At 32.9% G+C, this 288,358-nt stretch overlaps 1 protein-coding gene across 2 annotated transcripts; it reads left to right on the top strand.

Annotated features, from left to right (window-relative positions):
* Positions 1 to 70,424: 70,424 nt before the first annotated feature.
* On the top strand, positions 70,425 to 198,052 carry EMB (embigin). 2 transcript variants are annotated; one of them, XM_031964862.1, is made up of 9 exons: positions 70,425 to 70,693; positions 174,490 to 174,606; positions 184,670 to 184,856; positions 185,077 to 185,165; positions 190,782 to 190,909; positions 194,478 to 194,757; positions 195,508 to 195,541; positions 196,909 to 197,001; positions 197,581 to 198,052. In XM_031964862.1, the coding sequence occupies exons 1-8, from the start codon at positions 70,600 to 70,602 to the stop codon at positions 196,985 to 196,987; spliced, it is 1,008 nt and encodes a 335-aa protein (XP_031820722.1). In that variant the 5' UTR covers positions 70,425 to 70,599; the 3' UTR covers positions 196,988 to 197,001; positions 197,581 to 198,052. The 2 variants fall into 2 exon arrangements, with proteins under 2 accessions (XP_031820722.1, XP_012396859.1); XM_012541405.3 differs by lacking the exon at positions 70,425 to 70,693 and adding an exon at positions 161,615 to 161,856.
* Positions 198,053 to 288,358: the final 90,306 nt, after the last annotated feature.

The raw sequence follows: 288,358 nt of genomic DNA, 5'->3' as shown, positions 1-288,358 counted from the left end.
TAAGTAAATAATTTATGAATAAGCAAGTGATAGAGAGCAGAGTGAGGTGTTAAATTGATAATTTTAATTACATTAAATTAAAAAGGTTTTAGTTCAAATAAAGCAAATGTAGCCAAGATCAGAAGGAAAGCAGAAAATTGAGAAAAAAACATTTTATAGTGAGATTTTCAGATAAAGCTCTCATATTTCAAATATATAAGAACTTTGTCAAATCTATAAAACTATGAGTCATTCCCTAGTTGATAAGTAGTCAAAGGCTATGAAAAGACTGTTTTCTAGTGAAGAAATCAAAACAATTTATGCTCTAAATTCTTGCTGATTAGAAAAATACAAATTAAAACAACCTTGAAGTTTCAGTTTACATTTATCACTTGGCTTAAATGACGGAAGGAGAAAATAACAAATATGGGAGGGGATGCTGAAAAACTGGGACACTAATTCACTGTTGGACAACTGTGAGTTAATCCAACCATTTTGAAAAACAGTCTAATTATACCCAAAGAGTTATATTGTCTAAACCTTCTGATCTAATCACTAAACCTAGTGATACCACTACTAGGTCTATTACCCAAGAAGATTAAGGGAAAAGGAAAATAATCTATATGTTCTAAAATATTTACAACAGCTGTTTATCATGATAACGAGCTGGAAATCAGTTAGGAAAAGAGTGAAATTGTGATATATTATTGTGATGGAATATTATTGTGCTATAAGGAGTGATGAATTAAGTGATCTTAGAAAAACTTGCAAGAAACAATGAAGAGTGAAGTAAACAGAAGCAAGAGAGCATTGTTTACAATAAGATTAATATTGTTTTAAGGAGAACTTTGAGAGACTATATCATTTTGAATATTATAAATATTTGTATTTGTATCTGTCTGTCTATCCATACACATATACACACACATACATACACACACATTTGTGTCTAATAGAAACTCTCTCTAAGGTGGGGGAAGAAGAAAAAAAGAAAAAAAAAAAGATAACTTTATCATATATTTAAAAGGAGCAGCAAATTGTATATTGTAGATTTGCAGTTTCATTTGCAAGCATCTTTTTTTCTTCCTATTCTGTTATGGAAATGCTTGTTTCATTTCTTAAGTTTAGAATAAAGTAAATAAAATTTTAAAAAAATTTTAAAAAGAAGGGACCTAAAACTAAAGTTAAATGTGATACTTTATATATAGCGAGAAGTTTAGCTTGGTAGGAATGAAGGTTGCTGAAGTTCTGAGAATCTTGGCTCTATTTCATTGACAATACTTGTCTTTGAAATCATCATTTAGTTTTTCAGGTTGTCAGATTTTCAAATTGTAAATTGGCACAAGTGACATAGAAACAAAACAGTGGGGAATAAAAAAGAACTGAATAAAAAACGGGAAGTTGTGTTGTTAATAAAGAATAAATTCTTAGGGTCTTTGCAATTTAAAGTTTTAATGAGATATTTCTTCAGATGTTGACAATTTGAACATTTGAGATATGAAGAATATTGGTGTTTGTCCTTAGTTCTCTAAGAGGACCAGTGACATCATGAGGATGATATCTTGACTTGTGTGTGAATTGGATTTAAGTGGGGCAGAGCATCATAAAGTCTTCAGCCTCACTCTCTCCTCTAGAGTCATCCAAAGTCCATGGCAAGTCAAGACTGATAATGGCCCAGGATGCAGTGGGTGACTTGGCCTTTAAATTAGTCCTTCTTAGATCTCTGTTTGTCTGTGGCCAAGCCTGTTCATTGCCTAGGTATGAATTGAAACAAAAGATGACCTAATTTATCAATACAAAAATATATATCTGGGAGGAGAAGACACTATTACGTTTCCAGCCAGACCATAAAACAATTATCATGTATTCCCATTGAAGGATATGAAATGGGACAAATTGGTTGTTGGGGAATTCCTAAAATTATACATCCTGAAATCCTTCAGAAGAATAATTCTTCCCACCTTGGGTTCATTTAAGTGGAGGTCAATTCAAAAGGCAAGATTAGAAAATTGTTTAAAAATGTTTAATTTGTATCAACTGTTGCCAGGGGTCTAGAACTTCTCAGACAGACTTAGAGATATATACATAATATACATGCATAAATACAAAAAAATTTTTACATAACCTTAGGGTAATATCATAGACAACAGAAGTGGCCTATTTAGGGAAGCTGCTTAACCACTTTTCTTATTTGGGAGGTTTATAATTAGATTTTGGGTTTTTTTTTTTTTGGTTTTTTGTTTTTTGTTTGTTTTTTTAGGGGGGAGGATTTAGGGGTGTGTGGAATGATTTAATCTTGGGATTGTAACTTGTTAACCTTGTCTCTAGAGTCACCCAAATCAAGTTTATTCTAGTTGAGGACGTTTTCTCTGTGGTTAATTCCATTGGAACTTCTTGGTGGGAACTTGAAGTCCTTAGGTAATTTAATCAGAATATCTAAATGTGATAGCAAGTTTCTAAAATAGTGGAGGCCTGCTTTAAGATTGAATCTAGAATATATATATATACACACTTGTACCTTCCTTTTTTTTTTTTTTAATCTGTAAGGGTACTTTCTCTCAATAGGTAAATATTTCCTTCATACTAATGAATGAAGTGAACTGTGAAAGCTGTCTCACAAGATGGAGACAGTATTCGAAAGATTGAGTGGAGGTGGGCTGTGCCCCAGGACCAGGTTTCTTTCTCCCGAGATCACATGGGACCATATAGCCCTTTTCTTTGTGAGACTAAATTGGAGCCACCTTGGCATTGAAACTCCTACATAAGGTAATTTAGTAATCCTAAGGATGTGATTGTGTTGAAAGTTTTTCCTCATTTATGACTTAGAATGTGAGGTCATTTGTCCTGGCTAATCAGGGCAAAGGTCCAGCCTATAGGGAGTATTAACCCAGGCCCTATATAATTTTTGTCTGTTAACTGGGTCTCTCCTCTCCTTGTTTGACTGCTTATTGGGAGGGAGAGCCCCTTTTTTGAGAGATCTTAGTAAAATTCCTTTCTGCTTTTATCTTGAGAAATCTCCTTGATTTATTTGAGCTGGTGGTCTTGTCCCACACAGTTTGGGGGGGGGGGGTCATCTGGGATCATGTGACCTGGTGAGTGAGCAGGGTCTCCAGGATTAGCCTTGCTTTAGGCAGCATTAGAACTTCCCAGACTTTCCCTGCTTCAAAGGTCAAGTTATCCAGAGAGGACAGACACAAGGGAAAATAAAAGTCAATAAATCCATTGCAAATCCCAAATGGTAGGGATTGAATGGCAGCCAATAAGGCAACTTGCATGGGTGGGCTGCCAAAAAATAAATGACCTTTGAAACCCTTGAATTGACCCTTGAGTCCAGGGTATAGACTTTGGAGGGGTGTTCTGGACAGGATAGACCTTTTGGGGTGACTAGGGAGGTTGGGGTAACTCCACTGAATTGGGCGTCAGGCTAGGATCTAAACACACATGATCCTGAAAAGTCTCCTCAAATATTCAAAATGGGAGGATTCAGCCACAAGCCTCCCTCTATGGAAAAGATAGTCCCCTGGGAAGGTAGAAGGGTAAGAAGTAAAATGAGTAAATATTGTTTTTCAGTATGGAGAGGACGCTCCCAGGGATAATTGCATATGTCTGACTTAAATCTGTATGTAAAATAGATTTCTGTGTATGCCTGTGTGGTTTCTATGTGTGTCTGCTTTGCATTCTGTGTTCTGTGCTAAAAGTTGGCAAGCTGAATGAGAGTTAAGGGTCAGCCTCTGATGCTGGTTTGGAAAAAATTGGGCTAAGTTAGAAAGATACGATCTTTAATTGATGTATATAGAAAGGTTAGTGAGAAAGTTTAAGTTTGTATGGATGAGAAGAGGATAGACTGAAAGGGATTAGAGAATTGAGAACTTTTGGGAATGGAAAAGCAGTGTGCTACCATTTTAAAAATGAATGAAATGAAAAATGACATTTCTGTGGACCCAGAACTGGCCAATTTGAGTCTGCAGAAATATTTAAGCTATAGAATTGTTTGAAACATTTTAGCAGATTCTGGGGTTTTGGAGAATAAGTTTTGAGGATAAGTTTTAAATTGCTTGGCATTGTCAATTAAATTGAGTTGATCTATTGTGTTTTTAAATAAGCCTAATTTACATGATTAAAAGCCTTTTGAGGGAAACTGAAGGAAAAACAAACAAACAAACAAACAAACAAACTGGTCTCTCTGGGTTTTTCCAAGCTTTTCAGTTTTGTGGAATCTATCATGTGTAGGAAGGTGTCCCTGGCTGACGGGAATTCTTTTGGGGTTTGCATGGGTGTCTCAGCATCTTTGACAAGGGCCTGCTCCCCAGCATTTCTGGCATAGAAGTGAGACAGCCACTGGATCACAGACCTATAACTGGATACTTGGGTCCAAATTTCTCTGACACTTTTTCCTAGGGCCTTAGACTCTGTCAATTTCTTAAGACAACTCTGTCAATGGCCTGTGATCAGGATTTGAAAGGGCAGTTTTCTGCTACCTTAAGTTTTGGGAGTGTGTGTGTGTATGTGTGTATTTACATTGGAATTCTGATTCTAAAATTTAGAATAGATAATTACTATTAACTCATTTATTGTGAACTTGTTTATCCTGGTTTAAATTTAGAAATATATGCATTGATATTGAAGTTACTAGAAATTTAAAGCTGTATTTGATTTGACTTTAAGTTAGAAATTTTGATTTTCTGGTAACTTACCTAAAGAGGTCACATGTTTGTATTTCCTCATTAGATGAAATATATCTAAGCTACTATGTTGCTTGCTAAATTATATATTGGGTAATTTGTAAAAATTTTATGAGCTGTGTTTTAACATTTTATTAGCCCAGTTGGATATGTGGCATAAATTTTCTGAAATTTGATCCCAAAGCTATTTAGGATATTGATTTTAAGATTTGTCTTGCTTTCTCCCTTTAATAAAGAAGTAAAAGTAAGAAAATTTTCGTATGGGGATGTGTGCAACTGCAGAACAAATTGTATCTGAAAGGTGTGTAACCTATCTAAAGAAAAATAGGAAGGTATTTTGAAGGTGTCCCTCCACAGAAAGGGAGCCTGGCTCCAAAATATCTAAGTTAGGTTTTAATGAAATAACACCTGTGGGGAGACAGATATAGAGGGATGGGTGGAAGCTTTCACTCTGAGCTCTGCTGCTTTAACAGAGGTTAGTGGAATTACATTGGAACAAATTGTACCTAAGTATAAATTGGTAGAGATTATTCATTCTGATAAAGAACATTTTACTTTTAAGGTTTTTTAAGAAATAATGGTAAAGGATTGCAAATTGAGTGGCAATTCCATACACCTAGGCATCTGCCCTCATCTGGGAAAGTGGGAAGAATGAATCAGATTCTTAAGAAACTGATTACTAAATTGATGTTAGAAACTAAATTGCCTTGGACCAAATGTTTGCTTATTGTTTTGTTAAAGAATTAGACCAGTTCCCAGAAGTGACCTGGGAATTTCTTTGTATGAATTTGATTTATTTTATTTGGGAGGAGAAAGGGAAAGACACTCTTTTGAAACAACGGATAAGTTTTTAAGGAATTAATAGCAGTGTTTTCATCCCTTTTTAGCCCATAGGAAACAGGGATTGCTGACCCAGAGAACACCTTTAGAGTTTGCAGTTTGCAAGGGAATGGGTACTTACTAAGTCCTAGAAGAAGCAGAGTGGGAAGGCTCTTACTAAAGATTACATATGACTGAGACTGCAGCCTGGAGGCTGAAGAACACCAGGCTTAGAGAACCTGTGGAGGACTTTAAGAATGGACTATTAAGGACAATTTATAATCTCTAAAATTGATTTTGCAGTTAGGAATGTTGTGATGGAACATGGGAATGTTTGTGCTTAGAGGAATTTTTACAATATTGGTGTAGTACTTGTTATTTATATTTCCAAAAAAGTTTAATTGTTCATGTTAATTCTAAAAAGATGCCTTTATGTGAAATTAGGATATAGAATATAATAATAATAATAATAATAATAGAATAGAATATATCCTTCATATTAATTCAACTTTCTTCAATCCTAATTTTATATTCTATATGGGTTTTAATTAGTTGTATTGAGTCATCTTAAAGTAATACCCATTATTTAAAGGGATTGTGAGAATAATAGCTTTTGCCTTTGTCCCTTTGAACATGTTTCTGTTATAGACAACATGCAATTTAGAATTTTTCTATGTATTGTACATTTTCAAAGCAAAATGATTTGTGTACTTTTGAACTTAAAACCATCTACTTAGATATGAAAGATAAGCCATGAACCTTCTAGGATGAATATCTTACTGTTATCAATGTAAGTCAATATATATTTAGGATATGTGATCCTTGAGAGCTAAATTCACCTGAAGCTTTGATTGATGAGATTTGCTATTGGAGATAAAATCTCTGGGGACTGTAGCTGATATTATTTGGAGTTTTAAATTCAGATATAATTGTATGATGCATCATCAAGCCAATGATCCTCCATCTGAAAGAAGCATGACACAAGCTACTCAGAAGAATGTAATCCTGTATTATTAATAGGTAGAAGTTAATATAGGGGCAAGAGTTGTGAAGACTACCTTGGCTTCTGCTTAAGGTGGGATCCTTTTGACTCAGTTTCCTAGTGATGTTCTTTTGAATAAGAAGCCACTTCATTATTCTTGAGTCTGGCTTAAGTTGGAATGGTTATTATTATGTATGTGTTCTCAAGCCAAGTCCTGAAGGACCTGTTTTGATGCTATTGTAATTATGGCCTTGCTATTTTCCTCTTTTGGCAAGTTTTTATAATCAGAGCAAATGGTTAGTAGAATCCATGAGCACAATTCAAAAAAAATGTGGTCATTATATCCTGAAGCAGGTAATGAGTATTTGGCTTGTCATCTATCTGTTGCTAGGTCCATATGTTTGTCTATTTATTTTAGCATTTCTGTTGTAGCTGACTTTTGTGGTAAGCATCTTTATTTGTGAAAGGTTACCTACTCCAATCATGGGGGACATAACTAGTTGGGATTGTTGTCCCACAGTTCCCTTTTAATGTCCTCACCCAGTTTCCCTAATTGTCCTATTCAGTTACTCTGACTCAGGTTATAACCACTCCCTCTTAATGTTTGATGGGATAAAGGTCTTTATCTATTTTAGGTGTTATTAGAATATCAGGAGCCTCTCCAGTACCTCCCATTATGTCATCCTAGGTGCCTCCCCCGATTAAGTCATCCCCATCCAGGTACCTCCCTCATTATGTCATTGTTCTCGTTATCCTATAAAAGAATCTTGTATCTGACATTCGCTGCTGGATTCTTGGAGACAATAGTCTCATTCAGCCCTGGGACCAAACCATGGATTCATTTTGTCCCAGTAAATCTTTCCATTAAATAAATTATTAAATTGTTCTCTAATCTCTATCTTGCTCAGTTTCTCCAGCATTACAGAATGATAAGTGGCCCTGCTGCCTGAGCCCAAGAAGAAAACTCCAGTCAATAAGGAGATGTCTGTGGAAGGCTATCCCCATAGCACTTGGTGGGCTCTCTTCTTTCCAATCTGTATTATCCAAGATGATTAGAATGAAGGGCAAGGAAGGGAGGAAAATGAATAGTTAATATTCCCATGAGAAAAGACTATGTTTCCAGAATAAAATACTGACTATTAACCAAATCATTTCCAGTGGAGCAGTAATGAACTGAACCAGCTATGCCCAGAGAAAGAACTCTGGGAGATGACTAAAAACCATTACATTGAATTCCCAATCCCTATATTCATGCCCACCTGCATTTTTGATTTCCTTCACAAGCTAATTGTACAATATTTCAGAGTCTGATTCTTTTTGTACAGCAAAATAACATTTTGGTCATGTATACTTATTGTGTATCTAATTTATATTTTAATATACTTAACATCTACTGGTCATCCTGCCATCTTGGGGAGAGGGTGGGGGGTAAGAGGTGAAAATTAGAACAAGAGGTTTGGCAATTGTTAATGATGTAAAGTTACCCATGCATATATCCTGTAAATAAAAGGCTATTAAATTAAAAAAAAAATACTGACTATTGCCTTAATAAAAGATATAACCAAAGACATCAGAAAATTAGCACGTTCTGATTCAAACTTGGACTTCACCTTTTAACACCTCTTGATGGTCTTGGTTTGGAGGAGCCTATTGGAGACAGGCTTTATGGTCCTCAGTGGAGTTATGTCCCTCTATGATGCATCTTATTACCAATGTGGTTCAGATTCAGGTTCCAAAATCATTAAGATAGAAGATACAGTCATAGGATTAGCACAATTGATGGTATTCAAGAGACAAGGGTGGGAACTGGAGCCTGGGAGGATAGGTCAGACCCCGAAAATGAAATCAAACAGGAAGCTGAAGAAATGTATAAACTTTGGTATGAGAAACTTTCAACTGATGAAAGGGGGGAGGGGGGCAATTGAATGAAGTAAACTGTGAAAGCTGTTTCACAAGATGGAGACAGTGTTCTAAAGACTGAGTGAGGATCAGCTTTGCCCTAGGACCAGGTTTTTTTCTCCAGAGATCACATAGTTTACAAGGAGTGAGACCACATAACCCTTTTCTTTGTGAGACTAAGTTAAGACCACCTTGGACGTATAAGGTAATTTAGTAATCCTAAAGTAATCCTAAAATTAGACATTTTTCTCATTTATGATTTAGAATGTAAGGTCATTTATCTTGACTAATTAGGGCAAAGATCCAGCCTCTAGGGAGCATTATCCCAGACTCATATATAATTCTTGTCTACTTATTGTATCTTACCTCTCCTTGTCTGATTGCTTGTTGGGAAGGAGATGCCCTTTTTCACAAGATCTTAATAAAATTCCTTTCTGCTTTTACCTTGAGAAATCTCCTTGATATATTTAAGCCAGTGGTCTTGTCCCCCACACTAATATAACACAGAGGTATTATCCATTTCTTCCACAGAATCTATTTGATTCCTCCCAAAAGTAGGAGAAAAGATTTTGTTGTGACTTTATAATGTATATTAGAATGTATTATTTGATTAAAAAAAAAAAAACCCAAAAGTATTTTCTCATTGTAGTAAGCAAAGAAGGATAAGACTAGCAAGGAGATGAGATCTAAATAAAAAGGCTGTGTATGTGAAGAGAAGTCATGCAATTAGTGAATACTTATTAAGGGCCTACTATATGCCAGGCTTGAGCTAAGTTCTGGGGATACAAAAAGAAACAAAAGAAAGTCAACCTAAAGAAGTTTACAGTTTAAAGGGGTGAGACAACATGCAAATAAATATATAAAAAACAAAGAGAAGTGACCTGAGAGTGACAGCTACTATAATTTTGTTTGGGAAATAGAGAGATTACTGAAAGTTAGAAATAAAGAAAAATTCTGAAAGTGGCAATGGAGAGAGCATAATATTCCAATTCCTTTGTCTCAACCTATGAGGATGAGAGAAGGTGCAGCTGGTACTGGAAAAGGTGTCCAGTGAAGTTTTGTCATGAGTGGGGAACCAAGTTTCAGGAATAGCTGGTGGATAGAAAGAGTAGGAAAGAAAAAAATTAAGGGTAAAGGGAAATCTGTTGGCTGCTGAGGATAGAGTAGAAGGATCAGGTGATATTTGATTGAAATTTTGATGTGGGAGCATTGAGAGGTATGGGGATAAGAAATCAATTGATAGGGAGTGAGAAATGGAGCCTGGAAGAAAATCTATAGAGATTCAGAATCACTGGACTATAAAGGGTATGACCAGACATAAGAATATTCTTTTTTTAAAAGAGAAAAAAAATGAGAAAGTCTTTTAAAGGAAATTTTATAGAATTAATTAGATTTATAGGAGAAATGCACTCTTAGGGATTGTGATAGAACATTAATAATTAATATACAACCACAATCAAGTAATGTAGATTCATTTAAAATAAATATAACTTTCCAAGTATGGAGTGACATCTAATTCTATTTAGGTAAAGAATTTGGGTAAATTAAGTCAGCATTCAGAGCTATGTTGCCTGGAATTCTAAATAGTTAAAACATTATATGAAGAAAGGTATGAAGATTAAAATACCCTGCTACAACTGTGGTGAAATTTCAAGGCTTTAATTTGCTCAAGGAAAGGCCATTAAGAATGGAAGAGATAATATAATACAAAAAAAAAAAAAAAAAAAAATTCACACATTGAAGCATAGCAAGAAAATATTGAAATTAAATTTTTAATTTGAATTTACTTGGTAAGAGAAGTGACATTGGATTTTATGAATTGGAATTGGTCAGTTAATCAACAAGAATTTGTTAAGTGCTTGCTGTATGCCAAGCATTATGCTTAGACAACTCAGATGTAAATGAATGGGACTGATTGGATTACGTTTTCTCAGTTTAGGAGACTAGGCCTAAGACACATGAGCCCTACTCTCAGAACCTGGAGATCAGGCCTTGGACTCTGGGTCCAAGAAGGACCCTGGGAAGTCAGACCCTCAGTTACAGGAAGTGATGTGACTGTGGGAAGCAGACAACATTGCTGACCATTGATCAAGGATGGTTACATCCTTTTAGTCTCTCCAGTGAAAAGGCTTGGGTCTTTTGCTTTTTAAATCCTGATAAGCCAGAAGCTTGTCGGGTTCCAGGAGCACATGCTAGGAGCTGGGATGGCTCTCAGGTGTGTGTCTGGGCCTCTCCCTGCAGGAACTAAATAAATGCTTTCTCTTTATACCTGAAGATGTCTCTGATTAGTTATTTTGGGAAAGGGGGTCTAGCACTTGTCCCACACATAAAGACAGGAATCTATCAATCAGTCCCTGCTAACAAGGAACTTGTATTCCCTAGGAACAGTAGGTAAGAATGTGATTTGAAAAAGGAAATTGTCCCCTACTGTCTTCAAAGTGGCTAAAAGTTCATCATTAGAGACACATTTCTTTAAGTTTAAGAGTCTTCTATCACAATACAAAAGACTCCTGGGAGGGGTATCTTCTTAAGTCTTTATCTGATAACACATGGGATTGATTGATACCTGTAAAAACAGGTCCTTTGCTCACAGATCACAGATGTGCTTCAGAAGAGAAGTGGATTGTTGATCCAAGAAAATCTAGATTCAAGTTATAGCTTTTCCACTGTCTAGCTGGGAAAACTCTGAAATACCTTTTATCACTCAGTCTCCATTTCCTCAGCTCTAAAATGCAAATACTATCATTACCTAAATCACTGGATGCTGAGCTAAGTAGTTGGTGAATTGTAAAGTTCTTTGTAAATGGAGTCATGCTAAAAGATGAGTGGGAGACTATAAAATCCTGCAGATAACTATTATTTCCTTCTCTTTTATGCCTTATTTTCCTGGCCCACAGTAGGGGCTTAATTAATATTTGTTGAATTGAATTGAAGTTGTCCAAGACAGAATTCATCTACATCAAGATTTTCATCCAGGTTTACTTATATATAGCTTCACACAGTTTAGGGAAAGCACCAAAAAGAATCTCTCTGGTGATGCTATTTAGCCTCTTTCTTTATTATTTTGGGAGGTTGAGTAATAGAAACAGGGTATAAAGTGATTGGGGATGGGGGTGGTGGGTAGTGGTGGTAGAAGTAGCATGTGTTAATTTTGGGATAACTTTAGTGTCAGTCAAGATTGGGTCTTCCCTTTAGTTAATCTAATAGATTAAGAATCTTGTTTCTATCCACATAATCCTATAGGCTATTTTTTTTGCTACCATTTTGGGGAGATGTTTTCATAGTAGACATTTCCTTCACAATACATACATACATATATACAAACATACACACATATAGACCACTTCAGTACTTTAAGGAGGAGAGGGGAACATCAGGCCTATAGGCTGTTTGAGGCCCTTGAAATTATTTGCTAAGGCAACCCTAGGAGATGATGAACTGCTTGAGTGGCTAATTTTGGATGGCCTTTGCCAGAAAAAAAGATTCCCCTCCTTGCTTTAGGGTTTACAAAGAAATAAATACACACATATTCTCATAAGATCTTATCAAAAACTCCATGAAAGGGGTGAATTCTCTTATTTACCCACTTTTACAAATGAGATAATAGAGTTTGGGAACATTAACACAAGAAAACTGAACCTTTCCGTGTAATTTATTCAAAGGTCAAAAGTTAGTGGGAAACTGCAGCTCTAAAGGTAACAAGCACCATAGAGGACATCTTGGCACAATGCCCTTATTTTACAGAGCTGGAAACTGAGGCCAGGAAGGTTAAGTTATTTGTTCTAAGTAAAGGTCAATGTTGTCAGAAGTGGGCTATTATCCCAGGTTTTGATTTCACAATGAAATTTCTTTCCACTCTACCCCTGGGGAGTATTTCCTAACTCTGTTTCTCCTAAACAGAACATCCCAACTGATTTTTTTCACTAATAAGATAAAGGGTTGCCTATTTTAAAAGGGACATATAGAAGGTTGAAGATATCAGAAAGCAAAAATGAGGATAAAATATTTAAAATCCTGAAAAAGGAGGGGAAGCTTGTTTTCAGCTGCACCAAAAAGAATATCCTGGGGAGAAGTTATTTAGATTCAAATTAATTTGAAGAAAGCAAAGGCAAAAGGAAGTCTTCTTAGCACAGAGAAGCAACTCAGCTTATTAGCAGCTATAGCAGGTAGAGAGAAATGAGGTCCCCTGTTCTTGTTGAGGGCCTGTGGACTGTTCCAAAAGATAATGCTTTTCAGCTGTTTTAAGCCTTAACCCAATAGATAATTCAAACTGAGTCAGTTGGTTATTTGGTGTCCAGGTAGAATTGAGGGATTTGTAGTGTGGAGGAAGTGGATAAACCAGAGTACTGTCAGTTTGGGGAAAACATCTGCTCCCCACAGAAGTAACCTCTGACCCCAAGGAAACAGAGCTACAAGGTTGGGTAAATAAAGACAGATTGTCTGGTTATATTTTATTTAGCAACAATGTGAGTCTGATTGATTGAGATCTCTGCTATCACAGAGATTTCAAGCTAATTGAACTAATTCTGATAAGATTAACTATGAAGAAACCATTATTCCCTTAAAATAAATCTGATCCTTAGTAATTCCTGAGACTGAAAGGTCAATACTATGGACTGTGGGATTAATATTTTTTCCCTTTTTTTTTTTCTCTCTGATTATGTATGTTAACCTAGCAGGGCTAAAAATCTATAAAAATCTAAGCTATACCCTAAGAAACTGAAGCTGTTCCTATAAACTAAGAAGTTTTCCTTAGTATACTGATATATTTATTTTCTTTTCAGTCTAGCTTTCTGTCTTTGCTATCTATCATAGCCATCAAATATCAGTCTCTTATAGGTATGCCTCTCTAAATCAAGAGAATTTTGCAACAGTAGTTTCCCATTACAAAAACATGTGAGTTTTGGCAAAGTGACTGGCTCACACTTACTTTACTCTTCAGCATCAACTATTCCAAAATACCAGTTTGGAGATGCCTGGTGTAGAAGGGGGGAAAGAATATAGCATAAATCAAAGTGGTAGAAGTCAGTGGAAATACAGAGAATGACCTAAAATCAGCTCAGATGCTTAATTAAATTGGCATGAGGTAGAGAAAAACTGCAGAAATTAGGAACAGAAAACAGGTTGATACTTATAGTTTTTAGTGACATTTATGAAGCACCCTTTTATGGAAAGTATACCATAATTCCTGAATGAGTTGAGAGAAAATAAAAATTATGGCACATAAAGTATCTCATTTTGTTCAATGGGTTGAGTTTTGTTTTATTATATTTATTTAATGTGAGAGAGTTTGAACATGAGAAGTGCTTGACAGTAGTGTAAAATGGTAAGAAAAGACCATGAGACTGATGAATAACCATGGGCAGTAAAATAAGTCAAGTGGAGAAACTTAGAATCCTAAAAGCATTTTTTTTTTCTGACTGAAAAAAAAAATCTTTGAAGAAACTTTCAGTTGTACAACTTTCAGGGTTGATAGGTAAGGCACGTTTGTTTAGTTGTTTTCTTTCATTTCTGACTCTTTGGGACCCTTTTCCCAGGTTGTAAGTATCTGAAGCCTAAATGCTAATTGAATGACTGAACTAAAAGATTCAGGATTCTACTTTTAAGATTTTAAATGACATTGTGAAACCTTAAGGGACATGAAGTTATTGTTGATTTTTTTTTTTCCACAAAGTATATAATGCTGTAAACTTTGTAAAGGCAGAGATTGTGTCCTGGTTAAATCTTATTTTTTTTTCTTCTTAAAATTTTTAGCATTTAATAGATTGCTTTATACACACTAAATATTTTAAAAATGTTTGTTGAATTTCAAAAGTTCCTCCATTTTAATAGCACTTTCTGTTGGATGATGGTATAAATGAGTGTTGATAATATTGGGCTGTCCCTAGACAGGTTTTCCCAGCTTTCAGGGCAGATATGTGATCAAGAGAAGAGAACTTTACAATCTATATCCTTTCACAGTATCTATATATTTAGCACAAGGTTTACAATTGTTTTTACAAATAGCATATGCAGAATCAACACACATAGCTTTGTTTGAAGGAAAATCTTCAGAATACTTAAATGATAGGATGGGAAGCTCTATGGTCCCATAAACATGGAGAAGAATGATGTGGGACCATAAAAGTAATTAAGGAAAGATGATTCCAAACACTGAAAAGAACCTGTTTATGGAGTAGAGACTTTATCAAAATTGTCTGGTTGCTATTTAACAACTATGATATGGTCTCTGTGTTATAAGATTGCCTTCTTTTAAACCTCCCACAGGATATGGGATGACTTTCTTGAAGAGTCGTTTTTCCTTTTTAATAGTACATAAAGCACACATGGTAAAATACCTATCCAGTTCTTCATTCTCCATACTAATGGAAGGGACCAGTCATCCAGATAATTAAACACTGTTCATTGCTCTTTTTGGATAGAGTCATTAAATAGTAGAGAGCTGGCCCAGGAAAAAGTGGGTAAGAAAGACTGGAAAGGAAAGAGGAGACAAGTCTGGTGCTTGATGGTACAAACTATAAAGAAGATTATTTGCACTGTGGGAAACACTGGGAAGATTAGGGAAATGTCCAACCTTATAATAGATGCAGGAGAACAACAGAACTGGAATTGGTTTTAATTGCCAGGACCTGTAAAGGACAGAAGGATGATCTGAATTGAAGGAGTTAAAGTAGAAAAATACTGCTTTATGTAAGATTGTTTTTTGTTTTTGTTTTTTGTACTTTGTTCTTGAAGAGGACCGTGATAGCGAGGAGGGGTTTATGCCATGACATGTAAGTAAATTCGATTTAAGTGAGGGAGGGCTGTGCAAGGTTGCCCACCTCATTTTCCCCTCCACAGCCAGTGGCCAGATATAGGTCAGATAATTGGTTATGGCCCTGGATGCAGTGGGAGACCTTGGCCTTTTTAAGCTAAGATCTTTCACAGGTTTCAGTTTGACTGAGGCCACACCCATTCAGTGACAGGCTAGATAGCAACTGAGGCAACGTATCTCCTTTTTCACCTAGTCAAAAAAAATCTAAATAAATAAATCTATAAATCTGGGAGGGGAAGTATCTGAGGGTTTCTGGCCAAAGCAGAAATGATTGATATTTACATTTAATCTGCATCTATCAGTACCCAAAACAATGATTAAATGGGGCTTGATCTGAGTATGATATATCACCTTGGACGTCATGATCCTCTTCCAGAATTTAGAACCAAACCACAATTTAGCTTTAATCCCTGAATAGATCTCTGAGCCCTCCCAAGATGTTTTGGGGTTTATAGGTTAGATCTTTCTTAAGAACCATACCTAAAACCAAAACCACTCTGATTCTCGTTGATTTATATAAGATAAAATGTGTTTGGCTATGTGGTTCCTTGAACTCTTGCCTGACTTTATGCCAAACTAATCTTTTGCCCTTTTATATCTTAGTCTAACAAATAAACAGTCTAAGACTTGGTCTTTATTAAGCACCATTACTAAGAGGGAAATACTAGATGCTTTTCTAGGGACACTGGATACAAAGACAAAGGGGACTCCCTTCAAGATGCTTATATTCTAGCCAGAACTTCAACATTACAATCCAAACCATGTCTGTCCATTTCTGGTTTGGAACATTTTACCAACCACTTTTTCTACACCATTGACACTCCTCCCTTTCGCCTCTGGCATTCTTCCTGCCTTGTAGTAATTCATCCTCTGGACTCCATTAGTTTGTATTTCATTCAAATCCTGACTTCAAATCCTAATTCTCCAAATTATTATCTGTATGATCTTGGACTCTTCTGGGACTTTCTGGACCACAGATCTTCATCTATAAAATAAGGTGTTTGGAACAAATGACTTCAAAGTTCCCTTCCAACTCTAAGTATAGGGTATGATTCATGCTTTGCTTGCTCTTGAACTCTCACCTGCAGAAATGGAGTATCAGTTCCACTGATGGCCTTGCCCAGGTGGTTACTAGGTTGGTATTTGAATCAATTCCAAGGTATACTCCTAGCCATGTGCCTTGATTGTCTCTCTTCTTTTCCTGCCCCACAAGACCTCAGAACAAGGAGTAGCACAATTGAGAATGAATGAATAAACTCAATAAGGATAATCAATATGTGGTTGACTAGAGAATAATTAAAGTGAAAGTTTTCAAAAAGGTTATTCTTAGTGTGGGAGAAATCTATAGATTTTTGCTTTTATTTAAATAAAAAGAAGAAAATGCAAAATACAAAGTAGTAAGAGGAAGCAGCATAGAAGTTATACAAAGATTTGTTGTTCATTTGTAAGTCATATTTCTCATATTCTCATATTTCTCAGATCTCCCTGACTGTAGGCCTAGCACTCTATACAATGACCCATGTAGCTGCACAAGCATCAAGCATTTCCTGACTCATTTGAAAAGTTCCTGGAAAGGAATTTTCCTTTAATACGATGGTTTAGTAAGCACATAGTATTTATAAAGCATAATGAAACATTTCTCTCACCTTCATAAAGATTACAGTCTAGCAGAGAAATACCACTCGTATGCACACAAACAAAATGATATACAAGTATACAAGAGTCGCAGCATCATGAAGTGATAGAGGGTTGTTCTCTGAGTAATGTTTATTTGACTTCATATCTAACTTCTGACAGATAGTGCCTGGGTGTTTGTAGACAGTCATTTTATTTCTCTGGGCTACAGCTGCCATCTAAAAAAATGAGGGCCTTGAACTTGAATGACGTCTAAAGTCCCTTCCAGACTTAAATCTACAATCTTTAGATCTTCAAAGAGCCCTTTCTGTGTTTTAGGGGCTTAATGGATAGAGTGTCAGGCCTCAAGTTAGGAAAACTCTTCTTACTGAATTCAAATCTGGCTTCAGATACTTATTAGCGTTGTGACCTTGGGAAAGTCACATAATCCTATTTAGTTTCTTCATCTGTAAAATGAGCTGAAGAAGGAAATGGCAAGCCACTCAGTATTTTTGCCAAGAAAATCCAACAATGGTCAGTAAGAGTTGGACTGAACAACAAAAATATCTCAGTTTTCTTCTTTGTAAAATGAGAATAATAATAACCCAGATCTCATACATTTGTTTTGAGAATCAATTAAGTTAACCTATGTAAAAGTCTTTGTAAACCTTATAGCACTATGCTCATTATCATTCCTCATATTTCACATTCTCAAATGAATAAGATGTTTCAAATGATTTTTAAAAACAAGATAGGGAAAGATGGAAGCTTCAAAACAGAGGTAGGATGGTAAATAGTTGAAGTTTGTAAAGGAAAGTTTCATATAGACACAAAGAAATTTAGAAATAAGTATTTAAAAAGAAAGAAGAGTTTCAAGGACAAGATTTTTGGACTGTGAAATATAATTTTGTGAATATCAGTAATTGAAAGGAAAGATAAGAGGAAGCAGACAGGAAGTTGAAGAAAGAGTAATTCAATTCCATTTAATACACATTTATTTCTCAAGTCCTTATGCTACTGCATAGATGTTGGGAATGTAAGGACAAAAAAAATCCCAAAAACATCCCTACCCTCATAGAGCTAATATTTTCCCATTGGGGAAAAGATGAGGATGACAAAAATTTGCTGATAAATAAATAAATGCAAAGTAAATGAATGCATGAATAAGTAAAAAGGGTAAGGATTAAGTGAATACTATCTGCCAAAAACTATGCTAATTTCTGAGGATGGAAAAACAGAAGCAAATTGGATGAAACATCTTCTAAAAAGTCACTTTGGTGGCTAAAGAAACAGAATTAAAGGGTTGTGTAAAGGTAGAATCTCAGTCTATATTTTATTTAAAAAACAGGATAGTCCCATGGATTTTTTTCTAAAAGACCTCAACAATTTTAGTGACTTCTGTAACGTGGGGATTAGGATATGATGGGATTAATTAGAGATTTCCAGGTCCACCAGAATACTTTAATGAAATTAATTATAGAAAAACCATCCTCAGAGTAGTAAAACAGATTTTTATAACTGCTGAGATTCTAAGATTAACATTTTCTCCAAATCATCTGACTTTCTGTCCCTATAATGCAACCATTCAAATAAGAAAAACAACTGAGCAGTCTTAACTCTAATACTCTGTAAAATATTCTGTAACTGCCTTTCTCTTTTCTAGCAACACTAGCCTCCTGACAACTGTCCATCACCCAGTGCTATTTAAACTTTTTTATCTTTTACTCTTCCTCTAGATTTTCATCTCTAGTCAAATGGACCAAGGTAGGAGAAATTCCCTTTAGAAACAATATTAGGACCTCTTGGTTAAGAAATTCCCCAACACATTATAATAGGGAAAAACAACAGGGCTGGAAGAATAGTATCCAGGGAAACATATTTTGGTTTAAGGTTTACCACTACCACCACCAATATTACTGCCACTAATGCTACTATACTTCTGAAATCTTTTAAGTATTATGTTTTAGTCTGTTCACCCTCCAAAAGGATCTTCATGCATCAAGCTACCTGACACGTGAGATATGTGACTTTGTTCAAGAAAGTTTACAAATGAAGAGAAATGATGAGATATTAGAAATAGATTTAAAAATATTTGGATACTGGTGCCAATATTAAGTTACTGAGTTCAATGTTGTAAAGTTCTAATGAAATTATAGGGATCCTAAATGGCCCTTGTATAGCACCATTCAGATGGCTAAGAAGGATTCAATATGAAATTACCACAGGATCTTTAGCAAGTATATCTAGGTGTTAACTTAGCTATAGCTGATATTTTTAGTCTTTCTCTGCTCAGAGCTTTAGATTCACATTTAATGTGACCATAAAGCTAATTATAATGGGGACTAGCTCCATTGGGCATCTCAAAGGCGTAGGCAGAGAATGAAAATATTTGGAAACAAAGATGAAATAAGCTTGATCTTTATTTTTATAATAGAAGTTATTTAGAGAAGACATCATTAAAGTACTAATAATATTTCAAAAGAACAAAAGTTGTTTGGGTTATTGTCAAATAAAAGAACAAGAAGATATAATCAGGAAAGAGAAAATAGTAGAGAAATTTGCCAGAATTTTTCAGCTTTAGGATCAGTTATTCTGAATAAGGTACACATATAAATAGTTTTAAAAGATACCAAAATAATATAAAAGTGCTTGGAGCAGAAATATTGGAAGCATTACAGCCAATTTAGTTAAGCCACAAAATGGAGATGGTCATCAAATGATTTTAATTTATTATAGTGAAAACAGAAAGAGAAGAAAATATTATCAAATGGAGATGGCTATCTTCAAGAGTTTTAGTTTCTATTTTCTGTAAATCACATATTTGTCAACATATTTTATCATCATGGTCAAGACATCTATACACCACAGCATATTATCTATTGAATTAAATGGGGGGGGAGGGAAATAACAAGCAGAAATTCAATGCCAATTGGCAAGGTTTGTGGGGCTCATAAATGAAAATCAGCATTTCGGGAAGATAGTGGAAAGAGTCCCACCTGTCAAAATATGTGAGAGATTAAAGTCATGATAATGAGTTTCAAGAAAAACCAAAGGAAAAGTATTGACCTGTGGGAAATGATAACAGAATCTGTAACAAAACAATGTGGCTAGAATTAAGTTTGATGGTTGTTGAAGAACCCACTTCCTGCCTGCCTTGTTGATATCAGTGAATAGGCAAAAATGAATAGGCCTACAACACTAAGGCAAACCATATAAAACCTATCCTGAATATACTACAGCTTTGTAATATGGTAAAATTAAAAAGTAAAATCCATAAGAAATGGAAAGACATTAAAAAACATGAACATTTCAGCATAATACCCTGGCTAGCTTAAATAACACATTCTCCTTTACTTAATGTTTGAACTAGCTAGGAAGAACATTCATATCTTTTCAAGGTTGTCTATGTTATACTAGTATGTGGAAAAATACCAAGTAACCTCACTTCAGCAGTTATATTAGTCCTAAAAAATGTTTTCTTCACTCATTCTGTCTCTGGCAGGTCTTCAGAATGTGTAGCCAAAAATATTAGTGCCAGATGGTTCCAGAGTAGATGCTTCTAATGTCTGTGATCCTGCCAAGTCACAATAGGATGAATGTTTTTCTAGTTGTTCAACATAGTAGTACTCTACTGGCCCTTCTACACAAGAGAACTTGTAACATATATACCTGTTGCCTCAAGATATCGTGATAGAAATCCATCTATTCAGTTTCATAGTTCCTAGGAAAAACTGACTCATGGTAAAATGAAACAAAGAGTGGAGGTAGAGTAGCATCCACATGCTCTCTAAGTCTGGCTAGAAATAGTTGAGGCAAGTCGTGAGCTACTCAATTATTAATTGAATAGGACTGGCTCCTGATGTTGAGCATGAAATATTATGTTGAATAATGAAAAAAAAAATGATCGTTCTTATTAGTTAATCTCTTCTGAGCATTTGCTTCAAGCTTTCTTTATTAAGTCTCTCCTTTCTTTTCTTTAAGGTGAGAAGACATTATAGTCACAGCTGCAAAGTTTTAAAAATTCTTACATATATGCTAATTTTATTTTACTGTTAAAGGAAAAATTTGAGAGAAAATTTGTTGTACATTAAGCCATTTTAAGAAGTATGTCAAATTAAGAAATCTATCTATCTGTCTATAGATAAATTTTTTTTTGGCTAAACCAGTCCTGAAAGATCAATGTGGATTCTTGACAAAGATTATTCAATTCAAGAATACTTATGAAATGCTTATAGTTGTGCATTTTGGCCCAGAGAAATAATTGTGAAAGATAAGTTGACTAAGGTAATTTATTGGGTTATATTATTAATGAACAGCAATAATATTTTTACAGAATCAAGTAACCCTCCCTTTATTTAGCCCCACCACTCTAAGGACCTAGAGAATCCTTCAGTCTGTGATCTGGTTAATGTAATTCTATAAGAGGAATTCACTCAAGCTTAATAGAAAGATATTTCCCTTCACAGACACATACACACTTACTCCCTCATGTGTCAGATATATACATAAACACAGACACATATAGATACACACATACACATACTCCTGTATAATTTGCCTTACAACACTAGGAAAGAACAAGATCTGGGTTTATTATCTATAATATGTCTCTGCCATTCACTCTCACTCTGTGAACCCAATATTGTTCTTTCCATCTAGTGTCACTTTCCCATTGCACATATTTCCTGAAGGGACCATACAGTGATATATTTAGAGTAGTACTATCAAACTCAAATAATAATGAATCCCTGTGCTTTTCATATTGACTTAAAAAGCTACAAATTAAAATCATCTAAGTTATATTGTGTTTTTATTTATTTTGTTAAATACTGATTACATTTAAATCTGGTTGGGACAGCACTCAGGAATTGTATTCTGTCCATTGATATGTCTGTCTGCTCTAGAGAGCTGAAACTAATTTGTATAGAGCTGTCTTAAAATCTGTTAAGAGGAAGAAGAATTAGACTTATACAGATTAGTTCCAAAGGGCAGAACCAAGTGTGGCGAGTTAGTTTCACAGAGACAAATGTTAGCATGATGGAAGAAAAAAGACTTTATAATGCTTAGAGTCATTTGAAAGTGGAATAAGCTATCTCTGGAGGTTATGGTTCACCTTCAGCAGACATCATTGTTGTTCTTTTTTTTTTTTTTTAATCTGACAGTTTTATTGTTTTTTAAGTTAAAGAGTTGTTCATGTGTGAATGAATTATGAGAAGAGAAATGAGAACCAGTGTTTCCAGCAACTCCACCAAGGTAATAGTATTGAAAATGTCTTCCATCACTTGACATGAGAACGCACAGTCCCATGGAAGCTACTTTTTATCTCATCCTTCCTGACATTGTTGGAAATAGATTTTCTCATTACTTAAATCAAAGGGGAATTGGCATTAGTGGCAACCCTACAGTTGTGGTCTCTGGCCATGTAGTGTCTCTTAATAATCTCCCTTAATCTTCAGCCTAGTTGCTCTTGAGGAATATTTTTCCTGTTCCTCCTCTACTCTTTTGAAGTGACACTCCATCCTTAGAGTAGCATGGTCAAAATTTTCTGAGTAATTGTAGAAGTTTGGATCATATTAAGTCCCTGAGGCATAGATGCATAAGTTGTTACATTTAGCACAGGTACCTATATCAATTTCTTCCACAATAACCCTTTGGCTAGCCTTGAAGATTTTAGGATTACATGAGGGAGTATAGTAGCAGAACTAGGACATGAAGAAGAGAGTCCTTTCCTGAAGTATCTTTGGTAGTGTAGGGGAAGAAGTCCCCCTTCACTCTGAAGTCAATGTCCCAATTCTCCTGTATTGTAGCTGAACAAAGGCAAATTGTTTGATTTATTTCTAATTATGGCTCACCAGGTTCATCTCATTCAGGGAATCCTAGCTTGTCTATTTTATAGAAGCGTTGTCAGGGAAACAATGACACTGAAAGTCCAATAAGAGCCTTGGTCACCCCGATCTTTGGCAAGAGTGACATAACCATGCTCTTTTAGGGTAGTGCTTTATTCAACTATTGCTGAGCTTCTACTGAGAGGGAGCTCACTGTCTCCTGAGGTAGCATATTCCATTTTTAGACAGCTCTCATATTAGAAAGTCTTTTTTGTTTGTTTTAATTTGATTGAGAGGCAGACTTAGGCTTCATGCAAGAAAAAAACCAAACCAATCATTCAGAGATCCTAGCTTGTCTGTCTTGTAGAAGAGTTGGCAGGGAAACAGAGCCTTGGTCACCCTGATCTTTGGCAAGGGTGACATAGCCATGTTCTTTTAGGATAGTGCTTTGTTCAACTATTGCGTTCTGTTTTTAGGCTAAGCAGAAATTGCCTATCTTTTCCCTGATAGTCTTTTAGGTACTTATATTGTTGTCATATATGATCTATTTTATTTAATCTATTATTTTATCTATTTAATCATCCTCACTTCTTTCAGCCTGTCCTCATATGGCATATCCCCTCATTCATCCTGGTCACCTTCTGGAGATACTCTAACTTGTGCTTCATAAATATGCTGAAAACCGAGCATAAAACTCCAGAGATGTTCTGACCAAAACTCCAGAGAGGTTCATTCAGAACATTATGATGTAGGCTAAGCTAATACTATGCCTTTTTTGTTACGCTGTTAATTCCTATTGTTCTTATAGTCCTGGAAAGTTTTCAGTTTTTTCCCCTCATAAACACTAATTGTCTAATAAAGACTTACCTATTCAATCCATATAAAGATGAATTTTAGAACTTACCGTTATTTTTAAAATTTTACATTATATTTATATACATACACAATCATATAATATATCAGAGAAATGCTGAAGGAAGTCTACAAATCATAAAACAGGATTTAATGTACTTGGGGGTGAGAATATTAAAATTTTTAAAGAAGTTGTTAAATTGGATTTTCTAGGCTTTTTATATGTAGATAACTATTTCAATGTAGTTGGTTTTCTGTATAATCTATGCTTTAATTTTTTAATTTAAAATTGTTAATATTAGGAGTACACAGTCTTCATCAATTTACTAATACGGTTTATAAAAAAAAATTAGTGACTACAAAAAAATAGAAATAGGAAAAAAGAAGAGACAATATATCTGTCAAGCATTAGACACTTAAGGATGAAGCTCTGTATTAAGCACCAGGAATAAAAGAAAGGCAAAAACATCCTTACCTTCAAAAAGACCCCATTCTAATTGGGGAGACAGTATACACATAAATAGGTACATATGAGATATATGCAGCATAGATTGCATGTAATATGAGAAAGGAAGGCATTAGCAGTTGGGGAAATTGTGAAAAGCATCCTACAGAATGAGTAATTTGAGCTTTATCCTTGAGGGAAGCCAGGAAAACTAGGAAAAGCCAAATACCTTTTATAATGAACTGTTAATACTTTGTTAAAGTTAATACTTAATTTCATTCAAGGATGGAGAGTACCTGGCCTAAAGAAGAGCTTTGAGGAAGAAATTAAGCAATTTCTTGGCTCTTACTGTTTATACTAAAAACTAGAATTCTTTTTACCAAGATGGAAAATATAGTGGCTATAAGCATGAATGAATGACTACATGAATGACAAATAGAGGGATGAATGGGTGAATGACAGAATGGATACATGAATGAGTAGGTGAATGACTGGATGAATGAATGAATGAAAACAAATTGTTAAGGCACTTCACTATATGTCAAATACTCTGCGCTGAGTCCAGGAACCAAATTCCAAAATGAAGATATACCCTATCTTAAAGAAGAGGATTTTCTAATAGGGAGCTGCAAAAAACAAAGAACATGGAACTACAGTGACAATGAAACTGGATATGACTTCTAGCTAAAGTGAAAGTCAAAAGCAAAGAATAAACAGTCACAGTTGGGGAGATTAAAGGCTCCCTGTGATAGCAGATTTGCAGAAGCCCATAAATGTGTACAAGAATCAAGGGCAGAAATGGCTTGGAAGCATAAAGCACAATATAGTAAGGAGAGGGAAAAAACATAATGAAGAAAAAGGACAAGAAATATGAAAATGTTGTAAGAAAAAATTAAAAATCAAAGAATTCTAAATATGTGAACATACATGTATATACATAAATATATAAAACATGTAAATATATTTTATAATTGTATCTGAGCAAGTTTCCAATGAAATAATTTCTATAATATTCTTTGAAGGAGTTAGTGTTAGATAAATGATGTTATTAGGTAATGAGAGGAATAACTTGAATTTTTTTTAAATGACATTTTGGGAGCAATTGGAAGAAGAACACTACTATTCTCTTGCCATTGAAAATTTAGAGACATGGGTGCTTGGGTACCTGCCATCACTGGAATTTGCCTAGTCTGCTTCAATCTGGATTCATTGGTTAAGCACAGTCTGGAATGCAAGCAATGAAGAGTTTGTTAATAGATCTGTGACTAATGTGCTTAAAGGTTGAATGCTTAGCTGGAGAAAAAAGGCAAATCCAAACTATTTTGATCCAGTTTTTTATACTTAAAATCATTCTTGTTCTATGCCAAAGGGATACTATTAGGATTAATGAAAGAATAAACCAACATTGTTCAAAAAGAAATGGGATAAAAAAGTGATAACTTGCAAATAGTCTATCCTTTCCTAATAGTCATAGCAGAAAAGGATAATATTTGATTCTTTCAAAAAGAAATACCTCAAAAATTGCAAATTTCAATACCATTTGGAGATCAAGTCTCCCCCTTTTGGAGGGAGTGGGGCATAGGCAATCAGGGTTAAGTAACTTGCCCAGGAAGTATCAAGAGTCTGAAACCTAATTTGAACTCTGGTCTTTCTGATTCCAGGGCTGATTCTCTATCCACTGATTAATCTAGCTGTCCCTCAGATTTGTTTTTGAAGTAGATGAGAGAGCTAATACAGTAATTTATGTCACTATAGCCATTATAGATCTATTGTGCAGAAAAGAAATTAGGAAAATACTTTGCCACTAACAAGCAGAACACTGAACAAGATTCAAATAAGAAATATAAAAACCATACTGCAAACCTGATTCTTGCTTTTAAAGGAATTGTAGTGAGTCCAGTGAGGGCAAGGAGTGTGATACTTAGACATAAGAAGCAAAGTGTTAATAGTGACAAAATTACAAATACATAGAAAATGAATGTATCATGAAGATATCCATAAGCTCTACTGACACTCAATGTCAGGAAACCTAGGAGAAGGATCCTAGCACTGTGAATTGTTCCCTTTTGTAGGATTTGTGGAATGACAGTTGCACAGATTGAGAAGATTGTGAGTGGAAAATCTACATTGACCCTGTGATTGCAAGCAAGTTTCTTCACTTTCTCTGGGCAGTTTGGCACACTGTAAATAATGCTAGAGTCAGACTCAACAGATCAGAGTTTGAATTTTATTTCTGACACTTAATAATGTAACTATGGGCAAGTTTCTACCTGCTGAATTCCTTCAAGAATCGGCTTCAGATGCTGAACCTTTTAAAGCATTGATTTTTCCATGTGTAAAATAAAGATAAAAATACATGTGATATCTACATCACAGAGTTCTTGTGAGAAAAGTATTTGAGAAATATTAAAATACCATAGAATTCATGATATGCACATGAGTTGTTATGATTATTGTTAAATCTAAAAAATAAGAGGATTTGATTAAATATCATACAATAATGCATACAATTCTATGATCCTAAATGTATAATTAGAGCTGACGGAATTAAAGAATTGATTACAGTGAGACTTGAAGTAAATAAGTTCATTTTTTGACCACTAAATTCTTGCAAAAAGCCCACTCCTGAGATTTTTGGGTGATGTTTTGATGTTATCATTTTAAAACATTGTCCTCTTTGGACATGGGTTCAAAGCATACATTGAACCAAGAGATCCCCATCAGAGCATAATTCTAACACGGGGGTATGCTAGTAAATGTTTAACAACTAGTTTGGAGAGAGAATTGGGGGGGGAGGGAACTGAGCACATTTTTTAGTTAAATCTATATGATTAACTATCTCTAGGTAGTTAATATCTATATGATAACTTACTTTATTAAGTTGACACAATCAATAAAACAATAAAGTAAGCCCTCATTTGTAGCATGTGCTAATTTCTGAGGCAAAAATGCTCATCCTGAAAATGTAACAAGGGCTCTTTAGCCTGTTTAAGCCAGTTGTAGGCCACCACAGTGACCACTGAGCCAACAGGAAAACACAAAGAGCACGATGAAGATTAAAACGCAGCTCTGCTAGGAGATTATCAGGTTAAGAGGCCATGTAATTTCTAAGACATAGGTACAGAAACAAAAAATAAAATCATTTAAGTGAGACTGGAATGACCCAGTTCAGAAGAACTTCAGGGAGCAGCCCACAGTAATGACACAATCATTGCTTTTCATCCTAAAAAAGAGCATTGAACAGGTTTTCCCCCTTCCTAGAATCAGTTAGGTAGAGCAGTGGATAGATGGGTTCAAAGTGTAGCCTCAGATGCTCACTTGCTGTGCGACTCTGGACAATTCACTTAACTTTTGTCTACCTCAGTTTCCTCAATTGTAAAATGGGGATAATAATAGCACCTACCAGGATTGTTGTGAGGATCAAATGAGATAGTATTTAAAGTGTTTATCATAGGCCCTAGCATATAGGAGGTAGTTAATAAATGCTTGGCCCTTTTTGTCTGAATACCATTGTAAGCACTTGTTAACTATTTTGACCACTGCCCTATTGGTAAGGAGAAGTTAACTATTCACTATGTTTTCTTACAGTCAACCTTACTTGGCAAGATACTATCATCTTTAATCACAGATACCTTTTGAAATGAAAAATTAATGGTAAAGCTCAGTTTTAAAAGTTTTTTTATGAAAAAAATTTTAGATGATAAGGACATTCTTATTTTATTAGGAAATTTCAGGAGACCTTTCTCATAATATCATAGGCTTTTCTCTCATAAATCCCAGAAGCCATATACAATTGAGCTCAGTTTCCCTAGTGAATTCAGTAACAGAAAAGATTGAATTTCTCTTTTAGCTTGGGAATTTCTCTTTGCTATTAAGTGACCACACCTTAAATCAAAACATAACTATTTCTTGTCTAAGTACTATACAGAGAATCCATCTTCTCCCTTCCCACCCTTATTCTTTCCATCTTTTATAAGAACTCTGACTACAGAAGAAATATTTTGGGAAAAAAATCAGTTTTTATAGACTTGCTTTTATCATCTTCAAAGGTCTTATACTTTATGGTGAGTTCACTAAGGACTCCTAATACTTAGTGAAATTATACTTCATGATGCAAGCTGCAAGAGAAAAACATGTCCCAAATTCGACAATGAATAATTGATGCACTAATAACAAACATTTATAACGAACTTCACATTTTAAAAGATATATATTTTTATAGAAATTAACTTATTTTATTTTCACTAAAATATTAACCATATGATTAACACTGTCCCTATTTGAAAAGCAGATCAGAGAATGAATGAATGAATTAAGTAGCTTCCCTAAGTTTATGTTGTAAAACTGTGGTAGAATTGAGTCAAGAAGACATCTTGCTTGGTTTTGGCCCTGATGAATTTTCCATCTCAGTTGGTCTTACTTCCTTTATGGTGTTGTCTTTCATGATATACTCATTCCATCCTTGGTTACTTCAATATTTACTCTATACCAAGAGTAAAGCCAGAAATTCTGGGACCTTGGCAAAAGCTTTTAAAAATCCTCTCTCTCATTTATGTATTCTTTTTCTTTTTAGCAAGGCAATTAGAGTTAAGTGATTTGCCCAAGGTCACATAGCTAGGAAATGTTAAGTGTTTGAGGCTGGATCAGGTCCTCCTGATTTGGGGGCCAGTGCTCTAACCATTACACCACCTAGCTTCCCCTTGTAGATTGTAGAGTAGATAATATACTCAGGCTTGAGTCAAGAAGAACTGAATTCAAATCTGTCTTTGGACACTTAATCATCACTTAACCATCATCTGTCTCAGTTTCCCTACCTGTAAAATGGTAATAATTATAATACTTTCTATATATTCTATAGCAAATTCTAGGATTGCTATGAGAATAAAATGAGATTATATTTGTAAATCTTTTTACAGACCACAAAGATCTATACAACTGCTATCTATCAGCATCATCATTGTTGTTATTATTATTTTTAATTGGATAAATTTATATTCAGGGAAGTTTAGTGACTTGTCCAAGATGATATACATAGGTACTAAGTAGTAGAACCAGGTGCTCTGATTCAACATGCAGCAATCTTTCTACTGTAATCAGAGAAAGTTCCTTTCAAGTGTCCTGTGCAAATCCAAATAGATTATTTGTGCAGCATTCTTTTTATATATTACTTGGCATTTTTTATTTTGGGGGCTTAATTATTTATATATATGCACATGTATGCATGCATGCATGCATATATGTATAGATACATATGCATAGACATATACATGTAGATTTATAGACATCTATCATCTATCATCCCTCCCCCCCCATTTAAAAAATTAGGATAAAGGAGTATAGTATAAAGATAATTATTATAATTTTATAGTTCAATAAATCTTGTATTATTTTAATATGTCTAAGAGGAACCATTCATGCCATGGTTTCCCTCAAGCCCTACTATATGTATTATTTGCCAATCATTTTATAAATTTATGATATTTTGCTTTCTTGCATTCTACTAATTAAATGTAATATTACTGTCCCATCAATTAGATTTCAAATTTTGTAAGGGATGTGGAAGAGGAACTATGTTTTATATATTTGCATCTTTTTCTAGAACATCAACTGACATAAAGTAGAAACTCAATAAGGATTTTTGATTGAACAAAGGTAGCATTTCTGCTGATAGAGGCGATTAGCAAACTCTATAATAATAATGATCATACTACTAGTAATGCAAATAATAAGCAAAGTGGGTAGCATTTATATAATGCCTACTATGTGCTAGTGTTTTATAAATACTCTCTCATTTGAATTGATTATCAAAGATTTTTTGATAACCTCTGAAATCACCAAATATTTTATTTTAATGGAATCATGAAAAAAGTGTTTTTCAACTCCCATTAACTAATTCAATGATTATTTATGTGTGTAAACAATTTCTAAAACCTTTTATATGAAGTTTTTATGTTTTTCAGGGATTTTGCAAATGAAAAATTATTACTGCTGATTAATCATCAGAACAATTATGTAAATTAATAGCAAACTACAATTAAATGTCCTTATTAAAAATTCAGGAGAAAAATTTAATGGCGGATAATCATCTCTCTTTTGGAATGTGTAGTTTATGGAACAAATCTGATTGACAGATTTTTTCCAAATTATTCAACCAGGTGTTCCAGGCTTGCTCATTCTGTTATAGTTATTCCTCGAAGTAGGGACAAATGTTTTGGTCCAGTTATTTTAAGTACATAGTAGGAGCAAGATCTAGAATTCAATTTAATTCAAGAAAAGGTTTTTAACTGCTTCTAAGGTAAAACAAACAATGTAAAGTATTAGGAATATAAAGTTGAAAAAATTATGTACTCACTCCCTATCTTCAGAGAAGTTATAGTCCACTAGAGGGTTTAGACATTCAGAAATGACAATTGTATAAGTTACAATGTATGTGTCAGATATTAGACGAAGTCAAACAGGGAAGGATGATATATTAGCACATTTTTTTTGTGCAATTATTTCCTGCGCTGCACCAGGATGTGGTGCTTTCTATCTTCCTGCTTTCTAGTTATTGCATTGAGCAACATATTCATAGATAGTTCATCAGGGCAAACTTCGTGGGAAACCTAGCATTTGAAATGAACCTTGAAAAAGGAGGAAGTTTTCAACATGTAGAGATATGGAGTAATCAATTCCTGTTATAGTACATGCTACAAAAAGTGTTTGAGGGTAGTTGACAGTAAGAAGAGACAGGAGAATGAGTAGTACATCAGTAGAATTGTTAAGAAGAGGGTATCAAATTAAAAGAGCTGGAGTTAGAAATATTAGTGTAATAGTAGGACTTTCCAAGAAGGTCAGGCATAAAAATGCTCATTTGTCACCACTATTATTTTATATAAGTTCTAGAAATGCTAGTTATAGCAACATGACAAAAAATTGAGAGAATGAATATATATAAAGAGGAAAAAATTGTCTCAATTTGCAGATGATATGATGGTACTTAGATGATCTTAGAGCTTTAACTAAAAAAAACTGAAAAAAATAATAAAAATTAAGTAACAGAATATAAAACAGCCTACAATTATAATCAACTTTTCTGTATATCATCAACAAAACCCAGCAGGAAGAGATAGAAAAAGAAATTCCATTCAAAATAATTGCATAATGTATAAATTTGACTAGCAGTCCACAAAGATATACTCAGGATATATATGACCATAGCTACAAAACATTTTAAAGAAACTAAAGAAGACACATGAAAAGATATTACTTATGTTTGAGACATACAATGACAATACTATCTTAATTAATTTAGAAGTTTAATATTATACTGACCGACTACCAAGAAGAAATTTTATGGAAGTAGAAAAAATAATGAAAAAATTAATTTGTAAGAATCAAGACTCTCAAAGAAAATGATGAAAAAAAAAGACAAGAAGGGAACCTAGTATTAACTGATTTCAAGCTATATAATAAAACAGTAATCATAAAACTATATAGTTCTGATAAAATGTAGAAAAGTTAATTAAAGCAACTGATTATATGGATAGGAAACAGAAGATTCTAATATATTATTTAAAAAAAAAAAAAAACAAAAATCAAAAACAGAAAACCAAGGAAAGCAATTACTTAAATAAGGATTTCCTCTGAGAAAAATTGGGAATTAAATGGCAGTATAAGAAAGTACAAATATGAAGAAAGCAAAAAGACTTAAAGAATTGTATAAGTTGATACCAAGTGAAATATGCAGAACTGAAAAATTTACTCATAGATTACAAACATGCAAAGGACAATAATTTTCAAGGCCTCAGAACTTTAGTCAGTGAAATCAGTGAAACGACCAGTTGACTTCAGAAGACAATGAAACATGTTATCTATAGTTTGCTTGCTATCCATATTTTGGCAGACCTTTTCAGATATAACCAATTTTGCTTGATTATACTTATTTATTTCAAGAGAGGGAAGAAGAAGGGTTAATTAGACGAGTCAGACAAGGGGGGAGGAGAGAAAGAGAGAGAGAGAGAGAGAGAGAGAGAGAGAGAGAGAGAGAAGAATTTCAATAAAACAATATACACAAAACAAGGAAGTAAAATGAAATCCAGATGGGGGCACACAGAGTGATTGTGTTACTATTGCTGGAAAATGTTTAACAAATTAAATATTCCTTTGTAAAAGCTTTTTGATCGTAACAGATTCAGTGGACCTGGGGATATCTAATACTGCGGTAAGGAACCAAACTGGAATGTGCACTCAAGCTGATTGTATGAAAAAGATACTCCATCCCATGGGTAGGACCTCTAGAACCTTTCCAGAAATAATGAAACAAACTTTTTTGAAAAAGTTCTACTTTTAAAAAATTTAAAATATGTTAAAAAACCCATAAAGTTTATATATACATATATGATATCACCTTGGAATATTTATGCTTGTTAATGATTGTTAATTTTATAACAAAAAATAAAATTAAAAAAACAGGAGTTAGAAAAGAGAAATGGGTTTGTGATAAGTCTGTAAAGGTTGATTACTATCTGATAATAGAGGGTCTTGGATAACTGATTAAAGAACTTGCATTTTTTCTATAGACAAATAGTTAAGGGGAATGGTAGCAGAAGGGAATGATCACACTCTCACATTAGAAAAATTACTTTGATAATTGCTGTGAAGAGTGGAACCAAAAAGATACATATACTCACATATTACCTATCTAGGACTCCTTGATTATCAAGGAGCTATCAAGTTATCAAGGATAACTACTTCTGCTATGTCATCATGCCAGATGTCTCATTCTCAAAGTTGCATGGCTACTGATACAATCCATTATTTTGCTTTTGCAGGAAACACTTTACCAGATTCTAACAATCACCTGCTATTGAAGATGCAGTTATATACACTCCATGTAATTACTGGTATAATTCCCCAAAGGTGTGTTCACCAACTGTCAACATGTCTTCCACCCCTGTGTTGTTCTATAAGCTCTGTGATTACTCTATGATTCCATTTGGTATGCTGCTATGCTCAGATATTGTCAACCATTCTTAATCTTTGAGCAAAATGTTCACTACAATTTTTAATCTGAGCTGGAAAGACATTTATGTCTGATGCACTATAATCTTCATGATCCTTTTTACATCATAACAATTTAAAAATATAAAAAGAAGCAAAATTCCAAATCCTAATAATAAAAAGGATAATTAGTCTACTAAAATTCTAAAGCTTCTCAAATTTAAGGTCCTTCTATCATAATGAAAGAGCTATTGAATGAATATTCGCTATCCAAATTACCATTTAAAATGAAATGTCTTTACAATATGCTTTGGCATCTGATGTAGTAATATAATTGCTATTTTCACCTTTGGTTAGGTGTTTTAGCATCCACTCATGTCTTAATATAGGAGCTAAAAATGGGGCATATTCCAGATGAAAGCCAAACTTATTTCATTTCACTTAAAATAAATTCTGCATCCACAAGCACTGTGTACAAAACAGGTGTTCTGTTTTTGTTTTTAAAGTCATACTTCCTGCCTTGAGGAACCATTCCACTTGTATGGAGGACATATTTTCTTTTTCTTTTATCAAATTAATTTTATTTGAAGAAACAGAGTAAAAGAAAAGAAAAACAGAAAAGCAATACAATGCAAAATGAAACAAAAAAAAAAAAAAAAGAGAACATTGTCATATGCCCAGTGGAACATCAGGGAGGATTCAAAATATGTAACAACAAATACCAATTTAAGAAAGTACATATATATATATACACACACATATATATATGTTAATAGAAGAAATTATATTAATGAGTATTTTTTCTTTACTTCCTTGTAAATTATTCTTTTATTCTCTGCTGCATACCTTTTTTTACTGTATTTGTTTCCCCTCCTTTTATCCCTTACCTCCATCCCCAAGCAGAACAGTTAAGAAAGGATATATTTATATATACATATGTAGATATATACATATACACACACATACATGCACCATAGACACATGCATATCTCCTTTCTATCCCCTCACCTCCAAGCTACAATTAAGAAAAGATACATTTATTTATACATATGTATATATATATATATTTATATATTCACTGAGTCGAAATACACACACACACACACGCACATACTTACCCCAGATATACGCATGTCTTTCCTATCCCTTCTGTTTCTTTCATTAAATTCTTGGCTTATTATTACTTAACCTCCCCCACCTAGGAATCTCTCTCTCCCTTGTCTTCTTCCCTCACCCTTTGTTTCCCATCCTCTATCTCTCCCCTTATTTCTTTATAGATTTTGGAGGGTGCTGTAGCCTTCGTGGTATATATGTAGTGTTGTCTATTGAACCCATTCCTGATGCGAGTAAGTGGTCAGGATTACAAGCCCTCCTCCCCCCTCTAATGCCTCACTTTGTTTTCTGTACTTCATTTGTATAACATGATTACTATTTTAGATTTTACCAATCCTTCTTTTGAGCTATCCTATTACTAATTTAAATCTTAAACATAAAGTATACATTTCCACATTAAAAAACATAAACAATTTGTTTATGTTTAAACAGTTTGTCCATGTTGAGTTTCTTGAAATGGATCCTTGATATTGGCTCATATGTTGAATTTTCTGTTAAGTTCGGTTTTGGTTGATAGAAAGTCTTAGAAATCTTCAAGTTTCTTGAATATCCATTTTTTTATTCAAAATTATAGATAATTTTGCTGGATATGATATTTTTAGCCACAGGTCTAGTTCTTTTGGTTGCAATAATATTCCTGTGAGTTTTACATTAAGGATCTCCTTTGAGTGGTGAATGGTGAATTTTTTTGTATTTCTACTTTTCCTTCATGTTCTATCATTCCAGGACAATTTTTCTAGGATTATTTCCTACATTATTTTGTTAAGATTCTTCTTTTAGTTGCAACTTTCTGGCAGTCCAGTTATTCTTATATTTCTTTTCTTGATCTGTTCTTCAAATCTGTCATTTGTCTTATAAAATGTTTCATACTCTGTTCTATTTTTTCATTTTTAATGATATTTTTTTTAGTCTCTTGTAGCTTCACTGGCTTCCCCTTGCTCTATTCTAATTTCCAAACTTTGAGACTCTGTACCTCCTTTTCTAATTGGTTAACTTTTTTTTTTCATAATCTTATTTTTCTTGAATGGTTTTAATTTTTCCTTAGTTTTTCCTTAAAGTCTCTCATTTGATTTTTTAATTCTCTTTTTTGAGTTCTTCTGTAAATTCTTTCTGGGCAGGGAGGCATTTCACATTATTCTTTGATATAGAAGCTTTTTTTTTTTTTTTTTTAAGCTGGCCTTCACTTTTCCCATAATATATTTCAATGGTGTGGTTCTTTTCTTCTTTGTCTATTCATTTTTTTAAAATAAGAGGCATTAGTGTAAGCAACTCTGAAAAGAGTTATGGGATTGGAGGCATGATGCCTTAAGTTTCATTTTAGCTCTCCACTTTGACTAGGAACCCAAACCAAAACCTCTACCCTCCTGCAAGTGCCTACAGCCAGGAGCACCCCTGGCCCCCTGCTTTTGCACTCACCAAGCGCTGGTTCCTTCTTGTCCAGGGCCTCATCTCAGAAGCACAGTTGGTCCGGGCATTTTCAGTCAGCCAAGATTCACTCTGTCTTCCTAGACTCAAATCCCTACTAGACAAACAGTCTGAGAAGTAAAGTCTCCCACTCAGGGTCCAGACACGCCCAGCTTCCCCGAGGGTTCCCCACCCGGCGTTTCTGTGGAGCTAGCCTGAGGTGTTTGTACTTTGGTCAGCTTAATCCTGGCCCAGGGTCTTTCTTCAGGCCTTCTTGTATTATATCAGGAGGGTCCCTGTTTTGCAACAAGTTCTCTTGATTTTTTTCACCAGTCTGTATTTGTCCTGAGGCACAAATTTGTTCTATTTGCGGAGGAAATGGGGAGAGCTTGAAATTTACCAACTTACTTGCCATCTTTCCAGAATCCTCCTCCTTTTGGAGGATATATTTTCATGAACCTCAACTCTTCTAAACACATTTGTGAACTTGGAAATAAACTGTTCTGCTTCCTTTGATATCTATCCCATATTCCATATGCCATAGACTTTTTCCAATAAACAAGATGCTATATATAAAACACTTCAAAAACCTATCAATGTTAGCTCTCACCATCTTTGTTATTGTTATCATTTACTTAGGGTGTTCTCCAGAAGTAGTGACTCATTTAAAAATGAAAGAAAAATCCCTTGAAAAACTTGCTTTTCTGGTTTCTCATTACATTTCAGATTCTAAGTAGAAGGAGAGCTGACAGTTTGACATCAAGGGAAGAGACAGAAATTAAAAAAAATTGAATGTAGAAAGAAAGAAAGAAAAGAGATAAAGAAAGAAGAAAGAAAGAAAAAGAATGAATGAAAGACATACATGGATGTGGGGAATTGTATTTGGTGGTTAGATCTTGTTTAATAACATAGTTGTCCAGTGTAGTGTATGAAATGTCAGAAACAAGGCAGGAGAGATGAATGGAGATAACTTGTGGAGAATTTAAAATGCTATATTTTACCATTTAGGTAAAAAGAGAATTAATGAAGATTTTTGAGCAAGGATACATCATTATCAGGTTGTGTTGTGCCACAGTTTCCTTTTACTGTTCTGCCTCAGTTTCCCTAAATTGTTCTGCCTCAATCCCCCTGATTGCAACCCCCTTTTCCTGTTCATTAGGGCTGAGGTAATTAGGGTTGTAGAGATCTGGCCATTCTAGTACTCCAAAAGATAAAAGTCCAAATATCCTATCTCAGATACCTAATTAGCATCCTCTACCTCTATCTCTCCACACTCCCTGTCTCTAGTTTGTCTACTCCCTTAATTCCCAATTTGTAAGAATTTATGTTCCTCACCCCCCACCCTGTAAGAACCAGATTGATGGTCTCTGCCTGGAAAGTCCCACTCCCAGTGTTTGGACTGCACCCCTTGCCTTTGTCTACCCTGATGTCTGGAGCCATATATAAATCATTAGACTCTCACATTCAATGCTAATGCTGAATCCTTTAAGACATCAGCCCTGGCTCCAGAATGGATCCTTTGGTCCCAGACAATCTCTCCCTTTCAGAAATTCAAATAAAATATTAAAAACTCTAATCTCTATCTTGCCTCAGTTTCTCCGGCATTACAATTGATACCTTTGGAAGATTATTTTGTGGATTATATAAGGGATAAAATAGAAAGAGAGGGAAAGGATAACTGTCTGTAGGGACACCAGTAATAACATTTCTATAATAATACATATGAAATGTAATGAGAACCTGTAACTAGGAGTTTAAATATAAGTGAAGGGGAGACAGATATGAGAAATGTTGTGGAGAAAATAATAAAACCTGAAAAATGATTGGATGGAGATATACATATGTATACACACACACACACACACACACACACACACGTAGTGAGGGAGAAAGGGGTCCAAGGTAAATGAATGTATACATAAAAAAAGCATTTATTAAGCATGACTATTTAATAAGCACTACAAAAAATTAAGGAAATAAGTTAAATTTGAGGTAGTCCTTTCTCTCAAGGAGTTTACTCCAATTGAGAGATTTAAGACTGTAGGACTTTAGGAGGAGGAAGTGACAGGAAAGATGATAAGACATAGTAGTCACCATCTCAAACTGCTATAATAGAATTGATGATACCTAACTCATCCTATGTGAGCAGTCAAGCATATTGGAAAGGTTCTGGAAAGACTGGGTCAGTAAAGAAGGGGAGGAGAATATGGGGGGGGGGCCTGATAGTGGTAAGTGTTCCCACCTCTGTCTCTTTGGGATCCTAAGCAATCTGTGATGAGGGCTGAAGAAAAAATAAATAAAAGTAGAGGGGATACCACCATATTCTTTGAAAATTTAAGAATTTAAACCTGGGTGACTAGGTAGACTGACATGTCATCAATAGAAGAAAAGGAAGTCTGAAGAATGAATACTTTTATCTGTAAGTTCTGTAATGCTAGAGAAACTGACGCAAGACAGAGATTAGGTTTTTAATATTTTAATAGTGGGGAGTATGAACTAGCTGACACTAACCAGCTGAATGGGACTCTTGTCTCAAAGCATCCAGCAGCAAGCAATTCCAGACACTTTTATAGAGCTCCAGCTATCAGGGAAGCAAAAGTGGGGAGGGGTCAAAGGTAAGTCATAATTTCGAAGGACCATAACTTTTTAATTCTGACAGTTTGGGGGTCAAGAAGGATGAGGGCAGAAAACAGAAGTCTGAGACAGAAGGTTCCCAAGCATTTGAGACAAAACATCTGGAGTTTTATGATTCACTGAAATGTGAAAGTGACCAGAGCTTAATTGGGTAAGGAAAGGGGTGGGGTGGCCATAATATTTTATTCAGGGTATAGCATAATAATGCAGGGAAATTGAGGCAGGGAAACTGAAGTATATAAGTATATAAGTTATATAAGTATATAAGTTCAAGATATTTATAGGACATTTAAGTGGAAATAATTAGCAGGTGATTAAGAATATAGTGCTAAGCTTAGAGCAATGATTAGGGATAGTTACACAGAATTGGGAATTATCTTCATGGAGTAATAAGTCAATGTGGTCCCTCTTCATTAACACTCTATTTTTAGTGTCTTTTTTCAAATTATATGTACTAATGAATTTATTCAATGGGTTATTCATCCAAAAGGTATGTCATAATATGGATAATAATCAAGAAAAGATTAAGCTATGTTCAGTAATTAGGAAGGCAACATGTTGTTTTTTTTTTAAATTCCATTTAAAATGGGTATCATAAAAAAAATTGCCGCTTGGGTAAGGGAAGCTTTATTTATTATGAAAATTAGTTTTTTGAACTTTTTTAAAGGAATTTTGCTTTATTTTATTTATTTATTTTTAGTCACTCATCTATCTATCTATTTATTCATTTGTTTATTTTTTATGAGGCAATTGGGGTTAAGTGACTTTTCCAGGGTCACACAACTAGTAAGTGTTACGTGTTAAAGGCTGTATTTGAACTCAGACCCTACTAAGTCTCCCTCCACTTTTCCAAGGAATTTTAAAAGGATCCTTTAATAAGCATTTTTTCTTCTTGAAAAAAAAAGTCTTACATATGGATAGGCAAACAAAAGAAATTTCATGTTGGCTCCAAATATTTGAGTCCAGCACTTCTCTGTCGATTGATGAATAAAATGCTCTATTTTTGGAATTGTAGCGAATCATCTCATTAATCAAAGTTTTAAAATCTTTTGGAATTGTGCATATCTAAAAGTTATTATTATTGTATAACTTATTCTTTTAGTTTTGCCCCTTTTACTATCTTTCTATTCAAATCAGTATTACCAAATTTCCAAATTTCTCTAAAATATCTCCCCTTTCATCTTTTTTTTATGGCACAATAGTGCTGCAATACATTCATACAGAATAACTTTTTCTACCATTCTCTAAATAATGAGCCCCCTTTAGTTTTCCATTCTTTTTCACCTCAAAAATATTGCTATAATGTTTTTATTCTTATATATCCTTTTCCTCTCCTTTTGATTTTTTTTGAGATAAACATCTAACAGTGGTATCTTTGGGACAGTACAATTCATTACTAATTTGGACATAGATACAAATTACTTCCATGATGATTGGATAAATTCATAACAAACAATTATTCTTCAATGTGCATATTTTTTCTGTTGCCCCTTCAAAATTTGTCATTTTTATTTTTATTTATTTTTATTTTTTTTCCTTTTTTTTTATTTAATAGCCTTTTATTTACAGGTTATATGCATGGGTAACTTTACAGCATTAACAATTGCCAAACCTCTTGTTCCAATTTTTCACCTCTTACCCCCCACCCCCTCCCCTAGATGGCAGGATGACCAGTAGATGTTAAATACATTAAAATATAAATTAGATACACAATAAGTATACATGACCAAAACGTTATTTTGCTGTACAAAAAGAATCAGACTCTGAAATATTGTACAATTAGCTTGTGAAGGAAATCAAAAATGCAGGTGTGCATAAATATAGGGATTGGGAATTCAATGTAATGGTTTTTAGTCATCTCCCAGAGTTCTTTTTCTGGGTATAGCTAGTTCAGTTCATTACTGCTCCATTGGAAATGATTTGGTTGATCTCGTTGCTGAGAATGGCCAGGTCCATCAGAACTGGTCATCATATAGTATTGTTGTTGAAGTATATAATGATCTCCTGGTCCTGCTCATTTCACTCAGCATCAGTTTGTGTAAGTCTCTCCAGGCCTTTCTGAAATCATCCTGTTGGTCATTTCTTACAGAACAGTAATATTCCATAATATTCATATACCACAATTTATTCAGCCATTCTCCAACTGATGGACATCCATTCAGTTTCCAGTTTCTAGCCACTACAAAAAGGGCTGCCACAAACATTCGTGTACATACAGGTCCCTTTCCCTTCTTTATAATCTCTTTGGGATATAAGCCCAGTAGTAACACTGCTGGAGCAAAGGGTATGCACAGTTTGATAACTTTTTGAGCATAGTTCCAAACTACTCTCCAAAATGGTTGGATTCATTCACAACTCCACCAACAATGCATCAATGTCCCAGTTTTCCCACATCCCCTCCAACAATCATCATTATTTTTCCCTGTCATCTTAGCCAATCTGACAGGTGTGTAGTGGTTGTCATTTTTATTTTTGCCATTCTGTTGGTTGTTAAGGTTGAACTTGAGAGTTACTTTTATTTGCATTTTTCTAATTATTAGTGATTTTGAACATTTTTTAATATGGCAGTTGATACTTTTTTTTGGCATTCCTTGAGAACTACTTTTGAGCATTTATGAATGCTTGTGAATGGAAATTTTACTTATGATGAACAATCTTATTCCTTAATAATTTTTGGAATTAAAAAGAAGGGCTATTATTGTCTTAAAATTAGCAGTTCCTTTTCAAAATGTTAGAGAGATCTGAATTTGATTCTGTATAAGCAAGGACCTCCTGGGACCTTAATATATTATACAAAATACTGTTTGGCATGCTTGATAATCGAAGCGCCTCCAACATTTCCAATCTTCTTACCTTATTCTCTGTTATTTTAGGTAACATCCAATGACCAGTGTCATTTCCTGGCTGTTGCACAAAAAAGACATTGCCTCTTCCCACTCAGGACATTCTCTCTAGCTATCCCTTTTGCTTGTGATGTTCTTTCTCCCCTGCTCTGACTAGTGATCTTTTCAGCTACTTTTAAGTTCCAGCTAAAATCCCACCTTTTATTAGAAGGCTTTTCCAATCCCTCATCATTAACTTTTTGTTAACTGTATTCTATTTATCCTGAATATATCTTGCTTTGGATATATTTGTTTCTATGTTGTCTTCCCTTTAGATTGTAAATTCTTTGAAGGCAGACTGTCTTTTGCCTAATTATTTTTGTCCCCAGTAATTATCAGAGTTCCCCTATAGATGATGCCTAATAAATGTTTATTTATTGATTCATTGATGTTAAATTTCACAATTGATACTTTTGTTGATATGCTGCCTCTAATTAAGGAGATCAAGCTACAGTTGGAGTAGAATTCACTTTTCTTCTCTGCTTGAAGTTTCAGCTTCCTGACTGAAATGTCATTTCAGTTTTTCCAGTTGTTGGAAAGTGGTTTTCTATTTTTGGGGGGAGGATCATAGTCAGATTTTTGTTTCTTTATTTACATAATTGTTTGTTTGTTTTCTCATCAGTATTGCTACATAACTTCAAGTCTTTGAGAATAGATTTACCTAGATAAATTATCTTTTCTTAGTCCTGAGCCTCTTGATCTTAATGTAGCATTTGTCACTGTTGACCAACTCATCTTATAGGACACTCTTCTTCCTCATTATCCATTGTATTGTTTTTTTTTTCAGTTGTCTCCCTTGCTGATTGCTCCTTATTTTCATTTACTGGATCCTAAATGTGTCCTAAATGTGGATGCTCTCTTAAGTTCCGCCTTCAGTCTTTTTTCCTTCTCTCTGTATGTTCATTCTTATTGTCATCTTATTTGTTCCAATCAATTTGATAGTTGCTTTTATGTAGACAATTCCCCAGTAGGCATGTCTAAGCCCAATTTCTCCCCTGAACTCCAGTACTTTATTTCCAACTACTGCTGAACATCCAGAGGTTCTGTTGTCAACTCAAATTTACTATGTCAGTAACTGAGTTTGTCATTTTCTCTTCACAAACCTATTCTTCCTCCCAGTTTTTTCCTCTTTCTATTGATGTCACTACACTTTTCCAAGTAACCAGGCTTGATATTTGAATTGCAGATTGATTATTCCCTCTCTTACACCCCATTCAGTCAGTTCTTCAAATTTCCATCACCACATAATTTTTCTCTCTTAATAATCTCAAAACTAGATGTTCTGCTTCTTCTACACTCTCTATTCTTCACTCTAGCCTTCCTCATTCAATTGTCTAATTATGTTACTCCTTTGTCCCAAAACATCCAGGTACAGTAGTAAAATACAAAATACTTGTTGTTGTTTGTCTTTTGTTCTGAAAGAGGACCATGACATCAGGGAGGTGATATTATGACATGCAAATGAATTGGATTTAAATGAGGGAGGGCTGTGCAAGGTTACCTGCCTCACTTTCCCCTCCAGAGCCATCTAGTTGCCCATGTAATTCAGTTTCCAACCTACCTTGGCAATCTTATGTCACATTAACTAGCCTCATGGAGCCAAAATCAACTGGTAGTTTTACTCTAAGGTTATTCTGTCACCCCCCACTTTGTTCATGCAAGCTCATCATTTTCCATACCTGGTGTTCACTCATGACTCATCTCTGCTGGTTGACATCCTTTTGTTCTGTTAAAGCTCACCAAGTTCTGCTCATTTCACTTAGCATCAGTTCATGTAAGTCTCTCCAAGCCTCTCTGGATTCATCCTGCTGGTCATTTCTTATAGAACAATAATGTTCCATAACATTCATATACCACAATTTACCCAACCATTCTCCAATTGATGGGCATCCATTCATTTTCCAGTTTCTAGCCACTACAAATAGGGCTGCCACAAACATTTTGGCACATACAGGTCCCTTTCCCTTCTTTAGTATCTCTTTGGGCTATAAGTCCAGTAGTAGCACTGCTGGATCAAAAGGTATGCATAGTTTGATAACTTTTTGGGCATAATTCCAGATTGCTCTCCAGAATGGTTGGATTTGTTCACATGAACTTACATGAACTGATGCTAAGTGAAATGAGCAGAACCAAGAGATCATTATATACTTCAACAATGATACCGTATGAGGATGTAAAATGTTGAACTGAATCTAAGAAGATAATGTTTAATGAAGATAAGTATAAAGTCATATACCTTGGCTCAAAAAATTGACTTCAATAATATAAGTTGTGGAGGGGATGGTTAGATAGCATCTTATCTGAAAAAATCCAAACTCTGGGTTTTGAGTGGACAGTAAATTCAACATGAATGAATAGTTATATGGCAGCCATAAAAACTAATGTAATGTTGTGCTACATTAATACAGAATCATAATTTTAGGAATGAGGATGTGATAATCCTGTAGCAATAATTTGTTTTAATCAAATCACATGGGTAATATTATATCCAAGTCTGGTTATAACAATTTAGAAAGGAAATTGACCAACAAGAGAACATCCAGAGGAGGGCAACTAAGATGGTTAGTGGGGCTTGATTTCAAGAGTAGTGATTGAAGGAACCTTGTGGGTTTAGCCTTGTAATGTTAGAAGATTCAAGGGGAACATAGGAAATATGTACAATATTTGAAGGACTTTATGTGGAAGAAGGATTATGCTTATTTTGTTTGGCCTCAAAGGCAGAACCAGGAGTAATGAAGGGAGCTGGCAATTAGATTTAGGCCTGATGTCAGGGAAAAATGTCTTTAAATTAGAACCATCCAAAAGTGAAATAGGTTGCCTCATGAGGTAATGAATTCCTCCAACTGGAAACCTTCAAGATGAATGATCACTTGTCAGGTATCCTGTAGTGGTCATTCTTTTTGAGGTACTATTTAGACTAGATAAATGGTTCTTTCCAATTCTCAAATCCTGTAATTTGTTCATTTTGAGAGAAAGAGATCCACATAGATTAGAGAACTATTTTTTATCTTTTTATTGTTTTATGGATTTCTAGAGTCAAAGAATCAGTCACCAAGTAGCCAACTTGCTGATGATGAGCATCTCTATGTTTGGACCACAGTCTATAGCCAGAATCATATTTGTACCCTTTCCAGGAAGGTAGAAACTAATGGAGCTTCTGCTTTGCTGGCTTAGCCTTCAAGACCCCAAGGTCACATTACAAATTGTTTTCTATAATGGTTAGACCATTTCACAGTTCCAACAAAAATGCATCAGTGTTCTTGTCCTATTACAGCCCCCTCTAATGACAGTAATTTTCTTTTCTGGTCCTCTTTGCCAACTTGATGGGTGTGAGGTGGTATGATGTTTTAATCTTTATTTCTCTTATTATTAGTGATTTAGAACATTTTATAGGACTGTTGATAGATTGTATTTTTTTGAGGATTTAATATTTTTTCACCATTTATGAGGAACAAATTTCATTTTCATATATTTATATCAGTTTCAGACCTTTGTATATCAGACCTTAATTAGGTAAGCTTGTACAGAGGTTTATTACTCCAATTAACTCTTTCTCTTCTAATTCTGACTTCATTAGTCTTGGTCCAAAATTTTTCAATTTTATCTAATCAAAATTGTCCATTTTACCCCATGATAGTTTTTATCTTCTATTTGGTCAAGAAATCTTCTATATCCATAATTGTTATAGATTATCATCTTCTATAGTCCTCAAATTTTTTTATCATTAAAAACTTTTATACCTAGGTCAAATATGCATTTAGAGCTTATTGTATATTCTCTGATAAAGTTGTTTGATTCTAACATTTTCCATTCTAGTTTTCAATTTTTCCAGCAATTTATGCTGGGCCACTGTGAGTCCTTACTGTAGTACCTATTGACTTTGACGTTAGCCATTATTGTATGATATTCAATTGCTTCTAGATCTTTGTTTACATAATCTATTCCAATATTCAACTTTTCTGTTTTTAACTTATTCTAAATTGGATGATTTCTGCTTTGTAATACAGTTTGAGATATGGTATTACTAAGCTCCTCTCTTTCCCACTGTATTTATTGAAATAAATTTTTAAAAGGAAAGTGTTTAGACCCCAGTTTACATGGGTTGAATTTTCTAGAAGCCACATAGTAAACCCATTCAATGTTATTAGAAGATAGAAATAATCTCTGTTTCTTCAACATTTGATCCAATAACAACAAGAAGTCTTTATTAAGCATTGTTTTTAAAGTACAGTAATAGACGTTGTACGACATACTATGTTTAAATAAAATATGGTGTCTGTCCTCATGTAGTATATGACCTGTCTTGCATAAAGACTCACTATTATTCTTGCTAATGAGTTACAGCAGAAAAAGGTAGAGTAATACGTTGGGATTCAAGGGAAAAGTACAAGATATGACTGGAATGATGATGGCAATTGAGGATAGATAATTTATAAAGGTATGGTGAGACTAAATTTTTTTGTGTAGGAGAGAGAGGAGGGTGTGTTTACCACTGTATCTTTGCAGGGATAATTAATACATAAAATTAACTGTGTAATTAGTAGAATGTATAATGAAATTGGGAAGGCTCTAACAACGCCATCTATATAAAAAGTGAGTATTCCTTCTTTCAGACAAATACTCTTGTAATTGTTGTTGTATTTGGAACTCTGCTGATGATGCTCCAAGAATGAATTATCCAACAGATATGTGGCAGAATTTCAATTCTTTCAAACAATAGTTTACAGAACTCCACAATATAAAAGGTTGCATCCCTATTCTAATAATTCAGGTTCACCTCCAAAGCACTATTGTATAGCATGTGAATTGTCTGGACCAGGAGTGATACATTCTCCAAGTAACTAACTACTGCCCTTTACAATGTTTTGACTGAATAGATTGAATAAGATAGAATGCCAAAGGCATATTTTCTTTGGCAGAAGAAGAATAACCAGAGGGAAAAAAGTTTATCAAACAGCACAGAGTTGCTTTATTTTATTGAACATGTTAAGCAGAGGTGTGAGTAGGAGAACTTGAAGAAAGCAACTATTCCACATTTCTTCTCTTCCTGTTTACCTCATTCTTTCTCCACTGCATACTTTTAAATAAATGGTCATCTCTTCAATTTTTGACATTGTTGTTCCTTTAATTGTCATTGGTTAAGTTTTAGTTTATAAAAATGCAAAGGAATCTACCTAAGCATGCTAAACTTTTTATGAGTTAGAATATAAGCTCTTTGCTGGTAGAAATTGTGTCATTACTCTCTGTGATATCTCCAGAGGCTAGTATATAGTAGTTAATTAATAAATGCTTCTTAATTGACTGAGTTAGAATTCTTATTCTGATTTTTCTGCTGACTTTTTCTTTGAAAGTTTAATATAATTTTATTTTAATGAATTTTTCTACTTCTCTGATTTCAGAATAGTAATAATATTCTTTATTTGAAGATATTTAAAATGGAAAAGGATCAATTATGTCTTCGCCATCATACTTCCTCCAATGATGAACTTCCATACCATTTTCTGTATCAGAACCTTTGTTCTGATCATTTTGGAAGATAAATCTGTCAACATTTATTATACACTTAATATCTTCATATGTTATTATTAAATGATGTTTTCTTAGATACTTAGGTGGATCTGTGAACTCATAGGTATGGATAGTCTCTACTGGATCAGGTTTTAATCCGTTTAAGTGTTCATTTTTATGAACACATTTTTATTGTTATCTTTCTTTGACATGTTACTCTTCTGAATGTTTCCCATTTCTTTCTGTAAGTCCTAACTAAAAGATCCACCTCTCTTTCTAGAGACTTATTTCTGATTCCATCTAAGTGGGCATTCCCTTTAATGATACAGATATAAAGGCATCTATACATGTTCATCCTATACAATTGTTCATGTATTCCTAGAAATTTATTTTGGGTAAATTTGAGATAGTACCCTTGTAATGGTATAAACCTTAGTTCAGTGCTTCACAATCAATTCATTTGGGGCATTAAATACTCCTCTTGATCTGTCTAGGAATAGTACTTTCATCTTTGTATTCTACAGTGTCTAGTACATAATGGGCATGGTAAAAATTATCGGTAAATTTTTTGAATGCTTGATGAATTTTAGAAATATATTAAAAACATGATGAATCCTTTTTCTTTATGTCAGACTTTCACAGTGTGTGCAACTGTTCCAACTGTCAAGATGGTAACTTTTACATATTTCATTTTCTACTTTGTTTAGGTCATTTTCCAGAGCTATATACTCATTTTCTTTTCCTTGGTAGCTTTCAACTACCTGGAATAGCTGAACCAACATATTTTCATGTGTTGTTTTATTGTTTTAAATTAAATAGGCCACCAATGGCTCAGCTGGCTAAATTGACTGATTTGTTATTCAGGCTTTATGCTGATGCATCCTGAAACAATTAAAATACCTTCATTTAAAAAATGCTTCATTAATTCCTGTAGCAACCTACTCTTAAAGGCTATCTTTTAATCCACAGTTTTAGCAATTTTGTTAGTATAATTTTTTTAAAAAGATAGTAGGTTACTATCTTTATTTTGGTGATGAATAAAATTATTTCAAAGTACAATCAAAGAAATTTCTCAAGGAGAAAAGATGACAATTTTATTTATTTATTTATTTATTTTTTTGCTGAGGGCTAGACCCATATTCCAGAAGAATGACTTTAGTTCTCTCTACTATTCTATTATTTTTCTCTTTACTTTTTCTATTTTAAAGTAAAGTAAAGTAAAGACATTGAGTGAAAAAAAAACATAGTAATAAATGTAATAACAAACTATTGCTCCCATAACTACTATTCATTCTTTCACAATTAATGTTCAATTGGCATAGTAAGTGTGCATATAGCTCACATTAGACACAAGTGATAAACTTATGATTCATGACACTTTTATGAGTTGGGGGAGGCACTGTGCAAAGCTGTTGATGTCTTCTAATGGTATCAAAGACACTCTGATGGGACTGCTTCCTTTGTGGCATTGCTTTCCATTTATACTCTCAAAGTTTGATTTTCTATAGTTTCCCCCTAGGCTTCATATTTCCACACCAGTGGGTCTTCAGCTATTCAACTCCCATCAGGGTCATAGAAGGGATGCTGTGGTAAGCCTCTACCTTGGAAGAGAAGGACTATACTTCTGGAAATCAGTTCTTTCAGCTTCCACTGCTATCCACTATTGGGGTGGTAGGATTAGTGAGGGTATTGTGTTTGAAGAAGTCTTTTTTCTGTCACCTCTTTCAATCTCTTCAAGTATCCCATATGCTTCATCAAATTTCCAATGCAATTATGAATAACCCTTTCAAATCTCTGGGTTGAGTAAAATTGAAAAAAAAAAAAACTGAACTCTCTGGGTTGCAGTTGGAGTTTCAGAAGAGAATTCTTTTTGTACCTGTCAAGCAGTATTTCTTCAAAACACACTGCTGATGGAAAGTATAATGAGAAAGGGGAAAGAATGCTGAAATTAGCTTTATATGGCTTGGGGTCAAATTTTAGATTTACTACTTATTCTAGTCACCTGTGTAATCTTGGCTGGATCATATAACTTCTTTGGGTCTTAGTTTCTGCATCTTTCAAATGAAAAGGTTTGACTAAATGATAGTTAAAACCTCCTCCCTGCAATACATATGTTTTCTAGTGATTTATTTATGAATATCCTTATCAAAATAGGAAGTATTTACAAAAATCAATTTTTAAGGCAATCACGAACTACTGCAGCCTCTTGGGAAACACTAAGAAAGCTTAAATAAGTATTTTTTTCTTCTTTGATTCCTAATATTGCAACTCATATTATGTATAAAATCAGCTTAAATATTTAGAAACATAAAGCTACTTAAAATTTCATTAGTTCATCTGGATTTTAAAATAATTTAATCATTTCAAAAACTTCCAAAGATGTACTTAGAGTGATTAATAAGTCTAAGATAAATAATTTGTCAAGATGTCAGGATAATTATTTTGAAATTCAAAGGCACTCTCCTTTATATGAAAACATATTGTTTTCCTCCAGGCAAATACTTTTAATTTTTATTTTATTAAACATTAGCTTCAGAATAATAGGCAGCATAATTTGTGCAAGGAAAAAAATAGTTCAATGTTAAACACTGTTTTGTGAGTTATTACCAAATACATAATGGCTTTGTGTTTTCCAGTGTCACTGTACTATATATATACTTAATTTTCCAGAACACTTAGAATATATTGAGTATGAAATCTTTTCCTTAAGCCTATTAATTATGAAGTTACCTTTCAGTCAAAGACTTAGAGTCTATTTCAAATATGAAGCTTAAATAAATTGACCTTTCTGATGGCATCTTTTAAATGGAATGAAAAATATTTGTGATAAAATAATTTAAATGTATATGCAAAATTATTTTGTTTTCATATCTACATGTATGTCATATCTTGACCATATATGTGTATATATATGCATAAATAGTACATTATATATAAATATGTATTATATATTTGAGGCTCCCTCTTCCCTCTTTTGTGCATGCTTTCACTTGGGTTATGAGTTCTGAATTTGTGTGGAACTTAATTTTATTTTAAAAATCAGAACTTAAACACCAAAAATGACATTTTTATATACGTGGATAGTAAATCAGAACAAAGAGATTATCCACAAAACTGTGAATCTTTAAAAGATTAACTTGGTTTACTTTCTAAATATATTAAATATAAATTTGCACAACCAATTTTCACATTAATTGAGTTTAAAAAACATCTCTCTTATTCTGAATCTTGAATAATTTAGGTAGATCTTCAAAGGATGGTCAATGAATTCAATTTAATGTATATTCATATATAACTAATTGGCCCCTTCCTTAAATTTAAGTCTTCCCTGTTGTCTTACTGGGAGCACTGTAATTGACTGGGCAATGGTACTTTAGCATAGGTAAGCACTTTGAGCCACAAACTTTTCTAAATGCATTAAAATAAAATCTTAATTGAGCTTGCCAACCCATAATAAAAAGTTACATTGTGAGAAAAAAAATTGTAGAAAGATTCTATAAGATGAATGATACATTCAGAAACACTACTTGAATTAATTCTAAACCTAGGTGAAAGTTCTAAATATTTTGATGGATCAATTATTATATTGTATTGCTATAATTCATAATTTTTTAAAATATCACATGTAGAGTTGCCAACAGACTGGTCCAGACAGTATTTTATAAAAGGAAGAAACCCTTACTGATGAATACATTTATTATCATTTGTCTTTGGCAACCCTACTCATACAATCTATTTCACTTGTGCCTTGAAATCCTTATTCTGTGAAACTCAAATTACCAGATTATCTTGTTATGTGAAAGTCATTAAACTAATTCAAGGAACAAATAATCAATAATGTGGTTGAAAATAATTAAGTTATTTTCTGGCTCCCAAACTGTAAAACAAAATGCAAGCAGCGCAATTTTAATATGCATTGAAAGTGATGCCTGCTCAAGATTTTTCTATTCTATAGTTTCCTTTACATAATAATGTGAGTCATACAATAGTGTATTTTAACATATCATACTGACAATTTCTATAAAAACAAATATTTGTACCACTAAATCAATTCTATACCCTTAATTAGAAATCTCATTCCATCTTATATCTCTTTTTAAAAAACTTTTTATTTACAAGATATATACATGGATAATTTTTCAGCATTGACAGTTGCAAAACCTTTTGTTCCAATTTTTCCTTTCCTTCCTCCCACCCCCTCCCCCAGATGGCAGGAAGACTAATCATGTTAAAAATGTTGAAGTATATGTTGAATACTATATATATATATATATATATGTATATATACACATATATATATAATGTATATATATATATGTATATAATATTATATGTATATTATGTATATGTATGTATGTGTACACATGTGTATATATATGTATAATATATACGTATATAATGTATATATATGTATATAATATATATATACATGTCCATACAGTTAATTTGCTGAACAAGAAGAATCGGACTTTGAAATAGTGTACAATTAACCTGTAAAGGAAATAAAAAATGCAGGTGGACAAAAATAGAGGGATTGGGAATTCTATGTAGTGGTTCACACTCATTTCCCTGAATTCTTTCGCTGGGTGTATGTGGTTCAATTCATTACTGTTCTATTGGAACTGATTTGTTTTATCATCTCATTGTTGAAGAGGGCCACATCCATCAGAATCGATCATCATATAGTATTGTTGTTGAAGTTTATAACGATTTCCTGGTCCTGCTCATTTCACTCAGCATCAGTTCATGTAAGTCTCTCCAAGCCTTTCTGAAATCTTCCTGCTGGTCATTTCTTACGGAAAAATAATATTCCATAATATTCATATACCACAGTTTATTCAGCCATTCTCCAATTGATGGACATCCACTCAATTTCCAGTTTCTGGCCACTACAAAGAGGGCTGCCACAAACATTCTTGCACATGATTCCATCTTATCTCTTAAAAATCACAAGTCTATTTATGTTTTAAAAAACAATGTCAAATTTTGATTAGAATATAAAACTGGTTCTAGTCAAAACCAGAAAATGAAGAGATATGAAGATGAAAATGAATTTAACATTGCTATCTCAATCAAAAAAAGATAAATTAAGCTTAAAAATAAATAATTACTAATATATTCCATCATTCTGATTTGTTTATAAGAATGGGTACACACAGGGCAGCTAGGTGGTGCAGTGAATAGAGCACCAGCCCTGAAGTCAGGAGGACCTGAGTTAAAATCTGGTCTCAGACACTTAACACTTCCTAGCTGTGACCCTGGGTAAGTCACTTAACTTCAAATGCCTCAGCAAAAAAAAAAAGTAAAAAAAAAAAAAAAAAAAAAGAATGTGCACACACATATAAACATACATATATGCACACATACATATTTGTACTTATATTTTTTCACTTTTGATTGCACTGAGTAGGAGACTGAAAATTGATAAGTAAGATTTAGTTTTTAGAAAATTGTGCCTTGGTAGGTTTTGCTATAATTGAAGAGTCACAGTAAAGAGTTGTAAAATCTTTGATTATGATTATTATTGTTATTGTTGTATTCATTTTTTCTGTTCTCAAATTATTTTAATTTCCTTAATTCCACAGATAAAATACTTGGTGCAATATAGCATATTGACAGAGAAATTTAAAATGAAATGCAGTTGGATAGAGTCCTAAGATAATAGAGTTGATTCATGCACTTGGATGTGAATGCAGTTATACTGTAGCAACTCTTTTCACTTCTTGAACATGCTTGTAATATTTAGCTATTTTGAAAATGATACTATATTAGAGCTTTGAAGGCAATAGAATCTGTGAATCTGGCATGAGACCTGGAAAAACACATTCAAAATCATTAAAGGTTTGGGTGGTTGTGGTTGTGTTTAACAAATATATTATTGTAAAAGTTATCAAATTAGCATTAAAATATGAAGAATTTTACAGTCCTAGATGAAATGAGAATTTTTCACTCCAGTAAATATAATTATAAAGAAACAAATCAGCTTCTTTGACAATGATCAATAATTTAAATAATTCAAGTCAACATACACCTCTTAAATCCCTACTTAAGAAATCCTGAATATGAGATACAGTAGCAACAAAATAGAAAGACAATACCTTATTGGTATTCCCTTTCACCTGAAATAGTCTCAACTCTCTGAGAGATTATATTCAGTTGTGGTGGGGTTAGGGTTAAATACATGAATTCTCCAAATAATTCTAATCCAAAGTAGTCAGTAAAGAGGGCAAAGAAGAGATCAGACAATGAGATTTGGGGAATTTTGAGGAAGGAACAATTCGTAAGAATTGTGAAGATCAGAAAAAGATAGATGGAGATCCTGAAACCTAAGATAAATCTTGAAGAAATATTAGGTTTCTGTAATGGAAAAATGAGTATAACATGAATTCTTTCTTTCTTAATAGTATTTTATTTTTCCAAATACATGTACAGATAGTTTTCAAAATTCATTTTTGTAAGACTTTGTATTCCAAAATTTTCTCTTTTCTTTTCCATCCTTCCTCATCATAGCAAGCAAGCTAATATAGGTTAAATATGTACAATACTTATAAACATATTTCAATTTTTGTTATGTTATACAAGAAAAATCAGACCAAAAAGGGAAAAAAACATGAGAAAGAAAAAGCAAATATAAAAAGGTGAAAATACTATGCTTCAATTAACATTATCTCCATAATTCTTTCTCTGAATGGGGATGACATTTTCCATCCCAAGTCTATTGGAAATGCCTTTTGCTGAGAAGAGGCAAACCCCATCACAATTGAACATTATGTGATTTTGTTATTACTGTGTAAAAAGGTTCTTTTGGTTCTTCTCATTCCACTCAGCATAAGTTCATGTAAGTCTTTCCAGGCTTTTGTGAAAGCAGCCTATTCATCATTTCTTATAGAACAATAACATTTCATTACATTCATATTTCATAACTTATTCAGCCATTCCCCATTTGACGGTTCAATTTCCAGTTCCTTGCCACTATAAAAAGAGTTGCTAGAAACATTTTTGCACATGTGAGTCCTTTTCCCTTTTTGCAAGATATTGTGTTTCAAATTTTTTCTCCCTCCCTTCCTTATCTCTCCTTTCCCAAGATAACAAGCAATCTGATATTTTACATGTGTACAATATTTTTAAACATTTCCATATTTTTCATATTGTGCAAGAAAGATCAGACCAAAATGGAAAATCATGAGAAAAGAAAAGCCAAAAAGGGGGTTAAAATACTTTGATCTACAGTCAGGTCTCTGTTCTCTTTCTAGATGTGGATGGTATTTTCTCTCCCAAGTCTATTGGAATTGTCTTGGACCCCTGCATTGCTAAGAAGAGTTAAATCTATTATGGCTAATCATCACATAATCTTTCTGTATAACATTCATTCTTGACATAGTTCAGCCCATAAAGATGAAAATAAGGAGAAGTTGGCTTGTCAAATATTCTAGTTTTGACTGGAAGGCCAAAAATAATGAAAGAACAAAGTGGAAGAAGATTTTAATTTAATGTCAGGCCAAGGAGTCTACGTGCATCCTAGAGGCCTTAGATTAATTTTTAAAAAAATTTTGGGCAAGGAAAATTACATTATCAGATTGAAGACAAAGAAAGATTATTTTGACAACTGTCTGAAGGAAGAATTGGAGAGGGAATAGAGTGGTGAGATGGCTAATATGTTACAAGAATCTAGGCTAGAAATGATAAGGACCTAAATTGCAGAAGTAGCAGTAAGTAGAAATAAGATGAAAGAAAGAGGTGCTATGGAAATAAAATGAATGGGACTTTGGAAGGGGAAATGTCAAAGAATACTACAGATATACCTATTTGTCTGTAATGACCTCAACAATAGTACACTAAATAAAAATAATAAAGTTTATAGGAATGGAAAACCTAGTATAATCCCATGTTGGTAAAGTATGAATACTCCTTTCTGTGTCTCTATGAGTAACAAAGTTGGCAAATACTTGGTAGAAAAGAGACTTCTATTTTATAGTTTGAGAGAACATAAATGTTTCAGAGCCCTCTGGAAGGATAAAACAAGCATGTAAAGAATCTGGTATCTTGATCATTTCTTTGTTCCCACCTTACTATGTTAGAGACTTTGGGGAATTTCTGCTTGGGTAAGATCTGTGACTATCTTATGGCTGACTAAGCTATCTCATTCCAAGTGGAGAAAGCTCATTTACTCTGTATTTGTACAATCTAATAAATATATAATTTCTCTGATTTTGATTTGCCAGATAAATTTCTATTTGCTTAGATAAATACATTTGTTTATGGTTCCCAATGTATTATTTTTTTTTTTGCTGGCATTTTGTGGGAAGGAAGGAAGTCAAGCTTTTAGATAGATAGCTTGTGACACTCCTTTTCTGGAATAAGGACCAAGGTCAATTTGGACCTAAAAATTATTGCCCATGACTAGAAATATTTAGGAGTGGGGTGAAAGAAATATAATTCTATCTTTGTACCTCTCTTTTAATAAAGCAGAGAGGTCAGCCTTATGGTCCTAATCTCACGCAAACTTCATTGTAGAAATCAAATTTCTTGAAGAAGAATGGATGGAGAAGATTTTAAATATATACATGCATGCCTCCTGTGAGCTACAGCTAGAAAAATGTATGTAGACATGTAGTTTAATTAAAATTATAAAAAATCATAAAAATTATTTCACTTGTTCATTATTAAACACACATGCTCCCAAATTGCCTAATACACAAATTCTTAAAGGAAAAGTTGAATAAATTAGAAAATGGAATAAACAGTAAGTACTATCAGAGCACCTCAATTTGAGTCTTTCAGATCTAGAAGAATCTAGTCATTAAAATATACAAGAAAGATATAAAGGAAGTTAATAGAATTTAAGAAAAAGTTAGATATGATAGACATATAGAGTATATTGAATGGGAATAGAAATATGTGTGACTGTTTTTCAACTGTGTGTGGCATCTTCTCTAAAGCTGATCATTTATTATCTATATTATATTATACTATCATATTATTAACTTAATATATAAGGGTATACAGACCTCACAAATACAAAAAAGTAGAAATGTTAACTACATTTTTCTGACCATAATACAATAAAATTGCATTCAACAAAGGACCTTTGAACATAAATTTAAAAAGTATTTGGAAACTAAATAATATAATTCTAACGAATAAATGGGACAAAGAACAAATCATAGAAATGATCAATAATTTCATTAAAGAAAATGAAAAGCATAAGACAAAATACCAAAATCTCTGGAATGCAGCCAAAATGGTACTTAGGGAAAAAAAATTTATATCTCTAAATGCCTATATTAAAAAGAAAGAAAGAAAGACAAATTGACAAAATTAGGCATGTAATAAAAAATTCTAGAAAAAAACAACAAATCAAAAACTCTTAATGAAGTATAAAAATAGAAATTCTGAAAATCAAAGGAGAGTAACACTATTTAAAGTTAAAAATTGAACTAGTGAACACAATTAGTGGCTTTTTTGGGGAGGGAGGGAGTAGATAAACCATTGACTAATTTGATTTTTTAAAGAGAAACCAAATTAATTGTATCCAAAATTTTAAGTGTGTGAATTCACAACTAATGAAAAAGAAATGAAAGCAATTAGTAGGATCCATTTTGGCCACTTATATTCCAATAAACTGATAACTAAATGAAATCAATGGATATTTACAAAAAATACAGATTAATAGAAGAGGAAATAAAATACTTAAATAAATCTTTAAAAAAAATTGAAGAAGCCATAAATTCTAGGAATAAGAAATTCTAAGAATAAAACCCCAGGACCAGTTGGATTTACAAATGAAATCTATTAAACATTTTTTTAAAAAAATAAGCAATTCCAATAATACACAAACTATTTGAAAAAAATGTAAAAGAGTCCTAATAAATTCTTTCTGTGACACAAATAATGAAAGTCAAAACAGAGAAAGAAAATTATAAATCAATTTCACTACTGAATATTGATGCAAATTTTTAAATAGCAAGAAGACTACAGCAATATATCACAAAGAAGTGGCTTAAAATTAGGAAAACTATAAATATGATTGTTTATATTGATGAAAATCAACAAGAATCACACATTTATTTTATTTATTTTTATTTTTTACATTCTTTTTTAATTAAAGCTTTTTATTTACAAAACCTATGCATGGGTAATTTTTCAACATTAACCTTTGAAAAACTTTCTGTTCCAAATTTTTCCCTTCCTTCCCCCTACTCCCTCTCTTAGATGGCTGGTAGTCCAAAACATGTTAAATATGTTAAAATATGTTAAATCCAATATATGTATACATATTTATACAGTTATCTTGCTGCACAAGAAAAATCTGATCTAAAAAAAAAACCTGAGAAGGAAAATAAAATGCAAGCAAACATCAAAAGAAAGCATGAAAATGCTATGTTGTGATCCATACTCAGTTGCCACAGGCCTCTCTCTGAGTATAGATGGCTTTCTTCATCACTGAACAACTGGAGCTGGTTTAAATCATCTCATTGTTGAAGAGAGCTATCCATCAGAATTGATCATCTTATAGTCTTGTTACCATGTGCAATGATCTCCTGGTTCTGCTCATTTCACTCAGCATCAGATTATGTTTCTGAAATCATCCTGCTGATCATTTCTTACAGAACAAGAGCATTCCATAACATTCATATACCACAATTTATTCAGCCATTCTCCAGTTGATGGGCATCCATTCAGTTTTCAGTTTCTAGCCACTAGAAAAGGGGCTGCCACCAACAATTTTGCACAAAGTTGCAAAATTGTTGCAACTTCCCTCCTTTAAAATCTCTTTGGGATATAAGCCCAGAAGAAACACTGCTGGGTCAAAGGGTATGCACAGTTTGATAACTTTGTGAGCACAGTTCCAAATTGCTCTCCAGAATGGTTAGATCCATTCACATTCCACTAACAATGTATCAGTCTCCCAGTTTTCCCAAATCCCTTCCAACATTCATAATTATCTCTTCCTGTCATTTTAGCCAATCTGAGAGATGTGTAGTGGTATCTCAGAGTTGTCTTAATTTGCATTGTTCTGATTAATAGTGATTTAGAGCACCTTTTCATATGACTAGAAATAGTTTTGATTTTTTCATTTGAAAATTGTCTGTTCGGATGATTTCAGAAAGGCCTGGAGAGACTTATACGAACAGATGCTGAATGAAATGAGCAGGACCAGGAGATCATTATATACTTCAACAACAATACTATATGATGACCAGTTCTGATGGACCTGGCCATCCTCAGCAACGAGATCAACCAAATCATTTCCAATGGAGCAGTAATGAACTGAACTAGCTATGCCCAGAGAAAGAACTCTGGGAGATGACTAAAAACCATTACATTGAATTCCCAATCCCTATATTTATGCCCATATGCATTTTTGATTTCCTTCACAAGCTAATTGTACAATATTTCAGAGTCTGATTCTTTTTGTACAGCAAAATAACGGTTTGGTTATGTATACTTATTGTGTATCTAATTTATATTTTAATGTTTTTAACATCTACTGGTCATCCTGCCATCTAGGGGAGGGGGTGGGGGGTAAGAGGTGAAAAATTGGAACAAGAGGTTTGGCAATTGTTAATGCTGTAAAGTTACCCATACATATAACCTGTAAATAAAAGGCTATTAAATTAAAAAAAAAGAAAATTGTCTGTTCATATCCTGAGACCATTTATCTTTTGGGGAATGGCTTGAATTCTTATAAATTTAAGTCAGTTCTCTATGTATTTTAGAAATGAGGCCTTTAGCAGAATCTTTGAATGTAATAATGTTTTCCCACTTTATTGCTTCCCTTGTAATCTTGTCTGCATTAGTTTTTTTCTTTTTTTTTTTTTTGGTACAAAAACTTTTAAACTTAATATGATCAAAATTATCTATTTTGTGATCAGTAATAATCTCTAGTCCTTCTTTGGCCACAAATTCCTTCCTCCTCCACAGGTCTGAGAGATAATCTATCCTATGTTCTTCTAATTTGTTTATAATCTCATTCTTTATGCCTAGATCATGAACCCATTTCGACTTTATCTTGGTGTACGGTGTTAAGTGTGGGTCAATGCCTAGTTTCTGTCATACTAGTTTCCAATTTTCCCAGCAGTTTTTGTCAAATAGTGAATTCTTATTCCAAAAGCTGGGGTCTTTGAATTTGTCAAACATTAGATTGCTATAGTCATTGACTATTTTGTCCTGTGAACTTAACCTATTCCACTGATCAACTAGTCTATTTCTTAGCCAGTATCAAATGGCTTTGATGACCTTTGCTTTATAATATAGTTTTAGATCTGGTACAGCTAGGCCACTTTCACTTTCTTTTTTTTTTTTTCATTAATTCCCTTTAAATTCTTGACCTTGTTCTTCCAGATGAATTTTGTTATTTTTTTCTAGGTCAGTAAAATAGTTTCTTGGGAGTTGGATAGGTCGAGCAAATATAGTAAAAATGACAATGCTGCCTAAACTAATATATTTATTTAGTGCTATTCAATCAAAGAGCATTTGATAGTTTTACAATTGTTTAGATCTGACTTTATTTGTTTGGAAAGTATTTTATAGTTTTGCTTTTATAGTTCCTGACTTTCCTTTGGCAGATAGATTCCCAAATATTTCATACTATCTACAGTTATTTTAAATGGGAGTTCCTTTGGCATTTCTTGCTGTTGGATTTTATTAATGATGTATAAAAATGTTGATGATTTATGTGGATTTATTTTGTATCCTGCAACTTCACTAAAGTTGTGGATTATTTTTAATAATTTTAGTTGGTTCTCTAAGGTTCTCTAAGTGTACCATCATATGCAAATTAAAACAACTCTGAGATACTACCTCACAATAATCAGAATGGCTAAGATGAGAAAATGGCAGATACTAGATGTGATTAAACTTGTACACTAATAATGCATTGTTGATAGAGTTGTGAACTAGTTCAACCATTTTGCAAAACAATTTAGAACTATGTACAAAAAATATTAAACTCTGCCTAGCTTTTAAAAAATTCTTAATGATATTTTATTTTTCCAAATACACGCAAGGATAGTTTTCAACACCTTCACAAAATGTTGTTCCAAGGTTTTCTCCCTCTTCTCCCCTCCTCAAAAAAGCAAGTTATCTAATTTAGGTTAAATGTGTACAATTATTCTAGACATATTTCCATATTCATCATGCTGTGCAAAAATAAAATTCAGATCAAATGGGAAAAAAGACAAAAAAAAAGATAAGCCAATGAACAAATAATAACAAAAAGGTAAAAATGCTATGCTTTCATCCACATTCAGTTTTCATAGTTCTTAGATGGTATTTCCATCACAATCTATTGGAATTGCCTTGAATCACTGCTGAAAAGGGTCAAGTCCATCCCAGCTGATTATCATATAATCTCATTTTTACTGTGTATGATATCATTTTTTTTGTTTCTGTTCACTTCACTTATCATCTGTTCATGTAAGTCTTTCCAGATTTTTCTGAAAGCAGCCTATTCATCATTTCTTATAGAATAATATCATATTATGATTATGTACATATATCATATTATTCTTCATTCCCCAGCTAAGGGGCATCCACTCAGTTTCTAGTTCTTTGCCATTACAAAAAAGGATGCTACAAAGATTTTTACGTGCATATATTTTGATCTAACGATATTGCTATCATCTGTGTTAAAATATTCGTAATAGCTCTTTTTGTGGTGGTAAAGACTTTAGAGATGTCTATGAATTTGGGACTGATTGAACCAGTTATGTTATATGGACATGATGACTTACTATTGTTCTGTAAGACAATTAAAAAAGGATAGTTTTAGATTAATCTGAGAAGAGCAAGATGAACTAATGAAAAGTGACATAAACAATATTAAAAAAATAACCTATTTACTAACAATGATACTATAATCACCTGTGAAGGCTTAGTAACTCTGATAAATACAATGTTCTAATACAGTTCCATGGGATTTGTGATAAAATATGCTCCAGATAGAGAACTAATGGGCTCAGAGTGTAAATTAACACTTTTTTTAGAGTAGGGTGTATGTGAATAGACTTTCTCCCTCACCTTCATAACTATATATATTTGTAATATTTTTTGTTTTTCTTGTAATTGTCATTGGGTGCATAGAAGAAGGAAAAGATTTTGGAACTGAAAAAAAAGAGAATAAAAAAATTCTCTGGGTTTAAAAAAAATAAGGAACTCAATTTACCTTACTAAACAAGGAAGATTATATAAGTAGTATACACTTTATAAACTTGATTTCATAGGTATTGCCTACAGTATTTTATTTTGATGTGTTTTACTATAAATTTATGTGAGATGGGATTTGAAATTAGAATTGATTTAAATTAATTTAAATTCTTTCTCTCAAAATTTTATTGTTAGTACTTCCTAGAAATTTATCTGCTGATAACTGGGAAAGGCAGAACATATGTGAAGACTTAAGGAGAGAAGGGAAGGTTAATAGCAACTACTCTAGAAAATGTGATATTTTTACTCAAGAAATGTGAAAATATTGTTGTGTAGCAGTGAGAGCTCATTTGAGATTTTGTTTTCATGACCTTACAGGTAAACCCAATTGGGATGATACAATAGTCCTCAGAAGTAGAGTAAGCAGATAAAGAGTATATCTCTATGTTGAAGATAACAGGACAAATAGAGCAGAAGATGAAAAGGACAAAATATTCTCTAATCAAAGGTGATTTAAAGCATTTCTTCATATGACTGCAGGTAACTGATTTCTTCAATGAATGATGCTAATGAGGCTAGTATGTCAGAGATATTATCATGAATATTGACAATAAGTAATGAGGCCTGCAGTCCCTGTTGGAATTTATAGAAATGTAAATTCAACGAAGAGGGAAGTCCCAAGCAACCTACTTGACTAAGTACAGAAGCAGACTAATAGCTGTCAAGACACAGGGTTGGCTACCTAGCCATTGGCTGTGTCTAATTCAGAAGTGAACTTTGTGGAGTGAAGACTTAATGGAAACTATGCTAAGGGATGACTTAGTATGGGGAGAATTTAGCCCTGCTTGTTGAATAAAATGTTTGGTGTTTTCTTGCTACACCTTCTCAGTAAATACCCATTTGTATAGCCCAACTGATGTTAATTGGTTAAATGACATAAAGGAGATACTAACTGTAACTGGTGATGAATATTGTGGAGAACAGAATGGAATGGGAGCTCAAGAGTTAAAGATACCTCTCCATGGTATAAATTAGAACCCTCAGGGATAGATATAGCCTCATTAGGGACCCATCTGTGAGAGACAGGAATTATGACAAGCCCTTCAGGTTACAAAAGAAAGTTGGGTTTCAATGATTGATAGGATGGGAAGAATAGGAATGGAAATGATCTAAAATGAGTGGGAATTTTAACTGGTAATGGGGGAACCAGAAAGCATGATGAGAGTGGGAAGAGGTCGAAAATAAAGACTGGAAAATAAGAGAGATGAACTGTATGGAAAGGAGCATACAGGGAAAGGCAGCAGCTGAGAAAGTATGTGCCAATAATATCTTCTATTATCTGGAAAATGGCAAACCCCACTTAGAGGCATCAAGATGGTAATGAAGGGCTGAACCTATATTCTATAAATGTTTACTGAAATCCATCTAGTTTACCCTGAAAAATTTTGTTCTCCAAACATTAAACTTAAAAAATAATGGACAGAGTACTGGTCCTGGAGTCAGGAAGGTTCATCATTCTGAGTTCAGATCTGGCCTCAAACAATAGCTATGTTATCCTTCTCACCTAATCTGGAAATAATGAAAGTATCTACCCTCCAAAGTTATTGTGAATATCAAATGAGATAATCAATATAAAGCTCTTAGCATATTGTTTTGTAAGCAACATATAAAAGTGAGCTATGATGATGACAATGACATTGAAGATAATGATTATGATGACGTAGAAAGTATTGCCAATTTAAAGAAAAATGTAAACCAATAAAAATGAATGGATATTACTTTGTTATTATTAGCAATAACTAATATGTCACATAATAAGAAAGCATGCTGGCTTCAAGAGTAAAGGAGTCATTATGGATTTTTCAAATAGTGAGCAATAAAGAAAGTCCTTTTGATTATTCTAGTTCCCTTCTAATGTTAGCTCAGACACTAGACCAGTAGGCATTTTACTTAATCGAGAGATGTGCCTGTAGGACTGCTCAACGTAAGCTGTGCATCACTAAGTAGTCATTATAGGCTGGTATAGAAACTTCCCATCTGCTCTGCAGAGTTAATTTCACAGCAAACAATGGAAATATTTACAGATCAATTCTGAGAAATGAGAGCCAATTGACAGAAATGGCATGCAAATTTGAGAAACTAGATATATAAACAACACAGGGAATTTAATTGTTCTGCCACATAATAAAATTTCTGTTGCATATAATAGTAAATAATGGAAATATTGTCATATTTGTATTGCTCAAGTGATTATAGTGTGCTATAAAATTTGTATAGTGTTTAAGGGATTATGAAAAATAATCTCAATCTTGTTAATTTTTGTTAAATGGATATTAACTTTAAACTTTTCTATCTAGCACACTAATTTCATTTTTTAATGGCAAACTAGCTAAAGTCCCTGACATAGGTTAGAATTGGGTTTATGACCTAATTCATGTATTTGGGGGACAGTGACTTATTTGAGTAAGTCTAAGATATTTTGGGAGTTCTTTATGATCAGGAGCAATGAAGGGGAGACTGCACAATTACTTCATTATTTCTGGAGTGTTTCCTTCAATAATCAAATGCTGTTAGTGACTTTTTTCCTTGCCAAATTTAATGAGATGATGGGAAGGAGAAAGATACAAGTAGAATTCTTCTACCTCATGATTGTCTTTCTGTCAATCAGTATCCATATGATTAGAATCATTATTGGTTCACTTTATGTTAACATTAATTTGGTTAATAATGGCTGAACACATTGAATATGCCATTCCGTGACATTGGTACAAAAGAGGGCACCACTTTCCTCTCATTCCTCCCATTATAATTGTTTGTATTCCATATATTTTGGGAAATATTGCATTGCTACATTCTCCATACATACTGATGTTTTTTAGGAGATATTCAAAGATTGTATTCCCATGATGTGTTTGGAAAAATGTCAAGCGGAAGAAGAATGCTTTATGCTTATATGATGATGCAGAGTTGGATGAACAATTGAAGTACATTAGTACATATATCTTGCATGTATACTGAACTCAGTCAGATTAAGCAGCAGGAGGGGAGCAGACAACATTGCCTTTGGGAAACTCCACAGTGTTGTTAATGATTACAAGCTGCTCTTGATACAAAGGACTATACTTTTAAGAATAATATTCTTCCAGTGATGCCTTGTTGTTGAGTCATGGAATACAACAATCTCTGAGGAAAAATGGCTGAAGTTGCTGTTCATTCAAAAGGAAATGGTAGTGTGGTAGTGGATGGTGGGTGTGACTGGGCTATAACATATTATTACCAAGGAACTTTTGGCAGAGGAGGTATCCCAATGAAGACCTCATGAAGGGAAGTAGTGTGAGAATCATTTAATGAGAATATGGTATATCCAATGAACTATTTGTGTGATTTACTGGTATCTGTAAAAAAGCAAGAGATCCATTGGAACAACTCTCTTGCTGCACACTGGGTAGCCTCCTGTAGAAGGTCAATGAAAAAAATGTGAAAAAACTCAGAATGGAATGAGAAAAATGGATGGATTGTGATTAGTACCATTGAAAGGAATTATTCACATGGACAAAGTCAAAGATCCATTCATTTATCTATCTAGCTATCTGTCTGTCTACATAATTATTTTTAAATATTGACTATAAATAAAGCTTTTCCTTCTATGGGGGCAAGCCAGCAAGGGATATACTGGTTATTATTTATCAACCACATCTTCACTTCCCCCACCCTACCCCAAATTTGTGTAAATGACACACTTTAAAGTTTAATCTACATTATTAAATTTTTCTCCATTACTTTCTTAAGTCTAGATAGTCAGCAAAACTTTAAAAATACCTTTTAATACTTAATTTTAAAATACCTCTTTTCCTTGGACTAATCATTAACTGTGTGGACCTGTATCTTCCTCATGAGCAAAGATTCCTGACTCTATCCATTCCTAACGTTCTGTTGACCTGACTTTCTGAAATGTTTGCTATTACTTTAATCTCCACAGGAGGGCTACCCAATGTGCTGCATGAGAGTTGTTCCAATGGCTCTCTTGCCCTTTTACAGATACCAGTTAATCACACAAGTAGTCCCTTGAGTGTACCATATTCCCACTAAATGATGTCTTTAAAAGAAAATCCTTAAGTAGAGGAAGTTAAGGACAAAAATCTAGGGAATATAGCACTCTATTTCTGTTTTTTTTTTTCTTCTCATCTACCACAACCTTTCTGCCATATCCTGCTACCAGTTAACCTTGTTTCCTTTTTTGAAATTGAGAATTTTTTGTCCCCACAACCTTCTTTTCATTCAACTATTCAATTCCTCTTGCCTATTTAATATGGGTTTCACTTCCATGAAGTTCATTAAATTTGTGACTGTTGTTGTTAAATAGGATAAAGATAAAATAGTAATAAAATACATTCAATTAAGCCAACCTTTATTAAATGCCTATTTTATCCCAGGTACTTCACAAGATAATAGCACTGTGCAACAATCCTTGTCCTCAATTCAAGGTACTTAGGTTGTGTAGTTTGCAATTCTGAAGTTTGCAATTTTTTTTGATTATGATATTCTTTCATCTAGATACTAAGGCACTAAGCAATAAAACCTATTAGAAAAATTAGTGCATAATCCAGAATAAATAACTCAATTATTTTACTTTGTCATAACTGTGGGTAACATCCCCTTTATAGGCAGTGGTATATAACATTTGTTTTTGCTTCCTAAACAGTATGCTGACCTTTTAAAGGCAGAGACAATTTCATTTTTGTCTTCTTTTTATTCACATCCTCTATCACTGTGTCTGATACATGGGAAGTATTTTATAAAAGCTTATTGAATGTGTGAATTAATATTGCATAGTAAATAAGGTACATATGATTGTTCTATAAACATTATATCATTATAGTTCTATTGTATATTGTTTCCAGTTATACAATGGGCATTCTCTATGTTTTAATAATATTTACACCTAACCTAGAAAAAGTTATAGGAAGTTTAGGAATATTATTGTTCCCTCTATTTCTCCTTAATCTCACTTCCAAACAAAAAACCAAAAAAAAAAAAAAAAAACCAAGTCCTAACTTCATCCTCTAGACCAGAGGTATCAGACAAGGGCCAGAATGCTTCATAAGACTCATAATATTCTTGAGTTCAGCCAAGCCACAATAAAATATAATTGAGAAATATTTAGCAAAATAATTAAAAATAAAATATGCCATAGCTAATATTTAACAAGTGTTTTTCAAAGTTAATTTGCTGCTTGCAGAGATACTTCTGTATGGTTTGGTGCTGCCTGCTTTTAATTGAGTTTGACACCACAGCTTTGGGTTATCACATCAGGGGATAAGTAAAAGCAGAATATAGCTCGTTGGTAATAGAGGGAGTACACTATGAAAGGGTGAAAAAAAAGTTACAAAGACCAGAAGGGAGGTAAGATAAGGAGACTGGTCAAGGTCAATGCCTTAGAAGGGTTGGAAGTTAGAAGAAATAAGCTCAAAGTCTTGAACTTATTTGGCAAGGACCAGAGTTCCTCATTAAAGCAAGGTCAAATGAAAGCTGAAGATGTGGTATCCAGAAGGTCAGAAAATTAGAAAAGATTAATCAGGTCCTGGCTATTGTCAGGCATGTGTCCAGAATCCAATATGACCAGGTGGAAAAATTGTTCGTTGCTTATATTCTGGTGTGCATGTGGATTTCCTTCTATTATGCATTATAATTCTTGTTTGTACATGTTATCCCTTAAGGGTGAGATTGTGCTTTTTTTTTTTTTTTACTATGAGCTTGAGTCCATTATAGAGCTATTTTGTACTAAGTAACTAACAAACATTTGTTGTATTTATTAAATATAGTGTTAGCAACAGATAATTATGGTCTTTTCATGCTTTGGGATACATTTGGTCTTGATGACTTGGCTTTTCTATTTTTGTAATAGTGAAAACACTGATATTTGATAGTATTAATTCCTAAATATTAGAACTAATCCAAAGTAGACTAATGTCCCATGAGAGGTCAAGAATAATCTTGTTCAATGGAGATCTTAAATCAAAATTGGTATGACCAATTATTGTATGTGTTGTTGAAGGAGATTCTGATCTATTTAATTGGACTAGATGCTTTTTGAGCTCTTCAGTTTTTGATGTGCTGCCATTCTTTGAAGTCTATTTGATTCTAGAGCAGAGATTATTTGCCCTGAAGTCTCAAGTATATATCCTCTTAGGTACCATTTTCTATCTTGATGACATTCAGGGCTTATAGGTATGTGCACAGAAGGTAAGCAAACTGTGACTACAGCTGTGCTTTGGTACCTCATCCAAGAGACCAGGAAAACTGGAGTAATAGATATATCCTTCCCAAGTACTTCCCCTTTCCCCCTCATCATGAAGTAAAACATTTCCAATATAGAGAGAATAGGGATTTTTTTGAAAAAGAACATTTATTTGAAAAAGACTCTCGTTTATATGACGTTCCATAATTATATTCTCTTATCTTTTAAATTTAAGGTCTTGCTGGACAAGGAACATGTCTCTTTATGATATCTGAAATTTCCAGTATTGTAACCCTTTGATAATATTCAGGCACTAAAATACAATTATAATGATGGTGATTATGATAACATTTAAATGCCTTAAGGATGTCAAAGCATTTATTAATATTAAAACATTTAAAAATATATCATCACATATTATTTGTTAATATTATTAATGTGTCATATTAATAGAAAAGTATTTCATTATTATAGCTTCTGTAGATCACTAAAAAGGATTCCATTGAGTGGAGAAGTAGTTTGGTTGGATTATCTTATTTTATATATAAGCTCTGGGGTCCTGGGGCCATCTTCCAGAACAGCAGTATCATTTTGCCCACAGTTTATTGAATTCTCTTAATGTTCATTAGCTTGTTCCTTTTAAGTAAGATGTTAATGACCTCCTGATGACTCTGGACTATTCTCAGATTCTTTATCTGGGATTCTTTGGTTCTTCAAATTAATCAAAAAATGCATAGTTATATAACCATGACACTGGAAATTCTGCATAACTGACCTCAAAGTACCAGGGGAAAAAAAACAGGAAAATTGTAAAAACCCAATTATCTGGAAATTTATAGCAATCTTCAGTTAACTGTATTTCTTTTTTTTCATCTTTTAGGACAAAAGAGAAATTCACAACAAAACAAGATTACAAGATATCAGAGATATGTTTGACATATCTATTATAATCATGGTATATTGTATAATGAGCTTATATAGAAAAATACTAGTGATCCACTCTACTATCATTCACCTTCAAAGATTCATCCATTGATATAATGTCAGCTAGTTGAAGACAAGGATTTTTCACCTTTTGTCTTTATATCCCAAGCACCTAGTAGTCTGTGCACTCTATGGGGAGGAATATAATAAACACTTGTTAATTAGTTGATTATCTTCAGTACATTGTTATAACTAGGGTCATTAAATAGGCTAATCCATTTTACAAAGTTTAAAATGCTTTCTGGAAGCAAAGCAGTAGTCTAAATAATCCTCAGTTAATCAGAAATCCAATTAATCAGAGATAGTTATTTTCTGTACATTCGAGTTAATCAAGGTCTTGGCTTAATAATGATTTGAATATTAAAAAAACAAACACACACCTTTTACCTTCAATGCCAGTTTGCCTAGAATTTATCATAATCATAACAGAAAAAAAATAAAACCATGTATTAGAGACATATCAAGGTAGTGTCACTGAAATCTTTCAACTATTGTTTATTTACTTTAAAATTTTAATTTAATTTAATTTTTAATATCAAATTTTCTCCTTCTCTCTATCCCCATCCATTGAAAAGACAAGAAAAACAAAACCCCCACAAGTATGTATTTTACTTATAGTAACTTGAAGTAAGTTTGGGATTTATCTGTGTGCCTGAGAGTTTAGTTTTAGATTTTTATGTAATTAATCAGAGATTAAAACTGGAAAGGACCTTAGAAATCACCTAGTCTAAGTCCCCTAAAGAGGTGGGGAAACAGAGGCTCAGAAAGGTGAAGTCACATGGGTAGTACCTAGGCAAGCTAGTTTTTGAATCCAAGCCAAATGATTCCAAATATATTGGACTAGGCATTTGTAGAGCTAAGTTATATAATATAATTAACAATTACAGATAGAGAGGGGAGGAGGGAAGAAATAAGCATTTATTCAGCATCTTATGTGATGGGCTTTGTGCTGAGCACTTTACAAATATTATCTCATCTGATTCTCACAACAATCCTGACTTATCTATTATTGTCTTCATTTTATCCTCAATGAAAAAGGCACACAATGTCTAAGTGACTTGCCACAGGATCACACAGTAGGTGTCTGAGGCTAGATTTGAATTCTGGTTTTCCTGACTCCAGGCTTAGTGCTCTATCCAGTGTACCACTTAATGCCTTATCATTTTAGGTAGTAATATAACATAGATAAACATATTGGTGTTTTACATAAAACGCTATATGTTAGAAATGCTTTTTTATTTTTATTATTGGATCAATAGACACTACAATGATAAATTCTTGATTCCAATTTCTTGGAGATTACCTTTCTAGTAGAATATTTACTATGAAATTAAAGTAAATCTATTTTTCAATTTATCTATTATCTATCTCATTATATGCACACATATATATATATAACAAATATATATGCATATAAATACATATATGCATACATATAAACATACTCATGTGTAAACCTTTTAGCAGGGTACCAGATTTGATCAAAATGGTCTGATATCTTTGGATAGTAAGTTAAAAAGAGATCATAATTTTTTTAGAGATACAGGAAACTTATAAGTTCCTAATTAAGAAGTTCTTCTACCTTTTGAAATCGCTGCTATTGTTTTTTGTCCTTTATTTTCAAAGATGACCAGTGACATCATGGGGTGATGTCTTGACTTATGTGTGAATTGGATTGAAGGCAGAATTGTATGAAGTCATCAGTCTACATCTCTCTTTCTGAGTCAATGAAGTCCAGTGGCCAGAAAAAAGCCATCCATTGGTGATGGCCCAGGATGAAGTGATTGACTTTGCAGTTATTGTAGTCATGGAGAGCTAAAAAGACTAGAGATAAGTTAGAAACAATACTCTGTCAAAAGGACCTGAGGAATAAAACAACAGAAAACCAGTCAAGGGCATTAGTAAGACAGTAAGATTTGTTGAGGAAAAAAAAATTATGGATCAAACATCTCCTTAAACTAGAGTACTTTCCACTTCTTGAATAAGAACAAATTGTGGGAACCCCTTTTTGTGGCATTGTATTACATTCTCCAAGTCTCTTAGAATATGTCTCTATGGAGTCAACATTTTAAATATTAAAACAAGCAACTGACAAAAAAGTAAAACAAAACCAAACCCCTTTAACCAACCAGTTTTAACAATGGTGTGTTATAATTGGAGAATGCTAGATTTGGAAACATGATGATTGAGCTCAATTATTGTTCCTAACACTTCCTAGCTGTGGAACCCTTAGCCATGATACTTCATATCTCTGAGCCTTAATTTCTTCATTTCTAAAACAGGAATAATACAAGTTGCATTATATACCCCACAGGGTTGTTGTAAGGAAAGTACAGTGCTTTTTACAAAATAGAAATTTAATAAATTCTTAGGGGGTTGAACTGAAGTGAGATATTTGAGACTTAAAATGTTTTTCCATAGTAAAAAAATGTCTTAAATGATGTAAAGTTCCTAGGCTAACATAAAAACTGATTTTATTCATAATATAGTAGATCTATAGTAGCAAAAGAATTTTAAGATCTAAAACAACTTTATTTAATCACAATATGTCCATGGGGACGTGTTCTAAGTTCTAACTCTGAATGATGAGAACATCTTTCCTTTTTGTTATAGTCATAATAACACATATTAAATCCAGCTTTCTCAGTCATCTTGAAGAGTGAAAAAGGAAGGTATTTGTCTTGGGTGGCAATTATAAAAACCAAAACCAAAACCATCTAAAGTTATATTTACTGATTTAGCAGCAAGGAAGGACCTTTATTCGGTGGAGAGTGACTTGAAGCAAGACCTATGTCATGTTAGCCAATTCTATATATAAACAAGATATTCATAAGTTAAACATTCATATTCTGAAGACTTCTTTAATTTTTGGATTATTTCATTATGCAGGTATGTGATCATTCATAGTGAAATCTATATCAAATGTAATATAGAAAAATTACTAGATATTTTGAAAAACTCAGAGATGTCAGTCTATAAGTTGAATAGTATTTATGAGATAGTCATTTTCTTTGTTACATCAAAAAAGACTGACTAGGAAACCCATAGCAACCTTACAGCAGGGTATTCCAACATGCAAACAGTGTCAGGCACTGAAGATAAAATTACAAAAAGCTTTGATAAAATCCAAAGAAATCCTGGCTGGTTTATTTAAGTAGGATATTTCATTCCACACAGAGAACTAAACCAGATACTCTGTGTGAATTTTCCACAAAGCAGACCTTATAAGACTTTTATACAATATTGGGTAATATCTCAATTACATTAGATGATAACTTATCAAATTACTGAGGTTCAGAAATATTTCTGAATTAAGATGATAGAGCTGGCAAGGACCTGAATCCAAAGACACTTAATCCAACCATCTCATTTTACATATGAGGTAGCCAAGTCCTAGAGACATTGTAGATTACATATCTACTTAAGTGAAATAGCCAAAACTAGAATCCAGACATCCTGACTCCCAGTCTTTTTTTTTATTTTTATTTTTACCCATCAAAGATTTTTTTGGCTCCTCATAAGAGGTATAGCTAACTCTTTTTGGATTGCTTTATTAGAGATTGGTAGTAAGGCATCAATCTATTAATAAGCATATATAGCTATTAAGAATAAGAATCTTTTATATACTATTCTATGAGGCAGTGGGTCTAAAAACACAAAGAAAGAAAAAAATCCCTGTCCTTGACACATATTTAGACACACATATGGAATAAGTATAAAGAAATAAAGTACAAATTGGTTGGGGTTAGGGAAGAAGCAGTATTGTCAGCATGATCAGAAAGACTTCATATAAAAAAGTGATGTTTCAGTTGCATTTTTATGGAATACAGGGATTCTATAAAGCAAAGGTGAAGAAGGACATTATAGGCACAAAGGACCACTAGTGGGAAAGCATACAAATGGAAGAGGGACTGTGGTTTTTGAGGCATATAGAGAAGGTCAGTTTAGTGGGATCTAAAGAGTGCAGAAGAAAGTAATGTCAAAGGAATCTGGAAAGACAGATTGAGACCATATTGTCAAGGATGTTTAAAAATAAAGGTCTCTGATTTGAATGAAAATTCTAAGAAGCAAATATACAGTTACTAACTGACAACAAGAGCATTATTCTGATTGGATATAGAGAGGCATAAAGTGAAACCTGAGACATAATGGTCAACACTATATATAGATTGATTATATTAAATTTAAAAGATTTTATACAAGCAAAGTCAAATTAAGATTTGAAGAAAAACAGAAAACTAGGAGAATTTTTAAGCAAATCTCTCTGATAAAGGCCTCATTTCTCAAATATATAGAGAACTAAAAAAAAGGCAAAAAAAATCTAATGTAATCAAATATAGAGAGAACTGAGTCAAATTTATAAGAATATCCATCATTCCTCAATTGATAAATTGTTAAAGATATGAATAAGTAGTTTTCAGATCAGTAATCAAAGCTATATTTCTTAGTCATATGAAAAAATGCTCTAAATTACTATTTTTTAGTAAATTCATTTATCTTTAAAACACATTTCTTTGTGAATCATGTTGAGAGAGAAAAATCAGAGCAAAAGGGAAAAGCCAAAGGTGAGATTAAAAAAGGCAGAAAAAAGACATGAACATAGAAGAAATTAAGTACAAATTGTTTGGGGGTAGGAAAGAAGCAGTATTGTCAACATGATCAGAAAGACTTCATATAAAAAAGTGATGTTTCAGTTGCATTTTTATGAAATATAGGAATTCTATGATCAGTTTCCTTAGTTACTTTCTGGATGCAGATGGCATTTTCTACTCAAAGTCTATTGGGATTGCTTTGGATCACTGAACCAGTGAGAAGAATCAAACCTTTCATAGTTTATAATCACACATTCTTGTTATTATATACAATGTATTCCTGGTTCTGCATGCTTTTGCAACAGTTTATGTAAATCTTTCCAGGCCTTTCTATAATCAGCTTGTTCACCATTTTTTCATAGAACAATATTATTACATTATCTTTATGTACCACAACTTGTTCAGCCATTCCCCAATTGATGGGCATCCACTCCTTTTCCAATTCTTTGCTATCACAAAAAGAGCTGCTACAAATATTTTTGTACATGTGGCTCCTTTCCCCGCCTTTAAGATTTCATTGGGATGAAGACATAGCAATGGCACTGCTGGGTCAAAGGGTATGCACAGTTTTATAGCCCTTTGGGCTTAGTTCCAAATTGTTCTTCTGAATGGTTGGCTCATTTCACAACTCCACCAATGATGCATTAGTGTCCCAGTTTTCCCACACCCCTTCCAACATTTACCATTTTCTTTTCCTAACATCTTAGCCAATTTGAGAAGTATGAGGTGGTACCTTAGAGTTGTTTTAATTTGCATTTCTCTAATCAATAGTGATTTAGAACATTTTTTCATATAACTATTGATGGTTTCAGTTTCATCATCTGAAAATTGTCTTTTCCATATCCTTTGGCCATTTATTGTAATGTTCTGGTTAGCTTTCTAGAGGTCTTGGGATCAATTCAGCAGAGTAATCATCAGGAGAATAGCCAGGGATAAAGTCCAAAAGTCTTGATTGTCTTCTTCACAGTTTATCTCCTTGCCTGGGGTCCGGCTAGCTTTCAGGAGGCCCTTCAGATGGGCCTTGGTCTCAGTGGGGGAAGCAGAAGACCCACCATGAGGCTGATGAAGATGGAATGTTTCTCTCTTGAGTCCGAGAGCTTGAGCTCCAGCTTATATCCTCTATTACAATTACATCATTACAGTATACTGAGTATAAACCAATCATTATATCACTAGGAACCATTATTTGTTGTAAGATTAAATCATTCATACTGAACTAGAGAACTCACATGTTAAACTAGATAACCATTGTCTTATAATTCCACTAAGTTAACACCTTATTTAAATCAATCATATTGAGCCTTAAGTATATTTCTCCAAAGTTCCTGCTCTTTACAATTTATCAATTGGGCAATGACTTGTATTCTTACAAATTTGTCACAGTTCTTTATATATTTTAGAAATGAGACCTTTATCAGAAATAACTGCCTGCAAATTTTTTTCCAGCTGTGTACTTCCCTTTTAATTTTTTTTGTTTTTGTTTGTGCAAAAACTTTTAAATTTAATGTAATCAAAATTGTTCATTTTGTCTTTCATAATGTTCTTTAGTTTTTATTTGTTCATACATTTCTCCCTTCTCCAAAGTTTTGATAGGTAAATTGTTTCTTGCTCTCCTAATTTTTTATGGTATTATTCTTTATGCCCAAATTGTGTGCTCATTTTGACTTTATTTTGGGATGGGTTATGAGATGTAGGTTTATGCTGAGTTTCTGATATATTATTTTCCAGTTTTCCCAACAATTTTTGTCAAATAGTGAATTCTTATGAATAAGAATTCTCCAGAAGCTGGAGTTTGGGGGTTTATCAAATACTAGATTACTATAGGCCTTGACAATTGTGTTGTGTGTATGTAATCTATTTCATTGATCCACTGCAATATTTCTTAGCTATTACCAAATGGTTTTGATGACTCCTGCATTATAATATAATTTTAAGTTTGGAACTGCTAAGCTACCATCCTTTGTATTTTCCCCCATTCCCTTGATATTTTTGACATTTGATTGTTCTGGATGAATTTTGTTATTATTTTTCTACTTCAATGAAATATTTTTTTGGCAATTTGATTAGTATAACACTGAAAAAGTAGATCATTTTGGGCAGAATTGTCATTTTTATTGTATTAGCTTGGCCTACCTGTGAGCAATAGATATTTTTCCAATTATATAGGTCTGACTTTATTTGTGTGATAAATGTTTTGTAATTGTGTTCATATAGTTCTTGGATTTGTCTTGACAGGCAGACTACCAAGTGTTTTATTTTATCTATAGTAATTCTAAATGGAAATTTATCTATCTTTTGCTGATAGGCTTTATCAGTAATATATAGAAATGCTGATGATTTGTGTGTTCATATTTTATATCCTGCAACTTTGCTAAAGCTGTGAATTGTTTCCATTACATTTTTGGATGATTTTCTGAGTATATCACTATATCATTTGCAAAGAGTGATAGTTCTATTTCCTCACTGCCATTTTATTTCCTTTAACTTTTTCTTTTCTTATTGCTAAAGCCAACATTTCTAGTACAATGTTGAATAATAGTGGTGATAGTGGGCATCCTTGTTTCACCCCTGATCTTATTAAGAATTCATCCAGATTCTCTCCATTACAAATAATTTTGCTGTTGGTTTTAGATAGATATGCCTTATTATTTTAAGGAAAGCTCTCTTTATCCCTTGTGATGACTGTGTTAGCACCCTGGATACCTAAGAATCAGCAGGAGTCAGGATAAGCAAAAGTCCTTGGTCTTTAAAGGTAGAAGTGAATTGGATGGATGCAGAATCTCCATGACCTCCTTCTCTCTTGTCTACCATCAAAGAGACCCGGGCTAGTTTTACTCCACCTCCTAGTCCCTCCTACAATTCTCTGTACACACCAATTATGGAGCCAGCACAGGATAGTGGGAAGGGCCATTTTCCAAGCATTTTTAGAGTATTGTCCAATCAGTAATTAGCCTCAAGTGCTGCATTATCTAACCTCAGTGCATTGACTTAAGAACTTCAGCCCTTTACAATCTCTTTGTTCTCTAGTGTTTTTTAATAGGAATGGGTTTTGTCAAAAGCTTTTGATACATCTACTGAGGTTATCATATGATTTGTTTCTTTTGTTATTGATATGGTTGATTATGGTAATAGTTTTCTTGATATTGAGCCATTCCTGCATTCCTGGTGCAAATCCCACTTTATTTCATAATATATTATCCTGCTGATAAGTTGCTGTCATCTCTTTGTTAATGTTTTATTTAAAAATTTGGCATCAATATTCATTAGGGAGATTAGTCTATAATTTTCTTTCTCCATTTTGGCTCTTCCTAGTTTGGGTATCAGTATCATATTTGTGGCATAGAAAGAATTTGACAGTACTCCTTCTTTATCTATTTTTCCAAATAATTTACATGGTATTGAAATTAATTGTTCATTAAATGTTTGGTACAAACCATTTGTAAATCCATTTGGACCTGGAGATTTTTTCTTAGGGAGTTTAATAATGGCTTGTTCAATTTATTTTTTTCCAAAATGGGACTATTTAAATAATTTATTTCCTCTTGTGTTATTCTAGGCAATTCATATTATTCTAAATATTCATCCATTAGATTGTCAGATTTGCTGCCATACATTGGGGAAAATAGATCCTAATTATTGTTTTAATTTCTTTGTCACTGGTAAGTTCACCCTTTTCATTTTTGATGCCTGTGATTTTTTTTTCTTTCTTTTTTCCAATAAAATTAAGCAAAGGTTTTTTGTTTTCCTCCCCCCCAAAAAAAAACAACTTTTAGTTTTATTTATTAAATAGGATTTTTTTAGTTTCAATTTTATTAATCTTTCCTTTGAGTCTCTGAATTTATAATTTGGAATTAAATTAGGAATTTTTAATTTGTTATTTTTCTAGCTTTTTTTTAGCTGGATGCCTAATTCATCTCCTCTTTCTCTATTTAATTCATGTAGATATTTAGATAGATGAAATTTCTTCTAAGAACAACTTTGGCTGCATCCCATAGATTTTGATATGCTGTCTCATTATTGTCATTCTCTTGGATAAAATTATGAATTGTTTCTGTGATTTGTTGTTTGATATACTCATTTTTAAGAATTAGATCATTTAATTTCTAATTGATTTTTAGTGTATCTTTTCCTGCCCCTTTATTGTAATTCTTATTGCACTGTGGTCTGAAAAGGAAGCATTTACTATTTCTGTTTTTCTGCATTTGATAGATTTTTATGCCTGAATTCATGGACAAATTTTGTCTAGGTGCCATGTACTATCAAGAAAAACATGTATTCCTTTCTGTTCCTCCAGAGGTCTATCATATCTAGATTTTCTTAACTTCCTTAGTTTCTTGTTTATTTTGTGGTTGGATTTGTCTGATTATGAGAGGGGAAGGGCCTCCACTACTGTAGGCTTGCTGAGTGTATCATTGAATAACTGGCTTAAAATTTTCTCTAGGAATTTGCCTGCTCTATCACTTGGTGCATACACATTTAGTATCATTACTATTTTATTATTTATGAAACTCTCTATTAAGATGTATTTTCTCCCCTAATCTCTTTTAATGAGACCTATTTTTATTTTTGCTTTATCTGAAATCAGAATTGCTACCCTTGCTTTTTTTTTTTTAAATTTCAGTTATAGCATAATAAATTCTGTTCCAGCTTTTTATCTTTACTCTGTATGTGTTTCTCTGTATCAAATGTTTCTTGCAAACAAACTATTATAGGATTTGGTTTTTTAATCCACTCTGCCATTTGCTTCTGTTTTATGGGAATTCATCCCATTCACATCCATAGTTATCATTACTAGCTCTGTATTTCCCTTGACCCTCTTTTCCCCTCGTGTATACTTTTGTTCTCTCTTTCTACCCTGTCCTCAGTCATGAGTTTTTTTTTTTTACCCACCTCACTTATTACCCTATCTCCCTCCTACTCTTATCTTTCCCCCTAGTGTTTCTGCCCTCCCTTCTGTCCTATCTCTCCCTTTTCTTTCCTCTTTCTCCTCCTACTTCTTTATAGGGTCAGATAAATTTCTATACCCAACTGAAAGGTTAAGTTATTCCCTCTTAAAACCATAACTGATGAAATTAAATTTCAGACAATTCCCATCCCTTTCCCTTTTTTCTTTCTATTGTAATAGGTCTTTTGCCCCTCTTCATGTGAACTAATTTATATAATTCTCCCATTGTACCTTCCCTTTTCTCTATTTTCAAGTACAAATATTTTTTTACCCCTTAATGTCTTTTTTCTTTGATGTCATCACATCAGAGTCCATTCACAACCACACCCTCAATCCTTATGAAGCTCCTCTCTGTCTGCCTTAGTGACAGGGTGACAGATAACTCTCAAGAGTTACACATATTATTTTCCCAACTAGGGATGTAAATAGTTTAACCTTTAAATAATATCTATTTTTCCCCATTTATCTTTCTATGGTTCTCTTTAATCCTTTGTTTGTAGATTAAATTTTCTGTTTAGGTCTGGATTTTTCAGTAGAAATGAGTGAAAGTCTCTTACTTCATTGGCTTCTCTGACAGATGATGCTCAGTCTAGCTAGGTAGTTAATTCTTGGTTATAATCTTAGAACCTTTGTTTTCTGGAATTTAGTGTTCCAGGCCCTGTGATCCTTTATTGTAAAAAAAGCTGACAGATCCTAGGTAATCCAAACTGTTCTCCTTGATATTTGAATTATTTTTGTTTGATTAATCTTGACTGTTGCATCTTAATATTTAAATTATGTTTATCTAGAAGCCTGCAGTACTTTTTCTCTGAGGTTGTAGTTCTGAGGTTTTCCTTGTAGGATCTCTTTCTGAAGATGATTGATGAATTCTTTCAATGAGTATTTTACCTTTTGTTTCTAGAATATTGGGGCAGTTTTCCTTAATAATCTCTTGAAGAAATTGGTTATGGCCTTCAGGTAGGCCAATATTTTTTTCTTTTTTATTATAGCTTTTTATATACAAAACATATGCATGGGTCAAGTGTTACTACTGGGCTTATATCCCAAAGAGATTATAAAGAAGGGAAAGGGACCTGTATATGCACGAATATTTGTGGCAGCCCTCTTTGTAGTGGCTAGAAACTGGAAACTGAATGGATGCCCATCAGTTGGAGAATTGCTGAATAAATTGTGGTATATGAATATTATGGAATATTATTGTTCTGTAAGAAATGACCAACAGGATGATTTCAGAAAGGCCTGGAGAGATTTACACGAACTGATGCTGAGTGAAATGAGCAGGACCATTACATACTTCAACAGCAATACTATATGATGACCAGTTCTGATGGACCTGGCCATCCTCAGCAAGGAGATCAACCAAATCATTTCCAATGGAGCAGTAATGAACTGAACCAGCTATGCCCAGAGAAAGAACTCTGGGAGATGACTAAAAACCATTACATTGAATTCCCAATCCCTATATTTATGCCCACCTGCATTTTTGATTTCCTTCACAAGCTAATTGTACAATATTTCAGAGTCTGATTCTTTTTGTACAGCAAAATAATGTTTTGGTCATGTATACTTATTGTGTATCTAATTTATATTTTAATATATTTAACATCTACTGGTCATCCTGCCATCTGGGGGAGGGGGTGGGGGGTAAGAGGTGAAAAATTGGAACAAGAGGTTTGGCAATTGTTAATGCTGTAAAGTTACCCATGCATATAACCTGTAAATAAAAGGCTATTAAATAAATAAAATTTTTTTTAATAAAAAAAACATTGACCCTTGCAAAAACTTGTGTTTCAACTTTTCCCCTCCTTCCCTCCACCCCCTCCCCTAGATAGTAGCCAGTCTCATACATGATAAATATGTTAAAGTCTATGTTAAATACAATATATGTATACACATTTATACAGTTATATTGTTGCACAAGAAAGATCGAATTTAGAAAGAAGGTAAAAATAATCAGAGAAGGAAAAAACAAAAATGTAAGCAAACAATAACAGAAAGAGTGAAAACGTTATGTTGTGGTCCATATTCATTTCTCAGTGTTCTTTCTCTGGGTGTAGCAGGTTCTGTTCATTACAGATCCATTGGAACTGATTTGGATCCTCTCATTGTGAAAGAGAGACCCACATCCATCAGAATTGATCATCATGTAGTTTTGTTGTTGAAGTAGATAATGATCTCCTGGTTCTGCTCATTTCATTTAGCATCAATTCATATATGTCTCCTCAAGCCTCTCTGGATTCATCCTGCTGATAATATCTTATAGAACAATAATATTCCATAACATTCATATACCACAAATTATTCAGCCATTTTCCAATTTGTGAGCATCCATTCAATTTCTAGCTTCTAGTCACTATGAAAAAGGCGGCCACAAACATTTTTGTACATACAGGTCCCTTTACCTTCTTTAAGATCTCTTTGGGATATAACGCCAATAGTAACACTGCTGGAATAAAGGTTATGCACAATTTGATAACTTTGTGAGCATAGTTTCAAATTGCTCTCCAGAATGATTGAATCCCTCCACAGTTCCACCAACAATGTATCAGTGTCCCAGTTTTCCCATATCCCTTCCAACATTCATCATTATCCCTTCTTGTCATCTTAGCCTATCTGAGAGGTGTATAGTGGCATCTCAGAGTTGTCTTAATTTGCATTTCTCTGTTCAATAATGATTTAGAGCACCTTTTCACATGACTAGAAAAAGTTTTGATTTCTTCATCTGAAAATTGTCTGTTCATATCCTTTGACCATTTATCAATTGGAAAATGACTTGATTTCTTATAAATTTGAGTCAATTTTCTACATATTTTAGAAATGAGGCCTTTATCAGAATTTTTCAATATAAAATGTTTATGCACTTTATTGCTTCCTTTCTAATCTTGTCTGCATTAGTTTTGTTTGTACAGAAACTTTTTAACTTAATATAATCAAAATTATGTATTTTGTGATCAGTAATAATCTCTAGTCCTTTTTGGATCACAAATTCCTTCTTCCTCCACAGGCCTGAGAGGTAAACTATCCTATATTCTAATTTATTTATAATCTCATTCTTAATGCCTAGATCATGACCCATTTTGATCTTATCTTGGTGTATGGTGTTAAGTATGGGTCAATGCCTAGTTTTTGTCATACTAATTTCCAATTTTCCCAGCAATTTTTGTCAAATAATGAATTCTTATACCAAAAAGCTGGGGTCTTCGAGTTTGTCAAACACTAGATTACTATAGTTATTGACTATTTTGCCCTGTGAACCTAACCTATTCCACTGATCTATTTCTTAGCCAATACTAAATGGTTTTGGTGACCTCTGCTTTATAATATAGTTTTAGATCAGGTACAGCTAGGCCACCTTCATTTGATTTTTCTTTTCATTAGTTTCTATGAAATTCTTGACCTTTTGTTCTTTCAGATAAATTTTGTTGTTATTTTTTTCTAGGTCATTAAAATAATTTCTTGAGAGTCTGATTTGTATAGCACTAAATAAATAGATCAGTTTAGGTAGTATTGTTATTTTTATTATATTTACTTGAGCTATCCAGGAGCACTTAATAATTTTCTAATTGTTTAGATCTGACTTTATGTGTGTAGAAAGTGTTTTGTTGTTTTGCTTATATAATTCCTGACTTTCCCTTGGCAGATAGATTCCCAAATATTTTATACTATCTACAGTTATTTTAAATGGAATTTCTCTTTGTATCTCTTGCTGTTGGATTTTGTTAGTGATGTATAAAAATGCTGATGATTTATGTGGAGTTATTTTGTATCCTGCAACTTTGCTAAAGTTGCACATTATTTCTAATAGCTTTTTAGTAGAATCTCTGGTGTTTTCTAAGTATACCATCATATCATCTGCAAAGAGTGATAATTTGGTTTCCTCATTACCTACTCTAATTCCTTTAATTTCTTTTTCATCTCTTATTGCAAAAGCTAGCATTTCTAATACAATATTTAATAGTAATGGTTATGGTGGGCAACCTTGTTTCGCTCCTGATCTTATTGGGAATGGTTCCAGTTTATCACCATTAAATGTGATGCTTACTGATGGTTTTAAATAAATGCTACTGACTATTTTAAGGAAAAGTCCATTTATTTCTATACTATCTAGTGTTTTTAGTAGTAATGGGTATTGGATTTTATCAAATACTTTTTCTGCATCTATTGAGATGATCATATGGTTTTTGTTAATTTGGTCATTGATATAGTCAATCATGCTAATAGTTTTCCTAATATTGAACCAGCCCTGCATTCCTGGTATAAATCCTACTTGGTCATGGTGTATTATTCTGGAAATGATTTTCTGTAATCTTTTTGCTAAGATTTTATTTAAGATTTTTGGATTGATGCTCATTAGGAAGACTGGTCTATAATTTTCTTTCTTTGTTTTCAACCTAGCTGGTTTAGGTATCAGTACCATGTTTGTGTCATAAAAGGAATTTGGTAGGACTCCTTCATTCCCTATTTTTTCAAATAGTTTATATAACATTGGAGTTAATTGTTCTTTAAATGTTTGGTAGAATTCACATGTAAATCCATCTGGTACTGGGTATTATTTTTAGGGAGTTGATGAATAGTTTGTTCTATTTCTTTTTCTAAAATGGGACTATTTAACCAATTTACTTTTTCTTCTGTTAATCTGGGCAACCTATATTTTTGAAGGTATTCATCCATTTCATTTAAGTTATCAAATTTATTGGCATAAAATTGGGCAAAGTAACTCCTAATTATTGCTCTTTTTCCTCTTCATTAGTGGAAATTTCTTCCTTTTCATTTTTAAGATTAACAATTTGATTTTCCTCTTTCATTTTTCTAATCAAATTTACCAAGGATTTATCTATTTTTCTGTTTTTTTTTCATAAAACCGACTCTTAGTTTTATTAATTCAATAGTTTTTTTACTTTTAATTTTATTGATCTCTCCTTTTATTTTTAGAACTTCAAGTTTAGTGTTTGATTGAGGGTTTTTAATTTGCTCTTTTTCTAGCTTTTTTAGTTGTAAACCTAATTCATTGATTTTCTCTTTTTCTATTTTATGCAAGTAAGCCTCTAGCTATATAAAATTTCTCCTTATTACCACCTTGGCTACATCCCACACATTTTGGTATGATGTCTCTTTATTATTCTCTTGGGTGAAATTATTAATTGTGTCTATGATTTGCTGTTTCACCCAATCATTCTTTAGGATGAGATTATTTAGTTTCCAATTACTTTTTGGTCTATTTTACCCTGGCTTTTTATTGAATGTAATTTTTATTGCATTGCGATCTGAGAAGGATGCATTAATATTTCTGTCTTTCTGCATTTGAATTTGAAGTCTTTATATCCTAATATATGGTCAATTTTTGTACAGGTTCCATGAACTGCCCAGAAGACAGTATACTCCTTTTTGTTTCCATTCAGTTTTCTCCAAAGATCTATCATACCTTACTTTTCTAGTATTCTATTTACCTCTTTAACTTCTTTCTTTTTGTGGTTTGATTTATCTAGTTCTGAGTGTGCAAGGTTGAGATCTCCTATTATTATAGTTTTGCTGCCTATTTCTTCTTGCATCTTTCTTAACTTCTCCTTTAGGAATTTAGATGCTATACCACTTGGTGCATATATGTTTAGTATTGATACTGCTTCATTATCTATGCTACCCTTTAGCAAGATATAGTGTCTTTCCTTATCTCTTGTAATTAGATCAATTATTGCTTTTGCTGGATCCGAGATCAGGATGGCTACTCTTGCTTTTTTGACTTTACCTGAAGCATAGTAGATTCTGCTCTAGCCTTTTACCTTTATTCTGGATGTATCATCCTGCTTCAAGTGTGTTCCCTGTAAACAACATATTGTAGAATTCTGGCTTTTAATCCAGTCTGCTACCCACCTCTGCTTTATGGGGGAGTTCACCCCATTCCCATTTATGGTTTAAACTACTAATTCTGTATTTTCTGCCATCTTATTATCCCCAAATTATGCTTTTCTTTTTCCTTTCCCCTTTATCCCTCTCCCCAGTATTAGACTTATGAGCACCACTGACTGATGTAGGCCTCTTTCTTTAGAATCCCTCCCTGTTGAAGTCCCTCCCTTTTTCTTAAACCTTTTCCTTACTATTTCTGTATTCCCTTCTATTTCCTCTACCCCTTCCCTTTTTGCTTTTCCCCTCCAACTTTTCAATGAGGTGGGAGAAGTTTCCATGTAAACCAAATATGTTTAATATTTTCTCTTTGAGCCAAATCTGATGAGAGTAAGATTCACACTCTGTTCATCCCCTCCCCTTTTTCCCTCAGATATAATAGGTTTCCTTTGCCTCTTCGTGAGATGCAGTTTTCCTCTTTTTACCTCCACTTTTCACTTTTTCTGGTATAATTTCCTTTCCACCTCTAATTCCTTTTTTATATTATAACAGTAAAACCAAATTATACATGTACTATTTATGTATACTCATAACAGAAATACAGTTCTCAAGAGTTGTTTTTACCTTTTTATGCTTCTCTTGAGTCCTATATTTGGAGGTCAAACTTTTTTGTTTTGTTCTGTTTTTTTTTTTGGTCAGGAATAAATGGAATTCACCTATTTCATTAAATGTTGCTCTGGGATTAGCAGCTGTGCTGAGATCAGTGGCAGCAGGAAGACAGTATCTGCCCTGGGATCAACAACTGCAGCTGCACGGAATGAAGCTGAGTCATTCCGGATGCTGGGTGGATGTGTCCAGATCCGAGAGAGTCTAGGATTTGGGGATTATAGCCTTTACCCCCTGTGTTTATAGCTTCTTTGCTGATCTACTACTTTGCTGCCAGGGCAGAATAGCTCACACTGTGGTAGGGTTCTCCCCACAGATTTTTCACCATCAGAGACCACACCCTGCCCCCTCTCCAGTCCTCTCAGTATGAGCTGTTTCCTGAGCTCTCACTGCCTGCCTGAGGTCTGTGCCTGACCTAAGGTGATCTGTCCCCACACATAAGCAAAACCGACCTTTTCTGGAGAATTTCGAGATTATCTTCGGTTGGCAATGTGTTGTACTCCCAATGTTCATGGGTTCTGACAGTCAAGCACTAATTCTGAGTCTGAATTTTATTAAATTTGATTGAGGGAAAAGGTGAGTTTAGGAAGATGCGTGTGTCCTCTCCACCATCTTGGTTCCACTTCAAGGACAATCCATGAGAATGTGGTAAATGTCAGTTTACCCTCACCCTTTTCTCTTTGTTTGTATAGATGTCTATTTGAGCATAGGAGATAATTGTTCTTGATCTGCCTTTCCCTTCTCCCCCTTCCCAGTATTCCTCTTTCCCTCTCAATTATTTTTTTAAGATCATCAAGACATAATAGAGCCACTACAAGATACTGTCTGATAATTGGACTCTGTGGCCCCGATGATGCTAGGATTCAGAGAGGACATATACGTACCATTTCCTTATCTATGAATATAGGTAGTTTATTCTCTTTTAGTTCCTTTTGATTTTTCTTTTACATTTTAATTTTTATCTTCACTTCTAGATTTTGGTTATGATATTCCCAAGAATTTTCTTTTAAGAAGTAACTAGTGACTTTCTATTTCCACTTTTCCTCTGGTTCTAAGAGGTTGTGGCAATTTTGAAGTTTCTTAAAATAGGTTGAAAATGCTTTCTTTCTTTGTTTCTTTCTTTCAACTGTTCAGGTAGTTAAATAATTTTTAAATGTTTTTCTTCTGATCTATTTTCCAGATCAATTGTTTTAACTATAAGTTAGTTATAGTTTTGGTTTATAGAGTCATTGACTTCTATTTGGTCCATTCTAAATTTCAGAGAGTTTGTTGCTTGGACAACATTTTATACATCTTTTCAAATTGTTTTTTTTTTCCATAGCTCTCATTGATTTTTCCATTTTTCTTCAAGTATTCTTATTTCAACTATAAAATTTTTTCAAACTTAAAAAATACTCTTGCTTGTTCTCTTCCAGAAGTTATAGTTGAATTTTTACCCAACTTATATTTTTCTCTTAGGCTTTGCTTATAGAAGTTTTAGAATTATTCTCTTCTGGGTTTGTTTTTTGAACTTCCCTGCTACCATAATAAGTCTTTATGGTCCGTGTGTGTGTGTGTGTGTGTGTGTGTGTGTGTGTGTGTTTTCTTCTAGCCTGCTTCTTGACTTTTTACTTCTTGTTAAGGATGGGCTCTATGATACTTTTAGAAGAAAGCACTGGAGTGATATTGCTGCTACTTTTGGGGATATTGAGGTTGTATTATTCCAGGATTTCAGGAACTGTCTGGGGAATCTACAAGCTTTTAGTGCTTTCAAAGTGTTTTGATCCAAAGTATAGTATGGATTGCTGGTCTGAGTTCTGTAAATTCCTAACCTAGGTTTGAGTGTAAAGAAAAATAAATGCTGCTGGATACCTCTATCAGCCATCTGGAAAGCTCTGTTGCTTCAGCCTGACAGAATTGTAGAACTCCTTTGTTCTGTGATCACTTGTTCTGGGTGCCACCTCGATTATTCCTCTGCAGGCTGAACTAGAACCTTGAAATCTTGTTCTATGCTTAAAGTTTGAGCTACACCATTGCTTCTGCTGGATTCTGGACTTTCTCCTGTCCTCTTTTTCCTTTTTTTTCTTTGATCAGGTCCCCCCTCTCCAAGAACTTTATGTCTAGGCATAGGTCCTCTTCTCCGTCTACCTTGGACCTATGAGTAAGAGCTGGGAGATGACTAACAGATTTGCCAATTCATATTTGTCTCTGACATAATGACCAAAATGTCTGCTGGTATGCTGATGTGAGTCTAGGAGGGTTGTTTTGTCCTCGTGCACAGCTATATTATATTATATTATATATGGCATACTCCTGACTAGATTGGGTTCTAGTTTAGACACATTTCACTGTGTGTCTTTCTATTGGACAGATAACTCACTGTGGGTTTTTTTGTTTGTTTTAATTTCCCCACCATGATTTTTTCCAGTAGATTTTAAAAATCTTTTTGGAAGATGCAGTGAAAGAGAATCCATTGAATTGCTTCCCATCATTGTACCATCTTGACTTAATCTTGACCCTTTTTACAATTTGCTAGATCCCAATTTATGCAAATAATGAATTCTTGTGATTTGGTCACATGTACTTAAATTCCCACTATTTAAAGTTAATAATTATTTAGAAAATGGTAATTAATTTCAGCCTAATGGAAATATATATGGTGAATTTGGATATTTTGATCCCTTCATGAGTTTGGTTGTTTTCAATAATGCAGACCTAGTTCTATTTCTTTTTTTAAATTTATTTATTTTGTTCTGAACTTTAGAAGTAAAATAAGCATTTCCATATCATAATAGATAGAAAAAAAGATGATTGTTGTGAGCCTTAGTCATATGTTTATGGCCTGTTAATAGTAGCTTTATACAGAAGCAGATTAGCATGCTTTGATATTACATATAACATTTCCTCTTACCATACAATCAGTCAATAAATAATATATCATAACAGCCTACAGAATAAATAATGAAATGGAGGAGACACATATTGCCTTGTCAGTTATATGAATATCCTCCAGGGTCTATTTAAATCTTGTTCATAGGTAAAAGTGAATTGATTTCTTTGTAATTCCATCTACTCTTTCAAGGAGACTTTACTTTCTATCTAGAGGGGAACAGGAAACTGGGGCCATGAAGTAGGATGCTCTTTTTTCTCAGGGAGAGATTATCAGACTAGCATTAAATCTATATGCCTTTTAAATATTGTTAATCTAGAAAAAAAATTTAGCTTCAAACTACTTTTTCTAGTCACTTTCTCTTAATGGGGAAAGGAATATCCCAAGCTTTATTCAAAGGCTTCACTCCCTGCCCCATAGAATACACTTAAACAAAGACCATCACAATTGCAAATAATAAATATATCCATTTAAAAGAACTGATAGCAAATAGAACTCAAGAGAAGTTATACCACAGAATACACATAGGGAATTAGCTGTTCCATTAGGAGAGAGATATTTAAGCACAACTGAAAGACTCCTAAATCACATTCAAGGGGAAATTCCCAGAGGTCTCTAGTATGATAAGTTGGAAATAGGCATATATTGGAGGTGTCTGCTGTAGTCTTTCTTTCCCTCTCCAGGGATTTTTCCATAAAGAGAGCTTAGAATTGTTGGTATTGTCTCTCCCTCCCCACCCCCAAATTTTTTTAATCAGGAAAAATAATTTTTTCTGCAGCTTGTACCATCTCTGTCCCACCAATCAGGGAAGATCAGGTAATCATTCTCTCCATGTATGAAGACAGTCTTACACAAATTCCCAGCTTGGATAATAAAATCATTTCATGAATAGCTATTAGTATATAATTCTTTAAACTCCATGAAATTTTTCTCAGCAAAGAACTAATTTAGAATCAAGATGCCAAAGTATATGATGATTCTTCAATCACCCAAAAGAGTTTAACATCAGTTTCTACAAGATATTCATACTTATAAAATTAGTCCTCAGGTAGAAACTATAGACTTTGTATCATACTATAATGTGAAGTTCAAGATCTGGTCCATTCTGAAACTCAAGAGAATTGTATTTTCCCTAGTCTTGGCTGTCTGGTTGCTGATTGCTGCCTTGAACTAGCTCATCATAGGACAGGATAAGTGAACTGAGTAGGCAGTTTGACAAGGAAGAGTTCTGTTATTGTCCTGTTCTTCCTTTTCTCTCTGACGAGTTTAAGCTAGTTGCTTTCTGATATCCCTCCATGTTTTTCCTCTATTCCTGTTGCTGTCCTGAGCCAAATTCTTGCTATCTCATACAACAGGATAAGGGGAAAACAGATGCAGAAGACACACCTATTCCCTACTGCTAATATTCAGTTCTACACATGCTTATTTGTTTGTTTGTTTTTCCTCTTTAAAGTCTCAGTTATTTATGCATTCATGGTAGCACAAATTAAATTTATTCAGAAGAAATGAAATGGGAGGAAATTAAAAAAAACTGTTTTTTATGTTCCTATGATTTCTCTTAAGATTATACTTCTTGAATTACAAGTTAAAAACTTTTTATGTGTTCACTTACATTGATATATTGATCTCCCCCTTTTTTAGCATTTATTAAGCATCTATTATGTGTTAGACTTGATTGGTTGATTGGTTGTTGTCCTTTATTCTCAAAGAGGACCAAAATGACATCACTGTCTTAGAGTCAATTTAAAATGTGTCCAGCTGTGACTGAGCAGACCAATTCAAGCTTGGAATGCTCTATACAGGTAAGGCACAAATACTCCATGTGAACATTTGGGGTGGATTCTCTAAATTTGCACATTTCATATTTCTTTTGAGTTACTTAAATTCTCTACTTTATAAACATTATGTCATTGAATTCTCATAATAATCCTGTAAAGTAGATGCTATTATTATCCCCATTTTGCCATTGAGGAAATCAAGACAGACAAAGTTAAAAGCCTTGCCCAAAGTCACACAACTATTAAATGTCTGAGATCAGATTTCTTTTTTTTAATTAAAGCTTTTTATTTACAAAGCTTATGCATGGGTAATTTTTCCAACACTGAACCTTGCATAACGTTTTTTTTGCAAATTTTCCCTTCCTTGTCCCCATATCCTCCCCTAGCTGACAGGTAGTCCAATATATGTTAAGTATGATGAAATACATGTTAGATACAATATATGTATACATATTTATACAGTTATCTTGTTGTGCAAGAAAAATCAGATCAAAAAGGAAGAAAAGGAAAAACTGAGAAAGAAAACAATGCAAGCAAAGAACAACAGAGAGAGTGAGAATGCTATGTTGTGATCCACACTCTGTTCCCATTGTTTTCTCTCTGGATGTATATGGCTCTCTTCATCGCTGAACAAGTGGAACTGTTTGAGTCATCTCAATATTGAAGAGAGCCACGTCCATCAGAATTGATAGTCTTTTTGTTGCTATGTATAATGGTCTCTTGGTCCTGCTCATTTCACTCAGCATCAGTTCATGTAGGTCACTCCAGGCCTCTCTAAAATCATCCTGTTGGTTGTTTCTTACAGAACAATAATATTCCATAACATTCATATCCCATAATTGATTCAGCCATTCTCCAATTGATGGGAATCCATTCAGTTTCCAGTTTCTAGCCACTACAAAAAGGGCTGCCACAAACATTTTTGCATATACAGGTCCCTTTCCCTTCTTTAAAATCTCTTTGGGATATAAGCTCAGTTGGGATATAGAAACACTGCTGGATCAAAGGGTATGCACAGTTTGATAACTTTTTGAGCATAGTTCCAGATTCCTCTCCAGAATGGCTGGATGTATTCACAATTCCACCAGTAATGTATCAGTGTCCCAGTTTTCCCATATCCCCTCCAACATTCGTCATTATTTTTTCCTGTCATTTTAGTCAATCTGAGAGATGTGTAATGGTGTCTCAGAGCTGTCTTAATGTGCATTTCTTTGATCAATAGTGATCTGGAGCACTAAGGTCAAATTTCAAAGAAGATGTTCAGCACTCTATCCACTGATCAGGATGAAAGAAAGGCCTCAAAATAAAAGCATGACCAGAAGATATTTTACCAATGCCATTGCCATTCTATACAATTTATGCTACAGTTTAAAAAATAGCAATATTTACAAACATTTGCATGGAACTACATTTTTATAAAGAATTCCATTCTAAATTTTATTGAAAGACTTTTTTTTATTATTATAGACCCTCACTTTCCCTAGAAATAGTTATCCATTTTGTGGTAGCAAAGACTTCCTTCTATAAGGGATTTCAATACTTGCCTAATTGATGCCTCCCAGAACTTTTGAACAGTTTGTCAGAAATTTTTTTTATATTTTACTATTAACAAATTCCATCTATTTCTCCTTTTTCTGCTTTCTGGGGCAATTTTTTAAAATGAATCTTCCAGATGACAGTCCTTCAAATATTTGCAGATAGAAATTATAGCAACCTCTAAGTCTTCTTGTCTTCAAACTAAAAATTTCCAATTCCTTTCAGTTATCTTTATATGGTATGTGGTATGAACACAGGAAACATACAATTCTTTTCATAAGTATCCCTTAGTTTATATTTTATCAGTACCTTTTTAAGATTTGGATATGGAAAAAATTATTTTTAATTTTTTAATAAAAGTTTTTTATTTTTCAAAATACAAACAAAGATAGGAACATTAATCCTTACAAAACATTGTGTTTCAATTTTTTCTCCTTCCCTCCTCTCTTCCTCTCTCCCTTAGAAAGTAAGTAATCTAATAAGGTTAAACACGTGTAATTCTTCTAAAAATATTTGCACAATCAATATTTGCACATTAGATGTGCTTCAAATAGGGATCAATCTATACCTTAATCATGGTTCTTTTATTCCATTATAGGGAAGAATTCCAAGGTTCTTGAGAAAATGTCAGTTGAAAAATTCACACAGAGAAGAAAATCTGAGTAGTTGCCTTTTATTGTTATTATTTTAAAAATAAAACATAGTAGCTTAGACTCTTAGTGATGAAAGTGACCTTTGAAGTTTTCTGACCATTGGTTTTTTTTTATTTAATAGCCTTTTATTTACAGGTTATATGTGTGGGTAACTTTACAGCATTAACAATTGCCAAACCTCTTGTTCCAATTTTTCACCTCTTACCCCCCACCCCCTCCCCCAGATGGCAGGATGACCAGTAGATGTTAAATATAAATATAAATTAGATACACAATAAGTATACATGACCAAACCGTTATTTTGCTGTACAAAAAGAATCAGACTCTGAAATATTGTACAATTAGCTTGTGAAGGAAATCAAAAATGCAGGTGGGCATAAATATGGGGATTGGGAATTCAATGTAATGGTTTTTAGTCATCTCCCAGAGTTCTTTCTCTGTGACCATTGGTTTTTGAAAAAGAATTTCCCACCCATCTCCTCCAGCATACCTGAAAAATGACTTTTAATAAGGGCAAACCTGCCCATTTTAGTTTGGAAGTCTTTTAGGTCACAGGAAAGTCTGTCTACCTCTTTGGTGCTTCTACAAACTGTACAGTGTTCTCTATCCTCTGGAGTCAACTAGAACAAGTGAAACTCTCAGGGAAAGCACTTCAACTACTTGAAAATAACTTTCATGTTTCCCTTGGTCTTTTTGGTAGACTAACAAATTCAATTTCTTCAGAAGATTTTCATCTCACAGAAACTTCATTCTAGTTGCTATCTGGATGTTCTCTAAACTCATTTCTGTCTTTCATGAAATGTGGCTTAGCCTTGAAATCAATGGTCCATATGTGTTCTGATCATTTCAAAAGATAGTAGAACTATCTTCCTTACTAGTTCTTATTGACATTTTCTAGGATTTAATTTTTTTTAAATAAATTTTATCCCAAATTATATAAGCAATCCTCCATAAATTATAGGGGAAACCATTTATGTCACTGGGGAGAGTTTTTTTTAAATTAATGTTAAATATACTGTATATCCAGTACACCAATATAAAAAAAAATTGTTTCTTCCATGGATCTTCATTCATTCATTCAGTGTGATACAGTGTAGTTGAAGTTGAGAATCTGAAAACAAACCACACTTTTGATCCTTGTTTCTAGACAGTCATTGAGCAAATTAATTATCTTTCTAGGCCTTAGTTTCTCATCTATAAAATCAACAGATTGCATTACATTGATATTTGAAGTTACTTTAGTGACTTCCCACTCTAAATTTATGATCTTTTGTATCAATGAAATATTAATTTAATAGTTTCAGGGAGTTGCTCATAATAACCAGTTCTCAAACAGAATTTTCTAACAAAATAATTGTCAGAATCAGGAAGAAAAGTTAACACACACACACACACACACATATATATATATGAAATATTTTTATTTTCCATGTACAAGATGGAACATGTAGAACAATTTTTTACATTTGTTTTTAAAAGTCTGAGGTCCAGATTCTCTACCTTCCTCCTCCCACCCCCATTGCAAAAGCACATGTGAAATTATGCAAAACATTTAGATAAAAGTTATGTTGTAAAAGAAAATATAGATTTCCCCCCAATCTCCTATGGAAAAGTAGTATGCTTCCATCTGTATTCAGGTACAATCATTTCTTTCTTTGGGTATAGACAGTATTTTTCATCATATGTTCTTCAGAGTAGTCTTGGATCATTGTATTGCTGAAAATAGCAGTCATTCATAGCTGATCATCCCACAACATTGCTATTATTTTGTACATATTTCACTTTGTTCGAGAACATAGAGGACTTTCTAGGTTTTTCTGAGAGCATCCTGCTCATCATTGCTTGTAGATCATAATCTACATAATCATCATAATTACATATCACAATTAATCAATCCTTCCCCAATTGATGAGTATCTCCTTATTTTCCAATGTTTTGCTCTAAGAAAAGAGCTGCTATAAATATTTGTTGTACATACAATTAGGAAAGTAATATTTTAAAGAACTAATCTAAGAATAACTTTATTAAGTTATAATAATAAGACCTAAGAATAGTTTTATTAAGTAATACTTAATTTTTGTTTATTGGTTCCTAGGTTTTGTAAACCTAGTAGGGAGATATGAATTTATAAAGCCTGGCCCATAATATGTACTTAATTAATTCCTACCTTTTTAATGATAAATTTAATATGAGCAATAAAATCTCAGGTTTATATCTCTTTAAATATGGACTGGTCATAATTCACCATATATTTTCAAAATGCTTTGGCTAGTTGTTTAATGCTCCACTACACAAACAAAACCTTTGCAATGTTTGGAAAATCCTATATTTTCTGTCTATCTTCATAGTGTGAACCAATTGCCAGTATAAATCAAGACTTTCTTTTCCCATTTATCCTGACTTTTAATTATCTGTAAGTTAGTTTTGCTCTTAACATATAAGTAAATGGGCAAAGGAAAAAGAAAGAAAACCAAGACTTATTGATTTTTGGAACATTTAAGAGGAAATTAAGTTTGGAGGAAAAATGCAAAGCTTGTAAGAAACCCATTCTGATGATTATAGTTTATGCATAAAAAACAGACAAAAAATGCTGACTGTGAGATACCACTCAGGCAGTTTTCAATGGACCTTAAAATGGTAGGTGAGCAAATTTTTTCACATTTTGAGACATATTTTTCTCTCTAAGGAAAACACACTGAACATCTTCAAATCTGCTCTCTAATCTGAAAATTTTATATTATTTTTTCCTAGGGAAAAAAAAAAGGTGTCCCAAAGGAAATTTGCATGATACTTTATAGATGAAAAAAAGGATGCCTGAGTAACTGAGCTCATTATACAATGAGGAGGGAAATAGAAGATTGGGGGAGAGAAACTGCTATGGTGGTTGTCTCTGTGGATGGGGGGAACATAATGATGCTGAACGAAAGTCAATGACAAAATACTGCACCAAACCAGACAGAATTTCTTTTATTCTGGCTTACTCCACGAGTTACAGTTTTAGTGGAGCTTCATTACTTGATTCTGGTTGAAACTGTATACAATTAAAATTTGCTAGTTTCATTTTGAATATACCATAGTCCTCTGATACATGTTAGTAGTTTGCTTTTTTCTTCAGCGGAGATCCTTTAAATATATGGTAATTGATTTTTACATTTCTCAAATATATCTGCTGACTCTCCAGCAACTTGTTTGTTTCTGCCTATATACTTTTGCACTCAGTACACCCCCTATTTGAACTGAATGACTACTTTGCTGTCATTCCAGATCTTTTTCTTTCTTCAAAATCCTATTCCCAAACAATTTCTTCCAGGAAGATTTCTTTTTTTTTTTTTTTTTGTAGTTATGACTGCTCCAAATTGACTTAACATATAATTGTCAATTTGTACTCTAATGTTGGAAATTGTTTGGATGTTAACCTAGTGAAGAAGAAATCATTTCTGAGTGTGTGAATGTGTTTTCTGTTTTTCTGATTTTATTTTTGTATTTTCATAATATATTGTTTCCAAAAACAAGGACTTTTATCTTGTATTTGTTTTTCTGGTTTCTTGGAATCCCTCTTATTTTCTTCCTTTTCTCATTTTCCATTGTCATACTCACATGAACCACTTTGTTTTGCCCATGAACACCAGAGTAAGCATTATTTCCATTTGATATTCCATTTCAGAGGTCCGTGTCTTTTAGTTCCTCATTACTCTTGCTACTCTAGGAGAAAATTGGAGTGATGACATAACTACTCACTCAAAAATGAGTAGTGAGATATATTTTCTTTTCTTTTGAGAATATATGAAATTGCATTTCTATTATGTATAGCATATTTTAAAAAATATAATAATTTCAACACATTGGTTTTAAAGCTATTCTTCTTATCTTTGAATTACCTTCTTTTCTATGCATTTAAAAATGCTTTACTGATTTTTCTTTTTTCTTCTTTTTGCCTTACTATCATTAGATTCTTGTCTCCCCCCCAAAAAAACCCTCCTTTGTAACATATATAGTCAAGTAAACCAAAAAAATACACTTATTGTCAATGTCTGAAATAATATGTCTCAATCATTTATCTAGTCCATCTTCTTTCTATTAAGGAGTGGTAACCTGCTTTATTATAGGTCTGTCTATATTGTTATCAAGGCAATGTTTAACAGTGAATCATAAATAAAGTAGAAATTCAATACAAGATTCCAATTGCATCTGAACTCAGAAATCCATCTCCATTCTCCAGATACAGAGAACAAGATGAGGTTCTTTAAAGATTCTTGCTCTGAGGTAACATGGGATTTCATTTTATGGCTTGTAAATAAAATTAATTTTTAAAAAACTTTTAAAATTTATTTTTTAAAACTCTGAAGACTGAAAGAAATTTTGAGAAATTGAGAATAAGTTTTTAATTTACTCTATAATGAAAATTTTACTTGTAGTCACGAATCTCAAGTTGGATGCATATACCTAAAACACATTTTTCTTAATTATATATACCCACTTAATTTGTTGTTGTTGTTTAAATGCTAAAGACTAAATGACATATTTCTTGACTTTGTTAAAGATGTACCTGGAACAGTAGGTTCTGTTGAAAATATATTATATTTCTTTGTTTATATGCTGTGTGTTTTAAGTATTATCTCTTTTTAAATTGAAACTTACTGTTTTTTTGGTTATTGATTGCTTGCTTTTTCTTTATTTCTTACTTCCCCCCCTTTTTTTGATCTGATTTATCTTGTGCAGCATGATAAATGTGGAAATATATATGGAAAAATTGCACCTATTTAACATATCGAATTGCTTGCTGTCTAGGTGAGGGAGCTAAGGAAAAGGAAGGAAAGATTTTGAACACAAGAATTTGCAAACATGAATGTTGAAAACTATCTATGTATGTATTTTGAAAAAAGCTATTATAAAAAAGATATGAATTTAGTTAATTTAAAAAAATAAAAAAGCATCATGGCTTGATATTGTAAGTATTAATCTTCAGGAGAGGGCAATAGTAGTAACATTGTTGATATATACTTGTTAAGTTTTCTTCTGTGCACTTATGAGTCTTGTGAATGTTTGGCGTGTGTAGGAAATAATTATCTGTCTCATACCTCAATCATATAATATATTGAGTACTTTTCTACATCCTCTTTGGAATACTCTAGACATAAATCTAACTTAAGTTAGAACAACAATGTGGGAGTTTAGTGAGCCAGAGGATGAATAAAAGATGCTAATCCACCTGATTAAAAGCCAGGTTTCTCCAAAACTGAAACCAGTGTCATACTAACCTAAATCCAGAGCAGAAAGAGCCCTTAGTGGAAAGAGAGGTCTTAGATCCCAGTCCTTTGGTTCAGTGGTAGTTTGTTAGATTAACATTTTTCAAAAGTATGGAAATCTTATCAGATCTTTCCAATCTGAAAAAAAAAAACAACCCAATAATATAAGGATGGTGGTAGTCATGAAAGAATTGAAGCATGAAAGAGAGGAAAAGTAAACAAAATTAAAAACATAATTCATCTAGAAAAACAAACAGAAACGGATATCAAGGAAAATAATGTTTTAACAAAAATTAAGCTACTACAATCAGTTGATTCTGGGTCTTCCCAACTAGTTTCTTTTATGGAAGAACTTTTCAATTTTTTAGCCAGCAGCAAGAAATTTTGATAATTGCTCCTTTGAGAAATGAATCTGATGTTTAAAAAGAATCAATGAAATATATATATATATATATATATATATATATATATATACACACACATTTGAATAAGAGTAAAGTTGTGATTTCAAATTATCAAAATTTTGTCCAAATCTTCAAATTTTTCCATGGAATCTTAGAAATCACTCCCAAAGAATCTTATTTCTGAAATTTCTGTTCCTTTTGTTTTAAATGGGAAATATGAGAACTGATATCAGAAGGAAGGTGAAAGTGAAAAATCATTTTCATTACTTATAAGATTAGACAAAATAACAAACTTAATAAGGTGAAATTTTAATTTTTGAGAAAATTTAGGAGAGAGGCACTATCTGCTAAATATTTATTTCTAATTGACATGATTTCTCACTTATGTTCCAATTCTAAATTTATTCTCCCAATCAAATAACAATTTGTTTGAAACTAAAAGACAAGGTAGATATAAGAGAAAAAAAAAACAGCAGGTTGATTCTCAACGTTTTATATACAAAGAGGTTTCACCTACCCCTACAGTTTCCTAAAGTATTATATTTTTTTAAATTTCCCAATAGATGAGGAATACAATCATTTTGAGACTTATATAGACTTCTCTTGTTTGAGACTTTGCCTTTTAATGTCTGTTTCAGCTCTACAGATCTGCTAAAGCTTTTGGAGACAGACATTGAGCGCTACTGGTACCAAAGCTGACAGGATTTTGTTGAGATGATTGATTTTAGGAGCACCACATCAGCCTTACTCCAAATATATACACTTCCTTTTCCTTATTCCAACTTCAGCCCCAGCTAGTCCTCTTATCTCTACAGATGCCTTCATAGTGGTCTTCTGTTTTTAAAACTTTCTGACTCTCTGGAAACATTCAACCAATGAAAGTACTCACTTTGTGGTATTCTGTTTCTATGTCCCAATGGCCTTTGTACCAATGATTCCCTATAGGTTATTTTCATTTGGTTCAATCATTTTAACACTTTAAATGCAAGGTATTCAAAACTGAAGTCATAATTTTGCCTTCAGAAAAATGGATCCTCCTTCAAACTATCCTATCTGTCCATGACATATCATTGTTTCATTTTCTCAGAACCAAAACCTTGGAATCATCGTTTCTTCTTTATTGTTATCCCCTTTAGACAGTTGTTCATCATGATCTCTTTTTAATTCAACATTATGCTTTCTCAAAATTCTCATTGATACTATCTAAGTAGAGACCAGGCCTCTATTACTTATCCCACTTTTAAGATAGGAGTCTTCTAATTCTCTCAAAACCTGTTAGATCATTCTGCACAACACCACCAGACTAATTTTCCTTAACCAATCCCTTCATAATACAAGTTCTCCTCCCCAAGAGATGACAATGGTTGCCATTTGTCATTACAATATGAGGGGGTAGGAAGTTGTGATGGAAAGAGTACTCAATTAGGATTATTATCAATCCTCATAGTATGTGCCTATGAACAAGTCATTTTGTTTCCCAGCCACAATTTTCTAATTTGTAAAATAGAATGGAGAAGTCACTTAACTCTGTTTCCCTGGGTTCCCTCATTGAAGAAGTAAATGGCAAACCACATCTGTAATTTTGCCAAGAAAACCCCAAATGAAGTCACAAAGAGTTGGACATAATCGAAATGAAAAATATCAAAGTAATAATAGTGTATACATGTAAGGAGTTCTGTAATTTATATGCAAGATTTTTGTCCTTCAAAAACTGCTATACACATGAGAAACATTGTTAAATGTTATTGTTGCCAATATACAAAACAATTTCTGCTGTAAGATTTTTGTTTCCTCTGTAAACTGACCTTTCTGCCTAGTAAACCCTTCTTATCCTCCTATACTCCTTCAGATTTTCTCCAAACCATTCAGTCTCTTCTAAGAATCCTCCTCAAGGACCAGGCTCATTCTTACTTCCATATTTTTATCTATATTCTTGTATTTTTCTTAAACAATCTCTCCTCTACATAGCTAAATGAAACTTTTTCAAAATTCATTTTAAGTTTTGCCTTCAATCATGAAAATGTTCACTATCATTTATTAATCCAACACATATTCATTGAGAGACTAGAAAACCTTGTGCTAGATGACTGATCTCCAAAGTGAATCTCACTTTTATCCCAATGGGTGTGCAAGGTGATCTTTTGGGATTATGGGAAGAAAACATTAGCACCCTTTCTCCATTTAGTTTTATTTAAAAATAAAATAATTAAACTTTACAACTGTATAATACATAGCTTGATATTGAGTCCTTCACTCAGTTTTTATGACAGATGTTCTTATATTACATATGAATATGATAGACATTTATAGGAATCAGCCTGAACCAGTTCATGAGAGTTGGATATTAAATTTCCAGTGAGTATTTGTGTTCTTGGAAATACCTAATTGTTACAAATGCTACCAATCAGAGCTTGATTTATTGCTTTGTTGATAGACTAGACTTAAGAAAGAGATGGAGAAATCATTAATAATTTAAAGTAGACTTAAAAATTTGTCATGGGTACCTTTCCCCTCCAGAGAATTGGTTGTTAAACATTCCCCCATATACCAGTAGGATGTAAGATTTCATAAGGAAAGAGTTTAACTTCCAAAATATTTTGAGGTTTACAATGGCATTGTTAATGAAATTGGTGATTTCAGCCTGCTCTGAAGTATTTATTTTTTATATTCCAAATTAAGTGTATTTATAGCATATATCTACTATTGTATTTATACCATATATCTAGTATTAACAAAACTTTACAAACTCTAGAAGTGGCTTAAAAAGATTTCTGCGAAGAAAGTATTTAATATAATACTAATAAAACTAACACAAGTGAACAACAAGAAAATTGCAGATTTTGCACTTCTAGAATAATCTCTTCCAAGTCATATTATGAAGTATAAACAATGATAAACTTTAAGTTCTGGCAAGGTTGGTCATATTTATTTTTGATATTATCAAAATTGTTTTAAATATGGAGTTATACAGTAACTTATATTAATAATAGCTAGTGTTTACATAATACTACATGCTGGGCACTATGTTAAGTTCTTTACAATTATTATCTCATTTGGTTCTCACAATAACTCTGAGAAGTAGGTGTCATAATTAACTCCATTTTACAGATGAGGAAACTAAGGATACTTACATCCAACATTATTAATTCTGTTCCCTATCCTAATTGTGCTTTCTGATGAAGTTAGCAATGATATGAAGTCATCATAATTAGCAATATATTTACAAATTCAGCATTCAGAATATGGAAAATTTTATATTTTTTCAAAGATGCTTAAAGTCATCTGATACTTAATATAATACCTTAAAAATTTTATTAAAAGTAAAAAAGATTCTTTAATAGCAAATAAATGTGTTTATTATATACATATACATATATATATGCGCATATGGGTATAACACATGACTCATGACCGATTGAGAGACTTGTGAGCCTGGACACTATTCTTCCTGAGGAAAGCAAGTGATAAAATTAAAATAAACAAATATTAGAATTAATTTCATAAGATGAAAGATTTATGAGATGAATGGATAAAAATAGAGACTTTTTTTCAGTCCTTAGCTTATGATATTTACCAGAAAGGATCTAGAATCAGATGGCTAGGTTCAAATGTCACCATTTTTTAAATCTTACTACTTGGCAACTTTAATGTCTCCAGGCCTCAGTTTAATCAACTGTAGAATAAGGAGGTTGGACTAGCTGGCCTCTGAAGTCCCTTCAATCTATAATCTATGATCCTATGATCCCAAGTTTACAAAGAATGTTTTTCAATTATGAAATAATTGAAGAACTACTTTTGTTTTGGTATGTGTATATGCTTCTAAAGGAAAGCTGAATTGGAGAAAAAATATTCTGATCAGTAATTGACTTTTAAAAAATTTTAAATCCACTAATATTTTAGGGAAAAACTATAAGTTAGCCACTGATGGACTGAATGGTTGCTTTGACTGGAATTGGAAAAAAAAAAGTATAAAGGAATGGTTCTATGAGATAAAGCTAGAAAGTTAGCACCACATGACAGATTCATTCATGCATGATTTATGGGCAAACAATTGCAGCAATAAGTTTGAGCTAAAATCACATATTGTGCCACAAGATGTCATATTGTAATTATTTTCATAAAAGTAAAATCTTTAAATAGTAGCATATTTCCAATTTTTTTTGTAATGATATAGTGAGTGACTAGAAAATCTTTTGTGACTCAATAAGATTTGCTGGTTAAATTGTTGCAAGGTACTCAAAAGAGGTTTTTTGGTTTGTTTTTTCTTAATTTGATATTTTATTTATTTCCCAGTTATATGTAAAAATATTTTGTTAACATTTAAAAAACTTTGAGTTCTAGATTCTCTCTCCTCTTCCCTCTCCATGCCCCCCCACTGAAAATGTAAGCAATTCGATATAGATTATACATGTGTAGTCATGCAAAACATTTCCATTATAGTCAAGTTGTGAAAGAAAACATAGATAACCCTGCCCCCCAAAAAAACCCAAAGAAAGTCCCTCAAGAAAAATAAAGTTTAAAAAACTATGCTTCAGTTTGTATTCAGACTCCATCATTTCTGGATAGCATTTTTCATAGTCCCTCAGAGTTGTATTGGATAGTTGTATTGCTGAGAATAGTTGTGTCATTCACAATCTATCATCTTTCAATATTGTCATTTCTTTGAATATTTCACTTTGCATAAGCTCCCTGGAAGTCTTTCCAGATTCTTCTGAGAGCATACTGCCCATCATTTCTTATAGAACAATAGTATTCCACCACAGTAACATGCCACAATTTATTCAGCCATTCCCTAATTGACGGGTATTCAAATGAATTTTCTAATCTAAAAATTAATTATGAATATTTTCTTGTAAAAAGAAAAACATGTGTTCTAAATGTGCTCTGATGACAAATGGACTTCAATACTATCATACATTTTGGTTTTGGGAAAAAAACATGGTATTTAATCTGTTCCTTCAAGTAAAGATTATTTTAAAACAATGAATGAGAAAAGTAATTGCTTTTTAAAAGAAATCTGTGCTATGGAGAGAGCATCTCAAAAACCAATATTTACAAATGTTTCCATGGTTATGTTCTTTTGTTGCTGAAAATAACGTTATATATAACTCACAAAAACACTCATATCAGTTTACCTAAACATTTGGATGCAGTATTCTCTGGCTTGTTTAAAAATCTTTCAAATCAAGTATTTCAGTGGGGTTTTGAGCCAATTAAAATATAAAAACTGTTACACATTCTGATTAGTTAGAAATTTAGCATCATATAAGATGCAAATTTACTAGTTAAGATAAAATACAATTCATTACATAATTGATAGATAGATCTAAAAAATAAGTGTCATGATTTAGGAGTGGAGTCAATAATATGGGTCTTCTATTAACATCTTCATATCTTTGTGATGTATCTTTTTCAGTCAAATATAAAAAGAAACTGAACTTAGAAACAGATTTTAGATTTGCTTGTATCACAGTATTAGACCAATATTTAAAAAAAGATAATGAAACAATCATGATGTTCTCCCTAAAAATATTTTTCTTAACAATAAAAATTATTTAAAATATTATCTCATCTTTATATCATTTTATTTCTATTTTGCACATATAATACAATGTACATAAAATGATGTATTAGTGAATTTTAGGATTTTTAAAAAATCAATTAACTTTGCATATAGAGTACATATTAAAAATATTTTACCAATAAGAGTGACTCAAAAAATATTTAAAGACCACTGTTTTTGAGCATTTGGGTGAAACAGAAAAAGTCATAATCTTTAGGGGCAGCTAGGTGGCACAGTTGAGTCCTGAAGTCAGGAGGACCTGAGTTCAAATCTACCTCAGACACTTAACACTTCCTAGCTGTGTGACCCCGGGCAAATCACTTAACCCCAATCGCCTCTGGGCATGAAAAAGTCATAATCTTTGTTCTTATGAAATTTAGGGCTTAGTAAAATGATAAGAAAAAAAAAACGGAAAATATCAAAAGCCAAGAATATGATAGTAGTGTAAGTATGATATATATATATATATATGTATTATATATATATATATAACTATGTAACTATATATAACATATAACTATGATAGTATGTACAGAAAGCCATAGCAAAATAGATGTTTAAAAAGTCTTTGAAAAACTTTGAATTCTTCTTATACTTATATTCCCACTTGGTTCCAACTATTCCTACTTGTTTCAGTACTTTTCCATTTGCTTTATGTTTTCCAATTATTTATAACTGAGTTGTCAGTTCCTGGAAGGCAGGGACTATGTTTTGTACATAAAATAATAAAAATAAAAAAAAATTCTTTTCCAGTCTAGAGCTAAAATTGATATATGTATTTGAATTAGATGGTTATATGGGATTTCATTCCTTTTGAGAAACCAACATAAGGAAATTATACACATTTTCTAGAATGTATCATTTAAGCTTCTCTATAGGAAGGACTATTTAAAAACATATTCTTAAATCCCCATTCAGGAAATGTACTGTTTTACAAACAACAATTGTACAAGTAAAATAATCTCCGGAAAAAGAAAAGACAACTCATTTTAATTTCTTTGTTACTACCAACATTAATTGATTAAAAAAATTTTGTTTACTATTTCATAAAAAAGAAAGCAACAAATTATTCAAGAATTACTTATAAAGTAACAGTGATGTCATTTCCATACCTTTCATTTCAATAATTTATTTATGGAAAGAATGTTTTTTTTTAAAGATGCTTTTTTAAGGAACAAATGACAAAATCATATAGTCATAATTGTATATTTACTATGCCCTAAGATTCTCATGCATAGAGGAACTTTTCTTAAGAGATAGTTTTGGACCCTGTTCTCAAAGTTTTCTTTTAATTTTCTTTCCAAAAAGATCATTTATCTAACTGGAACATATTCTTTGTTAGCTACATAAACGTGCATAACAAATGTATTTATTTCTCTTCTTTCCAAATGATACTGTTGAAATTTTTTTGTGTCACCAGTGTCCTATATTTGGGTGTTGTTAATTTCATCATTTAATAGCAATTCAACAAGTATATGATTCAGTTTTTGAGGGTAGCCTGAAGGGAATTTTATTCCTTAAAGTCTGAATGATAGTTTCTTAGGCATGGTGGGGAAAAAGTTTCTTGTTCAGATTCAGATTGGAATAGTGCTCTCTAAAACCCTTTCTAAATTTGAGATTGTGATTGTGTCATCCAGATTCTGTTATAGTAAGTTAATGCTTCATTCATTTTATATTGCCTTAAAACCCCAAAAACTTATTTATTTCTCATATACTTTAACTGTACAGTTAATAGTTTCCCAATGATGATATAGAAAAAATCGTTAATTTAAAAAATCCTATATTTATAAGCTAGACTTCATATTTTACAACATTTCTCACAATAATAACTATGTTACATTGGTAATACTGCAAATAAAGTATCCCCATTTTACAAACACAGAAAATGAGTCTGAAAAAAATGGCTGACTTACTCAACATCTGTCACACATTTAGTTGATTAGTGTGACATGATCAAGACTTAACTCAAGCCTTCTGATGTGAGGATAAATGCACTCAGTCAACACTGTTCTTTGCATGTTGACAGATTAGGAATATAGGGGGAAGTAAATTGCAATGTAAAAGCCTTAATCATCTTTAAAGATTGGTTTTATAAAAATCTGCTATCATTTCACTATAATCTGAATTCTTTTCCCAAGTCACACAAAAGATAGAGGGTGCAAATTGAGACAGTTATGTGTTACAGTAGATACAGTATGGGGTCTGGAGCCAGGAAGACCCAAGTTCAAATTTAAACCTAAGTATATTTACTGTATGTGATGGTTGTTTACTATATTTCTCATCAGAAAATATTTTAGTCTTGACATTATCAAATACATATTTAAGCCAAATTATGGAAGAGTTTAATATTAGAGTTACAGTGTATCTCCATTTTAGAATTAGAATAACAAGTTATTTAAATAAGTAAAATTTCTTATGCTTAATAACAAAGACAAATAATTATATTTTCAAATGGATATATATGATATTTATCAGACAAGTGAAGATACAACATTTATGCAACAAAAAATCAATTGTGGTTTCTGGATGGGGCCTTCAGGAGGAAGCTAGTAACTTTAGAAAGTCCCTCATTATGTTTCTTTGGGTATAGAATTTGCACACTCTATATATTGCATTGTTAACTGACTGAAAACTTCAAACATATTTTCACCTCATACAATAACATTCAACAGCATAGAGTTTCAATATAATATAACTCTACAGGGCCTTCAGGTGAAATCAGTATAGCCCAAGGGATGCAGGGGAAAAAATAGAGGTCGAACTTTAAGGTAGTCTAAAGTAGCTAGGCTTTAAAGATTACCCCTTTGTATTTCTAATAATATATAAAAACATTTTGTAAGATTACATGAAAATGAAGGTTCATGTGTTTTTCTGAAAGTGACCACTTTCTACTACCTTGAGATATTTTATCATTGTCCTCTTACATAGCTACTATACTTCTTTACCCGCTCTCCTCAATTTCATAGAACACAGTCATCTTTTTCCCCATATTTCCTGCATCTGCTACTTATATTCCATATTTTTAGTGTATTTCTAGTCACTTATGCTTCTGGTTATATGATAAAAGTAATAACAGTTTAGGAGAATTCAGAGACATGAAATAAAGAAATGCTTATTGATTAATTAGTTATATGATCTCCAAGGTCCATTCAAACTAAAAATTTATTATCCTATGATGCTCACACAATCTAGGAGGGACATAAGTCATAAATCACTATCCCTGTTTTACAGAAAAAGAAATTGAGTTGTAGAGATGTGAAATTATTTGCAAAAGATTATACAACTTCTAAGTGGCCCAGCTGGGACTCAAACTCCGGTTATCTGTCATCTTTTGTAGAGATATTATAATGAATTCTGCCTAGGAATTTAAAATACTTAAGATTTTAGACTCTGCCCTTAACTAATTGGATGACGTTAGGCATGTTAATTGACTTGCTTGGCCCATAATTTCTTCATTTCTAAAATGGAGTACCTAGAAAATAATGTCCATAATATCTTCCATAACAAACATTTTCTCATTTTATTTTCAATAATTTTTTGACATCTGCTTTCACTGCTTTTTTATTTTTTAAAAATTGTCTATTTTCCTATTTCCTCTTATTTTAGGTCATAGTTATCAAGTGTGGTGATTTGCAGGGAGGATAATGTGTGATATAAGGTGTGAATAAAATATGATTTTACTTATTATTTTCATTAAACTGAAGAGATTTTACAAATAAGTTAAAGATTAAAATAATGGAATGCCTCTATAATTCTCTTATTTGGTCAGGACTAATACCTACCTAGGTGAGACATTATTTGGGAAAACCATTGAATTTCATTGAACCTTAGATTCTTTATCTAGAAGTGAAAAGAATTGGATCAAATAGCCTCTCAGGTTCCTTCTACACTTGGATTTGTGATCCTATTACTTTTTTAAAAAACTTTTCAATTATATTTTATTTTGCCAATTATATATAAAAATGGCTTTCAATATTCACTTTTGTAAGATCTTGAGATGTGATTTTTCCCTCTCCCTTCCTTACCTACTTTCTCCCCAAGATAGCAAGCAATCTGATATAAATTTATGTATGTACAATCATTTAAAATATATTTCCATGTTGATTATCTCATGAAAGACAAAAGGGAAAAACCATGAGGGAAAAAGCAAGCACACCAAAAAAGGTGAAAACAGTATGCTTCGATTTACATTCCATATCCATAGTTTTCTCTCTGGATGTGGATGGTATTTTCCATCCCAAATACTTTGGAATTGGATCACTTTATTGCTAAGAAAAGCTAAATTTATCATAATTGATTATTGTTACCGTGTACAATGTTCTCTTGATTCTGCTCACTTCACTTAGCCATCAGTTCATGTAAATCTTTCCAGGTTTTTCTGAAATCAGGCTGCTCATCATTTCTTATAGAACAATCCTATTCCATTACATTCACATAACATAACTTATTCAGCCATTCCTCAATTGATGGGCATCCATTCAATTTCCAATTTCTTGCCATGTGGTCCTTTTCTTGAGTTAGTCCTTGTGCTCAGGGCTCTTCCCACATACCACACTGACTCTGATTCCCATCTGGCCCTTCCCTTTTCTAACTCTCCCCCCTTTTAACCTGTTTATTGTATTTTTTTTAAAAGAAATCATGTCATTTTATGATAGTGGAAGGACATAAATTGGTACTCATAAGAAGCAATTTTTTAAGTTAGCTAATGCACAAATCATTTAGAAAATGTAATAAAACTTTCTCCCTGGTAAGCATTTCCCTCACCTCAGCTAAGGGTAAGTAAGTATTAGAGAAAGTTTTAGAGAGTATGAAATAAACATTAGCAGTTAGACAGAACAGACTTAAGCCAGAAGACTCTTGCTGCTTTCATATTTATGATCCTATCCTAATCAAGGACAGGATAATTTATAGATAAAATGATGCAATGGAAGATCTAATTGGGAGTAATTGATTCATTCACTAAACCTAAAAGTTTATCATTCAGCATATTTTCCATTTATTTGGTTCCCTCCATTTCTGCCTTGTAATATTAAAATATGAAATGTAAGGTCTTTATACTGATAACTCAATTAATTTCTAAGACTTTAATGAATATCCCCCAGTGATACATGTAGTAATAAAAGAAAACCTCATGATGTAGGATGGATTTTAAAAATTTATAGCATCTGTATAAAGATCAATGTGATGAAAGACATTGTAAAGATGCTCATTATCATTCCTGAGAGGTATTTCTTTTTTTACTATCTTCTTTTTGTCTTTTGTTTGAGTGGGTTAAAGAAAGAAAGGTTATTAGTTGAGTATTACCTGAAAGAATAATCTCTTCAATGGGATTGGCACTCCAGAAATAATCAACTCTTTCCATCTTTGTCATATCATAGTCAATACTTTATCTATAAATTTAGTTTCAGTGTAGATGTATTTGTTAGAAAAGGAAAGAAAGATGGAAAAAGATTCTTACATCAATGAATACTTTCAAGTAATTTTAACTCTAATTACTTGGTCAATAATTAATGGACTATATCAATTCTGCCTTTAAAGCACTGCTTTGTAAAAGGTGGTACAGTTTAAGGATTTAAAAGGCTGGGAAACAAGGAAAGAATAGATACTTTATGATTTAGATTTTTTTAATTTGACTTGGAAATGTGGATTTCCTATATAGGGTTGGGTAAAAAAGAGAACATATTTTTGGCATAACAGGAAAAAATTGTCAGAATTGAATTTTCTTAATGCAGTGGCAATATGAAACAATTTAAATGACTATTACCAATCAGTCCATCAACTAACAAGTTTTAAATAATTATAGGCACTGTGCAAATACAAAGTTTCTGCTTTCAAAGAGCTTACATTATAAAAAGAGAGAGAGAGAGAGATTAACGTATGAATATATACAGGAAAGTTTTTAAAGTTAATGGCAACATAGTTTGGGAAGACACTATCAGTGGAGGGAGGGGATCAGGAAAGTTTTCAAGAGAAGGTAGTGTATGACTGGTGTTTGAAAGAAAGGATTCTATGGGAACAGAAGAGAGGAGAAAATTAATTTTTATTATTGAAAGTGGTCATAGCAAAGTCATGGAGATAAGATACTGAGGATCTTATGGTATGATCAGAGAGAAGCTCAGTTTGCAGAATATGGAATGAAAAGTAATGTCCAGTGAAGGTGAAAAGATAGATTAGGGCCAGGTTGTAAAGGGTTTTTAAAAATCAAACAAAGATGTGTATGTTTTATTTTAGAGGGAATTGGAATCATTAAAGTTCATTGAATAGGGGAGTGACACGACTAGATCTTTGCTTAAGGAAAATCACTTTGGCAACAGTGTGAAGGAGGGACTGAACAGAGACCCACTTAATGAAACTATTCAGGAGTTTATTATAATGATCTAAGCAAGAAGTGACGAAAGCCTGAAAAGAGGTGGTAGCTTTGTGAATGGAGATAAGGGTATAAGATGAAGGAGATATTACAGAGTTAGAAATTAAAAAGATTTGATGACTAATTTGATAGGGTAAAATTGAAGAGTTGAAGATAATGTTGAAGTAACAAATCTGGGAGACAGGAAGATTGTTGTTCCTTTGATAGAAATAGGACAGTATAAGCAATTTTGGCAGGAAAAATAGGGAGTTGTATTTTTTGGATGTGTTGAATCTGAGAAATCTTTGGGTCTTTATTATGTTTGAAATATCCACCATGTAAATAAAAGGCTATTAAATAAAAAAAAAAAAAATTCTGTCAAAAGAGGAAAAAAAAAAAAAAAAGAAATATCCACCAAACAAATAATAATGTAGCTAAAGATTAGAAGAGAGACACTATACATCAGAATAGATTACATAATTTTAGCACTGGGATGGTCAATAAACATCTAGTATCCTAAGATGTTCATTGTACAGAGGAAGATATTAAGGCTCAAAGAGAGAAGTGAATTGTTCCGTGTCACAGTGTTAGTAATAGAGCCAGGTCTTGAACTCATTTCTTCTTAGTTCAATGGTCTTTCTAATTGTACTGTGCTATCAACTTTAGATATAGCAATCTTCTTTCCAAGAGTCATTTTTTCCACAATTCCTATTCATTTTCTGAAGGGATGCTATAATTACAAGCATATAATATCAAAAAATTGGAGAGTCACCCAATAATTACTTGATCTTTATGATCTATATTATTACAAAATAATATAAATATTTTGTAAATTACCACTGGATGGCAGAAAACAGATATCATTGATCTAGATAGTAGATAATGGGTTTAAGAATACTCTGCAAATCATAAGGTTATATATATATATGTATATATATATATATGTATATGTATATGTATACATATCTCTATATTTACATCTCTATCTCTATCTCTATCTCTAGTAGGGTATATAATTGTTTCCCTTCTTTTGAAAATAGTGAATATTCTTTCTTAATGAATATATATGTTTCTTCAAGGAGATTCACGTATGGAGAATTGTGAAGACTGCATTAGCTCCCTGGACACTTTAAAATCAGCCGGAGTCAGGATAAGCAAAAGTCCTTAATCTTTATTCTTTGTTGAAGGGAGAGGAGAGAGAGTGGACACAGGAGTCTCCTCTTTCTTCTACCACCAGGAGTTCCTTCACTTGTCCTACTCCACTCTTTTATCCCTCCTCCCAATCTCCCTATACACCAACCAATCGAGCTAGCACAGAATGGTGGGGCAGGCCATTTTCCAAGCAAATGCTAATAGAGTATTGTCCTGTTGGTAATTAGCCTTAAGTGCTTGCTTGCCCGAACCTCAATGCATGAACTCAAGAGTTTCAGCCCTTTACAGAGAATGATCTCAAAAATGCTTCTCTACTTATGTTATCCATCTTTTGCTTCTTACTTTTTGTTTCATGTCTGGCCCATCTTTTTTTTTTTGTGCTTATGCAGATCCTTAATAATGGTGATTATGTCAGTGTTGTCAAACTGAGAGAGATCAGGACCAATAAATAATACATAATAATACCCAGAAGCCATGTATTGACTTAGAAAATCATATAAATGTTATCAATATTTTATTATATTTTTATTTATATATTATTTCCCAGTTACATTTTCATCTTATTTGAGCTGAACTCAGGAGTGTTGTGGGCTCTATGGGGGCTGCATGTTTTATACCTCTGTTTTACACTATGTCTCAAACAGATCCCTTGGAAAAACATTATAGACTCTCAATACCCATTTCATATCTTTGAAACATTCCTTGAACCATTTGTAATTTTAGTTGTTATAAGATTGTGTTCTACAATTTTCAGCCACAAGGGAATTATTTTAATTAATGAAATAGTCTTTAAAAGGGATGTACAGTTTGGGAAAATAGACAGCATTTCACAGTTTCCTTATTGTAATATCTCTAATATAGGCTCTGTAAAGGTATCTGCTGGGGGGGTAAAAAAGAAGTCCACAGAGTAAGGTGGAGCATGACCAGGGCCCATCTTGAAATAGCAGAGAAGGTAGGCAGTCCCCAATCAGAAGGACAGCACTTCAGAATGAAAATCTCTCCTGATTTACAGAGTATGCTTATTTTTAGAAGTTTTAGGAAGGACTACCAGAATGCTCTTAAAAGATTTCGTTAGTATTTTTTAATTTTGCCAGAAGCAAACAAGTAAGTTTTTCTATTTTATAAACACTGAATTTTATTGCTTTGAATGCTTTTTTCTGTTTTATGAATTTAAAATGGCATCTCAAGTAGATTTAATTTCTATCTTTTTGATTATTCATGAGTGTATATTTTTTCAAGTGATTATTAACAATTTGTATTTCTTCTTTTGAAAACTGCTTGTTCTTATGTTTTGACAATTTATCTTTTGTGGATCAAGAGTTACTCCCATGATTTTCTTCAAATGTATATATGTACATATACATATATATCAGAGCAAGAAAGGATATATTCAGAAATGAAGAATATATTACATATATATTTAAATTATATCTTAATATACATCTTCATTTTTGAATATATTCCTTCTCTCTTTGCTATAGATTGACTCATGCCTTTTCTTGAAAACAAAAATTAAAGCAGAAAAAAAAGTTCAGCAAAATCAATTAGATCATTTCTGATAGTATATATAATCTTCTATACACTCATTTCTCCATCTCTACAAATAAGGGAAAGACATCAATTCATCTCTAGGGTCAAGCTTATTGGACATCATAATCACATAACATTAAGTTCCTTTTGTTGTTACAGTTGTTTTGCTTCCTCCTCCCAGTTACATTATTTCTGTTAATGTTCTGTTTCTGCTTGCTTTACTCTGCATCAATTTTATAACTTTATATCTCTCCATACTTTACTAAATTCTTTCTATTCAAAGTTTCTTATAGCCCATTAGAATTCCAGTAGTCATATGATACAATTTGCTTAGCAATTGCCTAATTTATGAGTATCTACTTCATTTCTAATTCTTTCCCAATGTTATCAAACACACTTTTCTATCCCTAATAATTCTCTTTGTTGAATAGAAAAGAAATATCATTTTTCAACCAGAGGTAATCTACAAAAGAAAATCCAAGAGTAGATTACCTGAAGGTAAATGGAGCATTCTGAAGAATATGTAGGCGTGTGCAACAAAAATTTTGCAAATAAATATGTTAAATAGTGCTATTTTTTTCCTGAGTATTTTCTACAAGTTTATAAGACCCTCTTATTGTTATTGCTGCTGTTGCAGTTGTGTTGTTTGAAAGGCAGTATGGTATAGCAAATAGTCAACCTCAACATCAGGAAGATGTTTTCCCTAGTTTATTTGCTGATTTGACAAAACAGAATACTATTGAGTAAGAGAAAAGCTAGTTGGGCTTGCTTGGCTCAGAGAGCCAACATAAGTTTTTTCATTAGGATTTCCCTATGCAGATGAAATGACAAGTTCTAGCAAAAAAAAAAAATGTGGAAGAATTGAGGTTTCAAAATCATGAAAGGCAAAGTAAAGAGGATCAAGGAGGACAATGAATGTGGTCACAATGAAATCATCAATGACTTTGTACAGAACAATTGCTGTAAATGAGGAGAGTCATTAGATTTTAGTCAAGGAGTGAGTGGAAGTAAGAATGTGGAGCTAGTTTTTATAGACTATTTCCTAACATTGGTTGAGAAGAAAAGAACAGACTACTAGAGGATAGCAGAGCAAGAAGAGCTTTTTATTTTATTTTAGAATCATGGTTGTTAGGAATTAACTAATATTTTAGTGACGATTAATACCTCATTATGTTTTAAGGATTTGCAAGTGGGATACAGCAATGAACACCCATTTTTTCTTTCTATCAAACTCAGACAAAAGAAAAGATTTTGGACACTAAAGCAGGAACTTTTCATATAAAGGGACTGAGGAGATAGCTTTTTGTAATAATAAAACTGGACCTTTTTATTTTTTCAAACTAACCTCTTTTAAGGATGATTTTTCAAGTGATTTTTTTGGCATGAGACTTGAAATGTAGAGGATGTAGTTTTCTCTACATCTTGAGAAAAAAAATTGAGGAACAGGTAACAGAATAGGCGATGGAAACTAAAAAAGAAGATAACACATTATTTGACTAGATCAGAAATATTTAGAATAGATATAGGGAGAGCATTCACTGGTCTTTTTTAAACTGTCTTTTGGGTTGTATTCATTTTCCCCCATATACAGCTGGCTCACTTTCAGATGCAATCATGCTATAAGTGTGTATGGATCAGTAGTAGTTTTTTTTTGCAGCTGAGCAGTTTTATTGCTCAAAAGGGGAGAAAGTGAGTTTTTGTGTAAAGAAAAAGGTTCGATCAACTGCTGAAGAATCTAAAGTAATGTCCCTTTTGTTTGTGAACAATTTTATTGTTGATAAAGCCCAGAAAAGGCACTTTTGTGCACCAAAAGCTGATAAAATCAATGTATGAGGAAACACAATTTTCCTGATAAAATCTGAAGACAGAGATTGTTTAGAGGACTGGATAAAGAACTGCTTACTCCTGAGATGAATGGGTTTAGAAAACCTAGTTAAGGGCAGGGAAATAAGGAAGATTACAAATCATTATATTCACTTTCTTAATTTACAAATAACTTTTTTTTTTTCAATTTGAGAGGTTAAAATTCACAAAGAGAAAAATCAATTCAAATGTCATGAGAAAATTTTTAAAAAGCTATTGATTGTATAACTAAGACAATGTTGGATTTCATGGTTTTTACCTTCTGGATTAATTAGATGTAAAAATTAGATTAGATTATGAGTTCCTTGAGGGCAGGGAATGTCCTTTGCCTCTTAACCCTAGTATTTAGCACAATCTCTGGCACATGGTAGCAACTTAAAAAAAGCTTTTTGATTTATGTAAGAAGTCATTAGGAGAGAATAGCTAGCTGTAAAGGAACCAAGTTAGGAAACTAAGTGGAGAAATATGGTAAATCCAGCAGTAAATTTTATCATTTGATAAGAAAATTTCTGCAGCTGTATTTGGTGTATCTGAATAAAAGATAATTGAAATTTTCTTTAATTTGTGATATTACTCTCTACTACTCCATGTATTTTGAGGACAAAAAAAAAGGAATAATTCAGACTTTGCAGTAACTTGGCTGTAAGCATAGGTTTGAAGTTGTTTTGAATGAGTGAAGTGAGTTGTTTTATTTCTCAGGCAGCCAATTCAAGTTTTACTGAGAACTCTGTTTTTTTTCTGTAACATAACACTGATTGCTGATTAAATGTCAGAATTCTATTGACTGAAGAGATGTTTGGGCTTGTCTGCATTGTCCAGAATGGCAATATGATGAGCTCTATAGTTGTTTGGTTAATTAAAACTCCTTGCTACAATAATAGTATAATACATTTTCAGCATATTTTTAAAGAGTAATTATTACTTTAAATAATATTTAATATAAAAATTACAAGTGTATAAAATATAAATATAAACAAATTTAAATAAATAAAGTTTATTACTGCTTCATCATGCAAAGAGTGAAAGAGTGAACAGATTTGCCAGCTGGAGAGTGATGAGGACTAGAACAACTAAAATAAAGTAAGTTTATGTGTTATAAGTTGTTCTTGTAGGAAACAAGGACATCATAGCCTACAATCTATGATGATGAGTTGTTTCAAGTTCATGGAATTTTCCAATCATTTGACTTCTTTTTAGGCCTTTGAAAGTTTGTATCTACTCACTGCCATAGACATTTCATTTGTTGAAGGTTGTAGCCCAGATTTAGATGGAATGGTGATATGCTGATTGCTCTTTCATAATTTATATTTAAAATCTGTTACGTAATCATTATATTTGTTTTCACCATGTCATTAATAAATATTTTATGTTTAAGTGTTGATGGTATTGATATTTGGACTGATTTTATAAAAATGAAAATTATAGCAGTGGAAGGCTCATGGTGGTAAGTAGTAGTAATGTATTTCTCTCTCCTTTGCTCACCTCACCACGAGCAGATAGTTTGATTCATGGACCCATGGTACTGGTACTTGTTATATGTCTTTTGTTCAGGAAGAGAACTATGACATCAGGGAAGTGATACCATAATATGCAGGTGAATTAAGTGAGGGAGGGCTGTGCAAGGTTACCCACCTCACTTTCCTCTCCAAAGCCATCAGGGTCTAGTGGCCAGATATAGGTCAGATATAGGATTTGGACCTGGATGCAATGGGAGACCCTGGTCTTTTTAAACTAAGGTCTTCCACAGGTCTCAGTTCAATTGAGGCTTCAACCCATTCAGTGATTAAGCTAGATAGCAATTGAAATAAAGAAGCTCTTCTTTCACTTAGTCAAAAAAAAATCCAAATAAATCAATAAATCTGGGAGGTGAAGACCTTCGGGGGTTTCTGGCTAAAGTAGAAATGACTGCTTTTTACACTTAATCTGAATCTATCAGGATCCAAACAATGACCACATGGGACTTGGCTTGAGACCTTTTGATTGTCAATCAGAGAGCAGCTAAACACGTGATACTGGTATATCTCTTGAGAATGCCAGAATTCCCAGTGTGAAAGCAGATTAAGTATGTCAGCCAGCTAGAGAATGAGTGATAACCATGTCTTTAAGTATATGCTATAATAGGATAATAGATTTGTAGCTGGAAAGGACTTGGAGAACATCTAATTTATTTATTTACTTTTACTTCTCCTCTTTCCCCCTTCCTTTCTATAAAGTCATTGACTAGATCAGTTGATATCTCTTTATTCTGCCAGGTCAGGGTCATCTATTACTCCATTTCTCTACTTTCTTCCCCACTCTTTTTGGTTCTCATATTGAACTTTGGAGTTGGTAATCCATGATCAAATGTCAAATATACCCAACAGGAAACTAGGAATACTGTTTGTACTTTAATTTCTTCTTATTTTTTTAATAGTTGGATTAAAGTAGAAATTTTCTCAAAATTCTATGGGCTTATCAATTTATATAAAATATTTCTATTTTTCTTTGAAACACATCTGTTTTACTTACACAATTCTGGAATATTTTTTTTTCTAAACTTGAGATACTTTTTATATATGCTTCTTGCTGCTGTGCCTACTTGATCCAAACTTTCATCTCTTCTTATTTCAGTAATTCTTTCTATTTTCCTACTTTCTTGTCTATTTTCTTATCATCCTTCAAACTGTATGCAAAGAAATCTGGAACATAGCATAATAGTATAAATAAACAAAGCATTGCATTTGTAGAAAGAAGACCTGGATTCAGCTTCTGGCTTTCTCATTTCCAAGTTGTATAACCTTCAGCATCCTATCACATACTGCTCTTGTACCACCTCCCTCAACACATAAACACAAAGTTATAGATAAACATGCATACATACTCTCTTCTCTTCAGCTCATTTCAAGTTGACAAGCTAAGTATCTACTCTGTGCTAGGTGTCAAGGACCCAGAGAAAAATGAAATATACCTTTCCCTCAAGGGACTTATGATCTACTTATAGAAGGAAAACTACATAACTAAAAATTAAAGTTTAAAGGAAAAAGGACAATACAAATAAATTACTTCTTCTCCCTGAACCTTGGTTTCCTCTAGTATAAAGTGAAGTTGTTGATTTAGGTGGCCTCTACACTTGCTTCCATCTCTAAAAGCTATGATTTAGTTTCTACTTATATATTCTTATATGTGTAAATGTAATCCCAAATGCACCATTAGACTATAATGTCCTTATAGACATATTTTATTTTTCCTTTTTTCTTTAAACTTCATTACCTATCGCTATTGCTTATAGAAATGCTTAAAACCATGTCTTAAATGCTTAATGCTTAAATGCTTAAAAATTCACACTAATTGATTCATTCTTTTCTGAATGTACTACTTCATTCATATTATTTCTGTACTCAAAAATCTTTGAAGTACTACTCCAGGTTTATTACTTTTATATTAAAAAAAAATCTTAGCATTCAAGTTCTTCTATAATCCTCTCCTCCATCCTGCCCTTCACAACTAATTACTTCTTTGTAATGAACTTAGTATTCCAGCCTACATGTACAACTCTTTATCCCATCTTACTTTCTTTTCCTCTTATCTCCATAACTTTGTTTTTGCCACACATCACCATTTAAATAATGAAACACCTTTATCTTTAAGTTTAAATATCTCTTTTCATTCAATCTCCAACTCAAATGATATTAGCTACATGAAACCTTTGCTTAACTTTCCTTTTTAACATTTCTTCCACACTCAATTTGATTCCATTCCATTTACTTTGACAAACAGTTGTCAGATGCCTACTATGTGCCAGACACTATGGTAGGTGTTAGGGATACAAAGAGAGAAATAAAAAGTTCTCAAAGAGCTTATATCAATCAATAAAACAAAAATATTTAAACTTAAAAATAAGAGAATTTAGGAAAAAATCAAAACTTTTAAACCCAAAATTTAGAACTGAATGAGGCCTTAGTGGTCCTTTAGTCCATACTTAGCCTTTTACGGATAAGGAAACTCTGGCTCAAACATTTGAAATGATTTTCTCAGTCAATCAGTAATAAGCAGCAGAACTGGGATTCAACCCAGGGTGCAGTCATTTCAAATTCATTGTTCTATTCATTTTGTCATATGACCTCAGGTTTATCTATACTATTAAGTAGAAATACATATTGCATTCCCTAAAATTTTCATAACATTTTGCTTAGTCTTCTCATATGTACTTTTCACATTGTTTAGAGTTTTGACCTCAGATATACTCATTAAAATTATTTTTAGCATCAATTATGTCTTAGGAAATTCTATCTTCAGCTACAAACCTTTAAAATCAGACAACTATTGATTTAGTAATCTAATGAGTTGCTTCATAAAAAAGTAATTTAAAGACAGTAAAATAAATGTAGTGTTCTGAAAAATGTAAAAGGTGAGGTAATCTTTTCTGAAACAGAATGCATGATCAAGAGTATGAGGGTTTTCACTAAAAATCAAACTCAAGCTAATATTTGCTGAAACTGAGAAAGAAAAAAATTAAGGAAGAGAAACAAATCAGAAGTTTGAACATTTTGGAATATTTCATCTTAAATTATCTTAGAAACTAGTGAAAAATAGGAAAAAGAAAATGTTTTATTTCTCATAATGGTTTACTCTGCAATACTGAGAGAAGACAGAAATGAATTCCTTCGCTATCTAAACCTTCTTTAATTCTGTGATTCCTGGCTCTTGCCTCTATCCCATATACTTAGAAAAAAGTTCTCTCCAAGGCCACCAATGGCTTCTTCACCAAATCTCATGTTTTTTCTCCAGACCCTTCATTTTACAAACTCCTTGAGTTGCCTGGGACTTTTAACATCTGATCCTTTTTTCTAGATATTTTCTCCCTAGAGCATTAGAGACATCACATTTTTTTGGTTCTACTGTCTTTCTACATACTTCTCTTTTATCCCTACTGCTCTTTTATTCACTTACAAACATAGGTTTTCTGATCGCATAAGGATCAGAAAAGCTGTTTCACATGGGGTTTCCCATATACAACATTCCATCTCCTGTCTTGATATCTTTAGAGCCAGTAATTCTCTCTTGTATGTCCTTTCTTAGAATTTGCACTTCCATTTGGGATTTACTTTGTCTTCTTCTACAGAGGGCTTTTTGGAGACTTCTTAAATTATTAATGTTCCCTCCCCCCCCTCAATTTTCTTTATATTGTATTTTCTTCACTTTGTAGATGTTTCTGATCAATAAAACCTAAATTCCATAAGAGAAGGTAAGGTTTGTTTCATTTTTATTTACCTAATAATGGTTCAATGCCGAGTACAATAAGTGTTCCAAAAAATAATTATCAGAATAATCTGAATCAAAGGATCCATCTTTTATCTGCTTTAAAAAAAAAATACTTCTTTCTGAAGAGGCCTTATTCAATCTTTTCATCTATGCCTTCTATGCAGATGATTGCTAAATCTCACTGTGCACAGGACATTTTCCACTGTCATCTTAAGTTCACCATGACCCAAAAGAAGGTTATTATCTTCCCCATAAATTTGCCTTTTCTCTTTTTGATAACAGGTCTCTTTTGGCTTAAACTCTATTTCACAAAATAACAGCATCTTGGATTGGAATGACCTTTTGAGATCATTTCGTCCAACTTGTACCTAAAACAGGATTTCTGGTACAATATTTCTAGAAGTATTCAACTAAGTTTTGCTTAAAAAGATCTAGGGAATAAGAATCTGCTTCCTCCCTGGATAGCCCATTCCACTTGAAATTTATAGGAAATTTTGTTTTCTCAGTCTTAAATTTGCCTCATTTCAAGTTCTACTCACTATATCTAGTTCTATACATCAGGATACGTCATGATAGCTATCATGTCAATATAGGTCTTCCTCCGTCTGGAAAATTGGCATCAATTTATTTAATCTTTATGCACTGTCTCCAAGCTCTTAACTATCTGGTTTACCATGCTTTGCATGCTCACCAGCTTATCAGTGTCCTTTCTAAAATGTTGTGCCCAGAAATGAAGGCAATATTCCAGAAGTGATGTGAACAGAGCAGAATATCATGAGACCTTAATTCTGAAAATTATGTTTCTTAAAGCTGCATAAAATTGTATTAAATTTTTTGGCTGTCATGTCCATAAACATATATATATGTGTGTGTGTGTGTGTGTGTATATATATATAAATGTTGTGTGGGTGTGTATTCATACACAGACATATAGAGGCATATATATATATATACATAATATATATACATATGTAGATATGTAGTACATATATACTTTTATAGGAAAGAGGTGACAATTCTTGGAAACCAGTTCCTTTCAAGGATCAGTTCAAATGACACCTTTTTCCTTCAAGAGACTTTTTCTGATCCAAATCATTGTTTTTATTTCAAATATGTTCTATGTTTGATATGCATTAAATGTTATATTACTTCTAGAGAATGTAAGCTTCTTGATGTCAGAGACTGTTTTTAAAAATGTAATTAATTAATTTTGGGGGGCAATTGAGGTTAAGTGACTTGCCCAGGATCACACAGTTAGTAAGTTCCTGAGATCAAATTTGAACTCAGGTGCTTCAGATGCTGATGCTCTATTCACTGGGTCCTAGCTGCCCTGTGCATCTTTTTTTTTTTTTTTTAATTTGCAGCACATAGCACAGTATCTATCCCAGTGCAGGAGTTGACATTTTAAAAATTAATTGATAGTTTTGTAATTTCATCTTAATAGACTTAATCTAATTTTTTTTAGTCCCTTAAGAACCTTTTGGCTCTTGACTCTTATCATTCAGTGTTAGTTGACTCTCTCCACCTTGGGTCAACTGTTAATTTCATTATCATATCATCTATGCCTTTATTAAATTCATAGGAAAAATTAAATCTAATAATTTGAGCAGATTTTTAAAAACTTTTTTCATTGTTTATCTGGATACTACTAAACTTGGACTTTTAAAAAAATATACAATTGAAAAGGAAATAAATATAATTAAACTCTACTATTTTCCTACTGTTTTCCATATACTGTGACTGAATTTCCTCATGAATGTATATTCTTAATAAGTAATATTTCTTTGTATCATCTTTCTTTTACATTTCCCACTTCTTTTCTACAATGTATGCCCTTCCAGATTCATATTTTTATAGTAGGTCTAATGTCAAGAAGTCCCAGGGATAGTTATGCAAGCAAGTTTTGCTTGATTACATGAGGATTCCTAGTTCATTTTGCTGGTTATTCATACTTGGTGCATTTACATATGAATATTTGGGCCCATGTTTTCTTTTTACTTGTCTTCTTTTTTGTATTTTATTTTCTGTGGATTTGGGGTTAATTTTAATTGTGATTCTTCTTACATTAGAGCTACTCTCAATTGTATCTTAATGGATATATTTTATTTTCTCCATCTTTATTTCTTTCTGACTCTTGTTATAGTTATTACATACTTGGTATAAGAAATACATCTATATATTCATGTTTTAAGCAACAATGAAGAAAATAAAAATAAACGTAAAGAATCAGACACCAAGCCACATACTATATTGTCAACACTTCAGACAACTTTACAATCTGGATATTCAAGTATGTGGTTATATTATGCTCAGTTATTTTCCCCAATTCCCCCAATTCCTCTTGAATAAAATTCAGTTTCCTTTTACTGTTTTTCAGGGTTCTTCATAATCTAAAACCATGGCATATTTTCAGCAGAAGCTCATAATCCATCCATTCCCACTTGCATCATATGAAGTAAATTAATCTCGATCTCCAAAATACATACATATATTTTTGTCTCTATGCCTTTGCTTTTTAATCTCCATGCCTTAAATGATTTTTTTTTCATTTACTCTTAATGAATACTTACCTATCCTTTAAAGCAGATACTCCTACCTTTTGTGGCCTTTTTACTCAGACTATATAACATTTTTATACTTACCATGGGGCAAAATGAAATATATTTTGCTTATATGAATTTTTCTGCCATATAAGTATCAGACTGTATGTTTTTTGAAGGTAAAGACCATGACCTATTGAAACTTAATATCTTCTTTTAATAGAGAACATATGCAAATTGGTAGTTCAAACTCAGTGATATGATAATACATTGTGCATTATACTTTTACAATTTAGATCTACACAATTCAATAAATATTTATTAGTTTCTTACTATATAGAAAGTTTTATGAACAGGAGTAAGAGATATGGTTTCAATATGCCATAACTAAATTTTCTGATTTTATATATTGCATATATATTTAAGGCTGAAAATTTTTTGTCTCCAAATCATTGCATGTTTTATTGATACTTAAGATCTTGTTATTTCCCAGTCCTTCCATTACCAATACACATTCAGTTGAATCATCTCTTTTTCACAAAAAAACACACCATATATCAAAGAACTTGATATATCAGTCATGTCATAGTATATATCTGATTTGTGAGCTTACAGTTCACCAGCTTTCTACTATGAGAAACAAAGCATGTTTCACAATGGGTAGGGTCTGGAATTCAGGCTCTTCATTATATCATATGCTTTTCTCCATCTTCATTTCTTTCTGACCTTTGCTACATTTATTGAATACATAATATAAGGAATACATTTGTATTCTAATATTTAAAGTCACAATGAAGAAATAAAAATGAATCTAAGGAATCAGACACCAAGCCATATACAATATTGCCAACATTTCAGATAGCTTCACAATCTGGATACTCGGGTATGTGGTCATGTTATGCTTATACTCAGCAATTTCCCCAATTCCTTGAATACAATTCATTCCCCTTTGACTGTCTTTTAATGTACTTCACAATATAAGACTATGGTATATTTTTTAGCAGTAGCTCATAGTCCACCACCATTATATCAACAAAAAGATAAAAGAGTTGGTCATTAATCCACTGTGTATGTCAGAGATCCCCAGTACTTTTCTTAAGAAGTATTTGTGTATGTAAGAGATCCCTAATATTTTTCTTAAGGAGTATTTACTTCACGTAGTCACCTGATCCAAGGGATATTTAATTATAAAAGATCACTTCTGAGCATAGGGTGCTAAGGAACCCTCCTCTTTCTCTTTGCCCTTTCTGTTCTCAACTACAGGCCTAATGAAAACAAAATAGCTATAACTATGTTTACTAGACCTTGACCTTTTAGATCTCATTGTCTCATTATAAAAATTGTAACAGTGCTGAATAAAGAGAGTAAAAGCAATTAGCAACAGTGATAGTAAAGATTATGGCCGCAGCAGGGCCAACTCCACTAATGTACTAGATTCAAACTGAAGAACCTTCCCTGAAAATGATCTGTCTGGTGAATAAATGTTTGTGGAAGTTTACTAGCTTGTTTTCCTCTCACTCATGTCTGAGATTTTAGGAACTTATAAATCTGACCCATTTCTAGCTCTGATTTAAGTTTGGGCTTATATTTTGTATAATAAAGTAATATTCCAGAGAGAAAATAAATATCTGCTTCTCATTTCTTTGTACCTTTAATATCACAATGGAGGGAAGAAGATGATGTGTATGCTGACAATAAAGTCTTTAAGAATGAAGTAGGGTGTTTCAAAGGGGGTTTTTACTATACAAATGAGATTACACTCATACTAATGACTCATATTAATATAACACTAACATTTGCAAAGTATTTTATATTACCCTGTGGGAGCCTCACAATAACTTTGTGAGACAGGTGCTATAATTATAGAGAAAAATGAAGCTAACTGAAGCATGTTTTCTGATACTAAAGTTTTGGAGTGATGTAGAAGAAAAATAATGCTATCCACCTCCTCCTGGTTTGTGAATGAGCCAAGTGCAGTGTGTGCATAGTAGAGAAAGTATGGTGGTAGAAACCATGTTGTAGTTCTTCCTACTAAAGTTGCCTTATACTATAGGAGGGGAAAGGAACAAGTTTTTATTAGGAACCTACTATGTGCCAGACAATGTGCTAAGCTTTATAAAAATATTACCTCGTTTGAGCCTCACATTCCTGCTAGGTAGATGCTACTGTTATTATTCCCATTTTCTAGGAAGACAGATGTTGATTTACCTAGTGTCACATAGCCGGTAACTGTCTGAGATTGGATTTAAACTCAGGTCATCCTCACTCCATAGCTATTCAATGTTGTATCCATTGTGTTAGGCTGCTAGAGTTGTTGATCTATGTGAAAATCTTGAGTTCTTCTTTATTGTATTTTTCTGAGTTTCTCAATATATCTCCCATAATAATACATGTCATACATGCCACCTTATTAATAATTGACTGCTTTTCCATTCTCTTATCCTTTGAAATCATACCTTGCTATAACCTACTCCAAATCAGGGGACTTATTTAAATAATTCTTAATCCTTCATAATGTGAATATATTGATTGGTGTATATCAAAGTGAGTTGATTCATTGTATTTCTCTTGTAGGAGATATGAGTCAAAATCTGAAGCTAACATATATCTAGTCATTATTACCAAGGCCTTAACTGATAGAAAAGATAAAGGGAAGACTCTCCCTACCTACATGTGCAAAAAATACCAATTTGCCTTCATATTAGGCTTTTATGAATCACTTTGCTTTTTAAAAACTGTGCCTGAAGTTCATTATAAGCCATTTTTTATAACAAGTTTCATTTAGAAAGAGAAATGTAGCATATAATGTTAATTATTCTTGATCCTCAGTCCTCCCAACTATTAACAATAACACTACAGTGTATAAATCCGTAGCAGATTCAAAGATCAATATTTAACTGGTAAAACATGAAATATAGGGGTTCCAATCTTATTAGCTCTGTAACGATGGGTAAGACACAACTTCGCTAGGGTCCATTTTTGTAAAATGATAACAATAGCTATTTCTTAGAATCACTATGAAGAACAAAAGGGGATACCACTCTATAATTTAAAGTACTTTGAAGTAGGGACTCTTTTTACTCTGTCTTTATAATAGTTTCTAGCATAGCTCTTCAAAATTATGCAAAATTTGTTTAGTTGCAGTATTGATAGTGTATATTTGTAAATCCTTTTACAATAATATTTGGCTATTATTATTATTATGTAATTTATTTATAATTTTGTTATTTGATCACTTTTCAATTGTGTTTGACTTGTCATGACCTCATTTGGGGTTTTCTTGGCAGAGATACTGGAGCAATTTGTTATTTCCTTCTCTAGCTCATTTTACAGATGAGGAAACTGAGGCAAACAGGGTTAGGTGACTTGCCCAGGGTCATAGAGCTAGATAACTGTCAAAATTGAACTCAGGAAGAGGAGTCTTCCTTACTTTAGCCCCGTTACTCTATCCATTATGCCACTTTGGTAGAATTTGGCTGAATTCAAGGACTGAGGATTTCATGGTGAATACACCAAACATAACTCAGCTCGATCCCAGAAATCTATCCATCTTGAGTTTCACTATATAGTAGGAACACAAAGTCATTTATACATCTGCTACAAAGTACATCTCCACCTCAGAGTCACACAGTTTGTAAGTATTTGAAACCAGATTTAAACTTGAGTCTTTAGTACTCTACTATGCTATATAACTGCCATAAACACACACACACACACACACACACACACACACACACAAACACATACAGTTTTCTTTATAACAATTATTATATAGTACATCTTACAAATTTTATGTACATTTTATGAATGTATATTATGTATACATACATACAAATATATACATACATTTATGTATGTATATTATGTGTACAAATTTATGTATAAAACCAAATTTTATGGTTGTAGAGTCTAGGATTAGTAGAAGCTAAGTGACTTGCTCATGTTCCCAAAGATAACAAGTATTGGAGCCAAGACTTAAACACCTATTTCTTTTTTTCTTTGCTTTGCTTGTCTGCATTTATATAGTGCTCCTTCTGTCTCAATTACATGTAAAGACAATTTTTTTTAACATTTGTTTTTCTTTTTTAATAAAATTTCAAGTTTCAAAGGTGGTAACCAATTAGATGTAGTTTATATATGTGTAATCATGTAGAACATATTTCCATATTAGTCAGGTTGTATAAGAAGAAACAGAACAAAAGGGGGAAAAACTCTGAAAAAATAAAGTGAAAATAATATACTTTGATCTGAATTCAGGCTTCCTCAGTTTTTCTCTGTATGAATGTTTATCTCAATGTTTCAAATAAATCTTGGATGATGACTCATCCAGAAGTCAGTAGCAGGTTGTGGAGAGTATTCTTGATCAGAAATGGGTTGAATTAAAAACTTCTAAAATTCCTCCAAACTCTGAGACTGAGACATTGTAATTTTTTAGTTTATCTGAACATATACTATTATTCATTCAGAAAATTTTTATTAAAATTGAGAGTTTTAAAAAGTAATTTAAGCATATTTTTATATCAAAGCTTACCAGCTCTTAGAGTATTAGAATTCAACTTTTCCCTGTAAAAGTTCTGCCTCCATGAGATTAAACTAATACAAATGAGAAAGTAAAACTCAAGAATTATAAGGAGAACCAGTCATTTCAAAAATAAAAGATTCTATCCCTAGTTATAACTTCAGAATAGCCTGACTGAAAGATAATCCAATGGAGCATCTTTTGTACAAATGATCTATTTGTTACTGATGTGATCTTACTAAAACTGCCCACTGGGTGGAGGCGGAGGGACAAATATCATACTTCATTCCAAGACCAGGGCTGTATACTATAGATTCTATAGATCAGAAATTCTGAAGAAGGGTCCCGTGAACTTTTGTTTTTTTATATTTATGTATCTGAATATAATTGGTTTACTTTTTAATCTTATGCATTTTTTCCCTGCACGTAAGTGGGCACATAATATAAAAAAGTGAAGAACATCTACAGAACAAAGTTAAAGTGACTGCAATTATCTAGTATATAGGGGTGGTAGTAAAAGTAAAAAAGCACAATTCATAAAAATTATCCTTTTGTCAGCACTATTCATATTTACTGGATAGATTTGTGATATATAGACCATGGATAACCATATCCATTCTAGTGACTAGTGAAATATATGTACACATTTATATCTATCTATCTATATTCAAATATGTAATTAAGTATATAATTATATAGTAACTCAAAGTGAGTACAGTTACTGATCTCTGAAGAATCCAGATGAGACTGGATTTTCTTCAGAGTCAGATTGACAAATTTTATAAAATTTTTTACATGCATTACCACATTTAATCTTCCATATAATCTTGTGAGACAGTACTACAGCTCTGGAATATGATTGTACTTTGTCAATCTGCCTGTTTGTCTCTTTCCCCCTTTCTCTCTCTGCCTTTTTCTGTCTTTCTGTTTGTATGTAGATAGTGTCCTGAAGTGTTCATACCTTAAAACTGATCTAAGACTTCTGGAACACTCTCTACACATTTATATCTATATACTCCTATATGTACAACACACACACATATATATGTGTGTGTTTTGTGTGTAATGAGATATGCATTTATATGATACTCATATACAAACATTTTATATGCATGCACACATTAAAACCTATTCAGGGTTTTCAGGGATTTTAAATCATTTAAATTTTCAGAGCTCCCATCTCCTAATGCTATCAGTCAGTAAGCTATGTAGAGAACCGCTAATCTTTAAAAGAATCATATTGAAAAACCTGAAATAAATTGAGCATATTTGCTGATCTCTGAAGAGTAAAAATGAAACTTGAATTTCTTCTGTAGCAGACTTGCAAGAGACAAAAGTTCTCTACTGTTTCCTCCTTTGTAGATAAGCCACAATATCTGTCTCTTCATCTATAAACCAGAATTGAGTAGAAACAGTGGTAAGATGGATGTCTAATATTTTCATTCCTCAAGAACTATTGAAGTCACAATTTTTTTGTGGGAATATGAGACAGAATAGTTCCTTTGATAATTTTATGACTAATCTTATTTATATGAATACTTCCTCCAATGGCATACTATGAAACCCCTCTATGCCTTTTTATCTTACATAATTCTTGTCTTTTAATGTCTATAAATTTTTCAAAGAGGCTCTAGACACTGTTCACAAGGCATTACACTGATTCTCTTATTTTTTTCATGGGTATATGCTGATATAGCACTCAGGCAATCCATCTTGTGTTTTATATTCTTCCTACAATGCCAGTCAGCATTCTTTCTCAGTCAAACCTGCCTTTGATGACAACTTTTATCAGTTGGTCACCAAACATTTATTATACATCTGCTATAGTCTCACATTCAGCTCATTTCAGGAAATATGCAGCAACTTATATCCTCTATACCTCTTCTTCTATTCAGTTGCCATTTAAACAATAGTTAAAATTTCTCTGGAAAGTTTGGGGATGAGAAAAAGTTTATCAGTTGAGAAGGTTGACTTAAAGTAGATTATGTTAAAATAACTGAAGAGACAAGAGAGTTAGAAGGGGAAAGTCCTAATTTATAAAGCAAAATGGAAGAGAAAGAGGAAAATATAAATTCAATTCAAATAATCTCACATGGATTAAATAATCCAACAAAATGAAAAAGTGAAAGACCAGACAAACAAAATACCAAAACCTGTTGCTTATAAAAATATTTATAAACAAAAACATACATAGAATATAAGTGAATCATTGAAAAATAATTTTATGCTTCTAGTGAATAAAAAAACACAACAGGAATTGTAATCATGTTCTCACATGTTGCAAAAGCAAACATTTACAACATAAAAAGAGTAAAGAAAACTTCTTATGCCATTTTAATTTTCATTTTTTATTCTAGAATATCTTTCATCATTATGAAAGGACATATGGAAAATAAACTGACATTATTATTATATTTATATGCTCCAAATACCTTGGAAGAATTAATTAGACCACTAAAAACATGATTGATAACACAATAAGGGCAAGAGATGTCAACATTCTTCTCTCAGTGTTTCATTAAATTAATAGAAATGAAATGTTCCTGAGAGTTTCCATTTTGGGATATACTTTAGTAGGTGTTTAGTTGATTCTTTCTATCTCTCTTTTCTCATCCATTTTAAAGATACTATGGACAGTTTTCCATTATAATTTTTTTGAAATATGATATCTAAGTTCATTTTTTGAGGATGGGTTTAAGTAGTCCAATAATTCTTAAGTCATATTTCCTTTATCTATTTTCAGGTCACTTGTCTTTCCAATGACATATTTCACATCTCATTCTTTTGACTTTGTTTTATTATTTCTTAATGTCTTATAGTCTTTAGGTTTGCTTGATCAATGTTAATCTTTAAGGAATTTTTTTAATGAGATTTTATACCTTTTTATTTTTAGCTAATTCTGCCTTTTATGGAGTCATTCTAATTTTGTACCTCTTTTGCCATCTGGATAATTTTATTTTGGTAAAGTTTTGTAGCTCTTTGACCAAGCTTTTAATTCTCTTTTTCATAATTTTCTTGTATTTCTCTCATTTAAAAAAATATTTCTCTACCACTACAATCTTAAAACCTTTTTTATTTGCTTTTTTTCCCTCTTTTTTCCTTAACTATTCCAGGAATTCTTGTTGGACTTGTGTTCAATCTTCATTTTTCATTGGGGCTTTGCTTATAGATTTTTTTTCACATCTTTGTTTTCTTCAGAATTTGTGCTTTGAGCTTCCCTGTAACTATAGTAGTTTTTTTTGTATGTGATCAGGTTCTTTTGTTATTATTGTTTACTTATTTTCCATCTTATTTTTGATATTGAATCTTATGTTAGAGTTGGTTTCGCCCATTCAACTGGGTTGATGTATCACTAGCTTTTTCAATATTGCTGTTTTTACAGTTAGTTGTGGGATCTATAAATTTTCAATTCTTTTAAGATTATGTGATCCAGGAAGAGCTGTAATCACTGCTTCCCTTGTTTGTATTCTGGTGCTTATCAAGTTTGGGACTTGCTGCCTTTGAAAAGCAAGTAATAGTACTTTATTTACCCTGAAACTACTACCAGTGTCTTTGTTCCCTTGGGACTGCAAATGCTCCTCTCTGTTCTGGAACTGAGACCTGCAAATGGATAATGGGCACCAAAATTGCCAAACAGTGCCTAGTCTTCCTCCAACACCAATTACATCTAAAGACAGTTTTATTTTTTAAAAATTTTCAAATAATAACGTTTATTTCCAAAATACATATATAGTTTTCAACATTTGCCCTTGCAAAACTTTCTATTCGAAATTTTTCTTCCTCCCCTAGAAAGCAATATATGTTAAATTATATACAGTTCCACATTTATCATGCTGCACAAGAAAAATCAGGTCATAAAGAAAAAAATTGGGAAAGGATAAAAGAAGAAAAACAACAACAAAAAAAGATGAAAATACTATGTTGTGATTCACATTCAGTCCCCAGTCCTTTTTCTGTTTGCAGATGGCTCTCTCCATCACAACTGTATTGCAATTGGACTGAATCATCTCATTGTTAAAAATAGCCAGGTACATCAGAGCTGATCATCACATAAACTTGTTGCTGTGCACAATATTCTCTTGGTTCTACTCACTTAGCATCAATTCATTTAAGTCTCTCTAGGTCTTTCTACCTGCTGATCATTTCTTATAGAACAATAGGTTGACAAACAAGCAACAAAGACAAACAAAAAACAAAACAAAAAAAAGACACAGACTCAAATGGAGACTTAACAATGAGATCCTAAATCATGAACAGATCAAATAATTAATATGATTTTGTGAAATAAAGTTATAATCATGGAATAGTCTCAAAATTTTCAAGATGTAAATAAAATGATACTCACGGGAAAAAAACCCAACACATTCCCACAAATAAACATTAATAATATGGAGGGGGAAGCACCAAGGAACCTAATATGTAGTTAAAAATCAGAAATCCTGAAGATAAAATTAAAAATAAAAAAATACAATCTGTAAACAAAAAAATCAATTCTTTGAAAAGATTATTAAAACTGATAAACCTTTAGTCAATTTTATTTTTGAAAGATGGAAGAAAATCAAATTAAGAAATCAGGAAGTAAAGAACATTGAAAGCCACACCCAAATCTGACTAAATAAAAAAAATTATCAGATACTACTACATATTTTTAAAAGATAACAAATCTTAGAACACAAAAAAGAAGAATGCTTTCAAAAATATAGAATAACCAAATAAATAGAAGGCTAAATAGAAGTGCTAAATAATCAAATTTCAGAAAATGAAATGGAACTAACTATAAATGTTGGAGTAAGAAACAAATTCTTGCTTTTGATAAAATAACAAAAGAATTCTATCCAATGTCTAAAGAACAATTAATTCTAATACTATGCAAAATATTCTCAAAAAGTAAGAAAGAAAGTATCTTATGAGATCACTTTTATGAGGCAAATAGATTCCTAATACCTATATCAAGGAAGGATAAAGCACAGAAAGTGAAGACTAATTTCATTAATGAATATTGATTTGAATTTTAAAATTAAAATAGACTAAAATGACTCATCCAAGAAATTATTCCTCATTACCAAGTTAGATCTATCAGGGATTCAAATGTGGTTCAACATTAGGAAAACAACATAAATAGTTAATTAAAAACAAATAACCAAATATATATAAATTCAATAACAAACATATAACATGATTATGTTGATGGAAATTTTAAAAAAGCTTTTGACAAAATTCAGCCCTTTTAATATTAACATTTATTAAATGTATTAAATTGAATTTATTAAAAATATTTAAAATTAAAACCAATAGTCATGTAAAACCAAAAGTTAGCATCATATTCATTGGGAATACATAGGACTTTTTTCTAATTTTTACAGGAATAGACAAAGGATGCTATTCTACTTATTTGATATAATTCTTCAAATGTTACCAATAGCAGTAAGATAAGATAAAGAAATTCAAGTAGTGAAGATGGGTCAATATGATGTCTCAGCTTGTTGATAATATGAGTGTTTACTTTAAAAATTCTAGGGAATCAGCCAAGATATTAATTGAGACAAATAGCAGTTTCAGCAAAGTTGAAAGTTACAAAATTACATAAAATTAACAGAATTTCTATATCTAAATGTATATTCTAAACAAAGAGACCATGTAAAGTGACATTCCAAATAATCACAACATATATAAAATGTTTGGGGATAAATCTACTAAAGGACAGAAAATACTAATTAAATTAAATGGCAAAATATTCCTAAAAGTACATGCCACTATAATACAAATGACAATACTATCAAATTAAATTATTAATGTAACACCAAACAAAATTATCAAAGAAATACTTTGTAGAACTTGATAAAATAATTTTTAAAATATATTAATGGAAATAATAGAAAGTATGGAAAAAGAAGAAATAACATTTCCAGAACTCAAATTATCTGATAAAAGAGTAGTTATCAATACCCTGTAGAATTTGGTTTAAAAATAGAAAGTAGATCAGTGGAACAGACTCAATAAGGAAGAATAAGAAATCCATGGAAATCAATAATTCAGTGCTTAATAAACTAGAAAACATAAGTTACTTTAAAGTGAGCTTTTTATTTCATAAATACTGCTGAAAAACTTGAAAGAGGTCTGGGAAAAAACAGACACATGTATTTATGGTGTGTGTGTGTGTGTGTATACACATAGGTATATGACTAAAAACTATTTCCTAATAGATAGTTAGTCAAAGAATGTGAGCAAGCATTTCTCAAAAGTAGAATTGCAAATTATTAATGACTATATGAAAGAATGCTCCTAATCACTAATAATTAGAGAAATACAAAAACAACCCAGAGTTTCTATCTCAAATTCTATTGGCAAAAATGAAAAAAAACAAGATGGGAATAGTCACTAATAGAGGGATTGTGGGAAGATATGCAACCCAGGGCATTATTAATCGAGTTATAAATAAAATTGTTAACTCCTTAAGAGCAAGAATTGTTTTTTTTCTTTCTTTGTATCCTTAATGCTTAGCACATTGCCTGATACATAATAGATATTTAATAAATGCTTATTGACTGATTGAAATTTATTTTGGAAAGCAACTCAGAATTATGAAAAAGCCTTTAAAAATTAATAGTACTTTATATAAATATTTTATTATTAGGCTTATACCATTAAAAAAAGTGATTGATAAGAAAAAAAAGTTCCCATAATTCTCCAAAATATTTATTGCACTACTTTTTCTGATAGCAAAGAATTGGAAACAAAGTAGATATTCATTAATTGTCCCTGGCTGAACAAACTGTGCTATGTGAATATATAATGGGATATTATTTTCTGCAAGAAATGATGAATGTGACGAAAATGAAATGGGAAAAAGAAGCTGAAAAGATTTACATGAACTAAAGCTTAGCGAAGTTAGAAGAACCAAGAAAGGACTATACCAATGACTACCATGGTGTAAACAAAAAGACAAATCTTTAAAAATAAAAAATGAATATTTTTGTTATGTTGGGAGAATATCTTATAAAAATCTAAGGTTGAAAATTGTCCTGGAAGTTTTTGCTGTTACAAAAAAACTAGGCTTATAAAATTTTGTATATATAGATCCTTTAAGTATAGGCATTTGACATAGGTATTTAGTAATCTAATAGACTTTCTATATCTTCTTTCAACTTGCCTAGTTGTTCCTAAATTATGTTACAATAATTGCATTGTATAATAAATTATGGTTGTCTCATCCCATTCAACTATCCTCTAGGACTGTTCAATCCAGACTTTAAAAAATATTATTGAATGCAAAATGAGAAAACAAAACAAAACAATTATGCAGATCAAAGAGCAAAAACCATCTAGAATAGTTAAGCATAGTGTGGTTCACTGGATATCAGGCTTAGATGTGTCCATAGGGCTAAATCTGTGGCTTTGAAAAAAAGTATGGAAATAGGCAAATTACTTCCAAGATCCTGCCTTTAGTTATCTCTAGTGCATACAGTACAGGAGATAATTTATTCTTTAGGTACAATAGCAGCAGGGTTTTAATCTTGACCTAGTTATATATCCCTTTTCCTCCTGCTGTGATAAAGCTGTGATGGTAAAAATGTAGACAGTATTAAGAAAAATAATACACTTTTACTCCAAGAATCTGGGAGAATATCAAATTACTTGATTTAAGTCTATTTATGGTTACTTTAGTAGGGAAAAACAATTGACTAGAAAGAGGACAAGACTAACTGCTCTTTCCCCCCAATTAATTTGTATTTATTGAGTTATGTGCTCCTATAAATAGCATGTTATAGGACAGCATATTTAACTTTCTATCTGTGTAATCTAAGGGCAAAGTTTAATGGCTTTTGACTATTATATCTATCCCAAGAAAAGAATTTGACATTTAAATTCTAGGAAATGTACTCATCACATACACATGGCAGTGCCTTATTCTTTGTTTTATTTATAAAAATCCATGATGGTAATCATTCTTGATAAATGAAAATGCCTACGTAAAAGCATATGCTGTCATTGAAATTAATAAAGTAAATCATCAGCCATTATCTGTTGCTTGTAAATCACTTTCTTTATTTGGTCCCATACTATAATTGAGTCCCTTTCCAGGTTGCTTATTCTATGCAATATACATTGAATAAAGGCTTAGCTGGATTCATTACTGACATATTTTGACTTATTCCTTCCTTAAGTGACATCTCACTTTTGTATCTGACTAAAAAACATATCTGACTTTTGTATTTCACTATATACAAAAACATATGTATGTGTACAAAAACATATATACTTATATTCATGTGTTGTGGTGGTGGTGATGGTATATAACTAGGTCATTGTGAGTGCGTGATTTAGGGACTTTTTGTACATAATTTTGAATTGATTTCTAGAATGAGTGGACCTATTCTAGTCTCATCAATAATGTATTAATATGCCTTGTTTCCCATAACCTTTCTGATATTTATCTTCTTTACAGCTAGATCTATTTTTTTATCTTTGATTATTCAAAAATTTAGGAAATATCTCCCCAAAAAGCTTGAAATGGTGTAAATGAAAGGACCAGCTTTTGGTTTTCCCTTGTTTTTATTATTCTCCTTATTTTATCTATTTTGTAAAATGTCTCCTATTCAAGAGGGAGAAAAGATACTCATGTCCCAAGGAATCTGAGATAGAAAGGAACAATCCTCCAATGAGTAAAGGAGAAAAAGCAAAAGCTTCAAGCAAAGCTAGAATAGTTAAGCATAAGGACAGAGGGAAGTACAAGATAGGAACATTATTGAAATTACTTAGATGTAGTTTTTTTTTAAAGGCAGTAAGATGACAAATGAGACAAAATTGAGGAAATATGAGAGAAGTCAGAAGAAGTATGGAACAGTCAGGAGGTGAGTGTCTCAGTAATCCCTGATACCAGCTATGGGAGAAAAATAGACTAGATATTATCATTAAATAGATCAAAACCTTAGGTGTTTTAATTTACCCGATCAAACAACAACCTCAAACCACTAAGTTCAGCAAAACCAATTTGCATTACATATGACAAGATGAATGAATGAATAAAAAGGATTAATTTAGTGCTTTATATTCCCCGGTATCTTTGCTAGAATGGATTTTCCTCCCTTCTCTTTGCAATCTTTGATAGCCAGCCTTCTTTGTTTGTATTTTGGGTCCATTGCTAGTGCAGATTATTATGTGATCATATATAAACTTGGAAATTCAAATCACACACAGTTAAGATAATCGCATAAACTTAGTTCCCAATATTAGCTTTGAAAAAGTTAGAGACGTTATTCTATGAGTTATCCCTTTTTCTTTCTTTTTTCTTTCTTCAAGATTATCAAAATATCAATAAACTATTTCCAGGCCCTCTGTTTTATTTAACTCTATGATCCCTGATGATAATTGCATTCTGAGAAAACATCTCCTCCTATAAGAATATAAAAATATTATCTTTTTATAATGTCTTCTGATTTCTTGCTTTTAATTACCTCTTTATTTTTCTCTTCACTCCTATGTTTATATTTCACACTTTCTACTGACCTCTGGTCTTTGTATCATGAATATTTAGAGGAACTCTACTTCTCCCAAAATCCTTTTTCTCCTTTCTCCCCAAATCAAAGATTATGCTCACTTTTGCTTCTTAAGTTATTCCTCATTAGAAAACTAAATTCTTTGCTAACTTTTTTCTTTTTGTGTGTTGAAGGGAGAAGAAGGAAAGATATTGTATTCCAAGTCCTCCACTCCTTAAGTGGTAGCTTTTAAATTTTATACAATCCTTACTGTGGTTTCTTAGTACTTTAACCTGGAAACTCTGGATCTTGATATGATATTTCTGGGAATTTTTATTTGGGGTTTCATTTTAGGAGCTATCCAGTGTCTTCTTTCTATTTTCATTTTATATTCGTGTTTAATGGTTTTGAGCAGTTTTCTTTCATGATTCCTTAAAATAATATTATCATAATATATTATTAATAAATAGCATTCTCATATTCAGGTTTGCTCTCTCTCTCTCAGCTTGTTCATAACTCTCATGTAATGCCACAGTTCCTAAATTATCTCTCCTCAATCTGTTTTCCAGATCATTTTTTTGATAAAACATCTTCTTCCATTAAAAAACTTTTGATTTTGTCTCAATATTTCTCTTATCTCATTGATTCAATAAATTATATTTGTCTATTCTCATTTTTAAGAGGCACTTTTATTTGGATAAGTACTTTACTTGGATATACTTTTTGTGTTAAATTGTTAGTTTTGTTTTTGTGTTAAATTGTTAGTCTTTCTTCCATACCTTGTTCCTTTTCCTTTGATTTACATGTGAATTTTAGCACTCCAAATTTCGCTGACACTGTCTTTTCAAATAATTTTAAAATATCTTAATTTCTTCTAAAAATTTTAATTGTTTTTGTGTAAAATCTGAGTTTTTCTTATAGATATTTTGGAATTATTATCTTATTTTGAGTTTAGCTCTTAGGAATCCTTGGCGCAATGATAGCTCCTTATCATGGTAGTCTTTTAAAAATTTATTCATTATTATAGCCTCATCTCCTAGACTGGGACTTTGTGTTAAGGAAAGGATCTTTACCTTTCTGCAAAGAATATAATTTTTTTCCTTTGGTAGTAATTTATATTGTCTGAGGTTCTTCTGTTATTCTTTTAAATATTGAGTTCTGTGGCCTTTTTGTATCACAAAGGTGACATGAACCAGAAAACTAAAAACTTTTAATGGAATCTAAAGTCTCATTTAGGGAACAGATTGATTGCTATTTTATAAGACTTTCTAGGCTCCAAGACTTAGTTTGCGTTTAAAGAACATAAATTCAGATGTTCTTGAGTGGAATTCCATAGATACTTGTTAACACCCTGATCTTGTCAGTTAGCTGAAAGATTTTGCAGGCTCAAAGCAATAGAGCAGTTAGTCTATTCCTAGTCAGCTCCTAGGATTTGAATCTGTGATCTCACTCTGGAATCAAAGCACTAAAGCTGTGTCAATCCTTTTTCCACAGATGATGAGGTCATTTGAAGTTCTGATAAATTTGCCTTCTTAGAATAGAAAAAAAAAAGATCTACGACTATTTCTTCTTATATTTCTAGATCATTGATCAGTCTGATATTTAATATTTTTTACAAGTAGCTATGTGAGTGTTAACTTCTTGTTATTTCTTTGTTTATCTCCCAGAAATATTGTTTAATTAAAACTGTTAAAATTCATGGATAAAATAACAGTTTTTGGATAGGAAGTGAATAGTTGACTTGTCAAAAGACATATAAAATGAATGTTTGTTTAAATAAAAGATTAATCACCTTGTAAAGGATGTAAAGTGTTTCCTTTACTTGTGCGTAAATAGTTTGGTGACTAAAAGAGAGAAAAATACTTTGTGTATATTAAAAAACCTTTATAAAATGTAAATGTGAATATCATGAAGACCACTTTTCTGACTGAAAATAGCTGGGGCTTTAGTCATTTTCTTCATTTGATCACTTTTATGTAATTTTAAAAAAATGTATGTAAATTGTTAAAACATAAAACATATAAATCATATGATAATTTAAAATACAAGAATGATTAACTGAAACCTGATAGTTTTCTCACTAATAGAAATGTGGAGTTCATGAATTTTTGCCTCTTAGAGGAAAGGTATCACTAAGTACTGATAGACTAGGATTTGAATCATTTAAAGTTTTGAAGATTCTGGTTGGTGGTTAAAGACTTGGCAAGGAGTGGGGGAAAGTTAGGGATGGGAAAGCTTCTGGCAGAGTCATGTGAAGAAACAAAGAGGAGAAGATGTAGTTTACAAGAAGGTTTCAGTTGATAGTTTCTGTTCACCTGGATTAAAGGATGAAGTTCATTGGAGGACAGATGAATTATCCTACATTTTAAGAGAAGGAACGACTCTTTGAGGTGTCTTGCTCTTCACAGAAAATTCTGGTATGATAGGAGAACTACTAATTTGCTAGTTGATTGGATGGTGCTGAATCTGGCTATGTAGATTCTTTGCATGGCTCAGAGTTTTGCAAATTTTGGTTAAAAAACTGCTAGTCAATATGATAGCATAATACCTTCTCAATACTTCATTAAGCGTTATTATAAATATAGAAACCTTGCCAATATTTTATTAATTAGAGAGTTTTTTTAAAAAAGGATTTATATAGCAGAATAAGTGCATAGATGTATGTGTCAGGCACTGTACTAAATACTTTATTTTTAACCTATTTGGTCCTCACAGCAGCCTGCAAGTTAGGTGCTATTATGATTATTTTCATTTTAGTGTTAAAGAAACTGAAACAGATAAAAACTAAAAACTCACCAAGGATCACAGAACTAGTAAGCATCTGAAGTTGAATTTGAACTCAGATCTTCTTTCCTCTAGGTACAGTATTCTATCCACTGTGCTTCTTGCCTGACATATAGTTGAAGCAGCTTCTTATAATTTTATTGTTAACAAATAGACCAAAGATATCAAGCCCTGTAATTTAGAGCTATGATTTACTCGAAGCACATAAGTTTTCTCACTCATATACTTTCTTACTAGGAATTTTCTTTTAAATATATGCCTACTTTTCCCCACAGATACTGTATGCATTGGTTGGAGGAATGTGACTAGCTTTCTGTCATTTGCTTTATAATGAAATTGTTGTTCAGTTATTTCTGTCCACTCTGATCCTTCATGACCCCATTTGGGGTTTTCTTGGCAGAGATACTGGAGTAATTTGTCACTTCCCTCTCCAGCCCCTTTTACAGATATGGAACTGAGGCATGCAGAGTTAAATGACTTGTCCAGCCTTACACAGCTAGTAAGTATCTGAGATCAGATTTTGAACTCAGGAAGATGGGTCTTCCTGATTTCAGGAATAGCACTCTATAACCATTATCTCACTTTATAATGAGTATCTATCATTTATTATATTGATTTGCTTTCTTATGCTTTTCTATTATAAACTTTGGCTGGTTTATTAAAAATATTTTTGTGCACATTACTTTTTACTGGTCTTTACTGGCATACTTCTAATGATATCAGAATCACCTAGCTCAATTATGCCAGCATACCTACTCTGTAGTACTTCCCACATATACCCAGTTCAGTGTTGTTGCCATGGAAGTGATGTATACTGGTTTTGGTCATGATGGTGTAATATTCAGTCTCTGCTTTCCTCAAGGCTGGACAGTTTTTAGATTTATTTTATTGTTAAGAAATGCTTTTTGAAAAGGGAATGGTTAATGACTTTACTAAATACCTTGATTTGCTTGAAATCTCTTACTATCCAGAAGAGAAAGGTCTGACCTGGAATCAGATTAAACTGAGCTTATCTTAAGATGAGGTTTATCAGAAGTTTCTTGCAGTATTTGCTCATTAAAAGTTCCTTAGATAATGGTATACTGAGTCCAGAACTTCCCCTGCTATGATAGTCAACTCAGATAGTAACTCAGATTCATAACCACCCCCAGTTCTAAAAACAACCCAGCTCAGAGATGACCTGATAAGACTACCATGTTATTACATCACTCCTCCTTTGTGATTTTTGTGTTTATGACATTTGCTGTCCACCCAGAGCTCGGTTTTAACTGTGCTTCCATGTATATATGTCTATCTACTTAGGAGGAATAAAGTTTCAGGTACAATCTATTTTGTCTTTCTTAGACCAAACTCTGGGGGGGAGGGAAATATATATATATATATATATATATATATATATATATATATATATTCCTTGAACTCATGAAACCCTTATTACATTTGTTGGTCTTAAGATGGGCCTAATTTATATCTCTGAACAGATAATCTCTTTTACCTGAATATTTAGCCATTCACAGTCTATCTTTGCACAATAAAGATAATCTTCACTGACTTCTATAAAACTACATAAAATCAATTATTTGCATTTTTACATAGATATATCTTTTATTTAAATGAGTTCTGAATAAAAATGTAAATCATTCATTCTGAAACTTTTTTCTGATAAATAAAAAGGTTTTAGTTTGAAATATTTTTCCAATCACTCATTCAGAAAATCCCTCTTCATATACTTCACCACAATATACATATAAAATTCATATGAACATATTTGTTAGAAAAGTGTTTTAGTAAACTTTGTTAGCAAAACATTTTACAAATAAGCAGTTATGGTATTAAATACATGCAGGCACATACCGTCTTGTTTATGTACTACTAAACTGCTTTCCAAAATGTTCATTTTATACACGAGGCCTGGGTATGTTAAAATATTGGGTAAAAATAAGGATTCTTTATATCATGTACAATACCATATTAAAAGAAACCAATTTCTATTGTCTCAGTGTTTTTAGAATCTTTCATTTGCTTATGTCACTAAGAATATATTTGCTTTTTGCATCAACTTTGTTGTTTGGTTTATTTTTTGTTTATCCCTTTGTAAATATTGGTTAACTACATTAAGCATATAAATTTGAAAAAGTGTTTGCAGATTGTGCTTGTTGGAAGGCAGAACAACTTCAATAAGGAAGAAAACCAGAAAGCATTTTACAATACCAATCAGGTCTTAGAGGACATTCTCTGATGTTCTCATTTTCATCTTATTATGTACAAATGATGGAAGGAAGAACTTATAGCTAAAGGCAAATTAAAAAGATAATTAGAGAAATTTGTAAGCAAAGTTCTTAGAACAAGAAAGCAAAAACTGAGCTGATGTGTGTGCAAAAGAAATAATGAAATAATGAAAAAGAAAAAATGAAATAATTAAGAATTTAAGTTATGTTTGTTCAAGAAGGGAAAGAGAAGCAAATAAGCATTTATTAAACACCTACTATGTTCCAGACACTTTAAGCTCTTTACAAATATCTTATTTGATGAGATCAAAAATGAAGATTAAAATGAAATTGAAGAAATTAAAGAAGATAAAGCAGGCCCAACAGTTTTATGTAGCCAACATTCATTCATTGAATAAAGCAATATTAAAAACAACAACAAATATATGTAGCATGATGCTAACAGATGATTAGCAAAAAAAACTCAAAAACAAAACTGCTGAACTCATGGTTTTTTGTTGTTGTTGCCTCTATTTCATGAGAGAAAAAAATGAGTATTATAGAAAATATAGAACAAATATGGTAGTAGCAATTGAATCTTAAAATAGAAAGATAAGAGAATATCTAGTGATTATAAATAATTTCAGGGCTCTATAATCATGTGGATAATATCCCAGTATACTGAAATTATTCCTAGAATTAGAGTCAATACATTTTAAGAAATCAGTCAGAAGGTGACAGACAAATGAAGACAACAAATTTTATTACAATGTTCATAATGAAGATTTCAGAAAATAGCAGAATGCCACAGATGCCACTGAACTTGAGAATTTGAAGGGATCTACAAAGCCTAATCACCAATTGAAGAAAAATATGAGGATATTTTCCAATATCCCCAAAGAATTCAGGTGGTAGTTCTAGTAAGATCAGCTTCTCAGCCTAATAGTATTCACTCTTAGGTAGCTCTAATTATTAATATTATATATATATATATATATTTTTTTTCCCTTTCACCAAGCATAAACCTTTAAGTCTCAAGCTTTTCATACCTTAAAAAAAAACCTCAAACATTATTAAACAAGAAATTTCAAGAAGCTGAGTCCTAATAAGTAGCTAATACTGGAGATAAAGGGGAGAGCCTATCATGCAAGGAAGTAGTACATGATCTGTAATTTGAAAGAGCTAAGTGGCAGAGTTGAGATGAGACTGTATTCTAGTAACTTGCACAAAGGCATATGTGAGGGATAACATATGGCAAAACTTGGATGTAAGTATCACATGATGGGAAAGCATGAAAACTTTATGATCTATGTCAATGGAAAGAGTTGCCACACTGAGAAAATAGCGTAACTTTGTAGTTGTTCAGAATATCAGCAATCAGGTAATCAATAACTTGCTGTATGTCAATCACTGTATTTTAAGCACTAGTCATACAAAGAAAGATGATGGTGGCCCCTGTTCTCAAGGAGCTCATAGATTAATTGAGGAGACAGCATAACAAACAAATGTGTACAATGTGTGTGTGTGTGTGTGTGTGTGTATTTGTGTTTGTGTGTGCATTCCATTGCATCCAAGGCCATCTCTGGTCATTTCAATCTGTATTTGGCCACGGAAACCAGATGGCTCTGGAGGGGAAAGTGAGGCAGGTGACCTTGCCCAGCCTTCCCTCATTTAAATCCAATTCACTTACATGTTATGCGTCACTTCCCTGAAGTCATGATTCTTTTCCAGAAGGAAAGACAAACAACAACAACCTGTATGTGTATGTATGAAATAAATAATAGATAATCCACACAGTAAGGCATTAGAATCTTCCTGTAAAAAATCTAGTTTTATCTTGGAATTAAAAGTTAAGGAAGGATGGAAGATACAAGGAATGAGGGGAAAAGCCAGTGACAATTTCTGAGTCAAAAGCTGGAAATCTTGTTTGAGGCATCACAAGGAGGTAAGTGTTTACTGGATTAAGAGGTATGAGGAAGTATAAGGTTTAAGAAAACCATAAAGGAGAAAGGGGCAAATTTATGAAGGGTTTTTTAAATTTTCTATTTTGAACAGTAATGATTTTAGTATTTTGAAAGAGGTGAAATGTGTTATTTAATCCATCTCACTGTAGTTTAATGATTGGGAGGAAAAAAAAACATGATTTTTTTTTGGTAACTAAAGGCCAGAAGAATTGCATTAAATAAATTGAGACTAATGTTGGTCCCTGAAATTTTCAGTGTGAGACAGTGCTGAGAAAGCTAAGCATCAGGACAGAATCCTAGCACAAACACTGAAAATTTGTTCCTTTTTCTATATCTGTAAGTCATGCCCTCAACAAAGCCCATAATTAAAGTTCTTCATAGATACTCAGAATGCTAAAATAAAGTCCTTTCAATTTGTTGATGTTCTTTTCTGTGTGTTCCAAGTGATGGATGAGTGGGCAGGGGCCAGATTAACAACAGAAATCTCAAGTTCCAACATAGGAATATCAGGACTTGGATCTACCATTTAGACGAACCCTTGCAGTAGAAAGATGAACAAAAAAGGCTGCAAAGAGATAATACAACCTGGTGGCTAATTTGTGAAAGAGCCAGAACTATATTTTAGTTCTGAATGTAAGCTTACTTCTCAATAATTAGTATGGTCATCATGGATGTTGTTCTTAAAGTTTTTAAAAATGTTTTATATGTGCCTTTTGTTATTATATAATACATATACTTCCTTCTGTCATTGTCACCTTGCAACAAATCTTATGTAGCAAAGAGAAAAATTAAGTAAAGCCAACTTACAGAACCATCCTGTCTGACAACATGCAATATTCCCCACTTCTGATTTCTATCTCTTTAGAGAAAAGAGAAGGTTATCTTTCTTTTCAGGTTGAATAAAAGGTATTATGGTTATTTTAAAAACATAGGAATATGTTCGTTTGATATAAATTAAGGGGGAAAAGTAGTGGGGAAAAGAACAAAATATCAATAGTTAAAATCTGAATAAAAATTTGAATAAGGAAGAAAAATAAAACAAAAAAAAAGTAAGGGAAGAAAAAAGCATAGGGAAACAAACTATTACCAAATGCTAGAAAGCAAAATAGTAATAAAAATAGAACAAATAGACCTGCTCCAGAGTGAAATCAACAAGTTTAATGTAAAGAATATTGAGTTCTTCACATGAGGTCTTTAACTGGAGAATAATGACCATTGGTACTACTTTAGAAAGGAATCTTGTTCCAATTTCAAAAAAAGAAACACAAGCTATCAACAGCTATTTTAAAAAATGCTCCAAATCAATGATAGAGAAATCAAATTAAATTAACTCTGATTTTCTATGTCATATATATCAAATTAGGAAAGATGAAGAAAAATGAAAATGACAATTGACAGGAGGGGTTGCAGGAAGACAGACACCAGAATGAATACATTCTTAGTTGAACTATATGTTGGTCTGGCCATTCTGGAAAAAACAATTATTGTTTGTTGAGTCAAAGGACCTACACTGATAACATTACCAAGACTTACCCTCAAAGAAAAAGGGGAAAAAATTGTGTAAAATTTTTTTCATAACAATTCTTCATACAGCAAGGAACTGAAAAATAAAGGAATATTAATTAACTGGGGAATAGCTAAATAAATTATCACATGAATATAATTAATTATATTGTTCTATAAGAAAGGGTAAAATGAATTATTTTAGAAAAACTTAGAAAGACTTGTATGAACTAATAAAAGAGTGAACTTTTCTTTTTTCTTCTCAATGGGGAATATCTTTTACAGTAGTATTACTAGGTTAAAAGGTATGTCAACTGAACAAAAATTTTCTTAGTCTGTCATTCAAGATCTACAATCAGATGCCATTTCAGCAAAATGGATAATTTGCCATCATTTGCATATATATCAAACATTTTCAAAATCAAATTGGAGGAACTTCAAAACTTCCATATTTTCCTTTCCTTTCTCTTGTTTCCCAATCTGTTGACATTCTATTTATCTTTAAACAAGATTCATTTCGATTCATCAGATATTCATTAAAAATATATATTGCAAGCTGAGCACTAATCTAGGCTTTGGGATATATGACACTCTTGGGTAGGGGTCAATATTGAATAAGTCATCAGTGGTGGGAGAGAAAAGTGCCATATTGTCTCAAATAGTATTTAACAATCATGTGTTTTGCTCTGTTTTGTTTCTCCCCTGCTTTCTATATTTCTTTAAATCTCATTATCTTTCTGTATATCTTATCTCACTTTAATATATAGTGGGCACCTAGGTGGCACAGTGAATAAAACACTAGCTGGATTCAGGAAGACTCATCTTTATAAATTCAAATGTGGCTTCAGACCCTTATAAGCTGTGGAACCCTAAGTGAGCCACTTAATTTTGTCGCCCTCAGTTCCTCATCTATAAAAATGAGCTGGAGAAGGAAATGAATGACAAATTACTCCAGTATCTTTGTCAAGAAAATGCTAAAATGGTATCATGTAGAGTAGGGCATGATTGAACAACCAATTGAAAGAAATTAAAAGAATACTGAAAACTACCTATTTACTCTCAAAAGCTATTTTTCAGTATTCTTTTAACAATATTTCTCTTTAAATCATTTTCTTCCCTTTGTTCTCCCCAACTCATTTCTTATTCATATTTGTGACTTGAACATTATGAAAAAAATTCAGGCTCTGATGAACAAAACCCAAGCCACTTTACTAGACTCTCTTTGAATAAAAGGACATATGATCTCTATCCCTGTAGAATGACTCATGGTTGCCTAGCACTGAAATCCTTAATCTCCCCACATATTGATTTTCAGGCAAGTTAGACATTAAGTAGAATGCAATCAGGCACAGGACTGTTACCATCTTAGTTTAAGTCTATATTACATCTGGTCTGGAAAGAGTGTTTTAACCTAGTTGGTCTCTTTAATTCCAATCTCCCTTCCATCCAATTCATTCTTTACATAGCTGCTCAAATAATATTCTTCATGGCAAGTCTGGCCATGATGTCATTCACCTGCTCAAAAAAGTCTTCATTGACTCTCTACTGCTTGAGGGATAAAATCAAAACACTCCACTTGGTATTCAGTGGGTCCTCTACAATCTGGCTTAGAGATTTGTCCAGATAGATGTCATATTACTTCTAGTTATATATCTACTCTATATTCCAACCAAAGTCTACTACCACCACCAGTACCAGCACTCCCACCGCTACCACTATCTTTACTACTACTGCCACCACTAATTCTATTACCTGGATCAGTACCACCGATGCCTTTACTATCATTATTTCTACTACTATTATTATTACTACTGCCATTGCCTTACTGCTACTATTACTACTATTACAACAACTACTACCACCACTACTTCTATTGCTACTACCACTACTACTATTACTTCTACTACCACTACTACTGCTACTATAACTATTATTACTACTACCACCACTACTATTAGTACTACTACTTCTACTACTACTATTACTACTGCTACTATTACTTCTACTGATCTTTTTGTCTATTTCATTGTATTTATGCAGACTAACATGTATGAAACATCCTCTCTATAATTTTTTATATATTTTAATCCTTCTCTCTCTTTAAAAGAGAATACAACATATTCCTCTTATAAATAATATAATATATAATATAAATTACATCCCTTATTCTCCAAAAATTCTCAAATCTTCCCAAATGGATATGACATTTCCCCAAATTTCTCATAGTAACTTTTGTTGATACTTTTCTTTTCCTGTATCACATTTGTTCCTGATTCATAGTTACCTGTTTTATCCCTCTATCTCATTATAAACTCCTTATCATGGAGTTAGAGTTAAAAGAGAAATTAGAAACTAATTCAATTGTCTTTTTTAATAGATGAGGAAACAGACTTGAAGTTTTTACTTCATCATTGTTATACAGCTAATAAATGTTAGAGGCAGGGTTTTAAAGTAGGTCTTCCTCTCTCTAAGTCTTAACATTTTTTGAGGTCATCAGTTGTGTAACTTTTAATATTTCTTTCACTAGAACCTAGTACAGTGCTTACACATAGATGCTTAGAAAATATGTGTTGCTGAATTTTAATTCATGTCATATTTCTCCAAAGTCTGATTTTGTTCAGATTGCTGTTGTTTAAAATTAGGGTAAGCCCCAAGTCATTGAGATATTTGATTTAAAGTTTACCTAGAAGCATCAAATCTACAGAGTAGTTTAGGAACCTCTACATCTTCATAGAATCTTTCTAGAATTGAAATCACGGTGCCCTGGAGGTATTTCCTTTAAGATTCCTTTAAGTTTTTCTCCATATGTTCCCACATTTCTCTAGAACAGAGAGCCTCTAGAATCATTTTCCCCCTTGGTCCTTCCATACTCCAATAAATCTATTTCAAAACCAACCCCTTTTTTGCGATAGAAAAAAAAAACTCTTCAAAAACAAGCCTACCTTTTTAAACTCTTATTTCTCTGTAAGACTAAACACCCCTCCAATAATCTACAATCTGTCTATTTTTCACCTCCTATAAGAAAATATAAATTTTAAAATTTGAGATAAAAAAAAACCTGTTACTATACATCTTCTTATCTTTCCTTTCAACTTTCCAAAACTATGTACAGAACTTATAAAAAGTCTCTAGACCAGTGATTCTCAAACTTTTGTTCTTGATATCTTTATACTATTAAAAATTATTGTCCAGATACAGTCCAAAAAATTTTTGTTTGTGTGAATTATAGTTAGTTATAAAATATTTTCCAGATTAGAAAAAAAATAATTTTGAATTTGTAGATTCTCTGAAAGAGTTTCAGAGATCACCAGGATTCTCTGGATCACACTTTGAGAATCACTTATCTAGACCTTGTGCCCTAAAATCTTAACTTCCTAGTAACCACCTGCTTGTCTGTACTGACTCAGGGACCATCTGGTAAATTAGATGGTGCTGGAAAACAGGATTTGTATTTCCAGACCTGGCTTTGGTAATATATCCTTGGCAAAGGATGGTGCTTCTAATGAAGGCCTGGAGGATTGTATTTTCCTGGAGACTTGCCATTCTTTTCAAGATGGTTTTAATTTGAAAACGGAGGGGGAGGTAGAATTCTGCCCATATGTACCTACCAAGCCTACATGGTTATATTAAATAGGTACAATATATGAAAAAGAAAAATAATGGAAAAATATAGTAATTTATCAGAGAACACTATCTTGGAAAGAAGGTCATAATAATAATAATCATAATAATAATAGACTCATATATCTGAATATTAGTGGAGTTTGGTAAAACACAGTAAGAATTCTATATTTTAAATCAAGGAGATAAATTTGAACTCACAAATATCACTGAAATTTGGTGATATATTATTCATGCATGGAATAGTGTAGTGAATAGATTAGCTTTCTTTAAAGGAAATATAAAGGGTTGTACAGTAGTGAGATGATATACTCCTGTAATAAATGTACCAAATGGTACTATTATAAATAGCAGGATCTTTGAGTTACTTGCTAAGACTAGTCAGGACCAGGAACAGTTGTGGCTGTCAATTAATTCAATCTTAATGTTATCTAGATGAGGAGTATGGTTTAATCCACTTTCTGTCTTGATCCCTCATTAATTGCCCAGGATCTTTGTTTCTTTCCCCTGGTGTTGCTTTCTTAATCAATTTTCATTCAGGATGTTATTTTAAACACCCCCAAAATTAATTTAATAAGGAAATTCATAGTAAAAGTGGAAGCATTAAAGAGCTGTTACATAGACTTCATATTTCATTCATATCCACTTATATATTAATTCTCCTCTAAAATGAAGAAATTTAAAATTGATTTTTAATTCTATTTTTTAAGGACTTAATCAAACTAGATTTAATATTCCCTTTCGCCATAAATTTTACTTAGGTAACCTTAGATCATTTATCTCATAATTCTAATCTTGTAACTATTACCTCCACCCTCATATAAAAGTTACCTCTGTAATTTCACCCATTACCTACATTCCAGAGAAATTTGCTTAAAGGTCAGTGTCATCAATTTAAACTGTCATAGTAATTTCTATTGGCTGCAGACTAATCCTGCTATTTGAAAACTTCCTATCATTTGAGAACTGATCTTCTAATAGACGTATGGGGAACAGCTAAGAAGACACTTGGGCAGTTAAATGGCACAGTGAATAGAGTTCTGGACCTGGATTCAGAAAGATTCATCTTCCTAAATTCAAATTTGGCCTCAAACATTTACTAGCTGTGTGATCCTGGGCAAGTCATTTAATTTTGTTTGCTTCAGCTTCAATTTCCTCATCTTCATTTGCATTTGAAAATGAACAAAAGAAGGAAATATCAAACTACTCCAGTATCTTTGCCAAAAAATTCCAAATGGGGTCATGGAAAGTTGGACAGGAATGACACAGCTGAAAGATGGTACTTATCTTACCTCTTTATTTAAATATCTATCAAGTGAAATTGTTTTACCCTTATCTTGTGACCCAGATCACATGCAGCTGTTTGTCCTTGAAAACAAGGACAAATTTGTTTTTGAAGAAGACAAATGATATCATGGTGATGTTTTTATGCTCATGAATTGAAGGCAAAACTGCAAAGTCTTTGCACTCCCAATATGTTCCCACATTCCTACAACCTAGAAGACTTCTGAATTATTTTTTCCTCTTGCTCCTTCCATACTCCAATAAACCCTTGTAAAGTAAAACCCTTTTTTCTTGATAGGAAAAAAAATACTTCAAAAACAGTTAAAAACAGTTTCTCTTTCCAAACTTTTACTCCTACCTATATTTCTCTAAAAGACTCTCTTCTAGAGTCTTTAAAGTCCAGTAATAGGACAAAAAGTCAAGGTGACTAGCAATGGCGTGGGATGCAGTGGAGCTTGTCTTATAAGAAAATGGTCCCTGTGTATGCACTGTTTGTTGGAACCATAAGGTGAGAATTGGATGTCAGATAGATATTATAAGGATGAGCAGTCCTAAAAAAGACTCGGCAAGATCTCATCCCAGAGATGTGGTTAAAGAGATTTTAGAAGGGAAGGTACAAACATTTTTAATATCAAACTGATGTTAGAGGGTCTTTTTTTTTTTCTCTTTCTGGACAATCAGAAGACATACCTATCACCTATATTACTCAATATTTTATTCAGTCATCCTATTTTTTGCCATAAAAGACCTTGCCTTCCCTCACTCAGGGTTTTTGAATACTGAAGAATCATTGACCCTATTTATTGACTTTTATAGCCTAACTAATAAATGGGATGAAGCTTTTCTCTCAGAATTTCCCTCAAGACAGTTGGTACCCTTGGTGAAACCTGAGTTAAAGGATTCTGACCTCCTAAATGGTTCTTTGAAAGAATTTCCCAGAGCACATACTAGGTGATTTTATCATAGGACTTCTTTGTGGGGAGGCTAATCTATGTTGAACTCCCCTCTCTGGTTAATTCCAACTCTTCTGACTTAAGACTGGCAGGTGAGCCCAGGGATTTTCTTTAAGTGGAAGGAAATAAGTAAGCTCTTTCTTTCCACGTTGTTTAGAAAGTTGATGTCTGAGAATTAGTTTCAGAAAGTCCCCTACAAAACTAGTTAGGGTTCCCTTATTTTTTGAAAGGACTGGTAGGACCCAGAGAACACTAAAATGCAGTAATAGCACAAAGTGAAAGCAAACTTGAATTCCTACATCCTGCCATTGGCTTATAACATTCAAAATCTTGTAAGTTACCAAATTTGACCTAAGGAAGAGACCTTCATTTATTACAAATTAGTGAACACATTGTCTGTTATGTGTCTGAATCTAGGACCGGCTTTCACTGATCAATTGATATTAGGTCCCAACCCAAACCTCACTGCTTATTGTTGGGATTTTGATGGTTTAAAGTGAGTGTAAATAGAAATTATTTTCTGTTCTAACCAGAGATTGTAAAGGTATTCCCCTCCCAGACTGATTCTTTTAGGAAAGTAAACTAGGTCTTTTGTTTTGTTTTATTTCAATTCTAATTGACATTTATCCCTGAATGGGCTTTGCTTCAGACAAACCAAGACCCTAGAAAGACCTTAGCTTAAAAAGGCCAAAGGTTCTGGATGTAGGAAAAATAGCTTTCATTCTATATTTGTATGCTGGGCCATCACCAGTCATTTTGACTTGTCTTGCCACTGAATTCCACTGACTGGAGGAGGAAGTGAGGGTGATCATTTTACTTGGCTCTGCCTCGCTTCAATCCAATTCACTTGCAAATCATTACCCTCCTGATGTCATTAGTCCTCTTCCTGAATAAAGGAGGAACAATAATCAATTGCTGGAAAAGAGTTGAGAGTTGAAATGTCCATGGACTATCATAGACTTGTTTTCACTTTCCAGGAAGAGATTGAGGAGGAATATTTTGCTAGTTGTGTCTAAACTTTGTTAGTTTAGACACAATTTGTGTTTGTTTTAACTGTTCATCCGTTGTATGTTCTGTCAGCAACTTCTGTTCCCATAAAGTCCTCGTTAGATCTATAAACCCTCCTGGTAATATGATTGATAGGGACCCCTGTAGACTGTCTTGACTATAGTCCTGTGATAATATTCTCTCTAGCAAGGGCTGGCTACTAATTGGAACACCAGAGATGGAGGTGGGCAAATCCCCTTCCACCCCCATTAGGATTTCTTTCCTATAGACCCATGAATTGAGGATGTAGTTTGTGACAAAGCTTTCAGAGGTACCCTTCACTCATTAGGACAGTCTAGTTGAACCAAGGGGAAAGGACCAAGGGTGTTCTGCTGAACCATGTGACCTTTAGTTAGGACAGGCACTGATCCACTGGGATCAATTAGAGATAAAGGTTTTAGAGCTTTGCTACTGTTTCTGTTTGTTCTTGCTATAGTAGTGTTGACCTTGTAAAAATGTACTGAAGTCTAGACAAATCCTTGTTGCTTTTAGAACAATCCTTCCTGCAATTAGGGAAATTCTTTTGCAGATAGAGCAATATTATTTACAAATATAGAATGAAAGCTATTTCTTCTACATCCAGAAAAAAAATCATTCCACAAGTAGAATGACATCACATACAAGTAGGAGATTCTCTGAAGCAGATAAAAAGGTTCCTCTAAAAATGGGGAAAAGCTACATTCCTAAAATCTTACCATGGTTCTCTCCAAAAAACCCAAACTATTCTTTTTTTAGAAAAACTAGAGGTGAAAGTTTTTTCTTCTTTTTTATGGCCTGGCAAGCCAAAATAGAAAGTAAAATTAGTATTGCAAATATTTCTAATGGTTCACAATTCAAAATTTATCCAGCTTGAAAAGAGGCAAATGTAGAAAAATCAGGGGATCCAAAATTAGTGAGCTGAAAGGAACCCCTTTAGAAAGTTATTTTTTTTGCAATCAACTGAGAATGTTAAGAAACCATGCTATTAAATTATGTGCTGACGATGCTTGCCCTCCTTTTTTTGATGTCTTGCTTTTTCCACCTTTTGCCCCTCCTATCAGAAAATTTGAACATGAGGGACTTATTTGAGTCCTTCCCTTCTAAAAGCAGTTGGGTCACAATAATGTCCATTAGGTATTACCAACCCATTGTTCTCTCTACCTAGGAGACAGAAATTGACTTTTAATAATTCCGGAGGAAAGGATCCTAGACTTCTACTATTGTCTGTATCTATCTAACCTGTAGGTGGCTGGAGCCAAACAGAGCAGGCTAGAAATGGAAAAGCCAGGAATCAAACAGAGGTTTAATTTCAAAGTGAGGAAAACAGCTTGTAAGCAATGAGCAGATTAGACATATGTGCTGGAGTCCCACTCTTAGTGGCAATATACCTGGGGCAGTATGGGGCTGTTCCAATACTTAAAACAATGGCTAGCCCTGGCAATGAGGGATAACAACAACGAGACAAGTTTGGTTCATAGGAGGACTTCCTGATTGTACAATAATTATATGAAACAACTTGGGATTTTGCTGTGGCTGAGATCATCCAGAGGGGGAATGCAAGAGATTGTTGCTATGCCAACGTTAGGGCACAGTCAGCTTGCTGGGTCTTAGCTCTGAAAAACATGGTGATTTCTAACAGTATCTTGACAAATTATATATCTGCTTTGTTGACTTTTTCCAAATTATGAATTGATTGTGCTTATGGATGTTGTGTCTTTGTGGTATCTCAAAACTATAGTTTGTTTCAGAAGAAAAGATTACATACAGAATGCTTTTATTGTTGCAAGGAGATAGTTTTTTTCACTCTAGTTGTAAAATTCATCTTCAGTAAGTTTTCAAAGGTTTTGACAGTTTTGGATGTTCTTTTTTTAATAGTTTTTTATTTTTCCAAGTACATGCCAAATAGTTTTCAACATTCACCTTTGCAAAACCTTGTGTTCCAAATTTTTCTCCCTCTTATCCCATATCCCCTAAGATAGCAAGCAAGCTAATATAGGTTAAATATGTACATGAATTTTCTTCTTGACCCTGAGAAGTTTGTTTAAATCAAGGAGGGACTTGAGAGTGAGTGAACGTAATCCTTACTTTTAAGTAGCTTAAGTAAAATTGATTTTAAATATTAGAAATTATAAATCCATATTTAATTGAGTTCTGAAATTAAATTTTGTAGATTATGGCCACTTGTGCTGTTCATCCCAGAATTGGAATTATTTTTTAATTTTGAGAAGTCTTTTAAAATATATTTTTGATATTATATTTTTCCCATTTCATGTAAAAATAATTTTCAACATTCTTTTTTTTTTAATTTTTGAACTCCAACTTCTTTTCCTTTCTCCCAATATTCACCTTCTCCTAAAAAGATAAGCAGTTTGATATAAGTTATATATGAAATGTGAGATGTACATAGTTAGAGAATCCACCCTAAATATTTATAGGAACTATTTGTATCTGACCTGTGGCAGAACATTCCAATTTCATATTGTTCTAGTCAGCACAGACATAACTTAATTATACCATAGTGATAACATTTTGGTTCTCTTTGAAAACTAAGTACAATCACCAGCCAGACGACCAACCAGGTTATATATAGGTAGTCATGAAAAACATATTTTTATATTTCCATTACAATATTCATATTTTGAAACAAAACAGAATCCCTTTCTTCTTTCATTACCCCCACCCCAAATAAAAATAAATAAAATGATAATATGCTTCAATCACAGTTTTTTCTCTGGAGGTGAACAACATTTTTCATCATAAGTCCTTTGGAATGGAAATTTGGGTATTGAATTTATGTATTGCTAATAATAGCTAAACCATTCACAATTGATATTCATGTATTATTGCTGTTATTATGTACAGTGTTCTCCTGCTCCTGCTTACATTATTCTGCATCAACTCATGTAAGTCTTTCAAGATTTTTCTGAAAGTATCCTGCCCATCATTTCTTCTAACACAATAGTACTCTTTCACAATGATATACTTCAACTTGTTTAGCCAGCATCCCCTCAATTTTCAATAGTTTGTTACCAGAAAGAAAGTTGCCAGAAAGAGAGACAGAGAGACACACAGAGGGAGAGTTCAGACATAGTTTCTTCCTACTAATCTCATGCCCCCACTTTTTAAAACCTCTTTGAGATAACAACCTAGTAGTGGTATTGCAGAGTTACAGAGTATACACAGTTTTATAGCTCCTTGGGCATACTAATTGCTTTAAAAAACTAGATTGTTCAAAGATGTTAAGCATTAAGTAGGTCTAAATTTATATGATCCATCTGATGATGAAAATTCTCATGCTATTATAAAACCATCATATAAGAAATGTTAGAAAGCTTTAGAAAATTCGACTCTGTTGATCTGGAAATTACAAAATATTATTTGAGTCTTTTTTTTCCTGAGGCAATTGGGGTTAAGTAACTTGCTCCGGGAAAGAGAGCTAGAAGTGTTAAGTGTCTTAAGAGTAGATTTGAATTTAGGTCCTCCTGACTTCAGGGCTGGTGCTCTATCCACTGCATCATTTAGCTGCCCCTGTAATCTCTATATTTTAAAGAAAGGAAGGGAATATTGAACCTACAGGGAAAACTAGGTTCTCAGAAATGGATCACTTTTTAATTAACTCTTTTGCCAAGGAAAGAAACAAGTTTATTGTTGCAAAGAGGGAAACAAAAAAAGGAGAATTGAGCTTGTTTGCAATGTCAGAAATGAACTGGAATTTCAATCAGCTTTTGAGTATTATTGAATTTTAAGAATGTTTGACAATTGAAATTTATTTGGCTCTTAAGCATCTCCTTCATTAAAAGAGAAAGATTTGTGACTGACTTAAAATGACTGTCTGATGAGGCTTTATAGTTGAGGAAATAAGGAAAACAAAAGGGAAAGGAGAAAGAGAAAGATATAGCCAATTGAATGCAGAATTCCAGAGATTAGCAAGAAAGGATAAATTTTTCTTAAATGAATAATGCTTAAATGAGCAAAAAGGAAAGAGAAGAGATCTCTTAAAAAAATAGAAATATTAAGGGAATGCTTCATGCAAAAGTGGGCATGATAAAAGACAAAAATGGTAGAGACTTAACAGAAGAAGAAGAGACTAGGAAGAGGTGGTAAGACTATACAAAAGAACTATACAAGAAAGATCTCAACTTACCCCCAAGATGGTGTGATTACTGATCTGGAGTCAGACATCCTGGATAGTGAAGTAAAAAGGGCCTTGCTAAGACTAGTGGAAATGATGAATTTCATGTGAGCTATTTAGAATACTAAAAGATGATGCTTTTAAATGTTGTACTCAGTATTTGCAGCCAGCAAATTAGGAAAATTCAACAGTGGCCAATGGATTGGGGAAAAAAATCAGTTTATATCCCAAGCCTAAAAGGGATAATATTCAAAGAATGTTTAATTTAACAAACAATTGAACTTAATTCATAGTCCAGCAAAATTGTGCTCAAGATTGTAAAAGCAAGGTTTTGGCAATATGTGAATTGAAAATTACCAGAAGACTAGGATGGCTTTTGAAGACGCAGAGGAACTGGAGACCAAATTGCCAAAATTCACTGGTTTATGGAAAAAACAAAACAAAACAAGGGAGTTCCAGAAAATCACACTTCTGTTTCATTGACTACCCTAACGTCTTTGGCTGTGGGATTATAACAAAATATGTCAGGTCCTCAAAAAGATGGGAATACCAAATAATCTTACATATCCCCTGAAGAACCTGTATGCGGTCAAGAAGTAAGAGTTAAATTGAACATGGAGTAGTTGATTGGTTTAAAACTGGAAAAGGAATACAACAAAGCTGTATATTATCATCATACTTTTTAAAATTCTATGCAAAATTCTTCAAGTGAAATGCCATACTAATGAATCAAAAGCCACAATTAAGATTGCTGGGAGAAATGTTATCAATCTCAGACAAGCAGACAACATCACTTTGATGGCAAAAAGTGAAGGAAAATTAAGAGACCTCTTGATGAAGGTGAAAGAGGAAAGTGTACAAGTTGGCTTAAAACTTAACATAAGGAAAAAACTCTTAAGATAATGGCAACTGGTCATAGAACTTCCTAGCAAAAGAAGGAGAAGAAATGGAAGCAGTGAAAGATTTTATACTCTTGTATTCTCAAAGATTATTGCAGAATGTGGCTGCAACCATAAAATTAAAAAGTGCTTGCTCCTTGGAAGGAAATTTGACAAATTTGGACAGCATATTAAAAAGTGAAGATACTACCTCCCAATAAAGATCCATCTAGTCAAAGCTATGGTTTTTCCAGTAGCAATGTATGTCTGTGAAAGTTGGACTATGAGGAAAGTTGAGCATGCAGAATTGATGCTTTCAATTATGGTGCTAGAGAAGAATTTTGAAAATCACTTGAACAGGAAGGAGACCAATGTAGTCAATAATTTAAGAAATTAATTCAGACTATTCATTGGAAGGTCAAATACCAAAACTGAAGCTTAAATCTTTTGGCCATATTATGAAAAGTCCCTAATATTGGGAAAGATTTAAGGCAAAAGAAAAGGGGATGGCAGCAGATGAGATAGCTAGGTAGTGTCATGAAAGTCACTCTTATGAACTTGGATACACTTCAGGAGATAGTGGAGGATAGAAAGGCCTGGCATGCTATGTTATATGTACATGCAAACATGTGCATATATATGTGAATACACATATATATATATACATATAAGTTGGCTTAACACACATATATATATATAAACATACGTATGTATATCCCACATATATGTATGTATATATACACATATATATATATATAGACACACACATATATATATACACAATTTGTTGTATAATACCTTTTTAATAAAAGTTAAATTGGTTGTTAAATATGATTCATGCCCCGGAATCCAATAGAACTAAGGGATTTTTTCCATTTTATGGCTTAGGGCAAATCAGCCTGTGGCACTGAGGGGACAATTTTAATGTTGTCATAATTATGACCGTCCTTTTCCCTTTCAAAGTAAATTTATACACTTAAAGCAAGATATTCATAGTACCCATTTGTACCAATGCTAAATATATTGAGCTATTGATTAAAATCGAACACCTGAATATTATAAGATTTTCTGCTTGCCATCCACTTGCTAGGGTCACTGTTGACCCTCCCTCAGTAAAATACTCTTCTTATGCTGAAATCTCCTTATTTTGCCACAATTTTATGCTTCTCCAATGGCTCTTTTTTTTTTCTGGAGATTCCTGAGAACTCATTTTTTCCTGTTTATAATGCCTCTTGAGATCTGGGAACTCTGGAAGGCAGCCTACTCCTCCCCAGAGTTTGTATTATCAGGTAACACCAATTAAGTATTTAATTATGTCTTCCAAACTGTTGCCTTCAATGGTTGCTTTCTAGTGTATATATCACTTATTGGCTCTAAATGTATCCCTGCTGTTTTTGATAATATAGGGATAGTTTCCTCCTAAGGGGGGAATTTAGATTAATAGTACTTAAAATTAATTGGCCAGTTGGGGACTTTTATTATTAAATATTAAATACTAAGACATACTGCAAGCTTATATTAAAAACATTAAAATGTCAATTATTGTTTCATTGTTCAATCATGTGTGACTCTTCATGATTCCATTTGGGTTTTCCTTTTGGCAAACATTGAAATGATTTGCCATTTCCTTCTATAGTTCATTTTACATATGAGGAACAGAGGCAAATAGGATTAACTGACTTGTTCAGGATCACACTACTAGTATGCCTGAGGTCAGATTTGAACCTGGAAAATGAGTCTTTCTGAGTTCAGGCCTAGCACTCTATCCAAGCTGCCAATAGATAAAGCAAGTCCATATCATAAATAACTATATAAAAATTCCTCCAGCTTGTCATCCTCTTTAAAACAGGTTTCTGAACTATGTCATTCTTCCAAGTGGATATAATGATAATCTTATCCTAAGGAGGGAATTAGATTAGATAAAAAAAAAAATTTTCAAAACTGAATGGAGTGGAAGAATTATTTTTAAAGTTTAACTCAAAATAGTTTTAGACCCTTGTCTTTTGTAATATTTTAAGATTTTTTTTCTCTTAATAGCATAACGATTAGCTAATTTATTTTACAGAGCAAACTGAAGGTTTTTCTTTTATACACCCTAGTTTACATCAATATTTAGGTAACTACTACAAGTCAGGCCCTCATGGATTTTGTTTTAAAATTCTTCCTTTAGCCTGTTGATAGAAATGTCCCTCTCTGATACAAGGATTAGCAGCAACAAGTGAGATGTAAAAACTTAAATTCTTTGAAATTTTGGATTAACTATGAATTCCTGATACTTGAACTCGTTATTAAAATACAAAATTTAGGAGAATGTACTAAATGGTATTGAGGTCTCTTTTGCAAAAGTTTATAGCAGAAACATCTAAGAATCTCTGCAAGTAAGCTGAATCAGAGAAGCAGATCTAGAAGAAATACTTCTCTTCAGACTTGCTCTGAGAACAAGTCTACTTCATAATGTCCAAGAGGAGCTGTTTTCAGAAATCAAATAACCTGCTTGAGACATCTGATCCTTTCAGACATGATGTGCTAATGAAATGGACCTTGGGAATGAGTTACTAAGAAGGCACTTCATGTTCTCCTTTCCTTTCCTTCCTTCCATGTACTGTTATCCCCATAAGACTTGTTTACTGCAGGGGACTGCCTGCTCTTGACAGTTTCTTAATGTGTAAATCCTGAGTGGTCTCAAAGACAAAAGGTATGAATTGTCAATAGATTAAACCTCTCAAATTAGTTTCATTAAGGTAGAGTGCTGAGATAAAATGTCTTTAGTCCAAACAAACAAAAGATACTAGGCCAAATTATATGTGAGTTTATCAAGATGCTTATGCCATATTATAAGGCTTTTCTACCTGTAGGCCTCATAATTGCCTTTTGTCTTTGATAAAATGATTCCTAAGAAACTCATAATAGTTCACAATGATTAAATTTTTTTATTCATAGCATTTTTGTTTCTAAAATCACTACTCCAGCTTCATTGGAGTAGTTTTGTAATTTTAGTTTACTAAAATTACAAACTGATAAACATAAAAAAATGTTTGGCGTAGTCTTCCAAAAATCAAAGGGGTGAAATGTGAAATTGAAAATTGACTTTTATTTTTATTTTGTTAAGACTTAAGCTAGGTTAAATATCCCCTTTGGCTATAGATTTTACTCAGGTAACTTCTGTTAACATGTCTCACAATTTTTATTTTGAAACCAGTACCTCCACTTTTATCGAAACTTGTATCTCCATCTTTGCAACTTCATCCACGATCCATATTCCAGAGAAATTTGCTAAAGGTCAAGATCATCACTCTAAACTGTTTTAGAAACTTTCATTTTCTGCAGACTATTTCCATGTCTGAGAATTACTGTGTTTACCTGAGAACTGATCTCATCTCTCAATAATGTAATGGGGAGGAGCTGAGATGACAGTCCCATATCTTATTTGTGATTAAGAAAGTTTCAGAAGGGGTTGTTGTTATTCAGTGTGTCTAATTCTTTGTGACTCTATTTAGGGTTTTCTTGTTGGAGCTATTGGAGTGGTTTGCCATTTCTCTATTCAGCTCATTTTACAGATGAGGAAACTGAAACAAAAAGGAATAAATGGCTTGTCTAGGGTCACATCGCTGGTAAGAATCTGAGGCCAAATTTGAATTTGGGAAGGTGAGTCTTCCTAATTTCAGGCCTGACAGTCTATCTACTATGCAACCCAGCTTAGCCAAAATACCACTCTTCTTTTTTCTTTTAGATTTCTCATATTTTTTCCCAATAATACTGTTTTATATTTGGCTCTAAAATACTACAAATTACTCTAAGTATTTACAACAGCAATTTAATAAGTAGCAGTAATGGATATACTGCTTGAAGGAGGGATTAGTGTGCATGTTATATATGTTATGGCCTGTCTACAAAAAAAGATATGAGCATAGTACCTGTCACCTAGAGATTAATAAATGTTTCCATTCTTTTAACCTGTTTTTAGCTCTCCAAGAAATTACGTTAACAGAATATGCTGATAAAATTTTTTTCCCCTATTCCAGATTTAGTCATATTCATGTCTACCAGTTTACTTTTCAGGTCATGAAGTCACAAATTTGGCACTGTGACCTGTTAATTAAAATTTACTTATTTATTAGTCATTCATTAACTCATTGCTCATTTGTTTTCACACTTGGCATTTGAAAAATCATTTGAACTATATTAGTAATAGACAAATAAATGACTTTAGTAATATAATCCAATTTGGTTTAACACTTGAATGACTCTTGGATTTTCCGTAGGAAGAAACAAATCACTAGAAAATATAATTAGAGAGTTGAAATCACAATTGACCTCATATTACATAAAGGCACATAAGGAAAGTGATAACTCTTCAATGTTATGTGAACCCCTGTAACTGAGGATTATTATCAGTATCTTATACCATACACCAAAGCAAACAATATAACCTTGACAAAGTTTTTAGAAAACGTTAATCCTTAATCTAGGTATAAAGTTCCCAGTTTTTTGATCATTTATCCTGATATTAGAAAAACTTTCTCTGAATAATAGTTTTATGAAGGCCTATGTTCTAAAGTTGTTTTGAATATAACCAACATATTCTATACATTATAAAACTAATTATAGAAAGGTTCCATATTTTATAGATATCCTATTTCAAGAACTCCAGTAAACTACTTTCCAATTTGTGGTAACATGATATGAAATATATTAATAATAATATTATAATTAACAACTCCCTCCTCTAGAAAAGAATATAATTTTTATTCTGTTTATAACTTCCACAAACATTCCTTCTTTATTGTATTGCTAATCATGCTCTCTTTTCATCCTATCTGAAATGAATCATAGAATTAAAGATGAGAGGGACCTTAGAAGTTATCTAAATCAGTTTTTTTTTTGACAGATGAGGAAACTGAGGTCCAAATGTTGTGCCACAGTTCTGTTTGATTATCCTGACTCAGTTTCCTTAAATTGTTCTGCCTTGGTTTCTAATTGTTCTGCTCAATCCTGCAAAACAACCCCTCCCTCTTAATCATCAGAATATTTCATAAGGATAAAAGATCTTATATTTTAGAATATCAGAATACCTCTCCCCATCCTAATCTATCAGAATATCAGATACCGTTTTATCAAGAAGCCTCTCCGGTGCCTCCCCTCATTATGTCATCTTTGGTGCCTCCCCCCCACCTTGTCAGAGTTCCGTTCCTGCTCTCAGCACCCTGACTCCATCCCTACCTCGGTATGTGAGTCACGTGTATATATATATAATTAAGAGCTCACATTGTTTGCTAGATTTTTGAAGATGATAGTCTCATTCAGCCCTGGGACCAAACCATGGATCCATTTGGTCCCAGTAAATCTCTCCCTTTCAAATAAAATATTAAATACTCTCTAATCTCTATCTTGCCTCAGTTTCTCCAGCATTACACAGAGAAGCTAATAACTTGCCTAAAGTCATATAGTCAAGTGTCAAAAAAGGATTTGAAATCAAAAGTTCTGTGATTACAGCTTCACTCTTTCTACTTCATCATGGAGATATGATGGAGATGAGACAAAAAAAAGTCCTGTGACAGAACATTCTTTTAAATGCTGATTACTACAATATTTCATAAATTCTGTTAGAACTCAGCTGTTCATTTTCTGTTTAAAACTGTATGGCCTGCCTGTGGAGCTTGTATCCTTGAGTTATTTCACATCTCTGAAATTTTAGGTTCTCCATTAATGAAGGAATAATTCTAGCTTTGGGAGAAAAAATCCTGCAATTTTTTAAATGGAAAAAAATGTAGTCCAGTAATATAGTCTATTGTTATTATTCTTTAATATTGTAAGTTGTAGCTGTACTGAATACATTTTGTCTTTTCTTTCTTTCTTTCTTTCTTTCTTTTTTTTTTTTTTTAGTACAGGGCATTCCAGGTCATTGCACCACAGATTTGTTACCTGTTTCCTCCATCTCCACATACAGAATGTACTTGAATGAGAACAATGCACAGCATATTTACTCAATTTTAAGTTGTTTTTTTCCATTCATGCTCTATGGTGACTACTTCAAAGTGTATCTTTGCTAAACAAAGGAAAACACATACTCTCTCCATGGGAGCCAGATTGCTAAATCTTAACCTTCAGAGAATAGGCCTCTTGAGATTTTACAGTAGGGAGTACAGAGGGGAAGAAAGTTTAATACATTAGGAAACTGACTTTCTTCATTAAAGGATCTCAAAAAATGTCACAACTGAATAGGATCTGAGGGATCATTTTTCAAGCCCCCTCATATGGGATTTGAAAATATTGAGACAAATATAGGCCAGTAAATGAAAAAACAGAAAATTTTAACATCAAGATAATTGGGGAGAAAAAAGTTACCTTTTCTCCTTCCTTTGTTTATCATCAAAATAAGTGGGAGTCAACTGCTTCAGCACCCTCCCAGGTCACAGTTTATTGGGATCTGAAAGGTCAATTTTGCCTACATTTTCCTTAAGCCCCTCTTCCTAAGATCTACAGAGGCCTGTTAAGTGGGAAAGGATGCTGAGGAGGGGTAGCCACTACAGAATGCAGGTAAACCAGCTGGAACCAGCCAAGTTGAATAATTGATGGAGGCACCATGTCCGATTCTAGACTGTACGGGGGTTGAGTGGGGGTGGAAAAGGAAGGGCTTGTGGGGGAGGAGGAAAGATTAGCCGCGCCCCTCCCACCTAGCTTTTCTTTCAGCTACTCCTCTCCCCACCCTCATTTACACTTCCTCTTCAGACAAACTGGTGATCAGTCCGTTCCTTGGATGCCCGATCCTCAGAGAGTGACAGCTCCCATCCAGCCTCACCTGCCTTCTGGGTCTCTTAGAGGGTACTCTGCAGTGCGTTAACCAGCACCATGCGCTCTCCTTTGGGGGCTTCCCGCTTCCCTGTGTCGCTCAGTTTCCTCCTTTACGTAGCTGCCCCGTGCTTTTCGGAGGGCACTACCACAGGTAAAAGAAAGATTCTTCTCTGAAGCATCTTTGAAGCCCTTGCTTCTTTCCCCAGGATGGAGGCTGCCTAGTGAAGGTGGGCAAAGCGGGAGGAGAGGGTTACAGGAGGTGCTGTATGCAGACATTAAGTACCGCTCGTCTATTCCACTTAGCATCCCCAAAGGGAAGCTTGCGCCTAGCCCAAAGAAAGCAGCAAATTAAGGGAAAGAAGAAGGGAGTGCATATCTTGGATGCCCTGTCCAAGGAGGGTGGAGAGCGAGGGTTTCCTATTGGCTTTCCTATTGGCTCATGTGTCTGATACTGAGCTAAATGAGTAAACAAGGAAACATGGTGTCTCTGCTCCGATGTCGCCATGTCTCTTGGGCGAATACAGAACTCCTTTTGGAATTTAAGTAGGTTCAGGCTTGTTCTAAGGAACCAAAGTAAGGTTGGGGAAGCTGAGAGCAGTGACTGCCTCTGAAAGCTCGTTCCCTCTCATCTTTTTTCCTTTTCCCCGTATTGATTAGAGAATAAATAACAGCTCCTTTCTTTCTGGCAATTGCACCTCCTAGAAGAAGGTGCTTCTGAATCCTTTTCAGAGTTGAATTTTAGAATCCAATAAAGGGAGACTCACGAGCTCTCCAAAGAAATGGGTCCTTATGTGTCCTGGAAACTTGGGGAAGGAAGGCATCTATATAAAAGTTAAGCTAAAATCCATTAGAAAAGTTGCCATTTCATTTTACAAATGGTTAACATAATCTGATACTTTCACATTAAACCCAATAGGCAAAAAAAGTTCCTGTGTTAGGCATCCTCACGATCCTAAAAAGGAATACATCTAATAGAATACTTTTATGTCTAGAACAAAAAATATTTTTAAAAATATTGTCATACAGAACCAAAGGTCAGTTTTTTATGAACTCAAAGAATTTTCTGTTTTTACAATTTTGGAATATGTTTTATTTTCCCTGGGCACCAATCATTGTATTCTTATAAAGAACAATTAGGATCTGTTTCAATTTGGGGCCCATTTTAGTTACGCATTTGTTCCCAATATCATTCTGCTCCCCTCTTCTACTCCCATTTGATTGTGAACAGTCTGGATGGAGGTGATGTTGTCTCCATTTTATTGGGGAAATTAAAGTGGTTATTAAGGGAAGTCCTTGTGGAAAAGAGTTGCTGGGGAAGGGTGATCAAGCTGAGATCCTGGGCTCTTGTGAAATCATCCCTTATAGGTGATTTTTAATAAGAATGAATATCAAAGGAAGGCTTATAAAGGGGGAAAAACAGTTCTCAAATGCTTCTAACAATCCTGGTAGTACTGTGGAAATAGGAAGGGGGGGACTGGGCCCACTGTTATATTCTCTGGATTGAATGTCTACTTAATATCCTGATGTGTGTAGAATGCCTATTTAATCAATCCACCCAAGTCTGTTTTGTCTATTTCTTCCTAGGTTGAAGCCCCTAAATCAAAGGGACTCTGATGGTTTGCTATGTTAGTCATAATCTCTAATTTTATGGCAGATCCATGAGAATTGTAACTTTGGATAAGGACAAAGTATATTTGGTTAGAAGGATTCAGATCCCTTCATGTTGACTTAGTATTTTTCTTACTAGTTTTCAGTTTTCTTCATTTATAAAAGAAGTGATGATTCAAAGTAATATTGCCCTTCTCTCCCATTCCTCTCCTTCCATTTACTGATAGTTCTTTTATGCAGGGGACATCTAGGTGTCTTACTAGAGTGTTGGGATTCTAGGAAGATTCATCTTGAGTTCTATTTTAACATGGACACTACTATCTCTGTGACTCTGGGAAAGTTTCTTAACATTATTTACTTCCCTTTCTTAATCTGCAAAATGAGCTGAAGAAGGAAAGTGCAAACTATTTCAACATTTTTGCCAAAAACAAAACAAAACAAAACAAAACAAGTTATGTGAAGAGTTGGACACAACTAAAAAATTAATGGGCAACTACAACCACCAATGTACAAGGAGTGGAGAGTAAATAAAATGAGAACAGAAAAAATGAGGAAATGGAAGGAATTTTAACTTTTTTTAACCTTCATAATTTAAACAAACAAGGATCTTTGAGAAGAAAATATTTGTACATGTGAAAAATTTGCCCAGAATAACATGGTTGTTGACCATTACATTTAGTGATGGGAAATACTAATTAAGTGGGTCTTTACCCTAGCAATTGCTTTTGGAGTCCTAAGGATAAGTGGCATGAACATCTTTGTACCATAACTGCTCTGTGTTCTACATTCTACATTATGAAATAATTGTTGCCTATTATTTTTTTAAGTTTTTCTTGTGTGTGTGTGTGTGTGTGTGTGTGTGTGTGTGTGTGTGTGTGTATTTTTGGGTACTCAAGTCTCAGAACCTAATTATTTTTCCTAAATTCCTATTGTTTTAATGGTGTCAAAATGTCTATCCCTCTAGAGACCTAAATGATTATATCTTTATTAACAGTAAATTTTGCCCCAAATGTAAATTTGCAAGGCTATCTGTTTTACTCATTTAACCATTTGCTGATTTCTTTTTTATCACTAATTAGCTGCCCTTTTCCTTGATTTTATTTCTTCTTGCTAAGTCATTTCAATTACATCTGACTCTTTGTAATCTCATTTGGGGTTTTCTTGGCAAAGATATTAGAGTGGTTTGCCATTTCCTTCTCTAGTGGATCCATTGGGTTAAGTTACTTGTCCAGGGTCACACTGCAAGGAAGGATCTGTGACTATATTTGAGCTCAGTTCTTCCCGACTCCAGACATAGTGCTTTATCTACTGAGCTAGTAGCTGCCTCTTATTTGCTTTTAGAATGCCTCTTAGTATTCTAAATTATTTATTCCCATGATTTTCTGTGTAGTGCTTATAGTCACCTGTCACTCCAGAATCATATAGGATGATGAGTGACTGGCCTAAAACAGTGAGAGGCAGGTCAGTGCAGTGTGATCGCCTTGTAATCAGAATGTGCAGAATGTAAATTAAGAGCCAATTAAGTGAAATGGTTGAATACTAGGCCTGAAGTCAGGAAGATGTGAATTCATCTAATGACTCTTAGTAGCTATGTGACCCTGGGCAAGTCACTTAACTCCTGTTTGACTCAACTTCCTCAACTCTAAATAAAGATAATAATAGCACCCACTTCCTAGGGTTCTGAAGATCAAATATATAATAGTTGTAAAATGATTAGCACAATATAGTGGCTGGCCCCTTAGTAAGTATTATATAAATGCTTATTCCCTTTACTTCCCTTCCATCTACCCATTATATCATCTCCTGTTCTGTAGCTTAATGAACAAGCTCTAAATGCCATATGCTATATATGCTATAAATTGAATTTTTTAAAAAATGACTCACTTCCATTTTGCTTAAGCTGAATACTTAAAACCCTGCTATTCTTGTCAATCTTTCCTACAAGTTTAAATTGTATCTCACTGACCCACCCAAATGACAAGGAATGCTACTGATTGGTTATCTACTCTAAGCAGCTCTGAAAGACATGATTCTCTTCTTTAGGAAATATTAGCCAAGTAGTATTTACTAGTGCCCTATTTTTTTCCCATTCAGTTTGACCACTCACTTCATTTAAATTATGACTTTGTAATAAATAGCCATGGAGTGGAATCTATTTTGGAAGTTTATTTTTCTCCTAAAGAAGCCATATGTTGCATTAGAATCACTGGTCAGCTGGATGTCATTGATTCTATTATCAATTCTGCCTTCATTTGTGATGTTGGCCAGTCCTGTTAATATTCTGGACCTCACTGTCTTCTGTAAAAGAAGAAGGTTAACATGTTGATGTCTTAAAATTCCTTTCTATTTTAATATTTTGTGATCTGAAGATAGAAAAATTAATAAGAGGATTTATACCACAATGATGTAAAAATAATAGGTGAAGAAACTTCAAGATAAGAACTTTTTTTCTTAATGGAAAATGAGCAAATTTGATTTCTATAGTATTTCACAATTGTATGAAAAAAGAACATTTAAAAATTGCAAGACATTTAAAAAGATGTTTTTTTTGTCAGTCTTTATCACCAACTATGCTTATTTCACCAAATATCATCAAATATCACCAAAAATCCTTATTGAGTATGAAACCCGATTTATAGATGATCAATGAGGTGATATTTGTAAAGTGCTTAGATTAGTTTCTGTCATATAGTAAATGTTTTATACATTAAATGTTTGTTTTAGTTTGAACATTTTATCTGAGGATAATATGTAAGATCAGCTGAATATGATTAAACTCCTAGACTTGCCACCCAAAACAGGAAATTTAACACACACAAAATTTGTTACTTGGGGAAAAAAACCCTTCTTTTGAAAAATGTTCCAAAATTTTATCTACATAGATTACTTAGGATAGTAGCCTTTCCCCACTCAAGTCATTATAACAAACTATCTCATCATGCCCAGTATCTCATGAGGCAACTAGGTATCAAAGTGGATGGAGTGCTGCTAGGCCCAGAGTCAGGAAGACTTGCACTTAAATGTGGCTTCAGATACTCACTAGTTATGTGATCCTTGGCACATGAATTAATTTCTGTTTGCCTCAATTTCCTCAACTATAAAATTGGATAATTATAGAATCTACCTATTATGGTTGTTGTGAAGATCAAATAATGTAATATTTAGAAGTGCTTAGCACAGTGCGTAGTCCATATTTGGCTCTTAAATTAATTGCTTGCATTTTTCCTTTCTTGTCATTTTCTTTACCAGCTCTTTAGAGTCTTGCCAGCTCTAGCCATACATTATTTTCATTGATTTCTAAACCAGTCTTTGGAGTAATACTTTGTTAGCAGCTCTGGTTATGCTCAGAAAGAGCTTCCAGTTAATTTGTGGGTTTTTTTTAAAAGTCATATCTGTGATTTCATTAGCATTATGTATTCCCAATGAGGTATTTGCCTACTTAATGTATAACAATGCATCTCTCCAAATTATAGTCTTAGAGAGATACTTAGAAGTTAATTTGGTTACCCATGTTCTCGCCAATTAGAATGTGCCAGAGGAAGAACTTGAAACCACGTTTATGGTTTGAAGGCCAGTTTCCTGTGTTAATCTCTTTCTCTCTACTTAGCTGTTTAAATTATAAAAATGTCTTAATGAGAAAATTGAATTATCTTCCTATTTAGTGACAGAAGTTATTTTGGCTCTAAGTCATAACTACTTTGGTAACTTCTCAATGGGGACTAAGGGACAGTTCAAACTGAAAGATTTTGAAAGTTTGTCTGAGAAAGGGGGTCACTTGGGAAAATATCCCCAAGATGAATTAAACTTGCACTTGGCTTCTCTTTCTCTTTAGGAAAAAATGTTTCCCAATTACATGTAAAGATAATTTTTAACATTCATTTTTTTTTTGAAATTTTGAGTTTCAAATTTTCTCCCTCTCAATGCAATTTGATGTTATACATGTGCAATCATGTAAAACATTTACATATTAGTCATGTTGTAAAAGACAAATTAAAAAAAACTTGAAAAAGATAAAATGAAATTTGTATGTTTCAATCAGCATTCAGATTGCAGTAGTTATTTCTCTAGAGGTAGATAACATTTTTTCATCTAGAGTCCTTTAGAATTGCCTTAGATCATTGTGTTGCTGACAATAGCTATGTCATTCATAGTTATCATATAATATTACTTAACTGTGTACAATGTTCTGGTTTTATTTGCTTCATTTTGCATAAGTTTGTGCAAGTTTTTCCAGGCTTTTCTGAAATCATCCTACTTGTCATTTCTTAAAGATAATAACATTCCATCACAATTTTATGCCATAACTTATTCTAGTCATTTTTCAATTGATGGGCATCCCCATATTTTTCTAATTCTTTGCCTCTACAAAAAGAGCTGCTACAAAAAGTTTTGCATAAATAGATCCTTTCCCAAACCCTTTAAAAACCTTTGGAGTACAGACCCAGCAGTGTTATTGTTGGGTCAAATATTATGCATGGTTTTATAACTCTTGGAGCATAATTCCATATCAACAGTGTATTAGTGTTCCAATTTTTCCACATCCTCTCCAGCATTTATCATTTTCCTTTTCTATCATATTAGCCAATTTGATAGATGTGAGATGGTAGCTTAAGAGTTCATTTAATTAGAATTTTCTAATCAATAATGGTTTAAACTTTTTTTTTCAAATTGCTGTGGTTCAAACAATATGTATAAACATATTTATGCAATTCGCTTGCTGCACAAGAGAAATCAGATCAAAAAAAGAAAGTAAATGAGTAAGAAAACAAAATCCAAGCGAACAACAACAAAAAGAAGGGGAATGTTGTATTGTGATCCACATTCAATTCCTACAGTCCTCTCTCTGAGTGTAGATGGCTCTCTTCATCACAAGATCATTGGAATTGACATCAGTCATCTTACTGTCAGAAAGAGTCATGTTCCTCAGAATTGATCATTGTATAATATCGATATTGTCATGTAAATGATCTCCTGGTTCTGCTCAATAAATCTTAATAAATGCCTTTACTTGATTTGGAGATGTCCTGAGCACTGAGTTCTTAAAATGACATTGAAGATTATCTGTTTAAACCCCAATATTTTTGGTACCCAACATGGGGCCTAATCAAGGTAATCCCTTCTCTCCCTCCACACACACTTTTGTAGATGTTTCACAAGCACCTAAGAAAGCACACATCTAGGAAAAGTTTCTTTTGGGCTCCTATGACAACAAATTCCTTCTAATTAGAGGACACTCTATCTGCTAAGTTTATGTGAGCCCCTGCACTCCTGATTACCGGTGCTCATTTTCTCACTCCACACAGGACTAGAAGTGTGTGTCTTTAAAGGAGGATTTTTTAGGCTTAATAATGGGACTGTCCTTTTCCATCCCACAGTACTTTATACTAGGTTGACTCCTACAAAAATGGAACAAAATTGGTTTATCAGACCTTAAAAGGAGATACTTTGTATATTACTGTAATAGAGCCAGTCCCAAATGTAATCTAGAGGACCAGGAAAGGTAGTGTACCAAAGGTTCCCTTAATTATAACACCATTTTTTCAACTTAATCATTTTTGTTGCCACAAAGGGAAGTGGACTAAAGACTTGTGTCCAGGCCTTTTGCCCTCTCTCAAGATGCAGCCCTGCAGCAACAGCCCAGGATGTGCCTACTCAAATTTACTCCAGGCAAAGGGGTTCCAGACAAAGAAGATGGGGAACAATATGATCTTCTCAATGATCCCTTCCTTATAATCCTCGAAGCCTTTATTCCCACTCCACGAGAGCCAAGTAACACTTATCAGTAAGTTTGTAACCTGCTGGATTCTCTCCTTTATCCAACCTTCCTTACTGATATCCTGGACCTTCATAGGATGAGCTAGACTCTGCAACTTCCCAGCAATCTTTGCTCTTCAGATCTTCCCACACAAGGAGTGGGGCCTTTTTCTCATGTCTCTTTCTCAATGTCTGGCTTTTCCCAAGTTTAGGAAAAACTTGACCTATCACTCTAAGGGCCTCACTAAATTCAGTGAGGGCTTTAAAGGCATTGCCCTCTAATTTGATCTTACCTGTAGAGATGTTAATAACATTTTCCCTTTCTTCTGCACAAATGAGGAGAAAAAAAGAAACTGGAATTTATCCCAGAAGATTGGTTATGATATGGCTGAGTCTTCCCCCTCAGGTAGATACTTCCCAAATGCTAATGCTGTACCACTTGCAGACCCTAGGCAGGATCACCAAGTAGATAGCAAAGACAAGAAAAGAGGGACCACATGCTGACCTGTCTTATTAAAGATATGAAAAACAGATTAAGAAAAAACTGAATGTGGATCACAATACAACATTCCCCTTCTTTTTGTTGTTGTTCGCTTGCATTTTGTTTTCTTACTCATTTACTTTCTTTTTTTGATCTGATTTCTCTTGTGCAGCAAGAAAATTGCATAAATATATTTATACATATTGGATTTAACATATATTTTAACATGGGAAAGGGGTGGGGGTAAGGAGGAGAATATCTGAAACAAAAGGCTATGCAAGGGTCAATGTTGTCAAATTATCCCTGCATATGTTTAGAAAATAAGCTTTATTAATATATTTTACCATGTTTAACATATATTGATTTTCTTGCCATTTGGGGAGGGTGTGGGGAAAGGGAAGGAAAATTGGAACACAAGGTTTTGCAAGGGTCAGTATTGAAAAATTATCCATGAATATGTTTTGAAATAAAAAGTTTTCATCAAAAAAAAGCATGCAAAAAATTTTTGAGATACAGACCTAGCAGTGAAATTGCTGTGTCAAAGGTTATGAATGATTTTTATAATCCTTTGGGTATTGTACTAATGGTGCCTTCTTATTACAATTTTCACATATTGCCTCCAACATTTGTTATTTTCCTTTTCTATCATCTTAATGAATCTAATAGGTGGTACCTCATAGTTGTTTTAATTTATTTCTCTAATCTATAGTGATTTAGAGCATTTTTATATGATTGTAGCTAATTTTGATTATCTTGCCTGAAAATCATCTTTTCATATCCTTTGACCATTTATCAATTAGGGAATGGTTCTCATTTTTATAAATTTGACTCAGTTTTCTATATATTTGAGAAATGAGGCTTTTATCAGAGAAGCTTGCTGTACTTTTTCATACTTAAAATTGCTAATTATATTTTTCTCCACTTTATTTCTCTACCTATTTATCCTTCTCTTTCTGTCTGACTCTCTCCCTATTCTTGTCTCTTTCTCCTCCCCCTATGTTTTTCACCCTCTCCATCTTTAAAAGTATTTTACATATGATCTTTACCTCCCCCAGTTTGATCTTTCTTCTATCAGCATTTCCCTCCCTTTCTCTTATTTCCCCCCCTTCTACTTTACTGTGTGATAAAATAGATTTTTGCACTCAACTGAGTGTGTATGCTCTGCACCTATTACAATCAGAGTAAGGTTCAGTCATTCCCCTGCACTTACCCCATCTTCCTCTCTGTTATAAAAAAGCTTTCACATCTCTTTTTGTAAGATAATTTATCCCATTCTAACTACCTTTTCCCCCTTCTTCAAAAGCATTCTTCTTTCTTACTCCTTATTATCATCATAATTATTATTATTAATTTTTAAAGTAAGCATCCCATTATATTCAACTCATACTTATTTTCTCTATGTATACTCTCTTAATTGCTTTAATAATGAGAAAATTCTTAGGAGTTACAAGTATTATCTTCCTATGTAAGAATTTAAACATTTTAACCATAATTATTGTATTCCTTATGATTTTTCTTTACTGTTTATCTTTTCATATTTCTCTTGAGTCTTGTATTTGAAAGTCAAATTTTCTATTCATTTCTGGGCTTTTCATTAGGAATGCTTGAAAATCTTCATTGATTATCCATTTTTCCAAAACAATTAAACTCAGTTTTGGTGGGGAGAAAATCCTAACTGTTTTCCCTTCTGAATATCATATTCCAAGCCCTGTGATTTTTTCATGTAGAAACTACAAAATTTTCTTTATCCTGATTTTGACTCCATGATTTTTTAATTGTTTCTTTCTGGATGTTTGTAATATTTTCTCCTTGACCTGAGAGCTCTGATATAATTTTGTTATAATATTCCTGAAAGTTTTCATTTTGGAGATTTCTTTCAGTAAATGATTAGTGGATTCTTTCAATTTCTATTTTACCCTCTGGTTCTGAAATATTAGAACAGTTTTCTTTGATAGTTTCTTGGGAGGTGATGTTTAAGTACTTTTTTTGATCATGACTTTCAAGTAGTCCAAAAATTCTTAATTTTTTTTCTCCTGGATCTGTTTTCCAGATCAGTTATTTTTTTCCAAATAAATGTTTTATATTTTCTTCAATTTTTCTTTTTATTCTTTTTTATTTTTGTTTTATTCTTTCTTGATGTCTCATGAAGTCATTAGTTTCCATTTGCTCCATTCTTATTTTCAATGAATTATTTTCTTCATTGAAATTTTGTACCATTCCAACAATGAGATGATTGATGCCAATTCCAATGATTTTGTAATGAAAAGAGAGTCTACAGTCTCTCTTTTCTACAGTCAGAGAGAGGATTTTAGAGCAGTCCTCTTTTCCATTTAGCCAATTCTACTTTTTAATTCTTCAATGAAATTTTGTGCATATTTACTCATGGGGTCACTTCTGTTCTTTAAGTACTATTCTGTGGATTTTTGATCCTCTTTTACTATTTGGCATATTCTTTTTTTTTAAGGTGTTATTTTTATCAACATTGTTTTTTGTGCTTTCTTTACCAAACTGTTGATTGTTTTTTTTCCCTTAGATTTCTTTCATCATTGTATTATCTTTTCCTAATTTTTCCTACATCTCTCATTTCATTGTTAAATCCTTTTTGAGGTCTTTTTAAAATTTGGGGGGGTTAAGGGCTGGTATTCATATTTTTTCTTTGAGACTTTAGATGTAACAGTTTTGTTTTTGTTGTCTTCTGAGTTTGTATTTTGATGCATCCTGTCTCCTTAGTATCTTTCTGTGGACAGGATTTTTTTTTGTTGTTATTGTTGCTTACTCATTTTTCCTATCTTATTTCTTGACTTTTAACTTTATATTAAAGTTGGGGTTTGCTCCTGGGCTGGAGAAGGCCCTGTGCTACATCTTCCTGTGCAGTTAGTTCTGGAGGTCTGTAAGCTTTGTTTTTCCAAGGTTGTGTGATCTAAGGAAAGGTGTATTTATTATTCTCTTGATCTGTGTTCCAGTCCGTGAATGATCACAAGATTTCTTTTCTTCCCTGGAATTGCAACCTGCTCTCTTGGGCTATAAATTGTGGTTTGCTAGTGCTCCTCCTCACCCTGGGACTTTGACTCTCAAATGTAACTTGACAGAGCATGGGCAATGCAACAGTAGTGCCAGCAAAGAGACCTTTGTAATTTTCTAATTAGATGTTCACCCCTTCCCTCCTCCCTTTTACTATCTCTGGGAAAAGAGCTCCTGAAGCTGCTGTTGCTTCTGCTGTGTTGTGTGCAAGATCTCCTACTTGGTGTAACAAATTTCCCCTACCTATCTTTTAAGTTTTCTTGGGCCAGAAAAATACTTTACCCTGACTTTGTTGGCTCTGCTGCTCTAAAATCTGAGTCATTATTTAAAAATTCTTTGGGGATGAATGTTTGTGCTGATTATCTGGGTGGCTGACCCTTAATCTGCTATCTTCGCTCCTCCTGGGATTGTTTTTAAAGAGAATTCAAGGGTCCTGAAAATAAAGGATTGATGAGGATTGATAAGGCCTTTGAGGAAAAAGTGAGAAGTTAAAATTACTACTTGAATATTTCACTAACAAGATTCTTAAGTAAGTAGATAGAGAAACAGAACGTCAGCATTTAAGACTATCACACATCATTTATTTTCCTTTTCATCTTTACATTTTAAGGTGCTTGCTGTGCTCTAGTCTAGTAGTATCAAACCTGAATAGAAATGAATTTCTGTGGGTAGCATATAAATTTCAAAACCCCACCAATTAACATTATATTATATAGTATTTTTATTGATTTTGTTAAACATTTTCCAGATTTATTTTAATCTAGCTGTGCCTAAGTTTTATACCTTTGCTATAGTCTTTTGACTTTATCTCTGATCTCTCTTCTCTGTTTGGCTTCTCGCTGTTTCTACATCCTATAATTTTCTGTATTATTTCCCTCCCCTCATTGCATTCTTACTAACATTGTCTATTGTGAATATGGCTTGTTATTCTGAGGTTGTAGGTTATATCTAAGTTTGTGCTGGAGCCAGCTCTAACCAAACCAATTGCTAAATTTGTAATGAGAGCATTTAAACCTGGAAAATAAGCAAATGTTACAAATCAGGGCTTAATATACTTTTTTTTCATCATCTGGACTTCAAAAAGTGATGGAGAAAATATTAATGTTAAACTTAAACTCTTTTGGACTTTTTCTTTTTAAAATAGAGTTAATTGTTTAAACATTTATCAGTTCACCTTTAACTACATTGAGGCAATAGCATTTAAAAATAAAATGAAATCACTACATGGAAGCCTGGGAAAAACAGCAAGGGTTATTACTTATGATGAGTTATGTATAATTTTTTAAAAGGAAAATAGTTTATTTTAACAATATTTTTCTTGTTAGTTATAAATTAAACCAAAAATCCAACCTGCAGAAACCATTGATTTTTAATCATTTTCTCTTCAATTTATAAGTTGTAAATAGTATGTTGTTTTAGTTGATACTATGATGACTGCGTATTTTAAAATCAGCCAGAGTCAGGAATTCAGGTTAAGGGAAAATCTTCAATCTTTATTCTCAATAGAGGTGAAGAAGGATTGGAGGTGAAGGGGGATTGGAGGTGAAGGGGGGGATCGTGATAGCAATGTGAGCAGCTGCTGTCAAGAAGCCAGCCAGACAAGAAGGTAGCCAGCCGTCTCTTTTCGCTCCTCTCTTGTTCCCTCGGCCTCCACCCACCAAAATCGTTATTTCCTATATAACACATCAGGACTTGCACAAAGAGTGGGCAGGGGCCATTCTTTCTCCAAGCATATATATTAATAGAGTATGGTCCAATTACTATTTAGCCTCATGTGCTTGGGACCTTGGTGCATCAACTCTAGCTTCAGCCCATTACATGATACAAATCAGTTTTTCAAAGAATTAGCTGATACACATACATATGTATGTATCTTAGATGGTATGGAGAGTAACAATCATGTTTTTCATTTTTTAATAGATGCAGATTTTACAACCCAAGCCGCCACAGAAGGACCTACAGACTGGAGTGAGGAAAATGTGACTGTTTTGTCATATCCAGAGTTAATTTCTATGGAGGCAACCCTGTTGTTAATAGGTAAATCCATGGCGTTGTACACATATCAAAATTTTGCAATTTTATTTTTTTCTGTTTTAATCCACTTGAAATTGGTAAAATAAAACATTCATTTGGATTAATTACTAATCTTGCTACATTTATCTTTTCAAAATACTCAAAATCCATTGTGACATACTAAGAGGCTTTTTGAATGTCATTCAGCTGAAACTATGAGTGTCATATCTCCTTCCATTGGTGACCTTTGCTACTAAAAGGGAATCAACCCATGTCACAATAACTGACCCTGTGTTTTTCTAGTGGAAATGACTAATCCAAGAGCATTTTAGCAAAGCAAAGTCCTATAGTATTGACCACATGGATACTTTGAACATATCAAAGTATTCAATGGCAAAAAAAACCCCAAACCAAACCAAAGCAAAAAACTCATAATGATAATAGCTGGAATTTGTTTAATGCTTTAAATTTATAAAAACCTTTATATTTAGGATGTCCTAAATATCTTAAAGCAGTTTTAAACTATTAAAACTAGACTTTTGGGACACCCTCTATAGTCATTCATTTGGTGCTCATAAAAACGTAGGTTCTCTTATTACTGTCACTTTACAGATAATTGAGATACAGAGGGGTTAAAGGACTTGTATGAGGATCACACAGGAAGTGTTATGGCAGGATTTAAAATCAGACCATTCTGATTCCAAATCAGTCCACTATACCATCTAAAGAGCTCACAGTATCCTTACAGTGTCAACTTTGTTCCATTGAAAAAGACTTCCCAAACCTCAGACTCACAGGGCAAGTAATATAATTATAGCACATTTATTGTTTCCCTTCCTCCTTCCTTATAAATTATCTCTTTCAACTTTTAGGCATCCTTATTTCAAGAATGTTAGATTCTTTGAGCTGGTGCCACATTTTCCATTAGATCTTTCCTGAGCCCTCTAAATTGTTATTGCCTCTTGTCAGTGTTCTCTGCCCAAACAATATTATATTTGCTTTGTAGAGATTTTGCATTTACTTACCTATATACATGTTGTTTTCTTCAATAGAATATGAAGATAGAGACTTTCCCCCTTCTCTAACCCTAGTGCCTAACACTAAGTCTAGCATATTAAGTATTTAATAAAAGCTTATTGACTGATTTGTAGGGTAATTCTTTCAATAACAGTTCTTAACAGTAAGAGTAATTAGTTTTAATTTGGCACATTAAAGAAAAATGGAAGTTTTTGTTACCTGATGCATTCAAACAGTATGATAAATTTTTAAAGAATTAATTTCAATTGCCTAAAGCTATTTTTGCAACTGCATTTGCAGGGACATAAATATAGTTAGACACATTTTCAAACTGAATATTTATTTCATATTGTTTGATTAATAAGCATCAGATATTCTTCCTGATACCACTTTCTGATATCACAGTGATAAAAATATCACTTATATCTTTATTTCAGGTTTTTAATAGCCTATGTACAGGTTATTATTATATATGAGCTGCTTATTCCAAATTTCCTTTCTTGGTATTTAGTCTGATCATTTTTTCTCTTTTGTACCCATTCAGTAAACTTCAATGTTTTTTGCTTTTTGCTTCTAGGACCAAATCTTCTTTTTGGCAAATTTATAATTTGCTGTGCCTTCATCTTTCCATTATTCTTATATGTTATATTTGTTCCAAACTCTGCAATACAATGACACTGGCTTCCTTGCAGTTCTTCATAAGGCATTCCATTTCTGGACTTTGGACATTTTTATTGGTTGACCCCTATGCCTAGACTCCTTCCTCATGCTTGATTCTTGGCTTCTCTGACTTTTTTCAAGTCCTAGCTAAAATTCCATCTTCTATAAGAAGCCTTTCTGACCCACTTGATTTCTAGTACCTTTCCTCTGTGGTTTAATCCTAATTTATCCTATATATAACTTGTTTACACATAATTGTTTGAATTTTATCTCTTCTCATTAGACTGTGAGTTCTTTCCATAGTTGTTAGCATAGTAGCTGATACATTGTGATTTGTTAATAAATTTATTGACTGAATGACTGACTATTCATTGTTTTTACATGATAGTAATCATTCACTTACGTGTTACTTGATGTTTAGTTTATCTTTTTTTTTTCATTTCTTTTTTGCCTCTTCTGGCCATTTAATAGCTGGTCCTTTAGGTGGAAACAGGTAGGTATATACCTATCTAGAATAGGGGACTGAAGAATGGAGAGCCAAGTAGCTAGCAAAGAAATAATCTACATTTTTTAAAAGTTCATATTTAGGCCTGTGAATTCATGTTTCTTTTGTCTTCATTTTTTTTTCTTTTCCCACTAGCTCTACCGTGATTTGATTGTTCCAAGTAGAGTAGCTTCTCTCTCTCTCTGTCTCTGTCTCTTTTTCTCTCTCTGTCTCTCTCTTTTTCTCTCTCTCTTTTTCTCTATACATACGCATATACACACACACACACACTCATATATATATATCTACACATAGACATAGACATATATATATATGCATATGCATATACTGATTCAAACAGTATTTCTCAAATGCCAATGGATGGATGAATTTGCAAGCCACTGGTTTAACATCACTTCTAATGGAAACTATTCATCTTAGTGTTTTTGTGTTTAAAAGGGGAATCAGTAGACTTCTTTCTCTTATTAGAAATTTAGGTGAAAAGGCAAACAGGAAAGGGGAAAGAAAAGGCAGGATGTGATGGTGTTTTGAGAATTTTGAGAAAAATGATTGTAGGATATCTGGATCTTTGGTAAATTGAAAGTGAATTGGTTGTTGACATTCAATGCCCTTTTCTCATATGTCCTGAGGAGAAAGCTTGTAGTAAAAAGTGTGGTAAACCAATATGGTAGGGATATTGTAGGAAAAATGCAGGAGCTGGCAATGTCTAAACTCTAAATTTTGTATGTATTGTGTAGTTTAAGCAGTAGGGTGTGTTAGCTGGATTTTTTAAATCACTTTGGATTACCATTGTTTTAGTAAAATCATTTGAAAAAATAGTATCAAATCTAAGTAATGATTAAGGCAATGTATCTAACCATTGAAACAACTTTCCTTTAACTGGTGATGCACTAAGTTTTGAAACACTACTCTATTCTTTTTGCTGTGGAACAATGATTGTGCAAGAATTGGGCTATTATTCATTGCCATTCACTAACAATTACTATTCAACTGTTGAAAATAAGTGTAGAAATACATTATTAAAACATAAGTAGAAACATTTACCACTTTGTCATGTCTCCAAAATGACAAAACACTTGCATCTGAAATCAATTTTTAAAATGGAGAAATAACAGAGTAAATGTTTTAATGTCTATTACAAGTGCTAACAGTGAGCCAAGAGCCTTCTCTAGCAGGAAATATGGCTTAAATCTTCACTTGAATAGTTATAAGGTAACCAAAATTTCTCAGTATTTGCTAAATGGCTTTGAAAAATGTAGCCTCAATTATGTAAGCTCTCCAGATTTTCTTGCATTGTTAAAACTACATGTGTGTGTACCTGGAAAAAAAAAGTCTGTTTCTGTCCAATATATTACCTTTGCTTTTGTTCCCATATATTCTAGGCATATATTACAAATAGATGCTTTTGGGCATATAATTTATATTGTTTTCTACATATACATATTATGCATATACTCATAGTGTATATCTTAGTACTTACACATACAGCATGCTGGGGGTAGCCTGTCCCCTACCTTTTTTTGTTGGTCACATTCCCCCAAAGTATGGCTACTTAAGGTTCATGGTATTCAGTGCATCCATACTTCTGAAGTTACAGCTCACAAGCACCTACTGATATGTTTGATAAAATATAAAATATAAAAAATAACCAATATCAGCATTTTAAGTTTTGCAAAACACTTTACAAATATCTTCTTTTATCTGCTCTATGATCTTTGGGGATGGGTACTATTATCTTTCCACTTTTCATATACGGAAAGCTGATATCAAAGTCACATTAAATGAAGTGATCAGATTTACATGCCTATTAAGTATTTGAGGCTGTTTGAACTCAGATCTTCCTGACTCTTCAGCCAATAGGATCCCCCTAGTAGTTTCATATCTTTCAATAATCAGCCAGAAGACATAGCTCATTAAGAAAATTAGTGCATTATCTTTCCCATAAACCTGGGCTGCATTCTCTCATAAATATTCTCCCTCCTGAGATTAGACAGTCACAGAGATTACAAGTTTCATGCTTCTGATTTTCTGGGCTTTAATATGATGCTGCACATGATCTCTTGCTCTGGAACATCCATCTTCCCATGCGGCCTTCCTTCCCTGGTATATATATCCTTCCCTTGTGCCCCTCCTTTTTCCCACTGAAGAGTTGCTTCAGGGACCTTTGTTTTCTTATGGGGATCAGGTGAGCACATCCTTCATTCCCTTTGCCTGCTGTGCTTCTGACATTTTTTAACTCCCACACCATATCCCACAATCATTGCTTTCCTCTCTTTTGCATGTTAGCTTTTCCTATTAAATTTTCAACTCCCTGAAAGGCAAAAACTGTCTATTTCCTTGTATTTGTATCCCCAACTCTTAGCAGAGTTCTTGGCATTTAATACACACTTAAAGGCTTATCTTAAGGCATATAATTTAACTTTATTTATTTTAAAGTATGTAATTCAAGTATACAATTCTTCTTTAAAATAAAATCTACGTAATATATTTGAAATTTTGGGCACTACTTTTAGTTTAGAATGAGATTTTTAAAAATTTAAAAGCCTTTGATATTTATTAATGATGGTTATCCAAAACAATAATGAAAGTTTCTGTTTCAATTCTTGTCTCCAAAACAAAATATTAAAATGATTTAAAAAAAAAAAAAACATAGAAGAGAAGAGGATAATGTCACAAAATCAGAAATTAGACTTGATTTTGTTGCTATAAGAAACTCATACATGAAGAAATTATATATATATATATATATATATAATACACAATTCAAAAGTATTCAGTAGATAGAGTACCAGTTCTGGAATCAGAAAGACCTGAGTTCAAATATGGCCTCATACATTTACTACCTGTGTGACCCTAGGCAAGTCACTTAACTCTGTTTACCTCAGTTTCTTCAACTGTACAATGAGCTTGAGAAGGAAAAGGAAATGGCAAATCACTACATTATCTTTGCCAAGAAAACTCCAGAGTCTGACGTGACTGAAATGTTTAAACAACATCAACAAAAAACAATACAATAATTCAAAATACAACTTTTAAAGATTCTCCATTTATTATTGCTTCTGGCCTTTCTTTTTTCTGTTCTTTTCTTGGGTGAGGTGATCTTAGCTATCCTTAGTCTCCCTTATTTAAAAAATAATAAATAAAACAAAATCCTTTAAAACAATTATTTATAATAAAGCAAAAAAAATACCTGTGTTGACTATGTCCAAAAATGTGTACATCTCATTCTGCATCTTGAGTCTCCAATCTCAGGAAATGTAGAGAACGCTTCATCATTGGTACTCTTGAATTGTGGTTGTATATTGCATTGATAAGAGTTCATAAGCATTTCTTTTTTAATTTAATTTGTTTTATTCTGAACTTAAGAAATAAAACAAGTATTTCCATAACATGACAGAATAGGAAAAAAGATTATTGCATATGAAAATGTAATTCTATTATGTAAAACTTGCTGTTCCTTTTAAATATATAAAGTTATTATGTAACTTTTTTCTTTTTTCTCCTCTCCTCAATTCTGCTCTAAAAATGGGTACCATTAGACACAAATATGTATGTGTATATATGTGTATATATACACACATATGTATATATGTATGTAAAACTATTATATACATACTTTTATTGGTCAGTTCTTTTTCTGAATACATATAGTGTCTTCCTCACAGAAAGTCCTTTGTAGTAAATTTGAGTATTTTTCAAAGTGACTTAATCACTCGTCATTTTTAAAACAATATTGCTCTTACTGTGTAGCACATTCTCTTGGTTCTGCTTATTTGTTATTTGTTATTTGTTATTATTTGTTATTTCCTACTAGTCTATCTGTTTTCCCCTAAGATTATTAGACTCATTTCTTATAGTATAGTACTATTCCATCATAAGCATATACCTACAATTTGTTTAGCCATTCCCTAATTGACAGGCAACTGTGCCTTTTTCAGTTCTTTGCCAACGCAAAGAAAGCTGTTATAATTATTTTAGAACTCACATAGGGAAAAGAGACCTAATAGTGGTATTGCTGGGTCAAAAGGCATGTGCAGTTTAGTAACTCTTTGGGCATAATTCTAGATTTCTTTGCAAAATGGTTAAATTAATTCACGGTTCCACCACCAATGGTGAATGTGTCCTCATTTTTCTATATCTCCACCAATATTTGTCACTTTTCCTTTTGATAATTTTAGCTAATCTGACAAACATAAAATGTTATCTCAAGATTATTTTAATTTGCATTTTTCTAAACACTAATGGTTTTCAGCTTTTTTTTTTTTCACGTGACCATAAATTGTTTTGATTTCTTAACTGGAAAACTGCCTGTTCTTATCTTTTGACCATTTATCAATTAGAGAATGATTTATATACTTATGAATTTGAAAAAGTTCTTTACATATTTGAGATATGAAACCTTTATCTAAGGAATTGTTCTTTAAATCCTCTCTCCACCACCAATTTTCTATTTTCTTTCTGCTTACATTTGTTTAATTTGCACAAAAAACTTTATAATTTAATGTAATCTAAATTATCCATTTTATACCTCCTACTGTTTTCTATTTCTTCTTTATTCATAAATTGTCTCCCTAATATTTTCCATATTCTTCAGATTTTCTTGTAAATATCTCTTTATATAGAGGTAATGTATTCATTTTGGCCATATCTTGCTAAGTGATACAAGATATTGTTCAAGGCCCAATTTCTGCTAAACTGCTTTCCAGTTTTCCCAATAATTTTTACAATAATATTCTAAAAAACTTAAGTCTTTATACTTGTTAAATGCAACGTTATAGTAGTCATTTCCTAAGTATTTCAAAGTTCTTTGTCTTTATAGTATTTTTGTTATTATGAATTTCTCTCCTGATTCTTTTCACTAATTCTGCATCAGTTCATAAAAGTTTTCCTAGATTTGCCTCTCATGACTTCTTATTGTAAAATAATATACAACAAACCATAATTTGTTCAGTCATTTCAAAGAGACTAATGCGTCACCTTTTTTGTGTGTTTAGTTCTTTAGACTTTTAATTTACAAAATTTGCAAAGTAACTATTTCCAATTTAAGAGCCTTTTTTCTTTCAAACAGGCCTGTGTGTGTATTTTCTGAATGTTTGATTCCTTTGTATCACTAATAATCTACTTTTTTCCAGTGAATGCTTAATTGAATATTGTATTATACAGAATTAACACTTCAATTTATTTTAAAGAGGATAGGAAGACTCAGAATGAGACCATTCTATATATAAGGACATTGTTGTTAGAGAAAAAAATAAAGAGGCACATGTTTTAATCTTCCTTCAAAGTGCTCTCCAAACTCTAATTTCCTGGTGGAATGAAAGAAAAATAGTGTATTGGGAAAGGAAGTTTGAGCAAAGAGATCATTTCTCTTACTATGGGTAGCACATATTACTATGAGCTAATGTTTAGTATACAATTTCACAACTCAAAAGTTGCCCAGTAGATGCTGTGCCTCTGCTTTATTTTGAATATTCTCCCCTCCAACTTCTACTTTTCCAAATTCTACCTATCTTTCAAGATTGAGTTTAAGTCCTATATCCTTTGATCAAGTATGCTCTTGTCATTCTTTCTGACCTCAGAATTATAGTAGCAAAATTGATAACAATAGCTGACAAAAATAGAACTTTGCAGTTATAGATCATGTTATCCAACTGTCCTTTCACACTGACAACACAAGATGGATATATCATTACCTCCATTTGTATTATAAATAAGGAGATTAATATAGAGATTAGTTCAAAGTCTCTTTGTTATAATGAAATTGAAGTAAGACTTAAAATCTAGATCTTTTCACTTCAAATCTTGGACTCTTTATTTTGATATATTGTTTTAGAAGTAATCTGCCTTTTTTGGTAATCATGTGATTTTGTACTTAATTTATAGCATTAAATTTAACACAATTATAATTTGTCATTCAATAATTCAAGTGTTCTAGTCTCATTTTCTCACCTGGATAGTAAAATCTTTGAAGGTATTTCCATTTATATGCATAATAAAATGCTTAGTATATAGTAAGTGTTCAAAAATTACATTTATTGATGTAAGCGTGCTGAGTCCAGATAATTTGAACTTTCAAAAAATTAAACTAAATATTTTATTTTTTCTAATTACATGCAAAAATATTTTTAACATTTTTTAAAAATTTTGATTTCCAAATTCTCTTACTCCCACCCCTCCCTCTTCATTGAGAAGGCAAGGAATTTGGTATATGTGACACATGTGTAGTCATGCAAAACAGTCATGTTGTGAAAGAAAACATAAAATGAAAGCATTTAAAAAATTTAAAAATAGTATGCTTTGATCTGCATTCAGGCTACATTTTGTTCTTTTTTTTCTAGAGGTAGATGGCATTTTCATCATAAAGAAGATAACTTTATTCTTTACATTTTTAAGATTATCCAAATACTAATAGATTTGGCTTCCTTCAAGACACAAATCAACTGGCAATTCCTATAGGCAGCCTTTACCAATTCAATTAATTATTAAAATGTTCTTTTTTTTGAAATAACTCTGTATTCTATGTCATACATAGAGAATCCTTCCAAGTGGAAAGTAAAATCCCTGAAAGTAGAAATTTTTTCTCTTCCATAGAGCAATAGTTCTTGATATTAATGTTGATTGTATTGAATTGAGACCATAAAGGATGTTTCCAAAAAGAAGCAGGGAATATTTCAGGTGTCCTGGAATATTTAATGCCATTCAAAACTATTTCTACCTGCACTGTTGATTCATAATTGATCATGATTCATAAAAAAAAATTTCTTAGTGTTTGATACTTTCTAGGCTCCATTATTCTATAATCAAAGACATTCTCCTTTAAAGCAGGGAATTCAATTCAGCTGTTTTTGAATTGTATAAGCAATTATTTCAGGCATTTGCCCACAAAGCACTTTAGATTAGCTGTGTATACAGTTTTTAAAACTTTACTCTTGGTTGCTACTCAGGAAAGCATTTTCCCACTTTCTAAATTTTTTAATGTAATTATAAGTGATGACACCATAAGCTATTGGACAAATGCTATTTGCTGTCTAGCCTTTTTGACTTTTAACAATAAGGATGAGAATTTCATTTGATGTAGAGAACGCCTAGTTTAGGTAACTCTTATTATCCAGTGCAGGGCAGTCCCTTCTCTGAAACTTTTGTCTTAAAGAATTGTTCATAAAATTGAAAAGTTAAATGACATTCCATAGATCACGCAGTGTCAGAGAAGGAACTTTGAATCCTGCTCTTTCTGATTCTGAGGACAGCTTTTTATTCACCACTCTATCCTGCCTCTCTTTAACAATAATAATCATAAAAATAAGTTTTTACATATGTATGTACAAGTTTTCTGTTTCAAACTTTATATTATTAAGAAGAGTTCAAATAATAACATACTTTTGTTATACTTAGAGTACTTTTTATATATCATCTCATTTGAGCTTCTCAGCTATTCTAATAAAGTAGTTAAAATAGGTATTATTATTAACCTCATCTTGAAACTGAAAAGTTAAAGAACATTATTGGAATAAATTCAGCAATTCCTTTTGGCTTCTAAAATTTTTTATATTAAAAATTTTATACTGCTGGAATTATACTTTTGGACCACATTTCAGCAAGTAACATATATGTGTTGAACAGCTTCTTTGTGTCAGTTATGATGCTATATATATATAAAGGGAAATACAAAACTTAGTCTCTGTCTTCAAAGAACTTAAAATCTAATTGAGAATACAAAGTAATAAGATTATGGCATATGTCTATCCATTTCTATTAACATTAATTTTTTTCTTCAAATTTGAAAAATAAAGTAATAAAAATAATTAAAAGGTAGAACTCTTAAAAATTATAAATTTGTAATTGATATTTTGAAGCTATTACAAATGTTTAAATTTTAATAATTATACTTTATCTTTTAATTAATAGAAACATCTGATGAAGTGGTGGAAAAAAATGTGACAATAGGAAATCCTGCTAGCATAGAACTAAGATGTAACTTCAGTACTAGCAGGTCTCCACAATTTGTGTATGTATTTTGGAAAAAAGGTAATGATCGGATCAATAGAACAAGTAGCGTCAGAGTATTTGAAAATATTGTGCAAGCTTATATCAGGTAAGTGATGCAGAAATTTGACTTTTTAAAAAATTTCTATATCTATAAGTTAATTGGACTTTAATTATTTTACTTGTTATTTGAAAATAGTGATTACTTACCTCCTTAATTATTCACTTTATGTTGCTCAAACTTATGTTTTAATCATTGCTTAGATCTTTTAATTTTTAATTCTTGAAAGGTAAAAAGGCACAAAGATAATTATTTAAATTATCTCTAGGTTGATTGTCACTGATAAGGTGCATATGGATAGCTACTCTTGTATTTTTGAAGGGATAAAGGATCGAAAGGGCATATTTCACTTTAAAGGTCAGTACTAAGAAATTAATACCAATATTATGTTCTAGGAATTATAAAATCTCATAGTCTTTTTTGGTTTTTAATGAATAAACAACATAGTCAACAGAATATACATAATGAATTTACATATGTATGCACACATATATGTATACACAAATATTTGTTTACAAGTATATGTGTAAACTACATTTACACATAGTATTTTTGAATATGCACACATTCATCTTTTATTATATACAGACACACATAAGCACATACCATGTTGAATATGAGGGGGCCAGGGTCACAAAATGATCAAGGGGCCTTGAGTTGGAATCTAGATCTCCTAGATTCAAGTTCTATTTTTGACATATCTTGCTATATGACAATGGGTGAGACACTTAGCTTCTTGGTATCCCACAGAATAATCTACCTCTATCCATTAGAGACAAGCTGAATTCTTATATTGATGAAGAGAATCTTCACACCAGTAATTTCTGGGATCTCTCTACCTCCTTCTTTAAAAAAAAAATAGCATACAATGTAAGAAAACGATTAGAAATTTGAGATCTTGTCCATCCATCATCAGTCTTCAAGAAATATATTTCTAGAAGCATTAGACCTCATGAAGAATCTGCTGTGTTTACATTCAAAATGCAAATTTTCGCAAACTGCTCATTTGTGAAAATAAAAATGATTTGTCAGAGAGGGGAGAAGTTTCTGAGATATGGAATTTTGTTTGGCAAAATGAAATAATATGAGTAAAGATTTTCACAGCTAGACCATGATAACAAGAGTACAGCATGGTCCAGATTAGGCTAACTATAAAAAAAGTCTTAAATATTAAAAGGTATGTTTCATTTTCAGTTACTTAGTACTTTGAGAGTTTTTAAAAAAATATTTTTAAAGTTCCCACTTAGTAGCCTACCACTGATTGCTTTTTAGTGATCATGATTAAAGACTGAGGTTTCCCCTTTTCATTTCTCTTTAATATCTTACCACCTACATAGTCAGGCTGTTTTCTTCTATTTTATACTTACTTTTAAGTATTCTGATTTGTAGAGTATGTCTCCAAGGACAGAAACTTTTACCTTCTGGTTTTTTTTTCACTTTCTTCTACCCTTCTTCCCCAATTTAGAATTTTGCTAGACAAATAGTATGTGTTCATTACATGCTACTTGATGAATATACTGGCTTAGGTCACTTGTTCAAGTCATAGTTTTTTTTTTAAATAAAGCACAACAAGTTCAAGAAAAAAACAAATAGAATGTTCAGCAAGTATTTATGATAAGGTTTAGATTTAGGGAACCAAAATGGGATTAGGGTCCAGGTGGTCAGGGAGTTAAATGATAAAATCTAGTGACAGGTTCAAGGTTCAGGGAACCAAACGGAGAGGTTTGACTCCTCTGCACCCCCTTGGGATTCGACACAAAGGTAGGAAGTTTTGGGGACTCCCTTCTGGCAGTGCACAGGTTCTCTGTAAAAGAATTTATAGACCCAAAAACCTAAATTGATAAAAGGTTTATTATAAGGATTGAAAGTAAGGTTAGAAATACTGACAGAGAGGCATAAAGTCTGGTTAGGGAAATAGGTGAGGATAAAAAGAATAACACTGGAAAAGAATATTCCAGTAGACAGAGGCCCTTGGCATCCCAAGCATGGCATAGCTGGCATGTTTGGAACCTCTACAAAGAGAAGATTTTAGTTTGGCTCTTTTATATTGAGTGTCCTAGTGGGACACTCAATTTTATATATTTTTTTATTTTTCCCCAAACAACATCAAATATGTGCAGACATGCATGCATATTTGATTATGTACATACTATATACACATTCATATATATATATATATATATATATATATATATGTGTGTGTGTATATATATATATATATATATATATATATATATATCAGTGGGTACCTTTTGATCAATTGTCCACTTTGATTTAGTTCAATTCATTTTTGTTTCTGATCAGAATTGCAATACAAAGTCTGTGTGGTTTTATTCAAACTTTTTTAATAAAAAGATACCTGAGTGTTAGCAGTGTTTTTTTTTTTCTTTTCTGTTATTTAGATAGAAACATTTCAATTGGGCTTATTAGTTTTTAATGTGCATTTAACTTTAATGCAACTTTAAGCACACCCTGTATCCTGGAGGTATTTGTAAAGTTAATAAATGTATTCCTTCTAGCATTTCTTTCCTAAGAGAGAATCCTGCCCTACAATTCATTTAAAAAATGAATATTGCCTGAAGAAACAATTAATTTCATCAGAATACAATTTAAAGGCTTCCACAGAACAATTCATATTGCAGTTATTTAATTCTACCTTCAAGGCATAGATATTTTATAAATACTCAATCTTCCTGTAATTCTACTCATTATATGTAACTTGTGAGTTTTCTTAAATAGAGGTCTTACCTTCTTTTTCTGGCATTGAAGCTTCAGTTTTACATAGGGCTAGGGAAGTCTTCTCCTACTTGCATAAATCAAGCACAAATGTATAAGCCTGAACCTAGGAGCAATTAAGCAATAATGTCACTACTTTATTCTATGTGGAAGTAAGAGATGATATGTTACTATGAGATTTTAAAATGGTCTCTACATAGCTGATTAGTTTGAAGACAAAAAAGACTGCTGTCTGTTGGTATTTAACTGTTAGGAAGATATTTGAATGCCAGAAAGAGAATAAGCAAAGTGTACACTCTAAACCTGCAACTGCTAATGAGTCAGAGTTGATTTTTAGCTCAAAAGATGGCATATATTTTCTAAATTACAATATTCCCCACTCCCACTCACCCCATACCCTGTGCAAAAAAGGGAGCATTGTGACCCAAGATTGCTACACTGCTACTTCCATAAAATTCATCATACTTGCAGATGTTTTGCATACTTGACCTTTAACTATCTAGTCTTGTTTCTCAAGAAGCATATTACTTTGACTCATATTTTCAAGAGAATTTTATTACTAGTACCAATCTATTTACTTGGATCATGAAGTTGTTTCCAGTGATAGTTTGACAGGTTCCCTCCATCTATAGGGCTAATCACTCCTTTTTAGCTGATGGACAGCCAGCTGCAGAAGAAAACTGAGCTGAGCCTACACAAATACCTTTGCCAAAAATGGGTCAAGCAATTATATAAAGGAAGTACATCCTTTTCTGTTGCATTGCCATAATGTGTTCTTTTAATTAGAAAAAGATAATTTGAGAGAAATGCTGTATCACTTGGTATAGGAAGTTCTCTCTTGCTTAAAAGTGAAATTTCACAGTGCCTGTGAGGTACAGGTTGGTCACATCAGTTTGTCAAAATTAGCCTTTCTTCCTTTTTATTCTCTTGTGCTAGGCTGGTTTTGAGACCTTCTGTAGCTTTTACCATGATCATTCTTTTTTATTGCAATGGAGTTTTCAAGGAATGCCTTGATTTGCAAAGATCTCATTTACACTTACATAGGAAAAGTTAGAAAGTTACTACCTATTCCACAGATATCATCAGAATAAGTTTCTTCAGCCAGCTTCTTGTTTAATCTCTCAGGTAGTGAATGCTCAAGAAATTTTGATTGACAAATACTTTTTGCTTTTCTGTCATAAAATTGTCATGTTAGTCTTCTTAGATTTACTATTTTTCAGTTGAACTCTGTAGTGGAAGAGCACTGGATCTACAGCCAAAGGGCCTTCATTAGATTCCTGGTCCCTCACTTGCTACCTCTATGATCTTGAGAAAATCACTTAGCTTCTGTGACCCTCAGCTTCCTCAAGTCCAAAATTAGAGTGTTGGACTATATGGCCTTAGAGGTCTCTTATAGATAGATCTATTCTGTCTGTTGTTCCTTGAACTAAAAATGCAAGCTCAGCATTCTGTTCTATAGCCCCTGGTCTTTGCCAGTGTGATTTTCTTTCATCCTTTTGCATCAGAATCTTCAAAATGATGGATATGCAGTTTGTCATTTCTACATTAAATCTAATGTTCTATGACACACAGCAAGTTGCTCTAGATGCCCCTCCTCTCTAGCTAGATAAACATTGTAAAGAGAGAAATGATAAAGTTCTTCCTACCTTAAACATTACTTGTTTTATTTCACTGTTGTGACTAGACCCACTAGCTTCTTTCTTTTAATAGAAATCTTGTCAGACACTACTGTGTGTGTGTGTGTGTGTGTGTGTGTGTGTGTAGAATCCTTAAAATCACAGCTGTATGATTATGGACAAAATCATATTCACAGACTTAGCTGTTTTTATATCACTACTCCCTTTCTTATAGGTATGCCTTAAAAGTAGTAAAAGCCACTATAAGAATCTCATCTTAATATAATACATAAATATAGACACACTGGAAAGACTTCATAATAGTCAGATAATCAGATTTCACAGAGCCATTCTGATCTCATCTGGCTACTCCATAGAGTGGTATGCTGGAGTTAGTTTGTATTGTCTGTTGAGAACAATCATTTAAATTTTCAGTGTGATGATTCACAACTCAGAAGTAGACAAAAGCTACAAATCCAGGCTGGACTTATTATTTTGCTGATTGGAATTTTGAAAAGAAATAATAAGGAATAATGGAAATCAAAGATAAAAATGTTTTCTGCATCTTCCCTATCCTTATTCCAAGACAATTGTCAAACATTTATTCCAACACATTCCTATCTCTATCCTATTAATAAATAGCTTTGAAGTAATAAGATGGATTTAGAAATAATGGTCTGATCATTAAAGTCTGGTCATTTTGAACAAATTCTTTTTTTTTTTCTTTTTTGGAGGCCCTTGGGGTTAAGTGACTTATTCAGGGTCATACAGCTAGTATGTATTAAGTGTCTGAGGCCAGTGCTCTATACACAGCACCATTTAGCTGCCCTTGAACAAATTATTTTAATGTCAAAATTCTAGAGTCTACACTTTTTTTTTCAAATTTTTCGTATAATTAACTTGATGCACACAAGCATTTACCTGTAAAAAGAACAGAAAGAAAAGGAGTGCTTTTATTTTGGTATATTTCAACTTGAATCCAGTACTACTGACACTGACCTACTTGTCTGTGTGCCCTTTTGAACTACCGTTTTTTTTTCCTTCTCTGTGTATTTTTGATGATTCACTTATGATCTTTCCCCTTATTTCTTCCTCTTTCAAAGTATTTTGTCATTTCCCTTCTCCTTTTTCCTCCAAATAAACAACTTACATTGTAAGAAGTAAATAGTTACATTCTTACAGAAGATATTCATGTATTCAATATTTATAAATGTATGCCTCATTCTGTGCCATCATCTCTTTGTTAAAAGGCAGGAAGCTTGATTTACCATCAGTATTCTAGAGTAATAATTGGCCACTTCTTTAGTCATTGTTCTTTAATTGCCATTACTTTTTTATATTAAATGCATGCTAATACCGATTCAAAATTGTTCTACACAATTCTTTCTTGATGTGATTTATATTAGAACTTGCTACATTAAAAAGTAAACATATATGAGCATTTTGTTCTTCTGAAATTGTTTAACTAAGTATAGGTAACCAACTAGCAAATAATACCATATTACAGTTCATTAATCATTTAGGAACATGAGAACTTTTTTAGAAAATATTTAAAACACAAATTTGTATTTTGTTTAAACTTTTTTTTCACTAACCGTACATTTCTCTTAATTTTCCTTAGTTCCTGAAATTTATACGAAAGAAAAGCCATTGGTGAATTATGAACGGGACTCTGTTGTCTTGAACTGTAACAGTGAAAAATTTGTCCCTTTGCAATGGGTCTGGTATGCTAGTAATGGAAGTGAAAAGGTAGGATTTAATTTTTCTGATCAAATTAAAAAAATAAGTGAAAGTTTTTTATTGCATTTTTATCAAGATCCTAGGGCTATTTAGATTTCTGAGCTCCATGTTCTTCTCTGAGTTAATAATCTTAGAAAAAATAAATAGCATCAGTGATAAATATATTGTCATCTGCATAGAGTTCAGAAATCATTTCTAATAAGGCATAAAACTGACTTGAAAAGAAGATGTAATTTATTCAGTCTTTTTTGAGAAGAAGGCACAATTCATTAACATTTTGCATATTTAATTGATGATCTGGAGAAATATATCCTTGAGGAAAGATATCTTACTCATTAGCATCTTGTGTTATTACCTGGAAAGTTGATTAAAGTTGCATGCATATTAGATAAAGAGTTATCTTCTAAATCCCAACTTCTTAAACTGTAGTTTGTGATTGTGATTTTTTTTTAATTAAAAAGTGTTTGATTTGTATACTTGTTTTATATAGCTATATATCTGAGTCACATAAAATTTTTTTGAAAGAAAAGGGATTGTGAGTGGGAAAGGATTAAGAAGCCCCTCTCTAAATCAGGTAGATCTGTGTTCAAGTCCTTTTTGTGACATATATTGGCTTTGGGAGGTTAGACAAATCACTTCATTTCTGACTGCTTTAGCTAGAGTGGTGTCAGATATCTATCGCTAGAAAGAATTTCCTGACAGCAACAATAAAATCACAGTTTAAAAATGAATAAACAAAAAACTTAAATTGAAAGAAATCTCCTACTCTTTTCTCTATCCCTTTTTCACCTACCGTTGTAATTTAGAAGGAAGAGATAGGGAGAAAATACTAGTATGTCTATGCATTATGCTAAGTGTCCTACAAATATAACCTTTTATGATTTTCATAACAACCTTGGGAGATAGGTAGTATTATAAACTTCACTTTACTAATGAAGAAACTGAAGGGAACAGAGGTTAGGTAACTTGGCAGGATAACAGCTAGTATATGTCTGAAATTTTAACTAAGATCTTTCTGACATCATATCCACCACTCTACTACATCAATTAGTTACCTCAAACTCAGATTGGTTAATAAAGAAAAAGTCAGTTTTTCCTAAATTGTTTTTATTTTAATCTGTATATGCACTTTTTTGTTTTAAATCAAATGTATAGGTTTTTGTAGCTAAATAAGATGACATGGTCTACTATTGACAGGTGTCCAAGGAAAGCTAAAGAATGTCAATTTCTAGTAATCTAAAAGAGTGGATTTATTTGTCCAATCATTGACTATAAAGACATGGATAATCAATAATTCTCATCAAAGCCTCTCCACATTGTTTAATAAGAGCAGTAAAGTAAACTATGTCACTATTATATTCTCTCTCTTCTACTGCTATAATACACTTCTAATGAAGAGAGAAAATAAATTCCTGACAAAGGCAAGCTGCTGTCAGCTAACAATGCTGCCATGCAGCTGTGATGGGCTTTCAGATCTGATAGGATCTTCCAACCAAGTCAATCAAGACAGATTTTGTTTTAGCTTTTTGAGGGCAGAGGGATGGGAGTCCATTCTTATAGAACAGACAGTTCTCAATGCCACTTTGGAGCCAATGGATATTGTGATGGAGTGCTTTAGAAGGATGGATCCTTTGATAACATTCAGGTTGTGAGTTGATGGGATCATATCTCCTTGTCTTTATTGCTAATACAACAAAGAGTAAAGAAATAATCATCAAATATATATATATATATATATATATATATCCGACAGCTTTAATTTGAAGAAGTTTTGAACTGTTAATGATCTAGCTCCCATATATGTGTATACATGATAGGAAAGAGTAATAGACAGTGCCTGGTTTCTACTTTATATTAATGAAATGCTTGTTGATTGAATGTAATATGAAGAATGATATAAAGCTATTTTTATTGCATTTTTAATGCAATAAATATATACTCATATTTCTCTCTAGTCCCAGGACCTCTTGAAGAGGCTCTCCAGATGACTGGTGTTTGGCAGGAGGTCTTGAGTTTGGATAATGTGTTTACAAATAATAAAGAGCAGGCCACTAGGCCTTAATCGAATCTTAGAAATAGTTTTAATTTATATATATATGTATGTGTGTGTGTGTGTGTGTATGTGTGTATAGTTATTGGAATTCAGTTAACAAACTGATTTTTATTATGTTGAATAATAGTCCTAAGATAATATTTGAATTTTGAGAAACCTTGAAAAACTTAAGAATATAGGGAATATTGAGAATTTCTACCCCATTCAAAAAATCAGATAAAGGAAAGAGCCAGATTTAAGTGTACAGTAGTATATCATTGCTTAAGATGACATCCCATCTTCATTCTATTCCTTCTCCAACAGTGAGAGATAAAGCAATCTTATTTAAGCCATCTCCTTTTAAAGGCATGCTTTAGAACAGGGCTTCTTAGACTTTTTTTCACACATGATCCCATTTTGCCCAAGAACTTTTTATGTGAACCTTTATACATAAAATAGGTATATAAACCAGACATTTACTGATAACAAATTATAATTTTGTGACCCTCATATTCAATTATGTGAATCTACATGGGATTACAACCCACAGTTTAAGAAGTTGGGTTAAAGTAAGACTTCCTTTACTAACAACCAATTTTCAGATGCTGCTCTTACATTCTAGGGTCACTTGTCTGTATTTTAAAAGTATTTAAGAGTATAGACGTGATTCTGAATTCTAGCTCTTACATATTCATTTCTCCATAATGATTATGGGCTCATGGATTTAAAGATTGTCTAGTTTCAGAGGTTTTTAATGCATGGTCCTTGAAGTTTACATATACAGATATAGAGACAGAGGTATGTGCATGTGTATATATATCTAGACTTCAACATAATTATTTTTCTTTGTAATGTTTTGTTTTAGCCATTTAATCTTTATTCTGAGAAGGGATCCATAGACTTCATCCATCTGGTGAAGATATCTATGATTAAAAATTAGATTAAGAATCCCTAATTTTTTCCTGACATATTTTTCTTAAGAATATCTAGCCTAAATAGCTCACAAATATAGAAATATTTTATGAAAGATAGAGTGATATAATTGATAAAGTGCTGGATTTGGAGTCAGGAAAATTTTTCTAATGTTGGTTAAGTCACTTAACTCTTTTTAAAAATTATTTATTTATTTATTTTTATTATTATAGCTTTTTATTTACAAGTTATATGCATGGGTAATTTTACAGCATTGACAATTGCCAAACCTTTTGTTCCAATTTTCCCCCTCCTTCCCGCATCCCCTCCCCCCAATGGCAGGTTGACCAATACATGTTAAATATGTTAAAGTATAAATTAAATACAATATAAGTATACATGTTCTAACAGTTATTTTGCTATACAAAGTCACTTAACTCTTAAAGATCCAGACCAGTCTCTAAGTTAATAAACTAACCTAAAAAGTAAATGCTAGTTTACTTTAGTGGAAGTTCTCCATTAAAAATCCCTTCTCAGATGAAATCATAGGTCCAACTTAAAAATAATCAACAAAACCAAAAATTCTATCCACATATTTCTTATACATGTGATTTGAATATCTCCTCATATTAGGTTCCCATTGATCTTACAATGAAAAACAAGTATGAAATTCTACCATCCAAATATAATGAAACAAAACTAAAGATAAAGCATCTCCAAACAACAGACAGTGGACCATACTGGTGTCGTGCAATATTCCTCCTAGGAGAGAGTGAAGGAAAACAGAACCTCAGAGTGCTAACCTACCTAGTGCCACTCAAACCATTTCTTGCAGTAACTGCTGAAGTTATAATTTTAGTAACTGGTATTTTTCTCTATGAAATGTACACCAAAAGGAGACAGCTACCCTCAGGTAGGAATGTTATTCTGATATATTTCAATATGACTCATCAGTGCACAGTAAAGTTTCAAAAGTTTTGATCATTATGCACATTTAATAGCTTTGTATTCTGTACTAGTATGTACACATACATGCACACACACACACACATGCTCTACCAACATATATGTATACAGAATACTATTGGTATTCTGGTACCAGAATACTGGTATTCCATACTAGTAAAGTTGGAGCTCTTAATCCATTTTCTATCTTAACCTGCTGAGATGTTTTAATGTTATAGATTATTTTCCATTTTTACTTGACTCGACTGTTCCCTAAATAAACCATATACTTTGTACTTAAAGTTAAAAAAATGTATTCAGTAGAATATGCCAATGAATTCTGTGGTGATCCTTCACATAATGTTGCAGAATAAGAACAATCATTCTTAATCTATTTAAGTTACATATTTTTAATTAAGTAAAAGACTTAGGAGAATCAAGAATATGTCAATTTTACTTTTTTAATATAGAAATAGTATGGGAGAAACAAAATTTTATATATCAAGTGTTGTCAATACCACTTTATTTCTTTTCATTGGAAAATTGTAAAACATCATATCATAATATCATTAATTTATTTATAAATTGAAAAATTATATGCTAATCAGCTCTCCTCACATTCTCTGGGAAAATCCATTTATAGAAAACTGATCATACATGATCCTTAAAAAACAATAAAATAATCCTAAGATTTAAATTGTCTTTTTTTTTAACACAGAAAGTGGAAATGATTTTGAACAAGGTGAACAACTGTAAGTATTAATATTAAGTTACATGAAATGATGTAGTTGAGAAAAAAGCAAACATTTGATGTGATTGCTACATTGCTAGATATCCTTCCTCCAAAGATTGTCTAACAAATGGTGAAATTATTGGCCAGTTCAATTCATGAAGCAAGTAAGAACAAAATTATGGGTCCAAGTATTTATTTGTTTTACTCTTTTTCTTAGTAAACAAAGGAATTCTCATAATTTTCATATATGATGGTTCAATTTTTACTTTATACTTAGTCAATATAAACAGAAGCTCCATGATTTTTCCAAAATTGTTATATCAAAGTATCTAAGAACCCAGAAAAAAACCACAAATTTGAATTATTCTTTTGAAAATGATTCAGATTATGAAAGTTAAATTGATATAAGTTTTCTGTTTTATTCAGTGCTTATTTTAGTGAAGAGATAATGAAATCTGTAGATATTAAGTTTATATTGGTCATTTGTACCATTATAGTACCAATTACTAATACCAATTAGTACCATTATGAATTTTGAGAGCTTATACCAAAAATATATCTTCACAACATTAAAATGTCTAGTTGATCCAATCAATTCAGAAGATATGTACATTCATTTTAGATTTAGTTTACTTAATTCCAGATTATTTTATTAATTATGACCAATGTCTCATCATGTAGATAGTCTTAAGAAACTCAGGACTCTTCCATAACCCAGAATAGAGGTGAGATTAAGAGTTTCCTGATGATCTCTTTTTCTTTTGTATTTTGTCAATATCAGCTTTAAAAGATATAATTTTCACTTGTAGGTATGCTCTGGCCTTTGAAATTAGGGTGTTAATTAGGGTGTTCCACTTCAGAAATGGGGCTATTAAATTTTTTGGAATAACCCCTAATATATCTTTTGCTTTCTCCATTGATTTTCTCACAACATATTTCTTTCTTATCAAAATCTGATCTGTACGTATTTGAAAAATAATTCTGTCTTCCAGTTAGAGTCTAAGAAGGTCGTTGAGGACAACTTTTCTATGTGCTTTATGGCTTTTCATTAAATACCACCAAGCTATTCAGTAGATGGAGATAAAGCTTTGTGATTCATTTAGCCAAATGAATTGCTGGGAAGGCCATCCTTCTTAAATTGATCACCACTGTAAATTTAGCCAATCTTGTCCTTAGTCAACAGAATGTCACTAACTCATTACATAAAGCTTTTCTAGGTTAGGGTCATGGACCACCTTAATTCCATGGTAGAAATAGGTAGTTTTTGGAGGACTCAATTATGCTTTGATGCTAATTGTATAATATTGAATGATATCCTGATACAGGTTATTTAGAGAAAGCATATGATAACTGTCTGTCTTTTTTTAAAATTTACATTTCATGCAGAAAGTCAGAAGATCACAATGGAGTACAGAAGAATAAGCAAAGAACCAGGTACAGAAAGAGTGAAGTCAGTGTGAATTAATGCTCCAATTAAAGGTAAAATTAACTTCTATCAATAGCGTTTATGTACACATTTCTCTTGTTTCATAAAAAGACCTAAACAATTTAATATAGTTTTTATTTTTGACACAAATTATATAGAAGAAACATGAATTTTAGTCAAAATTAAAATAAATATGATGTCTGTTTCCAAAGAAGTGCATGTAGTCCTGCCAGAAAATGAATCATGTTAACATTGCTGATTTTGTTTTGCATTTTCCCCACTTTGATCTCATTCTATTTTTTATTACTGCTTTTTCAGTCTGTGATGCATTCATATCCTCTGTAATATAAGATCCTTACTCTTCTTCATCTTTTTGTGTTGGAGGAATAAATTGATTCTGACAATAGTTTTTCACCAATTTTGCTCCATTTCCTTTTTTGATTATATTCTGCTTGTATTTTTTCTATATAGCAATTTTAAAAAAATTTAGTCTAGAGACTTCATTTGAAACAATTTTTGAGTTCCACCTTCCTCTAGCACTGTATCATCAATGCTATAGAATCATGGTAGTAATGTTCCTTGTCAAATAAAATGTCATACTAATCATATTTAAAATGTTTTATTTAATTCAGGGAGTTCAAGCCAAGAAAAGAAAAACCATTTGATAATGAAGAATCCTGGAAAGCTGTGTTCATAGTTGCACATTTCAAGATTATTTGTGCTTTCTCTTAAGGGTATATGGCTTTTCTTGTTGCTTTAAAGAATGAAATACCTTGCAACAAAAACATGACATCATTCTTGTGCTTGAGAAATTACTTCATAAATGCTGTATACTTATTCCAGGGTTGCAGGTATAATATTTTCATGCTGTGATTATTTCACAATATTAGTGAAAACGAAAGTATTGTTACTATTTGAATATGCAGATGCTAACATTTTCTTTTCTGTAAAATGATGCTCATCAGAGTTTTCCCTAGTGTTATGAAAATATTATCTTTACATTAGTTTTTAACGAACACTCAAAACATATACCAGCAAAAATCCTTAATAGATTACTTGTGCATTAAAAAAAAAAGAACCACCACAACCAAAGATATCATTAAAGGTAAAACTTTTGCCATGTGTCTTAATAGAATATTGAAATATTTTGAAGGGGTAACAAAATGTAAGATGGAAAAATGATAATTTAAAGGATCATTGTTAGTGAAATGTATTTTATTAAATTGAGAGAGGCGGCATATCATAGTGGCTAGACAATTGGCCTTGAATCCAGGAAGATTAGGATTCAGTTTCTTTGCCTGACAAATAATGGCTCTGAAAATTACTCATCTTCTCAGAAGTCTAGGCAACTTTTTAAATTCTTAAATTGCAGAGAAAATGCCAATGTTTATTGCTAGAGAGTTTCCTTAATACACTCTATACCAGTGACATCACAATTTCCAGTTCCTATCCCCATCCCTAATTGGGAAAGCAGTGCCTTCTTTCTTTGTAAAAGATGTGGATTATTTCCCATCAAAATAACCTTTTACTTATGAATATTAGTACCATTAAGCATGAAAACAATTTTATTATATCATTTGATTAGATTCATAACTTAGAACCCTTATCCCAAGATCAATTTGTGTCATTTCCTTTTCTCTTACCTTCTCATATTAAGGCCATTTTGCTCCCTAGTTTTAGTGTGGGGCTATTTAAAATGTAAAGACAATCATCTGGGACTAGTGGAGATTTCCAGATCTTAATACTTTATATATAGCTACCTGGCTACCCAACACTGAGCTTTTTTTTTTTTCTTTTATTATGTATCATTACTATTAGAAATGGCAGGTCCTATATGTGACATGTAGAGATGATTGTTCCTATATATCTTTTTTTTTAATGAAAAAGCATTTATTAAGCACCTTGTCCCAAACATAGTGCTAAATGCTAGAAATACAGAAGGAAAATAAAACTGTTCCTTGTTGTTATATAGTTCACACCTTAATCAGAGGATTCAATACACAGACACATAGACACAGACACAGACACACGCACACACACACACATACACACACACACACACGTTCCTATATATCTTTTAACATTTATTCTGGGATTTCCCCCCAGCCTTACTCCAGAGAACTGAACACATTGGTTTTACCAAAGCTCCTTAAACTGTGGGCCACAATCCTATGTGTGTGTAACTGAATGTGGGAGTTGTGAAATTATGATTTATTATAAGTAAATGTTTGATTTATATACCTATATAAAAACCGTGATATTTATTACACCTTACATATCATGCTAATAATTTAGATATTATATTTCCCAGTTTGTGTGAGCCTTTTTTCACTGAATAATCTAAATAGCTAATCAACCAGTCCATCAACATTTTTAAGTGCCTTCTATATAGTAGGCATTATGTTAAACACCTTTTTAATGAAGGCAAAAAGCAAAATTCCTCCTGTCCTCAAGAAGCTAAGGCATTTACATATTCCATATAACTCTGTATTGTTCCTTTAAATGACAGAAGTTATGACATCCTGAATGAACTGGTACACTTTTAGGACATAGTTTATTTCTTGTCATATTTATAATGAGTTGTTTAAAAGTGCTTCCTAAAAGAAAAAAGAACAAACTTTTTATCTTTTTTTTTTGTTGGTTAAAATCCTTTTGTTGAAGATACTGTTGATGTATATATAAATCTCCAAATATTTATTTCAAATCAATTGGGATATGAATTCATTTTAATTACTATTTTTGATTTAAATATTTAAGTCATATTATAAGTAATATTTTATTTTGCTTAGTTTTGTATCTTACATATCCAACTATTTTTGACAATAAAAACTAATTTCTCTCTTTTTTAATATATTATGGTTAAAATAGTACTATGAACTTTATATCAAGATAGTTTGAATTTTCTTGTGTGATTTAGCCTTGAATATTCTGAAAACAAAATAATTCTCCAGAGACAGTCTTTTCATCAGTTTGTCACTCAGTAACCATTTTTAAATGACTACTGTCTTCTTGGTAAGTAGACTGAATCTATTAAATAGCAGAAGACTTGTTCTGATTTAGCTTGTTTAATCCCAGATGTGTGAGCATTAATAAATTTCATCTATTCCTGAGAAGATAGTTAACATGATAAAAAAAAAAGAATGTAAGAAATGTAGTTAACTTTGACTTTGTTATGGCCATGATACTTCTGTTCTGCTCTTTGCGTTTTCTCAGTTGTGCCTATTACCGTGTTGGTGAGAGCAAAGGGTGGATGATAGCAGAGAAGTACAGTGGTATTATTGATGATTCTTTTCTAGCATTGTAGAATGAGAAAGATGGTAGCAGACCTGGATAGTATTACCTGACTTGAGTTTCAAGTTACTCAGGCACTGTATACTAGCTTGAAAATGTATCTACATGTTGCTTTGGGTGACTTCAATAGGCAAAATTACTTTAGGGAAATGTTAGCCAAAAGATTAATATAGTTTGTGTCTCATTGTTGCATTACTAAATGCTAATATTTCTTTAAAATGAGAATGTAGCATATGACCATTACTTAAATGCAACTCAAGGAAGGCATTTTTAAACAAGAATGGTGCCAGTATTTTTGAGGCACCTTAGGTTTTGCAAGGCATTTTCTTTACAATATCCCTATGTAGTCAAAGAACAACAATTATTCTATTTTTCAGATGAAAAATTGAGGCTCTGAGATTTCCCCATTATATAGTGACTCAGGTAGGATTTGAAGCCAAGTATCATTCATAGTATTATCCATGATAACACTCATACTGAGGCAAAAATCTTCTATAATTATGTTTAAAGATTTTGGATGTTTGACATTCTTGTGCCTCATCCTAGCAGTATTGCTATAGTAGAAAAAAATTACACAATTCAGAAATTATGCAAACATACAAGTCCAATGATTAATTATAGAATAAGAGAGGAAATGATGATTTTGGCTTAGAATTCAAATTGTGAAAATTATTAAGGAATACATATAGAACTGATCATCATTTATTTAAAAAAAATTAAAATTTTAAAATGTTGATATTAGTGGACAATCGAAGAAATTGTGACAGTAGTGCTGATTCTATGCTTGTTAAATGCAGTCATTTTCTTTACAGATGAGTACTGTTGAATGAAAGTGCCACCTCTAAATGATGCTATCTTCTCCTTATCCTCAACCTCCCAGCTAATGTCTTTGTATTTGTTGTTTGGAAGTATATCAAGTCTGAATAGATTTAGGTTGCTTCCAGCATTACTGATCAATTAGATCACTTCTCTTTGAACAACCTATCATTTATTTCATAGGGAAAGCTCAGGCAAGCTAGCTGTTTGACTGAATAAACCAGTTTATTAAGTCCAAGTAAGTGGTAGTAGTAGTCCTGATAAGACATAGTTTCAAACATTTTTAGCTTGGCAAGTTAATAATTGATGCATTCTCAAATATTCACACTATGTTTTACTCATTTATTCTCATCTATTTAGTGTGAAATAAATTTCAAGGAAGAAAATTTGCTATTTCATAGTAGCGTAAAATATTCATACAGTAAATTGATTTTTTTAAAGTAGCATTGCTTATTATAACTTTTTCTCTCTTCTTGGGAAAAAAAAAAACTTTGTTGATAAGTACATCATGGATCAATAGAATATATTCTATGAATAATAAAGTGAAGGTACATCTTTTCCAGAGTCTTCCTAGAGGTTACATTTTAAAAGAAAACAGAAATGATCTTGGCCAAACTCATGTACATGCTAAATAGACTGACTAATGAGGGACAGAGCTAGCCAAGTGATTCTAGTGCCTAAACTGCTCCATGATGTAGTTATACACTTGGGAAAAATACATTAAATTTGTCATGCTAACAGTGTACTGTCTCAGTGTAATAAATAAAGCCTCATTAAGTTTGTCAGTAGCATGCTTCCTAAAATATCTAAAGGCATTACTTTTCAGGGTAATGTACAAATTCAATGGAAAGTCATTGATTTCACTTAATTGGTAGGAAGTTTTGTCTGAATTAGAGAAAAGTCTGAACTACAAAATAGTTTCAAAGAGAAATGTTGGTTGTATCATTTACAAGAATGAACACATAATGAAAATGAGTGGTAAACAGAACTCCTGCAGACTTCCTCTAATGACCAACTGAGAAATCTTCTTGATTTACCCTTTTTATGTGTGGATAGTTGTAAAATGGTTGGGACATCTTATTATCCTATTATCCTAACCTAAATCTCTAATATCTTCATTTATTTCAGAATTCCACTTTTTCCCCTACAGACAATGCAAACATTAACTTCAGGCTATCTCATGTTTTAATTATCACAAATTCCCAATTGGTCTCAATTAGTGAGACATATATTTATGTTTATGTATACTGGTATTGCATATTCAAATACGTATTGTCATGATCAATTGTGCTTGGCTCTTGCCTTGAAAGACAATACAGATGGCAAGTTTTTAAAATTTGAACTCAAAGGAAATAAGTATAAATTAGCAGAATTTTCTGTTCTTCAAGTTCATTAAAAATACGAACAAGACAACCAATTATCAATTCTCTTAGCAGTTTCTCTGGCTCTTCGTTTCAGTCACTTGTATAGATTTCTACTTAGGTATTTATCATTCAGCTATCTTGTTTTTATTTATTGGACAAAGATTCTATCTTTCATTAAATCAGCAAGCAAAAAATCCACTTATCTCAAAATCCGAAGTAGGCACAGATACTGTAATATTTATATGAGATAGTGTCTTGGGTAGGGTAGCAGTACAATAAGCATTTCAAATGACTTGGAGTTGGAAGGATCCATGGGGATCAAGACCAGCCCTTTCATTTTATAGTTAGTAAAACTGAAGGTACAAGGAAATAAAGTCATTTACATGAGGTCACAGAAAACAATTAGCCGAGCCAAAATTAGAACTCGCATTCTCTTACTTTCAAATTCAGTACAATACCCTTCTAGAATGAATAAGTTTTTCTGTGACCATTAAACCATAAAATGACTACCACTTATCATTTATGTGACCATAAGTCATATGACTTTTTGGGCACTCAGTTTCCTAGCCTGTAAAGTGAGGTTATTATAGTTCTAACTCCATGACCCTATTGTTATAAAGAATTAAAGTTATCAAGTCACTATATGTTATCCCCCTCTTGATAATAATGAAACAATTGTCAATACAAGAATTTTTCTGCTTTTGAGAACGACTAAGGGATCCATCCTTAACAGCTATTTTTTAAAGTTTCTAATTACTAGGATATTATTGACAAATGTGGCTCTTACCTGGCTTGTGGATTTTTGTTTAGCAACTTAAATATAAAATAACAAGATATACATTCTTTGAACTAAACTGGGGTGAGGAATCAAACCAATATATGAATATCCATTTTAGGAGTATTAAGTTTTATAAATAATAATGTTTGCAAGACACATTGTAGACATGGCAGGTCATCTCTATATTGTCATGTCTCTATGGAATGGAAACAGTCTGAAAGACCTAGAGAATGATTTAACACTTAGAAATTTTCTTGCCTGGTCTTGGGAGACATTATGCAGAAACAAATGGCCAGCTACAACTCCTTCTAATATTCTGTATAACCAGCTAAATAGCTTATTTTGATGCTTTTCTATGGATAATAAAAAAATTAAGTCTGCTACTATATAAGATATAAGTTTTTGTTTAATTCTTTGCTTAACCTGCAGTTTAACCAAGTCAAAGATAAGCAAATCACAAGATGAGGACTCAGTTTTTCCTACCTCTAAACCAAAAGGAAAAAATTTCCATTAGCAATATGTTAAAGCACTAATAAAAACAGTTGTTTAATATATTATCTATTATTTTCAATACTTGTTTTTTTTTACAATTATGGAAATTAAGATGTTTCCTCAAATATGAAACAGTTCAGGATAATTGTTTTATTTTCTCTCATTATCCTCAAGAACACATATAATTGCTCATAAATGCCTTACTGTATTTTATAAAGAGTATATAGAATGTATCAGTTTCAAAATGTTTATCTGTTTCAGAATGAATGAATGCAGCAGAAATTAGGGATGTATTGTGTGAAAAATAAATTTGCGAATTGAAGTCTATTCATTTTTTAAAAATTGTTTCATTCTTTATAAATGCTAAACTGTGAATGTATAAATCCAATGGCAAACTATAAATATATTTTCTTTTGCTTTATAAGTCATGTGTCTTGTAATTTCTTTTACATACAAATACATTCTAATTTCTTTCAATTTGCCCTACACACATTTGTTTATTGAATTTATTTAATTGGTGTAAAATTTACTCATAAATAAATTGGGAAATATTCTTTATGAGGAAGCTATCTAAAAATGGAATAATAATTGCAAAATTAATGATGCATAATTATCTTCATGGATTTGATGGAAGGAATCATAAAAACGATTTGGAGATTTTAAAAATTACTAAAATTGCATATTTTAGGGAATCTTCTTTAAGCATCTACATAGACATGTTGTTGGTAACCATCTATGAAAATTATTAACAGAAATTGGTCTTGGTCTTACATTTTACCCTATTTTAATTTATTTTTATGTTTAAACTTATAAAAATATTTTAAAAATAGGATTATTTTATACCAATTAAATTTTTTGTTTATTAGTTATTTTTGCATGTGATTGAGATTTTTTAATAAAAGAAAAAACAATATGCATTACTTAGAAACCATTTTCTTTGTTATTTCTATCTTATTCTATCATATGTCTAGCTTATCCAAACATCTGAATGGATTTTATGAAACAAAACATTTTATCTATCCCTGAAAGAGTGAGACTGTTGAAATATGTACAACATGATAACATAACTTCCTAGAAAAATTGTGGTGAACTATGTAATCATCCTACACCCTAGGGATGATAATTGATGAACTTTTGATCAAATTTTTCACTCAGACATTCACATTTCAAATTTTTCACTTAGACATTCACATTTCTCTCATGATATATATTGGTTGGTCTAGAGTCAAGGTGATTTATTTTCTTATTAGGAGCAAACCTTTTCCAAGTGGTGATATAGACTTCATCAACTAAAGATTAACTTTACAAGCAAACAAAATAGTTCATTCCAAAGACACTTTTAAGTATTTCTGATTACAAAGGAAAGAAGGGCATAACCTAGTTGTTTCATTGATCAATCCACAGAGCTCAGGATAATCAGTATTTATCTTCTGAAATCCTATTTTCCAAATTATTTGTTTGTTTCTCTTCAACAAATTAGCCAACAATGGGAAAATCTTGACTTAGCTTGTGTCTACTTGTCTGTCAAAAACTTTTTTTGGAAAAAAGTTTTTGGGATGTTTAGGAACTTTATAATATTTTAAAGTTTTCAAAAATAAGTAAACCTTAAATGGAAGACATGGACAAAGTAATTTATTGGAGGAAGGCACAGTTGTATGCTGAGGGCAGTTTTTTTTAAACTTCATGTTCCACAGGGAGAGATGGAATAATGAAAGTAGAGTAGGATGGAGAACAGAAGAGAAGAGAGTCTGGTAAGTACTGGCTATAAGGGAACTAATGTTGCTAGTAGTGGTATCTGAAAAATAAAATTTAAAACTAAAAATATGTAGCCAAGGTCTCAGAATTTGTAAAGATTTTGAGAGGATCCCAGGAGAAGTAGATTGTTATGCCCTTCATAGTAGCAAGGGTAACTATAATTACTTGATTACCCTTAATTAAGAATTGGAAACTGGGATGTGTGTTTTGAAGCCAGACAATTATATGCTTGCTTTTTCTTGATCAGAATCTTGAGGTATGCTGGCCAATCCTCAAACCAATTTTACTCTTAAAATACTGGTACTCAAATATTTCCTAGGTTACAAAAGCTGGATATGATTTTTGAAAGATAGGTTTACTGTAAAAGTGATTACTGTTTAAAAACAAAACAAAACATTAAAAACTAACAACAAGGTAAACCAAAATAACTTGAGGTTTCAAATTTATAGTAAATTAGCAAAGGCATCAAAAAGAAGAATTATTCAGTGTTGGAGGGATTGTGAGAATATAGACATACTAACAGCCATTAGTAGAGCTGTGAAATTAGTCCAACCATTCTAGAAATTTTTTTGAAATTATGCTAAGAAAGACAAACATATCAATTGCTTTTCTATTGAGGGGTTATATTGGTAAATGTGTATATACCAAAAAGCTCAAAAATGGAGATATTTAATGTTTACCCAAGTAGTCATGGTAACATTTTCTGTAGTAACATGGAACTAAAAAGAATGAATGCTTGTTGACTGGGAAATTGTTTGTCAAATTGTGGCACTCAAGTATAATGGAATATTGTACTATGTAAAAAATGAATATGAAGAATACAGTGAAATATTAGAAGTTTTGAGCAAATGTAAAATACAACAAAGCCAGAACAAAACTGTACACAATGATTACAAGGTAAATAGGAAGAGGCAGCTAGATGACTTAAAAAAGAGAGAGAGAGATAGATTGTTCAATATATTACAGTGCTGGTCTTGAAAGACCTAAGTTTAAATCTAGATTAGATATGTGACTTTGGGTAAACATTTAACCCTGTTTTCTCATCTGTAAAATAAGCTAGAAAAGAAAATAGCAAACCACTTCAGAATCTTTGCCAAGTATTAGTGTGCTGTGTGGTTCACAGGGTCAAGAAGAGTCTGAACACCTGAGAAGTGAACTCATATTCTGTTCTAATCAAGAGGTAGGGTGAAGTCAAAAGCAGAACTTGTATATAATAAAAATATATATTCCATTTTTTCTCATCAAAGGAAAATCAAGTATTAGTGAAAATGTGGTAGAATAGAGAGGGAGGATTGATTTAATGATTATATTGTGAATTCACTGATAAAACATTAAAATAGATATTGCTCCTCAAATTGCTAAATGATTATCATATTGTACTACTCACATCACCACTGGACTAAATTTGTAGTGGAAAATCTAACTTATATGCATGATTATTGTCTTAAATTCATATTTGTATATGGTGAAATTAAATTTTTAAAAAAGTTTTTGTTTTGACATTTTCTAATATATTCCTCTTCCTCCCAGGCATCCTTTTATAACAGAAAGGAATGGGGAAAGTCAGCTAAAATACTTAACACAATGATTAACTTTGAGATTATTTGTAGTGTTCCACATTCACTTTCTCTCATCAACCCTGTAAAGAAGGGAGGGAAATGCATTCTCATGTCTTTGGGGCCAAGCAATTATCTTCTTATTCTTTTAGTTTATATTGTTGCAGTCACTGTGTATAGTTTTATTGGTTTTCATTGTTTCCATTTATATCAGAACATAGAAAACTTTTTATAGTTTTCTGAATCTCTTCATATACATTGTTTCTCAAAGAATATTAATATTCCACTACAATAATGCACCACAATATTTGGGCTACTTTTTGGTCATTTGCCAATTGATATTTACATTGTTCCCTGTATGTATATGTATATATATATATATATATATATATATATATATATATATACATGTATATATATATATATATATATAACATAATAACATATTTTGTGTGAAGTACTTTGTTAAATTTGGTTACAAATCCAAACAATCAAACAGTCCCTACCCTTAAGGAGCTTATATTCTAATGAGGAACATCACATAAAAAAGAGCAGAAAAGCTGGCAGAAAAGAAAGAAATCTAGCAGGGAAGAAAGTAGAGAATTCTAGAAAATATCCAAGCATAAATGAGTAGAAGCCTTTAAAAAATGGTACAGTATCCTTTAATTAGAAAGTTATACAATTAGTTACAGAGCGGCTATGTACTCCTACTCCCACTTCATCACATGAAAGCACTGTTATCTGTGAATTAGGAAAGTGGCTATTTTCATGACCCTTTAAGAAGTAATGGGTGACCCAGGATTTTTATTATTAAGGGAAAAGGAAGCACAGGGGATACTCAAGCTTATAAATATAGGATGAACACAAATGGTTAGGGACCTTCTCTTTAATTTTGCTTACTTTCTTCATTTCTTCATTGATATCTTGTTTCTGGCAAAGTTTCCTTCCACTGTGACTAGGTCCTCATGCATGTTAAGGTACAGATCTGTACCTTATCCAGTAGGGCAGCATTGTCCTTGAGAAAAATCAGCAATCATCTGCTGATATTCAGATGTGCCATTAGCCGATCAAATGTCTTAGTTTGCCTAGCATGGTTGATGTCTCCCAAAGTGATAGTTTTGGGAAGGCAATCATCAATCGGGGAGGATGGCTTTGGGGCAGAGGATTCTCCAGTATGGTGAAAAAGTAGGTGAAGAGGAGATTCTGTAGAGAGTCCAAGTGTAATGAAGTGCTCACTCACAAACCACTTCCAAATATTATGTTCTATAGGCACCCTTTCTTTTTTAGACTATGTTCTTTTAGGATTTCAAATGAATCACTATTCAAACAAGTTGTCGCTTTGGTTGCTTATCTAATTTCAAATAACCTGAAGTGTACCCATCTTTTCTGTTTCTTCCCTTAACTACAAGGGTTTCTCTCAAAGTGCTAATTCTTTTTTATTTGTATCCTTCTCATTGTGCTTGTGGAGTGGGCTTTAATTAATTCAATGATAGGTTTCAAATGATTAATCAGAACTCTCTCAGGATAATTCTCACTGAAAGCTTCTCAGTCCAAATGATAGTTATTAAAATGGCAGACCATCCCAGTGTAAATGCTTCCAACTCCCATGACTTCTGTTAAAAGCATGAGCCACAACACAACTGAATTAGGATTGCAAAAACAAAGATGTTTCAAATTTTCCTTTTTTATAAGCTTAAAAACATTCTGCTTAATTTCCTTTTTTTAATCTTTTCTTTTCCTCTGCCAAACAGATATGAAAAAGACTGGATTTGGAGTCAGAGGAACTGCCTCTGCCAGTTACTACCTGTATAACTGGGCATGTAATTTTATCTCTCTGGGTCTCACTTTCAATGAGGTGCTTGGACCAGATAGTCTCAAAGTCTCTTTTTTGGGCAACTAGGTGACAGTAGATGAAGTGCCATACCTGGAGTCAGGAAGAATCATCTTCTTGAGTTCAGATCTGATCCTCAGACACTTACTGAATGTTTGATCCTGGGCAAGTCACTTAACCTTGTCTGCCTCAGATTCCATCATCTTTGCTTGGAAAACCCCAAATGAAATCATGAAAAATCAGACACAATTGAAAATCAACTGAACAAAAATCCTCTAAAGCTATGGTTTTGTGATATATATCTACTATAGGCAGGATGGGTTTTAGGCAAAACTTCAAAGTAATCAATGGGAATTGTTTTCCATATGAGTAATTCACAGCTACTTTGTCCATTATTTTTCATCATTTTTATCACTCATTTTAAATGTATTTTCAACACATTTGAAGGAAAAGAGGATACTTATAGAAGGTCAAAATTCTCAAAGATTTAATACAAACATACACACACATTTGCCAGACACATAGGAAACTAGCTTCATATGTGACCATAAAATTTCTACATTTCCTTTTCCATTCCTTACTTCCAAACACAGACATGGTTCAAATGAATGTATTCCTAAGGATTGTAGGTGCTAACCAAGAGCTATATGCCGCATATATCTCTTCTCAAATATATAGGCAACATGGCAAGAACCTTTGTGCTGACAGTGCAAGCAAACTCTGACTGGTATCCAAAGTACCACTTTTGGCATCAGGCAGCCCCCTTCAGACAGCTCCTGGGCATAAGTCCAGTTACAGCAGAGAAGCAGAGTATGGCAGAAGGAGGCAATTACTCACTCTGTGTCTAGCAAGCTATATTTGCTAGTGCCTTGTTGGAAATGGAGAAGAAAATCAATCTCAAATGAGGCTTTTCATTCTAGTTTTTTTTTTTAAGTTGCCCTTTCTTTTGTAGGCCACTAAACCCCAATGTAATATCTTGGGTTGAAAATATTAGAAAATAACAAGCAATTATTAAGTACCTACTATATTCCAGAGACCTTGATGAATTTGGAACTATAAAGGAAAAAAATGAAACAATGCCTGACAACAAGGAGTTTATGGGGAAAGCAGCACATAGAGAAATAAATGCAAAATATGTACAAGGTAAATACTAAGCAATTTATTAAAGACATTTGGGAGTATCTAGAAAGATTTAATGTGAGAATTATTCCTTAATCAACTAGTTAATTGCAAGCATCTGTTAAAGAGTTTACTAAGCACCAGAAACTGTGCTAAGCACTGGGAATATAAAGAAAAAACAATTAGTCCTTGCCCTCAAGGAGTTTTCATTCTAATGGGAAAGACAACATGTATATAAATATGTACATACTAAGATACATACACAGTTGTATTATAGTCTTAGCTAAACTATTAACTTCAGGAGACTTGGAAAGACCTCCTATGAAGATTGCATTTGAGCTAAGTACTGAAGGAAGTAAGTGATTCTAAGAGGAAAATGTGAGCAAAGAGAGTCTTCTACCCATAACCAGAGTGAAAACACAGATATGGGAAACTGAGCTTTTGTTGTGTGTGAGGAATAGGAAATAGACCAGTATGGCTAGACCACAGAATATCACAGAAGGAAGTAATGTGTAAGAAGACTGAGGAGCTAGAGAGAGGCCAGGTTGTGAATAATTATAAATGTGAAACAGAGGAGTTTATAGTAAGAAACTAATTTAGTGTGCTGAATTAGTCAGGTGACTAATCTCCTGAATGGTGTGTATAGGTCCATAATGGAAAGAAAATTGTGATAAGGAGCTCAGCTTTGAAGGAAAATACAAATTCTTTTTTTTTAAATAGTATTTTATCAAATTACTTATGAAGATAATTTTAACCATTCATTTTTATAAGCTTTTGAGTTTCAAATTTTTCTCCCTCTCTCTTTCCTCTCCCAACTCCCCAAATCAGTAAGCAATCTGTTATAAGTTGTACATATGCAATCATGTAAAGTGTATTTCCTCATTAGTCATGTTGTAAAAAAAGAAACAGAAAAGAAGGAAAAGAAACACCCCCCCAAATGAAAATAAATATTGTTTTGATCTGCATTCAGACCCCATCAATTCTTTCTTTGATATGGATAGCATTTTCCATCATGAATATTTTGGAATTGTCTTGGATTATTGTATTGGTGAGAAGAGCAAAGTCAATCTTAATTGATTATCACACAATATTGCTGTTATTGTGTGTAATATTCTCCTGGTTTTGCTCACTTCATTCAGCATCAATTCATGTTAAGTCTTCCCAGGTTTTTTCTGAAATCTGCTTGTTCATTATTTCTTATAGTCCAATAGTATCCCATTATACTAATAAAGCAGAACTTGAAAGTAGGGATCCTAAGAAATTCAGAGGCATCCTTCTAGTCTTGGGGGACAGTCTGTACAAAGGTAAGTAATAAGAGAGTGAATGTTGTATATGAAGACCACTGGCTGAAAATATAACAAACCTAGAATGGCAGTCTGGAGCCAGTCTGTGAAGTGATAAATTCTCAACATAGAAGTCATTTATTTGATCCTAAATTCAATTGGAAGTCACTAGAACTCTGTAATTTGGAGTATAGCATTGTGATCCCTATGATTAATGAGATGCCAATGGAACATCTAGTGAAAAATCGCCAAGAGGCAATTAGTGATATGAAACTAAAGTTAAAGAGGAAGATTAAGGTTAGATATATAGATGTAGGAGTCACTGGCAAGGAGATGATAGGTGAACTCAACAAAACTAAATGAGGTGACTACTAGGATTATAGAAAAGAGAAACGTCCTAGTACATAGTCCTGGGATTTGTCATGAAATATGGATGGTGATCGAGAAAAGGAGATTGAAGAGTATCTAATATAAGTAGGAGGAGAACCAAGAGTAATACCATGAAAACCCAGAGAGAAGAAAATCTTCAGAAGAAAAGAAAATTTCCAGAAGGAAAATGATAGTGATTGGAATCAAATACTGAAGAGAAGTCAAGAAAAAATTTGGGAAATTATCAAGTCATTGGTAGTTTTGGAGAAATAAATGTTCGTTGAGTGATGAGGTTGCAACAGACAAAAAGGGGTTAAGAAGTGAGAGAAGGGTAAGTATAGATAAGGAGTATAAAAAGTTTTTTCTAGGAACTGTGAAAGGCAGAAGAAATATGGAACAACAGTCTGAAAGGATATTTTGCTAAATAAGACTTTTTGGTTTTGTTTTTTAAAAATAAATGAGAAATGAATATAGTGGCAATAGGCCCCACATGTGTAGTAAGTCTTCACATATGGTGAGAAGGCCTGCTATATGGCTCAAAGAGAGGAAGAATAGACATCTCTGGACCCTTATCCACAGCTCCCTTCTCCAAAGGAGACTTTTATTCCTTCTAAGAGGGAAAGTGGGTGGTTGTGATCAGAAGCCATTACTTGTCTCCTCAGAGTTAGAATGCTCCCTTATATTATTCTTCTAGGGGTTATGATTGGGTTCCATGTAACTTCTGATCACCTTTTCTTTTTGTAAAGAAGGGAAGACTTCAAGCTTTTGATTTCTTCTATACCTAATGTCAATTTCACAATTAATACACATAAAAAATAACAAAGAAACACTTTTAGCCAAATTATTAGCAAAATAGAAAATAAGGAAAGGTACACATAGGTGAATATATACCAGCACAATATAGAGTGAAGAAGCTCTCTAATTTGGAGCAAGGAAACTCAACTCAATCAAAGACAGAGTGTCTTGGATTTCAATGAAAGGGAAAATGTCAAAAATCTTTATGGAGTAGCAATCTGGGAATAGGGACATGATGGATCCTACCTGTTCCCTTCATGTCTGCTCAGAGTGTCTTTGCCTTCAGCGACCTGAAATGGAGTTTGTCTCTTCCATCACTTCTCGTGAAGCTAAAATCCAGAAGTAAGTTGATGCTTGAAGACTTAAAGCCTGAGGAGTTCTGAAAGAGGACTCCTGCTTGAAAAGTTCCCAAAAAAGAACTTCCCTAAAGAGTTCTAACAGGAAATTCAAAAGATTCCCTGGATTGGAGAGTCCCAAAAGGGAATGGCAAAGCCTTGAGCTCTCTCACCTCCCACCAACTGGAACTAACCTCTCATATAAGGCAAAGGTTTCATGTCTATCAATAAGGAGATAATTCCATATATGTGGGCTTTGAGTGGGATTACATGACCATGTTTGTTGTCATTAAGAAAAGAACCAGTAGACAAAGGAGAGACTTGAAAGAGCAAGCTTGGTAAAGATGGTATGAGCAGTGTGAGCAAGATAACTGGAGAGGATTGGATCACTAGTAGAAATAGAGGGGATGTCCTTGGTTAGGAGAAAGGTCAAATTTTGGTCAGGTTGTTGAGTAGCACAGATAAAGAGGTTGATGCCAAAGGGTTGTATTTGCATCACATTTTTTTCAGACATTTTCACATCTATTTTATTTTGTATTTGTTTGGTACATACAAATGGAATAGTTCCAGCAGGTATTATCTCTCTTTATAGATAAGAGGGGGAAAAGAGCAGAGAAATTGTCATCTGTTCTAGAGTCTACTGATAATCTTTGACTAATCTGAGATTGAGAACCAGTACTTGTGATTTTCCTAAGGTAAGTAGTGCTAAAAAATGGATAAAATACCTTCCCTGGCCCTACTCATGTTCATATTTTTAGTGAGTAGTTTCATGTCTGGCATTCTCAATAGTTACAACATGTTTTGTAAATACTATATGATTCTAGAATATTTAAAATAATATCCAAAGTTACAATGTGGCCAAATTCCCTCAAACAGCTAATGATGATTAGAATAATCATCAATAATTAGAATTATAAGAAATTTAGGATCTTATGCTTATGTTGATATTTTGCTTCTCAGATGATTTCAAAAAAATTAAAATGGCTGGGGCAGCTAGATGGCACAGTAGATAGAATACTTGCCCTAAAGTCAAGAGGATCTGAATTCAAATTTGGCCTCAGACACTTAACACTTAATTAGCTGTGCGACTCTAGTTAAGTCCTTAACCCCAATTCCTTGATAAAACAAAATGATAAAACAATCTCCTAAACTGATCACAGAAGCTTTGATTATTGTGGTTATAAAGGGGAAAATAAGAAAATGAAGTTCAATTGGTCTACATTTTATGGTACAGAAAATACAATACAGGGGTGAAAACAATGGAATAGGAATGGGGGGAAAATAGTGGGTTTGGAATTACAAGACCTGCAATATGTCACCCAACTCCCCCTGAGCTCCATTTCATCACCTTTATAGTGAGAAAACAGGATACTCAATATTTCTTGATTTCCTTTTCCATTCTATGATCTATGTTCAACTAACATTTTGATGAATTTAATAGAACATGTGATGGTTTCAATTCATAGGCCTGGATTTAATTAAAAGACTGAATCCACAGTACCCAATGTTAAAAATAGATCCCATAGTCACAGAAATAAAATATTAAATTTACAAGGTATCAATATAGGTGTGATTTGTTCATTTTCTTACTGTTGGGAGATTGTATATGCATTTGTGTATGTGAGAGAGAGCATATAGGTTTTGAATTATTTTAAAATGAATGTTATTATGCTATTCAGTTCTGTAGTAGAAGGTCTGCTTCCATGGCCCAAGAAGTAATCCGTATGGAATACCATCTTGTTAATGAGAATCCAAAAATTGTCCAAAAGATATTTTCAGTTTCTCTATCTATTAAGCTTTAGGTCTGTTTAGTGTGATATTTTTCTTATGCAACCTCTATTTTTTTTTAGCTACGAACAAAAAAAAATGTGTAAGGTACTTAAATATGCTGTGCAGCTAGGTGGCACAGTGGATAGAGTACAGGACCTGGAGTAGGAAGATTTCAGTTCAAATCCAGCCTCAAATATTACTAGTTATGTGACTCTGAACAAGTCACTTTACTTTTTTTGTCTCAGTTTCTTCAATTGTCAAATGAGCTAGAGAAGGAATGTAAAACTACTCTAGTATATTGGCCAAGAAAACCCCAAATGTCTATGAAGAGTTGAACATGATTGAAATGACTGAACAATAACAACAATATTAAGCATTCTAATGAAATTTGACATGATTTCAAACATGGTGATGTTGGGCATGGTGAAAGAATGAGAGTGGGTTTCTTTCTCTGACTCTTTTCCTGTTTGTCTTTTTTCATCTCTTTCTCTGTCTCTGTCTCTCTGTGTGAGTGTTTCTTTCACATACACACACACAAACAGGTATATTTTTGAATGTCTTTTCTCCCAAACTAAATTGGAAGTTGTCTTAAATTCTCTTAAAAGTAAATATATTGTGAATTGGGCTTGCAACTAAAAAAACTAAAAAAAGACCAAATTAAAAACCCCCAATCAAATACTAAATTGGAAATTCTAAAATTAAAAGGAGAAATTAAAAATATTGAAAGTAAAAAATCTATTGAATTAATTAATAAAACTAAGAGTTGGTTCTATGAAAAAGCCAATAAAATAGATAAGCCTTTGGTAAATCTGATTAGAAAAAGGAGGGAGGAAAATGAAATTAGTAGTCTTAAAAATGAAAAGGGAGAACTTTCCACCAATGAAGAGGAAATTAGAGAAATAATAAGGAGTTATTTTGCTCAACTTTATGCCAATAAATTTGATAACCTAAGTGAAATGGATGACTACCTCCAAAAATATAGACTTCCCAGACTAACAGAGGAGGAAGTAAATTGCTTGAATAGTCCCATTTCAGAAAAAGAAATAGAACAGGCAATTAAACAACTCCCTAAGAAAAAATCCCCAGGACCAGATGGATTTACATGTGAATTTTACCAAACATTTAAAGAACAATTGGCCCCAATGCTATATAAATTATTTGATAAAATAGGGAATGAAGGAGTCCTACCAAATTCCTTCTATGACACAGACATGGTACTGATACCTAAACCAGGTAGGCTGAAAACAGAGAAAGAAAATTATAGACCAATCTCCCTAATGAATATTGATGCTAAAATCTTAAATAAGATATTAGCAAAAAGACTACAGAAAATCATCTCCAAGATAATACACTATGATCAAGTAAGATTTATACCAGGAATGCAGGGCTGGTTCAATATTAGGAAAACTATCAATATAATTGGCCATGTTAATAACCAAATTAACAAAAACCATATGATCATCTCAATAGATGCAGAAAAAGCATTTGATAAAATCCAACATCCATTCCTATTAAAAACACTTGAGAGTATAGGAATAAATGGACTTTTCCTTAAAATAATCAGCAGCATCTATTTAAAACCATCAGTAAGCATCATATGTAATGGAGACAAACTGCAACCATTCCCAATAAGATCTGGAGTGAAACAAGGTTGCCCACTATCACCGTTACTATTTAATATTGTATTAGAAACGCTAGCTATAGCAATAAGAGCTGAGAAAGAGATTAAAGGAATAAGAATAGGCAATGAGGAAGCCAAATTATCACTCTTTGCCGATGACATGATGGTATACTTAGAGAATCCCAGAGATTCTGCTAAAAAGTTATTAGAAATAATCCACAACTTTAGCAAAGTTGCTGGTTATAAAATAAACCCACATAAGTCATCAGCATTCTTATATATCACTAACAAATCCAACAGTCAGAGTTACAAAGAAATTCCATTTAAAGTAACTACTGATAATATAAAATATTTAGGAATCTATCTGCCAAGGGAAAATCAGAAACTTTATGAGCAAAATTACAGACCACTTTTCACACAAATTAAGTCTGATCTAACCAATTGAAAAATATTAAATGCTCTTGATAGGGCGAGCAAATATAATAAAGATGACAATATTACCTAAACTAATCTATTTATTTAAGCGCATACCAATCAGACTCCCAAAAACTATTTTAATGACCTAGAAAAAATAACAACAATGTTCATATGGAAAAACAAAAGGTCAAGAATTTCAAGGGAATTAATGAAAAAAAAATCAAATGAAGGTGGCTTAGCTGTACCAGATCTAAAATTATATTATAGAGCAGCAGTTACCAAAACTATTTGGTATTGGCTAAGGAATAGATTAGTTGATCAGTGGAATAGATTAGGTTCAAGGGATAAAACAGTCAACAAATATAGCAACCTAGTCTTTGACAAACCCAAAGATCCCAGCTTTTGGGATAAGAACTTACTGTTTGATAAAAATTGCTGGGAAAATTGGAAACTAATATGGCAGAAACTAGGAATTGATCCATACTTAACGCCGTACACCAAGATAAGGTCAAAATGGGTTCATGACCTAGGCATAAAGAATGAAATCATTAATAAATTAGAGGAACATAGGATAGTTTACCTCTCAGACCTGTGGAAGGGGAAGGTCTTTATGACCAAAGCAGAACTAGAGATCATTACTGATCACAAAATAGAAAATTTTGATTATACCAAACTGAAAAGTTTTTGTACAAACAAAACTAATGCAGACAAGATTAGAAGGGAAGCAATAAACTGGGAAAATATTTTTACAGTCAAAGGTTCTGATAAAGGCCTCATTTCCAAAATATATAGAGAATTAACTCTAATTTATAAAAAATCAAGCCATTCTCCAATTGAAAAATGGTCAAAGGATATGAACAGACAATTCTCAGATGAAGAAATTGAAACTATTTCTAGTCATATGAAAAGATGCTCCAAGTCATTATTAATCAGAGAAATGCAAATTAAGACAACTCTAAGATACCACTACACACCTGTCAGATTGGCTAAGATGACAGGAAAAAATAATGATGATTGTTGGAGGGGATGTGGGAAAACTGGAGACATTGATTCATTGTTGGTGGAGTTGTGAACGAATCCAACCATTTTGGAGAGTAGTTTGGAACTATGCTCAAAAAGTTATCAAACGTGTGCATACCTTTGATCCAGAGTGTTACTACTGGGATTATATCCCAAAGAGATTATAAAGAAGGAAAGGGACCTGTATGTGCACGAATGTTTGTGGCAGCCCTTTTGTAGTGGCTAAAAACTGGAAACTGAATGGATGTCCATCAGTTGGAGAATGGCTGAATAAACTGTGGTATATGAAAATTATGGAATATTACTGTTCTGTAAGAAATGACCAACAGGATGATTTCAGAAAGGCCTGAGAGACTTACACGAACTGATGCTGAGTGAAATGAGCAGGACCAGGAGATCATTATATACTTCAACAACAATACTAGATGATGACCAGTTCTGATGGATCAGGCCATCCTCAGCAACAAGATCAACCAAATCATTTCTAATGGAGCAGTAATGAACTGAACTAGCTATACCCAGAAAAAGAACTCTGGGAGATGACTAAAAACCATTACATTGAATTCCCAATCCCTATATTTATGCACACCTGCATTTTTGATTTCCTTCACAAGCTAATTGTACAATAATTCAGAGTCTGATTCTTTTTGTACAGCAAAATAATGCTTTGGTCATGTATACTTATTGTGTATCTAAGTTATATTTTAATATATTTAACATCTACTGGTCATCCTGCCATTTAGGGGAGGGGGTGGGGGGGTAAGAGGTGAAAAATTGGAACAAGAGGTTTGGCAATTGTTAATGCTGTAAAGTTACCCATGTATATATCCTGTAAATAAAAGGCTATTAAATAAAAAAAAAAAGTAAATATATTGGAGGAAGTAAAGAGGAAGTTCAGTTATAAGTTGCTTATGGACAAGGTCTTTTTTAAAAACATTTTTTTGTTAATTACAGTAAATAAGTAATTATAGTAAATAAGTAGATAGTTGTCTTCAGGTCCAGGAAGACTTGAGTTTAAATTTTGCCTCTATCAAAAACTGACAGTGTGAACCTGGAAAAGTCATTTAATCTTGGAGAGCTGAAGGTTAAAGCTATGTTCCCATCCACTCCTATGTCCAAGATGGCTAATCTGCATTGGAAGTTTCCTTGATGTGGAGTTCCTTTAACAATGACATTACAGGACCAGTCCATATTTCTTCCGTTTCATATATGTACTAGATTCAAATAAATTTCTAATATTTATTTTCTAATAAAAATGTTTCTTCTGGGAACAGATTTTTAGGACAGAATTTTCAATATCAGACCAACTATATCAGAGCCAACCATTTTATTCACATCAAATGTTTATATTTTCTTTCTTTCTTCCTTTTATAATGCCATTTTCCATCTTCTCAAATTCTAAACATCCTTCAAGATCATGCTGAAATGTCATTTATTCCTTGAAGTCTTCTCTCACCTCTCTTTCCCTAAGTAAAAAGTTATATTTATGTTTTTAAAACTCCTTGCTACCACATTTTCCCTCTTGTGACACTTAACCCAAGATAGATCTTTCAGTCAGACATGATTGCATCAGGAAGAGTGTTTCGCACTTACATTTTTCTTAGTTAATATGACTGCTAATGTGAGAATAAACTACTTTGAAAAGAGTCTTAGGTCTGCAGAACTAATATGAAGTTGAAATGTCAATTTAACATTCCCCCAAACTATTTTAGTTTTTGATGCTTTTATATCTCCACTTTCCCGAGGGGAATAACTAATTTGCAGATAACCAAATCTTTTTTTTTTTTGACTATTTGTCAATTTGAGTTACTGAGCTTCTTGTGTTAGCCTTTTATTTTAGGTGGATAAAATAAATTGCTGCTCTCTTCCTAACCTATACTGTTCATTAAATGTTTTTATGCCCCTTTTTATTTCAGAAAGAAAACAGACTTGCATTAAAACTAAGCTTTAAATAATTTCCCTCTCAAGGATATGAGAAAAAGTTGTAAAAACCAGAGTCTGAGAAACAGAGCTTAGTGCCTCCTTTTAGAGGCCAGGATCCCACAGGATTTAATCCAGCCTATCCAGGTCTGGGTCCAGTGATGAGAAATACCCCTTAGGAGATAAGGAAGGAGAGTTCCCTAGCTTCCTTGAGCTTACCAGTACTTATTATTGTTACTTATATATATTATTAATATCTATTCTATGATTATATACATATGAAAATATGCATATATTTGTATAAATATAAATATGTATATATATATATATATTCATATACATATATATTCTGTGCATGTGTACTCACAGAAATTAGAAGAAACTTTAAAAGCTACTCTAACTCCCTTATCTTACAGATGAGGAAACTCAGGCTAAGTGATTTGTCTAGGGTCACATGGGTGGCTTTGCTGAGATTTGAAGTAGACCCTCTGACTCCAAATCCAGCTTCAAAAAAAAATATTTGTTGAATTTTCCTGGGGTTCTAGAAGGCTGTGCCTGATGAACAAAAGCTCTGGAAGTTCCCACCATTTTTCTGAGGCTTTGAGGTTGGATCCAAGGATGAGCTGATATGCCCATGTTCTAAGAAATATTCTAGCTAAATGCACAAAGTTTTGCTATGAGAAGTCTATCCATCTGTAGATGAATGGCTTTGGCTATGGAATCTCATAACATATAGGGTAGTAAAGGGGAAAAGAGCCTACTTTTTGTCAGTTATTGTGAAGATCGTGTATTTTAAGATCAGCACGAGACAGGAATTCAGGTTAGGGGAAAATCGTCAGTCTTTATTCTCAGTGAAGAAGGATCGGAGGTGGAAGAGAATCGGCGATAGCAATGTGTGCAGCTGAGTCAAGAAGCTAGCTCGACCAGCAGCCACACAACCAGCAGCTTGGAGTCTTGAACCCAGCCCAATCTCTCCCCACTTGTCTTCCTCGCTCTCTCTCTGCCTCCACCCACCAAAATCGTCATTTCCTATACAACACATCAGGACTTTCACGGAGAGTGGGCAGGGACCATTCTTTATCCAATCATCTATATTAATAGAGTATAACTCAATTACTATCTAGCCTCATGTACTTGGGACCTCAGTGCATCAGCTCAAACCTCAGCCCATTACAAGTTATATATATATATATATATATATATATATATATATATATATACACACACACACATCTATGTATATATATATATATATATATATATATATATATATATATATATGACTTTGTTTTGGGGGAGGCAAAGATAATGTATTTTGTCATTTTCTTCTCCAGATCATTTTACAGAAAAGGAAACTGAAGCAAATAGGGTTAGTGACATGATTAGTAAGGATATGAGGCCAAATTTAAACTTTGGAAGACTCATTTTCTGAACTCTGTATTCTATCAATTGCATCACCTAGCTTCCCTAGAGTGGGCCCACATAAAAAATCAAAAACCCTTTAAGTATTGCAGCTTGTGTTGCTATAGATAGAAGGCATATGTGCCTTGAACTTTTGTTTTTTTTTTTTAAAAAGCACTTCAAGTGCATTAAGAGCATCTTTCTTCCTTTGCCTACAAAGAAAAATTCCATCAGGAGGGACTGTTTCCACACCAGCCTAGCATCTAGCTCAGCAAAGCCACCTCCCACTGGTTTGTTAGTGTTTGCATATTCAGAGGGCACTCAACATTTGTTTTATGTAAACAAATTCCAAACCGAATAAGCAGTTCCTGGACCCCTTCTGTGCCCTGGAACAATAGGTTTTTATTTCAATGAGGTTATGATGTTCCCTAAAGCTCATTAAAAGACAAGTCTATCTGTGCATCCTATCTATGGAACTATGCACACTCAGTCCATTGAAACACACTGACTAATCTCTGTCCTCATTAGTCACTGTCAAAGGAATTACTGATGCCATGTAATGTTCACTGGGATAATGCAGACTCTGGACAAAGTCTTCCTCCATTAGCCAGCAAGCACAGCTGGGCTCCCACTTAGAAATGGAGTTTCTATTTATTTAGTACAAATCTCTTGCCTGTGAGAGGCCAGGACAGAATAAAGAATAGAATAAGAAATGACAGTCAACCTCAGAGAGAAGTTGTGCTGAAGACACTAGGGGAAAGAATTTGGCAGCATTTTCTAAGGGATGACTAGTTTTCTTGTAATTTTTAGATTAATTATTCTGACCATAAGTTTCTTGATATTATATGGTGCTTTTTCAGCAGAAGGGCCATATTATGTTTTAGTGTCTGTGCAGATTTTAAGATCGAGCTGCAAGAGATATGGTTGAGGAATAGAGGAAATGATAAGTAATTTCTGATCAATTAAAGAGTTGACTGTGTATTGTTTTTTCCATTTTGAATTATTTTTCCACTTAAAAATTTACCTCTCTTCCACTGGAAAAAAGAAAAACAAAACTTTTAACAAATATGCACAATTAAGGAAAACAACTTCTGACACTGGCCATGTCTAAAAAATGTTTTGGTCTCAGCTAAGTTCATTACCTCACTTTCTGGAGGTTGGTAGCAAATTTATCTATGATTCCCTTGGAATCATTACTGATCATGATGTGCCACAGTTCTCTTTGTCCTGACTCAGTTTTCCTAATTGGTTCTGCCTCAGTTTCCCTAAATTGTTCTGCCTCAGTTTCCTTAACTGTTCTGCCTCAATCCCCTTAGTTGCAATCCCTCTCCCCCTTCGGTTCATTAAGGCTGAGGGCCACTTGCTCTAAGGTTATAAATTGTCAATGTAAAACTCGAGATAAGGGGGAGTTCAGACTTCCTGGCTTCTAACTCCTTCTGTCATCAAGAATTTATGGTGCTATCCCCTATCCTGTCATTGTTCTTCTGAGTCCTGTCCAGTCAATCAATTAAACTTTCCAATACATAAAATATTAAAACTCTCTAATCTCTATCTTGCCTCAGTTTCTCCGGCATTACAATCATTGCATTCATTGATATGTGTTCTTAAGTCTTTCAAAGTCACTTGTCTTTACAATATATTGTTTTAATTTTTCTCTTGATTCTATTCATTTAATTCTGTAGTAGTTCATACAAGTGTTCTCAGGTTGCTGTGAAGTTGTCTCCTTTATGTCACACCTTACAACAATATTCTATTATATTTATAGCTGGCATAGTATTTCCAAAGTGACTTATTTTGTAGTCTCTTAGTATCAAGGGCAATTTTCTGAATAGGCAGAGAAGATAGTCAATTACTTGGGCAGATATGCGTTGGAGTGAGATAAATGGGCTTATTAGAGTGAACTGTTACATTTTCACTGCAAGCATCTAATTCAACAAATGCTACTAATCAAGGCTTGATTTATTATTTTATTGGTTGCCTAAACTTAAGAAATTGATGGAGAAAAATGCTAATTATGCACAAGAAACTCAAAAGTATGTCATTAGTACTTTTTTTGGAGAGTCAGTTATTAAACATTTACCAGCACACTCCTGAATGTAATGGATGAGTTGAGGTATATCAGGACCATTATCCTGCCTGAGGTAGCTAAGGAAGCCTAAGGATAAAGTGCTGGGCTTGGAATCAGGAAAATTTGAATTCAAATCCAACTTCATACACTTACTAACTGTATGGTCCTGGATAAATCATTTAACTTATGTCTGCTTCAGTTTCCTTACCTGCTAAATTGAGATAACCATAACACTTAGCTCCCTCCCAGGGTTCTTGTGATGATTAACTGAGGTAATATTTGTAAAGCAATTACCACAGTACCTGGTATGTAGTAGGTGCTTAATATGTGCTTATTTCATTCCTTCCTCCAACATCTCCCAAACTTGTTTTAGAGGGAAATCCCTTAGCCCTGAGTTTTATGACTACAAGCAGTAAGGATAATTCTGACTATATTCCGTAGGATTAGGAAAATAGTCCTCTATCACATATGGCTCTATGGTGCTGGGAGGATGGCCATCTGGTTTAGATGTTAGACAAGGATACAAAATTCTAAAGATTAAAAGATGAGTTGTCTGCAACTTTTAATATAAATGGAGTTAAGTAATGAAAATGTACTAGGCATCACTTTGAAAGCAAATTAAGTATACTGCTTTAAGGAAAGTATAGCAGACATTCTAAAGAAGACCACAGAACATTCAGTAAAAGTTTGTCTAGGATTATAAAGGAAATAAAAAATTGAATCCAGGTTTTATAATTATAAATCCCATATTCTTTCCTTTGTGACACCCATTATGTCTTGGAGGTACTAAGAGGTACCAAATATATTAGGCTTCTGCAATTCTTGGAGCTTATGACCCTTTGTTTCCCTGACAAGATACAGATCCAATTGTTTCTATCACTTTACACACTAAATACTTTTTTCCCTATTGGTCTCAGTGCTGAATATGCATCATCATCACCAGGTATTCAGCCTAATTAAGCTGATGCTACCTGAGGCCTTGGGAATTGAATGTCAAATATAATAAGCCTTGTTCCACTCACAGCTCCTGGATCTTTACACTCTAGATCTCCCTTCCCTTTCATCTCTTCTCTAGAGAAATACCCCAAGGCAGATTCTGGGACTAATAAAATGCAACTTTTGTCCAGACAGCATCAAGGCAGAAGGATCTAGCTCTTCTGTCTCTCCCTGATATGTGTATTTTAAAGCAAATAAGAGGAATTAAATGAACAAAGTAAAAAAAAATTAATAACTTTAATTTCAAAATATATACAAAAATAATTTTCAATTTTCACCTTTGCAAAACTTGTGTTCCAAATTTTTCTCCCTTACTTCCCTCCTAAACAGTAAACAATCTAATATATATTAAAACATGTGAACTTTTGCCATACATACTTCTACATTTATCATGCTGCACAAAAAGAATTGATCAAAAAGGAAAAAAAAAGAGAAATAAAAAAGCAAGCAAAAAAACTCCCCAAAAGGTGAAAATACTATGTTGTATTCCACAATCAGCCCTCATAGTCCTTTTTCTGGATGCAGATGGCTCTCTCTATCACAAGTCTATTGGAAGTGACCTGAATCACCTCACTGTTGAAAAGAGTCATGTCCATCAGAATTGATCATCAGATAATCTTCTTGTTGCTATGTACGGTGTTCTCTTGGTTCTACTTCCTTCACTTAGCATCAGTTCATGTAAGGCTTTCCAGCACTTTCAAAAATCATTATGCTGAATATTTCTTTTAGAACAATAATATTTTATAACATTCATATACCATCACTTCAAACTGATGGGCATCCACTCATTTTCCAATAACTCGTCATTACAAAAAGGACTTCTACAAACATATTTACACATCTGGGTCCTTTTCCCTTTTTTATGATATCTTTGGAATACAGATGTATAAGAGACACTGCTGGATGAAAGAATATGCACAGTTTGATAGTCCTTTGCTCTCCATATTATTCGCCAGAACAGTTGGATCAACTTACAAGTTTACCAAAAATGTATGTGTCCCAGTTTTCCCATATCCCTGCCAACATTTATCATCTTTTTCTGCCACCTTAGCCAATCTGAGAGATGTGTGTAGTCGTATCTCAGAGTTGCATTTTTTTTGATCAATAGTGATCTAGAGAATTTTTTTCATATGGCTAGAAAAGATTTTAATTTCGTCATCTGAAAATTGTCCATATGACTTGACCTTTTATCAATTGGAGAATGGGTTGTATTCTTATAAATTTGAGTCAATTCTCTATATATTTTAGAAATAAGTTCTTTATCAGAACCCTTGGATGTAAACATTTTCCCCAGTTTTTCCTAGCTTTCTGCTTCCCTTCTCATCTTGTCTGCCTTGATTTTGTTTGTGCAAAACCTTTTTAATTTAATATAATCAAAATTATTCATTCTGCATTTCTTAATAATCTCTAGTTCTTTTTTGACCATTAATTCCTTCTTTCTTTACGCATCTGAGAGGTAGACTATCCCTTGTTTTCCTTATTTGGTTATAGTATCACCCTTAATTTCTAAATCATGAATCCATTTCATCCTTATCTTGGTATAGGGTATTAGGTATTGATCAGTGCTAAGTTTCTGCCATACTATTTTCCAATTTTCCCAGAAATTTTTGTTCAATAGTGAATTCTTATTTCAGAAGCTGGGGTCTTTGAGTTTATTAAACCCTAGATTATTATATTCATTGACTATTATGTCTTGTGAATCTAACCTATTCCACTGATCAATTATTTTTTAGCCAGTACTAAATGATTTTGATGACTACTGTTTTATAATATAGTTTTAGCTCTGATACAGCTAGACCACCATTGACATTTTTCATCTTCTGTCCTTCCAAATGAACTTTATTATTATGTTTTCTATCTCTATAATTTTTTGGCAGTTTGTTTGGTATGGCACTGAATAAGTAGATTACTTTAGTAGAATTGTCATTTTTATTATATTAGCTAGGCCTACCCATGAGCATTTGATATTTTTTCAGTTGCTTAGATCTGATTTTACTTATGTGGAAAGTGTTTTGTAATTTCATTCATATAGTTTCTGACTGTCTTGGTAAGTAGACTCCCAAATATTTTATATTATCTACAATTATTTTAAATGGAATTTCTCTTTGCATCTCTTGCTGCTGGACTTTGTTGGTAACATAGAAATGTTGATGATTTATGTGGATTTATTTTGTATCCTGCAACTTTGCTAAAGTTGTGAATTGTTTCTAGTAATTTTTTAGTTGATTCTCTAGAATTCTCTGAGTATACCATCATATCATTTGCAAGGAGTGATAGTGTGGTTTCCTCCTTATCTACTCTAATTACTTTTTTCTTTTTCTTCTCATATTACTAAATCTAACATTTCTAATACAATATTGAATAGTAAAGGTGATAGTGGGCAACCTTGTTTCACCCCTGATCTTATTGGGAATGTTTCTAGTTTATCCCCATTACAAATGATACTGGCTACTGGATACTAGATGAAACTGATCATTTTAAGGAAAACTTAATTTATTCCTATGTTCTCTAGTGTTTTAATAGGAATGGGTGTTGAATTTCGCCCAATGCTTTTTCTGCATCTATTGAGATAATCACATGATTTTTGTTTGTTTGGTTATTGATATAGTCATTTATGTTGCTTGTTTCCTAATATTGAACCATCCTTGCATTCCTGGTATAAATTCTGATGATTAATTATTATCCTGATGATTAACTTCCTGTAATCTTTTTATTAATATTTTATTTAAGATTTTTGCATCAATATTCTTAGACAATTGGTCTATAATTTTCTTTCTCTATTTTGACCCTGCCTGGTTTAGGTATCTGTACCATATCTGTATCATGAAAGGAATTTTGTAGGACTCCTTCTTTTCCTATTTCTCCAAATAGTTTGCATAATATTAGAATTCATTGTTATTTAAATGTTTGGTAGAATTCACTTATAAATTCATCTGGTCCTGGAGATTGTTTTAAGGGAGTGGATTAATAATGTTTTCAACTTCTTTTTTCTGAAATGGAACTATTTAAGTAATTTATTTCCTCTTCTGTTAAGTGGGCAATTTTATATTTTTGTAAGTATTCATCTGTTTCACTCACATTAGCAGATTTATTGGCATATAGTTGGGCAAAATAGCTTCTAATTATTGCTTTAAATTCCTCCTCATTGGTTGAAAGTTCACCCTTTTCATTTTTGATACTAGCAATTTGATTATCTTCTTTCCTTTTTTAAATAAAAATAACAAAAACTGTCTATTTTGTTTTTTCATAAAAACAATTTTTAATTTTGTTTATTAGTTCAATAGTTTTCTTACTTTCAATTTTATTAATCTTCCCTTTTATTTTCAGAATTTTAAATTTGCTATTTAATTGGGGCGGGTTAATTTGTTCTTTTTCTAGCTTTTTAAATTCCATGCCCAATTCATTGATATTCTCTTTCTCTGTTTTATTCAAGTAAGCATGTAGAGATATAAAATTTCCCCTAAGCAGTGCTTTGGCTGTATCTCATCAATTTCGATATGTTGTCTCATTATTGTCATTCTCTTGGATAAAATGATCAATTGTATCTATGATTTGTTGTTTCACCTACTCATTCTTTAGGAGTAGATTACTTAGTTTCCAATTAATTTTTGGTCTATTTTTCCCTGGCCCTTTATTACATGTAATTTTTATTGCATCATGATCTGAAAAAGATGCATTTACTATTTGTGCTTTTCTGCATTTGATTTTGAAAGTTTTATTCTTAATGCATGTTCAATTTTTGTGTAGGTTCCAAGAAAACTGCCAAGAAAAAAAATGTTTCTTTTTGTCCCCATTCAGTTTTCCCCAAAGGCCTATTATATCTAACTTTTCTAAACTTTTCTTGTTTATTTTGTGATTTGAGTGATCTCATTCAGATAGAGTGAGGTTGAGATCCTCCACTAAGTAGAGTTTTGCTGTCTATTTCTTCTTGCAGCTCTCTTAACTTTTCTTCTAGGATTTTTAATGCTATGCTATTTGGTACATACATATTTAGTATTGCTATAACTTCATTATCTATGGTACACTTTAGCAAAATGTTATTTCTTTTCTTATTTCTTTTAATTAGATTTTTGCTTCTGCTTTATCTGAGGTCAGGATCTCTACCCCTGTTTTTTAATTTTTTTAACTTCAAGTGAAGCAATTATAGATCCTGCTCCAGCCTTTTACCTTGACTCTGTATATATTGCTCTGCTTTAAAATTGTGACTTTTAATCTAGTCTGCTATCCACTTCCATTTCATGGGAGAGTTCATCACATTCACATTCACAGTTAAAATTACTGTGTATTTCTTGCCATATAGAGTTATTCTTTTTGTTCCATTTTCCAAATTCTGTTTTTCAAGGAAGTGTTTTCTTTTTTCATTTCACCAAATCTATTTTTTAGAGTGGTTTTTCTTTAGACTTTTTCTGTGTATCCTTTTCCAAAGCTTCCTCCTGACCCATTTTTCTTCTAACTCTCTTTTAAGATCTTTTTTGAATTCTTCCAAGTGTCTTTTGATCTGGAGACAACTCATATCAATCTTTGGAGCTTCATTTGGAGATGTTTTGCTTTTAGTGTCCTCAGGATTAGAGATCTGTTCTTCCCTATCTCCATAATAGTTATCCATTGTCAGAGGTCTTTTTGCTTTTTTGCTAATTTTAAAAGGTTGACTCCTGCTTTTAGGACAAAGGGGAAATTATTCTAAGCTTCCTCTACATTAGCTTCACACTGGGTTGGGACTGGTTTTGCCCACTTCTTCTGAATGCTGGGTAGGTGTGGCCAAGTTGCCCTTGTTATGCTGGAGTTCAGGGGGTCACTATTTACTTTTGTAGTTGTGTAGGAGGCTTCACAGCTAGTCTGATCCACTGGCTTCTGAACTGGGATAGAGGAACCAGTGCTGCTGTATGTTGGCTATGAGCCTCCCACTAGATTCTGCCCCTCTTCCCTGCTCCTGCCTTGGAGGTCTCTCTGCCCTGGGCCTCCCAGCTCTGCACCTATGTTGGGTTGTGTCCCCCTTCCTACCTGATTGATATAGACCTTTCCTGAAATTTTTCCAAAACATTTTATGCTGGAAATTTGTTGCACTCCAAATATTTGTGAATCCTGTCACTCCAAAATTCCTTCAATGGCTTGATTTGGTATTGATTCTGAGGGTATCCAAGCAGAGCTAAGGCAAAACCTTGTATACTCTCTGCCACCTTGGCTCTGCCCCCAAAATAACAAAATTTATAAGCACCAACGAGAAAATGTATAAAGGACCATCTGACTCTCTTAGTTCCAAAGGCCTTCATTAGCACTCAGATTGCTATTAATGGCTAATCAAGGACTTTCTGAATAAACATTCATAAATTGAATTATTTCACAGGACCCTATAGATTTCCATGTCCTTTTTGTATTTGTAAAATGGTGTTGGGAAAGAAAATGACATACTTTGACAAATCAAAATTCTAAATTATGTTTGCAAAGGAAAAGGTCACTGTACTCCACAAAAGAAGCCTAATACAAAATCAAATTTAATGATTCACAGATGACTAATTTTATTGACTTAATTCCTTCTTTTAAAACCCTACTAATTTAAAAAAAGTGCTTTAACTTTAAGCCTCCTTCATGTTGTTCTTACCGAATTAATTAAGGCCAGCAAAATCACTCCTTGGAAGTACCACTAGACTTTCTGAAATAAAGAACTGACTGTGGACATTAGATTTTAAAGACCTTACTGTGGTGGCTCACTTTTTACCTTGTATGCTTCATCTATTCCTTCCTTATTCATAGTCAACTTTAACTCTGGAAAGACTAATCTCTTCGATATTCCCTGACTTTTTTCCCCTTGGAATTGAACTATGAATCCATAGATCTTTATCTTCCACCAAGAATAATAGATATGTAGAGTTGGACCTTAGACCTCATTTCATCTAACCTGCAAAATTTCCTATAGTGAATGATTGGAATTGAGTTCAGCCAACTCATTAACTATTTGTATTATCTCAAGTAATCAGATGAAATGAAAAATTCAGTCAATTATGCAAATGTTCCAAGTACCTTATGTGCCTTAATGGCTTAACCACCATTAAAATATCTGAATGTTTGAATGATTATTTCTAGAGAAAATAGAGGCCCAGAAAGATTGAATGATTTAACCATGGTCATAGAGATAGTAAGAAACACAACTAGAAGTTGAACATAATTCCTATGAACATCACACCTAGAGCTCTTTCTACTATAATGTGCAGCACTGTTGTGTTTATGGAGGATGCCATGTCTGTTTACACATTACAAAAACTAGCCAATTCAGTTTTTTAAAAACATAAAAATAATTTGGATTTTCATATCTTTAATAGCCCTTTATTCTTGAAAAATTCTCAGAGTATTGCAGGAGACAATACAAGAAATGGATGACCTAGTAAATCAGTGTGAATTTCAGCATTGTCCAGTCAGCGATGACTGCTCAGAATACAATGAAGAATTGTCATCAATCCATATTTACTACTTTGTTTGATTCAAATGTCCTCTTTTTTAAATTTAAAAGTGTGGGGAAAATCTTAGTGTGGAAATACTCTCCTCTTATGATGATTGTCAGCTTCTCTACAATTTGTGGTCTTTAAAAATGACTTAGAGATTAAATGATTTTTTTGTTGTTGCCATATCAGTGCCAAGACTAGAATCCAGGCCTTTTAATTTCAAAGTATTAAACATGAATTTGAAATATAACATGGTGTAGTAGTTAAAGAATATAAGGAAATTGGGGTAGAAAAGAAAGTATAAATTTGGCTCAATCAAGTTACAGACTCCCTGAAAATTAAATAAGAGACAAACAGAAAGCAGTGACACGAGACTGTAAGAAATAACGGGACCAAACCAAAAGATGAAAAAAAAATAAGAAAATGATATAAAAAGCTGCTAACCTAGAAAACAGGTCATATTTTCTTCTTCTTAACACTCTTCACCACCATTATTTTATGCTTATGTATGCCCAATGCTAATGGGAGCTATAGTCTAGGAGGAATAGAAATGTCCCAAAATTACAAAAGTGAAGCCCAGAAGAAAGTGAAAATAATTCTTTTCACTTACATTTTCTATCTCAACTGCAGAAACCCTGCAGAAAGACATATCATATTTACATTAAACTTGCATTTTCCTTTATTTGTTTATTTGTTCACTTGTTTATTTAGCAAATTTTTTGGCTGCCACATCACACAAGTGGTGGTTTGTTTGTTTTTTTCATTGCTTCTATTTTTCTTAGGGGCAAGAACTACATAATCCTAAAATATAATTTTGAAATATATAAATATAAAATTTGAGAGATTAATAAAATAGAGCCTAAGAAAACTATTGAATTAATAAAACTCAGAGTTGGTTTTATGAAAAAAAATAGCAAAATAGATAAATCTTTGGTTAATTTGATCAGAAAAAAAGAAAGAGAAAATCCAAATAACTAGCATGAAAAATGAAAAGAGTGAACTTATCACCAATGAAAAGGAAATTAAATCAGTAATTAGAAGCTATTTGCTCAGCTCTAGGGCAGCAAGTCTGACAATCTAATTGAAATGGAAAAATATTTATAAAAATATAAATTTGCCCAGATTAACAGAAGAGGAAATAAAATACTTAGATAATCCCATTTTAGAAAAAAAAAATTGAATAAGTCTTCAATGAATTCCCTACCCCCCCAAAAAATCTCCAGAGCCAGTTAGTATTTATATTTATCAAACATTTAAAGAACAATTAATTTCAATACTATGTAAACTATTTGGAAAAATAGATAAAGAAGGAGTACTGCCAAATTCTTTCTATGATACAAATATGATACTGATACCTTAAATAGGAAGGGTCAAAACAGAAACAAAATTACAAACCAATCTCCCTAATGAATATTAATACAAAAATTTTAAATAAAATATTAGCAAAGAGATTACGGTAATTTATCAGCAGGACAATACATTATAACAAGTTTGATTTATACCAGGAATTCAGGGCTGGTTCAATGTCAGGAAACTTATTACCATAATCAACCATGTCAATAACAAAACCAACATAAATCATATAATAATCTCAATAGATGCAGAAAAAGCTTTTGACAAAATACAGCATCCATTCCTATTAAAAACACTAGAGAGCATAGGAATAAAGGGAGCTTTCCTTAAAATAATAAGCAGTACCTATCTAAAATCTACAGAAATCATTATTTGCAATGGAGAGAAGCTGGACACCTTCCCAATAAGATCAGGGATGAAACAAGGATGCCCTTTATCACCACTATTATTCAATATTGTACTAGAAATGTTGGCTTTAGCAAAAAGAAAAAAGGAAATTAAAGGAATTAGAATAGGTAATGAGGAAATAAAACTATCACTCTTTGTAGATAATAAGATGCTATACTTAGAGAATCCTAGAACATCATCCAAAAACCTACTGGAAACAATTCACAGCTTTAGCAAAGTTGTAGAATAGAAAATAAACCCACATAAATCATCAGCATTTCTATATATTATTGACAAAGCTCATCAGCAAGAGATAGAGAAATTCCATTTAAAATTACTATAGACAAAATAAAGTACTTGGGAGTCTCCCTGCCAAGACAAACCCAAGAACTATATAAACACAATTACAAAACATTTCTCACACAAATAAAATCAGATCTAAACAAGTGGGAAAATATGATTTGTTCATGGCTAGGCTAAGCTAATATAATAATAATGATAATTATGTCTAAATTGTTCTACTTGTTCAGTGCTGTACCAATCAAACTGCCAAAACATTATTTTATAGAACTAGAAAAAATAATAAAATTCATCTGAAAGAACAAAAGATCAAGAATATCAAGGGAATTAATAAAAAAAATACATCTCACACTTCATATTAAAAAAAGCTCAAAACGGTTACATGATTTAGGCATAAAGAATGATACTATAAAAAATTAGGATAACAAGGGGTAATTTACTTATCAGATCCTTGGAGAAGGGAAGAATTTATGACTAAAGAAGAACTAGAAAACATTATGAAAGGCAAAATGAAAAACTTTGATTACATTAAATTAAAAAGGTTTTGCACAAACAAAACCAACAGAAACAAGATTAAAAGGTAAATATAAAGCTGGGGAAAAATCATTACAGTCAATATTTCTGATAAAGATCTCATTTCTAAAACATATAAATAATTGTATAAAATTTATAAGAATACAAGTCATTCCCAAATTGATAAATGTTTAAAAGATATTTACAGTTTTCAGATTACAAAATTAAAGCCATTTATAGTTATGTGAAAAAATGCTTGGAATCACTATTGATTAGAGAAATGCAAATTAAAACAATTCTGAGATACTACCTCATACCTTTCAGATTAGCTAAGATGACGGAAAAGGATAATGATAAATGTTGGAGGGGATGTGGGAGAACTGGGGCACTAATGCATTGCTGGTGGAGCTGTGAAATGATTCAACTATTCTGGAACTATGCCCAAAGGACTATACAATTGTGTATACCCTTTAATCCAGCAGCACCATTACTGGGTCTGTATCCCAAAGAAATCATAAAGGAAATCATAAAAGGACTCACATGTGCAAAAATGTTTGTAGTAGCTCTTTTTGTAGTAGCAAAGAATTGAAAAAGTTAGATATCCATCAATTAAGGAATGGCTGAACAAGCAAGCTATGATACTTGGAGGTAATGGCATATTATTGTTCTATAAATAAATTATGAACAAACTGATTTCAGAAAGGCCTAGAAAGAGTTATATGAACTGATGCTGAGGAAAACAAGCAGAAACAAGAATATATTGTAAATAATAATAGCAAGAATATACAATGATCTAGTATGGAAAGACTTGGTTCTTCGCAATGAATCAGTGATCCAAAGCAATCCCTATAGACTTTGGACAGAAAATGCCATCTGCATTCAGAAAAAAAACATCTAAGGAAAGTGAATCAACATATGCTATATTCACTTTTTTCCTGTTTTTTTTTTCTCTCTCTCTCATGATTTTTCCCTTTTGCTCTGATTTTTTTCTCTCAACATGATTCATATAAATCAATGTGTATTAAAAATAAACTTACTACAATTTAAAAAATAAAAATTAAAATAATACATTTTCCCTAGGTGCCTTTGTTCAGATTTTTTTATTTTTCCTTCCTTCGTTCCTTCGTTCCTTCCTTCCTTCCTTCCTTCCTTCCTTCTTTCCCTCCCTCCCTCCCTTCCTTCCTTCCTTCTTTCCCTCCCTCCCTTCCTTCCTTCCTTCCTTTCTTTCTTTCCTTCCTTTCCTTCCTTTGCCTTTTCTTTCTTTCTAGTTAGTACTTGCAGTTATTACAATTAATCTTTCCTTATTTGGGAGGATTTCTAGATTTGAGTCAATATTTTATCCTAGTTTGTATTTTATTTTATTTTCAACTTTAGTTTCTAAATTAGGGCTTTTTGCTTTAACCAAACTTCATCGTCTGATGCACTTTTGGGTAGAATGGTTGATCCTGGGTCATCTATGCTTCTACTAAATCTTTGAAACAAAGCAGAATAGATCACTAGAGTCCTCTATGGTATCTCAGAATAAAGTGCCAAAAGCCTTGAAATTTAGTCTCCTGAGCTGCTTTTGTTGCTCTTTACTATGCTTCCAAGGTCCCCAAGATGGTATTTTTTACCTCCTATGGATTTTACTGTGGAATAATTCATTCTCGTTGCCTGTAGACACAGAGTTTCGTAGAGTAGATATGTCTGACCTGATACTTCTTTTACCAGGAGGCTACTAGCTTGTTTGTCTAAATGTATATTAGTGTTGCTGACAGCCCTTTTTCCTATTACCTGTGGACTTCTGTCTGACATTCAGTGCAAAGTTGGGGTGAAAGATGTTTATTGTAGTTTCTCATTGAAATTCTTGATCACAATTTGATCTGATGAGAATTCTAGGCTTTTACTGAAGTAGCTTTTGTAGAAATAGAAAATTTACCTTCATTTGGATAGTCTTACCCGAAATGTGAAAGCACATTTTCACTAACTATAATCACATATTCTACTTCCTTGGATGGTAACACATTATTCCTAAGTATTGCATTGTGGTCCAGGAATCGAAATTTGTTCTCAGACATCAGTTTTAGTAGGTTCTCTCTTAGGTTCTGAAGCTCTATCCTTAAGCTTATTCTGACTCAAGTGATTCCCATGACTACATTAAGGATTATAAAGCAGAATGCCAAAAGCCTTAACAATTGTTAAGACTTAACACCTGGCTTCTAAGAAGAAACAAATAGAAAAGGAGAACAGAACAAAGGGGATGGCAGAGGAGAAACCAGAGACATGGGGGAGGGGGAGTGAAAATGATTAAGAGGGTGGCATCTGAACTGGCATTGAAAAAGCTAGATTTGAAAAGGGGCAACACTCAGGCCTGGGGGGCAGTATATTCAAAAGTATAGAGGAAAGGAATGGAATATTGTGTATGGGTAACATCAGTTGTTAGTTTACCTGGAATGTAGAAAGGAAATATTTTTATTTCTCTTGCAAGGTATAAAAACCAAAAAAGAAAAAATGATGAGCATTGGACTTATGATTTCTTTAGAGGGAATTCTTAGATGAAGAAATTCTTTACCAAACGGAAACCTTTCCCCACAGTTTATAGACCTGGAGAGAGAGAGTTGCCTAGGGTACTGAGAAGATGATTTGTTTGAGGTTATGCAGCCAATGTGTAAGGCTGGTCTTGAATCCAGGTTTTTTAAGTCAAGGCTGTTTGTCTACTATATACTTCTGAGTCTCCAAAACCCTAAAACAAAATAAGACAACAAAAAAGCCTATTAAACATAAAAATATACAATAAAAATGGAATGATACCCATGAAATAACTCATAATGATTACAAAAAGTTACTCATTGTCAGATAATTGTTCATAGTTAAGCTTTCAAGACTAATTTTTTTTCTTAAAAAAAATAAGATTAAATACTGGATAAGGTATGTGATAGGGAATGTTCTATACTAATTCATTTTTACAAGGATTGGCAATTAATTGTGTGGGTTGGTGGGTTTTTTGTTGTTGTTGTTTTGTTTTGTTTTGGCTTTTTGGTACCTAGGAATTTCAAGTCAATCCAAATTACCTTCTTCTGCTTTCCTGTTTGTTAGGTAATAATCCTTTTGCTTATTGAATTTTCTCAGGGATATCATATTGATGTTAATCACAAGTCAACAATGAATAGTAAATGATATAGGAGGAAATCATGTGCAGTATTCAGAACTTTAACTGTTTGCATAAGGAATTATCTGCCTTTCCAACAATGCTCAGACCTGGTCTTTTATGAGCTGTGGTCTAACTGGATTTTAAATTTACAATAACAAACAGATGTGCATGCTTCTTCTCCCCATGTGGAAGAGTATGCCCAAACTAATAAATGCCCCCACTGTCTGTGCATAGTTAATTCACTAAATTTGGAAAATTGTCATCCTTGTTGAAGCTGCTTTTATTGGTAAGTGAAATACATGGTCTGCTAGTTAAATTCCCCATATATTGCCATATGTACTGCATAATTCTGGACAATTAACTTTATCAGTATTCTAGGCTACCTCTAGACCTATTATGAAGAAGGTGCCCATCTGCATTGGAGGAGGGGATTTCTTCACTTAGGAGTTACTGATGCTAATTAAATGCCAATCTTTTTAAGTTTTTATAACCTGAAGATGAAATAAATAAAAAGAAGTAGCTTCCCTTTCTATTTTTCAGATAAATCAGCTTAGTTGATATTCCCAATACACAACACTCCATTCCCCTCCTTCATTCCTGCATATGTAGTTCCTTGGGCCTGGGTGCTCTCCTTTATCAATACTATCTTTTTCAACTCCCAATTAAATGCCATTTCCTCTTATCATTCTTCTCTTCCACCATCCCATTTGTCTCCAGTTTCTCCATGGCATCCCCTTGGTTCTGCTGACCTTTACCAATTGATAGAATGGATTATATACTGACTTCTTCCATCAAGGTAGCACTTACCTAGTTGAGAGCAATAAAACTAAGTGTAACAGCTACCTCAAAAACTGGGAACATTTAGCAATTTGGAGATGCTGTACTTTTTTGGGAGCATCTAGCAATTTGGAGATGCAATACTGTTCTAGGTGGGGGGATGGTAGAGGAGAAGATTGGCAGATGGTTGTAGTAGACAAACCAGATGTGAAAAGACCAAGAAAAAGCCAAAGAGAAGATCTAAATATCAATCCTGAGTACTCAGAAGGATGGTGAAACAATACTCAGAAATGGCAAATTAGTAGAAAACAAAATTTTGACATGCATGGAGGTAATCTGTTTAATTTGGGTTTTTTTGAGTTTGAGACAATGATAGGCTATCCACACAAATATGTATGTATATTAGATGCATTTGTGTATGAAGGAGAGGTTATAAATACAGAATTGTGAATATATATAAAAAACTGAGTTTTAGTGGATTGCAGGATCATTATAAATCAATAGTGTGAGACGGAGCCCCCTCCGTCTCTTCCCCCTCCCCACCAAGCCATTGTCATCTTAAACTGCATGAAAAGAAACATAACATCTTAGAAACAGAAATTCATTAAATTCATTTTCTTTCTTTGCTTTATCCTTCCTTGATTTGGTACTAGAACTTTGTCTCATAAAAGGAATTTCAAAGTATGTTTTTTCAGTGTTTGATAATATTGAAAATATTTATTAAATTATTAATTTTGTTTTATTTTAAAAGTCCGATAGAATTCTGTAGATACATCAGAACCAAGAATTTTTGTTTTAATTTCTTTTTTGATAATTCATATACAGCTAATTTATTTCCTTTTCTGAGATTGTTTTACTCAAGAACAATGATGATTTTAAACTAGCAATGTAAGGTATTTTATACTTTTTGGAAGTTGTCCTTTGTATCTTTTTGTGTTCTAAGCTTTGATATTAGTTAATTCTGATATTTCTTTTTTATTTCTTCTGTTTTTGCACTTGTGATGTCACTTAATCAAATTTTTTTCATTAATTTTTAAAATTCAATTTGTGATCACACAGTGGATAGAGTGCTGAGCTGGGTATCAGAAACATTTGAGATCAAATCATGCTTTAGACACCAGCAGGGTGACCCTAAGCAAGTCCTTTACCCTTCTGTGTTATGATCTAGAACTCTGAACTTGAAACAAAGTGTTAAGTCAGTGGAATTGATAAAGACAATGGTAGTTCAGTACATGTACTCAGTACTTAATATAGTTCTACAAGATTCACACCTATGGTAAGAGAGCATATAAGACAAACTCAACCAGAATCAGAACTAGGGAAGGCAGAGCCCGAGGAGGTGGTGGTGGTGGTGGTGGTCCTGCTGCCTCCCCCACAGAAACCAAGATACATTCAGAAGACCCTCAAGAAACCTGGCCCAGGCCCCAGGAAAGGAGATAATAAAAGATTTGGACTTTAACACCTGTCTACACTCATGGTGACTACTGAACTGAAACAAAGGGTTCTTCTAGAGACCCCAAGAAAACCAAACCAAAAGAGAACATACATTATGGTGAGAACATTATACTTCTGCCTTAGGTTCTTCATTTATAAAATGAATTGTAGAAGGAAACAACAAGCCACTCCATTGATGTTCTCTAAGAAGACATCAAATGGGGCTATAAAGAGTTGGGTACAATTTAAACAATTGACAAACAAAAAACCTTCACAAATTGTTAGTCTTTTCAACAAACTAACTTTTATTTTATTGATCAGTTCTATGTTCACAATAGTACTTAAAACTGGAAGTTAGAATTAATTAAACAAGTGGAGAAAGAAAAGATCAAACAATGAAATTCAAATTTGTGGAATGTTCATAGTTAAGTGACTCCAGGAAAATTAGACATTAAAAAGAGATTCAAAAGGAGCAGTCAGCTGTTTAGCTATCTTTGGAATGCCTGATTGTGCCACAAATTACATACTCTGTCAGATAGTGTTTTTAATCCTGTGTAATCCTTGAAAGACCAGGGACTAATTGAAAACAAAACAAAATAAGAAAGACAAGATTTTAAACTAACTGGAAAGATGCTGCTATATCAAGTGATCCATTTATGACATACAAATTAGTACCTTTGCTGAAGCAGAAAGAAAGAAATGTGATAAGATCACCAATGAAAAGTCAAACTTTAGGGTGACCTTTAAAAACCAATTCACTGAATTTAATAAACAAAACAAAACAAAAACAAATAGTTCAAGAGGAATTCAACTCACAAGGGGACAGATGTATGGCATTGGGAGAATGAGTAGGTATGAAAAAGAAGAGATCTGGGAGAATAAAAATATGGATGAACTTCTATAAAGGTGTCAAGAGTCCACAAGGGAGGTTGCTCAAATCAATGAGGTACAAAAGGTGTTGAAGTAGGAACTGTGTGGCTGAAACCTCCTCTCATCCTACTACATGTCCAAGGCTGTAATCTATCTCCTTTCTCCTCTAGATATCCTTCCTGGGAGCAAGCAGCCATTTTTTTCTTGATACAAAGAAAGTCTGTTCAATGTTTCTTTGTTTTAAATGCATACATTGTTTTTTTTTTAAAAAGAATGTTAACCATTAGCATTGCTAGTTGGAATGTATATATTGGTAATACAGTTTGGAGGAGACAATTGAGGAAAAAAATCTTCCTCCCACAAAACAAAACAAAAGAAGACAAAGTTATGAAGTGTTTCTTTGCATAAGACTTCTTTTCTAACTAAGGTGTTCAGAGTTGACAAAAAGGTAAAAAAAAAAATTATGTATTTTTTTTATTTTCTGATTCAGCATTTATATAAGAAAAACTAGATAAAGTATCAGTAAATAGTTAAATACCTAGCATTTGTATAGTTTAGGTTTTCAAAGAGCTTTACATAAGTTTTCTCATTTGATTGTCAAAACAACTTGTCAGCTATGGCCATTATTATTCCCATTTTACAGATGAGGCTAAGAGACTTGTCCAAAGTACCCAAACTAACAAGTGTTTGAGGCCAGATCTGCGATTAGTTTCTTCAAATCCTTGTGTCTCTAGGTACTCTGAAAGTAGAAAAATTGACTTATGTATATATATATATATATATATATATATATATATATATATATCCTACTAATCCTACTAATATTCTAAAAACAAGTTCTTTGCAAGTAGATAAGCAATAAAACCAAGAATATGTGGCCTTTCAAAAGTCAAGGAAGAGGAGAAATTCTGGAAAGGGAAACCAATTTACTGCAGCAAATTAATAATAATAATGTGTGTGTTCAGTTATTTTTCAGTCATGTCTGGCTCTTTATGACCACATTTGGGGTTTTTGTGGCAAAGATACTGGAGTGGTTTGGCATTTCCTTTGCCAACTCATTTTATAGTTGAAGAAAATAAGGCAAACAGGGTTAAGTGACCTTCCTAAAGTCACATAGCTAGAAAATGTTTATAGTTGGATTTGAACTCAGGAGATAAGTCTGACTTTTGGCCTGGTGTACTATTTATTGTGCCAGTTAGGTAATAATAATAATAATAGCCAACATTTTTTAATGCTTACTGTGGGCCAGACAGTGTTCTAATTAATTATTATTTCATTTTATTTCTAATGATAATCCTTGGAGGTAGGTCCTATTATTATTCCCATTTTACTGATAAGGAAACTGAGATGGACATTAAGATACTTGCCATGGTCACATAACTTGAATTCATGTTTTCTGCACTCCTGGCACAGAGCTGTAGCACCTAGCTGCCCAGGTAAGAGAAAGATGACTAAGAAAAAGCAACCAGATTTGGCGGTGGATCCCTGGAAATTTTCACAAGGTTAAAATGAGAATCAAATTGAAGGGTGCTGAGGAGGGGAAGAAGGAATATGTTATAAAGAAGCAATATAAAGAAAATTAGGATTAAAACTCTGCTTCTAAGTATTACTAACTGTGTGACCCTGAACAAATCACCGAATCTCTACATCTCAGGCTAATATCTGGGATGTATGTACAAAATCACAAATAGGTTTCACTCTCTCTTGTTGATGAGAGTACCCACACTAGAGTTTTCCTGTAATATAACAATCCTTAATCTTTTGTATATTCACTTAAGAAAATAAGTGATTGTAGTAGGAATGCATCTTGTATAAACTGATTTATATAGATGTAGTCCGCTCCATTTGAATGTTACCTCTTTGAAGCTAAGAATTTTTTCATTTTTTCTTTTGGCTCAGCATAACACAGTTCCTGGCACATAGTAAGTTCTTTATAATTGAAATAGTGATCAATAGAGTGGTTTGGAGATTTGTCAGTGGAAGAATTATAGTTAAATGGGGTAGTAGAATCATAGTAAGTACTATAAAGATAAAGTATATATATATCAAACATCCTCCACAATGTCTAGCATAATGTTGCTCAAGATTAATATTAAATAGATACTTATTGATTGTTTAAAGTTAAAATATTACCTGCCACTGAGAAGGGCACTCAGAAAAAAAAATCAACTCTGATCAATCTCCCATAAAAAAATGCTTTTTTCTCAAATCTATCTATACATCCACATTTATACCCTGTGGACTTATATTATTCTTGCTGATCACCTGACCAAACTAGCCATCTCATTAGGAAAAAAAAAAAAACAAATCCCAATTTAGTAATACCATGATGTTCCAAATCAAAAGTCCTTTTCAAAAAGGTGAGTTGTAATAACGTCTGTTTTGAAGAGGTAGGATCACCTTTCCCGAACACCCATCTGAGGTCCAGATGGGAAATGATCTTGATAAATTTATTAAATTATTGTCTGCCTTATAATAAACTCATCAGATTAAGTCAAATGTTGGGTGTTACCCTGGCTTTGCAAAACCAGTAAAACAAATTTAAAGAAAAGAGTAAATTCTAGAAATCTACATAATTGTATCCAGTGTTCTAATGTGGATGATTGATTCCCTGAAACTGATAGTCATGAGAGCTACTGGACACTATTGCATGAAGAATGCAGAGTGGCAATTGTTGAATAATCAGGAAATTCACCAGAAGCAGTTTGCAATTAGGGCCTACTCTGCCTCAGTTAGGATAGCACAGAACCACCAAAGAATCTCAATTTGATTTCTGATTCTGTTACTTATTACATATGATTTTGTACCAGCTTTGTCCTTTCTCTGAACCTCAGTTTTTCCTTCCATAAAATGAAGGTGTTAGCTTAGATGAATTCTAAGTTTCTCTCCAGGACTGACATTTCTCTGATCATTTGGATAATCAGCAACTGGGCTTATCTTTTACTTGTATAATTTTACTATATTATGAATCTGAACACAGATCAGGAATGCACTCTTCCATACTGAAGGGAAGATTAGAGAGTGAAGGTAGGTAGCTACATGATTTATAACAGAAAAGATGAAGAATTAGGCATAATACATATCTTATTTTTTTAATTCTTCAAAGTGAATTAGACTTCAAAATACCAAATGGTACCTCAAAATCAAATAAATATTTTTCTTTGACAATTCCTTTGGCATAATTTCCCATCATTTACTCAAATTGTTCCATTCTCTGAGCTTAACATCAAAAAGTATTTATTCAATTTCCTTTTGTTCCATTTTTGCTAGATTTAGCTTAATAAGGTGATCTTGCCCTTCATAGAAATTAATTTTTTTTCTGAGTGACAATTTCATACTTCATTTATTTGGCCAATTACTTAATCTTTCTTTCAAATATTTGCTCAACTTCTACTTTGTATGAGTTACTGTGCCAGTCTCAGAAAGAGATGTAGGTATGGAAAAACTACCCTCAAAGAGCTTACTAGCTAGTAATTTTAAAATGACGTTAACTTTCTGAAGTTATTTTATTATTTTTATTATTTATATTTTTCTATATATTTCCCCCTAAATATCCATAGCATTATGAGATTTCAGTAGCCAGAGAAGAATATCAATTATATTTCTTCTAAAATATATTTCTTAAAATACCAAGTGTAAAACTGTGCAATTAATCCATTTTAAACATTGTTAATTCTTTTTTTTTTATTATAGCTTTTTATTTACAAGATATATACATGGGTAACTTTTCAGCAATTTCAAGATCTTTTGTTCCAACTTTTCCCCTCCTTCCCCCAATCCCTTCCCCCAGATAGCAGGTTGACCAATACATGTTAAATATGTCAAAGTATAAGTTAAATACAATATATGTATACACGTTCAAACAGTTATTTTGCTGTACAAAAAGAATTGGACTTTGAAATAGTGTACAATTAGCCTGTGAAAGAAATAAAAAATGCAGGCGGATAAAGATAGAGGGATTAGGAATCCTATGTAGTGGTTCATAGTCATCTCCCAGACTTCTTTCACTGGGTGTAGCTGGTTCAATTCATTACTGCTCTATTGGAACTGATTTGGTTCGTCTCATTGTTGAAGAGGGCCACAACCATCAGAATTGATCATCATATAGTATTGTTGTTGAAGTATATAATGATCTTCTGGTCCTGCTCATTTCACTTAGCATCAGTTCATGTAAGTCTCTCCAGGCCTTTCTGAAATCATCCTGCTGGTCATTTCTTACAGAACAATAATATTTCCATAATATTAATATACCACAATTTAGTCAGCCATTCTCCAGTTGATGGGCATCCAACCAGTTTCCAGTTTCTGGCCACTACAAAGAGAGCTGCCACAAATATTCTTGCACATACAGGTCCCTTTCCCTTATTTAAAATCTCTTTGGGATAAAGGCCCAGTAGTAACACTGCTGGATCAAAAGGTATGCACAGTTTGATAACTTCTTGAGCATCGTTCCAAATCATTCTCCACAATGGCTGGATGTATTCACAATTCCACCAACAATGTATCAGTGCCCCAGTTTTCCCACATCCCCTACAACATTACACATTATCTTTCCCTGACATGCTAGCCAATCTGAGAGTTGTGTAGTGGTATCTCAGAGTTGTCTTATTAATAATGACTTGGAGCATCTTTTCATATGGCTAGAAATAGTTTCAATTTCTTCATCTGAGAATTGTCTGTTCATATCCTTTAACCATTTATCAATTGGAGGATGGCTTGCAAATATTAGATAATTCTCTATATATTTTGGAAATGAGGCCTTTATCAGAACCTTTGGTAAAAATTTTTCCCAGTTTATTGCTTCCTTCTAATCTTGTCTGCATTAGTTTTGTTTTTAAAAACTTTTCAATTTGATATAATCAAAATTTTCTTTTTGGATCAGTAATGATCTCTGTTCTTCTTTGGTCATAAATTCCTTCCTCTTCCACAGGTCTGAAGTAAATTCTTTTCTGCTAATTTTTTATAATCCACATGCCTAGGTCAGGAACCATTTGATTATCTTGGTGTATGGAGTTAAGTGTGAGTCAATGCCTAGTTTCTACCATACTAGTTTCCCCAGAAATTTTTGTCAAACAGTGAGTTCTTATCCCAAAAGCTGGGGTCTTTGGTTTTGTCAAACACTAGATTATTAAAATTATTGACTGTTTTGTTCTTTGAACCTAACCTATTCCACTGATCAACTACACTACCTTCATTTGATTTTTTGTATTTCCATATCAACTTTGTTGTTATTTTTTCTAAGTCATTAAAACAGTTTTGGGAATCATTGGTATGGCTAAAAAAATATTAGCTTGGGTATTTCATCTTTATTATTTTCTTCCCTATTCAAGAGCATTTAATATTTTTCCAATTAGTTAGATCTGACTTTATTTGTATGGAAAGTGTTTTGTAGTTTTGCTTATATAATTTCTGATTTTCCCTTGGCAGATAGATTCCTAAATATTTTATACTATTGGTAGTTACTTTAAATGGAATTTCTCTTTGTAACTCTAACTGTTGGATTTTGTTAGTGATATAATAAGAATGCTTATGACTTATGTGAGTTTATTTTGTGGGTCCTGCAACTTTGCTAAAAGGTGTAGATTATTTCTAATAACTTTTATAAATCTCTGGGGTTCTCTAAGTATACCATCACATCATCAAAAGTGATAATTTGATTTCCTCATTACCTACCTAATTCCTTTAATCTCTTTCTCAATTCTTATTGTCAAAGCTAGCATTTCTAATACAACATTGAATAGTTATGATGATAGTGGGAAACTTTGTTTCAATCCTGATGTTATTGGGAATGGTTGCAGTTATCCCCATTACATATGATGCTTACTGATGGTTTTAAATAGATGCTACTGATTATTTTAAGGAAAATTCCATTTATTCCTATACTCTCAAGTGTTTTTAATAGGAATGGATGTTGGGTTTTATCAAATGCTTTTCTGCAAAGGATGATCATTATTTTGTTAATTTGCTTATTAATTGGTCAATTATCTAATAGTTTTTTATTGACCAGCCCCTGCATTCCTGGTATAAATCCTTTTGATCATGATGTATTATCCTGGGGATGATTTTCTGTAGTCTTTTTGCTAATATCTTTTTAAGTTTTGCATCAATATTCATTGGGAGTTGGTCTTAATTTTCTTTCTCTGTTTTCCCCTACCGGTATAGGATTAATTGTCTGTGTCATAAAAGGAATTTGGTAGGACTCTTTCATTCCCCTATTTTTCAAATAGTTTATATAGCATTGGGGCTAATTGTTCCAAAATTTTGGTAAATTCACATATAAATCCATCTGTTCCTGGGGATTTTTTTTCTTGGGAGTTGATTAACTTTTCTATTTCTTTTTTCTGAAATGGGACTATTTAAGCAATTTACTTCCTTCTCTTTAATCTGGAAGCCTATGTTTTAATATCCCCATTTTCTTGGTTTAAATTTATTGGTATAAAGTTGGGCAAATTAACTCTTATTATTGCTCTAATTTCCTCTTCATTGGTGGAAAGTTCTCCCTTTTCATTTTAAGATAATTTTGATTTTCCTCTTTCCTTTTCTAATCAGATTTACCAAAGGTTTCTATTTTATTGTTTTTTCATAAAAACAATTCTAAGTTTTATTTATTAATTCAATAGCTTTTTTACTTTCAATATTATTAATTTCTCCATTTAATTTTAGAATTTCAAGTTAATATTTGATTGGGGGTTTTTAATTTGGCCTTTTTCTAGCTTTTTAAGTTGCATACCCAATTCATTGATCTTCTCTTTCTCTATTTTATTCAAGTAAGCCTCTAAAGATATAAAATGTCCCCTTATTACTACTTTGGCTGCACCCACAAATTTTGTTATGATGTCTCACATAATGTTGTCATTATCTTGAGTGAAATTATTGTGTCTATGATTTGCTGTTTCACCCAATCATTCTTCAAGATGAGATTATTTAGTTTCCAATTACTTTTTAGTCTATTTACCCCTAATTTTTTGTTGAATGTAGTTTTTATTGCATTGTGATCTGAAAAGAAAGCATTTACTATTTCTGCCTTCCTGCATTTAATTTTGAGGTTTTTATGTCCTAATAAATGGTCAATTTTTATATAGGTTCCATGAACTGCTGAGAAGAAAGTATATTCCTTTCTGTCACCATTCAGTTTTCTCCAAAGATCTATCATACATAGCTCTCCCTCTTTGTAATTCCCTCCCTCCTTCCTTTGAATACCTTCCCTTTCTTGTACCATTCCCTTATTACTCTTCTCCTTTTCCCTTTTCCTCTCCCACTTTTTAATGAGGTGAGAGAAATTTCTCTGTAAAACAAGTATGTCAGTTATTTTCTCTCCGATAAAAGTAAGATTTACACAATGTTCCTTCCCCTCTCTAAATTCCCTCAGATATGGTAGGTTTCCTTTGCCTCTTCATGGGATGTAGTTTCCCTCTTTTTATCTCCTCTTTTCCCTTTTTCTGACACTATCCCCTTTCCATTTCTACTTCTCTTTTTTATGTTATATCAGTAAAATCAAATTATACATACTCTTTATGTATATTCACAACAGAAATACAGTTCTCAAGAGTTCTTTTTACCTTTTTCTGCTTCTCTTGAGTCCTATGGTTGGAGATCAAATTTTTAGTTTAGATCTGTTTTTTTTTTTTCCTTAGAAACATATGGAATTCATCTGTTTCATTAAATGTCCATCTTCTTCCCTGGAAGAAAATGCTCAGCTTGGGTGGTTAGTTTATTCTTGGCTACATTCCAAGTTCTTTTGCCTTTTGGAATATCAGATTCCAGGCCCTTCGATCCTTTAATGTGGAAGCAGCCAGATCTTGAGTGATCCTTATTGTGGCACCTCAGCATTTGAATTGTTTTTTTTCTGGTTGCTTGTAATATTTTTTTCTTAGTCTGATAGTTCTGAACTTTAGCCACAATATTCCTTGGGGTTTTTATTTTAGGGTCTTTTTCAGAAGGTGTTCAATGATTTCTTTCAATGACTATTTTACCTTCTGATTCTATTACATCAGGGCATATCTCTTTGATGATTTCCTGTAAAATAGTATCTAGGCTCTTTTTTTCATCATAACTTTTGGGAAGTACAATGATCCTCAGATTATCTCCTAGATCTATTTTCCAGGTCTGTTGTTTTTCCAAGTAGATATTTATCATTTTTTTCTCTAATTTTTCATTTCTTGATGTCTCAATGAATCATTCATTTCTATTTGTTTATTTCTGATTTTTAATGAGTTATTTTCTTCATTAGCCTTTTTAACTTCTTTTTGTATATGTCCAATTGAGTTTTTAAATGAGTTGTTTTGCTCTATGGAATTTTTTCCATTTTACTAATTTTTTTTTACTGAGTTATTTTCTTTTTCCATTTCACAAATCCTACTTTCCTGGTAGTTCTTTATCTTTTCTAATTCACAAATCCTACTTTCTTGGGAGTTCTTTACTTTTTCCAATTCACAAATTCTCTTTCCCTGCACTTCTGGGGAATTCTTTACCTTTTCCAATTCACATTTCAGGAAGTTGTTACTTTCTTTCATAGCTTCTTTTTCCTTTCCCTATTTTTCTTCTGGCTCTCTTTTAAGATTTTTTGTAGTTTCTTCTAGGAGAGCCTTATGTAAATGGGACCAGGTTACATCCCCCTTTGGGGTATTGTCTGGGGACTGTCTGCTATTAGTCTCCTCGGGGTTGAAAACCTGCTCTCTTTCTGTATAAAAGCTATTGATCATCCTTTTGATTTTTTTACTCATTTTTTAAAAAGCTTTTAGGGTCTGCCTTCAGGTCAAGGAGGTTACCAGCTTCCTCTGCAAATCAGGGATAGGTATATTGACAGCAACTATCCTGCCAATGGGTTATAAAGAGCAGCTGAGCTGAAGGGTGCTCTTGGAAAAAGCTCCACACCGGAAGTGACTCAGGTCTGTGTAACATGGGCCAAGCTGTGGAAGTGCCCTGCCAGGAGCCCCACTGTGAGGATTAGTGACTGCCTTAGGGCTTGAGGCTGAGCAGTGAAAGTTTCACTACCCCCTTCCTCCCCAAAAGCCCAATTTGGGTATTAGCAGTCCCCCTACTCCTCACAGCACCAGAAGTATCTCTGCCTGGGGAGCACAGTTGAGCTGCAGAAATTCCACTGCCCCAGGCCGAGCCCCCAACTGTGCAGATTAGAGGCTGCCCCAGGCTGCGCCCCCTACCATGCAGATTTGTGACTGCCCCTGTGAAACCCCTTGCTGCAGAATGCTGCTGCAGAGCTGTGTTATGGTCTGTGCTGAGTCACTTTTGGTCCTGGGTGGGCACAACCAGATCTTGTTAGGCTCTTGCATCCTTCAGAGTACCCTCTACCTTAGGCTCTAATTTCTCTGCTTGTCCAATACTCCACAACCAAAGCAGAGCAGTCAGCCTATAGTAGAGTCCTCTCTGTAGACTTCCAACACGGAGACCACCCCTGCTCCCAGTTCACTCTAAACACTAACCTCTGGGTTCTGTCCCTGCTGGCGCTGGTCTGTTCCCACCGCTCAGGACAAACCTTTTCTGGTGATCTTCCAGATTATCTTTGGCTGGTAAGTTGTTGCATTTCCAATCTTTGTGGATTTTACCAGTCAAGTTCTATTTTTGAGGCTGAATTTAATAAATGGTAGTGAGAGTATGAGAGAGGCTCAGAAAATTGCCTGTGCCTTCTCCACCATCTTGGCTCTGCCCCCCAACATTGTTAATTCTTTCTTAACAATCTTGAGGTTATAGGATTAGAATAATAGTGGAACTTGGAGAGCATCTAATCCTAATTCTTCATTTTGCAGTTGAAGGAATAGAGGCTGCAAAATCTGATCTGACTTACTAAAGATCAGAGATCTTGAAATCTAACATATTTAATAGAATAACTCAATTTTATGTTAAGTTTTACCGTTTAGAAAATGCTTTGCTCACAAAAATCTTGTGATATGAGATAGGTAGTTTTGTTGTTGTTGTTGAGTCATTTTAGTTATCCCTGGCCCTTTGAGACTGCATTTAGGGGTTGTTTTTTGTTTTGTTTTTGTTTTTTTGACAAAGATACTTGAGTGATTTCTTGTTTCCATCATTTTGCAAATGAGCAAATTGAGGCAAAGAGAATTAAGTGACATGTTCACAATATACAGTTAGCAAGTGTCTGAGACCAAACTCATGAAAAGGAGTCTTTCTGACTCCAGACTCAGCCTTCTATCTGCAGTGTCACCTTGTTGCTCCCAAGATAGGTAGTACTAATGTTACTTTCATTTTGCAAAAAATTCAGGGTTAATGTATTATTATCAGCATACCTGGTGGTTTTTAAGCCTTCCAGGTCCAGTGCTCTTGATATCACAACATAATATCCCTAAAGTACTGGCAAACAACTAGATTATTATTATTTGGAATTATGATGTGGCAGTATTAACAAGTGTCAATAGTTCAGTATATCTTTTTTTTCAGTCAACTGAATTTTCACAAATTGTCTTTAGATAATTTCATTTTTTAGAATGAAATGACTTCTTACTGTGGAGAGATTGAAGAATTCACTGGTAAATGAATGCTTAGAAATGTATGTATTCACTATCATGGTACATTGCTTATCTATAAAATATGATCCTTTGTAGAATACAATTTAGTGTAATATAGATTTATCATGGATACTATCCAAGAGGACAATAATTCTTTAACGTCTAGATTTTTAAAAAATTCTTATTACTAGAGGAAATTTTATTTCCAGAAAGATCTTGTCTTAATACCACCTTATTTATGACAGCCTTTTTAATGTGGGTATGGATGTTAAAACAAATTTATTATGCATGCGAATCAGCATTATTAGACCTGGAAGAGACCTTTGATCGTCCAAAATCTTCTATTCTCCATTTTCCCTTCCATTTCTTCTTCTTCCCTTTCATTTGCCTGACTCTCTGTGTCTGGCTTTCTCTTTTTCTGTCTCTATCTCTCTCACAGATTCCAGATACTTTTCTTCCTAATTTCAAACTCAAAAATAATGACACCGGAAAAGGATTCTGGGAAGATGATGGAATAGATCAGAAAATTTTAAGCTCTCCAGATTTCTCCCACTAGTAGAGCAAAATTGTGTCTCAGGGTGACCACAGACAAGTGAAAAACAAATAAGATTTGCAGATGACACAGGTTCTTCTGTGACAACTAGAAAAGGCTTTAAGAAATTCCCTAGGACCAGGTTTAATTAGTGTGAAGTATAAACACCTTCAAGTTAACTCTGTAGAAATACCAAGTTGACCGGGCTCTAAGGGAGCCTCAGCCCAAACACAAGAACTTTTACCTCCCTGACAAAATGGGGAGTGAAGGAGTCTTTGTGAAAGATTGAGGGAGCCTCTGATGGCTAGGAATTCTAGCTGTAGCTATGCTTCTGAGATCCTATCAGGGCTAGAAGGAACCAGAACATCTTATGAGAGCAGAAGCAGTGGAGGCAGCGATACTGCTAGCTGCTGGCATTTGGGATTCCAGCTCAGAGGGGAGAGCTGAAGTGAAGCAAGAGGCACTATCCCCATCCACCCAGATTAGAGATGGTTACACTAATAGTTTTCATTACAAAAAATAAACAGGCAAAGAAGAAAGAACCCAACCATAGAAATGTATGGGAATGGGGAAGACTGGGACTCATCTTCAAAGGAAAACAATGAAGTAAAAAAAAAATTCTCTTCTGCCCCAAAGAATAACATTAAATAGCTATCTGCCCGGAAAGAATTTGTAGAATTCAAAAAAAAAAACAACTTCAAAAATCAAATGAAAGAGATTTAAGAAAAACTAAAAAAAATTAAAGAGAAACAAGATTATGAAAAAATAATTAACCAATCAGAAAAGGAGATTCAGAGTCTTAAAGAAGAAAATATAATTATTTGCAAATTAGAATTGGACAAAAGGAAGCCAATGAAACTATGGGAGACCAAAAAGTAATAAAATATAAAGAATAAAAAAAATAACAGAATGTGAATATAAGAATAATTAAACTAACTGAAAGCTGTGATCAAAATAAGAACCTTGACATAATAATACAAGAAATAATCAGAAATAATGATGCACACAAATTTGTGATCAAACAAATGTTTTATAACATATTCATGAGTATCATTTATACATAAATCAAGAGTATGATAAAAAGAATTAATAGGAAACAAGCAGATTTTCAAGACCAATATTTAAAATCCAATCATATTTTCAATGGCATTTTGCTTTACTTTGCCTAGTATCCAACATGTATCTGGAAAGACAGACTATGGGACTTTTCCATCAAAATAAATATCTGAGATAAACAGTACAAATAAATGATGATTTAAATGAACCTAAATTTGAGAAAGATGTGAAAAGAAGATTTAATTGACTTTGGGAAATTTTAAAGTTCTTTTAATGACCTCTGTTTTTTTTAAGTTTATCTTTTTTGACTGCTTGTAGATTTCAGACATTCATCATGTGTGAAGGCAATTATTTTTATTTCTCTTTATATTTCTTTATCTTTGCTGTAGTACTTGAAAGGATGCTAGGCTTTTCTACTCCCATTCATGCTGCCATATTAATTGGAAGTCTCTCAATATTTTTTAAGACCAAAATTCTACTGAAATTGCTACATGGCATCAAGACACAGAATATAATAATCTTCTAAGAATTTAAAATGGTTATCATGGAGAGAAAACGAGAGGGAGACCAGATTACAATATGTTGTCAATGAGGAATTCCTATATATAATAAATGAGAAAGTCTGAAGAACAGAAGTGATGATATTAGAAAATTAAATCATAACATCAGGTAGATTGGCCACGTGACCAGAATATTCTACTTGTGTTCTTCAGATTTCTAGGGAAAGCCAGGAAGATGTCCAGGATGCTGAGTGGTCCTTCTGTGGTGAACTTAGAGAAAGAATGACACATGGATAAACAGGCATCAATGAGTTCTGAAGGAGAAATATCAAAATCAATGAGATCCCAGATCCATTGGAATATTTTTACATAATTCTTTAATTTCCCTTCTGAACTATTATAGATACTCTTGGAATAGCTCCATTATCATTTCAAAGGGTCTTTCAAATTCTTTTTACTATCTCTTTCTTCAGGAGATTTTAACTCATTCCCTTTTATTGTATAGTACTTATTCACTGAGGTAGTTCTTTTATTCATTTTTTCATTGTTCTTCAGTCATTTTTTATCTGTCTTTGTTCCACACTCTGACATATTTTTAATGGGATCCTCTATGTAAATGTGCATTTTGCTACCATCTCTTTCCTTTCTGTAGATCAAGTGTTACTGTTCTTCTTGATAACCCTGTTGCCAATTTTCTCATTTTTAAAGAATTTTTACAAAAGGATTTTACTTGTTTCAGTCAAGTTCTTCCTTCTCATTTTTCACTGCCCCCCACAAATTGATAACATAAGAACAAAAAAAAAATCACAAACATGAATAGTCAATCAAAACAAATTTCCATAAAAGTCATGTCCAAAAACAATTACCAACCAGAGTTTTGAGTCTCACTTCTATATTAGGAGATGGGTAGTATGTTTCATCATTAATTCTCTGGAATTCTAGTTGGTTTGACAAATTATATCCCATCATATTTATATACTATAACTTATTCATTGTTACCCAACTTTTATGCAGTCCCTCAAATTCTTAGTTATGGCTATCTCAAAAAATTATATTTTTGTACATCTTTAGAGTTTGTTTTGCTTAGGATCAATCTCACCTAGTTTACTCTCACTCTGATTTCTACCTCCCTCCCCACCTCTTTCTTTCCTATGTTTTCTTTTGAATGAAATCGATTTTTTTACCAAATTCTTTGAGTATGCTTTCTTCCTTCTTTTGACCAGTTCACATCAGAGTGAAGTTCATGTCACTCACTCTCCTCAGCCTTGTTTGTATAGATGTCTTTTATGCACTCTGATTGTATGACGTAATTTCCCCTAATCATCCCCAAGATCATCCTTAAAGACATAAGATATAACAGAACCACTCCCAGGTATTATCTAATAGGACTTCCTCAATAAATACTGCTGGTGAGAGGATCCAGATAGGACATATATATATCATCTCCCTATAGGTACTTTTATCCTTGTTTAGTCCTTTATCACTATTTATTATTTTCATATTGCTCTTCATGCTGGAATTTGAAGTTCAATGTTTCTCTACAGCTCTTGTCTTCTCATTAGGAATGCTTAAAAGTCCTCTATTATATTAACAATTCATTTTTCCCCTCTGCAGTAATTTTGTACTCAGTTTTGCTGGATAATATATTCCTGAGTATAAAAACTCATATTTTTTGCCTTTTGTAATATTTTATTCCAAGTTCTTTGTTGCTTTATAGTAGTGGCTGCTAAATAGCATGTGATACTAATTATGGTTCCACAGAACTTTAATTCTTTCTTCCTGGATATTTATAACATTTTTTCTTTAACCTGGAAATTCTGGATTTTTGGCTGTGATTTTCCCAGGAGTTTTCATTTTGTAATTGCTTTTTTTTAAATACTCAAAATCATGAAATTTTTATTTCTTGCAGCTTACATCTGGCACTGAAAATATGTCATCAAATTGTAAATAATTTGCCATTACTGCTTTTGCTTCATTTTAGATTATATTTCTTGTTTATTATTTTTTTTTGAGGTGGGGTTATTCCCTCATGCTGCCATCTTTCTAGAATTTCCCTTATTATTACATTTATTATGGGGCTTTCCTTTGTATATGTTTAGATCAACTAACATGATAGTACCCACACAAGAGATAATAAAAACCTGTTTCTAGGAGAGAGATAATCTATATTCTCCTACCACATGTCTCTCTGTCTGTTCTGTCTCCAATATCTCTGGTTTAGGAGAATGAATCTGATTCAGAAGGAAAGCTGCTTTTCAGATCACTTTTAATCTATTCAATGATTGATTGATTGATTCAATTGGATCAGTTCAATGTCTTTCTTCATCTTTTTCTCCCTATTTGTCTCTCTTTCTCTTTTTGTCTGTTTCTGTTTCCCTCTCCACATGTGAAAAGGTTATTGTGAATGTTTTTCATATTAGTGTCCAAGAGCACATTTACTAATTAATGGCCGTTTTCCATTGGCTGTAAAGTCATGGGTGGTGGTAATGGTAAAGGTCCTGTATAATGACAGTGGGGGTACTATGAATTAAATTAGGTAGGGAAAGTACTACCTTCACAGAGTTTTTTTTTTTTTTTTTATCTCTATGGACTTGAAAAACTGACCTGGAGTTTTTGTTTGGGCTACTTTCTTTAATTTTTTAGTTCTAAGAACAAGTGGTGGGGTCTCTAGACCCCAGTTTTGAATCATGATGATCTTGGAGGCAGGATTCCAAACTGGGTATTTTAGCCAGCCAAACAAGGAAGGTCTGAAATGTCACAGTACCCAGAATTCAATCTTTGTGGAATTTTGGATTTAAAATATGGTGGAACTGAGCTATATAGTAACCTAGAATGAGTTCTGTGAACCTATCCCCTTCCCAGAGACTGAGGTAGTGTTATTTCCCTCCCAAAGTTTTGGGGGGATGTTTCTATATTTGTTCTTGCTATGTTGTAGAAACAAATATTTCATTGTATAAGTTATTTGTAATCTCATTGTTAAGTAGTTAAATGGAACAGGAATGGAAGAGACCCTATAACATTAGATAAACATCATTGGTAAGGGCTGGAGTCAATGGCAGAGACTGGACACACTTAAACATCCTAAAGGTATCAAAAAACCCTGGGAAGAAAGGGGAGAAATGTATATCTGGCCTTCAGGCATTATGGATCAAGGTAATCACTCTTACACAGTTCTTAACAATAAGACTTAATACAGAGTTTCTAGCTGTTTCCATACCATTCCTTCTCCTGTCATCTTCATCTCTCATCCATGGACACTTTAGCCTTCCTCTTTTCCCTCCTCCCCGATCCATTCTGTCTTTGATAAATGAATTTTTACCTTATTTTTCTGGGGATCAGGTCTTCATGCCACTGCCCTACCATTTTCATTTCACTTCTTATTCTAACTGTCTCCAATATCCTTTTATATGAGATTTTCCTTATTAGAATGTAAGGTTCTTGAGGCTTGTATTATATCTCCATCATTTAACTAAATATATGATAGAGAGTCAGTGCTTAATAAATCTTTTATCTATATTTTTTCTGAATATGTCTGCCTATCTATCTATATATATATATATATATATATATATATATATATATATCTGTGTCTGTAAATAAATGTATGTATGTATGTATGTATGAATGTATCTATCTGTCTGATCATCTTTAATATCTCTGGTTTAGGAGAATGAATCTGAATTCAGAAGGAAAACTGCTTCCCAGATCACTTTTAAGGTGATCTATTCCTTGTCTCTCTTTGACTCTGTCACTCTGTCTCCCTTTTTCTTTCTGTCTGTCTTTATCTCTCCCTCCACATGGGAAAAGGTTATTGTGGATGTTTTCCATAAATCTAAGAGTGCTTTTACTACTAATGAACCAAGATTTATTGGAAGAGAGAAAAATGGAAAGTAGACTTTCATTTGTTATTTAATTATATCCATGAAACAAATAGCCTAGGACATTGCAGGCTTTTCTTTCTCCTCTGCCTCCTCTAGTATTTTGTTGGTAACTCAGTTATGTAAGTTACACCTGGACTTCATATTCTGTCCAAACTGAACATTTTCTATTATCCATAAATTTCCTGAGCTTGTTTATCTGACTTTGTTCCCTATGTATGAAAGTCCTCTTCTATCTTAACCTTTTGAAGTCCTACCTGCCTGTTCAAATTCTGTTTCAATTCCACCTCTTATAGGAAGGTTTTTCCAGATTGCCTCCCAGTTGATAATGATCTCACCTTGCTTTTGATTCCTCTCTTTTGCACTAATGGCATTTTGTTCATTGATTTGTACTATTTTATGTATTTATATAATAGCTATTTTTGTCTATGGACTCTCTCTTCCATCATGTATTCCAGTGACACAGAGCTTGCTGTGCCTAAGTAGCATTTACCCAACTTTCCCATTAAATTTAATATCTCATACCATATCCTGCCCACTCCTCTGACTCATTCCTCCCTAAACCTGTCTCAAATGCCACTAAATTTTCAGTCTCAGATGTCCTACCTCTCTTATTGTTTACTTTCGCTTGAATAGCCTTGCACACATTTAATAGAAACCTCACAGATGGTGAAGAGTGGTAGTTGTGGTCTGTTACTATGGTAACAGATGTACTATAATCAATTGTAAAGTACTTCAGTCCATCCCGGTTATTTTGACCCAGTACATGCTATTTCTGTATTCTTGTGGTCTTTTGTGATTGGATCTTCCTCTTAGTAGTGTCTGGAGAATCATATTTCTTAGTCCCAAGGACAAGAGGCTTCATTTGTTCCCCTTGCTTTAAGTCCTCTTGAATCATTCATATACCCATATTTTCATTAGTGAATTTTTAAAACAAATTCTCCCTAAATTCTCTTCCACCCTGGGAGATTTTACCAGATTTTTGTTGCCTCTTTAGCCCTTCATGGACTTGGAACAAAATGGATAGAAAGTATTAAGTCAAGCAGATGTTGGGGGCAGGGGCGACTTTTCAGTTTAAAATGGGCCTGATTAGGTCACACTGACCTTTCTACAAAAGAATAGAAGGCAAAAGGTGTAGTGGTTATGTTTTTTTATGTGTGTGTTTTTTTTTTTTTGTCCACAATCACAATGTAATCATTTATCACTAACAATCTAACAAAAGCTATAAATCTTGCTTAGTAATCAGACTGCTCAGTTGGGGAAAAAAAACCCAACAACTGTTTCTTTCTAAAGTCTTGTTGCATGTGGCCAGAAAAAGCCTATCCTTTTTTTTTATTTACAATTAACTTTAGGTGTATTAGTTAATCTGCCCCTCCTTCTCTCTAATCTTCCCCTCCCCCCAAAGACCAGAAGAAAGAAGAGATGACTATGTTTATCTCCATTTGAGAAAAATTTGTCTTCTTAAAATTTAATTTATGTATTTTAGAATTGGAGTGATCACATGCTTCATGTCTATTAAGTGGATACTGAGGAAAGAAGAGTGGATTATACCAAGGAGTATGAGCCAAAGCCAAGATGATAAGAGCAATTAGAATTTTAAAATATTCATATTTCTGTGGGGACTATCACTCAAAGGAAAATACAGAGGTGCATGGTTGATATGAGTAAGACAATGACACATAATAGATAAAGAGAAACCATTGTAAAAAATTAAAAAAAAAGATAACCAGGGCATATGAAGAGTAAAGGACAAATGACAGACTGTCTTATATATATTTTTTCCCATTCTTGTCCTCTTGACATCAGAAGAAAGCAAGGAATGCTTGCTGCATGTCATAACAATGGTAATAATTATTTGGCCTTCATATAATGTCTTAAGATTGGCAAAGTCCTTTACATTTTTTTCCCCTTTGATTCTTCAAGCAACCCTGATAAGTAGGTACATTAGTACAGCAATTATATAGATAAGAAAAACAAATGCTCTCAGAAGTGGTACTTTTTGCAGTTCACACAAGTGTATGAGGCAGGATTTGCAGATCCTTTCTAAATCCCATACTTTAACCATTGCACAACCCAGCTCTTGGGGAGTGGTATTAAGAGTTGTGTAGGACAGGAAACCATGGATGGCTGGGATCTACATTATTGGAAAGAGAATTTACAATGATTTGATCACAGATATATTTAAATATTTGTGTAAGATTTCATCTCCTAAGCTCAGATTCAATGCACAAGTGGGAGAAATTAATTTGTTGAAAGGGGACTTTCCCTGCCATTCAGAGGAAAAAACAGCTCAGTCTTTGAAGATCCTAGAAACTCTTGAATGAATTTCTATCCTTGTTAGTGAGGTATAGAAATGTTTGAACATTGCACCACCTGGTGACTTATTCAGACTTCACACTGAGTGGATCCACATATACACACACATACTCACACACACGCACACACACACACACACATCCTCTATAAGAGCAACAGAACTCAATCCCAAACACCAATGTCCCAAGTAATATCACACAGCAAATATCTTTACATTTTCCTAAGTTATTCTAGCAATTTAAAGGAAAGGGAGAGTGAGGGTGAGAAGAGCATCATAGAACAAGGCAAAACACCTTTGTTGTAATGCAAAATGGCTTGTATCTAATGGAGCAGGAACTGGAAATCTGATAGGAAACATTACTTTATACCCCCTTCAACCCCCAACTTTACTTTGGCTAGGCAGTCACCTGTATCCTCTAACATAGAAAGGTAAGGACACCCAATACTCCTGGGCTTGGAGATTTGGAGACTGGTGGGGTTGGGGTAAACAGCGACTTTATTAACAAATTCTTATTGAGTGATTTAAAAAAAAATTCCCCTATTTAAAAAAAGGGATCTGGAAACAGCTGGGATCAGTCATTTCCCGCTCTACCTCAGATATTTTGCTCTGTAAAAGGTCTACAATTGACCCCATATGATCCACTGGAGGCTGAGGATAACCAGTCTTGGAGACATTTGTAAGGAGTAGAAGCAGTTAAAGAATGTTGACAGAAATCAGAGACACATAATTGGGAACACGAGAAAATCCATAAGAGAAAAAAGTCCAAGGAAATAGTGAATATTTTGAATATATATACTTTGAAGCAAAATGAAAGAAAATTCCATAATAAAAAAAGAGAAACTTACAGATTTCCCCAGAGATCACAGAACAACAGCAAGAAACTACAGAATGTTTTAGAACAGAAATAAAAATGTTGTTAACAGCTTTCATTCAATTCTCATTTATTGTTATTATAACTTATCATCACAATTACCAAAGAAGACATATCTTGATTGGCTGAGAAGATGCTGAGCAGGATGTTGCATACCTCTCAGGAGAAACTTCAATTATTTCCAGACTTTTTTTTAGGTGAAATACAAGGTGAAAGACAAAGGACTTTTTTGGGAAGGTGGTAGAGAAAGTTTTATTTTGCTAATACAGTTTGTAAAGGTTTTTGTTTTGTTTTGTTTTCTTGTTTTTCTATTGTTTTATGGTTGTATTTGTAACTAGAGTGTGGTGGATCGAACTGAACTGGTATAGGTTAGGGGTTAATTTCCCCTCTTGAAAGTGATCAAGAAGGAGCTTTCCTTCTGAATTCAGGTTCATTCCCCTAGATCACAAATTGTTTAAGGTAGCACCAGAGGTATAATCCTCTTTGAGACTGCAGAAGAGATTTGCCAGCTTTTCTTGGGTGTCTCATGCGTTGGTATCCCTTTCCTTCGGTTATCAAGATTGTGATGCAAGCACAACCCTTCTACTCTCTGCAATTATGGATCATACTTCAGATCATACTTCATCTTTATCAAATTCTGCCTATAAATATTTTGCTCCCCTTCCCCACCACTCCATAATATACATATAATATACTGTTAACAGAAGTTAGTAATGGAATTAAATCAGAAAATATATTTCAAAATTGATGACACTGCATCAAAATGGAGTTATGACAATCCCATGAGTGCAGGACAATATGAGTGTTCTATAATCCTGTCTGAACAGTGATTGTTTTAAATCACAGGATTTTTGTTTGATGAGGGTATAGGACCATGGTTTTGTGACTGGAACCGGTTCTACAATCTTTGATTCACTTCACTTAACATACATAAAAGAGTGTTATCAAGAATTGATTGATTATTTCAAGTTGTATTTTAAGACTCTGATTTCTAAGCCAGAAGAAGCAGCTCTGAGAAACCTAATTATTAGTATATTCATCACATACACCATTTTGATAATTATGAAAATAATAATAATATTTCTTCATTCCCTCCTTTCTATCAAAAGGTCAGAACAATCCTGAAGATTGGTGAGGAACATTCATTTGAGACATGATTTTGATTTTATGTAAAAATAAGTGAGTTACAAAGTGAATGCCAAAGTAGATGGCAAGGCAAATAAAGAAGAGAAAAATCAGACTGGGGGGAGGGGGGTGTTGAAAATCACAAATTCAAAAATAACTTAAACATCATAGGTCTCTTGGGGAGAAAATTTTTGCAAATTAAAAATAAATGAAACTCTAATAACATTTAATACCATATTGCAGGGAATGATAGAAAAAAACTATAGATTTTTAAAAATGGTTATCATAAAAATGCTGATTTATCAAACTCACAGGTTGTCACCATCAAGATAACAAGACATGTCTCAAACTCAAAGGAATAAAGTAATTTTCTCAGTCATTAATAAGAAAACAAATCTTTAAAGCAGACAAGGAAAAAAAAAGTCTAATGCACCACAAGGTGGTGCAACACTCAAATACTTAAAATAGGAAAGACAATTTTTAATAAACCAAGATTACTCTGCAGTTGTAAAAAAAAAAATCAAAGAGGGATTTGGAATGGCATATTCCACCTTCTTCCTACTCTCATCCAAAATAATTAGTAATGGGAAAAGGACCCCCCCCTTTTCTTCTAACATGAATGCAGTTTCTACCAGATAGGTATGATTAGAGAATACTCAAACAGCCCAGTTTTTGTCTAATATTCTTGTTCAAGTAATTTATAATTTTGGAATTATTAAAAAAACTTGGATTTTTTCAGTTCAATTTTTTTATCTAATCTGATTCACTGATATTTTCCATTTTAAAGCAATACCACATAGTTTTATTGATTAGTGGAATTTTAATTTTTTCTATTGCTATTTTTTCTATTTTTCTATTTTTTCATATATGTTGAGATTCAAGGTTCTTTGTTCCCACTAATGAATTAATATTTTATCTAATTATTAAGTACTTCCTTGGTAATTTGCCTGGAAAACAGTATACTGGTGTTACCTAGTGAATTCATTTAGATATGGTAAATTAATTTAAATAATGTGATTTTTTTCTTGCTAGAACCTATACATGAATAATTAATGTCCTTAACATTACTCTTTATTTATTTAAATATTATTTTGTAATTACATTTATAGAAGCCCTGAGTATGTTGCAGTTATGTTAATGGAACTTCCCATTTTATTATTTTTCTTAGATTAGGTAATTGTTAAATAAAATTATGATAATTTGTGGATTTATTTTGTATTACACTATGTTATTTAAGCTATTAATTTTCTTGCTGATTATCTAGATGTATATACATATACATACCCACAACCTTTAATTACACCCACACACCTACACACACAAACACACAAACACACAAACACACCACACATATACAATATGTGTATATGTTAATATATATTATATATGTGTATATATACACACACTTCTATCTATCTATCTATCATCATCATTTATCTCTGAGATCTTATATCACTGATCTAGGTAGGGAAGTGAAAATGACATTAGATTTGGCATTATAGGACTTGGAGTTGACTAATGTCTCAGATGTTTATTCTCTGTATGGCCTTGAATATATTACTTAAGCTCTTTAGGATTCAATATCATCATCTATAAAATGAGAGAGCAAGACTAGATTGTCTCCATGATCTTTTTTTTTAACCTCAAGATGTGATGTGTAAATATTTAGTTATATGTAAATGTTTTATTTTATATTGCATTAGCAATTATTGGATAAATCGTTTTGCACACAATGAAAGCTAATATTGACTAGTTAAATTTTGTTATTAAAATTGAAATTAAATAGAATTGATATGACTTTTGCAGCCAAAATACAGATTTCCTGAAAATTTATACTTTTTTGATGAGAGATTTTAAATTTTTCTTTCTCAGATACATCAATTCTACTTGTTCTACTTGTTTTGTGGAATTAATGTTATTCTTTTCTCAAATGGAATCTCCTCCACTGATGTAGCACTGACCCAGAGTAAGGATTTAATATAAGTATTGAATAAAGGAATGGTCATTTGGTAAACAGGTAATTATGTGCAAGTTTACCTTTGACCAGCAGGTGTCAGTGTCACATCATAGTTTATTTAATATTGCAAAAGTAAGAGGATACTTGTGATACTTGAAAATTAAAATAAGCCCAGTGAAATTCAATGGATGAAAATTGATGCCTGGATGAAGACTATTATAGCAAATCAACAGGAGAATGCTTGGAAAAAAGGAATATTTAACCAGAAACATGTGTAACAGTTATGATTTTTTTATTATATTATTATTATTATTATTGTATTATAAGGGTGAGGGGATTTCTTCTTCTTTGTGTATAAAAGAAGTGTCTTGAGAGTTCAAAAATTGACTTTGAGTTGAACTTTGCCCTTCAGTTTTACTGGGAGGCTTTGCAGAGCTTCTCTTTTGTTTTAGAGATCTATATCTTATTTCCTCCATAAGTCTGAACTTGATGATAATGATGATGATGATGATGATGATATACTCATTATCATTTTCACAATAAGAAATATGAGGAACTAGAAAATCTATGATTTCTTTGGTATAGGAAACTCCCAGATGAGGAAGCTCCTTCAGGCTATGAAGCTTGGTACTTTCTCTGCACTCAGGATCTTAGAGATGTGCCTATATCCTTGAGAGGTTAAGTGATTTTGCCTAAATCACACAGCCAATATATGTCAGATTAAATGGTTTGAATGTAGTTCCTCTTTTCTTTTTCTTTATCCTCTACATCTCTGCCTAAGTGGCCATGGAAGAAGGAGATGGAGAACAAGAAACACATGATTCATGTTCTAAGATCACCACATATTTGTATTTCCATATAGTATTTATTTTCCTCTGTGCAAGTCTGTAGAATTGTTTATGGACAAATATATTCCATAAAAGGCAGTTTTTAATGATTCTGGAAGAGATAATGAGGCTGATGATTTTGTTCAACTCTGCCTCATTTGAATCCAATTCATTCACAAGTCAAGAACATCAGCCCATGGTGCAATGGTCCTCTTCAAAAATGGAGGAAGAATAGAAAAAGTAACAACAAAATTCATTTGAAATAACAAAAGACCAAGAATTTGAAGGGAATTAATGAAAAAATACAAATAAAGATAAGCTAGGTGTACCAGATATAAAACTATATTATAAAGCAGTGGTCATCAAAACCATTTGGTACTAGCTAAATAAAATAGAGTAGTTGATCAGTGGAATAGGTTAGGTTCACAGGACAAAATAGTCAATGACTATAGTAACCTAGTGCTTGACCAACCCAAAGGGATAAGAATTCACTATTTGACAAAAACTGCTAGGAAAATTGGAAACTAGTATGGCAGAAACTAGTCATTGACCCACACCTAACACCATATACCAAGAAATGGGTTCATGATCTGAAGGCCTCTTTTCTAAAATATAAAGAGAATTGACTCAAATTTATAAGAATTCAAGCCATTCTCCAATTGATAAACAGTCAAAGGATATGAGCAGACAATTTTCAGATGAAGAAATTGAAACTATTTTTAGTCATATGAAGAGGTGCTCCAAATCATTGTTGATCAGAGAAAAGAAAATTAAGACAACTTTGAGATATCACTACACACCTCTTAGATTGGCTAAGATGACAGGAAAAGATACTGATGAATACTGGAAGGGATGTGGGAAAATTGGGACACTGATACATTGTTGGTGGAACTGTGAAGGGATCCAACCATTCTGGAGAGCAATTTGTAACGATGCTCAAAAAGTTATCAAACTGTGCATACCCTTTGATCCAGCAGTGTTACTATTGGGCTTTTATCCCAAAGAGATCTTAAAGGAGGGAAAGGGACCCACCCGTCCAAAAATGTTTGTGGCAACCCTTTTTATAGTGGCAAGAAACTGGAAACTGAGTAGATGCCCATCAATTAGATAATGACTGAATAAATTGTGGATATGAATGTTATGAAATATTATTATTCTGTAAGACATGACCAGCAGGATGATTTCAGAGAGACCTGGAGAGACTTACATCAACTGATGATAAGTTTAATAAGCAGAACCAAGAGATCATTATATATGGCAACAACAAGATTATATGAAGACCAATTCTGATAGACATGGATCTCTTTAACAATGAGATGATTCAAACCAGTTCCAATTATGCAATTCCTGATAATCTGACTTCAATTGCTTTCTACAATGTAGAACTGTAAGCATTTTTTCACATCTGTATGTGAAACTTTTATTTATGGCTCTTCAAGTTTGTGTAATGGGTTATGTGAAATCTGCTTAAAAAGAGATGTCCTAGTATTGATGGCTGTATGTCACATATGCTGTAATTTGATTTTGTTTCTCAATAATTTTAGGACATTAAGCAATTGTTTTGTTTACTTCTTGAGTTTTACTTTCTAATTTGGTCTGTGCTTGTTTCTTTCCAGTGTAACACTTAGCAGTTGCCTTGATGTGTTGTTGTTATCTTTCTTTGTCTATGTCACAGTCATAATACTGTTTTTAGCAGATAGTTTTCCTATATTAATGCACTAGCTATTCTGAAACTTTATTGTCAGAACTCCTACATCCCCTTGTATAACAATTGTTTTATGTGGATTTGGTAAAAGTGTAGAAGTTGCAGTAGACCTGTAGTAGATCCTCTTATCAGGCAAAATGCAGCTTGGATAGTACTTCTTTCTATCAATACTCATAGGATTTTTGATTTCCTCAACTTGAGAACTCTCTACCAACTCGGATTGCAATATATCCATCACTTAAAAGACACATCACAAAAATATAAGTGAGCATTGTAGAAGCCTTTTGGTAAAACTAATTTTCTCAGATGAGAATCTGAGGCTCAAAGACTTTAAATGATTGCCCAAATTCATATAGTTATTAAGTACCAAAGACAAAATTTGATTCCAGAGACTCTGGGATGAAATCCAATACTCTTTCCACTAAATTATGCTGTGTATTGAAGGAGTACATGGGGTATTCAGAGAGGACTAACATTTCTGGTGTGAGAACTTCTGGAGTCCTTTTCAAGGCTGCTCATCCACACAACTTTCACCTGTGATTCCAAGAAGTTTTAGCATGTACAGCTTCAATACCCTGATAAAACCATCTGGGTCAAAGGAAACTAACAGATCTGAAACCTGTCAGTGAATTAGGAAGATGTCCACCCCAAACACACAAAGACTTATCCTGGTAGAAAAGATAACTGAGAACCATTTGTACCAGTGGCCATGAAGATGGCTGAAAAAGGTTGTAGAGTATTTAGAGCTTGGTCAGACATTGAAAACACCAAGGTCATCCACTGCATCCCAGACCATGAACAGCCATCCTGACTTTTGTTTCACCATTAGACTTTAGAAAAGATTCTGGAAAAGAGAATGAGGCTGATGACTTTTTATAACTTTGCCTCACTTAAATACAGCTCATGCACAAGTCAGTATCATTGGTCCTCCTTGAAAATGAAGGAACTACAACAACAATGACTATAATGTCCGGGCTAGCTCCCTGGAAGGTCTCAGGATCAGTCAGAGTCAGGATCAATCAAAGTTCTTTGTCTTTAGAGGAGAAGTGAAGAAGTCAGGCAAGCTGTCATGCGGCTTGCCATAGATGTCTCCTGGATTCTGGAGTCCAGAGTCTCCAGCCTCTCTTCTCCTTGTCCTGCTGCCAAGTGATCCTGACTTCTCTCCCTCAGCTCTCCAATCCTTGCTTATGATTACCTCACCACCAAACATTCAGCAAGCACCAATGGTGAGGGGAGCCATCACATCACCATCTCATCTAAATATATGTATATAGAACCATTATCTCACATTGAATAAGTAATTAGCCTTAAATGCTTTGTTGTCTGATTCAAGTACACCTTTTCAGAGTTTCAGCCCTCTACAAATGACAACAATAGTGCATTGGAAATTGCCTGACTTATATACAAATTAGGAGAATTATTCATGGTATCATAGTTAATAAGAATCAGAAGCAAGAATCCAAGTTTTCCTAATTCCAGTCCCAGAACACTCTCCATTATGCCATGTTGCCTTGCTATTGCCCTACCTTACAAACTCTAAGCCTATAAAAATGTGCTCAAATATTTCCCACTAACCCAAGTACCCCTTCCCAACCACCCTGGAGGTTATCAGGAGATTCTGAGTGAAAGGTGATTTTGTTATAAAAGCTGCTATGCCTTCTGCCATTCCCATTTACAGTTCTCCGTGGTTATTCTGATTCATAGCCAGATTCTGACGTAAGGTTCCACTAGCCATGCTCCTGGCTTTTATATTGATAGAGATGAGTATTATGTAGTTTGACATATTTTAGTTTTCATTTGGAATAGGGAATAATAACATAAAGAGTGGGATAATATAATTATGTAATGTATTATAATTACATAATAATGTATAAATATAATAATTCAGAGATCATCTACTTTAACCCACTCACTCTGTAGAAAATAAAACAGAGGCTCAATGAGTTGAAGTGGCTTTTTATACTTCCCTAATGATGCATTCTAAGCCACCTACAAAGACAGTACAGGCAGACAGACATAGAGGGAGTTAAGGAGTTGAGTAAATTGCCTTGAGGTTAATTTGGTAAGCAAGAAGTCCAATTATTTGATGTAGGAAATTTGTACTAGAGAAATTCAGACTAATCTGATACATTCCGCTAAGTCACACACTTCTCTGTTAAGTCATTACAGCATAATGCACAAATTTTGTAAAGCCCCAATTCTTATACAAAATATCAAAAATTAATTCGTCATCAATAATAATAAATGGACATCTTAAAATACTTGCTGTTTCCCAACAAAGTCTTGAAACAGTGGTATCATTTCATCTGCTCCAAAACATGTCTTATTAGTCACTATTGCAGAAAAGAAGATTGTTTTAAAATTTTCTGTTCCAAAAATCATGAGAATCTCTCTTTAGGAAGTCCTGCTGCTTGTCTTCTACTATTCAGTGAGGCAGAGTGAGCTGCAGGGCAGTAAATTGCAAAAAAACATTTTTCACTTTTATTTGATGATTTCTTCATGACCCTTATACTACTCAAGGATTGCTTTTATGAAGAGAAGCTTTTTTTCAAATTATGGGCATAATAGAAGACAAATTCTAAATGCTTTGAACAAAAGCACTGTCATTAGTGAAACTGATTTCCAGTAACACTTCTATTGATTTTAAATCAGTAGTCTCTGAGTAGCTTTTATTTGACAAAATTACTTTGAGAAAATCCTGGGTCTTGAGAATAAGTTTGTTAGGCAATAAAATTGTTAGGCAGCTCTACAGCCAGAAGAGGGAGCCAGTGACTCACTAGAAACTAAAACAAATAATTTACTCAGCCTGCTAAAGCTGACAAAACTTGTCAAATTTCTGATTCAAGCCTGCGCATGAAAACTCACAGAACAAATGGTCCCCTGAGCCATTGGGTTTCAAAAAGTCTCATAAATTTCAGCTTACTTGTGTGACTTTCTGAAAGAAGAAGAAACTTCTAGGAAGGATCCTGAACTTGAAGCTTTTCTCTTTGTAAATGAGGACAGGGATGAAAGGGAATATAAACAGCTAGTGAACCTATCCTGTTACTCTTCTATTTTGCCAATATTTCTGGTCTTCCAATATCTCTGCATTACATTGCATGAGATCAATGGTCCACTTATAATTGAACAAATTGGAGATGGTTTAGGGTGAAGTTCTGGGTATAAAATGGATCACAAAAATAAAACCAGTCTCTTTACCAGAAAGTGGCCTTGTGCCATAAACAAAAGTGTATAAATATAGAAAAGAAATATCTATCTTACCAAGGCTGTCAACCAAGACTCTTTACCATTTCCATATTAACCAATAGTTCAACAACAAGTATTGTGTTGTGTTCCAGGTACATTAGTTCCACTTAACATGGCTTTATGGCTGTCTGCTTAAAGAAACCAAATAGTTTTGCCTATGTTATTGATATAGGAGACTATATAAAAATTTTAAAAAGCAATTCTGTTCCTCACTTTAATTTATTTCTGTTGGTGATATCATCACATACACATTTCTTCAGACTAATTTTTTAATTTTTCTTCTCCCATAAAAAGGAGCTTGGACTCATGCTTTTGTATTCTTATTCTCCCTTATCAAAACAAGTCATCACATATTGAATATTTCTTTACAATATTTCTTTTATTGGTTTTCTCCTTTCCAATTTTACTCTATCTACCATTTTAGGCTCCATTGCTTCCTACCTGTTTAATAGCGATATCTTCCCAAGCAGCTCCTCTGTTTCTAGTCTCTCCTCTTCTCCATTTCAGTCCTTATTCTGTTTTCATAATAATCTTCTGAATACACAGGTCTGAGTCGGTCATTGCCTTGCTCAAAAGCCTTAAGGTGCTTATCATTTCTTATTGAATAAAACACACATTACTTGATTTGGCATCCATTGCCTTTCTTTTGATCTGGCTTCAACTTATGTGTACAGACATACTGCAAATTCCTTCCCTTTGTGTACTCTTTATTTTAGGTGAATTGGACTATTTACTATATATCCTGATCTAGCCTGCTCAGTTTCTTTGTGCAAAGTAACCCTGATGCTTAGAATAATCTTTCTTTCACATCTGCACTTGTTGAAATCTTCCCCTTTATTTAAAGGCCATTTGAGGTTCCACATTATTCATGGAATCTTCATAATGCTATAATAATAATTATTAATAATATCTCAAGTTGATACCTTCCATGTATATACCTAGATCATGGCATTATATATGAGAATTGCATATGGCTAGCAATAGCATATACAAAAAACATAATGTAAAATCACTAGTACATATAATGGCAATACATTATATGCATAATATAATATATGACATGTGTTATCCTTCTATCCCAGCTAATTTTCATCCTATTTCTCATCTACTCTTTATAGATAAACTCCTTCAAAAGGCTATCTGTAATAGAAACCTCGATTTTCTTTCTTCTAACTTTTTCTTGATCCCTGACAATCTGGCTTCTGAAACAACTATCAACAAATTGACTAATGATATTTTAGCTAACAAAGCCCATAGCCTTTTCTCAATCCTTATTCATCTCAATTTCTCTGCAACCTTTTTGATCCCACTCACTTTCTTGATATTCTTTTCTCTATAAGTTTTTAGAACACAACTCTTTTCTGGTTCTTATACTACTTATTCTTTCTCAATTTCTTTTGTTGGATCCTGTTCCAGCTATCCCTCAAGGTTCTATACTGGGCTCTTCTTCTCCTCCTTCTATACTGCTTCACTTAGTGGTCTCCCCAATTTCCATGGATTTAGTATTAGTTTCTATATAGATGGTTCTAAAATCTACCCTTCCTGCCCTTAATGTCTCTGCTGCCCTCCAATCTCCAAATTGCCTTTCAGATATATTGAAGTGGATATCCAGTAGACATCTTAAGATCAAAATGTCCAAAATAGAATGTATTATCTTTTCTCCTATACACTACCATCCTTCTCCCTTCGCTACTGCTAATATATATCCACTTATCTCTCCTGACACTACCACCATTTTAGTGCAGGCCTTCATCAACTCATGGGAAAATTATTGCAATAAGTGGCTAATGGGTCTGCCTGCCTCAACTCTTTCCCCACTCCAATCCATTCTCCATTCAACCATTAAAGTGATTTTCTTATATTACTGATCTGATCATGTTACCCCTCTACTCTATAAACTCCAATGGTTTCCTATTTCTTTCAGGAGAAAAGACAAAATACTATGGTAATCAAAGCACTTCATAGCCAAAACCCTTCAACCCCCTCCTACTTTTTCAATTTTCTTACACTTTACTGCCAGACACGTACTCTTTGATGCAGTGACACTGGCATCCTGGTGATTCCATGAACAGAACACTGGTTGTCTCCCATGCCTGGAATGATTTCCCTCCTCTGCTTTGACCACTGACCTCTCTGGTTTCCTTTAAATCACAACTAAAATTTTACCTTCAATATAAAGTTTCCCCCCAATTTCTCATAATTCCAATGTCTTTTTTGTCAGCCATTTCTTATTTTTCTTACATATAGCTTGCTTTATATATATATATATATATATATATATATATATATTTTTTTTTTTTTGCATGCTGTCTCTCCCTTTAGATTGTAAGGTCTATGAGGGCAGAGACATTTCTTTGCCTCTAGAAAATCCCCAGTCCATACCACAGTGTCTATGTAGTAGACATTTAATGTTTATTGATTTATTATTTATTGATTAATTATTAATAGTGATAGATGGATGCTTATTCATTTATATACTATGTTATTAACACATATAATCTGTGTGATCTAAACTAAGTAATTTCTTTTTTCTGGGCCTCAATTGTCTTATGAGAAATAAATAATGTGGTTATCTCTAAGGCCCTTCAAGCCTAAATGTAATGAATCCTATGCAAAGAAATAGAATTAAAATAAGTGGTCTATGCCGGTATTAAATCCATCACCTTGGCTCCATTTGCATCAACTCTAGTTAATAAGTACAAATAGAGTCAGCTAGGTGGTACAGTGGATAGAGCACTAGTCCTAAAGTCAGGAGGACTTGAGTTCAAATCTGTTCTCAGACACTTAACACTTCTAGTTGTGTGACCCTGAGTGAGTCACCTAACCCCGAATGCCTCAGCAAAAAAAAAAAAAAAAAAGTACAAATAAAAGGTTTCATATCCGAGTTATTGAAGGCTATGTAACACTTGAACTTGAACACACAGCCTTCTATGGAAGAAATCAGTTATGAGTCAGTTATGAGTATCATGCTAGATAGCTATGTCCTTTGTTACTGATTAAGAGTAGAGCCTGAACTATGGAGAGAGATGTCAGTGACTTTCTATCCCTTTTTTCTCTTCAATTCTTAAGAATTTTTTAAGAAGTCTGCTCCTAGATTGCCTAGTCTACCCCCCTAGAACAAAATATAACATGGAAAAAAATATACACCACAATAATATTAGGAAGGAAACAATTAACATAGAAAATATTTCTTTGCATGTGACTTTATCAAGTGTATGAATACCACATTGCAAGAATAATTTTTTATTTAATAGTATTTTTTTCCAATTAGATGTTAGTTTTCAATATTCTTCTTTGCAAGATTTTGACTTCCAAATTTTTCTTCCTTCTTCCCTACCCTCTCTCTTTCTCAAGATAACAATCTGATATGGGTCATATATATACAATCATGTTAAAAATATTTCAACATTAGTCATGCTGTGAAAGAAGAATCCGAACAAAAGGGAGAAACTACAAAAAAGAAAAACAAAACAAAACAAAACAAAAACAGCAAAAAGTAAAAATAGAATGCTTTGATCTATATTCAAACTCCACAGTTCTTTCTCTAGATGTGGATAGCATTTTTCATTATGAGTCTTTTGGAACTGTCTTAAATCATTGCTGAGATGAGCTAAGACTATCCTAGTTGATGATCACACAGTCTTGCTAATATTGTGTATTACTTTTCACTTCAGTCAGCATCAGTTCATGTAAGTCTTTCAGGTTTTTCTGAAATCTAACTGCTCATCATTTCTTATAGTATAATAACATTCCAGTACATTCATATACCACAATTTGTTGAGTCATTCCCAAATTGATGGGTAAACCTACAATTTTCAATTCTTTGCCATCACAAAAAGAGCTGTTATAAATATTTTTATACATATGGATGCTTCCCCCCTTTTATGATCTTTTTAGAATACAGATCTAGTACTAGATCTAAGCATGTGCATGTTTTTATAGTCTTTGGGCATAGTTCCAAATCGGAGCAAGAATTCTTAAATTTCCTTTAGGTTATATTGAAGCTCAATCTCATAATAGTTTGTTGTCTGAATTCATAATTGAAGGAAATGATAAATTTCAGGGAGAGGACAATGAAAGTAGATGTAATTTTTTTCATGTTCCCAGACCTCCTGAAATTGATTGATGGATCCCAATTTAAGAACCTTTGCTATACAGGTTCAATAGATAAAATGTATATCATATTATTATGGTGAAGCTGGGAAGTGCAGATGAAAAACATGAAAACATGTAATATTTCAAATGTACTTTATTTTTTTTTCTTGGAGAAATGATTCTGGCAAGTTTGGTGGAAGGAGCCGATCCTATATATACTGGGCTTAAAGAAGAAAGAAAAAAGAAGAACAAAGTCAAAGGAATAGAAGAGAATGTTTAGAAAGCTGCAAAATTGAGCTAATTTTAGCCAATGTATAAACCACACTTGCATTGTAAGACATTTCACACAAAAAAACAGCCTTGTGTAATATATATAAGAAAAATATGGTGATATAAGAATCGTTAATGTAATTCCCATTAAAATAATAGGAAGCCAATACTGGCAGGGAAATTAAGAAATAATCTAGCTCCCTGTGTTAACATCAGCCAAACTATGTTACAACTCATACTATGATGGATATATTTCCATAAGAGATACAGCTACTGAATTCAGGAAAAGAAAGTTCTAATCATCAGGAGCCATGATACAGTTAAGTGGTTCAATTCAGTATATTTCAAAGGAATAGCAAGTTGTGCATAGTAGATTTGCAGTTCCATGTAAAATTATCTTTTTTATTGTACTCTGTTTTGGAAATTCTTGTTTTATTTCAAAAATTCAAAATAAAATGGGGGGATATACTAAAGAGAATGCATTACCATGTTCTTTGACACTGAATCTTAAGAACTGCTGGACCTTCCATCTGATTTGTAGTTAAACCCTCTCACTATGTTTTCTCTCTTCTTACAAAAAAGTGACCTCCTCAAGAGCAGAAACTGTCTTTCTTTTCAGACTCAGCACTTAGTACAGTTCTTTGCACATAGTTCTGTCCTTCATTCATTCACATCATAACTATTGATTTATACCTGTACTTGAGTATATTAGTTATTTAGGGAGTTTATAATTGCTAATCCCAACTTCCTTTTGTGAATATAAGCAAATGTATATTGCCTGCTAAAGAATGTATTCATATATACACACATCTATAAGAATTATAGTAAATTGAGGTCCCTTTCTCCCTAATATTAGGAATCTCTTGAATTTAGGGTAACATTCATTTACAGAAATTTCTAGAGAAAATTATAACTCCTTAAAGAAAAGACCCCTTCGGACAGAGAATATGCCTTAAGATCATTTCTCTTAGCAGTGATCAGATTGATTTAGAGATTTAAAAAAACTTTATTGGGAATCTTTGTTAGTTCAGTTCATAGTAATGTTTTATTTTCTTGTTTACTTCTGATTTCTTGCCTATTGCTATTTTGCCTTTCTATTTCTAAACTGCATAGATCTCTCCCTCTTTCAGAAAATATCATTATATTAGGACCATATTTCCTACAGAAACCAGATTTCAACATCCAGAACAGAAAAAGGTAAATAGTCTCATTTTGACATTCTTTTTTAGTCAATTACTACCTTAGGATCCCTGAAAACAGAAAAGGAGAAACCTTTTCTGCACATATCCTTATCAGTTCCTTATCAGCAAAGGAGTAAATGAAAAGTATATCTTTTCTCAGGAGAAAGAAGGGACAGAAGTATCACAGGAAACAAGCTGGGATGGGAAGAATTCAGGAACTTTGGTCTCTTATGGGGCAAGTTCATTCTAGGCCAGCTGAGAGCTGATTTGCAAAGGAAGGTTGCTAATCTCCTCTAATGAATATAATCATCAGCTGTTGGAACCTTGTCTGGGTCACTGATACACTTAAAGAGAGTTGTGGCTAGATAAAATTTGCTACCACAGTGGAATCTGGTGAATTTATCCTGTCTCTATATCCTCCTTTTGTTTCTTGTCCTCTGTTTCACACCACCTGCTGAATTGGAATCCTTTGGAAATTTTTCAGTGTCTTTATATACATTGTTTAGGTATTTTCTGTGCTTTTATGATGGGATTTATTTTCAGAGAAAGATAAATTCACTTTGATTTATTCTGAGGGAGTGTTTTCTCCTATAAAATTTCTTCTTCAGTTTTGAAAAAGCTCCTAACTTGAGACCCATACTACCACAGTCAGAAGAGAAACTTCCTTTTCACACATATGCATTGAATCTTAAGTTTTTATAGTACATTTTAGAGTGAATCTTCTTTCTGAAGTCATATTTCTTTATTTCTGAGTTTATTTTTGTCCTTGACATTATTACTAAACCTCTTTCACCTTCATTAAATGAGAATTAGGGAACTGTGCTTAAATATATTTATTCTTTACTATATGTAATTATTAAAATGAGTAACTACTTTACCCTTTTGTTTGGGATAAGGTATTTGCTTTTCATTGAAGGAAAAAATGTATCATTATTTGATATAAATTCAGCATGGTCCTGTGTATAATAAATGAACTAAGGTTCTAGTAAACTGATTATTACCTGGATGGTTGTAAGATAGAATTGAGTTGAGTTGCAAATGTTGTAAATGAATAATGTATTTATATATAAAAATTATATAGATAATTACATAGATAAGCAGATTGGGATGTATGTGTTCATATGTATGTACAAATGTACAAATGTACAAATGATGCCACGTGAAAACAGCAGAGGTTGTATTTGCTTCCCTAAATCCCATTTTATAATTTATGTTTTGATAAAAGAAACTAGTTTTATACATTGACACAATTCTTGATAAGAAATTTTTATTAAAAGCACCTGTAGTCTAGAATCTGTTGATCTTTTCATCTCTGGGGAAATCCTAAGGCCCAGAAAATGATGTTCAGAGAGGGTAAGAATGACAGAACTATTTCTGATTACCCAAATATGAAAAACTGATTACCTCTATGATGAGGTTTTAATTATTTTTGTGGGGGTGGTTCTTTAGTGCTAAGATAGGATATAATGTTGTTTTATGTGCTTTGCATATGTTCTTTCTTTTAGTTTGCTCTTTTTCTATGACTTTGATATTGTAGTGCTAGCAAGCTAATTGTACAATATTTCAGAGTCTGATTCTTTTTGTACAGCAAAATAACGTTTTGGTCATGTATACTTATTGTGTATCTAATTTATATTTTAATATATTTAACATCTACTGGTCATCCTGCCATCTAGGGGAGGGGGTGAGGGGGGTAAGAGGTGAAAAATTGGAACAAGAGGTTTGGCAATTGTTAATGCTGTAAAGTTACCCATGCATATATCCTGTAAATAAAAGGCTATTAAATTAAAAAAAAAGAGAGAGAGATTGTAGTGCTAGATGGAATTATAGTGCTTCAAGCAACAATGAGAAATGAATTTTGAAGTGTCTATTGGGACTAAGAAGTGTGAATAGAAGAGAAATCAAGAGTTGTTGAGAACTGCTAACTATTATGAATCCCATTTGCCTGATATACATAGGGAAAATACTTTCTCCTTTTAGTCCATGAAACTGAGATGGAACTCCTTTGAAATAATTACTTTTCCATGAGTTGCAGGTATAGAATAAGGATTTCCTCATCCACAGAAGATGATCTGAGAGGAAGCTGAATGAAAGAATATGAGAGTTAGATTATTAGTATCATCTGTTTCAATGAAGAATATGAGTTCTAATTTCTTTTTCACTTTATTCTATACATGGTAAATAGTGTGATCCATTTATTCTGTTTTAATTTATTAATTAGGTGGGCAATGACTTGAGAGACAGGAGAATTGTGAGATGTAAATTTCACATTTTAGTATTTTGAGCAATATTCTATTTCATCCCCTAGATTAAGCTGAATGAAATGAAGATATTAAAGTTGATTTGCATAGCAACTGAGTTCCTGGGGACTAGAAGTTACCTAGTCATTTTTAGGATGAGCATCCTCTAGTGTCTAGAAGAAGTATTGAGGTCTAAAAAAAGTAACAATTCTCTCATGTAAGCCAAAAAAAAAAAAAAAATTAATAAATAACACAGATAGGGAACAGGATACCATGTTGTGAGCTGAGGATGTTATTTCAGCAGAAGACAAGATTTAAGAAGTAACATGATTGCTATCTGCAAGATTCTGAAAGGCTGTTAAGAAAGATTAGACTTGTTCAAATCTTTGCCACAAAGCATACAACTAATTGGTAGAAGCTGCTGAGAGGTAGATTTTAACTCAATTTAAGGGAGAATACTCCTCCCCCCAACTTCCTTATTATTAGAACTATGACAAAGTGGAATCGCTTCTATTGAATTATTCTAGCAGAGGCTGGTTAATCATTTTTATTGGATGCAATTGAATGTATAAAATGAACTAATGTTTGTAAATTGCTTGCAAACTTGAATGTGCTATAAAAATGATTAATACAAGTTTTTCTGTTGTTGGAGCTGTTGTTGCTATTCCTATGCTTAGATATGGGTTGCTGATAGGCTATAGAACATATGACAATGGGATTTTGCAATACTTTTTAACAGATTTTATAATCTATAGGGTATGAAATGAACAATCTTATACTTTAGAACTACAAAATATAGGCAGGAGAGAATAGGGGTTAGGCTACTTGATTTCTCACTTCTTCTCTGCCATTAACCAGCTATGTAATGTTGAAGATTATTCAATATCTCTGGACCTCAGTTTCTCCACTTATAAAATGGCAGGTTTGTATTGGGAGTTCTCTGAGATCCTTTCTTGCTCTGATATTCTATGTATAAATGAGTCTAATCCTTGACTTGAGAATCAACAGGGAGTAACTTGAGAGATGACCTTCTTGTCACCTTGTTGGTAGGATGTTAAGTCCTGTCTGTGATAAATGATGGGTGACCCCATACAAGTCATTTAAACTTTCAGTTTCTAGGTAATTCTCTACAATTCTAAGTGGTAGAGAAGATGCTGTCCTGCACATGATGAAGAAGCTTCATTCTGGAAGTTCCCTTTAAACATGGAAATTACATGTCATGTTCCTATTTCCCTAATCACTAATCAACCAACAGTATTTAATTATTATTATATTCTTGCCTTTGTGGTAAATTTAATATTTGTTAGGAAACCTTAAAAGATTAAAAAATCTCAGATGAGAAAGTAAAGCATAAGAATATTTTCCTCTTCTAAGGACATGGTTTTTGTCCTCCCAAATTTGCTGCTTCTTTACATAATCCATTAACTGAAGCACTGATGAAGAAGTTGGGTAGATTGTGTGGAAATATACACAAGGTATAAGATAGCACTATGAAGAAAGTTAGGAAACAGGGAGAGTTTTTTTCATCTTATTTTCATTTTGAACTTTAATCACCAAAAAAGAACTTTTCAGTATGTTCAGCAGGACACAAAAGAGGATTCTATATGAAGGTAGAAATGTATGTTTCATGCTGGTTATTTAATATATAAAATAAATTCTAGATTGGTTTCAATATTATCCAGTTTGTCTATATTTTCTTCTTAAACTTCTATTCTGAACATTTTATAAAACTTATTATTTATTTTTAACATTCACTATTTTTTTGAGTTCCAAATTCTCTCCTTCCTATCAACTCCTTCCCTATCCATTAAGAGAATAAGCAATATGATATCAATTATACCCATGAAATCTTATAGAACATTTTCATATTAATCATAATGCAAAAAAGCAAGAAAAATAAAGAAAATGAAAAAATGTATTTCTATTTTCACTCAGAGTTTTTCAAATCTTTTTCTGATGGTGTATAGCATTTTTCATCATGATTCCTTTGGAAATGTCTTGGATAATCAGAGTAATTAAGTCATTCAAAGTTGATACATCATTATTATATTGCTGTTTCTGTGCACAGTAATTTCTTGGCTTTGCTTACTTCACTAGGTATTCATATATACATATAGATCTTTTCAGGTTTTTCTCAAACTATCTCCCTTACCATTTCTTATACCGTGATAGTATTTCATTACATTCATATACTACAATTTGTTCATCCATTCCCAAATTGATGAGCCTCTCCTTAATTTCCAGTCTTTTGCTACCACAAAAAGATCAGCTATAACTGGTTATGTACATATAGATCCTTTTCCTTTTTTCTTTGATCTCTTTGGGATATATACCTAGTAGTGACATTGATGGGTCAAAGGATATACATAGTGTTCTAGCCCTTTGGGAATAGTTCCAAACTAACCCAGAATGTTTTCCCCCCAGAATGGTTGGACCAGTTCACAATTCTACCAACATTGCATTAGTGTTCCTTTCCCTCCCATATTCTCTCCAACATTTGTCATTTCCATTTTCTATAATGCTAGCCAATCTCATAAGTATGAGATGATGCCTCAGAATAAACAGAGGAACTTAATAGACTTTGGTAAGCCCTACAACACAATTCTCCAAGTTTTCATTTTCTAGAGTGGCTGGATTATTCAAAGGTATAAGAAGTCCTGTCATCAAAGAGGATGAGAATTTTAATTCAATCATAGACACTAAAGGGGCCTACCAAATGTGGCAACCCTTAGTATGTCCCCACATATTTCCAGAAACTAAGGTGTTTCTATAAATTCATATGCTAAGAATATGAATATAGTGCTAATTCCAAAGGAATAACAGAATTCAAGAAGACAATAATTTCCTTAACACTCCCAAGTTTTTGTAAAACCCAGAGTAAATTGTGTAGGAAGCTTATAATATGAATTTTCTTTCTCAAACTCTCATTTATTGTCACATTCAGCATTCTATATGCTGCTGTTGATAACCTAAAAGACACCCACTTACAGAAAGTCCATGGTAGCTCATTAGTTGCCATGGTGATGATTTGGTCAATAATCTTTTTCTGTTGTGAATGACATCACAGAAGAAACCTACTCACTTGGGGATGGAGGCATATTTTGGTCCGTGTGTCTGAGGCTTGTTCCCTAGTGGTTTCCCCAGTTACACTTCTCCTTTCACCTTATATTTATGAGGTCAGTTTTTAAGCTGAGTCTTAAAAAGATAAAACCCCCAAGATATTTGGAGAAAAAGACTTCTATTTCAGGATCAATTATCTCAAACCATATTGGTTCAGATATAGGCCACATGTTTCCTTCAAATTTATCTTGTAAGAAAACCTGAGTGCAGTCTATAATTGATGTTACTTTTCAGTATAAAGCTACTTATTATTTTTTTTCCTTTTAGGGTATGACCTACATTTAGGGCAGCCTATATTTGGAATAATACAGCATTTGTTTCAAGTCCTAAAGGAAGAGCAAAAATATTTCTTTTAAAAGGTAAAGTCAATGTCTGTATACTAGAGAAAGGAGCATTACAACAATTCTTTTTTATTTAATAATTAATTAATTTAATATTTAATTTTTTACTGGACCTGTGATTTTATCAGATGAGAGGTCAGTAATGAAGCACTCCCACTACTAATCTAAAATCAACTTCTTTGCAACTTAAAGTATTAACTGATAAATTAAATAACATTTTCAGAGTCACACAGCCTTTATGTCAGAGGCAGGACTTGAATTCATGTTCCTGGCTCTGAGACCAGTTCTCTTATGTACTATACCACACTGCCTGCCACCAAGTCTTCGTTTTTTTTTCCTTCAGAAGACAGAGTTCCTTCTCTATAGCTTTAAATAACACATCCATATGTTCCTGTCTCTTTTGATTCCTAAAAAAGTAGAAACTCTCTAAGACCAGCTTTTTAGATTCACTATATTATATTCTGCATTAGCAGTAATTTTTATAACTTTTATATGAATTCTTTATGTAGGAGAATTCAGACTTGTAGATCAGTGAACCATGTTTTTGTAATTGTGCAAATTTCCTGAATTTTTGTTTAGGAAGAAGAACAGTTTATCATTTAAATTTTCTTTAGAGTTTGTGATTTATGAAATATAGAGGATCCCTTGATGGGGGGGTGTTTAGCTATTTTCTGTTGTATCTGAGTTTCTGTGACCCTTTTGGGGGTTTTCTTGGCAAAAACATAGTAGTTTGCCATGTCATCCCCCCAGCTCATTTTGCAGATGAGGAAACTAAGGCAATTGAAATTAAGTGACTTTCCAGGATCACACAGATAATAAGTGTTTCAGGTTGGATTTGAACTCAGGTTTCTTGACTTTAGCCCTGCTATTCTATCCACTGTGCCACCTAGCTGCCCACAGAGGATCTCTGAGATGAATAGAAAATATCATTGAAAAACTTTTGCCAACAAAATTGCCATTCTTTGGTTTCATGCCTATAGTGAATAATATTTCTTTTAGCATTTAAGAACAACTTTTTACTTCAAAAAAAAAAAAAAAGCAAAAATAGAACAGTAAAAGCATTCTTAAATACCAAATGAATTCATTACACGAGAATGACATTATTGTAAGAAGTTGCTTGAAGACAAAAGAGGAGAGAGAAATGGTCTCTTTTTCTTTTTTTCAGAAGTAATGTTCACTGTCTCTGGCTTTACATAAACACCTCCATATGGTGCCATCTCAGTCCTAAAGAAAGTATAAGATGCATCCCTAAGAGGACTGGTGACTCAACTGAAAATGCTTAGAGCAACTACTTCTTCTGTTCCCTAAGGAGAAAGTAACTAACCATGAGTCAGAGACTGTACCAGTCTGGGAGCAGCTGTGACAGCATGTATTTTCACAGTTTACGTTCGATTTATCTACACCCTACTCAGTGGAGCTTAGCAGGTTTTTTTTTTTTTTTTAACTTCATATTAGGTGAGCAAGATCCCTTATTAAGGTACAGCTAAAGAAAAGTTTCTTAGTGCCACTTCTAATTCTTATTCTTTACTGCAAATCTACCATCAGGCAGTGCTTGGAAATCTGATACTGTTTTTTTTTTTTTTTATACCATCTTGAAAAGAAATAAAACTTGTATTCATCCCTTGAATTTTGCAAACAAAAACATGGGAAACTACAGAATGCAAAGAGGTACCAGACATTGAGATGCTGAGATCAGCAAAAGTTTTAAAGAATGAAATGAGTACACACTAAGTCCTATTTTGCAGCTCCAAATTTATCATGAAAAATGGACAAAAGACAAAAGACATAGACAAAAGTCATACAGAACTAATTAATCCCACCACTCTACTGCACTGCATAAATTTATTTATTCCTCGCCAAAGCACTGACATTTTGGTTGAATAGATTTATGTATAATGTTATTTTTTTCTTTATCTTTGTTTATGAAATAAAATAACTCATACAAATAACTTCTAAGTTATCATAGGCTACATATGTAGCAGCTGATTGTGATGGAAATTTGGATTAATTGCCTTAATGAGAGAAAATTAATGTCCATTAAAATAAGCACTCTGTGTATAAAATTCAATATGTCATATTGTAGTAGCAGTGGGGGGGAAACTCTTGTTCCTACTATTAACTATCAAAAATTAGATATTCATAACATTCTATAAATTCCAGATAATTTAGCAATTCCATTGATGGAAATATCATTGTATTGGTATTGACTTATAGTCAATTGATGGTTACTTGGGTTTTGTGTGGAATAATTAGATTCTTTTATAACTTTACATGAGTTCATATAAGAGGAAAAAAGATATTTTGGGAAGAAATGTTTTTATACACATAGGCTTAAGGGTCTTAAAATGAAGTCAGTTCTGCAATGAAATATTTTTGGCTAACTCATGCATTCAGCATAATGACAAGTAGCAGTGATTTCAGGCAAAAAAAAATTACTGATGATCTGATCCAGACTTGAGTAACTAATCTTTTCAGAAAAAACTTGATCTTTTACATTTATATGAAGTCTTTGGACTGAAATTCTAGAAGAAACTGAAAGTAGAGTTCCTAGACAGAGGTGAGGGAGTGACCTTTCATTTGAATTTTCATCCTTGTGAATCTCAATAACTTAAGGACAATAGAACATTGTGTTAAATTTTATCAGTAAGACTTCATGATAGGCTGTCAAATTCTAAAATACTGCTCAGAGGCCCATAGTCTAGGAACAGATGGAAGATAACCTGTCTACAATTAAATCACTGAGACTATTTTAACATCGGTTACTTATTTCAACCTGTTTGCTTAGTAATCAGTTAGTTAAAATGGTGACTCAAGTTAATATATATTATCAAAACCAGTGATGGTGAACCTAATCACATCCATTTTTCATAATATATGCTTCACCTCTATTTTTGACATTATCAAAGAGAGATACTTGAAGATGATATAAATAAAAGTATTAACTTCTACATGTGGTCTCTCTTGGAGAATTTCCCTCCATTTCCAGTCAATAAAAACTTTATCATCTCAATCCTTCAACAATTTTATTGCATTCTCCACAAAAAAATGACATTTTTTAAAGCACACTGTATTGGAAAGAATAATACCAACCTAGGAATCACAAGATATGTGTCTAAATCCCAGCTCTGCTTCATCTTCTTTGTATGATCTTAATGAAATCTTTCTGGGTCTCACTTTTCTCAATGAAAAATAAATGGATGGGTTTTCTGATTGCTGGTATTGTTTTATTATTAAATTTATTATGCTAAATCCAAATTCCTTAGCATGACATTTCAGAACCTTAATGATTTTAAACCAATCTATGAATCCAACTTTATTTTCCTCTATTTTCATACTCTATAAATCAGCAAAATAAAAGCACTATTTTAAAAATAGACCTTATAATTTCTTAACTTTTTTTTTCTTTTAAGCATGCTCTAGTAAAGCTTCTTTCATTCTTTCAGTCCTAGTTCAAATGTCATACACTTCATAAAATTCCGAATTGGGGCAGCTAGATGGCACAGTGGATAGAATACTGGCCCTGAAGTCAGGAGGACCTGATTTCAAATATGGCCTCAGACACGTAATACTTCTTAGTTATGTGACCCTGGACAAGTCACTTAATTCTAATTGCCTCAAACCCAAAAACAACTTTTCTGAATTCCCTCAACCACATACTTTTTTAAAAATTTAAACTCCCATAATATGTTGAATCACTACTTTATCATTTAGATTCTCTCCAAACTTAAATTGGAACGAGTTTTTCTGCCTGTAGGCTCCTCCATTCTGATCCATCTTATATGCTATAGGGCGACAACTAACATGAAGAATTATAGGAAACAGGGTTTTGACCAAGTCTCATATCTGAGTCCATATTCACCCTTTCTATTGCTACCATCATTGCCTTGGCACTATGTAGTACAGCTGTTACAGCCTCCTGTCTTCATAGAATACCTCCTGATTAATATCACCTGATGTGACTGAATTGAGAAACCATGTCCTCTTCCTTTGACAATCCCCTCAATCCCTCTGTGTACAAAAAACAAAACAAAAAATGGTGACATCTCTATATACTCCTATCAAATTTACCTTCCAAATGCAATATCAAATTTATGTTCAAAATCCTTCAATATATTTTCATTTTTTTCTTACTGAATAATTAAAAATTTCTTTAACATGTAACTTAAAATGTTTTACTCTTTGGCTCCAACCTATTTTTTCCAGTTTTAGCTTCTGCTACTACTTTACTGCTCTATGCTACTGTCAAACTTTTGTATGTAAAAGACATTTTACTCTGTCTTTATTATTTTTGGGGATGGACCAAGGAGTGATAAAGATATGTCAAAAGTCATGAATTATACATTGTTTAGAAATTTTAGGGTACTATTTCAAAATGCTTTGCAGAATGAACTTGCTCATAACACAGCTATACTACCCATGCCTATTTCCATGTGTCTATTTTCCCACAAACTTATCAGTGTTTATTATTTTTTGTGTCATCTTTGCCACTCTAATGTATATGAGGGGAAATCTCAGAATTGCTTTAAATAAAATTTTTCTAATTAGTAGAGGTCTGGGGCATTATTTTTCTTTATGTCTATAGAGATTCTGTGTTTCTTCCCTTGAGAACTGACTGTTCATATCCTTAGATCATTTATCAACTGGGCAAGGTATCCTTTTTCTTACAAATTTGAATCTGTTCCATATATACTTTGGAAATAAGACGTGTATCAGAGAAATTTGATGCAAAGATTATCTCCAGATGATTCCCAATTCATCTTAGTTTTATTTGATTTACTTATATAAAACCTTTAAAATTATATTAATTAAAAGTATCCACTTTATCTTCTATGGATTCTCATTATTTGATTTTTAGTAATGAATATTTTTCTTTTTTTATTATAGCTTTTTATTTACAAGTTACATGCATGGGTAATTTTACAGCATTGACAATTGCTTTTGTTCCAATTTTTCCCCTCCTTTTCCCTACCCCCTTCCCTAGATGGCAGGATGACCAGTACATGTTAAATATATTAAAGTATAAATTAAATACAAAATAAGTTTACATGTCCAAACTGTTATTTTGCTGTACAAAAAGAATTGGACTCTGAAATATTGTACAATTAGCCTGTGAAGGAAATAAAAAAAAAATGCAGGCAGGCAAAAATATAGGGATTGCGAATTCAATGTAATGGTTCTTAGTCATCTCCCAGAGTTCTTTCACTGGGTGTAGCTGGTTCGGTTCATTACTGCTCCATTGGAACTGATTTGGTTCATCTCATTGCTAAAGATGGCCAGGTCCATCAGAATTGATCCTCATATAGTATTGTTGTTGAAGTATATAATAATCTCCTGGTCCTGCTCATTTCACTCAGCATGAGTTCATGTAAGTCTCTCCAGGCCTTTCTGAAATCATCCTGCTGGTCATTTCTTACTGAACAATAATATTCCATAATATTCATATACCACAATTTATTCAGCCATTCTCCAATTGATGGGCATCCACTCAGTTTCCAGTTTCTGTGACTATTTCTCTTAGCTATATATTTTATAGGTAATTTTTTCCACATTTTTATGATGTGACATTTTATACCTAACACTCAACCTTGATCAGTATAATTTCATAGTATTCATAATTAATATTTTGTGGTTGACTTTCTATTTATATTGTTGCAGTAATTGCATATATTTTCCTGGTTTAGCTTGCATCACTTTGTATCATCAATGTGAGACTTTCTGTGGTAAATTTATCACATTCATAATTTGTTACAGCATAATAATATTCCATTACATCAATGTATAACAATTTATTTAGCCATTCACCAAGTGGTACCTACTTTGTTTCCATTTCTTGACTACCCTAAGAAGTCAACTGTATTCTTTAATTTATAGATTTTCCTTAAGTGTTACAACATCTCAGGTACTAAAGGGACCTAATAAGTTATCTAATCCAATTCTTTACCAAACACAAACCTTATGTACAAAATACCCAAAAACCTGTTTCAAGAAGAGCTGAGGTAAGGGAGCCTACCATCTTCTAAGAGAGTCTAGTATGCTCTGGGACAGTTCTGGTTGTTGAAAAATTATGTTTTACATCAAATATAAACCATTTCTTCTGAACTTTTCATCCATCCTTGGTTTTCCCTTTAGAATGAAGTAAATAAGTCTACTTACAACCATATGCCACTTTAAAAATATTTAAGATTGCCAATACATTCTTTTCTGATCCAAGCCAAACATCTCCAGTTCCTTCAAATCATAATTTTGGAAGATCCATCCATCTATCCATTTAGATATTCAAATTGGTCTCTATTTTTCCAGAAATGTGAATCCCAGAACTTAGCACAATATTTTAGATGTCATCATATAGAATGGGACTCCCTAGATGCAGATACAATGTAGTCCAATATTCCTTAGCTTTTTGGTTACTGTGTCAAAATAGGAGTGTCACAGGATTATAGATTTAGAGTTGAAAGGACTATCTATCTAAACTATTTGGTTTGACCCTTTCATTAAATGCATAAGGAAGCATATGGAGAGGTTAGGTGGCTTTGCTAAAGACACATGGATAATAATATTTGGTTACTTTTTCTTTGTTCTTTTTTTCCTGAGAGACAGGAAACTCCCTAACCTTTTAATCAAATTATTCTAAAACATTTAAAATACAGATAAATTGAACCTGAAATTCCCTCCCCACTCCAACCATAATAATCCTTTTATTACTTTTTGAGCTGCCCTCATTACACCCTGTACCCAGAGTTTATATTCACCTTAATCTATATGAACAGTATATTTTTCTTTTAAATATTCTCAGCATACAGCTCATGTCTTATACATAATATGATAATAATAAATATTTGTTGAACTGTTGAATGAAATAGTTATTTCAGGACTCAATCATAATTTCCTTGAGTTCAGGAATTATATTTCTTTTAGATTTATATCCCCCCCACCATAGTGCTGAGCAAAGTGTCATGTAGGTGTTTAGTAAATATTAGTCAAATGGATAACTAGATTTGAAGCCAACTAATGCAACAAATTTAGACAGGTTTGCCTTCTAGGTAGACAAGTTCCACAACTACTTATTATGCTAATAACTAAATGATTTAATAGGTACATAATTATATAAAGGTACAAACTATAATTTATATAACTGAAAACCCAGAAATACAAGAAATAGGTCTGGCATGCTTTAATGAATTATAATTTTGCTTTCTAAATAGTCCCTCTGGAGTGACAAGTTTATAACTGATTAAATATTTAATGAAATATAATGAAATAGCTTCCTTAAAAGAAGTTAATGAAACAATAACTGAAATTTAGGACCTTTGATTATTAGAAAAACTGTGTTTTTCCCAGGTGTGGAAACAAATTTTTAGTTTATTTAGAAATTATGACCCTTGATCTATATTAATGACTCATAAATTTATATATTTTGTTAGATATAAAGCTATTTTTATTTACCAGAAGGATTGTATTGAGGAAAAGGGAAAACACCAGGAGATTAATCATAAAATTCTATTTTGTGGACTTTCTCAAAATTTCATTTGTGTTACCGTGCTCTTCTTGATTTTATATATTGAGAATAATGAATAGCTATTGAAAAGCATGATTTTCCCCCATCATATGTTCTTATATAACATGCTCTACATAGCCATTTCCATTTCATCCAAAGGAGAAACATAATTAACTTCATATGGACACGATGGAATCACTGATCAGAAATTTGAGAGTTTTAAAAGACTGCAAGGCTTATCTGTTCCAAGAAACTGAGACTCAGAAGGGTTAAGTGATTTGTTTAATGTCATGCAACAATTAAGTAATGAATTTGAACTCAGGTCATCTGATTCCAAATCTAGTTAGCTTTCTACTGTACCAAGTTTAAGTATAATAAATTTTCTATTATCCAGTGAGAATACTGGTATTCTGAATAATTTAAAATTCTTATTAGTAAAGACTTTCCCTATAGATACAGGAACTATCAATTTCTAAAGACAAAATACTATTAAAAAGCCCACAATATCAAAACTGAAGTAGAAGAAGAACTAATTTTTCTTGGATAAATCAGAAAGCTTTTATTTTTTCCATATATTGGAGGCATCAATAGAAATATTTTCATTATGCCATGGTTATAGGAAGTGTGAGATAAAAGAGTCTCAGTTGACAGCATATTCTGCATAAACACATTCTAATATATTCCTCATTACTTTCTTCAACTTGCTTCCTTTAAAGTTTTCATATAAATTTTTAAAATGACATTTTTAGGTAATATAGCCTACAGGGTTATTTCCATCACATTAAATTAAAAAAGGTAATTTTGATTACTAATGCAATACAAGGTGATATGATGCGACCTGACACACCATCTAAAAGTGTTTTTTGAAGTTTTTGATGGGCTGGATAGCTAAGCAGACAACCAGGTATATTTAGCCATAGACTTCTGCATCAAATATTGTACTGGGAAATATAACTTTATTCAAATCCTACCTTCTCCAAAAAGTCTACTCTGAATAGGTGGAAGACTTGTCTTACACTTAAATTCAACCAACATATTCTTCTGTCATAGAAACGTGTAGATGTATAGGTATGTATGTATATATACACATATATATGTTCACATTTATATCCCATTATGATCTTCATTAATTTGTGATAGCCCCTCAAACCTGGAGCCTATGTATTTCTTTGAAATGCATAAGCCTTACTTGAACTAGTCTGTCTCATTTTGGAAACTGGACATGCTCCTTTTTCTTGGCAAAAGGTAGATTTATTTGAGGGAAGAGGCTACAGACAAAAATGATGGGATATGATAGACATCAAGAATGGTAAATATGAAATAGAGTGGGAAAGCATATAAAAGATAAGTTCCTTAATGGAATTTATCAAAATTATTCAGGAGAAATGAGGTTGGGATATGCCCTTAGCTGGCAGGTTAAATCCTGAAAAAGACTTAGCACCCTAAAAGAATTAGTTAGGTATAAGGCGAAGAAGTGGGGTCAGGAGAGGAGAGATATCATAAGGCATGGTGGAATTAGGAGATACCATGTGGAATGGGGGAGGGGCAGAGTAAAAAAACCATGAGTCAGAGTGCCGTGGCAGACTGACAGCAAAATAGTGTAGCAATGAAGCCATGGGCCATAAGCTGATTTATAAAGAAAATTAAGTCTCAGGGGCTTGACATAACTTGGATTTCTGACTGGATTACCTTCATAGAGGATGAGACCATGGAACTAATCTGATCTAGTTTATCAGAACCTTCTTCCTGCCTGCCCCAGAGAATAATTTATCTATATTTCAGTTTCTCTAAGTCCAACACACTCACACACACACACACACACACACACACACACACACACACACACATCCCCATACACACACTCACCATTCAGCACCTCATCATTTCCCCAGACTTTTTTATTTATTAAAGAAATCTTTTGAAAAGTGAGTTAAGGGCCACTAAACAGAAGAGAGTCTAGCAGACCAATGCTGAAATT

Source organism: Sarcophilus harrisii, chromosome 1 (genome assembly GCF_902635505.1).
Source record: "Sarcophilus harrisii chromosome 1, mSarHar1.11, whole genome shotgun sequence".
Lineage (NCBI taxonomy): Eukaryota > Metazoa > Chordata > Mammalia > Dasyuromorphia > Dasyuridae > Sarcophilus > Sarcophilus harrisii.
The sequence above is the reverse complement of the archived record's forward strand: the minus strand, read 5'-3'. Positions and strand labels throughout refer to the sequence as shown.

What these genes read in the sequence shown, in the direction of transcription:
- EMB (XM_031964862.1), top strand. Translation starts at nt 70,600, where the DNA reads ATGTTAGCCAATTCTATATATAAACAAGATATTCATAAGTTAAACATT. An exon ending in GGGCATATTTCACTTTAAAG is followed by an intron (nt 185,166 to 190,781) that starts GTCAGTACTAAG and finishes AATTTTCCTTAG; the next exon opens with TTCCTGAAATTTATACGAAA. An exon ending in AAGGAGACAGCTACCCTCAG is followed by an intron (nt 194,758 to 195,507) that starts GTAGGAATGTTA and finishes TTTTTAACACAG; the next exon opens with AAAGTGGAAATGATTTTGAA.